This window comes from Carassius carassius, chromosome 1, assembly GCF_963082965.1.
Source record: "Carassius carassius chromosome 1, fCarCar2.1, whole genome shotgun sequence".
Lineage (NCBI taxonomy): Eukaryota > Metazoa > Chordata > Actinopteri > Cypriniformes > Cyprinidae > Carassius > Carassius carassius.
The window spans coordinates 33516372-33776450 of NC_081755.1; the positions used below are offsets into that span (position 1 = coordinate 33516372).

A 260079-nucleotide genomic window follows, 5' to 3' on the forward strand; every position below is an offset into this window, starting at 1 on the left:
TGGACATGGACAGTAGACCGTACACACAGCTTCAATGGAGGGACTGAGAGCTCTCGGACTAAATCTATAATGTTTCGAAGATGAACGGAGGTCTTACTGGTTTGAAATGACATGAGGGTGAGTTATTAATGACATAATTTAAATTTTTGGATGAACTAACTAATATATATATATATATATATATATATATATATTTTTTTTTTTTTTTTTTTACATGCTGAAGGAAGTCACATTTAAAATTATCACACAGTACCTATATTTTTAGGAGTTTGCATACATTTACAAAGCTTAACTCTTAGAAACGAACATCTGATGCTCTTCCAGGAGTTTTCTCACTAAGCAACACTCTGGAGTTACTGCATGTCTTGAACATAGCTGAGCCTTAGTTCAGGCATTCTCTGTTGATAGTCAAAGTCAAAGTCACCTTTATTTATATAGCGCTTTAAACAAAATACATTGCGTCAAAGCAACTGAACAACATTCATTAGGAAAACAGTGTCAATAATGAAAAAATGATAGTTAAAGGCAGTTCATCATTGAATTCAGTTATGTCATCTCCGTTCAATTAAATAGTGTCTGTGCATTTATTTGCAATCAAGTCAACGATATCGCTGTAGATGAAGTGTCCCCAACTAAGCAAGCCAGAGGCGACAGCGGCAAGGAACCGAAACTCCATCGGTGACAAAATGGAGAAAAAAACCTTGGGAGAAACCAGGCTCAGTTGGGGGGCCAGTTCTCCTCTGACCAGACGAAACCAGTAGTTTAATTCCAGGCTGCAGCAAAGTCAGATTGTGCAGAAGAATCATCTGTTTCCTGTGTTCTTGTCCTGGTGCTCCTTTGAGACAAGGTCTTTACAGGGGATCTGTATCTGGGGCTCTAGTTGTCCTGGTCTCCGCTGTCTTTAAGGGATGTAGAGGTCCTTTCTAGGTGCTGATCCAGCATCTGGTCTGGATACGTACTGGATCTGGGTGACTGCAGTGACCCTCTGATCTGGACACAGACTGGATCTGGTGGCCACGGTGACCTCGGAACAAGAGAGAAACAGACAAATATTAGCGTAGATGCCATTCTTCTAATGATGTAGCAAGTACATAGGGTGTTATGGGAAGTGTTTCCGCACCTAATTAATGCAGCTTAAAAATCCTTTAACGGATTTGGATAATAAAAGCATATTAGTATGTTATGTGTATGCCAGGTTAAAGAGATGGGTCTTTAATCTAGATTTAAACTGCAAGAGTGTGTCTGCCTCCCCAAACAATGTTAGGTAGGTTATTCCAGAGTTTAGGCGCCAAATAGGAAAAGGATCTGCCGCCCGCAGTTGATTTTGATATTCTAGGTATTATCAAATTGCCTGAGTTTTGAGAACGTAGCGGACGTAGAGGATTATAATGTAAAAGGAGCTCATTCAAATACTGAGGTGCTAAACCATTCAGGGCTTTATAGGTAATAAGCAATATTTTAAAATCTATACGATGCTTGATAGGGAGCCAGTGCAGTGTTGACAGGACCGGGCTAATATGGTCATACTTCCTGGTTCTAGTAAGAACTCTTGCTGCTGCATTTTGGACTAGCTGTAGTTTGTTTACTAAGTGTGCAGAACAACCACCCAATAAAGCATTACAATAATCTAACCTTGAGGTCATAAAAGCATGGATTAACATTTCTGCATTTGACATTGAGAGCATAGACCGTAATTTAGATATATTTTTGAGATGGAAAAATGCAGTTTTACAAATGCTAGAAACGTGGCTTTCTAAGGAAAGATTGCGATCAAATAGCACACCTAGGTTCCTAACTGATGATGAAGAATTGACAGAGCAACCATCAAGTCTTAGACAGTGTTCTAGGTTATTACAAGCGGAGTTTTTAGGTCCTATAATTAACACCTCTGTTTTTTCAGAATTTAGCAGTAAGAAATTACTCGTCATCCAGTTTTTTATATCGACTATGCAATCCATTAGTTTTTCAAATTGGTGTGTTTCACCGGGCTGGGAAGAAATATAGAGTTGAGTATCATCAGCATAACAGTGAAAGCTAACACCATGTTTCCTGATGATATCTCCCAAGGGTAACATATAAAGCGTGAAGAGTAGCGGCCCTAGTACTGAGCCTTGAGGTACTCCATACTGCACTTGTGATCGATAGGATACATCTTCATTCACTGCTACGAACTGATGGCGGTCATTTAAGTACGATTTAAACCATGCTAATGCACTTCCATTAATGCCAACAAAGTGTTCAAGTCTATGCAAAAGAATGTTGTGGTCAATTGTGTCAAGCGCAGCACTAAGATCCAATAAAACTAATAGAGAGATACACCCACGATCAGATGATAAGAGCAGATCATTTGTAACTCTAAGGAGAGCAGTCTCAGAACTATGATACGGTCTAAATCCTGACTGGAAATCCTCACATATACCATTTTTCTCTAAGAAGGAATATAATTGTGAGGATACCACCTTTTCTAGTATCTTGGACAGAAAAGGGAGATTCGAGATTGGTCTATAATTAACTAGTTCTTTGGGGTCAAGCTGTGGTTTTTTGATGAGAGGCTTAATAACAGCCAGTTTGAAGGTTTTAAGGGGACATATCCTAATGACAATGAGGAATTAATAATAGTCAGAAGAGGATCTATGACTTCTGGAAGCACCTCTTTTAGGAGCTTAGATGGTATAGGGTCTAACATACATGTTGTTGGTTTAGATGATTTAACAAGTTTATACAATTCTTCCTCGCCTATAGTAGAGAATGAGTGGAACTGTTCCTCAGGGGGTCTATAGTGCACTGTCTGATGTGATACTGTAGCTGACGGCTGAATGGTTGCAATTTTATCTCTAATAGTATCGATTTTAGAAGTAAAGTAGTTCATAAAGTCATTACTGCTGTGATGTTGGGAAATGTCAACACTTGTTGAGGCTTTATTTTTCGTTAATTTAGCCACTGTATTGAATAAAAACCTGGGGTTATGTTTGTTTTCTTCTAAAAGAGAAGAAAAGTAATCGGATCTAGCAGTTTTTAATGCTTTTCTGTAGGATATGTTACTTTCCCGCCAAGCAATACGAAATACCTCTAGTTTTGTTTTCCTCCAGCTGCGCTCCATTTTTCGGGCTGCTCTCTTTAGGGTGTGAGTATGCTCATTATACCATGGTGTCAAACTGTTTTCCTTAACCTTCCTTAAGCGTAAAGGAGCAACTGTATTTAAAGTGCTTGAAAAGAGAGAGTCCATAGTTTCTGTTACATCATCAAGTTCTGAAGTTTTGGATATGCTAAGGAACTTGGATACATCAGGAAGATAACTTAAAAAGCAGTCTTTTGTGTTAGAAGTGATGGTTCTTCCATACTTGTAACAAGAAGTAGGATTTACAATTTTGGCTATATGAAGTTTGCACAGAACTAAATAATGATCTGAGATATCATCACTTGGCTGAATAATTTCAACACCATCAACATCAATTCCATGTGACAGTATTAAATCTAGAGTATGATTTCGACAATGAGTAGGTCCTGAAATGTGTTGTCTAACCCCAATAGAGTTCAGAATGTCTATAAATGCTGATCCCAATGCATCTTTTTCATTATCAACATGGATATTAAAATCACCAACTATTAAGACTTTATCTGCAGCCAGAACTAACTCGGATGTAAAATCACCAAACTCTTTAATAAAGTCTGTATGGTGCCCTGGTGGCCTGTATACAGTAGCCAGTACAAACATAACAGGGGATTTATCATTAACGTTTGTTTCTCTGGATAGTGTTATATGAAGTACCATTACTTCAAATGAGTTATACTTGAAGCCTGCTCTCTGAGAGATCCTGAAAACGTTGTTATAAATTGAAGCAACACCTCCACCTTTGCCTTTTAGACGCGGCTCATGTTTATAACAGTGATCTTGGGGGGTGGACTCATTTAAAATAATGTAATCATCAGGTTTTAGCCAGGTTTCTGTCAAACAGAGTACATCTATATTATGATCAGTGATCATATTATTTACAAAAAGTGTTTTCGTAGAAAGGGATCTGATATTCAATAAGCCAAGCTTTATCATTTGTTTATCCATATTGCTTCTGTTATTTATTTGTTGAACCTCAATTAAATTGTTAATCTTAACTTGGTTTGGACGTTTTTTGTTTTTTCTAGTTCGGGGAACAGACACAGTCTCTATAGTGTGATATCTAGGTGAAAAAGTCTCTATGTGCTGAGAATTAACTGACCTCTGTGACGGGAGGCGGCCAGCAGACGGTCGGTTTAGACAGTCTGTCTGCTTCCTGACCTGGGCCCCAGTTAGTCAAGTATAAACACTAAGACTATTTGCCAAATTTCTAGAGAGAAGAGTGGCGCCACCCCAGGAGGGATGAAGACCATCTCTTTTAAGCAGGTCAGCCCCAAAAGCTCGTCCAATTGTCTATGAAACCTATGTTATTCTGTGGGCACCACTTATACATCCAGCCATTGAGTGATGACAATCTGCTATGCATCTCATCACCACGGTAAGCAGGGAGGGGACCAGAGCATATTACAGTGTCTTACATCGTGCTTGCAAGTTCACACACCTCTTTAATGTTATTTTTAGTGATCTCCGACTGGCGAAGTCGAACATCATTAGCGCTGGCATGAATAACAATCTTACTGTATTTACGTTTAGCATTAGCCAGCACTTTTAAATTTGCCAAGATGTCAGGCGCTCTGGCTCCCGGTAAACATTTGACTATGGTGGCTGGTGTCTCTATATTCACGTTCTGTACAATAGAATCACCAATAACTTGAGCACTTTCATCAGGTTTCTCAGTGGGTGCATCACTGAGTGGGGAGAACCTGTTTAATGTTTTGATCGGAACAGAAGAGCGGTGTTTTGACCCACGACTACGCTGCCTCACCGTCACCCAGTTGCCCTGCTGCAAGGGCTCTGTTTCCGGAACCGAACAATGTACAGGAATCCCTGAGCTAGACGCATCCAAAGCCATATCTAGAGCCCTAACATTCTTACTGTCCTCAATTAAAGTTTGGATGCGTGTCTCTAATTCTGAAATCTTCTCTGTCAGCCTAACTATTTCCCTGCATTTATCACATGTGAATCCCTCATCAGCGACAGAGATAGATAAACTATACATGTGGCAAGAGGTGCAAGAAACAATGATAGGAGAAGCCATTACTCACCGTGCTTGATGAAACTTCTTACTGTGGTTGTTTGATGAACTTGTGAAAAACTGGAGCGAGAGGAGAAAATAATACAGCGATAGGTTCGAATGAAAACACTAATGACAAGCTAACGAGTGCTAACGCTTTGCAGGTGTACTGCACTCACGGAAATAAAATAAAAGTGAACGATCAAAGTTAATCTGATAAGATTGATCGATAATATCAGAAATATGGTGTGAATTAAGTTATATTTGACCACTTTAAAAAAACAGAGAGTGATAGTAAGATAAAGATTCTAGAGAAAAAATAAAATAACAGCTACACGGAGCTACGATTTGCTACAGAAGGCCAACAGGAAGTAGAGAAAACACTGTCCAACAGCGACCATCACTGTGTCCATCACTGCTACAAGACTGGCTGATGACATATTCTATTTGAAAATAGTACTATCGACATTATGCCATGTGCAATGTGTAACAGGCCTGCTGAGAGTTGGACTCTTAATCAAAGGGAGAACAACATTGACTGTATGTGTTTTATGTGTTTATGTCAGTGATGGCATTCTTATTCACCACAGTTAAAGCCATCAGAGACTCTATAAAACAAGAGTGAAGTACACGAGAGAAGAAGAAAAATTTGAAAATGCCTCGTAAAAAGGCATAGCCTAAAGGAATACAGTAGTTCGCCCCAAAATGAACATTTTTAATCATCATTAAGTCACCCTCAGGTTGTTCCAAAACCTGTACGAGTTTCTTTATGAACATAAAGAAGATCTAAAGAAGAAATAAAATGTTGTTGGTCCCCATTGACTCCCGTAGTTAGGAAAGAAATATATCAATGGAGACCATCAACTGTATGATTACCAGCATTCTTCAAAATATATTCTTTTATGTTCAACTTAAGAAAAAAACTTGTACAAATTTGAAATAACGTGAGGGTGAGTAAATGACAACATTTTCATTTTTGGGTGAACTATTCCTTTAAGATGACAGTTCACCCACACTTACAAAAAAAAAAAAAAAAAAGATTCCAAAATTATTATTTATTTATTTTTTAGCAGGGATTGGAAAACTAATTTGGATTCTGTCATCATTTACTTACTCATTGTTCCCGACCTGTGTGAGTTACTTTCTTTTGCAAAGCACAAAAGAAGATATTTAGAAGAATGACTGAACAGATTTTGTCCATAAAGTGAGCAAAAAAAAAAAATTAGACATTTTACCAAAATAAAATCATCTTTTTGTTTGTGATCAACAAAAATCACAAAAGTTTGGACCAACATAAAGGTGAGTAGCTAACTGATTTTTAAGTGAACTGTCCCATCAATATGTGTACCTTGAGTCTGAGTAAGAAATTTGAACATGTTTAACCCATTAAATAAACAGAAAAAGTGATAGAGTGAGTTCTTGAGCACTCCTCGAGAGAGCTGACTTGTAAACCCCTCCAAGATGAGAACATTTCAAGCCTCTAACACAAAACAACACATTTGCTCACACTATTGGCAAAGCTATGACTGTAGGTTCTGTAAGCCACCTTTTCCCTTCCAACTTGCTAAATCCAATGAAGAAACGCGAATGTGTTTACTAAATAGCATCCCCCAGCCTCCCCGACTCACGACTCAAGTGCTGCAGCTGTGTTCCCATGGCAACGTGCCGCAGAAGTGAGACAAGCAATGAGCCAAGGTAGAGCCGAAAAGATCGTGTGCGACACTGCTTAAAAAAGGCAGATCTTTCTTCTCCTCTCGCTCCATTACTGTCACTCTCTCACGTCCATCTGAGGGAGCGGCGGAGGCCCAGACACAGTGTTTTCATAAACGCAGACCAAACTGTCTGTAAAACGGCCGACAAAGTACTAAAAATACACAATGCTGACGTACAAAGGTCTTATTCTTATTTTGTGTTGAGTTACGAGAGGACTTTCTTGGAGAAAGAACATCATGTACCTGTCTCTCACTGAGGAACTTAGAAATTCACTTTGAAAATGAATATCAGGGTAGAAGAGGAAAGATGAATAAATGATGACGTGAATAAATGAACGCGCTGGGATGAGTAGTAGACTACAGGCTTCTTCTTCTGTGGTGGAGAACTCACCCGATCACTTGTTCATTCTGTTATCATCCATTCAACAAGCACCTCCTTCTCAGAATCGGCACACTTGTGAATTTTAAACCAAGTCCATCTCACACTACTCGCTCCATCTGTCTGAATGGCTCTGAGTGCTTGTTTTTCTCCTTTAAGAAGTCTTCAGAAGTATTCTGGTGTACAGCAAACCTTAAGAAACTCACATCCGTGACCTGAGCGTCTCTCTCTGCCTGCTAAGGTGAATGAGAATGATATACTTGTTTTATAGTTCAGGATGCTCAGTAGTACGTCCCATCTGGCCAATCTTAGCCAGCTGTTAAATTCACACCAATGTTTCATCATGGTCCTTAATAGCTATGCTAAGTTCGTTCTTGGATAAAGGCTGGTAGTTGTCTGCAGAATGGGAAGACATAATTAGCACTGAGCAGAGGCATACAAGACTGCGAGGAGAGCAGGATAGTTTGGATGACTGATGTGTGGCCATTTCAACTGTCATCTGAGAACGGGAGAACTAGAAGAATTGGTTCATATTTAAAAGATTTGAAAAAGATTGAAAAGTAAACAGAAGCTGAATGTGTGCTAAAGGGGCTCTGTGCAAAAGTTTAGAGAAAAACAGGGCAAATATGTAAAAATAAATAAATGATAAAACAAATAAGTTCCAATTAAATGTCTAAATAGATAAATAAAGAATTAGAATAAAAAAGATGCACATAAATAGATTCCGATAATCAATTTAAATGATTAATAATACATCTTACAGTACAGTATGAGTAGACAAAAGTAATAATGCAACAAAACACAAGCTTAATTTTTCCCAAATATTTTACACGTTTACAATATTAGTTTTTGACAAAACACTCTCAAAAAAGGTACAGTAGCTGTCAATGGGGCGGTATCTTTTCAAAAGGTACACCTTTGTTCCTTATTTACCCCCTAAAGGGTGCATATTAGTACCTTGAACGTACAAAAAGTACCCTAAAGTGTAGGCCTACAAATCAGTACCTTTTGAATACCGCTTCAGTGACACCCTTTTGGTCTATTAGTTTTGTCTTTGTAAATAAAAGTATATAGTTGCCTTTAAAATTGTAGGACTCTGGGCCCTCACACCAGGGTGATCGTATTTCGGGGCCATAGCATCTAAAAAATAAAAAATACCTGTTCTAGAAACCTTGTATAAAACAGTGTAAATCGAAAGGGCATCTCATGAAACAAGTGAATAGATTATAGCTAACAGCTTTCTAACGATTTTCAGGGTCTTTACATAACTCATACGACCCATAAGGTTAATTTATACCACATTTCAGCGCTGCACGTCACTGTTTCTTCCAGCAGCTTAAAGTCACCAAGTTTAAATGTGCAAGTGCTGCCACCAAGTGGTGAGCAGTAACCAATCAATTCCTACTGTACTGTTGTTACCCTCAACTGGAGCTATTTCCCTCTTCACCCCTGCCATCTGTCAGCTGAGGACTCTGTTCTCCAGACAATCTGCGCTCAAGCTGTGAATTAACTGTGGATGTCATTTCCGGCAGCAAACACCGCCACACGGAAGCTGCAATCAGTGGTGACACATTTACTGTTTCCTGCAGATGCTAAAGCGCATAAAAAAGAGGAGGTTGCTTCTCACCTGCAAACAGCACACACATGACATATGACCAAACTACGAAAGTAATTAAAGGGGTGAAATATTAATAGTAACATTAAAAAGCGCCACAAAACTAACATAGAGAATCAATAAAATAAATGTACCTGCATATATTAACACATTTCTTACAAAGTATGTTCAGTACATACTAGCTATATAATATACATAGTACACAGGATGTAATGACTGGGACTCTGATGTGCAGTAGATGTGGCACTGAACCACAAGATATTCAAATGTGACTGACACTTTAATGGACTTTAGTTAAATGAGTAATTTAGTAGATGACAAGAAAAAGGAAGACTCTTAAAAGGCCAAGTACTGGAATCCATAAGATGCAGTAAGAATATGGTCGCTCTGATTTTGCCAAATAAGACATGTTCTCGGATAAACATAACTGTCCAAAAATATGTATTTAACCCAATCCCTACCTCTAAACCGAACCCTACCCATAATTTATTCTTAAAATCAGTGGGAAATGATAGATGATTATCAAAGGTGTAGAAGCACCTAACTCTGGCTGTAAGCCTAAAACCGATATTTCCTGAAAGTTATCCCTCAATTCTGATTGGTTGACAGGAATGTTGTTCCAGGATCAACAAGGATGTTGTACTTGGTGAAATCACGCTCACCGAAAGAATACACATAGACTGAAGGTTTGAAAGGGTTGCAGCTTCTTTTTAGGAGAAAATAAAACTCTCTGCATCCTGAGATGTTGTAACAATGCCACTAGATGGCAGTGCTACTTTGTTTGAATTATCCAACGTATACATTTTACATAATCACTTTCCTCAAATTAGCTACTACATTTTTACAGTCTATGGGTACAACATGGGGCCTGATGTTTATATATTTTTTTATTCAACAAATGGTCAGATAAATTTCGGATATGTCTAGTTTGATTAAAGAGAAGTAAATTAGATTAAATGACAGATTAAATAGACAAACGGTATTTATAAATATTACATTTGAAAAATTACAGTAATGGTTGTAAGATGAACATTTTATCTGAATTAAGATGTCACTTAGCATTTTTTTAAGAGTTCTTACTCTTAATATCATTTCAACACAATGATCCTGTTTATATAAAGTGACAATTATAATACACGAGTTATCAAAACTGGATAATGTGTCTCAGGGTCATAAATTACAGCGCTCGGGCAAAAACCCCACTGAAAGCAACAAAACAAACATCGAAAACAAATTTCTTTAGTTGTCCAATCCACTAATGAAATCCCAAAATAACCTCCCTCGCTTAAAATGGTATATGGACCTGTCTGATTTTAGAGCTTCTGCAGAAGTAAACAAAAAGGCATGACAAAAAGAAATCCCGTGGAATACTACACATACCCCAATCTGGCAACCCACTGTTTTCAATTTCACCAAATCGTGACTACGGAAGCCCGTGCGCACGTTTTCCAGACGCAAAAAAATGCAATTGGAAATGCAGCTCACCGGGGTAATGTAAGGACATCTATAGGGTCAGCATGTGTTCAGAAACATAGATGTACGTGACCTGCAGGTCTGGTGCGCGCAAACTTAGATGGATTACTCGAACATACAGTGAGTGCTTCATGCTTCCCACGTGAAATGCATTGATAAACGATTCTAATCAAGAATCGTCCTCTAGCCTCATTGACGCTGACAGGTGCTGTTTTACATGTAGGGCTGTTGAAATTAATTATGTAGGGATTTTACTGAAATAAGCGAGAGATATTAAAAAGCAAATAAGCCACACATGACTATCGGATCGCAGTGAAATTCTCGAGCACTAAACGCTGATTCGGTATAAGCAAACGTTATTTGATGTTCCCGTTAACATCGTCTCGCGCGCATGGCGTTCTCTATATTGGGGATCTGTCTGGAAAGACGTAGAGGCATGGCCTACTTTTTGCGCACGTATGGAAACGAGGCGGTGGCTCTTTTTGCTGTTGCTGTGCCAGCCTATGCGCAAACACATCTCGACGCTGGATAGGTCTCCTGGCATTGAGGCTGCGCCTGTGATGATCATGCGATTGAGTGACGACGGGGAGTCATGTCTAGTCTATGCATGATCAGTGGCTCTGCGCTCCGCATCCCGCTGGAAAAAGAGTTCGCGCTCGATAGCTCTGCGATCGACTCCGCGCCTATGCCCACAATGAATGGCTGTTTCCAGCGCGAGACAGTCGAGGCGAGAGAGTGAAGGAGAGCGAGCGCGTCGGACTCCATTGAAACACTTTAAAACGGCCTCCAGCTAAGGGGTGAGTATCCCGCAATTGAATCCGCGCAGCGCGTCACGCGAGGACGGCGCGCGAGCGAGCGGTTGTCCTGGAATTTTGGCTGAAATCCGGCGGCTTTGAGATGTTTTGGGGGGCATTGATTTGGGGAAGGTGTGCGGTGGGGGATGGGCACAGACTAATGGTACCAACAAAAAGTTTAACCACTTCACCGACCTCACAGACATGGCTGAACGCGCGTGCTGGCAGATGTTCCGGAGTCAGATCTGGCTCACTTAAAAACCCGATTTCCGGGATCTTTTTAATCTGTCAGCCAGACGTCTTGTATATATGCTTTAGATTTTGAAGACGACACTTTGCGCGTGATCGATGTTGTTGTGGCAAGGAGTAGTTCGCTCATTTTCTTATCGGCGGAGTCTGGCTGACCCCCCACCCCCCCCAGCATCGGCGCTGGTTCAGTCTGGCTCGCCCCCAGTACGAGCATTTGTCCCGGGATGACCTGTTGATGTCTGTGAAATAAGATAAGGTGGGGTATCCAAACTCGTGCTGAAAGGCCATGCAACATTAACTTTGAAATCCCGAGGACTGAAACGTATGCACTTGGTTGTGTTTTTGTGATGCCAATATCGGCTGCTCATTTAATCGTTGGAGATTGAGTGTTACCGTTGTAACGGAACGGGGCGAAGCCTCGTTTTGGCGGACCCGTCTAGGCCCGAGGATGTAGGCACGAGCTCTCTCTCGGTGCGGTGCATTGGCAAAGACGGGACAGGAGCGGCAAACTTGCTCATTTCGAGCGACACACCACTTAACGTTACCTCCGCTGCGTTTGTGCTCGCTCGCATGTAGGTGCTACATTTCACACAGAGTGGCTCATAGTGGGCGCTTTTGCCATCGTTCTTCACCCCCTCCACGTCCCGTGCCAGGGGAGAGCTCCGGACGGACACACGGTTAGCCTGCCGCCGACACAGCCTCATAACACCGCTGTACTGACGGCCAAAGGTTTGCTCTTTGTTTTTTATCTTCTACTTCACTGTTCTGCATCGCTGGATTAGTGTTAGCTCATGTATCGGCGTATGTCTGCACTTCCATCACACAGGCTTGGCATCACAGTATTAGACAGGACTCTAAAGCTCAGATGTTTCTTTTTGCTTTGATGTGCATCAGTGGTTCTCAACTGGGGGCCCGGGGCCCGCTTGGACACTCTCTTTAAACTTCCTAAGGGGCCTAAATCTTTTTACATTTAAGTATTTTTTTTTTCCAGTTAGCTTCTTAGAACCTATATTGTAATATATGTATAAATGTATTATAAATAGTGTAGTGTATCATGTTACTCTAATGGAAAATCATCGACTTCCCATGTACCATTCTTTTATACAAATATTGAATTGAACAATGTTTTCTTTATTTTTACTTTATTTTTCCTCTCTCAACAGTCATACGTAAAACATCTGTAGAGGCATTTTTTTCACACTTCTTAGATGTTTGCTTATCTTTCCTTTCAAAAAAGTTGCAAGCTAGTTAAGCAAAGTTCTGTAGAACCAAACAAACAGATTCATGTATTTATAATTTAAAGAAGTCACAATGTGGTAATGCTCAAATCACCAAATGTGTAAATCTTTAGATTAATTACAATGAATTATTTTTATATATTGACCGCAACAGTTTCTCTTAGTAAAACGGTTACAAGCTCCTTTGACTTTGACTGTGGGTGAGTTCAGGTAAAGCAGGACACGTTTTGATTTTGATTGCCTAAGAGTGGCCCAGTTGACATGAATTAACAAAAAATTAAAAGGAATAGTTCACTTAAAAATAAAAATACTTGTCACCTTTCACTCACTTTCAAGTTGTCCCAAAACTGTACAAGTTTCTCTTTTCTGACAAAAGAGGATATTTTGAAGAATGTTTGCAACCAAACAGTTGATGGTAGACATAGACGTCCGTAGTATGGTCAAAAAAAAAATACAAATACTGTGGAAGTCATTGGGGACTACAGGTTTGGAACAAGTGGAGAGTGAGTAAATAATGACAGAATCATTTAATAATGACAGAATTATTTTTTGGGTCAAATATTCATTTAGAGTAAATAATTTGTCATTGACAATAAGTGCTAGAAATTTCAGTAGTTTACCTTACTTTTAGTAAAATAAGATTGAAGATATATCATTATTTTTTTTATGTGTTTTTACAAGTAAATGTGATAGATGCTCCAGCCTCATCAGTTATTGCATGTTGACTGTTTGAAAGTCTCTAACGTGCAGATTGGCTTGTGAATAAAGACTTTAAAAGTCTGTGTTCCTTGCACACTGTGATAACCATACCTAAGGTGTCCTCTCTTCCCCACCCCGAGGGAAAGCTTCTTAAATAAACCCTGGGCCTCTCAGTGTGTATGTGTGCCACTGCTCTCTGGCCAACTGTAAACAAGCCGTTTTGTCCGATGTCTATGGCTTGTGTATGTGTGTGTGTGTGTGTGTGTGTGTGCATGCAAGGGAGGGGGAGCGAGCCTGAAGTCAGACAAAGAGGGTACTTCTTTAACAACGAACGTCCTGTTAGTTCTGTGTGATCAGATCAGATTCAGTGATTTTTAATGCGATGGTTTGTGTGGGAAACATGTGCCCAGATGTTCTGCCTACCGCCTTCTAATCTTAGTGTGCGAAGTATATCACATCACAGTTTATTCTGTCGTGTTGGTTTAGCTGACATGATTTGAGGGCTGTTTTTACTTCACCAAGTGACTGCTAAACAATAAGCTACGATTTTTGCGCTGACGGCAAAATGTCAATCTGTGCCTTCTCAAAAAGATCTACCACTCATTCTGCTGCTGATCTGCCAAAAATCCTCCCCCAACTAATATGAGCGTATTTTTTGCCTAAAAAGGAGGGCATTGTAAGCATTGCAGTTTTAAACTCTGTAGTAAAGTTTTGGACAGCCCATTTTATAGTAGAACGCGCAGGTTAACCGTTTGTAATGAATTTCCCCAGCAGCACGGCTGTAAACTGTAATGATGGCTTTGCTCATGGTGTCACATTTAGCTGTAATAAGACTGACTGCAATGTTAGTCAAAGCCCATTGTTTTCCTCCCTTTTCCTCAACTATGACCTCAATCACTGGTTTGGTATCTCTCTGGCGCTCTCTCCCTCGCTGCTGTAGTACTGTAAAGAGTGCCATTTTATCTCTGTCTCATCTGAATCACCATCTCATTCAGATTAGCAGTCACATCCCGCTCACAGGATTTAAGAGGCGGCTCGCCAATCCTCCCTATTATTTTTTTTATAGAGTTCGCATGTTCTAGGCCGGTCTGCGAAATTGCACACAGACTCCTCCCTGGGGACCTTTACATCTCACCTTTTAATGTAACAGTCTTTTACCGGTGGCCGTTTGTGTCTTTGCAATAAATTGTGTCGGATTCAGAGGATTTTTACTGCTTTAAAAGGAAATGATGGTTGCAATGAGTCTTCAGGGATGAACTACTGTGCTGCTGAGAGAATGCTGCTGACAAAGATCTCTTTCTTTCTCTTCCATCTCTCTTTCCCTCCTTCTCTTCCTCCGGTGCTGCTCAGATTTCTCTGGTGGTGCTGGCCATAGCGCCATGGCTCAGACCCTTCAGATGGCGATCCCAAACTTCGGCAACAATGTCCTGGAGTGTTTGAACGAGCAGCGGCTGCAGGGGCTGTACTGCGACGTGTCCGTGGTGGTGAAAGGCCACACCTTTAAAGCCCACCGCGCCGTGCTGGCGGCCAGCAGCTCCTACTTCCGTGACCTTTTCAACAGCAGTGCGGGCAGCAAAACCCCTACGGTGGTGGAGTTGCCCCCGGCCGTACAGCCGCAGAGCTTTCAGCAGATCCTGGCCTTCTGCTACACCGGCCGCCTCAGCATGAACGTCGGAGACCAGTTTCTGCTCATGTACACGGCCGGCTTCCTCCAGATCCAGCAGATTATGGAAAAGGGCACGGAGTTCTTCTTGAAGGTCAGCTCACCCAGCTGTGACTCACAGGGCCTCCATACTGAAGAAACCCCTCCGTCAGAGCCTCAGAGCCCTGTTACCCAGACGGCGGCGGGTGCTGCAGCTAACGGCGGAGGCGGGGTGGTGGCTACGGCAGCCAGTCGACCCGCTTCCTGCTTGACCCCGTTGCCCCTCGTCTCTCGGGTGAAGACAGAGCAGCCAGAGGCCTCGCCGTATTCGGTGGTTTGCACGCCGGTGGCAAAGCGGCTTTGGGAAGGAGGCAATCGGGAAGGTGGCGGAGGCTCAGGGGCAGCTGGTGGCGGAGGGATGAGGAAGGCAGCTCGTTTTTCCCAAGAAATGGCACGTGGAAGCGCTATTCAGCAGCAAGGTAGCATGGGACTTGGTATGGGTCTTGGAATGGGCACAGGGGGGCACGGTGGAGGCGGAAGCACCAATGGCAACGGCACGAGCAGTGCCACCCCTGAAGGCACCAGCCCCGGTACTTTGAGTGCCTATGCCAGTGATTCGCCCATCTCTTACCATGATGATGAGGAAGAGGAGGAGGCGGTAGATGACGGCACTGAAGAGCAGTACAGGCAGATCTGCAACATGTACACCATGTACAGCATGCTCAACGTGGGGGCTACAGGTGAGTCCACAGCACTGCTTGAAATCATTTACTCAACCTCTTATTATTCTAAACTTGTATGACGACTTTATCTTCAGTGGAAAAGACCTGGTGAAATTTTAACAATGTGCTTGTTGCCTTTTCCATTGGATTACAATAAATGCAGACTGGAGCTTTTAAATGTCAAAAAAAGATGCAAATGCACCACAAACGTTGTCCATATGACCCGTGCATTATAATTCAAGTTTTCTGAAGCCGTTATAGCTTTTTGCAAGAAATTGACTAAAAATTTTAATTAAATGTCAACATAATTTTACTCTCTATATTTTTAGATGCATGTTACTTATTTTGAACAATTCATCCATCCATTCATACATTTTCGTTATTTATTTGACCTTGCAATTTTTTATAAAAAAAATTTTCCGGAAAATGAAAAAGACTTCTCTCTGGTGACATATGTAGTTGATTGCAGCTCCCACACCTCAAAATTAAATCAACAACTGCTGGAGAGAACAAAGTCCCCAAGCATTTCGACAATTTGTTACACTAGAATGCATGCCACAATAGAGATGAAATGTCTGGTGCTACGTTTTTTGCAACCAAGTTATTATTCATTTACAATCTTTCCTTAACAAAAATGAATGAATAAAAAGAATGATTTTTACAAATTAAACATTACTGCTACACCCATCAACTTTCACCATTTTCGGTGAATAAAGACACAAAAAGCCATCTCCACTCCCAATTCATGATTGCACTGTAAATAAACCACAACAATGTCTTCGTCTGGTTCCACTGAAGAAAACAGAAGTCACAGTTTTGATGATGGCAGAGTAGAATTTATTTTTAAGTTTAAATTAGCACTTCCTTTGATCCTGTGTGTGTTGTAATGTATACAGCCTCTTGCTTTTTTGCTTTTCATTTTAAGTTAACTATTGTCTAGATTCTTTTGTGCTTCTTAAATAGGAATATCATCATAGCTAAATTCACACTTTTTGCTAAATGCTTGAACTGTTTGGAGCTCATGAATATTTTATGAGAAGTACTTCTTATCTTCTCTCAGACGGCATGAAAACCGAATGTGTTCTGATGCCTTTGGATTTCACAGGTCTTTTATTAGTCTTGGTCCCAAGAGCTCTGTATTATCTGTCTGTCTTTGAGAGTCAAAAGACTTCATGGCTGTCGAGACTTCATGCATGGAGATCACATTTTTGTCTTCACGCTTTCTCTACTCTTCGTTAACTTAGTTCATTCCCTTTCTCAGCAGGTGAACGTGTGGAGGCCTTGCCGGACCACTCAGAGACGCGGCCCAGGATGCGTGGCCGACAGGATCTCGCCTCTCTCCCCACCGAGCTCATCGCTCAGATCGGCAACCGCTGTCACCATAAACTGTATGAGGAAGGTGACCCTGCAGAGAAACTGGAGCTAGTTTCAGGTCTGAGTCTTATCACTGTACCAGTTCATTAACAAAAAAACGCAACCGATGAACCAAAGTATCTTGAGTCAAAGGTATACTGTAGTGGAATAAATCCTTCTTTTGTTGTTCTTATGTCTTCGTCATATCATCCTGCATGGGTTTTAGGAAAACATCTGCTGAGAAAACAATGATAAAGTTAATCTATAGAAGAGTCAAATAGGGAGGAGAACCAGCATCATACAACTGAGTCATGTTCAATAGGCCATGAAAAGCAAATGATCTTGTGTGGTGATTGATGGGTCCACCGTGTTTGGAGAAGCCGTGTTGTGGTATTGTGGTGTAGAACAGGTTTTGTTGAGTGACTGTAGTGTAGTGGAGGCTTTTGTAAGCTGTAAATCATGGCCTTCAGTGACTCTGAGCCGTCCGACTGGATCTGTTCAGTACACGTAAGTTACAGATGAATTCCGCTAATCGCTGGAACTTTATTTAAACAGCAGTCACATATACATAAACAAGCAGAGCAAAGTGCTTAACAAATACGATAAAGGCAAGTGATCGAACAAGACCAGACATGAAGCAATATAAAGAGGAAAATGAAACGAGGAATTGAAACAGACAAGACTAACAATAAAAAAATGGAAAAACAGTGGTCTTAAAAAAAAAAAAGTAATCAGAAAGTCATTAAAAGATGAACAAATACAAAGCGCTGGGGGAGTGAAAAGCAAAAATGGAAATGAGACAAAAATGTTTAATTAAGAGCAAGATAAAGATACAATAAGCTTCTGAAATGGTTTGAATTAGTTTTAGTCAAACCCATAACGCTTGGAAGTAGGATTTGTTTTTTCAATTCTAATGACCAACGTCTGGTTTGACTTATTTTCCATCACGGGAGTAAATGACATTTTAAAATGTTAAATAGAAAATGGTTCTTTTCAAATAATACGTTGTCACTATTATTGCATTCTTGTATTGTCTTAGAGACTTCTTTCAGAAGTTGCATTTAATGAGTATCTGCAGTGAGCACAATACTGCATATGTTATCACACAGATAGATGCAGGAGAACATCAACCATATTTAACAAAGCCATAGGTGTAGAAAAGCTACATAAATAGAAAAACGGATGTTAGTACAACAGTCAGCGCTTAAACTTCACAAGTCACTGTTAGTACTAACACACATGAATGATCTTTAGCAGTAATAAGGAAAGCTGAATTTCTCTCTGAGCTTTGCGTGATTAGTATTCATTCATTTAGCATTCATTTTTGGGACTTCTATGCATTCATGCAAATCGATGAGTCACAAGGCATTTGTCAGTCTTTCAATATGTAACTGCTTGTATGTCTTGATGACATGAATATGAATGAAGTGAGATTGATGTATATTGTGGACAGGCACCAGTGTGTACATCTCACGAGCTCAGCTGATGAACTGTCACGTCAGTGCAGGGACCAGACACAAAGTCCTTCTGAGGAGGCTGCTGGCTGCTTTCTTCGACAGGTGAGTCTGGGAAACGGTAAAGACGTCTTCCATAACAGTGAAACTGTATGACGTCTAAATTTCTGTTTCTGTACGATGTACAGGAGTACTCTGGCCAACAGCTGTGGGACCGGCATCCGTTCCTCCACCAATGACCCCAGCCGTAAGCCGCTGGACAGCCGAGTGTTGCACGCAGTCAAGTGTGAGTTCCCACTCTTTTATAGTATTTCCAACAAAAAGGAAAATTCTGTCTTCGCTTACTCACCATCATAATTTCTTTCTTTTGCTGAACACATAAGATTTTTTTTAAAGAATGTTGATAACCAGACAGCTGCAGCAAGCTGTTTAGTTTTTGTTTTCACACTATAGAAGTCATAGGCCAGTGGCAACTTTTTGATTACCAACACTCTTCAAACTATCTTCTGTGTTCATAAAAAAAAAAAAACCTAACCTTGAGGCTGTGTAAATTATGACCAGATTTTTCATTGAATTGAATGATCCCTATAAAACTGTTCACTAGGGGTAGGGGGAAAAAACGGTTCGGTATAGTTTTGCAATATTTGTGTGCTGATGTTGTATTGAGACACAGACACCAAGTATTTTTTTCATGACCTGATTTGATTTGTAAGTATTGCACTTAATTTTACAAGCTCTGTGCATAATGTGGAAAAACAGATCAAATTAATAATGGAAATCTTTTTTTTTTTTTTTTTCAGACTGCAATTTTACAAACAGCACAAGAGTCTCAATGCTGTCACTTCTCTCTATAATGCTCTCTCATTCTAAATATATCTGTATATATGCAAAGACTATAGAAATACAAAGACTGTTCACTCTAATACTTATGAATAGGAAAAACTGCATCCCGTAATATGGTGAAATAGTCCCGCCCTCTAAATGAAAGAGCCAGTCGCTGCTTGAAAATGTCATGGTTCCCATAGAAACCTGAGGCTAGCCCCGCCAATGTGCATGCGCAGTCATAAATGTCATGATTGCGCACAGTGTAATAATGCGCATTAGCTGGTCTTGCCTGAAAAAAAAACAGCTTTTTAAACACTTTTTTTTAACATTAGAAACAACTTTCATGGGGCAGTTCATTTCAGATTTTGTAGCTAGGTTGAGATATGTAATTTAAGTACAGTGAGCAGTTTTTGAGATTTTGAGATTAGTTCTGGTTCTTGGTGTGATCTGGTTTTTAGAAATGTCTTCTTCCCTTGTGTCAACAGTTTACTGCCAGAACTTTGCCACCAGCTTTAAGGAGAGCGAGATGAACGCCATCGCGGCGGACATGTGCACTAACGCTCGACGCGTGGTGAGGAAGAGCTGGATCCCCAAGCTGAAGCTACTGATGGCAGAGGGCGATGCCTACGCCAATTTCCTCCCCGACAGCATCAAGATGGAAGCGGACGGCCTCAGCGGTGACCCCGCCTTCGAGACGGCGAGCCTGGAGGGCGGAGCTTCGGTGGAGACCGGAGGATCCTCGGGCGAGTCTCTGCAGGGTGTGGGCGGAGACAACGGTACTTTGTTTCAGTGAGCGACCTGGCGAGGAAAGCCCTGCCCCATCCCCTCAGCCACCCCGCCTCCTACCCGCCTCCCACCCCGCTGCGTGACTCTGGGCTCTGCTGCTTCAGCCTGGGATGGGAAAGGGAGAGTCCGGTAGGAGATTGGAGGAGATTGCACAGTCTAGCATCGGGAGGAACACAAGGGGTTGATGCCAGGGGCACCATTTTCTTTTCAATCATTTTAGTTTTTTGCTGAATAACCCCTTTTTTGCACAGAAGATCCCCTTTGCCTCCATGCTCGGCAAGTAAATCTAGTCACCGATGCTATAGGAATGCGTAATTAGGACCAGGAAAGGTTCTTGCGACTGGAGGTCCGAGGTCCCTGACCTCTCTCTACTGAATTTGAATGTATTCATGATTTTGTAGCACCTGGCTATGTCAGACTAGCCGATTGTATTTGGCCCAGGAGAGAGACAGGAAAAAGGCCTGTCGTAAGATCTGAAGGGACAGCAGATGGAGAAAGTAGTGAGGGAGGAGAGGAGAGGAGAGGAGAAAGAGAAGTAGGTGGCATATTCCGTCTCTCGTTCTGTCTAAAACGGAAAGAATCTGATATCCTTCTCTGCTTCCATTCCTCCCAAAATATATGTGGGATCTTAGTCTGCCACGTTCTTTGGTTTTTATGTCGCCGTTTTCTCCTTTCTCCTTCTACTTGTTCCACTGTATGTGATTCATATGAATCCAGAGTTGATGAAAGATGATTAAGGACTGTAAAAGATAAAAATATATTTATCTGCTCGCACCTTTAGAGCTCAAGAGAGAGGGATTGTTTTAAAATCTCTTCTTTGTGTTTTTATTTTCGAAACCTTTTCACTTTTTTTCTTAAATGTTTCTCAAAAGACACCTTGTTGTCAGGCTTTAAATGGAAATAGTGAGAAAAATAAGGACTATTTTTGCATAAGGATTATCTTGCATTTCAAAGACTGGTGCTTGGCTTGTATCTCGATCACGATCGTGTCCGAGGCTGAATTTGATTGGCCGTTTTGACCAGTGATGTACAGGGGCAGTTAATCCAGAAATGTAAATTCTGACATCATTTCCTCACCCTCATCTCAAACCAAACACACAGAAAAGTGTTTGTTTTCATTCAGTGAAAGGCCAGTGGGGTTCAGTGTTGTTTTGGACTCGCTGACCTTCACTGCATGCACATAGAAGTGTTCTTTAAGAATACCTTACAGGTTCGAAAAGACTTGAGGGTGAGTAAATGATGGCCGAATTGGATAAACTATCCCTATAAGATAAATGAAAAATTGTGTAGGACATAAAAACAAAGTGTTTTTAATCTCTCAAAACCTTTTTAGCTTCCCCCATTATCGCACACAAACACGCTTTTACAGCCCAGGGGGAAGGGAGGTTGTGCTTCTCATTGTTAGTCATTTTACTGTCTTAAGGTAGTGACTTTGTGTGTGTTTGGGAGCGGAGGAGGGTTTACATCGCCTGTGTCCCAGGAGAGGAGGAGCCAGAGTGATTAAGTCTCTTCATGTTGCCCATGTCCCTGTTTGGGCAGCTGTGTGTGTCTATCTGTGCTCGCTTAGGCAAGCATGTCTGTGTCCGCACAAGTCACCATCTGTATACATTCCTTGCACATAGTTGGCACTGTGTGTTTGCATGTGGGTGATGTGTTGAGTCGGGGATTTAGGGTATGTTTGTTTCAGCGTTTATGTGCCCGAGGCGTCTCAAACGGATGCTTTTAAGGAAATTCAGCCGTCTGAAAGTTTGCCGTAAGCCGTGAACTTTTGCATATCCCAGATTTCCATCGGGATTTGAATGAGATTGCATGTGATGTCTTAATGTGTGCTCAGGCATGGGTTTTAAACATGCATGCCTCACGAAAACAGAAATTCGATATTGTAGGCTATTTTAATATTTCATTCCAGAGTTATTAGGCAGTGCGTGTTGGTATAAATCATGTTTTATTTTCACGCGTCTGATCTCCTGGGACACATACAGTAGCCGCCCCCTTTCTGACAGAGGAAGTGGACCTCTTTGCACCTTTTCGTAGACTGAACTAGAGCTTTTTGCACCTTTTTTTGTAGAGGAGAGTGGTGGATTGTGCACCTTTTTTGTAGAGTGTAATCGATGGTTTTTGGACTAAACTTCATGGATGTGTATGTGTCTGTGTCTGGCCCGGACCAGAATGCACCCCTGCATCTGTGGCCAGCCGTGCAGAATACTGATGTAAATATCAAAGAGACTATTGAACAGATTTTGACCACGTTTTTAACAGGTCACTCGTCTTTTTAATTGATGGCTTACATAAGGTCTTTCACCCCTCTTGTTTTAGCTCATGTTTTCATTTCTTTTATTTGCATAACCAAGTCTGGTGTCTGCTGTGTTTGTATATCTGGAAATTGTAGTTGTTGTGTTTTTTTGTTTTTTTCTGGCTTAAGAGTCGTAGCAAATAAAGTGAACTCCTGGCAAGTTTACTACTTAAATGCAGTCTGCTTCAGGTCTGACCGGTGACCTCGTTTCTTTTTCTTTTCTTTTGGACCAGAAAACAATAATGCCTCTTGTTTAGAAGTGTATAACATTCGAGTAGCCTGCGAAATCAACATCTGGGAACGTGCATGCATCCATTTCCTTCTCCCGTTTTATTCCTCCATTCTTTTAGCAGACCACGTGTACTGTATTTACTTTTCAACAACTACTAATTCAAGGTGAAAGAGTTGACTTGCCAAGTTTTTTTTAAAGATACAATATAGAGTTGTTTGACTGATGATAGAGTACGGAGTGTTTTTTTCCCCAGTTCTTTTTATCGACTAAAGTGCTGGGAAAGTGGTGGGGGGCTATGGTGAGGGATGTACTGGTGCTATGTGTGCTATTCTTTAGATGTTAAAGGCCTGCTGGGTCACTGGTGCCTTTTCAGGAGGACTGCGGGAGACGAACTGCGTGTGTATCTGGGTGGGGCACGGAGCAGCAGTGCTCCTCTCTCTCTCTCTCTCTCTCGCCAGCTATGACTGTGCCAGTGTTTATGCGTCCTCCATTTTGATGGCACAGATCACATATGCTGCATGCGTCGCTGGAGAGGAACCGCTGTGTCCATGCGCCACCCGCTGTCTGTGTGCTGTTACTGCAGCTTAGATGTACTACTTACAGTCAACACCAGGGGGTGTCGCGCCTGAGAAAGATGACTCTTGACGGCCACAAAAATGGCCTTTCTCTTACTAGAAAGTTGAAGGTGACGTGTAATTATTATTTTTTTTTTCATTGTTAAAATACTACAAGTAAGCTATTTGAAGGTTGATCTTTATTTGTATTTTTCCCTCTAAAAGGCGTAACACTGTGGCTCTGTGGCGCTATCAAAAAGTTGCTCTGTTTGTTTGAGCATCACAACCAGCCCAAAAGAGCATCAACCCACGGCGCAAGTTCGAAATCATAATTTTTTCACCTTTTAAAGGATTTTTCCTTTACTTCGCCTCGCCTGTTATCAAAGTTTGAATGAAGGGACCAGTGTTGATCAAAAAAGGCCGGGATGTCCATATCACGCTGCCTATCTGTCTGCTCTCTGTGCCCGAGTAAAGCACCTTTTTCTGGGGTCTGCGTTCATAGACGTGGTCCTCGGCACCTTGTAATTCAGTCTGACTGTGTCACGGAGTGCAGAGAGCAGATAGACGGCGGACTCCTGAGTGGGTGAGTTTAAGTCTTGTCATTCTTCCTTGTAACACAGTTTGTTGGGGTCCTGTGCATTGTAGATCATTGTGAATTTGTAACCTGGTGGACCGCTGACAGCATGCCAGAGAGAGTACGGAGCAATGTATTATAAATTGAACTCTTTTATAAACTGGGACTGTCTTTCCTTTCTGCAAAAAGGCAGAAACCGGGTCCGTCTGTTCTGGAGCAATGGACTGGCTGTATTTGCAGGGTTTCCGTTGGCTTGCAGTTTTTGCTACTTTTTTTTTTTTTTTTTTGTCAATCTAAGCCTCTTTACCCAGAATGCAGCACTGCTATTCCATTCTAAATAACAGATATACCACATAAAGATACCCTCACCTCTTTCTCTGCGTGGTGCGTTCTCTTCCAGCACACCCCAACACTCTGCTTTCAGTCTTTCCCTGAAATGAGACGGATGGTGATTATAACCCAAGTTTACAAATGTTTTGGTAAAGTAACGTGTGATAGCCGGACAAATTGACGTCCGGACATAGTATCACGAATTACAGAGAAATACAGACAGGATGGGGGATGACATCAGCTCGCTTAAACACTCAAAACAACAAACTGGTTGTGAAACTTTTGTTTTTACGATGCAGTGTCTCACTTTCTATGAATACATCCCTATACAAATCTATATACTGTATATTCCATGGAAGCACTAATGAAGTTTGATTGTTAGTCGTGCACTCTCAGCATGAGTTGTAACCCATCCCCAGCTGTGCTCATGCAGTGACCCTGTAGCGCCAGTGCTCATCCACTCCATTCTGTCTGTGTTCAAAGTGCCAATAACTTTGTGAATCCCTAACTGTGACCCAATATTATCAAAAGTAATTGCACATTAACTACTGTAAAAAAAATGAGTAAGAGAAAAGTCAAAGGATACAGCTGAATATCTTAATAAAAGTTTATAACAAAGGATTGTCTTTGGCTGTTTGTTTGTGTGTTAAAGCACTTCTCATATATATATATATATATATATATATATATATATATATATAATGTGTGTGTATATATATATATATATATATATATATATATATATATATATATATATATATATATATATATATAATGTGTATATATATGTATATATGTGTATATGTGTATATATGTATATGTATATATGTGTATATATATGTATAAAGAACCTCAATAACTATACTTTTACATTTACTTGGGAAGCAAACTGACGTGAGATTTGAAGTCTTGTTTTCTGAAAAATACAAAATGTTGCTTAAAACAAGAAGGAAAAAAGATATGGCAGAGGGAGAAAATTTTTTTATTGTTTTTTGATTGAAACATTTTTGATTGAAATTTTTTTGATTTTTTTTTGATTGAAAAATTTTTGATTGAGATTTTGATTGTTAGTCGTGACTGTTATTTTCTGAACAAAAAACAATATATATATATATATATATACGTATTGTTTTTTGTTCAGAAAATAAGAACGATTTGTACTGGAAAACAAGACAAATGTACGGAGTAAGAAAATTATCTTAGCCATGTAACAGCTTTAGCATTTTAATTATTATTATTTTTTATAATAATTAATATAATTTTAACTAATAATAATTTTAATAATTTTTTTAATTTATTCTTTTTAAACAATATTTTTAAGACTTCTTGCAGCCCTTTATGTCTGGTGAGTCCACCTAGTTAAGAACCATTGTGTACATAGTAGTATGTTTAACACAATGCACTAACTACAGTCTTTCTACATGGAGCGAGTACACTTTGACAAAAACCTGAGGTCTTTCCTGAATCCAACATTATGTATTTTTTTAAGGCACAGAACTTGCAATGGTTTACCGCAGCCAACACTGCACAACACTCACTATTAAACGGGAGCCAAGCGGTATATAGATTTTCTCTTACCTCACAATAACTCAATGAACTCTTTCCTCGTTGTATCAGGCTATTGTGTGTTATCATGCAGACCTTGGGTGGTTATTGAGAGCTTTTACTGAGAACTAGCCACAGAGAAATGTGTGCCTATGCAGCCTTTCTTCATACAATCTGCAATCCAGAAACAGTTTGAGCGCCCTTGTTGACATTTCGTTGTTTATTTTATAAAATGGCCTTGAATAGACCTCTGCCTCTAATACAACACTGTTGTATGAAGAAAAGAAGTCCATTAGCATATCTCGTCTCACATTCGACATTCACTGTGTTATTGTATAATTCCTTCCACCAAACACTAAACTGAATGTGGACTGAATTCAGAAAAAAGAAACCCCTTTGGGAAAGCAACATTCAAACAACACCTGGGAATCTGCTCGATAAAATGGTGCTGTACGTTTAACGCGAAAACAGCTGGATACGATCCGTAAATGGGCAGAGGAAGTTTGACGCGCACATATCGTGTGCATAGACTCGTGTGAGGTTAGTAGCTATGACGAAATCTTTTGAAGCAAATATGGTAACAGGAAGTAGTCCGAGCGCGCCCACGCATCATGGGTTTTCCACAGAGCGGACCAACTAGGGGATGTTCCTTATATGGGCACAAGAGAATGCGGAAGCTAACAATATCCATGAAAATCAAAGTGACCATTTAACCCAGGCTAAAAAAAGGCCAAAACCTTTGTTATTGTGTTGAGTAAGAATAGAATAGAACAGAATAGAATAGAATTAGATAATAATAGAGTAGAATAGAATAATTAAAATTACAATATTCAAAGTGTCATTGTGTAAGGTAAGATTATAATGATATATTTTCTTTAAAAAAAACATTACTCGAAAATAAATGCACCAAATAAAACAATCATGTTATTACATTTGCGTTGAGTTATTTCAGGGTTTTTTTTTTACATATTTTTTTAAAGGTCATTGATAGTCGATGATTAATTTAGTAACGAATCACTAATCATCAAAAAACCCTCTGACAGATTACATCAGAAACAGAGTGATACACGTTCTGACTTATTTCCTCAAACAAGAGCCGCAGGTCATGGGAGGAGCCCGGCTGTCAATCAAAACCGCGTACGTCACCAAAACTACATAAAGCGCGCTGTCTTTGCGCGGAGGTTTACTTCGGTGAATGAAACGACAGTGAAAGTGAACTGAGCTCAGGGGAAATTATCTAAACCGTTGTTGTTGTTTTCAGAAGTTAACTGAATAACTAAGAACAATGGATGTCACGGCAGAGGCCAAGCAGATCATGGTCCAGGCGTTGAGTAAAATATACAGCTCGCGCACGCAGCGCGGTGGACTCCGTCTCCACCGGAGCCTGCTGCTGACGCTCGTCATGAAATCTGCACGGGACATCTACCACTCTGCCCGACTGACCAGCGAGAAAGAGGTGCAATCTGACACAAACGGTGCCACGGAGAGCACAGCACAAGCAGAAGAGCCCATGGACACGGCGAGCTCCACGCCTACAGCTCTGCGCTCGACAGAGACACAGGCTACCGAGGACGGGAAGAGCTCCGGAGTCGAGGGTCACTCACAGATACACGACCCCGCAGGACTCGCAGTGGAAAAAGAGAACTGCAACCCCGCCGGGACGGACCGTCACTCTAGAAAGCGGCGGAGCAAAGGAGCCACAGACCCTGACTTCCTACCATGCAAGAAAGCCAAACTGGAGTTCGCGGAGGTCAGAGGAGCTCTCCAGGCGACCCAGAGTAACTCCAACTGCGGCAGAGCTCTCGACTCACGGACACTCGTGCCCATGCCGAGAACTATTGTCACGTTTTGAAAAGACTATAAGCGCAATGGCACAACAGAAGGACAGCAGAGAGAGCTTTGCGCGCTGTTGAGGCGCGTGTCTGCTGCTGGAGTACTCAGGGCTCTGGACTGAGGTGCAGAAGTCAGTGGGTGATTACTCACAGTGGAACAATGTGACAGACGATTACTCATCCCAGAGCAGCTTGTTTTGGAAATGTGTGACTAATGGTGCTTATTCAAACTACCGTGTTTCTCTGATTCAGGACGTGACGCGGTACTATTACTTCTGCGAGAACTGTGACTGAGAGAACTTCCACGGATATTCATGTCCATAACTTTATTTTCTATTTATTTATTTACCACTAATGGTGTCTGGTTGTTCTGTGTGTGTGGTTCACTCTATTCGTCTAAAGTGCTGTCAGGATTGTCGAGTCATTACACTGACTGGGGTCTTTTTTTGTGGTCTTCTTGCTGGAAAATCCATATTAAGCTGTGTTTTGGATCATTGTAGGTGGTTTCTTACTGGTCCAAACCAGTAGACCTTGGTCAGCCAGCTAATGGTCAGGGGTTTTCCAGCAGGTCAATATGACATAAGCTACTACAAACAGACATCATGATGTTATGGTGTACATCTACCTCACTTTTGTACAATAAAAGATTCTCAACCATTTCATTTCTGTGTGTGACGCAGTTTGTTCAGAGGGTTTATCCGGACCTGAGTCAGCTGGGCTTGTTGTGTGTTGTTGAAAGTGTTGGCGGTCATGTGACCGGAGGCGCGGATGGCTCGCGGGCACGAGGTGTTCGCGGAATACAGGATGCGGTGAACACATCAGGCCGGATGATCGCTACCGTCTCTCTCTCGCTCTCTTTTCACACACCCACTCCTTTTCAACCCCCATAACAGGATCAGGAGGATATGGGGAACCAAATAATAGAAGCAGTAAAACGTTTAAGCCATTTACATGTTATTGATGAACCATTAGGAACTGTAATTAAACCCAACAAAACCCAACTTAACGCTTTTTTATTTATTTATAAACCATTTAGATTATTCCGATTTTTTCCTCTAATTAAACTCTACGCTCTACGCTTAAGTTGTCCTAATAGGCTATATGTGAATTTGTGAGTAATTTCCATAGACTGTATAAAAACAGGTAATTTCAACCAACCATAGGCTATATCACAGTGATGCAGTCCAAACCAAACCACAATGAGCGAAATGGTAACAAAATATTTTTGTCTGTTGAATATATATATATATATATATATATATATATAGCATATGTGTTTGTGAACCCTGCACCCCAAAACTATTTTTTGATAGATAAAACCCTGGACCACGAAACCATAAACATAGCTTATGTACAAATAAACAAGCTTTCCATTCCATTGATGGTTTGTTGGGATAAGACAATATTTAGCAGAGATATAACTATTTGAAAATCAGGAATCTGAGGGTGCAAAAAATCCAAATATTGAGAAAATCGCTTTTAAAATTGTCCAAATGAGGTTCTCAACAATGCATATTACTAATCAAAAATTAAGTTTTCTATATATGGCGTTATATTAAAAGACACCGTGAATTAGATGGAACAAATATGTGTAATAGATACATAAATCTGCATTTGAGCCATGTGTATAATTATTGTTGACGCAGCAGATCGTGCCCCATGTTGGAAGGGGTAAGGATGCAGGAAGCAGGAAGTAGTGCGGGCGCACGAGAGGGGGAATGTGGGAGTGAGCGGAAGGAGGTATTAATATACTAGACTAGAGAAAGGACAGCACCCTTCACACATCCGCACATCTGGCCGTCATAGAGCAAACTATAGCCTACCCTAGGGGGAGAGGGGGGCTGCTGAATGCCTATGTGGTCCATCGATTGTCCTGCTAATGGAATGAGTCTCCCCTCCCTCTCCTTGTGGAGTCTGAAACCTGAGCCTCCGGTGTCTGAACTCTCTCAGGAATGCGCTGTTAGCTCCTGCAGTCTCCTTACCACACGGCTTTACCACACCCGGTCAGCAGAACTACAGATAGACTAAAGACACGCAGGAGCAGAAAAAGGACAGAGCAAGGCTAACAACTAAAGGGGCAAGCTAATCATTTATCAAGCTTCCTGATGATACAGCAGATTTAAGATTCTGAGCTATATTTAACTTGTGACAATGACAATATTGATGGGCTAGTTCACCCAAAAATGAACATGCTGTCGTCATTTACTCTCCATGTTGTTCCAAACCGGCATAACTCTTTATATATAAGCCTGTTTCTGCTACAGAAGGAAGATAAAAAAAATAAAGTAAATGCAGCATTTTATCTCACATTCCAGCTTATGTTTCTCGCAATTCTAAGTTTATATATCAAAATTTTGACTGAAAAAAAAACAGAGATAAACAAACTTGTGTGTGTTGGCAAAAAAAATTGTAATTGTAAACTATATATATACATTTTTTCTCCTTCATTTTCATTTCCTTGTTGCCCCTGAAGCTTACAAGATGCTTTTTGGGTCAATCAAATTTTACACATATTTCTGAAGTACATGTAGCTCAAAGACGAAGAACAGAAAAACACGTATGGGAGTTTTGGGGCCGACTGTATGTACTGGTGCTTTTCAAATACGTGCCAACAGTGTGGGTGTGTAACTGATAGCAGCACCATGAATGAAAAGTGTTAAATCCTGCTCAGAGCACTTTCTCCCGACCATACTCGGTACTTGACCTCTGTAGCTCTGGAGGTGTCCTATGACTACTCCTGTGGTCTGATGTGTCAGATAAAGCGTAAACAGAGAACAAGACTAAATGCTGTGTACTCCTAACCATGCCTCACATTCTTTGGAAATGATGAAAGAATCATAAACTCAAAACCATAGTGAAGGCAGGGTTTTCAAAGCAAAAAAACAAACAAACAAACAAAAAAAAAAACAGAGTTTTGCACACACCCCAGGTCTGAATCAAAAACAGCAAGGATTTTGTTCTTGACCCTTTTATTTCTTTCTTTTTTGTGACAATAGTCATATTAACGTGCCCTGAACATAGTGTTGAAGTGTCTCTCCTTCTAGTTGGCAGAAAAACAGCTAAAAACAGAAATAAACAACTCTCAAATTGCATCAAAGTGATTTTTCCTTTCCAGAATATGGTGTTCTTTTTTATGTCTGTTTTTAAAAAATAGAGCAAAAAGGAATATATTACTTTAAAAAAGATTTTTCTGTTCTTGTGTGTTTTTCTACAAAACAATTGTTTTTGTTTTTTTTTGTATTCCTGCAGTTGACTTTTTATCAAACGCTGTGGCATGCACATTGCACATGCAGTTCTCGAGGTAAATGCTTATCTAAAAAAAATTTTTTTCTGACAAAAACTTGCTTATTTTCAGTTTCTTCTTTTTTACAGTGTGACCCCCACATTGGCATTGTATTTTTAATTGTCACTTGTTTTGCCAAACATGAACTGAGGTTGTTAGTAATGATTAATTACAGTATGACAGACAATGAGTAATGTCAATGTCCTATCCAGACCAACGCTCGTCTTTTCTCTCACAGCCACAAGAAGTTGAGAGAACATCATGCATGCAAACGAGGATGACTGAAAATCATTCGCTTGGTGAATATTGTCAAACATATCATCATGGACCTGATCACAAACACACACACACACACACACACACACACACACACACACACACACACACACACACAACGTTCACAGAGACACATCATTTCCTTGACTCTCCTTGTAACTCAAAACAGGTTGGTATTGCATATATAGAGATACTCTCCTTATTAAAAAAACTTAAGTCTCATGAAGCTAAATGTCTAACATAGATCAAAGAAACCAAGAGACATCTTCACTGCAGCTGTATAAATGTGTAAAGAGGGGATGTGCGGTCTAAATAATGGTGAATAAGGCACTGATTAATCTCAGTAATACATTCCTGAGAATGCAGTTCTCAAAGAAACAATGACGACAAAAACTAAACGCTCAACTAGCAAGGGGAGACATGAAACTTGGATCCTGTGTCTAGTGTTTACATCCTTAAGGACAATATACTCACCAGTTGTGGACACACTTAAACATACAGTCTCAAGAGGAGAGCCACAGACTTACCAGTTTCATCAGTAATGCTACATACAGGACTCACTCGAGTGGGATTGTGCATGTTAATATGTTAGTAAATGCTACATACATTGTCTAATTTGCGCATGCGTAAAAGTTGGACTCGTTCGGCAGCGTGTCTGTGTATGCAGAGTCATTCCACAGAGGATAAAGAAGACTGAGATGACGATGGTAATATGGGCCAAAAGACACAAAGATTAGTGGGACACAAGAGACAAGTTTTGGCAGAAAAGGCCCGGTCATTATTTCACCCATGCAATTTGATTGGCTGTGTTACATGTTCCTGTGCAGTTTGATTGGCTGTGTTACATTTCCTGAACACAGAACCGTGCACCATCGGTGACAGACACATAGTACTACTCTCAGTGTACAGGTCATTGACATAAACATGGAACAGAAAAAGGTGAGACTGACAAGAGCCAGAGCCACTGGCTGCAGAAAAACGTGGATCACAGCGCCACCTGCTGATCTTGTAGAGGTAGTGGAGCTCAGTTACCTTCTCACCATTGACTAGCACATTAAAATGTCTCGCGGACTTTTTAGGTTAGTTTAAAACAGGGGTTCTCAATCTATAATGTAGATCTGAGCCTTATATCTATTTTAATATAGCATTTATTTAATAAATAATTCATTTAATAATTGAATAAAAAACACATTCTAAATAGAGAATTATAAAAATAATTTAAATAAATACATTAAAATAAAAAAAAATCCTATTAAATTAAGATTATTACTAAAAGAGTAAAAATAGATGTAAATAATAATAATTGTAAGAATTTTATGCCAACCTAACCAATCCTTGTTAACTTAATATCTAAATGCTCTTTAAAGATGTATACAACACGTTTATATCAATATGGCTGATAGCTAGTCAGCTCTTCCTCTACTATCTTTTATCCTTTTCATTGTTTTCCTTCTTGATAAAAAGTGTTCACAGTTACAGAGACTCGAGGTCAGATGCATGCTTCGCACTGTCATTAACGCTCAATGATGCGGCTGAGAAAGTGTTTCCATGGAAACATCTGAGGACGGATGGGTTTCTGTCACGGCCCATAACAGATCACTATCACAGAGCTCCACACCATCTACACTAAACTCACACCAAAACAAGTATGGCAATACAAAGAGCAGCTGCGTCAAATACAAAAACAGGTAGAAAAAACAAATTATAAGCATCATCATTATCATCTTAATCACCAATTATAATCATTTATGCGATCATCTTTATACACACATTATCATTATCGACATGAAACCAGATGTAAAGTTGGAGAGGTTCTCTCTCTCTCTTTTCTCCCCATCACCTCTCTGTCTGTGTTTACCCTGGAAGACTGGTAGAGCACGCTTACAGCGGTGTAAGGGAAAGGAATCACACGTGTCATTTATATGTTTGTGTATTTTACATGCTATTATATCCGCATTTTTGTGCAAGTGAGCAAATCATCTACACACTGACGGAGGAATGTAAATAAAAAGTTATAAAATGTCAAGCTTAAAAATAATTGTGCTATCCATTTATTTTTGATTCGCAAATTTGGCACCAAATCTGGTAGAAAACATTGCGAACATCTCTCTGGTCACCCATTTACTGGTATGAACATTAGCAATGGCTTCTTCTCCCCTTTCCTCCTTCAGGAGCGAGGGATCTCAGAGAAAGAGAGAGAGAGAGAACGCCAAGGACATGACAAAAGAGCCAAGGAATCAATCCCCCCTCCCCCTTTTTATCCAAAGTTTCTTTATGTATTTTTTAAACTTGTCTTTTTTTTCTCTCTCTTTTTTTCAATCATGCAGGATTTCCAAGGGATTTATGTTCTGGGAGTTCAAACAAAGCTGGGCAGTGCAACAGAAGATTCAAACTCCAATGTTTCCAGTGAGAAGCAGAAGACGAAGCCGTAGAAGAAGAAAGAGTGAGGAGCGTTTCATTTTTTCTCTCTCCTATTATTATTATTATTATTATTATTTTGTTTGTGATTCTTCTTTCTTGCGTTTGGGGGTCTGAAGTGCAGGGTGGGCTTTGCTGTTTTAGCTCAGGTGAGTTCATCTCCAACTCCACCCTTAACTTCCCCGCACAGGCGAATGAACGCCTCCCCCTCACTGGGATGATTATTAACAGTAAACACAGATGATAAAACTCATCGATATTTCCCAGCATCTGGACTGATTTTTGCAATAAACAAATCTCCTCTTAAGTTCTGCAAAATAAAAAGTGCTCCACTTTTTTTTTTTTTTTAAACGAGTGCTAAAGAGTTCCTAGCAGCTCATTTCCGGAGGGACTGCGTGAAATGTCCTGGGGAACGAAGTTCAGACATTCCTCCTCCTTATCAAAACATTATTATATTCTTCAGAAAAAGGCTAAGAACAGGATTTCGTATTCAGAAGTCTTCATATTCACTGGCAGCAGTCCGTGGCTTTCAGGGAAACACTCGGCAGCAGAGGAATCGGAAAAGAAACGAGAAATAGAAAGAAACGAATCATGCCTTGATTTCCCCTGTGGACATTCAGCGCTCTGCCTAGTGTTTCCCCGGACTGAGTGGCCAATCCGGCAGGACTCACCCCTCCCCGTCCCAGAGGCTAGCACCAGTCATCCTCATCAGTCTCACTGTAGGGTTCATGGAGGCCCTTCCTGGGCCCTCTGGGATGAGGAGGCTTATGAGTTCCCGGGTGAGCGGGTGTGTGGTGGTGGGGAGAGGGCGAGGATGAACGGTAGCCGTTTGGCATGCGCCGTGGATGTGGCTGGCCCTGAGGGGGGGTGCTGTGGCGGGAAGTCCTGGGGGAATGTGGGTGAGGGTTGCCCTGCACAGGGCTTTGCTCGTTTGATGGAGGCTCGTGGTGATTGAACTCATAGTCTTGCTCGTCGTAGAAAGCGTCGCCCTCCATGCTCTCCGTGGGGTCAGGGCCCCAGTGCGCATGACGGGTAGAGCGAGGAGAGCCATGGTGGGGCGGGGGAAGCGGGGGCTCGGGGCCGGGTGGACTGAATCGACGGGAGGTCGGGGTGGGGTGTCGGTTCTGCTGGCCCGGAGGGGGAGTGCCGCCAATGGGCTTACGGACCACGGGAGAGTAGGTGACGTGGGGTCGGGGCGTGGCGGGGGTTTGGGGAAGCTGACGCCGGCCACGGCGGGGAGTGCTGGTCCCAGAGGTGGAGGGGACTGGACTGCCGCTTACTGAACTACTGCCCTACATGAAAATGGAACAAGGCAAATAAAACAGAACCACAAAATTAACCACACAACAAGAAGAAGGACAGTAGGAGATGACACACACACCACAGTCAGAGAAAAAAGAGCGCAGTCATGAGAGAGATACACAAATGAGAGACATTGCAAAGCAGCAAGATGCAAACAGCCATAAAATAAATGACCAAACGTGAAGCAACATATCACAGGGAAAAGAGAGGACACAAGAAAGAAAAGAACAACAGAAAGAATTGAATTCTGTTGCACGTGAGAAAGTTACTTGTTTAATTTTGGTGTTGACAAAACTAGGCTAGTGTTGTGAATACAAATGAAACTGAAAAATAACTCATTCAGACTAGTCACATTATTTTTGGTCCTGACTATCACAATATTGTTGGAAATGATATTGTCACAATATAAACGAATAGCATAAACTGACTGGGACAGAAATAAAATGTTGATTCTTGAAGTTAAACATCATGTTTTAATACAAGAAACAGATGGGTTCTATGCACAAATCATTTCACTAAATCAGTATTTTACTCGTGTTTTTCAGCAAAAATTCCAAAACATCCTTAAAACAAGATTTATTAGAGAAGCAACAACAACAACAAATCATACTGACCCCAAATGTTTGAATATATATCTGTATATGTTAAACAGAATTAAGACATTTATTCAAATTCATAAAGTTTTAAATAAAGTTGAATAGTTTTCTCATTGGCTTTCTAACAACGTTTAATCTAACTAATGTTTATTAAAACAAATAAAAAAAGAATTTGCTCATGAGTTAGGCACATTAAACCCAATTAAATTATGATTGTATGATTAATGTTTTAAAAAACTTAAAAAAAAGTAAATTTTACTTTTTAAATGGATGTTTGAGTAATTTTTCCCTAGTAAAAAATGTCATATTTTATTTCAAATGCATTAACACAATCAGATATACTTCAGTATATCTTTAGTTGGACCCAGGGCTTGAAAACGGAAAAAATATTAAATCGGTTCACTCCGAGCAGAATCGATATGTTAACGTTTCTGTTCTACGTTCCTCTGATATTATTACCTTAAAGCAAAATGTTTAAAAACATTGTAAAAACAGTTATTAGTTTCTCTCTAAAACAAATCCTCTAAAGTTTAGGCTATGAAAACGTCAATCCAAAAACAAACTAATTTAAGCTGAAGCTGATGCCTAGCTCTTTCATTCGGCACAAATCCAAATATTTCCATGTTCCCGACGTATCTGGATGCTAAAATGTTATTTAATATAAAAAATATAGAATAATTGTAAATGTGTAATAAGTAACGCTGTATATGCATCCAAAAGTTGGACTCCAAATTTCATTCTAAGAATTATTTTGAGGTTATTATAGCAAATGAAAATTGTTCAGCTTCCGGGAAATTTGAGAAGCTCCGCTTGGCTATTTTAGTTCCCCTCACTCCACAACAAATCATTTCAATTAACAGTATTTAGAAAAGAACAAGAATTACAAATATAAGAAACTATAGCAATATTAACGACAAACCAAAACTAATTAATTTAGGCTAAAACTAAACTGAAACCAAACAAAATCAAATGTTTCCCTATTCGCGATGTATTTGAATGCCAAATAATTATAAAAATAACCTAGCTATGTTTACAGTGTTAATTATAGCCTAGCCTAATGTTTGTTCTGAATGAAATAACCCTTTTTTCTCTAAAAACGTATGTACAAGTTTCTCTCTCTCTCTCTCTCTCTCTCTCTCTCTCTCTCTCTCTCTATAGTTATAGCTATATATATATATATATATATATACAGAAATAAACGGGTAGCATATTTTAACCATGCAGCAAACCTTTTTAAATATTTTAATAATTTACTGAAAATAGATAAATGACTTTTTAAACCGTTTAACTGACTTTTATTAACCGTTTAATTAATCGGTCAAAATTAGCTGATACAGTTTGCTGTATTCATGTGCACTCAGAAATCGGTGACTGTGAACGAATCAGCAGAGCTTGTACGAGCTTTTGTCATTGCTGAATCTTTCTCAGACGTTTCCAAATGTCAAAATTGGTTAGCGCATCTATCTGTGCATGATGATGTCCAATGCCCCCAGCGAGCGGAGCTTCTCAAAGTTGGGAATAATCAAAGGAGAGCTGCGGTCCTCAGTTGGGCAGGAAAGGCTAAGCATGCTGGCGCTTGAGTGTCGAATGCACATGCACCAACGCCGAGAAAAAAAAGGCCCTTTGTGCGCTGCGTCATCAGGCCTATTTTTGGTCTTAATCCGCCCCTGAAGGCGGTGCATTGCCATTGAGACTTGCCCATGATGAGTTCACAGCTGAGCGGACATTTCACTCGTTGGCTTCAGTGTCACATTTGTATATGCTGTACTGCTGGAATTCATGATTCATTGACAGCAAATTTCTAATATTAAAATGGAACGATAAAATAACGTTATTAACTGGTTATCGGCCATTTCAAATTTTCGATTCTGTTCGGAACTATAAAATTTGTTTCTGTTTCTGGTTCTGTTCCTGTCAAAATTTCATTAGTTTCCGGTTTTCGTTTTCGTTCCTTGAACCGGTTCAGAGCCCTGGTTGGACGTCAGCATTACTTCTACACAATTGAAGAGCATTAAGCACAACATTTTTTGTACTTTAAGTATACCAGATTAGTATACCAAAAGTATAAATGTGTAAATTTATTTGTAGTATATACTTAGAACAAAATAAATGTACTTCAAATACATTTTAGTATATATATTTTTTCTTTTCACTAGGGACCGAACAACAGTGAAGGCAAATTACTGATAAAGGAAATGATTTTTTCAGTGCTGCAGAAATGTTCAACTGTCATGTGTCTCTATGTGCATTATGAGCACATGTTCACATGATATGAATGAATCGCCCACCTGTCTGTGAGTTAGGCACTCTCTGCCCTCACTCGGGGAGCGGGACCAGCGGCGGTCTCTCTCTCCAGACCCTCTGTGGCCGTAGTCGCCTCGTTCTCTCTCGTGTCCGTAGTGCTCCTTATCTAGAGAACCGTGATGGTGATGGTGATGGTGATGATGGTGGTGCTTGCGGTCTTTGGCCCGGCCCCGGTCCCGTTCCTTAGATGGCAGGTCTCCTGACTGTGTGGTGGTGCTGAGGTCAGTGCCAAGACCTGCTAGGCCACAGCCAGAGAGAGGAAAAAGGGCATTCCTATTAGCCCTCCTTCTAATAGAAAGACAAAATGCCATCAGTTACATTATGTGTTTGTCTCTGACCTGTGTCAGCATCAGTGTAACGGCTCAGGGAGCGCTCTGACGCACGGTGACTGCGGTCTCGGTGGCGATGTCCATCTCTTTGACCCTCTTCTGGGATAACCCTGTCCATGGCGTAGTCCTCACCCCGCACTGAACGGCCTTGACGCCCGTGACCCAAATATGAAGCCGAACGTTTCATCGGACTGTTATCGGTGATGGTCTGCTGAGAGAGCCGGCAAAGTAGAGACAGAGGGGAGAGAGAGAAAAGACAAGAGAGCGAAGGAAGAGAGAGGATTCTGTTTATTGGAAATTAATGTGTCTGGAAGATTTGAGACGGGAACTTCATTTTCGTAGTATTTCGTAAAGACAGGCAGATGGTCGTATGAATTTATGGCCCTGTTTACATCTGGTATTAACATCCGTCTTGGGTGAGTGGGGAGGTTTCTGATTTTGTGACTACATACACATCACTTGCATTGCTGTTCAAATGTTTGGGGTCAGTAAGAAACAAATTTATATTTCTTGAGCAGTAATGTTGCTGAAAATTCTGATTTGCATCACAGGAATAAATTACAGTTTTAAATGTATTTAAAAAAGAAAGCAATTATTTTACATTGTAATAATATTTCACAATACTACTATTTTAACTGCAGTTTTGATCACATAAATGGAGCCTTGGTGAGCACCTTAAAAAAAAAAATCTTAGCAACTCCAAACTTATATAATCCAAAATGTATATTTATGTCTCTCTAAAACAAATCTTATAAGCTTCTTATATGTTTAGATATTTAACTGGAAAACAAGATAAGCATCATGCACACATCTGTATATAGTGCTGACAATCTGTGCCCAATCATATGTTAACACCAGGTGTAAATGGGGTCTATGATGACTTAATTCTGTAGGTCTGGGAGTTGGTGTTGTTTGATTGTGAATGACCTGATGGACACACTCAGCTGATACCAGCAAACAACTAAAGAAATTCACCATGCAGGATCCGATTAGAGGAGAAAGACAGAAAAAGATATATAAAAAAGAGAGAGACAAACTTTAAGATAGTTACAAAAGGTCGTGCCTTGCATGCAGCAAGGACTGAATCTATAAAAAGTTAAAAATTCTCATGCATGAATACACATTTGAGAGAAGCACGTTTCTTCAGCAGACCTCTCTCTCCATCACTCACAGTCATGCACACCACAGCGAGAGCAGAGAGAGACCTGTCCAGACTTTGAGAGGGGATGTGCAGAGGTTAGAGGGACGTGCAGAGTCTTGTGGTTTTTAGTGACTCAAGCCCTTTCCACTCGTCGGACCTTGTGTGATCTGAATAATCTCATTAGAACCTGTCCTTTCTCAGGAAAGCGTGAATTCGACTGTTTTCACTATTAAATACTATCAACACTGATACTTAGAGGCATGGATGCAGCATTGCATACAATAAAAAAACAAATAAAAAACATGCCCTTTCCCTATGGAGGTAAATCGGTAGCTAAACTCGAGAGGTTGAAGATCTGAATGTGAGAACTTGTCATATTAATATTTGTATTTGTAAGTTAAAATTTACACACACAGCTCTGATGTGAAAAGCTGAATCTTTCAATTTGCACACACAGACAATGATCAAAACACTCGTGTTTTGAATTGGAAGTTGTAGATTAATAGTCACAAATGTGTAGAATGACATTCACACAAAGAAAATGACATACACACATGTTTACGACATATTTACTTTTGCACTTTACTTCAGTTTCGCTGCACAACGTCAAGTCGCTACTTACAACCTCTCAGATCTGGAAGTACAAGTTCAAATCCTAGCGCTCTGACTTTTGCTACTCTTTTTGCGGTATTCTGTTGCAAAACTCACTTGTGCACTTGTATATGCAGATGTGAGAGAGCAGAGCTGGGGGCGGGGCTTTGGTGCGAATGAAGACATTTTATTGGTGGATGCCCGACCAATGAACAACGCCAATTGTTTTCACTGAATATCCTTAGCTTTGACAGGATTTTAAGACACTGCATTCATTTTGCCATTCAGGTATTATCTAGTAGACAAATAATGCTACATATTTTATATGTATATCCCACTGCATATCACTCTACCAGAGTTGCAATATAATGCTGTTTTTATTATTTTTATGTTTTGTAAAAATAATTTTAACTTCTTCATTGGGTTAAATTCCCAATTTGCTTGTCAGTAATGAACCTTTTTAAATGCAACATTATTATTATTATTTTTTTAATAAAAATCGAGTGTTTAATAATGTCTAAATGTACATTAAACAGCAAAACCTAAAAAATAAGCACTTATGACCAGAAATACTGTTTTGAGCAACTAGTAGAGCTAAATACATGTATTTATTAAACATCAACAAGGCCATCTAGTGTTTAAGCAATGGAATTGCATATGAATATTATCTTTCTGGCCACCAAATGCCTCTAATTTAAAGCGTGCCTTTTTGCACAGGAATTTAAACCTAAATACTGCAGTTATTGTAGTATAAATAATAACCATATTAGAAAATGTTATATTTCAAATGGTCATTCATGGATCATAATTATTGCGCATATTATTTAGTACCATGATCTCTTCAAATTAACTAAACAGGACTGAGTTAACATGTAGTACAGTTATTTTATTGGTTAAAAGTTACACTTAATTGTTTAGTCACATTTAACTGCCAAGGAGGAGTATGAGAGCAATGCTGTTCCATTTTCCAGTATAAAATGCTATTGTAACGCATAGTCATTAGTCAACGTAGTTATCCATGCATAATCAATGCACTTTTTGTGTAACAAATTACTAGAAATTGCTGTAATTATAATGAAACTGCTGTCTGTCCCAATTAGTAAATTTCAAGCATATTAACAAAATGTGTAGTTTATAGAGTTGTGACGTTCGCGAACAAACCGATTCTTTTGAACGGCTCATAAACATGAACGATGGGAGCCGAGTCGCGGCTGGAGGGGAGCCGTTCTTTCTGTCATTCTTTTAACCTATGCGTGTTTCACACAGATGCACACAAATGAGCTCCTCCGCGAGACAGAACAGTTGTAGGGGGAGGGGCGCACCCAGCGCAGGCCAACCCTTTATAGCGTGATGATATTAGTTATTAGTTGTGCACGCATCCTTCACGTCCTTCACATCCTGCGTGCCTCTGTCATTGGGTAGGAGCGTTGAAAAAAAGCTGTTTTGCACAGACATTTATTGCAGCCCACTTTGTTATTGTTCATTGACTTGAAGGGGCTGATGTTTGCAAAGTTTACAGTAGTAATTGTATGTAGTATGTAGACATTTCCATGTTATTTATTCTAACTTTAAATATTTTTTGTTTTCTATCAAAATGTTCTTGTGTGATAACAATGTTCTTGTGTGGAAGTGTTTGTAGTAAAAGCTGTTTTGCACATAAATTCATTGCAGCCGGCTTTCTTTTTGATGTTTATTCGTGAGTAGGTATTGTATGAATAACATAAGTCAACGTAGCTTTACACACACACACTTTGTACTAAAGGTAAATCCAAAATAGTGATGTCACTGTCTAAGCAGAGGGATTTGTGCAACCCTATGGAATATAGTCCACACATGACAAATGAGGTAATAATCAATATTTCAGAATAATTCAAACTCAGATATTGGTGTGTGATATCTGAGTTTTAATTATTTGACTACAAATCTCACCTCATCATTCTTCCCAGTGATTATTTCCAGGATAAACTGAGATGGCTCCAAGCTGGCTTCTTAAAACTGATTAAATATTTAAAAGAGTTCTTTTGAACGGCTCTTTGAAAGGAACGGATCGCAAAGATCCGGATCCCCTCAAAGAGCCATAAATCCCATCACGAGTAGTTTAGTACTATTGATAGCTCCATGAACCACGTGACCGCGTGGCGTTGAGATCAAAGCATGCGAGTTTACTCTGCAATATGCAGTGGGATATACATATAAAATATGTAGCATTATTTGTCTACTAGATAATACCTGAATGGCAAAATGAATGCAGTGTCTTAAAATCCTGTCAAAGCTAAGGATATTCAGTGAAAACAATTGGCGTTGTTCATTGGTCGGGCATCCACCAATAAAATGTCTTCATTCGCACCAAAGCCCCGCCCCCAGCTCTGCTCTCTCACATCTGCATATACAAGTGCACAAGTGAGTTTTGCAACAGAATACCGCAAAAAGAGTAGCAAAAGTCAGAGCGCTAGGATTTGAACTTGTACTTCCAGATCTGAGAGGTTGTAAGTAGCGACTTGACGTTGTGCAGCGAAACTGAAGTAAAGTGCAAAAGTAAATATGTCGTAAACATGTGTGTCTGTCATTTTCTTTGTGTGAATGTCATTCTACACATTTGTGACTATTAATCTACAACTTCCAATTCAAAACACGGGTGTTTTGATCATTGTCTGTGTGTGCAAATTGAAAGATTCAGCTTTTCACATCATAGCTGTGAGTGTAAATTTTAACTTACAAATACAAATATTAATATGACAAGTTCTCACATTCAGATCTTCAACCTCTCGAGTTTTGCTACTGATTTACCTTTATATTTCCCCCCCTTCAACCCACTGAACACCAAAAGATCTCTGCACGTCTCTGTGCAAAAAACACAGTCACACATAAACACACACACCAGCACAGAAAACTGCACACTCACACTGAAAGACTATGGACACATATGCACACAAAAACATAACATGCACATGAACACACAGTACACAATGAGTGTGGCAAAGCACACAGATAGCAGATATACATTAGGAGGAGGCAGACAAGGAGTTTTGTGTGATTTGATCTGCGAACAACCCTCTACGGACACCTTGGCAATTGAATCGCCATTGGCTAGTAAACATTTTAGTTTACTCGTCAGTCAGTCAAGCTTTCTAATAATCAAGTATTATTTAAGAATAGAACTTTAGTAATTAGAAGTAAACTTGATAACCATGTTTGAATGCTTATTAGTTGTTTTAACTGAACATTTTAACTGGACTGGTGGTGGTGCTTTTTTGGTCATTCAGTAAAATTGGGAAAAAACTACAAAAATACTGATAAGATAATAATAATACGATTCCTACTAATAAGAACTATAAAACACACTAAGGATTAGTAAGGATTAATGAGCTGCTGGATTCATGAATATTAAACAGGTTTTGTGCGTTCACTCGAACTGATTTGCTGAAATCAAAACAGGGATGATAATAGGTGAGAACCAGAAAATGAGATTGCCGTTTGCGCATTAACTCCACCCACTACCAGAAAACCAGGGAGACTTAGGTCTCTGCAGAGCAAAAGTGGGCATTTATGACCTTCTGGGTGTTTTCAAACTGCTGGGTGTTTCTAAATCATGCAATTAAAATGATCCCCCTTACCTAACCCCACCCCTAAACCTCATGTCATTATGACGTCACCCAATCAGGTATCATGGTCTAACAACACCCTGATCTGGTAACTCCCATTACTTTCTTGCAGAGACCTTTACTTGAAACCCGGTAGTTCTTAAAAGCTGAAGACTTCCATAGGAACGCCATTATTTTGACAGGAAAATACAACAAAGAATATCGTTTAAATGTAGAGCATCAATTCTCTCTCTCTCTCTCTCTCTCTCTCTCTCTCTCTCTCTCTCTCTCTCTCTCTGTGAGCGACGGCGATTTGTGCGCGTTCACACTAGAGTTTATGGTACATTAGCATCCATTGAAATTAACTGAAAAAAAGCACAGCCTGACGGAAAGTCAGCTGAGTGTTTGCGAATGAAAATATATCTGTGCTAAACTTATACTTAGCCTTCAACTAACACACTGGCGAGTAAAATCATAGAATTTATTAGCCATTGGCTAATATTAGACATCATTTAGTAGCCAGAAGGAAGATTTAGTCGCATATGCGAGTGATTTACTCGCAATGTAGAGGGTTGGCAAACTAAGGTGCCCAGGAGATGCCATGGTCGGTCCACTTAGTTTTTTCATGGCCACGACATATTAACTCGTGGCAACGTGATATTATGTTGTGGCCATCAGATCATTTTGTCTAGGAAACAACATCATTATGTCGACTTCTTATGTTGAGGGAATGACATATTTTTCTCGTGGCCACGAGTTTAATGAGTAAACAAACCTGCGTGAACATAGCAACCCGGGATTATCAGAGATTGATTAATTAATATTTCATTTTGAATTAAGAAATTGTTATATTATTTATTATAAAAAGTATTTAATTATTAAATTATTATATTAACCATATGCCTTGGCTACCGGACTTTATTACATGCAATAATCAGAAGTTTATCATGAATAAATGTTACATAAAGAGCATAATATAAAATAGGCCTACAAGAAAACAATTTTATCCATTCTAAAGTCTTATAAGTCCATTAAATAATCGTCTTTCCCTCGTAATATTTGTATATTATTATTATTGTTATAAGACAATTATTATTTATTATTATTTAGTTATATTTATATTTGTTTATATGAATTTTTTGCTTCATTTCGATCTCTTTACTTCACGTTCTGAATACTTTAGTAAATAATAGTCTACTATAAATGCTCGACATGCAAATCAAGCTTTGATTATGCTGATTGTAATTTTTGCTGGAATGCAGTTTAAATTCAACATATTTCATTTTATTTCCGTTTATTAATAGACCATTATTGAAGAGCTCAGATGCAAAAACCTCTAAATGCCATCTGAAATTTTCATCTAAAATTTGGATTTTTATTAAGCTCCTATGCTTAGGTTGAGTCATTTTACTTGAATGGCAATGTGCAAGTCCTTTTCCAGGCTATTAAAGTGAAATAACTGAACATAAATATAGGAGCCTGAAAAAATTCTTAATTTTAGATGAAAGTTTCAGATGGTATTTAGAGGTTTTTGCATCTGAACTCTTCAATTATAAATACTATAGTGTTTCGTTGAGATTCACGTAGTTTAGTTTTTAAATGAAAACACAACATGCTCATTCATCATTTATCTGACAATTATGTCAATAAAGATTTGACTTGATATGACAAATGAGTGAGTTGTGTTTTCATGGCCACAAGAAAAAATATGTTGTTCCCTCAACATAAGAAGTCGACATAAGGATGTTGTTACCTCAACAAAATGATCTTGGGGGCACAACGTAATATGACGTTCCCACAAATTAATATCTCCTGGCCATGAAATATTATCACATTCCCACGAGTTATTATGTCGTGGCCATGACAAAACTAAGTGAACTGACCCATAGGCGCCGATTTATGTTTTTCTCCGTGGGTGCTCAAGGGCGCACGCCATTTAAAAAATAAAAAAAATAGATTAGGCTATTCAAAAAATATTGCATTTCAGAACCTTAGGCTAATGGACAGCGGCCGATAGAAAAAAACACAACAGCGTCACTTCTCAAAAATACAAACAGGATTGGAGATGAAAAGTTTAACTGACACGTAACCGCTAATGCGTTCAGCTTCTTGGGAAATTAATGTTTTGTAAATATTGATTAAAATGAGTTTCTGGGAATGTCTACCTCATTTATGTTTCGAGGTTTCTTTTGATAGTGGCATGGCTTTTCTTTGAGGTTTCGAATCCATTATTCATATAGGCTAAAAAAATATTTTTTTTATTTTATGTATTTAACAAAGAACTCGTATTCTGTCCAAAAGTAGGCTACTTTTGTGTCCATTAGTTTTTCCTCTTTTAAACCGTATATAGGCCTATACTTGAGCAGAAAAATGTTCCCATTTAAACCCTGTTACGAACTTTAAGGAGTCTAGGGAATGTACCGTAGCATTTACATTTTAACGTACTGCTGGGTATGAAATGAGGTGTAAGAACATGACAGACAAAACTTTGAAAGAGAAAAAATACTGGACGTTTATTCACAAAAAGCCAAAGCCACTAGATCCAGTAAAATAACAATAATAATGTGCGCTATGTACAAGGTGAAAATGTAAACAAACAAACAATAAAATGGGAAAAGAACGAAAGTGGCGCCAAAGGAAAGAACAAAATATAAGTAAACAATCCTTAATCTAAACCTAATCTAACCAAAGCAAAATGTAGAAAATCAACCGAAATCTTCAGTGCATCCGGCACCTTAACTAAACTGTCTAACAAAAACAGAAATACAATGTGTGGCGCTCACTTCTTACCTAGTGTGTCTATACAATATGTACAGTGTATATCGCGATATACTGACCTGCGTTTTCTTCCCTCTGTACTACCAGCTGTTACTCAAGGTCTCATAGCGAACGAATAACTCTTAGTCTGATTAATGATTAGTGATTACGGAAAGCAATAAATGATTACATACTCGCACGGCACTGTATAGTGGGGGATGGGACGTTTTCAGAAACGCTGTGATTGGTGGATAGGATATGGAACATGCATGCGACTGGTTATGTCACTGTCACTGACAACAACATAACCAATCACAGTGTGGCAGACGCTTCATAGCGCCAACTGCAATGTTTAATTTTAAATAAATGTAGCCTACTGGCAGTCTGGCACTGGCACACGTGGGTGCTCATTTTCCGTGGGTGCTCGGTATTTTCCGAGCCTATGAACTGACCGTGTCTTCTCCCGGGCACCATAGCAAACAAATCTGTCTGAAAATCTGTCTGTACCGTACAGATAATAATAATGCCCCAGTATGCAAAAAATGACTTGAATAACAAGAAAATTGTGTTAGAGTTGATAATTTTGATTCATTAATGCAAATCACTTATAACTGTCTATTACATTTGAAAAAGTTTCAAGACTCTTAACAACTGAGTCAATGATTTATCTGTCATTACTAAAAATATTATCACAGAAGTCCCTCAGTATATTAAAATGTATTAGTAAAAATATATCTATATAAATATGAAATTTTCTTTTAAATATAGCAATAAAGAGAGATATTAAATGAGCCTTCCTTAATTGCTTTCATTTGGTTAAAAAAAAATTTTCTTTAATGTTTTCTGTATTATGGTTGAAATGTTTCCTACGAATGAAGAAGAAGAAAAAAAATAATATTGTCAAAAGGCCAATAATGAAAAAAGAAATTCCAGTATTTTTTTCCTGAGATATTCAAGCCCGAGTTATGTAATTTTCATGGAGACAGAAATACAGATGCCAGAGTCAAACAGAGAGTGATAATGGAAATAAAGTAATAATGAACGAGAGAGGTTGCACATACAGTGAGATTATCTCCCCGGTGCCGTCCTTTCCTCCGTGGCTGCTGAACAGCCATTTCCATACAAACACAAGACACCACAAATATTTCCAAACAAATACACACATAGAAAGCACATTGGGCCGCATTTACACAAGACAAAAGCACATTAACAGTGGGTGACCCAAGGCATGAGAGAGAAAGAGAGATTGCACTCAAAAGAAGAAAAAGTTGGAGATGGGGTTTCGTGCATGAGTAAACAAGGATGGAGTGGACAAAAACACAGAGTGAAAGAGGAGAGGAAATAGAGAGAGATATAAATAAAGAGAGAGAAGAGAGACACAGAGAACCTGGTTAGACACAGAAGCAGTGGAGAAAAAAAAAGACACTTACCACAGCAGTACACACACTAAGGACCAGAGGCAGTGTTAGAGATACGTCACAGTGCACCACACAAAATGATATGGTGAGGAACAGTACAGTGATCACGAGACACAGTAGCTATAGAGAGGTATACTACTACAACACTGCGCACACATACAGTATGTATAAGCATGATACCACACCAACAAAGCTCTCTTATACTTATTTTCAGAAATGTATGTAAACCACTCTCACACTAGTATATGTTGAGTGTTGTGTAAGTACAACACGTACTCTACCGTTCAAAAGTTTGGAATCGGTAAGATTTTTTTTGTATGTTTTGAAAGAAATCTCAATCTCAGCTGCATTTATTTGACCAAAACAGTGAAAGTAGTACTATTGTGAAATATTATACAATTATTACTGTTTTCTGTTTAAAATGTAATTTATTCCAGTGATGGCAAAGCTGAATTCTCAGCATCATTACTCCAGTCTTCACTGTCACATGATCCTTCAGAAATCATTTTAATATGCTGATTTGCTACTCAGCTATCATCAGTTATTGTTCATGCAAAATTATTTATAATGGTCATAATTTTTTATTATTATCAATGTTCAAAACAATGTTTTCCTACTTAAAATTGGCAAAAACAGGATATTTTGATTAATCAAAGGTTTAAATGAACAGCATTTATTTGAATTAGAAATGTTTTGTGACAGAAATGTCACTTTTGATCAATTTACTGCATTCTTATAAAAAAAATAAAAAACACTACAAAAATGCACTGCCTTCAAACCTTTAAACGGTACTGTAATTACATAAACTTGGGATACATTAACACGCACACAAACACATGCTCACACAAATCTCAGTACCAACTCCCAAGTCACTGCTTGCTTCCCCTCAAATTTCACTGAGCTTTATGACCCTGAATGAAACAATTCAAACTTGGCCAAAATATAATAACATCAAAAATAGAAGGGAAGCATTTAAGCATTTAAACCTGTAATACTGGGCTGTGAATACAGAACTTATATATATATATATATATATATATATATATATATATTAAAGACAATGTAAAAAACACTGAGTAACTTTTTTTACTGAGGGAGTAAGTCAGAGTTAGCCAAACTCAAAATAAAAATAAGAATTTAAGAAAATGAAAGGTAAAGAGAAGGCGAGAAGGAAAGACATTCACAGAAATTCAAGGAGACAACATGAGAAGATAGTTTATTCAGAAAAAAGGAAGCAAACCCAACCCTGCTTTTCTAATCTGTCAGCTCTTCTGCTCCCACAGCATCGTGGGATAGCCAAGTGTGCACTTGTTATAGATTTTAGAATCCCAGTGGATGCAGTATGTCATGTGGGTATTGTGTTTAATGAATACAAAGCCTCCAGATGTCCCCTGTTCATGTGACATCCTGCTTTTTGTATAATGTGTAGAAGAGAAGTGTGTATAGTAGGGTCTATATTAGGGTCTGTATGAATGAGGAGGATGCTACTTGAGGGCCAGTGATGAGACACATGAGAAGAGAAAAAAACACTTAAATTATACCCTGTAGACCATCTAGATCTATATAAAATATGCATCATAAGTAATGAGGGTGCATGTTGTAATATGCTAGATATCATGTATCTAGACAATTATAATAAGTCCGTGTCTGAATGCAAAACATGTATTCTTGAATACATCACATATATTCAAACGCGTATTCTGATAATTACAAATACTTAAAATGCATATTTATGGATATGTTGATAAAAGTATTGAATACTGAACGATCAAGCTTTGTTTCTTGTGGAGTGCCTCAAGGATCTGTTCTGGGCCCAACATTTTTTTTTCTCTCTCTCTCTCTTTCATTTTTATGTGCAACATTAAAAAAAATATTTTCTAGAAACTAACATTTTTTCCTAATTTTGTCTGTTGCAAAGATTAATATACTAGATCCAAAGTATGTAGACACTTGAACATATGTCCCTAATGAAAATGTAATTCATGTTGCTATACCATCTTATACACTACAACTCAACAGACTGTATACTTGACTTAAAGCACCATTTAGCAATCTACGTAGTATTGTTATTATGACTTAGCAACTTAACATAATTGACTTGTTTGTGTAATTCACTCTCACGCTTGCTCATACAGGACATCAATCCATTGCAGATGCTATAATAAGTTTTCTTTGCTGTATCTGGTCAAAGGGCACATCTGTTTAATGCAAAGGCAGCAATGGAAAGTGGGTTGGAGGGTAAAGAAAGGAAGGACAGATGTGAAAAGGGGTTTAGAAGAAAAGGAAGGGGGAAAACACGAAGGAATGACAGGATGAGACGCTCACTTGGTTGTCTGCTGGGAGTCGAGGCATGGAAGCAGCCCTGCCATGGCCTTCCATCGGCAGATAGTGCTCAGTGTCCGAGTACCCGTCCCGCACCATCTCTCTCATCTCTACTGTCTGCAGAAACAGAGGGAGACCATGCATGACTGCCCAGGGACAGCAGGCAAGAGCGAACGCCAGGGGCCTGAGAGACAGGCCTAAGCACAGTGGATGGAAGGAGGACATCTCCACCTTCATCTCTTCCTTCACTCTCTATGGAGAAGCAAGAGTAGCAGGACAGTCCTGCCCCAGCCTCTGTTCTATACGTCACTGCTGTTGGGTTTGCAAAAAGTACATGCATATGCAATACATGTAGGGCTTCAACTGCAGGATCACGGAGAGAAGATCAGGAGCTTATGGTATTATAAACTACTCTCTCAGATCACAAACAGGATGTTCTGTGAACCAGCGTCAAATACATAGACACATCGTTTGACTCAATTATGTTTAAGCACTTCTTTTAAAGGTTTAGACATCATTTGCTCACCCTCATATTCTTCTAAACAGTATGACTTTTGTTCTTCTGTAGAACACAAAAGGAGGACTTTGAAGATTTTGCTGGTTACTCCTGATTGTGCAATTACAACAATTGGGGCTGAAGTTTTCAAGCTCAAAAAAAAAAGAAAATTCATTCAAATTGATCTGATGCTGTATAATAACAACTATAAAAAACAAAAACAAAATATTATTTGTTATTCGTACATTTCTTTACCACGAGCTGTTGAATGCTGTGACTGGATCACTGAGTCAATGAGTGAACTGAACTCTGATTCAAAACGGACTGGTTTTGTAAACTTAATCAACTGATTCAGTCATTCATTCATAAGAACTGACTCAAATAAATAATTCAAACATGAATCAGAAATTGCTTTTCTTATGAACATAGATGTTAAAATGTTCCCGGTAAATAGTGACATGAACCTCAGTCAACTAACTACAATATTCCTTCAAAAAATTAAGTGCACAAGTTTTATGGACCATGCGATTTATTTATTTATTTTTGTCATTTTGGAGATCAACAACCCCAGTCCTCATTCTCCCTCATTATGTTGTAATGACAGGATATTTTTCAAAAATTCACTGCATGTTTTATGCAAATAAAAAAAGTCATATGAGCTTTAATTGACATGAGGGTGAATAAATGATGCCATTTTTCATTTTTCTTTTTGGGTGACCTATATTTATTTTGTTACTTCTTATCCTGCCTTCCTCATCAATAAGCTTTGGATAAAAGGGGCTGCTGTTCCTGTCATGAATTTAAGAACAGTTGAGCTGGGCAGGAGTGTCTCACCTCCAGACACTTATAACACTGCCGAAGGGTTTCAAAACCTTTCCCAGACAGTCGAATATGGATGCATATATTCAATGACATGAGCTTCACCATACAAAGCAGACATGTGAGAGTAATAAAAGAACATAAACAGTAACAGAAGGACACACAGACTGAGGGGAAATATAAGAAAGAGAATAAGAGAGTGTGGAAGATAGTCCATCAAAGTCCATCAGTTTTTACTTAGCAACAGAGAAGGGCATTTGTTGCTGTCTGTAAATGAGATGCACATGGATGAGGGATAGACAGACCAGCCATTTAGGGTTATGAAAACAAACCGCTCCAACGGACATCCTCCACAAAAGACTGTGAATATCTGAGTTGCTGTCTTATAAAGGCAGAGAAAACATTATTGATCCACCGGGACGTCCCATGGTTTGACACTACATGAACGTTCTGAACTCTAATAACAAATATTATCAAGCTGCGAGGGAGTTATATGCTGCTGGAGAATTCATAACTGATGAAATAGTGGTTCTCACATCACAAAAATATAGTATACTCATACAGTGTGGAAACAATCTCACCTGCATTTATTGTTGTACTATCATACCAATCTAGTAATGTTTGAGTTTAAGAGCACAGTGACGCACTACCCAGAAGTAATTGTTTATCAATTCAAGCATTTACATAAATCCCCTTACCAAAAATTGTAAATGAGACAGGGCAGGCTCTGTGTACCTGAGACTGTCTGCGGTTATCTGCGGGGTCGTCTGGGTGTTGGCCTTCAGGACTCCAGCTTCCTGCTTTCTGAGACATCTCCTGGGCTCGCGCTGTCACCCATGATTGGCTCTCTGGGATCCTTTCATCAACAGGGCTGAAAACACACCCACATTTAGTCAGATTACAAGCTCTCTACACTCCATGAAGGGCTTAAGGCTCTGGCTTGATCTTTCTCATTAGATGTCCACTAGAGTCAACGACAAGGAAAAGGTTGTACAGTGGCCTGATCTTTATCAACATTTGTTGTATGTAGAATAAAAAGTTAGCTTTATTTATTTATTTATTAATCAATCACTCAGTTTTTGTATTTTGGAAAGTATTGAAAAGCACAGAATGATTTTTTATCCCAATGCATTCATTTTTATTTAGTTTTTTGTAAATTATAGTATTTATCCAAGGATTTATATATTAATTTACTCTTAACTTAAAAAAAAGTTGTTTTGTTGTTGCTTTAACCACAATTCATGTCTTTGGAAAACTATGAAAAAAGAGGATAAAAATTAATAATGCATTAATTTAACTTTTTTTTTTGTTTTTTTGCTGTTGTTTTAATTCAGTATTTCATTATGTCATATTTATTAATTTGAGTACATTTTACTTTGACAAAAATGAATACTGGTCATTCGTACCCATGATTGTGTTATTTAAAACTCATATTTAATTATTGTCATGATGTATGCATTAATCTCAGCTTTGCTACTATTGACAAAATGCGAATAAAAAATCCCTTTGTTTATATTTACATCTACAAATTTCTTAATAATTTAAATGAAACTATGAACCTTAACACTGGGAAAGAGACTGGGGAGAAAATGAAGAGGTGCTACTCACAGATGATTTGCAGGGTGCAGTTGTGTTTCAGGAAGGCCAGTGAGTCCATGTCCCACATCCTGGCTTGGAGACGGCGGCTCCAGACGCTGAAACATTAATGGCGTTCGATTCTGTGTAAGATACAACATGGCCTACAGCTGGTATCAGGCAAGCTGATGGGAAAATGGGGTTGGGAAAAGATATGGGATGCAGAGCATCCCATGTGCGAATGGGGAGGGAATCCAGCAGCGGTCAGTCAGGAGGCATTCCAGGAGCATTATGGGTAAATGGGTTTCCTGTGAGTTGTATTGCCTGAAATCTGCTGATGGTACCATGATGAGAATTCATTTACTTTCATTGTCCCAGTAAATGAATAGTTTCTGTAACCGCCTGGCTGCTAAAGAGTGGTGATAAACCTGGGTGTCATTCAGTATATGAGCTCATCTGTAAGCTGCTGTACACCTAAACATAGCAGATATGTTTAGAAGATCTTTCAAATGTTTAGGGTCAGTAAGATTGTTTTATATTTTCATTCAGCAGGGACATGTTAAGTTCATCAAAAATGACGGTAAAGACATTTATAAAGTTATTTTTCTATTTCAAATAAATGTTTTATTTTTTTCAAACTCTATTCATCACAAAATCCTGAAAAAAATCAAGGTATAAAATTGTTTTTTTAAATAAATAATAATAATAATAATAAATGTTTCTTGATGACCAAATCAGCATATTAGAATGATTTCTGAAGTATCATGTGACAGAAGACTGGAGTGATGATGATGAATATTCAGCTTTGTCATCGAAAGAATAAATAACTTTTTTTAAGTGTATTAAAATGTAAAACAGTCACTTAACATTGTAAAAAAAAAAGTACTTTATTTTTAGTCAAACACATGTGAGGCCTCTTTCAAACACATTTTAAAATCATACTGACTCCAAACATTTAAAATTTAGGGTCTGTCTCTTCTGGGAAAACAGATATTTTGACTCATCCTGTATTACATAGATTTATTTTTTGTCCAATCAAATGCTTTATAGAATGAGAACGTTATTACCCCAGATACCGAAATGTGTAGAAAATCACAAATCATAGTGATGTAATTAGCCTCTAACCAATAGGTTATTTAATAAAATAGGGACAAGTCCTTTGATTATGTACCACCCAAACCTCTGTACGTGGATCAGTATGATTACTCTTTTTTTAACAACCCCAGAGCTTGAAAAACTGTTACTCTTCAGAGCCATTTTTGTGTGTATTCAACCCATAAAGCAGATTCTTGGTACCACCAGCCAAAATGACACCTTGAGTTTGGGAAAATGAAGGAAGAAATAAATCAAAATCAACCTATCCAGTGAGAAACACAAGATGCATGTAGTATGTAAAGGCAGGTTTCATATTCAAATTTCATGAGAGGAAGTAATAGTTGATAAAAGAATGATAGCTGATAAAAGAAAAGGAATCATCTGTGACCAACATGCACAGATCGAGTTTTTTACTTAACACTATCTAATGAATGAATTAGACTGTATGAGAAAAAGCTTAGCAAATTCAATGGTATCTGCCAAAACTACTACATCCACTTGAAAAATCATGGTTACCACTAAAGCCTGGTTCACACGGGACGATTTTAAAATTGTCGGCCGATTTTCCAAACCTGAGAGACCCACTGCGATAAAAAATCACGGGTCTAAGAGTTTTTGTTGTACAGTGTGTGGTGTGCAGCCACACGGCAAAATCAACACATCACACACGAACCGATTTGACTCCCGAGCATTCCCAGGTCAGACGGGAAATCTCGCAAAATCCCTCGAGATCAAACGTGACTTCAGAGTAAACAATCATGGCGGACGAAGAGGATGCAGTGGCCATAGTTTGTGCTTTGTTTGTAACCGAAAAAAAACTTAAGAAAAATAAGAAAAGGCGATGGTCAAAGAAGTGGAGACAAAGTCCTCCATCTCCGACGTCCACCGGACTTTCTGGTGCGCCATTCCGCCGGCTGTTTTGATTTTGTTTCCCGGTACTTCCTCGCCGCCTCGTCACCTCGCTTTCTGATTGGCTACACGCCACAGTCCACAGGCTGCGTGATCGTTTGTCCTCGGGGGACACCACACACGAGAAGAAATCAGGCCAAATAAATCCAACATGTTGGATATCCCCGATTTGAGATCGGAGCGGTCCCGACGTCCTTCCTAGCAGAGGAGAGCAGTCTTGCCACACACGGCAGGGATATCTGATCAGATTATTTTACGATAATCAGAGCATCCTTAAGATTGTCGGAAGGGGTGAATCGGGGCTAAAATCGGCCTATTTATCCTGCCATGTGAACCAGGCTTAGGAGTGTACAGGCCAGCTCCAAGTCTACAAAACTGTGTTCGACTTTCATGTGGATGTATAGTTGTGGATCACAATAACAAAACAGTAAACAATGTAGATCAGGCCCATGTTGCATTACACTCTACTATTCATACTGATATTCATCATCTATGAAAACACATGTATATACCACCTTCATATGAGCTACTGAGGAAATTAAAGTGTGTTTAACTGCTAAAATTGTTTTTATTTTGTACTCTTTCTGCAACCAAAAACATAGTAACTGCTAATAATCAATAGGATTCAATTACAGCAGGACACACACTGTTCCGTTATTCAGCTGGAAGAATGAATGGACATAATTAAAAACAACCTATTAGAGATACTGAAATATTAAACCACCCACTGCAAGTGACTTCATAAAATGAGGAATTAAGTCAGTCAGTAAATTTGGCAATGAATTATTAATCTAGAGGTTTATGTGGAAGCGAGTAATCATGCAACGCAATACTTTACAGATTATGAAACCCTTTTAAGGGGCAGCCTCTTACAAGACTTCCCAGGTTTATTCTATTTACTTAACTTCTTGGAAGGAATAAATGTAAATGTACATACAAATGAGTGCAGAAGGTGGCCTAGCTGATTTTGCAGAGATGCATTTGTGAATGTAGTACTTTAATTGCAAATGATTGTTCTAAGTAACAGTTACATGTTGAGTTGTCATCACTACTGACATTTGACGCATCTTTGCAATTTAAAGATAAAAGGGCAAACCAACTAGGCAAACCTAATGTACTGCTAAATACAAAGGAGGCTCAGAGTGCATTGCCAAAAATGTATTCTCAGATTCCACATGAACTGTGACAAGCTGCAAGAACACAACATATGTACTGTGCTTCCTCATCTTTTTTGTCTGTTATTAGGTGTATTTATGTTTCAAAGTGGATGGTGAAAATGAGCATTTAGCACAGCTGAGTCACAGCTCATTGTGGACTGAGATTGTGATTGCAGGATGAGAGGATGATGGCATACCTGTTCATCGTGGATAGCCTGTGTCCGTTTGGCTTTACTTTGCCGATAGTACTCCATGATCATCATGGCAGCGTATATCTTTCCCACTGTAAGGTCTGTCGCTGCTGAGAAAAGGACAAGTTACCCTGCACGATTAGACATGGTGAGATGGACCCTGAGCGAGGGGGATGGGATTGAGGACGAGACGTGCACAAGACAAATGCAGACGCACAAATTCACATGCACAAACAAAGAGTGTCAAATCGACACGCACACAGAGCCAATGGTCTTTTCACAAGCAGACTGATTAAAATGGCTAAAAATATTCAAGCACTTCATTTTTACGATCAGTATTTAAAATACTCAATTTATACTGTTTTAAGTACAAAAGTATTGCAAGAACTGACAGCAAATTACAGAATAATTCCTGCATACACTAAACAAAGTTTCCAAAAAAATGGTCTTTGCCGCTTTATGGAACTGAGTTCACATGGAGAAGTTACTAAGAGTAACTTCAGACTAGGTTTACATGCCATGCTTAGTGGTGTTTAAAGCCATGGTCACCACCTCTGTATAGGATCTGCATAGAACAATGAAGATAAAAATTAGCATCAAACAATACAGTCCTAAATTACTACATGCTGGCTGCAAACTCATCTAAAACATAGTACTAGCATTATCATTGTGTCAAAAGCTTAATTGCCTAACGTGCTACAGCAGCGCCATATTATCTCATGCTTTTTTGTAGCATCTAGCTAGCATTAGGCTAGCTAGTTTTAAGCATATTTCATAAGATAGTTAGCTTTAAGCATGTTTTTAACATACCAGCGAGCTAGCACATACATCTCATTGGTAGCATAATAATGGTGCAATATATGTATATATATTTTTAATAATACTTTTTTACGTACATCTTGTCAGGAATCTCATAACCCCTGTAGTGAAAAGACATCTATAGAGGGTTGATCTATAGTAAGGCACCCCCTGGTCTCAGGCATAGTTAGCTGGACATACACCAATATGTGTTATCAATGTCTTTTGTTGCACTTGTCTTAAAATATTTTTGTTAATATGTTTGTGTGTAAAGTTGCAGTCGACTGTAGCGGGAGGGAAGGAGCTAAACATGATAAAGCGAATGGCAACACACTAGGTGCTCGTGAAACATCATTAAACACTTTTTTTTCTGCACTAAGGCCCTAAATAAGTGCAAAGTAATTCAGTTTTTATGCACACTGACATAAATTCCATCATTATACTAGTATACCCAATTTTTTAACCCTGCATACAATAACAACAGACTACTGGAGATGACAATGACAATAGATGAGTAGAGGGCGACCGATATATCGGTTTTGCAGATTAATTGGCACCAATAGTTGATTGCGGGAACAATCGGTTATTGGCAAAAATCATGGAGTGGCTGAGAAGACTCTGTTTTCATTATACAGTGTGAGAGCGGCCTCTAGTGGTTGAAATCACTGACAGCATGTGCTATTTGTTTAGACATGTGATGCTGCACACTGAACAGAGCAAGACACTTCAGACCTGGATTTAAATTCAGCTGACATAAAATCCTGCCGCGCCACTGAGAACCATTCACATAGTTTTCCATTAAATTACATTATATTAGCCCCGAATCATTGTTAATGTACATAATGAATTGTATATTGAGCATTTTCATTGAAACGTTTGTCTTTCTAATAAAGTCTGTATGCTTCATTTATAGAGATATAATATAGATCGCTCTTTCCGTTCTCTCCATTTTTTTAAACACTGATATTCAAACTTATCTATGCCTCATTGTTCATTATTAAAGTAAACTTGTGTCCGTTTGGTGAATAAATAAACAGTTTTAGACCGCTGCTCGAGTTGAATGTGTTGCGTCTGGAGTTTGTTTGATACCGGTGAGTTCTCCTAGACTACAAACATTTTTTTAAGGAATAATCACACAACATTTTTTCCATGTTTTAATTTTAATAGTAAATCTCCTTTGTTTGCCAAAAAAAAGTTTGCTTAATTTTCAGTAATTAAAAGATAAATGCAATTAATGATTCATGCCTTGATTTGATAACCAGAAAAAAATGAAATACACAACACAGAGTTGTTTTTATGCATTCAAATAATTAGACATGCTAAAAGACAGAATTTGGTAACAATAAAAAATATGGTGAAAAAAAAAAAAAAAAAACTTTAATTAAATTGAAAATGTTTCATGGTTTCATGGTTTTAATTAATTAGACTTGACTTTTGATTGTTTAATTTTAATTTAACTATTAAAAAGGAGTGGAGAAAAATGAAAATAGAAAAAAATAAATCCAGAAAAATTTAAATGGAAATAATGGAATTTGGAAAAAAATAAAACTGAATTTAGGACAAAATAAAACGGATTTCATAGGGCCCTATTAAAGTGTGGTAATTTCAACATTTAATTTTACTATTATTATTACTTTTATTATTATTACTACTAATAGTACAAGGGTAAAACGTTCCAGTGTGCAGGTGCCTAGCATCTGTGTCAGCGCATGCTATCAAATGGAGTATACTTTGGAAGGCTATGCGTTTAGCTGTTCATTACAAAAAATAAAATATACTTTCTGCAACTACTGTCTTGGTGCATTTGCATGTATAGGCCTTGCATCTATTTATACATTTGCCCTATACAAATGGCTATCATCATTAATATTGTTGGCATGTTTGAGCCATTACTGGATTTGAATAACACTGTAACAGTTTAGTATAGGGACCAATTCTCACTGTTAACTAGTTGCTTATTAGCATGCCTATTAATAACATATTGGCTGTTTATTAGTACTTCTAAAGCACATATTCTACATGATCATATTCTACATTCCAATAACTAGACTTTAGAACTACCTTACTATTAATAAGCAGAAAACGTAGTGGTTTATTGAGGCAAAAGTCATAGTTAATGGTTTTTTGATAAAGAGAATTGGACCTTCAAATAAAGTGTTGCCAATAAAACCATTTGGGGAAGTCGTGGCCTAATGGTTAGAGAGTCGGACTCCCAATCGAAAGGTTGTGAGTTCGAGTCCCGGGCCGGCAGGAATTGTGGGTGGGGGGAGTGCATGTACAGTTCTCTCTCCACCTTCAATACCACGACTTAGGTGCCCTTGAGCAAGGCATCGAACCCCCAACTGCTCCCCGGGCGCCGCAGCATAAATGGCTGCCCACTGCTCCGGGTGTGTGTGTGTGTGTGTTCACTGCTCTGTGTGTGTGCATTTCGGATGGGTTAAATGCAGAGCACAAATTCTGAGTATGGGTCACCATACTTGGCTGAATGTCACTTCACTTTAATACATTCTTTCTGCGTCACTTTCAGTGTCTGCGATTCATTCTTAGTGAATTTCCTCTTCTGTGATCAGTCTGCAGTCTAAATGTGTGGTATACATCTATAAGGGCCTAAAATTAAACTAAGGGTACAGGCCTGGACCATCAGGGGGTGCAGAGCAGTGAGTGGGCTGGCTGAGAGAAGCTGTCCTTGGGTGGTAAAAGAGACATTGTGAACACACCAACCTCCTGGGTAACTTACACTTGTGGGGTGTCACCAAAAGGTCCAGATTCTTCTGAGAGAGATTAGGCCATATCGCCATCATCTCCTTCCTTAGTTCAGCATCCATCTGGTGCTTATCTACGCCTCCTATTTAGACAGCAACAGGTGCACGTACACACATATATGCAAACGTATTTCCACAAACACACACACACACACACACACACAATTTTTGTTAAGCTTTGAACAATGTAGTGTCCAATCTTATGTAGAAATACTGTGCACAAAATCTTACAAATTCTATATTTTATGAGTCATTATATACAGTGGGGTCTTTTTTGAAGTTTGGCCAGGTTTAGAATATATTTGAATCTCAAGGCTTTTAAACCGTATACCGCTATAGACAAATACATCAACAGTTCAAACAATGGGAATAAAAGAAGAAAGTAATGCCAAACCTTCACCACCCTTGGCGATCTTGATGTCCAGAGCAGTTCGGATTAAGGCCATAAGTGTGGAATTAAAGTGCACTGTGTTGTCATCAGCAACTGGCAGATCCATCCGCAGCAGTCTCTGTGGAGAGCCAACCAGGAGCAGTTAGAGCAGTGCCTCTGAGATATATGTGTGCTTTGAACCTCCAGGTAGGGTGTGCTTTTGGTGTGTGAGAGGAAATGGGAGGGGAAAGGAAGGAGGGATTTTCAGGGTTAGCTCTGTGACCTTTGATACTCATTGCGAGAACTAATTTAGAGCTGTCTTAGTGCCATAATCGAGGAGGAGACCAATTAATGGTTTATAAGATTGCTGGGGAAGTTAATCTATAAAGAACAGTTCTGTGGTCTAGAACAGTGACTTGGTCTGGTTGGTCACAACCCAAAAATGGGTAACAGGTCTTTTCTTAGAGAACAGGAAAAAAAAAAACACCACAATGCTTAGTGCATTTAATACAAATACAACTAACACAATTGTTTACAGTTAGCTGCAGCAATAATAAACAGGCTCATAAACAGGCCCATTTCTTTGGTTGCTGACCTGTTTTGCAGTTTTTTTTCTGCAAATTAATTTGTGATTTGGTGGGACGACAGATTTAAGGACAGATTTTTTTTTTTTAAAGCAAAACCAGTCAAAAACCACTGATTCAGATGTCCATGAAACTGAGGCATCATTTGCTACAAATCAAATTTCTGTATGATGGTGTATTTTGTTTATATCAGCATATCTGAGCTGTCAGTCAAAGAGCTTTTCCAGGAGGAGGTTCACATATTAAACTCAGACCAGCGGATGAAATAATAAATTAAAACATCATCACGTAAACGTCAGTGTTTTAAAGTATAATTCATCCTGTACTGATCTGGGGAAAGATTATACTTAAACACAGAAAGTCATAATTGCATTGCACAGGGTTAAATGTTACCTCAATCCTTCCGTTACCATGACACCCTCTGCGATGCAATCACCCACGTTACCCGGTGGTCTCACAGTCCCGCTCCATCCCAGAAGAAACACTCACCCTCCACCCCCAATACCCTTTTCCCAGCATGCATCATGCATTCACATGCATCACAGGACAAGCAACGGCGCAGCCAACACTGAAAGCATCATCTAGTTGGTTCATTTCAGCTCATTAATTTAGGTTTAGTAGTGTTTGCTGTCACTGAGACTCAATCAAAAATGGGCTACTGGATAAAACAAGATGTCGATCCAGATTCTCTGGTCTCTCAATGCAAAAAAGATGGGTGCAGGCTATTGGTTTAGGTTAGAGCAGCATTCTCCAGAAAAGAAAAAAAAAGGAAATGGCTTTGTGAGTTGTTGTTGTGAAGAGGATGAGCTAAGAGTGAAGATTCGGCTGCCTGCTGCGCAAGGGTAATACTTTAATGCTACGGATGATAAAGAGAAAAGCAGTGTGCTGCCAGAGAGGAGTACCGGAGCAGGAAGTTGGTTTAGGACTGACAGCTTTTACAGGAGGAGTTTGGATGGCTGAGATGGTAGTGATGAAAGAGACAGGACAGAGACAGTGACACCAAATTTAAAGAGAGCTCAAAAGCGACATGATAATCCGAGAGCGAAGGAGAGTGAAGCGGAAAATAAAGCTACAGGAAACGTAAGAAGAGAAAGCTCTACCACAGGCTGGTCACATTGTCTACAGGCGATCCTCTATTATGGTCCCTAATGTTTGACAGGGAGAAAGAGGGTGAATGCAATGGTCGTGGTCACTGTTCTTCATTCCTCTGAGGTTAGGGGGCAGCAGAGACCCGTTAGACAGGAAGTAACCCGTCTGACTGAATACACAGAGATTGTTGGTCTTCCACCACGTGTTTATGTTGGTGGAGATCACTGAACACTCTATGAAGCAAAATATTTTACAAAATGGGAGATCAAATGGGACAGAGAAAAATGGAGGGGGTGGGGCAAAGGTAAGAGAAAGGAGATCCCAGTTGTTTGTTCATTAAGGGCACAGATCTCCTTTCCTTCTAGCTGTTGTTCACTGACTGGAAGGTGAAATGTCAGTGTACTGTTGCAGACAGACAGAGAGAGAAGGAGAAAGAGAGAAGAAGCTAAGGGAGTATCTTGTGGTAGGGGCCAGTGGTCTGAAATGCGGGGCATGCAGATGATTGGCAGAATGTAAAGAGGAGGGGCTGGAAACAGATTAGAACTGCATTGACAGAAGAAAGAGAAGTGGGAAAAGGATTATTTGTGCATCATACAAAATGACTTGATTTGTTCCTTTGTAGGGCCATAACGCTAACCAAGGATTACATGTGTGTTGTTGCATATGTGTGTGCATCTGTTTATTAAGTGAAAAAAGAGAGACAGAGAGCTGGTCCCAAGAGGAAAGGGTCCCTAAGAGAGCGGCATCCACAGAGCTGAGGGACTCGGAGGACTAAAGTCCTTCAGGCCTTCCTACCACTGCTGCACACGCACATTTGGGGGTGTTTTTTAATGTGTGTGTGTGTGTGTGACGATGTGAACAGACAATATGCACGTGTATGCATTAACATGTGTCCCAGTTTGTGTACTCGTGCACTATTCTATGCCATTTTGTAGTAGTGTATTCACACTAAAAATTTGATGCATGATGCACTTAATTAACTGAAATAACGAAGTTTGGAATGTGGAACACTTCATGCACTCAGTTGTCGCCGCTTTCCTTACGTAGCATAAGTGGAGGGACAACCAGACTTTGATGCTGGATGGCAAATTAACCATATATAATTCATAAACTAGACATCAGTGCATATTATACATGCATAGTGTGTAGTGCATCATTTCGGACACCTCCTTTTTTTGTTTATCACACTGCATCTCAGATCTGAAATTCAATTATTGATCACTGCTGTACATTAAAGCATAAGAATCATGCTTTAATGTATTAATAAAGGTGTAGAATGTAAAAACAAATCTGAGACATTTGTGTTTCGTCCTTTGAAGTTTCAAAAGCTATGAAAGTGTTGGTTAGTGTTTATGTGTACGGTGCAAAAGTGCTGAGAAGGTTAGTCCGTTCCCGCTTCCCTGTGGATCGGCCCGCCTCAGTCTAACACCCTCGAACCCGGCCCTGCCACCAGAATCACAATAGCGGCCTCCGTCAGACAACGAAGGAGGAAAAGAAGAAGAGAAAATAAAGAGAAAACACCAACAGTACAGACATAGCGCTGGCCACTCGGAGGCCCTCTACCTTGTAGGCAACCCGTGCAGGGCACTTCTTCCCCAGGCCTAACGGAGGAGACATGTGCCTGAGCATCTCATACATATCCCTGAAACTGATTCTGCCACTGGGCCACCGAAACAAAACAAAAACCAAAGGAAATTTGCATGGGAGAGAGAGAAAGAGAAGAGGAAAAGGGGTAAATCAAAAAAGAAGGGATCGGGAAGGAGTCGGGGATGCGGGAGAGGAGGAGAATAGAACAGAGCAGAACAAAAAGAAGGTTATTGGCCTGGACGAGAGGAGCGGCTTGGTAAACTAGGCTGCCGTGAGACTGATGATCGGTCATTTGTGAATAAGGGGTAGGGGGAGGTGGGAGGGGGTTGTGCTGAACCTCTTGAGTTGCTAAATAGGCGTTCTATGCAATGGGGCAGGTTGCATAGAAGAGCATGCGGGCTTCAGAACAGGCATAAAGTCCCGCTGCTGGCAGGGCGTTGTAATGAAGTTTAATGTCAATGCAGTTTCTGTCCCCCTCCACTCAGAACAATGCACGCTACCATACCAGCTAGGCCTAGCCGTGCCTCAACAGCAAGCAAAACAAAAATCAAAGATGGCTGATTCGTTTGGTTATTTTGTTTGTTTGTCTTTCACTTTAGTGGTTTTCTCGTTTGCTTGTTCCACACACACTAGTGCACTAGTTCATGCTCCTGTAAGTGTCGGCATTGTCCTGCACATTCTCATTGTCATATCAAGTAGAATGCACGTAGAAATGGTGAGAGTACAAAAACATTGTAGAAAAGAAAAAGAAGAGGAGGTAAGCGACATTCATTGCATTCTGGATGCTAGCAGGTAATATTAGTTTTTAAGTGGAAGTCAAACCTTGCAGGCCACCCTATGAGGACATTTCTTGCCTAAGCCCAGAGGGGGGTCGATAACTCGCAATAAACTGTACATATCCTTATAATGAATGCGCCCGCTGTAAGAAGAATACAGGGAAGTTAGAGAACACAACTCAGAACAGAGACATTGGCAGGAAGAAGAGCACAAGAACAGGAAGAGAAGCACAGAATCACACACACATTTTCTTATTTGCTCGTCACCCGTTTGTGCCGTCGAATCTTTTCGCACACCTCCATATTTCTTTTCCTCACCCGTCTCTGCTTCACTTTGTTTTTTTCTCCTTATTCCTTACTTTCACTTTTCATTTTTCTTTCCATATTTCCTCTTTACCTGGCTTCCTTCCTTATTCTTTTACTTCCTCCCTCTTTCTTTTTCTTATTTCCTTTTGTTTTCTTCCTCTTTATTTACTCATTCCCCCACATGAATTCCTCCCTTTCTCTTTTACTTTCTAATTTTTCCCTTCTACATCGATTTCCTCCATTTCCCTTCCTCCCTTTTCTTTCTTTTCCATCTTTCCTTACTCATTTTTCCTTATTCTATATATATTTATATTTATCATTTATTGCTTCCTTCTTTTCTGTTTTCCTTACTTGCTTCCTCTTTTCTTTCTCCCTTTAAGTTTACCTTCTATTTACTTTTCCTTTCTATATTTCTTCCTTCTTTTCCTTTTCCTTTTTACTACATCTTTTCCTTTCTTGCTTCTTTTTCTACTTCATTTCTCTTCTTTTTTTCCCCCATCCTCTTTCCTTCTTCCTTGCTCTTGTCAGATTGATTCTGCCATTCAGAATGAAGACTCTCTGGAAGACTTACTCTCTGAAATCTTTTCAGCATAATTTCCCTCGGTAAAAAGGCTTTAATCTTGCTTGCATGTTAAGATTCAGTCCTTTCTAGTCTTCTCTGAATATCTGATTAACTCTCGGTTGCCCGCCTACATTACTGTCTAACACACAACATTTGGGTGACAGGCACTGGAATGCAGATACCGGGAAACTTAGCGTGTTCAGTGGAAGGGAGGGGGCTGGCACAGTAAGTTTGGCTTGCAGTATGCAGTATTCCAGAGTGGGAGGGCTGGGACTCACAGAAGGGCACGTAGGAGGGTTTGGGGGGATTGATGGATTTTAGCAGAGCTGAGAAGCTCAAATCCATGATCCCTTTCTCTCAGCTGGTGCTGTGGTGTTCTCCTCCCTGTTTGGTCCAAGGTAGGATACAATGAAGCCGGGCTCTGTACGTTAAAGACTTTGCCAGAGGCCTCGGCTTTATAACGATGTCAAAAACGAAACGTTCCAGTCGAACACATTAAAGAGTGCCAATGTGGTCTGTTATATAGGACAGAGGTTATATTTACAAAAAGCACACTGTCCTTGCACGCAAGACCAAAATATGTTAAAATAGCCTCTTTGAAATGGTGTGTCCAGCAAATTTAAGGGCCAAAGAAATTTGAAAAGTAAGGGTCTGTTACATCCAATTCTGCATTTTAAAAGAATCCATGGTCTCACATTTTAGGACATAATCGATTAATTACAGAAAACAAGTTATAGACAGTCTAATGGTATCTATTTAGTACCACCAAATGTGTATTAATAAGTTTAGTGATATGTGCAATTAAATACAATTTTACATTTTGTTTATAAATTTGCTTCATGTTACTAAAAAGTACTTTTCACAATTAGTATGTAACGTACAAGATTAGTATTTAATAAAATATTGCAAGAGCATGTTTATGTGTGCAAGTGCACATAGGCTCACCACGCAGCTGGATCATACTCCGCCCAGATTCTCACATACTCGTCCAGGTGATGGGGTCCCAGGATAGAGGAGTCGCGCGTCAGGTACTCGAAATTATCCATGATCACAGCCACGAACAGATTCAGCATCTACACACAAGTAAATCACAGTGGAGCTGTAAATTAAACACCTCATGTACATGACATTATGTTATTTCTCCGCTTTTAAGCAATATTATTACAGTACAATTATGGATGTCACACTGTATTAAAACAAATGGTCAGTGTAGTTGTAGTTTGTAACATAATCCATCATATTGCACATTTTAGGTAACATATGATCAGAGTACTTTATGATTACTTTTAGATTACATTTGATCTTACTCGTTCATCATATTGATTTAAATAGGATGATCTTGTACCATATTGGTATAAAAAATAGTAATAAAATACATTCTATGCATTGTAATTAACAACATGAAGTGCATTAAACACTGCATTACGCCAGTGTTTCCCATAAAGGAACTGCAAGGGGTTGGTCAGTTTAATGAAAAGGTAATAATTAATTAAATCATAATAATGTAAAATTTATAATGTAAAATTTTGAATCTTATTGTGTAATCCAGATTAAATGTAATCAACTACCCATCTCTCTCTCTTTCTCTTTCTCTCTCTCTCTCTCTCTCTCTCTATATATATATATATATATAAATTGCTGCTCAGCTTTACGTCAGTTGATATAATCAGTATTGGGAACACATTAGTCTGCATTTTGTTCTGCTGTATCACTGGAACAGATGGAAAAGTAATAGAGAAGTATGTCGCATGTCTGAGTCACTTTTCACCACTGACGACAAATGTGGCGACCACTCAGCAAAACATCAAAATGATCAATTCTAGTGCCAGATTCCCTCTTACTATAATATAACGCCCACTAAAGAAAAGGAAACTGCTGCTCAACAATTGGAGATCTTTTCATCTGTATTTGATACAAGCTTTCCAAAAGCTATTTCATAAAATAGCATGGCCAACATTAGCCATGACGAAAAGTCCCCACTATAAATGACGCCTTTGAGAACAACTGTACTCACCAGAAATGAACAGAGGAAGATGAAGGAGACAAAGTAGAGGTAGGCAAACTCGCTCCCACATTCTGCCTCCGCGTTACCAGAGAGAGGATCACACACCTTCTTTCCCAGACATGACAGCATGATGTCGTGCCATGCTTCACCTGTAGCACTCCTATAAACACACAGTGTTGAACTACGGTTATCAAGTGTTCGTAACCCACACACAACATTCAACACAGCCAGTCTGTGATTCACACACAAACCTGAAGAGCAGCATTAGGGCCTGGAAAAAAGTCCTGAAGTTGTTGTGCTGGTTAATGGCACTCTCACCATCCTCCTCAATCGCAATGTTCCCGAACAGCTGTGAAACACAAAAGCCACCCCAGCATAAACCCACAATCTCATTGCCCACTACCTTCAAAATAGCCGTTTAGCCATTCTCAGTATGTCCTGTGCAGCCTCCCACACACTCTCTCACAAACTCACCTGCATGCCGATGATGGCGTAGATGAAGAACAGCATGGCGATGAGTAAGCACACATACGGCAGAGCCTAAGCGCAGCAGAGAAGTCAAAATAAACCACCAATTAAATGTGAGGGAAAACCTGTTACTGGCAGTTGGAGGAGAAATGTGCAACACAATGTCAACATGTTAGTGTAAACTTTAGAAAAATTTTGGAAAATTAGAACACATTTTGAGACGACTAGGAAAAAAAGGACCCAAGTAACCTGAATTAACCCCTACAAAAACCCGGACTAGATTAAAAAAAGTTGTTTATGCTTAAATTCTTCATGCTTTAGTTATTCAGATTCCCCAAATTTCTGCACACAATGTAAATATTCTCTTTCCATAACACATTTCTGACTAGCATACAACACAGCAAGTGCGTTTGTGGCATACTGGATTAATATCATGTGTAATGATTTGTTTAGGTTTTAGATAACATGCAAGCTAAGCACCTCAGTTTCATCTTACACAGCTCCAAGGTTATTACTGTTTTCTGAATCTAAAACTATTAAAAACACATTTTCATTTTGATATTTAAAATATAAAAATATTACATGGAAAATCGAAACTAAATGAAGATTAGTAATGTTACTTTGGCAACTAACTGACTTTTAATTTGAAGAGGTTAAGTTACTAACTGAAAAACAAATCTTAACCAAAACTAAAAATGAAATAAAAATAAAAATAAAACATAAATAATAAAATAAAAAGTAATAAAACTTACAAAAGGACATTCTAAATTGTCTAACAGTTCAGCTATAAAAAAATAATGAAAATATAAAAACAAAAGCCAATTCAAAATATTAATAAAGTTATATAACATTATATAAATTCAATTCAATCTGCAACATTACTGATTATAATCAGTTTTTAAGGGTTATCATTTGTACTAGAATCTTCAAAAGAAAGTAGTAAAAATTATTAACATTATAATGCACATTTTTACTCACAACTTCATTATTGTTTTTGAAATAAACAAAAACAACCTTCATTAACCAACATTTGACCAATAATTTCATTAACAAGATAGGTCTGTGTGCTGTCAGACTCGAAAAAACAACAGCAATGCTTGCGTACTGTTATGTATGTGTGTGTAATTTTACCTTGAAAGATTGGACGAAGGTCCAGAGCAGGATGCGTATGGTCTCACCCTGCCTGAGCAACTTAATGAGACGAGCGGCTCTGAAGAGCCTTAGAAAACTCAGATTTATGAAGTTGTTCTACAGAGACAGAAAGAGAGCAAGAGACAGAAATAGAAAAGGGGCAGACAGACAGAGAAAGGAAATTATGTCAGTCCAAAACAATTGATTACAAACGGCGAAGAAATGAAAAAGGAACTAAGAAAGAAGGAAAGTAGGAATTCAAATCAAACAAGGAGAAACCAAAATAATAATAATAATCAAACTGACAAGACTGAACAGGCTCAGCATATCCAGTGGTGAAAGAGGGGAGGCAGCAACTCATACAAAAAAATAATATAGATATATAATAAAATAAGATACTGTAAGAGTTCTCATTAGGGAAGGGAGTGCACAGAGCCTAACTTCTTGCTTCAGTCAACCAAATGCACTGATCTGTAGATTCACGTGGAATCATGCCAACCACACTAATAGCATACACTGACCAACAGAGGGCACTAGCAAAGACAAGGAACATGTGCTGGGTTAAAGGACATATTTCAGTCAGTTGTGGGAATGTTTTATTTTATTTTATTTTATTTTTTGAAATAAAAAAAAATATGAAAGCATCAGGAAGTGATCGGGAAGAACTGACTGTTTATTGTCCTTTAAGCTGCACAGAGATACTAGGAACAAAAATAGAACACAAGGTGGTTCAAGGTGGATTTAACTCCATATATTCCTTCATAACTGACATATTTAGATGTCATTAGTACACTTAGATCTATGTGTGTGTTGATGTATTTAAATGTCTGTATGGATGCATGAAGATGCAGTGTCAAAAACAACAATTACTAGCGTTCCCTGTCAGCAAAAAAGCACAACATGCATTCAGGAGACCTGCAGAGAAACACTAAACGTTTAAACTGTGTGCTAAGGATCAACTACACCTCAGCTGAGAGGGGTTTTGTCATATTGTTAGACAAGCAGGGGTGAAAGGTCTTCATGACTCGAGCACATGCATCATTGTATCATCATCATCATCATCAGCCACAGGAAAACAGGTGCATTAGATGCATTACTCCAAAAGAAAAATTACAAACCATCTACATGTAGATGTTGCAGAAGCATGGTTTTTAGCAGTATTTTTGGAGGTTGATTAAACAACCATTGTGATCGGTTTATTCAGGTCATGGATATACACATGAGATTCATAGTGCATTTTGATTGGATGGAGTCATCAGAGGGCAAAGCCGCCATAAAGAAGAGTTTAAAGAAAGCATGTAAAACAAAGATAAAACAAGTCAAGAATTATCATTATGCATATCAACAAACCTTTCAATTCAAATAAATGTTGATTACAACAAAAAGCATTTTTAAAATGACGCACTTGTCATACGTGGTTTGACAAGTTTTTATCATTACATGTATATTTGACAGTCTTGTAACTGGAGATCTGACTTCAATCTTTAATTACAAATTTAACAAAAAATCAGCACTAAACCCTTCAGGTGGATCTCCAGGTACAGAACTGAGTCTTAAAATTAAAATAAATAAATAAATAAACGTATTAATATCATATAATACAGTATTTCACATCACATTTCTGTTAAAAACACTGTGAAATTAAAATAAAAGCTAATTTGTGTTTGCTTTGAGGTCATCAGCATGCTTGTGTGGTCCATACAGCTAATAGAGTAAATTTAATTAAAATGTAATATTCATGGTTTTTCTTTGCTGGGGAAATGGAACAGAAGTATTGATGACTGAAATGCAGGCCCAGTAAAATGCCCTTTAGAATGTGAAAGTCCCTTTCCCCTAATGCAACCTGTCATCAAGCCGCAATAGCAAGCAGTAAATCATGGTTTTGCCAGACTGTGACGTAATCTAAAGTACTGCTATTAAAAAAAAAAAACATCTATGAAATACATCAATGAATTAATTAAATAAACAAACATTTCAAAATAACCACATACAAATATTACATGTCCAAATAAATAAATAAATCATATCTAAATAAATGCATAATTGCATAATTGCATAATTAAATTTTCAAATAAATTCTAATTTACAAAGACCACTGATGTAGCTAAACTCTCCAGATAAAAAACAAATAACTATATAAATGAAAATATTGTATTTTCAAATTAATAATAATTTTGATTCTTAAAGACCTTGATCAGTGCAGTTTGCTTTTCTTTGTTGACAGAAACAGAGAGTTTGGGCCGGACATCTTGAAGGGCTTGTCTCTTTTATAATAATAATAATAATAATAATAATAATAATAATAATAATTATTATTATTATTATTATTATTATTATTAGACATCAGCTATTTGGACAAAGTGTAAACAGTGATAGATGCATTTCACATTAAGAGCAATTAGCAATTAGAGGCTATTTACACTAAGTTAAAATAGCATATTTTCTTAGTGATAGATGCTATTTACACCAAGTGCAAATAGCAATGGATTCTATTTACGCTATGTTAAAATAACAGGATTTTCTGCTATTTATACAACTTAACGCAAATAGTGATGATTATCTGCACCTCAGTATTGTAGCCCATTATAACACAGTATGCAATAATAATGTATTGAGTGTAAATTATCATTTTAATTCAAATTATGGTTGCCACCTTATTGGGACAAATCCCTCCATTCACCTGCCCTAACCCTTTTCATCATTTCTATAATTTCCTTAATTTCTATTAAAATTAAATGCCTTTCCGAAGTGATATGAGAACTTAAGAGGGAGAAAAAAAAAGTTATTCAAAAGCCAGATTCGAACTCGGGTCAATTGCGTAAAAAAAGCCACAGAACGCACTTTACCACCAATGCCACTGGAACCGATATTTGATAATCGTCTTTTATAGTGTTAACTCCAATCACACATGGTGGTCAGAGTTTGTATAGACAGCTTCTGCCAACAAGGCGGGCTATTTGCACTTAGTGTAAACACACTCCGTTATTATTAAACAGGCAACTAGAGGTGTGCAATATATATTGTCTATGATAATATCGTAATATCGTAAAACAAAACAGCCTTAATTTACATTACAGCCATTAACCATGATTTGCTTGTCACATTTGGGGTGGGACATTCACATGAGTCGTCAGTACTTTTGGTCTTTTGTCCTAGAAAAGAACAGTACTTTTTGAATGTGTAGATTTGATAGTTGGTCTAATTTTAGGTCAATTTTGATTCCATGGAGTCTTTGAAGTGCCTGTACAACCTGTGTTGATGATCTGCTGTAAAACCAAGAAGAAAAAACACATACACAAACACATGTTTCGCTAATATTTAGAAACGGCCATCATCACTCGCTGGATAATGAATGCATGTTAATTTTTGAGTACAGCATTTTTACTGGTAGGTCAGTTTGATCTGGCTGGGGGATAAATGACGACGCTGGAAGAGTAACAGACCTCCGTCACCATTGAGCACCACTGGCTCACTGTTCTGCCTCACACACCAACTGGGACAATTATATAAGACTTTTAGGAGTTCCTTACACCTCAGTGAGCAAGAGAAGATCCTGCTGAGAGTCTCTCAATCACATTCAGAAATACACACAAGCGTACAGACAGGATACACAAACAAACACGCACATACGCACTCACAGATGGCAGCCCTTCTGCTACACACTTACCCCTAGCTCTGTGACTAAAATATCAGTGATGCTGCCAAGTACAGTCACACAGTCAAAGATGTTCCAGGCGTCTTTGAAGTAGTTCTGTGGTAAAAAAGACACAGATGCATTTGTCAGCTGGGCTAAAGGAGGATTACACTTGGCACATACATACATTCAGTGACCTGTCGACAGAAAAAGGAGCAAACGATTTATTTCCACTCTCTGGTGCTAATGAAACGTCGTCTCCTTTCCCCCTTTTAGCTCTTATTCCTTCATTGAGTTTTCCAGCCTGTGTACAAAAAAGGGTAGATGCCTAGAAGACCAGTGGCCCAGATGCCGAACATGACGGCCTTTTTGTGAGCTGCCAAGTGAGTGCCTGCAGTGAAACAGTGCATTAGGAACATTCAGTCCACCAGCTGCATGGGATCAAGGGCACCGGTGCAAAGAATGTGTGTGTGTTACTCTTTCCATCAACCTCCCGTCAACCCATCGTCTTCATTTCGCTCAAAATCCATCCTCCTTTTTTCCATTTTCCACTTCTAATCACTTCAATGTGCCCTCCAGCTCACTATCTTCATGTGTATCTCTTTTAGCTGACTACGACCATTTCCTTTGTTACTCGCACTTCCATGTCCCAACCCTTTTCTCATCTACTTCAGAACGCTCCTTTTTTTACGTTTATAAATCTGCTCTAGCTGTGCTGATTCTGACCTCTGTGGTTTTTAAAGAATTTTGTCTTTAAATTCCTTTAGCCCTGTTTCACACAAAACAGGTATATGAACACAAGTAGGGTCCAAAATGAACATTTTGCCTCATCTACCAACACTGGGCGAAGTGAGAAAATTAAACAGCCATATTTAAACAACCAGTGAAAAAAAAAAACTATATTTTTGTCCTTAAAGGGATAGTTCCCCCCAAAATGAAAATTCTGTCATTAATTGTTGTTCCAAACCCATGAGACCTTCATTTATCTTCTGAGCACAAATTAAAATACTTTTAATAAAATCCGAGAGCTTTCTGAACCTGCATAGACACCAGTGCAATTGAAACGTTCAAGGCACAGAAAACATAGCAAGGATATCGTTAAAATAGTCGAGAATACTACGAGAATACTTATTGAGCCCAACGAAAACAAAAACAACAATATTCAACGATTTCTTCTCTTCGGTGTCAGAATTTGACGTTCGCTCACAACAGTACCACAATGGATGTTTGTGTCTTCATCCGCTTGTTAATAAGCCACAGCGGTTCTACGTCAGAACGCCATCTCCTACGTCAGCAGCATCACAAGCATGTGTTGTGTACTTGCATGAATGCGAGGCGGAGACTGACATGGAAGACAAGAAATTGTTGAAAAAAGCTAGTAATTTTGCTTCTTTTGCACACAGAAGGTATTGTTATAGCTGCATAACATTACAATTGAACCACTGATGTTACGTGGACTATTTTAATAATGTCCTAACTGCCTTTCTGGGCCTTGAAGGTGTCAGTTGTGTTGCTGTCTATGGGAGGGTCAGAAAGTCCTCGGATTTCATCAAAAAGATCTTAATTTGTGTTTTGAAGATGAACAAAGGTCTTACAGGTGTGGAATGACATGAGGGTGAGTAATTAATGACAGAATTTTCATTTTTTGGGTGAACTATCCCTTTAACACAATGTGATTGTATTTTAATTTGTTTAAATGTCTCTCAAGCTGAGCCAGTTTCTGTCAAAAAATGTGGCACATTTCATTAATTCAGGTTTGATTTCTGATTTGTTGGTCTAATGCAACAATGATTCAGTGTGTGCCGGTACATATACTTTTGTGGCAGGGAGAACATTAGGCATCCTATATAAACTTCTGTTGGTAAAAAGGTTTTAAAAGTCTTTATAAGATGTTGCAGTTTCCATTAATCACTGTATACTTTCACTTGCATTTGCTGCTTAGTGAGTGACAATTCTGCACCTAACATTCACATACATACAGTTAAACATGAGAAACTGTACAGTAGACTTACCAGCACTCCAAAGGCAATGATCTTCAATAAGCACTCCATTGAGAAAAGTGAGGTGAACACTATGTTCAGGTTGGCTAATACAGCTTCATAGACATCTGATGCTCCATCATACTAAACAAACGCAACATATTTAAACTGTATTAAACTGTATTTAGAAATGACTCAAATTTTGGACTACAAAAAAAATTAAAACCTTGTAGGACATCGGTACTGGAAATTCATTTTTAGTTTTACCCTATTTGTAGAAAGCACTGGTAAACTAACAATGCTAAAGTCTAAAGATTCTAAACTCTGCAATTGTTAGTTTGTACCATCACAAACTTTTAAAAGCAAATTTACCATATATCGGAAGCCTTATTCACAAAATATATAAAGCGAGATGTATTAAAGTGAAATACTGCCACACCTTCATCATTAGGACAATGGTGTTGAGGGCAATCAAGGTCATGATGGTGTATTCAAATGGAGGAGACACCACAAATTCCCACATGCGGTACTGGAATGTCTGTTTGTTCTGAGGCATGTGTCGCGTGAGCGGTTTAGCATTGATGGCGAAGTCTATGCAGGCTCTCTGAAAACAGAACAGATACGATGAGGTTAGTCAAGCTGAAAATCTGCGGCAACATATCAATGAGATCAATGCTAGCACTATGCATAAAGAATGACTTAGACTGATCATTTAGCTTAAAAAACATCCATTTGATATGTCCTCACCTCATTCTTTTCCAGGCTATACTCTTCCATCATTTTGTCTCCTTGCTCCTGGAAAGTGATGATGATAAGAGCCACGAAGATGTTGACGAAGAAGAAGGGGAAGACCACGAAGTACACCACGTAAAAGATGGACATTTCCATCCGGTAACCTGGACTCGGGCCCTGATTCTCGTAGGTCGCATCCACTGAATGTTTCAGCACCCTGGTGAATGGCAAACAAAAAAATAAGCCATTGAATGTGCTGTAACGTGATACTGTCAAATATTTTAGGTAATTGAAACAAGATATGCCATTAAAAATAACTTCAACTTGACTCAAATTGTAATTTGGGATGAAAACATTTGCATTACATTAGAAAACAGAAGCAATTTCTCTAGTGGCTTGAGATAATGGGTATGTACACTGAACATTAGGTTTTAGGAATTAGGAATTGAGATGTTTACATACTGTGGCCACCCCTCTCCCGTAGAAACGGTGAAGAGGGTGAGAAGGGCCCAGAGCACATTGTCGTAGTGGAAATCGTATTTCTTCCATTCCCGCTTCTGCGCCCGCACTTCGTTATCTCTTTCATAGACAAGATATTCGCCCCTAACAACAAAATGCTTTTCAGAAAAACATGCCAATATGTCTGTTCGTCAGTCTGTTTGTGTGCGTGTGTTTTTGTCTCACCTGCAGTCACGCTCAAACTCCTTGGATTCATCGGTACAGTAGAAGAAACGGCCTTTGAAGAGCTGCACAGCTACCACAGCAAAGATGAACATGAACAGCATGTAGACAATGAGTATGTTCAACACATTCTTCAGAGAGTTCACCACACAGTCAAAGACAGCCTGAAAATAGACAAAACAGAGAAGAGACAAATTCAAACGCAGCCTGAAAGCAGAACACAAACTCGGATCAGATCACAAACCAATACATCTTCAAAATGTCGAAATTCAACTGAGTAAACCTAATAAATATACATAAAACAGAATTAGTCAACTGAAACGAACCAAACAAATAAAATAAAATATAATGAAATAAAATACAATGAATATAATAAAAAGCAGCAATAAAACAAGCAAAAACAGCCTGAAAAACACAAAGAATGAACAAAAATTAAAATATAACAAACATACTAAAGGCATTTATACAACACAAATCTTAGATAAAACAAAACACAATCAAAATATGCAAAACCAAATCAATTGCATTTACATACAAAAAACAACAACAAAAAAATAAAAAAATAAATAAAAGCAGACATAAATATACAACAAATAAAAAACACTTTAATGTTAGAAACAGCCAAAAACAGAGAAAGCAGTCAAGTGATACAAATAAATGAACAAATACAAACAAGGTCTAAAAACTAAACAAAACTAATTAAAAACTGGTCAAACACAGCCAGAAACAGATTACACTGAAAAATAAAGCCCATGTAGTGAAAAAAAACAACAACCAAAACAAAACGCAAACAAACTCAGTAAACAGACAAATCTCAGTCAAAACAAGGAGGGAAAACACAACCAAACACTGAGGTACCTTTAGCTTGGGCAGACGCTTGATGGTTTTCAGAGGCCGCAGTACTCGGAGCACACGCAGAGACTTGATAGTACTGATGTCTTTCCCCTTGCTGCTTCCTCTGCAGATGAACACACACACACACACACACACACAAACAACAGAGTTAGAAAGTGAAATGGCAGGAGGCGTTAGGCTGCATGGGTAATTGGTCTTGCACACACACACAATTTAGGGGTGAGTTAGTAGCTCAGGCTGTTAAAACAATGAAACATGCCTGCTACATCCACACATTTACTCCCAGCCAATCAGGAATGTCATCTGTGTCCCCTCGCTGAGAATGCAGCCTTTTGTAGTCAGACAATCAAGCTCATTTCACAGCACTTAGGATAGACACATACTAAAACACATGCACACAGTCAATCTCACAACACACACACTCTCAGACACGCTCGTTGGTGTGGCTCATGCTGTACTGGAAACTAGCTCAGCGGATGTGATATCCACTGCACCGCTTTAGCCCATGCTGGAACCACCATTGTACCTCTTTTCCCAAGGAACACTGGCTGGTTTCCTTACATTGCTATGATGACAGCATGAAACATACGGAACAGATTCAGGCATCCCTGCTGCAGAATGCCCAGCCAAACTTCTTTCTTTCTTGTTTTTGGGGTTGTCCATTGGCAAACACAACATATAAAATGACCTGGAAAAACACATTCAGTCACTCCAGAGGGGTTAGAGCCTCTACCAATCAGCCCTGGCTTTGGAGTGTGAAGAACCATGTCACAATGAAGCTAGTCAATCTGAATCTGAATTTCTGGTCTACATTATCACAATTTGCACGTCGCTCTTGTGATACCCAAGCACAACCATCCACCAGATGTGTGTACAGCTGTTGCACGGCAGATGTGTGGCTAGTGACCAGCAAGCTAAATGCAAAAGTCGTACACTGAAGACTAAACTATGCGAATGTGTGGTTGTACACTGATTTATATCACTGTAAAACTAATTTATGTAATTGTCCTTAATCACATACAGTGGGGTTTAAAAGTGATTCTTTAAATTTATAAAACATTTCTTTGATAAAAAAAAAGAATATTGTCAGCTTTTGAGAAAACATTTGAATGGAGTCTCTTATGCTTTCCTAGCATTTATTTTACAACATACAGTAAACACAGTAATACTGTGAAATACTCCAATTTAAATAATTCTATGTATGTTTTTACTGTCACTTTTAATAAATTTAATGGATTCTTGCTGAATAAACATAAATTTCTTACAGAAACGCAATTCTTACTGATAAATGGTAGTATATATATATATATGAAAACATGAACATAAATTGGTAAAAGCAATCAAAGTATTTTGTTAGTTTATGCTTTTAAATGATTGATATTCAATAACTAATATAAAAAATGTTTCACTTTATTGTAAAGTAATACTGATGCGCTCCTGAAATTGGACACCGCTGCTTTTTTCATAAAGGAATATCAACTTAAATTTGTTTCTGTTTCACATACCATGCAAAAAAGTTTTTTTTAAAACCTTTTCTTTGTCTAAAAATCCTCACAACAACAAAAAATATATATTTTTCACACTTTTGGACCTCACTGTATACATGAGTAGGTATATATTTCTCTCTCTCTCTCTCTTCATATATTTAGCATCTTTACTGTCTTCCCTGTTCTCTCTTCTCCTCTTCTGTCTCAGTGTCAAGGACAGAGGGCAGTGCTCTAGATTTCCAGCGCCACGCCGAATCCTGTCCTCTCAGCAGATGTCAAGCATAAACAAGCGTCCATCAGAGAAGGGCCGTTAGAGTGATGGGTGCAGAGATGAGGGACCTCTCAAACCCCCCTATCAGGACTACGTGGACTGAATGATCATCCACGGGTGGTTAACACAGAAACGGTGACAGAGTGATAGAAGGAGATGGGTGACTTGCAGACAGACATAGAGACAAATCCAAAAAAGAAAGACAGGAAAGCTGTGTAATTGCCAGGACAAGCATTAAGAGCAAAAGAGGAAGGAAAGGAGAGAGAGAAAGAGAGAGAGAGACATTACCCGCTGCCTCCGCTGTAGGTGTGAGCAGTTGAAGAGATGAGAGAGGAATCAGACACACACACAAGACACGGGGGAGAAAAGGAGTTTGAAGGAAGAAATACAATAATATGAGACACACACAGTAAAAAGAGAGAAATAAGGATGCAAGCTTGTGAATTATAACACATCCACACAACCATACATCTGTCTTCACTTACCCATTTATACCATTTACAAAACTATAAACAATATATAAGCTACGCCAGCAGAACATTTAATCTTATATAACCAGACTTTCGACTTGCAGCAAAACGTCTGGCTTATTCTGTGAGGCAGGAAGTGACTGACATGTAAGATGATCAACCACAGTCCGTTTGATTTTATGTTATGTTTAAGGGGGAGATTTATTAGATACATTTGATCACAACTGAATGCAACAGTAAGGTTCCAAATATTTTTTTTCTATTTTTATTTTTTACGCTATTTTTTCCATAGTGGTGTTGTTATTTAAAAATAACTCACAGACCTTTAAAAATGGACCTACTGTTAGCTACGAGGTTGTTTTATGCTGGATTATTATGCTGAAGCCCACTTTATTTAAATAATAATAAGGTTTAACATCAGAAATCCTTGTGAAAAACTACATTATCCATGGTTATGCAAATAAATCTTGGGAAATATAAACAAATAGCATCAAAAGAACACTTTAGAGCTTGCCAACTATTATGAATTACTGCAAATGACATCGAATCCATCTTCCTAAACTCTTAAACAACTTAAATATATGTATGCATATTTTGCAATATTGACCATCAAAGTCTTTTCAATGGTTTTCAGTAGTTTTATATTTAGCTGTTGTTTTCCCTCATGAAAGCCGTATAAGCACAGTCCTGTACTGTCATTTTTCCAGATTTTGAAATATATTTTTGGCTTCAAATAAAAGTTTATAACGTTGTGAATCACCTCGTAGGTGGTTGTTCTGGGTCATGACCTGTCTTATAACTTTAATAAAGACAATCTCCTATGGGAAAAAATTACTGGAATGAATACTGTTGAAAAATAGAAGGGGACTCTATATAATAATAATCTGCCATTGAAAGTGAATTCAAATAGCAGCACAACAGTCGCATTGAGCAGTTAGCGGAAAATGCGTCTACTTTTATACTTACAGACAAAACCCAGAAAGCAATGTGGAATGTATGTGGAAGAGGATTTGACTGTCAATTTTAGTCTGAACTTGCCTTTTTTAGTATACAATAAGCACAGATAGTCAGCAAACAGACTGCGGGTGATCTGTGGGCATGTCGTCTGAGGCTGAGACTAGCTAACTTACACATATGCACACTTTCACACACAAATCTAAATCTATTTGAGTAGTAAACATGCATTGCCATATTGCATGTGACTTCATCGCTGTGGTGACAGCTTCTGGAGTTAGTTGCCATGCCTGATCTCATGATACAGTGCTTTAGAGCTCATACCGTCACATGACATATGACATATGTCACATGACCATAAGCACTTCACCTGCAGGGCAAAGGAGACCCGAATCTCTGCTGAAGTCTGTGATTCATACAGATTTATTCCACATGGTACAATTATGTGCAAAAAAAACAAAACTTGATTAACTCCAATTCATTAAGACCAAATCCAGCACTCAGCACAAAAGAAAAATGAAAACAGACTCCCAGCAGGCTCAAGTCTGTCAGCTCAAGCAGTTCACAGGCTCAGATCAGGAAATGTGTACAAGTGTGTGGCTTAAACACAGAGACCTTCTCAACAAACATCTCTCTGAGGCATGAGCGACGTTGTCTCAGTCATCTCTTTTTATTCTCCAGAGATGATCGGGATCAATTCCATAACTAAAGACTTACTTAGTACTGTCTGTGCCACTAAGTTACGCAAACATGCTATTTTAGACCATGCAGTACATCTGACCTATTGCAGTCTTATTTGCCAATCAACCCTATTAGTAAAAGAGGAACCTGTTGAGATGTTTATGCACAGAACTTTGTATACTAAATGGCCCACCAAGAAAAATATCATCACCGATATAAATAGATAGTTCTGTTAATGTTTGGATGAGTTGCATTCAAAGCCATTTTAACGCACACCAGTGATCACACATTCTATATAGTATCGAATCAAGTTGACACATTGCTTAAAAACTGTCTAATGTAAATATGAATGATCTCTACTTCTTGTTTCTAGAATTTTATTGAACAGAAGCAAATAGCCAACTGATTCACAATGTTTTAACGCAGATGTATTTGTTATCCAGCTTTCTGTCTCTATATGCCAGCATGGGGAAGTGCATACTGGCATCTGTTTCTCTGAACTTTGTAGCTATGCAGTTTCTCGCTCTCTCATTTTTTTTTTCTCTCAGCTGAATTTTTGCCGCAATAAATAGACCGCCTAATTGGATCTTGCGTTCATCAAAATGGTGATACACATCTCAGTTGGACAGTGCCCTTCTAAGAGGTGAGCAGTTTGATTGTCTGTAATTCCATTATGGCGTTATCTTTCTGGCCAAAGACCCTGTCCAGCCCTAATAGGTCCTAATGCATTCTGTGTTGTCTTTTTTCACTGGATTTACATGGGCAGCTCTGCAAAAGTGGTATTGATACAAATACTTCAGTTGTTTTCTTTTCTTTTCTTTTTTAAATAATGTCCAAGTTAATCACTTTAGCAAAGTTTGTTCTATTTTCTGCTTATTTTTAAAAATAAAATAATAATTTTTTATGTTCAATAAATGTACTGTCCTTAAAATTTTTTAATAAAAAAATATATTTTATAAAATACAGAAACAAATTTTTTTAATAAGTATTCTGAATGTATTGAAGGAGATCCAATAATAGTAATAATGTTTAAAGTAGTAACAACAGATCATACTTTATTATATGATTAATATATATATATATTTTTTTATATGATGGTTCCATTTAAACATGGTGATTATCTCTAAGATGGACACCCAACATAATATATAATATTTACCATCTGAATCTGAACATGTCATGTCAACAAATGGAAAAGTCAGCCATCTATTAATTATCATGTTAAATACTGTGCGCCTTTAGCCCCAACAGCAGGGGGCGCTTTTTACCCCAAATACCGTACTTTTACAAATTCTTTCATTATTTACAAAACTGTTGCTTTAATTATCTTAAACAAAACAGAAAATCGTAAAGAAGACTTTGTCTCAAAATATACGCAATAATTTGAGCAATTCTACAACCTTTTTAAAAACATAAAATATTAAATCTAGTAAGCACCTAATCAATTTTTTGCTACTGCGCGTGATCGCTAGAGTTGGGTCCGAGTCCACCTTTGTCGAGTACGAGTCAAGACCAAGTCCTTAAACATTAAGTCCAAGTCCGAGTCCAAAAGGGGCCGAGTTGGACTCAAGTCCGAGTTCTTAAAGGCCGAGTCCGAGTCGAGTCCTTAATGATGGCATTATGAATTTCTTGTTGTCTTGGAGAACTTGCATCATAAAGTTGCACTGCTTGTTTGATCAATTCTGGTCTTGCAAATCCTGCAATGCAGAGCTGTGCAGCATCTGTTGGTTGCTGATGCTGTCTTTGGTACTCGGTTGCATCAGTTTTCGGATCACCAGTACACTGAACAGAAAACCATTTCTTTCGGACGCATCCGATTTGAGAACCGATGAACTGATGATACTGTGCATGCGTGTAATTTTTCAAGTATTTTGTCAAACATCGGAAAGTGTGATAAAATAACTATATATATATTTTTTTTTTTTTGCATGTTTCTAATCTGTATATTGTAGATTATGTATAGGCCAAAGGGGTTTTCTGAGAAGTTGGACAATAATTAAGACTCTATAGACTCTATGTTTAATAGGAATAAGGGATGATTTATGAAATATCTGTACTGTATTTATAGTTAATGATGACACATTCACATATTGAGTTTGTAGTCAACAGAACATGAACACGAGTAGAGCCGCTGATTATACTGAACTGCAGCACGTGCCGGTTAGAGTGATTCTCGTTCTCGAGTCAAGAACCGGTTGCATCGGTTTTCGGATCATCAGTACACTGAAGCGAAAACCGTTTCTTTCGGATGCATCCGATTCGAGAACCGAGGAGCTGATGATACTGCGCATGCGTGATTCAGCGTGAAGCCGACTGACACACAGAGCGTCTGAACCGAACTGATTCTTTTGGTGATTCATTCTGAACTGATTCTTTGCTAATGTTATGTAAACCGAGGGCTTGAATGAACGGCAATCTGGCGAAACGTAAGTTCATTTAATAACAAATCCTTCGCAATGGATTATGTATAGTAAGTGGATCATGGTTTCTGTGTGATGACACCTAATTTATTTACTTTATATCTTCAAGACTTAAATCCTTGTATGCACATTATTGCTGTTACTGTATTTGGGTGCGTTGTTGCAAAACTTAATTGTAAACTTTTCATGATTATGAGGTTTTTAACTGACTGAAGTTATGATTACTGACTTTATATATTTGAATGTTTGATAGACTTGACGCCATTACGTCATCACCAATGACGTCAGTATGTCGAGCGTAAAAGAACCGGTGAACCGTTTTTTTTTTTAAACCGGTTTATTGAATCGAATCTAATTTCTCATCTCAATTTTATGCTGGTTTTATTGTTACACATGACGCGGACTCGACTGTACTCTGAATATTTTCTGAGTCCAAAATGTTCAAGTCCGTGTCAAGTCCGAGTACAAATTCACCGAGTGCGTGACAAGTCCGAGTTCCTTCAAAATTGGACTCGAGTACGAGTCCAAGTTCGAGTACCCCAACTCTAGCGATCGTGTCAAAGATCAGACAAATAAACACATGCATCTTGAAAAGCCGATGTTTTGCAAAGTGCTACGCAACGTTTTTGTGCCATCTAGTGGTTCAGATGAAAATATTATCAATGGTGCCTTTAGCCCTGTTGTACCCTAAGCTGCCTTTCCGAAATAATTAACACTTAGACTAAAGTATTCATGACCATTTTACCTGCTGTAAATCAGTGATACCACACTTGTTGGACATTTTAGAGAAATCGTATTAGAAGGCCCAACACAGAAACAAAGAGACAAACACGTACACAGACACAAACACGTATGTTAACACATTTAGGTGTCCACATACTGTAGAATGTACCAAGAGTTGATTAGCTGTAAGATTAAGTTACTGCAGCTGGCTAAAGAATGACATGACCTCGCCCTTTGCTTGTGTCCTATGTGTGAGGGACGTTTGGACGGACAATCAGACAGACAGATCAGTCCACAGAAGGAGAGGACAGGCATGTAATGAGAAGGACAGGCATGTAATGAGAAGGACAGGCAATAAGAGCAAACAGAGGGGAAAGGGAGAAAGAAAGAGACATTACCCCTCTCCTTCCCCACTGCCTCCTGCACTGTAGGTGTTGAGAGATGATCAGAGACAGGAAGACAGAGACAGACAAAGCCAGAGACACATACAAAGACACACAACACACACAGAGACAGAAAAAGGCACAGGGAAAGAATGGGGGTTTTGAAGCAGGAGAAATATCAACATGAGACAGAGAAAACAATCACAAAATAATGGCAGAGCTCCTAGTTTGGTTTATATGTGGACACCTAATCTAGTGTGAACACTTAAAACAATTTAAATACAAATTCAAAAATACATATATGCAAACAGAGTCCAAAAATTCACTTTTTGCTACACAATGGTTGGCAAATTGGGAAGAACTTATCATAAACATAGACTTTTTTTTTCTCCAGTCAAAATATTGTATTTAACATGATTTACCAAAACACATTGTGTATTTGTCCCTATGACAAAATTTAATAAAATAAGGCCTCTATTTTCTGTGGTGGTCACAAAATTACATTTTCCAGTTTCTAGAAAATTGGTCAATTACACGTTCATTTACTCGCCAAAGCCTCTTTTTACTTGCATTTGATGCTCTGCAAGTGCTAATTTTGGACTCTGTTCACAAAATACTAAATAAACATGCACAGATACAAACACACAGATATGAGTCACTCCCTGAAATTGAGTAAAAGGTTAACAGCAGACTCTGTGAGAGACAGCAGAGATATGGGAACTGTTCCCACGCTCACAGCCAGGGAGCACCAGTCACCCCAGAGCGCCTGCCGGTCTGAGCGCACTATTGCTGTGTGCACAGAGAGGGAGAGAAAGGGCAACTGGAGAATCTTGCCTTGATAGCAAAGTGTACAGAGTTTTTTTTTTGGGACAGGCAGGCGCATCCAAATGCCTCTTTATGAATCGCCTAAAAACATATTTCATGCAGGACCTAAAGACGTGGGTGCAAATGGAAGAGAGGTTGGTGGGATGGTGGTAGGGTAAAACAAGACTCAAGGATTCAAGTTTCTTTAAGAAAGTCATGCTGGGAAAGATAATCAGTGCAGTTTGCAAGCTCTATTTGTCCACTCAAACAATGTTATTGTTTCTACTGCTTTATGTCTTATAACTCAAATTTGAGTTCTAGAAATATTGTTATTGTTAGGTCTTAAAATGTGGCATGAAAACATTTAAAAACAAAATATTACAGTACATCTTTATAAACTACTCCACACAAAGTCTGAAATATTGTACTTCAGTTTTTAGAGTTCAGATGCCAAAAAATACATTCGGTGAGAATGGGAATTTCAGCATCAGATTCTACATGAACACTTACAGAACAAAATTATTTGCAGGCATTTTACACCTTAACATTTAATTGTGTCAGACTTGTGTGAACAGGTTTTTATTAATATAATTCTGACAGCCATTCATATTTTGTATGCATGATGCATGTCATGTGTTGTGTTTGTCCTCCTAGTCTAAAAAACTTTTTGTGGGAAAAATGTTTGCACATTTACAGATTTACAGTTGTTCGGTTGACTGAGGAGGATGTACACAAACACATAGACAGAACCATATAATATTACTATTTCAAAGCTTTCAGATTCTGGTATTTCAGGAAGAAAAACAAAATGATCTGGGTTCATATTTCTTCAATTCATGCTTTCATTCTGGTCATCTGACATCTCGATTCCCAGAATCTATTCTCATGCTCTTATGAAGTCTGAAAAAGAGCTTTTACATGCATTTGTTTCTAGTTTCATATTAACAGATGCACCTTTCTGACCTCTCCCTCATATTAGCAACTCTCTCAGTCCAGTGGTTGGGCTGTATGCTTCCGCTGCAATCAGATACACAACCTGGAACAGTCATTTCCCTTTATTCCTCTTGTCAGCTTTCCTGACCACCAATCATAAATCCCTTCTATTTGTTCCTGCCTTTATTTGAAGTAGTTTGAGAATTCCTGATCATTTCAGTTTGATCTTAACAATTATTAACGGTTATTTTCTGCATGGACTGTGACAAAAAAACATACTACACTGGACCCAACTATAAAACCCTCATCACACGAATAAGCATTATAACTAATTTCACATGCAAAGAGATCACCTAATCATAAGAGGGCTCATTTACATAAATCAAAAAATATAGAGGTACATAACTAACTATAAAAAGACAATCAATGGTATAATATTGTAGTATATGGTCTCTTAAATGTTTTACCCTTGCTCTTTTGTTTCTTTCTTCTTACTGTCTGTTTTCTCACAAGTTCCAGGTATGTGGCGTAAAAATGGAGTGTAGAAATACCTGAGGTAAGTGTGGCTGGATGCTCCAAAGAGTCCTGGGCACTAAAGGGTTAAAGGTGCCCAGGTAGGGTTATCACCCTCATGGAAATGGGCCCAAGTTCACCTTCCCAGGCACTGGGCAAAATGTTGTGCATGATGGGACAGGGTGGGGATATTGGTTGACAAATTACCAAAAGGATATCTGTGGCTTAATGTGTGTGTTTTGGGAGGTGGGGGAGGGGGTGTGAAGAGAGGAAAAGATAGGGTCAAAATATGCCAAACGCACAGAACTGGGTTGGGGATGGAGAGAAAGGGAGAGAAATGGTGAGAGAGAAAAGAAAGAGATAGAGAGACAGCTGGGTTGTATGGGTAGCAGGCTGGCGCTCCAGGGTGGGAGAGCTGTGCCGACTGCACAGGCGTTTGACCTGTAGGGAGCAAGATGAGGAAGGACGAGGAGAGGCAGCAAGCAGGAGAGGAGAGAGGGGTGAGGCATGAGCGCTGGGGCCTTGATGACACTTACGTGAAGGCGAACGCCACCAGGGCACCACTAACCACTATAAAGTCCAGGATGTTCCATAGGTCACGGAAATACGAGCCTTGATGCAGGACAAGACCTAAATCTACCATCTGAAACAAGAGAATTATTTTGTAAGTGCACTGTTGTCAAAAGTTTGAGATTTTTGAAAGGAGTCTCTTCTGCTCAACAAAGCTGCATTTATTTGATCAAAAATACAGTAAAATTTTGAAATAATATTACAATTTAAAATAACATTTTTTTTTTTATATAAAAGTAAAATGTAATCTATTTCTGAGAATCTTCAGGAGCCATTGCTCCAATCTTCAGCGTCACATGATCCTCCAGAAATCATTAAAATATGCCAATTTACTGTTCAAGAAATATTTGCTATTATCAATGTTAAAACAGTTGTGTTGCTTAAAATGATACAGGTATATATTTTTGAGGATTATTTAATGAAAAGAAAGAATTGTTTTTTTTAATTAAAAAAAAAAAAAAAAAAAAAAAAATATATATATATATATATATAAAATCATGATTCCCACATTTGTATTGTAATTCTTTTTTATGATATTTCCAGAAATCACTATTTAAAATTCACAGACATTTCTGGGGTTTCCAAAAGTATGTGTAACTATATTTACTTGAAATGAATATGAACCCTATAGTACTTCAGATTATTGCATAACACAACATGGAGACCAATAAACAACTCTTTAAGTACAAAATACACAAGTATAATTTGTTGAAGGGTGAAGCATAGACCATCATACCCCAGACAGCTGTGCAGGATAGATACTTACCTTAATGAGCATCTCAAAGGTGAACACACCAGTGAACACATAGTCAAAATACCGCAGGACCTGCAAGCACATTGTTAGCAATAAAATTAAGTCCTTAATGACAGATCAATATGACAAGATGAATATAAAGAATGATAAACAAACAGATGAAAATGATGGAGAAATAAACTAATAAATCAGGTAATGATTAGAAGCACAGATGGATAGATAGATTAAATGGTTTCTAGTCCAGTAGACAAAAATAAACTGAGCCACAGAGACATAAAGAGAGGACATTGAGTTGTGGGACTGTCTCACATTGTTGCGGGGGGAATCGGGCCAGACAGGGTCTTCAGCGGCCAGGGCAATACTGCTCATTGCAATGACCAGCAGAATACACATCTCAAAATATCTGAGCGTGACAATATAGTGGCACAACCTCCGAAATCTACAATGGAAGTTCATAAAAAGACCTGTTAACAACAAAAACAACCACTTCTTTTGAAAGAAAACCTGTTTAATTTAATATTAAAAAATCAGAGACGAAAGCAGGTGACTCTATTCAGTTTTGTTTAATGTCAACATGATAGAGTGCTTGCACCCTATTTTACTTCAATATTTAGAGAATTGGAGGAATTTCCCAATTAAACAGGATAATAAACAGTAGAAAATAAGTAGGATATGACTTCATTTAATCCGTTGGAATTGATTGGACTTCGAAAAGTGGTCATTATATACCAGATCTTATTAATATTTTTATTATAGGTAATGCAATTTTAATATTGACCAGCTGCAGTCACAGTGCCAGGACTGGCAGTAAATTAGCAATTTTCACAGAGATGTCTGCACTCACGGGTTGGTGGTAGACAGAATGAACATTGAGGTGTAGGGTGGCATGGGTTTAGGCCCCCCATCATCTTTCTCATCATCATCATCGTCACCCTTTGTGTCCTCCTTCTTGGGCAGGGGCTCTGTGTTTGCATTTTTATTGACTGTGGAGATGTGCGGAAAGGGAAACAACATAGTAAGACAGATGATTAAGACGATAAATAAAAAAGTCAGCTCTTTAGCTCTTTCTCTTACCCTGTAGGATGGCATTACTGGAAGGGAACATCGGGGGAATGTCCACGGCAGTGTAATCCGGTTTCATGCCCAGGTGACCAGTGCTGGTAACATTAGCAGTGGTAGAGGAGGGCTTGGTAAGAATGAGGCTGCTCTCTGTGGCAGTATGTGCCAGGCCGGCAGTGTGGGCACTGTTGGCTAGATTGAGCAGACTATCATGAGGAGTGGAGTTACTAGGTGGCTGGGTGGCAAGCTTGCTGTTCATGGCATTGTCCAGGTCCTCACTGTACTGACTGTCTTGCCTAGACAGAGTCTTCTGAATGGGACGAGTGGTGGAGAGAGTGGGGCCACTTCCATGACCATCCCTGGAAAAAGACGACAGCAAGATTATACGTTTAAATCATGCTTGTTAGGAACCCTTTGAAATGCTATTAACTGTGCCACTTATAAATATGTAGAATACTACCAATCAAAAATCTGAGGTCGGCATGATTTTTTTTCATGTTTTGTAAATTTTTTACAAAAATATGTACTTTTTAAAACCCTGGACCACAAAACAAGTCTCAAGTAGCACGGGTATATTTGTAACAAAAGCCAGCAATAAATTGCATTGGTCAAAATGATTGATTTTTTTTTTATGCCAAAGATCACTAGGACATTAAAGTTACAGGTTGTAGGACCTGCCACTAGAGGGCGCACTATCAAAACAATATCAATTGCGTGGTTTGATGACGCTAAGAAGGAGCGTGGAATGATGGGATTTGTTGTCTTCTACCCAACCGCTGACGGCCATCAATCAGAACGAAAGATAAATCATGGATTTAACGCAAGTTCAACGATTTGCGCGAGTAGATTACATACAAAGTCAATGCAAAGACGTGATCAGACTATGGTTCAGACGCGTCCTCGGGCGGGTCTAGAGACGCGATGCCCCGCGTTTGGCGTGTATGCCCCATAATACTAATCTTGTTAATCATTATAATATCATAAGTTTTCTGTAAAGATGCGAATCAAAACAACTCACCTGTCGAGTAAAACACAAGTGAGATTGGCATATCTTTCTAGTTGAAGTTTGTCACGAAGCTACTTCCACATTTGTCCACTACACTGTTGTCATGTGGTTTCTACGTTAGTAAAGGCGGTAACAAAGGGTAACTAACATCATGGACAGCCGACTGAACTGCCCTGTGTCACTGTTTAGAATGGGTTCTAAAACATTAGAGATATTGTTAGTAATCAGCTGGACAAAATATATAACACTAGCCTAGTGGTTTTTGGATATTTTACTGCAAATATCTTACAAATTGTACATTTAAGTAAAAAATCATGTTCCATGAAGATATTTTGTTATTTCCTAACGGAAATATATCAAAACATCTCGGTTACGTCATAACTCTTGTTCCCTGATGGAGGGAATGGAGACGTTATGTCGTGATTCACTTGGGAGCCCCAATCTTCTCTGACTTTAAGAGAAAACACCAATGAAATTTGGCTATTGGAAGAATACACATATGGGATTTTCAATCAAGCCATATGAACACCTAGCACAGTACATAGGCTGACCGGTGATTCGGGCAAGCTAACACCAATACTGGGCCTGTCATCAGACTGCTTCACCCACTCTGACTGCGGAGTTGCTGGAGGATACTCGACCATGGTTTGCCATCTGGGGAACTTACTAGAGGAGGAAAAAGGTGATCGCATCCCTGGGTGAGGGCGAATGGCGCAGCAAGCGTGACACTGGCCAGCTTTCCCACCACTTACCTTTTACCCAACACACTGGCTCAAACAAACAAAAAAAAAAAAACACTGTCTCAACGCGGAGACTGTAAAATCTCGCAAAGTTGTTCAGTGTTGCCCAGCCCATAGCTTTACAGATATCTGACAAGGAGGTGCCGTATGACAACGCATAGGACAAGGCAACACTCCATGTGGTGTGAGTCCTCACCCCCAGGGGGCACGGCTTGCCTTAGGATTGGTACTCCAAGGTGATGGCATCCACTATCCAGTGGGCCAACTTCTGCTTGGAGACAGCCTTCCCTTTCTTCTGACCTCAATAGCAGACAAAGAGCTGTTCAGAGCTTCTTAAGCACTGAGTGTGGTCCACGTAAGAGCACTGCACATATACTGAACACTGCAGTGCCAAGGCTGGATCTGCCTCCTCCGAGGGCAGTGCTTGCAGGTTCACCACCTGATCGCGAAAAGTCGTGGTGGGAATCTTGGGCACGTATCCAGGCCGTGGTCTCAGGACAATGTGAGAGTAGGCACGCCCGAATACAAGGCACTCTTCCCTCACCGAAAATGTTCGGAGGTCCCCAGCCCTCTTGATGGAAGTGAGCGCATACAGGAATGCTGTCTTAGCAGACAGGAACTTAAGCTCGACTGAATCCAGCAGTTCAAAGTCCAGCCAGGATGATAAAGAGCTCCCAGGAGGGCACCAGAGGTGGCCTAGGAGGATTTAACCTTCAGACACCCCTCGTGAACCCTTGTGCTTTCCAAGGGACTGGCCGTCCACTGCATTGTGATGTGCTGCCATATAATAATAATTTGATACATTTATATGGCGCTTTTCTGGGTACTCAAAGCGTTTTGCAATAGCAGCCAAATACACTTTAAAGGTGGAGGGTAACAGCCTATGCTCCAACCTTTCTTGCAGGAAAGAAATCACTGTTCCAATCGTGCATCTCAGAGGGTCTTCTCGTCGAGAAGTGCATTAGTTTGTGAAAAGACTTCCACTTCAGTGCATAGGCTTGCCTTGTCGAGGGAGTTCTAGCCTGAGTGATGGTGCCCACCACTGCTTGTGGCAGACCACTCAAGTCTACCGTGTCCCATCCATGAGCCACACATGGAGGTTCCACAGGCGGGAGCCACATGGTGCCAAGCCCCTGCAAAAGGAGGTCCTTCCTCAAAGGGATGCACCAGGGATGGACTGTCGCAAGGAGCATAAGTTCCAGAAATCAAGTCTGGATGGTCTCCCTTGTAATTTTAGGAAATCTGCTCTTTTAGTTGAAGTGCCCAGGACAATCTCTGCAGACAGGGACACTGCTGTCACGCCAACCAGAACAGCTTCCAGACAGATGATAAATGGCTTTGTGGAGATCACCTGTTGCCTATTTATACCTGTATGGCATTGGCATTTTCTCTTAAAGTTAGAAAGGATTGGGGCTCCCAAGTGAATCCTATAATGTCGTAATGATATAACTCATAGGAATCGATAGATAGGGAACTTCATTTTTTATTAGTACCCCAACTCTTAATGCATCTTGTTTCCTTCATGAGCATCAGTGAATGTTTGAACCTTTTTTAATTTTAAATGAGTCCCTCAATTGTCCTCACTGTGAAAAGATGGATCTCAAAATCATAAAGTCATTGCTGGAAAAGGATCAAATATGCAAAAGATGCTGGAAAACTGAATATTACGCAGGAGATGGAGGATTTTTCTGAAGAACAGTTCTCAGTTTAACTGTTCAGAAAAAAAAGGACTCATGAACAACCATCACAAAACAGAAAAAAACAGTCCTGCATCATTCAGGTAACCAAACACCATATTAAGATCCAACTTTTGAATGGGGTTATTTTAATAATTTCAGCATTTTTTTTGTCTTGTGGAATAAGTGTGAACATCTTTTATGTAAAATATCTTACTCAGGACAATACTAAATAAAAAATAACATGCATTTTTTATGATCTCTCTTATAGTTTTAAATTACTCACATTTTCACAGATTCTGCAAGGAGTTCAACTTTCAAGTTGCACTGTGTATTTATGTATATACACATATATACATATATATATAAATTGTATATACATATATGTATAGAAAATAATTTATATAGATTAATTTAGACTAAACTCACTTCCTGGTACGGTGTCGCACCCCTCTCTCTTTTCTTCCTTCGCCCTCATGGCGATGATGTCTGTGTTTCCGCTCTCCTCCATCTGCATGCTCACACTCAGGACCTCTTTCCCTGCCCTTATTCCTGTGTCTCCTCCCTCTGCCCTCTCCCTCTTCCTTAGCAGCTTTATGGTGTTGGCGAGCCTGGCTGCAGCGCTCACCATGCTGATGTCTGCGGTGAGACTCTCTACCCTCCCCATTGTCCTCTGAGCCTAAAAGACTCCGACGGGATCCTGTGGAGTCCCCCCTTTCCAGTGCTGTCCAGGGCTCAGACCCTCCACCTCCTCCTCCACTCTCCCCCTCATTGAAGTTGAGCTGTTTGTGCAGGAGCTGATGAGTGCGCTGGGGCTGGCCGTCACCCGGTCGAGTTTTGTTGGTATTGTTATTACGGTTCTCCTGAGGGTCCACGACCAACGGCCGGTCCAGATGTGTCTTCATATCGGGACGAATGTGACGAGAGTATGAGACCTAGAGGCATGATAAAAACAAAACAAAGGCCACACATTTGTCAATCAAATAAGAACTTAATTTAAGACAACTATTAACCAAAATATTAAAGCTGTAGGACTTTTGTTCTTGTGTGGAACATAAAATAAACTATTTTGAAGAAGGATGGTAACCAAACATTTGCTGGTCTCCACTGACTTCAATAGTATGAAAAAAAAATTCATACATATATATAAATTCATATATATATATATAGAAAGTCAATGGGGACCAACATTCTTCAAAATATTATCTTCTGTTGTCAGCAGAAGAAAGAAATTCATACACTTGGATCTTAAGGGTGAGAAAATGATAACTGCACTTTTATTTCTGGGAAAACTAACCCTTTCTTATCTATTTATTTATATACATTCTATTTATATTAAAATAAAAAATATTAATATCATGATACAAATTGTTTAAAGAATTTATTCAGTAGACTAATCTTGCTTTAAAGGATAATGGAAAAAAAGACTGAGAACTGAAAATCAATATTTTTGTGTTGAACCTGTAAACTGGGGGTCACTGTATACACTATTATTAGGAAACACATTAAAAAACGCCAATAGCAGTATACTGGTTAATGCAATAAGCTTCTAATTATTTTTATATCATGCCCAATTTATTCCCCTTTATTGTTCATGAATGGTTGATATTTAAATTTGATACTATTTGGTCTAAACAAATCAAAAATTACCAATCTTTTTATATGAAACCAATCATAAAATAAATTAAGGAATCACAACACTATAAATGGATATTCATTTTGAGATTGGAGATAATATTTAAAACAGTATTATTAAATGTAAAGAAGTAAAATCCACTAAAATAAATAGTGGAAAAGTACAATATGCAGTTTTTGACCCATGCAATGAAAACTTTTTTATCAGCTGATAACTGATATTTATATCCATCCTCTTTGACCAAGCATGTCTTTCTCCGTCATTTCTTCTCACCTTCCAGCGATCTTCAGGGTCCAACTCATTGTAAAGCACCTCTCTGCTGTTCACCAGGGTCTGTCGTCTCAGCTCACTAGTGCGCTGCTCCCATACCGACTTACAACCTTTGTGGTTCTTCTGTTGCTCTTTACTGCAGGAAAAAGAGAGAGACACAGAGAGAGATAGATATTTACAGTAGATCTGAGATCAGTAATCACCAAGAGGGAAAAGTGAGGTTGCTGTAGATACCACGGGCTGAAAATGCCCACCTACAAGCTACCAGCTACCATTTGTTAAAGAGGATGATTGCACCGCTTGGGTCAAACTCACTCACAGAGCACACACACAGAAAGAAGATAACTATAATAATTCTGGGAGTGAACACATCACAGGCGCCCAACCCTCAGAGCAAAGCATGTGAAAGAGAGAAAGTAAAGGAGATAAGAGGAGAATAGCAGGTGATGAGTAGCAGGATGAAGAGAGAAGAAGAGATGAGGAGTGACAAACCCATCCCATCCCACCCAGCGGTCTGGAGAACAGAGCGGGGAGCAGCACAGAGAACCGAGGAGGAAATGCACATGTCGAAAAGGCTGATGGGAGAAGAGTGGGAGGTGTGGGGCGAACAGAGAGGCGTTTCGAAAGAACAGAAAGAGTATAAATGAATAAATACCAGTCCAGAAAGTGTTCTGTTGCATCAAGACGCTCAGAGCTTACTGTCACGCTGAGGAGGAAAACAGCATGTGAGAAACACAGAACATCTCTTTGCTCTCCTCCCTTATTCACAAGTTCGTCCGCACTGATACACACATATTCTCTCACGATTCTTCTCCTCACAAATCCTTGGATGCATTGGCACACTGACAAACCGGAATCATCCTCAATCGGTCTGTGCCTCTGCATGCAAGTTGTGTGTACATAACTGTGAGAAGATCACAGATAAGCTTGTTGATGGACAGGAAACACAACATTACAGGTCTATAGGACCAAACATTACAGAAAAAAAAACATGTTTCTTAAAAAAAAAACTGCTATCTGTGTTTTGGATCATAGTTATTTTTTTAGCTGTCTATGTTCAAAAACATGGTTCTTTGTGACTTATAGTTTATGTTTGGGTGAGTAAGAATTTTATTTATTTATTTTTATTTATTTTGTGTTTTTGGAAAGAAAGAAATTCTTTAATTCAGCAAGGACAGATCGATTTGATCAAAAGTGACAGATGTTTATAATGTAACAAAATAATAATTTTTTTTTGGACTCTTGTTTGATTGAAACCAAAACAGCCAGATTTAAAGTGTTGCTGTTTGTGTTTTTGTTTAGGTTTTTTTGTCTATTAATGACCCCTCTGTTTCTTTGACTGCTACAAGAGCAACACATAGTCTGAACACACACAAACAAACATAAAAGGAAGACAAAGAAATTGTGGGAGAGAAAATGTGGCAGCAGGACAAAGAGAGAGATATGAAAGAGAGAGATATACTCACGCAGCAATGGAGAGGCTGGCTGCAGACAGTGGGCTGACCTCTGCTACTTCCTTGGCCGCCTGAAGAGCCATTTTCTGATTGGCTGCTTGCTCTTCCTCCTGTTCATCCTATACATGGAGAGAAACATGAAGCATATTGGTTCAAATGTGATGCACGCTGGTGCGTAGGAGTGTGAAGGATAAACTGTCTGACAGAGAGAAGGAGAAACATGGTCATTGAGAGTTCTCCAATTAGTGCCTTGTGAGTTAATGCAACCACCATAATAAAGAAAGTATTTAACTGACATAACATTTTTAACTTTCTTATTAGAGATTCAACATTGATTTTCCCATCAGAAATGTATGTTATTTATATAGAATGTTATTTATTTGCTTGTTTGTTTGTTTTTAACCCCTTATCCATTACCCCAAAAAATCAGTTTACCTTGGTCAGCTCTTGTGCATTGGCCAGATTGTCCACAGCGATAGCCAAGAACACATTGAGCAAAGTGTCTGTTCACAGAAGGGTTAAGGAACATCATATCAATGCTGCACTGTTGGATGTGCTGATGAATGAAACGAAACACCATGTAAGCATGCAATATTATGTGCTTGGATACAGTTGCCGAAGAGTGTAAGAACGATGAAGAAGACTGAGAAGACCATGCCCTTCTTGACTCCGCCCTGAGACTCGATCCCATCATACATCACCATGTTCCAGTCTTCACCCGTCAGGATCTAAGGTGCAGAGAGAAGGTCCATAATCACAAAGGATGCCATGGAAAACAAACAGAATGATTGCACACTGTTCGATGACCACATATGCTCACCTGAAATACTGTCATTATTGCTGCAGGAAAAGTATCAAAGTTTGTAGGTGGTGTCCCGGCTTCAAAATTAAACCTGAAGAGAAGAAATGGCGGTTATATTTTTGTTACACAGAGTATTTCCATGTCAGGCCTTATTTAGGGTCTGGACTGGTGACCCATGTGTTATTATGTGTATTGTAGTGTTATACTGACTGTCCTCCAAAAAGCTGCATGCCCAGCAGAGCAAAGACCACGATGAAGAGGAAAAGGAGGAAGAGTAAACTGATAATAGATTTCATGGAGTTCAACAAAGACACCACCAGGTTCCTCAGAGACGCCCAATACCTGAAAAATGGGAAAGAAGAACATTTAAAATGATTAGTCCTTCTTAAAACAGCTCGAAGGGACAAAGAGTGGGACGGAAAAACAGACAAGGGACTCGAGACGTGAGAGACTCACTTGGTCACTTTGAAGATCCTCAGTAACCTGAGGGCTCGTAACACACTGATCCCAAACGAGGTTCCTGGCTGGATCATAGACCAGAGCACCTCGAAAATGCTGCCACAAATGACCTGTCCCCCACCACACACACACACACACACACACACACACACACACACACACACACACAAAGACACACACATATATAAAACACACATTTAAAGCTCATCCAATAACAACAAGCCACAAAACAAAGACCCCTTACCCAACGTCAAACACTAACCCTTATCCGTTTCACACAGTTATTAAAACATCCAAAACACTGGAATACTGGTTAAGGAACTGATTTAGTGCAGTGAATTACATACATACAAACAACTTCAGTAACTACATCAACATTAAGACCTGAAAGAGCCATGAACGGCTGGTATAATGTTTTGGTTTCCTTCAATTGTTTTTTGGATTTAGCAAAAGAAGACGGAGGGATGGGGGAAACTCACAATGCAGTCAAAACAGTTGAAGGAGGAGTGAAAATAAGGACTGGTCCCCAGCCCATACATCTTTATACACATCTCTGACATAAAGATCCCCAGGAAGATGAACTCAGCAAAGTCTGGATTGAGGAGAGAGAGAGAGCGAGAGGGAGGGAAACAGATAGAGACAAAGGTCAAAGATACAGAGAAAAGAAAGCAAGCCACATTTGAAAACACACATAAATGTAAATGTATTATATGGGGGGAGGGGGCAAATACTTTAAATAAATACTGCACGAACACAGTTTTTAAAAGCAAGAAAATGTTGATTTCAAATGACAAAGATACTGTTCAAATAACAGATATGCTGTTTAATATTACAATTAGGAAATTTTATGGTTGTCAAACTAATTGAACATCCACTGTTAATATCATGAAAATGCTATTCAGATAATTTTAAGTTTTCAAAATGTAATACCATTGAGGGTATTACTCAAAGGGAATGTCAAATGCGATTTCATGCATTCTGATTTATTTACACTGCTAAAGATTTTGATTCTTGTGTTAAACATGACCAAAGTCTCAAAAAAGGAGTCGGATGTATGAGAAAGAATTTCTGAGTCAAAGACACTCCTTCAGGGTAAGTATCCAACTTTTTCTTCCCCTTAAAAGAGGGCGCAGCCATTTGTAAATTCTATGGGTCTTCCTTCCATTTTGCTGCATGATAATGAAAACTGGTGTGTTTTATCATACTATTTTAATGCATTTCTTAATCATGAACACACTGGTTTGACGTGCTAACACTTCAAAAGCTTTGCATGCTCGTGACCCTTCAGCTCCAGGAGCTTCATTCTTTTAAGACTGTTTTTTTACAAATCTGACAAAACTAAAGAGTCCTCTGAGATATGAAGGATGCAATACTACAGTAAGTACTCAAGATTCATATAAGATTGGCAGAAACTTGGCATAAGTGTGTTATGTCTGCTTTAATGAATAACAATTAATGGATAAACAGAGATACAAGAAAAGAAACAGAGTAAAATCTTCAGAAAGTAAAATAAGAAACTATAAACAGGAAAATAAAAAAGTAAATTAAAACATCATCTCTCCATGCATCTACATTCAATGAAAGAAACTTCACAGGTTCGAGCACATCCGCATAGAAAATAAATCTTCAAATTTCTGCAGATATTTCCACACACTATGCACAAAAAAGACAGAGAAGTCTGCATGTTCTGTGTGGGTCAACTGTAGTAATGAGAGAACAGACAGATGGAAAGACTTACAGAGGAAGTCGGAGAGCTTTTCAGGCTGGTCGTAGTGCACAGCAGCCACACACAGAGTGTTGAGTCCCACCAGACACAGCACAGACCAGTAGAACGCCTGCGTCTTCACTATGTGCCTAACGAAGAATCGCAGCCGACGCTCCTTTTTATGGAAGGAAGAGCCCTCCAGTTTGGAGCTCTTCAGACTGCCCCGTGCAAACGGAGAACCTGACGGTCAGAAAAGAAGCAGTTAAGCAGAGTGACAGGGAAACAAAATACAAGAAAATTTAATTAAACCTGAAGTTCTATCAGATATGACATCTGAAAATTATGGATATGTTATGGGTAATTATGGGTAATTCAGGTAAATTCATCAAAATGCTTTTTTACTCAAAATTTTCTTCTAAAAATATATTTTGTAAATCAATATACATACATATATATATATATATATATATATGCAAATCAATCTTTTGGAGCATGCTGCAGATAAGTATTTACTTATTGAAGTTCACTAATAACAAGAACAATCTCTCTGTAGCCTTTAAAAGATGTTAACATGGGAGCAGTGTTATTCAGGTGAACAATGCTAAAAAATGGCACAAAATAAAAGATGGTACAAGATGGTTATTTAACTAAATTATATATATTAAATATATATGTAACCCTGAACCACAAAACCATTTAAAAGGGTGTTTTTTATTTTTATTGAGATGTATACATAATCTGAAAGCTGAATCCATCGATGTATAGTTTGTTAGGATAGAACAATATTTTGCTGAGGTACAACTATTTGTTATTCTGGAATCTGAGGGTACAAAAAAATCTAAACTTTGAGAAAATTGCCTTTATAGTTGTCCAAATGAAGTCCTTAACAATGCATATTACTAATCAGAAATTAAGTTTTGATATATTTACGATAAAAATTTTACAATATATCTTCATGGAACATTGTGTTTATATCCTGATGCTTTTTGACCCATACAATGTATTGTTGGCTATTGTTAAAAATATACACATACTACTTATGATTGGTTTTGTGGTCCAGGGTCACACACATATTTGATATATATATAAACTCAAATGCACCTATATCTCCATCTCCATCCTCTGCATCCAGCAGGTCTGCTTTACTCTTCTTGATGGTAGGCCTCCTTCGCGTGCCTGTGTTTAACAGACCACAGTCACATACAGATATACGTACAGATTCTGACAACCTTAAATATTAATACATAACTGATAAATAGATGAACAGAAAGAACTAAATGAGACAACTAGGAAGTGCAGTGTGTCTATCACATGTCTGCTGTAAGCTACAGACTGACGGCCCATGTAAATGTGCTCAGGAACACTACATTAACTGTGCATACGGACCAGAAGTATACAATATCACCCCCTCAGCAAAGCCAACACGCTATTGATCTCTCTCCTCTTTAACAATGGGAAATCAACACCTAGTCCCAGTGAGGGAGCAAAGAGAGGAGCAGAGGGGGATGAAAAGGAAGGAAGGATAGAGGAGTTCACGTAAATACCGTCAAAGGGCATCCGGTCATCTGGGTCATTGTCCTCGTCAGCCAAAATCACTTCCTCTGTACAGAATCAAAAAAGATTCAAATCAAACCACTGCAAAAGTCATGAAAATGGGGACAATTTCTAGTGCTTAAAAGAAGCCTAATTTTGAAACATTTTGTACGTTATCAGCACGTTCCAATACTGACTCACAAGTGTAAAGACATCCGTATCAAAAGAGACAAGCTACTATCTGAATTCTTGGCTTTAGCTTCCCTTTGGAGTAATTAAAGGCTCTTTCTATGGCATTTACCTGCTTTGCAGATCCACTCCAGATATCCGTTCAGCTCTCTCTCTATCTGTTGCTGACGCTTCAGCTTAAGAAACTCTCTCCTGTTCTCCACGCGCTCCCTTTCTTTGGCAAACTCACTGTATCACATACACATGCATGCAAACGAATGGAAAAACACACAGTGCACATAAATACTAATTATTTTGGAGATTTTTGGATAGGGAAAAAAATTCATTCCTACTACTTCTAACTATTTCTATTACACCTATTTATTTTTCTGCATGTCAAGTGTGGGACTTCGCTATAACATGTATATAAGATGTTGAGGCATAATTCTAAGCATTTTAAGCTTTGGATCTCTTTATTGATTGGGCCTTTTTAATAAAGAGTGTGCCAATTAAATACTGAAATTCAGGAATTTTATGTACATTTCATGAATGAATGAACATGTATTAATGTCTGAAACGACACAAAAATAATCTGGGATTCAAAATGTAATGTAAATCTAAAAATAAGTTACAACAAGAAATGATTAAGAAATATCTCAGATTCTGCACTAGCTCACTAATAAAATCAAATTAAAATGTGACACTGATGTTAACTTATTTGTACAAGAGATCAGTTTTTGTTTTTCCCACTGAAGCACAAGATGCTATTTTTGACTCTGTTTTTATTTATATTGCTCTGCTGATAATACAATTAAAAAATATAATGAAAAGTTCTATTATTGTACCTTTAAAATGTTTAATATAAAGTAATTTTCATTTGTGGTGGTGGTACACCCAAGATATCTACCTCTGCATTTGCTAAAAAAAAATATATATATATATATATCAAACAAACAATATATTTTTTTAAATCATAAAATCATAACAAACTGTATAGTTCACATAAAACCCCCAAAACTATCAAGAACGCTTTAATTCATGAGCAAATCAAACAATGCACCTTTGAAGACCTGAAAAAAAACAGCAGAATTTGAGCAGAGCTCACACTGAGAGAGGTTTCTTACCCTGACAGCACACCCAGCACAAGATTGAGCATGAAGAAGGAGCCGATGATGATGAGGGGGATGAAGTACATCCAGTTCCATGCACTCCCTGAAGCATCATTGCTCTGTAACAGCATAAAACAGCCCAGTCAGTACCATGAGGCACACATCCAAACACTTTTTCTCTCTCCAGCTTTGAGTACGGTTTGTCTTGCGTTTTGTTCAGCTCACTTCCAATGGTGTCAAGTATAAAGACATAAGAATGTTTGCCATTTTTATTTGGTAATTTTTATAAGGTGACAGGAAATTTGACCCCACTAACCGAGGATGAGAACATCTATGACAGAACGGTGTCAGATCCGAGGACACCACGTAACATGTGACATGCAACCTGAGAATGGCAACCATCTGGCTGGGGCCGCTTCATCTGTGGTACACACAGCTGGGTGCTCAGCACCGCTGCACCCTGTCACTGCAGAGAGGAACTAATGGGCAGCCATCTTGTGTGGCATTGCTCCACTGGCTGCCTCTAGGGAAGAAGCCCAGGCTACAGAAGCCCCGATCGAAACAGCCCACAAGTGCTGCTTAGGAAAAGTGGAGATGGTGTTACAATATCTGCACATTTTTGGTATGTAGGCATTTCAACGAGACACATTTTGTTTTGAAGGAATAGTTCACCCCCCCAAAAAATGAAAACTGTGTCATTATTTACTTATATTATGTCGTTCAAAACCTGTATGACTTTCTCTCTCCCAAGGAACACAAAATATGTTTAGAATAATTTCCAGCCTACTCTCTTAGAAGTGAAAATGGATGGGAACAAGGATTGTCAAACTCATAAATGACACAAAAAACACCATTAAAGTATAATAAAAAATAGGCCATATGGCTTGTGCATTATATTCAACAATTATTTAAGCGTTCTGGAGCTTGTGATAGCTGCGTTATGAGGAACAAACTTAATTAAAATTGCTATTCACTCAAAATCTTACACTTCCATTGAATGTAAAAAGCAGCTTGGACATTGTGCTAAATATTTCCTTTTAAAGTTTTTTTTCCTCATCTTGTCTTTATTAAAATAGGATGGTGTAGGGTTGACAGGAAGCGAAGTGAAGATGGGAGGTAAGATCGGGAATTCAAAGTCTGTACAACCGCAATGCAACAACGTTAAATGATGGCGCACTGCCCACTAGGCTATCAGCATCAACGCTAAATATCCTTTTGCATTTCAAAAAAACAACAACTAAAAGTTCATAAGGATTTGGAACTAGTGCTGGGAAAATAAATCGATGCATCATGAATCGAGAAATGATTCTGCATCGAATCCATCCACGAATCTCAATGCATTGATTTATCATCGCAGCCCTGTCCGGAACTCATATCTAAAGTAAACTAGCTAATCCTTTAAAGATATTTTAAAATAACCCAGCTGAATCTGCTGAGATCTTGAGATTTTATTTCCGTTTACAGTAATTTGTCAATATGTGTAATATATAAATGGCATTTTGTTGTAGCTATGCTCCACAGTCTTCCTCACTGTCCCTTCTTCTGTTTCCCTTGATCTGCCCCACTTCTTTTTCGTCCGTTCCTTCACTCTCTCTGCATGTCTGAGAGCTCTGAAAGCCCCAGTATGTACTGCAGCTTTTTTGCAATTAAATTTTCATAGGTTTCTTTCACAGCAGCTGTAAGAATAACATCAGTTGAGCAGGGTCTGTTATATATAGAGCCCCGTTCACTGGAGAGAAACAGGAGGAAGAAAAAAGCTGGGGAAAGTAAAAATCGAGGGTACAGCGAGCCAAAAAGCAAGAGTAATAAAAAGAAAACATGTATAAAAATACAGTAAGATCAAATAAGAGATGATGACATCTGATTGGGCTGTACAGAACTGCAAGCCTTAGTCATACAGAATAACCATCCTCAGACTAATTCTCATTGGCAAGATCTTTTCTACAATAAACCTTTAATCCTTCAGGTAAACCTGCTGTTGATTTGTGAGATGGATTGACGTGGCATTGGGATTAAACTGGCCCCTGAGGTAACATCATTAGTTAGTGGAAATCGTGAACATAGCATTGACTTCCCTGCCCTATTTTCCGTCGCAGAGGGCGGGTGAACTCACTGGAAACAGCGCTGTCTGTTCAGAGTGGACAGGCTGGCCACGAGCGATTAGACTATAAATGCACTGCACCGTATTTGACTCTATAGGCGAGATTTTGCTTACTGTATGTCTGCGACTGAAAGGTACAGGGATGTGGATTAGGTGGGGCTGTTCAGTCCCTTAGATTGGATACATTCTGATAATCTGCTAGTCAAAGAAATCAGTAATCCTTTTTTTGGATTTGGTGGATTAATCAAAACCATAATAATACAGGATGTCCATGTTAAAAGGTGAGGTCCACCCATTCCAAGCCCATCTGAGACAAAAGTGTTTTTTGCACTTCTTGCACAAGGACTGCTGTGCTGCTATAAAATATATATTAAATATAAATACTGTAAAACTTTTATTCAGCAAGAATGCATTTTATTGACTCCGATATATGAACTTTCTATTTTTAAAATCACATTGCATCACATTTTCCACAGTATTAAGCAGCACGAGTGTTTTCAACTTGATTGTAATGAAAAATGCTTCTTGAGCAACAAATCAACATATTAGAATGATTTCTGTAATGATGCAGAAAATTCAGCTTCACCATCACTGTAATATATTTTAAAATATATTAAAACAGAAAACATTCATATTTAAATTGCTCACAATTTCACAGGTTACCATTTTATAGTATTTTTGATCAAGTAAATGAACAGTAGTGTGTAGGGTGTGTATGTAGTGTGTAAGTATGCATGTATGCATTTTTGGTTTCACACAAGCACTTTAAAACAATAAGAATTGAACTTGTGTCTCAAGAAACATTGTTCGGGGTCAATTTAAGATTAGGTAAAAAAATCAAAAAATGAAATGAGAAAGCTCTATGGCTTTAGTGACACTTTGTAATGTGACTTACATAGTATAACAGGTCAGTCCAGCCCTCCATGGTGATGCACTGGAAGACTGTGAGCACGGCAAACAGGATGTTGTCAAACTGCGTAATACCATAGTTGGGTCCAATCCAGTACTTTTTACATACTGTTCCATTAGGACAGGTCCGAGCGTTAGTGTCATTTCCGCATGGAAACTCCTCTCGTATCTCATCTATCAGAAAGAAAAGGGTGTTTTTTTAATACACAATCAAACTGGTCTACTTGCTATATACAATCTTTGGAGATCATGAAAGAAGAAATCCACAAGTGAGAACTAGCACATAAAGGCCTACCAGTGATGTTGTCAAAGCAAGTGGTGTGAAATTTGCCCATGTAGAACTCAAGACCGATGATGGCGAACATGAGGATGGCAAAGAAGAGCAGCAGACCGATCTGCAGCAGAGGAATCATAGCCTTCATGATGGATTTAAGCACAACCTGCAAGCCTAGAAGAAAGAGACAAAACATTTTTTCATTGTCGTTGGTTTTAGTTTTGTTTGTTTGTTTGTTTTCGCAGCATAAAATTGGATTTCAAAGCTTGGCAGAGGGTATAATGGGCACAAAGGGTAGAATGTAAACTGAGAATTATCATGCATCTAATATACTGCATCAGCATCATAAAAGCAATCCTTACTCTGCACTGTATTCAAGTCTACTCAGGTCATGTGATAGTTTCATTTGGTGAACCTTACACAATTAGTTCACCCAAAAGGTAGTTAAATTAAAAAATGTCCTGGCTGTTCCAAGCATTATAATGGCAGTTAATTGTGGTCAAATTTTTAAAGCAAAATAATGTACTCCACACAGATTATTGTAAGCTCCGGTGAGAAGTGCAGAGGAGAGAGCAAAACAAAACACCAGCCACAAGTACAAGATGAGGATTTGTAAATGAAAATGTTGGAGGATTTTGAAATAAGCAAAGAGAAAAGTTTTCCTTTGCTGTAAACAAAACTTGGTTCTTGCGAGACTAGCATCTTCTCACTAGAGCTCATGCTAAGCTTACATGTTACATCATCCGCTGGATGCCTTTCTCTCATGGACGTCCATACTAGAGATTAACCCCCTGGAGCCATGTGGGATACGATTTATGATGGCTTTATTCACTTCTTTGAGCTTCAAGTAATCAACCACAAAAGTCGTAATAAAGTTTGGAAGAACCAGGAATTTGATTGTATTCATCTGGAAGAAGAAAGTCATATATACCCAGAATGGCTTGAGGGTGAGTAAATCATGGGGTACTTGGCATTTTTGGGTGAATTATCCCTTTAACCCTTCTTTTTAACCAAGCTCTTATATGACATTCGCAGGTGCATTGTTAAACTCATCAAATTGGGCATGTGACATGCCATGTCTCTTCAATAGTTATCACGTTTTCCATGTTCGTAGACTAAATCTTTTTACACGGCTCTTTAAAAAATGCGTGGGTTTGCATTTGTTTGTCCATTCAGCATACACTTACGTCACTAGTAGTTCCTAGTCCCTACTCTGAAGGAGGGGCTAAATTAGTTTCCAGAACTAAATACATTCCTAGTTCTTGTGGTGCAAACATGCCAAAAAATGGGAACTTCTGCCAATAGTTCTAGGAACGATGTAAAGGTTCCTCCAGTACGAAAGCCCCTAATGAGTTTAAACCTAGTGTGATGTACTGTATTGTTTTTGCAGATACAGGGTCAATCATTCTTATGGCTCTATTTTAACGATCAGCGCAGGAGCACTCAAGATGTGTCCGAATCCACTTTTGCTAGTTTAACAACGGGAAAACGGTTTGCGTGCCCAGACACATGGTCTATATGGGTTGTCTCTATTCTCTTAATGAGTAATGGGTGTTTTTTTGTGCATAATGTGCAATAAAACAATCAGAGTCTCATCTCCCATCCCCTTTGAAGGCCAGTTGCGCTCGCGCCATGGTGGGTTCGCTTTATACATGGCGGAATGTAATTTTCAATTTAAAAAATGTTTGTGTGCTGCTGCACATTACTGTGTGTGTAACACACACATTTGTAACATTTTGCACCTCCTAGGCGCATATTACTAATGCACTTAAATAAGAAATAAAAAATATTGTGCCAAACTTTAAACCAGGTTTGAGTTGGTCAATGGCGCAGTCTATTTTCAGTTTCTCAAAATAGCAATGCACCAACAATGCGCCTGAACAGGCCTCTTTTTTTTTTTTTACCAGCAAGCCCATGGGTGCACACATGGGCACAAGTGCATTTGCTTTTTAAACATCGTGGCACAGGATGGGAAAATGAGCACTGCGTTGGCCTGAAACTAGCAAAAACACTTGCACCACACCTTGCGCCGGGTATATGATAAGGCCTTTTGTATTCAATAGTCTCTTTTGTCCAATTTCAATTCTCACCTACTATTCTTCTTTGCTGATAAAGTCCTGCCATGCTTTGTTGATGCAGCCATGATCATTAATTAAGATTTTGTTCTTAAAACACCCAAAATGTGGCTCTCAAGAATACAGAGGCTCCTGCTAAATGGGCTCCCAAGATTTGTCCTTTTTGGAAGCCTGACAAATCACCCATTTCAACCATGGCTTGTACTAAACACTGATGAATACACCTTATACTACACTGATTTACAAACTAAATAATATAGACAATAAAAAGATAAATATAAGCAAATAATTTCTTTTGTTGTTGTTTTTTGCACAAATTATATGAACCCTTTTAATAATGAGCATTCACATTAGTTTATCCAACACCTGTACATTATACTGTACATGAGTAAACAATGACAATATGTTACATACTGGGAATCCCAGACACCAGTTTGAGGGGTCTCAACACTCGAACAGCACGCAGCGTCCTCAGATCAAGGTCTGTGCCCACTGTGGACAGGATTCTGGAGAGACATGAAAAGACAAGGTCAGACAAAGTTTAAACTGGGATATTGTGGTTAACAGCAGCCCTTCTACTCATACAGGATTTGCTTTTAGTGCTTTTTAGATTTTTTGAAATGGGAAAAGCATGTGCAAAAGCAGACTTAAACATGCGCTTAACCCGAGCTCATGTAAACCTATTTGCATCCAGACTAAACTAATGCCCATTCTGAACACTGATGAAGTGAAAATCCTACAATGACCACAAAGTTTTAACACTTCCCCTAGTCAGACATTTACTTAACAGTGTGTGAATCTAAGACTATGGACTCCCAGGAAAATAAGCAGTAGGCACTTATAGTTTTAGAGAGGATGACACACACTGCCCGTCCCCCTGCAGAGTGAATGTCAGAGGTCCATGCGCAGAGAATAGAGATAAATGTTGATACTGCTGCTTTGTATTCATATGACCTTTATTTGTGCAGGAAAGTCACTGGAAACTGATTCTCTTCAGTGATGACATGCAGAGAAGAACAAAGACGTGAATCCAACTGAATCGATACAGCACCGCTGCTAGAGAAACATGTGACACATGAATTTTGATCAAACACTCGAACCCACAGTTGCAGCAGTAAAATATCAGTTTAAACACCAAATGTTTCTGGACACAGCGGACAACCTAAACCGACTTCACCGGGCAGGAAAATGACCCTTGACCAATTAAAACCTGTCTAAAACTGCTTTGATATGAGTGTCAACTAAACAAATCTGCTGCCTTCAGCTTTGTGTTCAATAGAACAAACTAAAAGCAAAAAAAAGCAACCACATAAAAGAAAAGGAAATAGGAGAGGCTGAAGGAAGACTGGTTATGCAGTTAATATTAATGTAAATTACTGGGGATGGACAGAAATGAGAAAGAAATGAGGGAGGGAGAGAGAGAGAGAGAGAGAGAGAGAGAGAGAGAGAGAATGAACAGAGCAAAAGGGGAGGAGGTGAAGAAAGAGAGCTAAAGGCGGTTGGAGGAGGAAGAGGGAACAGAGAAAGGGGAGGAGCTGTTTGAGAGTGAGAGGAAGATGCTGACTGGCTGATTTATTCCCATCTCTCCTTGTCTATTTATAGAGCTGCAGCCTGAGAGCCACCACTGTCAGCTGTACCTGACTTATTATACAACACTTTCTCCCCATTCTCTAACACGCTCACACACTTGTGTTTCTATGAGGGTGGGGACATTTCATTGACTTCCATGGTTTTATAATGAGCTAATGATGCTTTTGGTTCGCAACCCTGTTCCTAACCTTCACGCAAACCCTTATATTGTCATTAAGATTTATGCTTATTATTAATTACATAACATAAGTTTATGTTTATTAAGCCATGTTCCTTATATATACTGTTGGTAAAACCTGTAATTTCATAACAAAAAATTATTGCGCCACTGACTTTAGACTTTAGACCAGGTTTGAGTTGTTCTATGGCGCAGTCTATTTTCAGCTCCTTAAAATAGCAATGCGCCAGCAATGTGCCTGAACACACCTCTTTTTTAGACCAGCACGCCCATGTGCGCACAAATGGGCGCAAATATATTTGCTAATTAAACGACGTGGCGCTGGACGGGAACATGCAAACTGCACCGGACTGAAACTAGCAAACACACTTGCGCTGCGCCTTGCATCGCATTGTGCCGGGTCTATGATAGAGCCCAGTGTGTACAAATTAACAAACATACATGCACAAATAAAATGACCGAATGGCTCGAGTTTTAATGACTGTAAAAAAAACACAACAACAACAACAACAAAAAGAAGATGCAGACACAGAGCCAACCCACACCTAAAATAAAGTAAAATAAACTTTATAATCCAATTTAAATGTCAAATATTTCATCCGAGGGCCTATTCATAAAAACAAAACAAAACAAAAAACAGCCCTAGCAGTAGAGTACATGTTCTAAAACAACTAAACTAAACTAAACGCCTATCTAGAGGCCCCCAGGTAATCTAAATTTAAGACCCCCACTGTAAAGGTACATAAAGTGTCAAAACAAAACAGAACAGCTCTAGCAGTTAGTGTACATGTTCTAAAACAACAAAATTAAATCCTGACTCAGAATTAACAGGATTATACATTAACATCATGTATAAAAATTAACAAACATACAAGCAGTTAAAGGGTTAGTTCACCCAAAAATGAAAATTAACCCATGTTTACTTATCCTCAAAGCATCCTAGGTGTATATGACTCAGAAAACAAGTCTCCTCTTGGCTACCTTTTTATTTACAAATCTTAATTTTGTGCTTCTAATTTGTGATCTGTGTTTTTTTTTTTTTTTTTTTTTTGCTGTCTCTCCGCCGTGCTTCCCTGTACGTTTTATTATGTATGCGTACACTTTATTTGATTACATTTGGACTGTTTGATAAAACACCAGCTTACTCCAATTTAAATGCTAGAGAGCAAGGTTTTTTTTTATACTGTATGTAACCGATTGGATTCATCTGAAAGAAGAAAGTCATATACACCTAGGATGCTTTGAGGGTAAGTACAACATGGTCTAATTTTCATTTTTGGGTGAACTAACCCTTTAACATTTTTAATGACCATAAAAAAAAAAAATTACAATACAAAAAAAAAAAACAAGAAGAGGGAGACACAGCCAAACAAGATGTCAAATAAAGTAAAATAAAAATGTAATCTAATTTTATGACAAAATAAATTCAGCTAAAGGCATATTCCTAAAAATAAAATAATTATTATTATTTTCATTATCATTATTACTACAATTACTAGGTAGAGGCCCCAGGTAATCTAGATTTAAGAACCCCACTGTAAAGCTACATAAAATGCTCTTTTGAACAGACTTGATGTGCTGAGAGAGATGCCTTGCTGTTTTGAGCTTGGGGGGTTTAGGAAGGTGAACGGTAGATGTGTGAGCTCCAGTTGAGCTCCCAAAGAACCTGGCAGATTGGGTTTATGGGATATATAGGAGAACTCACAGGTGTTTACACTGCACTGACAGGGGCAGACAACTGGGAGGCACCTGCCAATCCATCTCACCACAATCCCAAACACACACTGTGAGCATAGGACAATGTGTGTATGGCTGGGAATGAGGAAAAAACAAAACAAAAGGGAAGTTGCAGTGTTTTTTGTAGCAATGGATGTAAATGTAGGTCAGTGCTGCTACTAGTCAAAGCATGACCATTCGGTTAGCGATACTCTACAGATAGTGTACCAGCAGCAAAGTCAAAAATACATTCAGGTTTTTTGTTTGTTTAGAGAGACGATGAGGATGACTCTCACCATAGACTTCCTAACAATACACCATATCCCCATAGCAACCGGCAATTCCTCATTAAGACAGTTTCTACGGTTACTGGGGCCTTCTCATTCATAACTGTTTCCATGGGAACAAGAGCCATTTCTCATTGATAGAATCTCGGCATCACTGCGCTAACAAGGCAAAAGGAGGGGTTTGATAGATTTATAAACATACATGCTCTACAGTCTGTCCAATACACAGTTATTATTTTTTGAATACAGACACAGTATACATTATCTCTATATGTACAAGGGGGAAACAATCACTATGAAATACCAACTAAAACATTCCACTGTATTTTATATGACCATACAGAAATCAGAAATCATGTGCATAAACCAAACCAGACTCAGTCAACTGGCTCCTTAAATAATTCTCATGTTTAAATCTCCTGCCCTGAAGGAGCTTTTCAGTGTCTTTTTTGGCCTATTTCTCTGTGCACAACCCCCCCCCCACCACCACCCCCTTCTTTATTCTGTATGATTTAGAAGCATATTTCAATTCAGTCATGGAAGCTGCCAAACAAAAGGGGTCAGCTCCTTTTGGTGTCAATGCCAAAACTATTTTGTGTGACAAACAAACCAAACATGAAAGTAGATTAATGTCGGTAGACTTAAACATCTTTTCGCGATTTAAATAAAATACAATCTGATGTTCATTCATGTTTATTTCGTTTTTTAAGTAAATACACTCGGTTAATGTGCCGCTCAGCGATCTGTTCTACAGCGATCTGTCACAACACATTAAAGAGCTACAAAACAGTATTTATTGTTTGAATAATAAAAAAGACCAAATTTAAAAGCTCAGACTTTAGAAAGCCATGCCACTCTCATGTCACACTCCAAGTTCTCACGAAGTGAAAAATATATCAACGTGCCAGCAGACAAGACAGAACAGGTTACTTCTGGTATGAAACAAAGTCTCAGCTTTCAAATTTGGTCATTTTTAAATACCATTTTGTTGCTTTTTAATGTGTCGTGACAGATCACTGTAGCACCTCAGTTCAAGCAGCATGTGAACCAATTGTCTAATAAATAATAAACATGAATGAACATCAGAAGGTATTTTTTTTCAATCACTGAAAAACATCTTCGCCACACCATTTTTCGAGTTTAAGTCCACCCGTGTTAATCCATCCTCTCTGGTTTTTTCTCGGACAAAATGGCGGATTCAGTGTTATGAGTGGTCAAATTGCCTGTCAATCAAGCTTATTGCGAAGGGTCAATTGCAACCTCACTCATGAATTACAAATGTGTGGTTTTTTTTTTTTTTTGGAATAGCTGCATTTCAGCTAATGTATGTACAGGAAGATATTTTTGCAATAATTCTGCCAGTTCAATCATTTAACCATACTGTGTGTGCGTGAATGTTGTATTTCCAAAACCGTGGTTGACATTGCAGCTGTTTTATATCACATTATGATGTGTTTTTAGCATATCCTATCAGAAAATAAAGAGAAAGTGGAAAAAGACAAAAGGCTATCAATGTGTGTTATATCAAAGGACTAGGGCTGAGGTGTTGAGAGAGGACGTATCATTTCATCTTCAAAGTGCTCCTCAATTGAAAGACACATCTTCCATATACCTACCACAGCAAAGAGAGAACAGCTGTGAAGAGAGAGAGAATATCAGCATGTGAGGAGAGAGAGAGAGTTCTTGCGTCTCAAGGCTTTGCTGGATGATTGATCATCTGCAGTAGTGAAAAACAGGTTACTGCAGCAGCTCCTGCACAGACTTCTCTCATTGGCTTGCTCTACACCCATACCCCCCCCCCCCCTCTCTCACACATATACACACACAAGCCACTGCTTGTTTCCAACCTATTGCTTCTCCAGTTGCATCTTTCTCTTCTTTTTTCCCTCTTTTTCCTTTCTCTTCGCTAAACCCTTGGAAACACGGAAAGACAAACCCAATATCACACTGCAGTTCACTCCACCAGCCACAACAGCTGCTCTCGCTCTATTCTCAGTTTCTCCTACTTGCTTCCCTTTCCTCCTTTACCCTTGCTCATGATGTATTTATTTTTCTTCTAAATAAATTGTGAGGCAGTTTAAACAGAACAACTACTCAACCTACTTCAAGCGTTCACTGTGCACATAATAAAGACTGGAGTGAGGAAAGAAAATGGCTGCAGTAGGCAAACAGGGCTATAGCTCTCCTCCCTACTGCAGCCAACACACCCTCTGACCCATTTACACACACACACAGTCTCAGAAAGATCAAACAGAAGAATATCATTCTGTATGTACACATATAAACACATTTACTGTATATACAGAGAAGACATGGTATAAACGCACTTATGCTTGTACCCTTACAAAAATACACCATTGTAATCACAGGATTACAATGGTGTTAACACAGACATTTTCTAAACACCTTTTTTCCTTTGCTATATTAGCATATATGCACATAATGATAGATAATTGAGAATTAGTATCATTATTTATAATGATAATGATAATAATAATAATAATAATAATAATAATAATAAATACAGCTGCAAGCAGCAATTATGGGGCCAAGCACTACAGAAGCAAGCCTAAGACCAACTGCAGGAATGAGACATTAAAACTATTTTAAGATTATTTTAGTCAAAATGGCTGAAAAATCATAATCATAAATACAACCACTAGTAATATGATTTCTTGGCTTATCACTTTTGACCAATAGGGTGCCGTACAACAACTGTTTCGTTTATCTACACGAAATCCAAAACTTCTCATCATTACAGTCTGAAGATCATCTGACTTGATTTTGGTGAAAATCCAACCAACAGTTGATGAGAAGTTAAAAAAAGTAGGGATTCAACATAAATGAAATATGGCGGACAGGAAGTTCAGCTGACTATGGCAAATTAGTAGCCATGTTATCGGCATGACGCAAGGAATATTTGCCTACCAGTTTCATTACAATAGACTAATGTAATCAAGAGTTATTAGCATTTTTGGAAATGTAATAATTAATGGTTAATGAATTGCTTATTACTCTTGAACAATAGGTGGCGCTGTTACCAAATGAATGTGGCATGGTCAGGGTGAGGTGATAATGGCACATACAAAGTTTGGTATCAATATGTCAAATATTTGCAGAGATAAAACCTTTCCAGCAAACTTGTTGACATGCTAAACAAGACCCATTTCTTATATCGACAACAATATCCATACATTTTTGCCAGTATGGTCTGAAGATGATCCGAGTCAAATTTATTGAAAATCGGACTGAAAGTCTAGGAGGAGTTTGAAAATGTAGTTTCCAACATAATTCAAAATGGTGGACAGGAAGTTCAGTCAATTAGCCCAAACTTTTTGAGTACCATCAGGGCATGGTGTCAAAGATGCTTACCGAGTTTCAGGTCATGCTTTTTATAACACACACACCAAGTTTGGTCTCAATATGCCTAAACATTGCGGAGATATAGCCTCACATGCATTTTTGCATGCTTTTCATTGAATTCTTTTGAATGGTTGGACGAATCAACTTGAATTCCATTCAACTTTTTGCCAGCATGGTCTGAAGATAATCTGGTAAAATTTTGGTGACAATCATTGCAACGTCATGGATGAGTTAAAAAAAAGTAGGTTTTATGATGAACAATTAAAAATAGCAAAAAAACTAAAAGTTGTGATTTTTGAATTTTGGAGTTCATTCAAGAGCCAAGAATTCAGAGGAATTTTATTTATTTATTTATTTTACTTAAATTTTCTGTCTTACAGTCCAAAAGTTATTTTCATAAACATGAGCGCAACTCTGGACAAGTGGAGGCGCTAGAGAGTTTGAGTTAGAGTCTCTAAATTAGCTATGGTGACTTTTCCCACTGTCCTCTATCAGTGAGCCAAATTTCACAACTTTATAGACTTGCTGTGGAAGAAGAAGAAGAAGAAAATCACACTAACGGATACAATAGGTGCCTAAGCAGCTTCACTGGTCGGCCCCTAATAATTATAATAATAATAGGTGCTGTTGTGTTATTAAAGTTTATATTTGAGGTTGTAGTACACTGGAAAAAACTGGCGTATAAATTATTGTCACTCAGAAAATGCTAGGAAATTTAACCATTACAATGAACAGCAAATATTCTTATAGTGTAGTAATTAATTAAAAGTAAAGTAATAAATATTATTAATTAACAATATACAGTAAACTATCATCTTATATATTTATTCATATATTTTAAGATTATTCCACTTTATATACATAACTGGACAATCAAAATGTCAAAACTGCTACCATGATTTTTTACAGCGTCAAATTCTCTATGAAACACCTTGTATTTTTAACCTTCAGCACATGGCTTATAATGTATAACTTGCCATATAAAACTGTCAGTCACGTTAGAATTAACCACGTTACCCTTCTTTTAATAATTGTATGCCCGTGTTAATGTTTACCATTTACTTTAAATTTGAGTTTTTTTTGAGACACAAAACTATTTGTCTAATGTGACGAGTGGGGCGGGGCCGAGGGACATGGGAGCGAGGCCGGTGGAGTGATTGGAGATGAGCTACACCGGCCTCGCTCCCATGTCCCTCGGCCCCGCCCCACTCGTCACATCTAACAAAATATTTAAAATCTTACAAAGTTTTACTTGAAAAGGCACCAGGTTCATAGAATGACACAACTGTGTGAACTGCATGAAAACTCACTAGACACATCTACACTCTTCAGGCAAAACGCAATACAAATCAGAATACGACAGCACTGAGAATCAGCTCACTGCTGATGTGACAGAGCACATCACATGATAAATGTTTTGGCCACACATACCTCCTGCACATTTTTCACAACACCCATCATGCGTTAAACTACCAATAACAGCACATGAGCCCCACCAGGGTGCTAGCAATAATGCTAACTGAGCTACTATAGATGATCAGTCAAGCTTGTGGATTGTAGGTCAAGTGGCAATATCTGTCTGAGCCAACCTATCCTAGTTCTCGAAATTACAAGCTAAACAGGATGAATGAGTGAATTTGATGTGTGAAGAGAAGGATGGAAAGGCTACAGCTAACGTGCATACTGAAGAAGAGGGGAAAATGTTTTTAGCAATGCTCATCTTAAGTTGAATCTTAAGTCTTGAGAACCAAATACGCACATTAGAATTATTTCTTAAGAATCAAGTGACACTGTAATGTACTGTAAGTAAAATAGAAAACTATTTTAAATGATAACAATAATTCACAGTTTTACTGTTTATACTGTATTTTTTTATTACTAAAAGCAGGCAAAAAGCCCGCACATCAATCTCAACTGGGTGCTCGACCAAGAAAAAAGCGGAAGAATATTTAAATGCAAAGTCGGCAACACCAAAGCTCCAAAAGTATCAAAAAATTTATTATTAAAAAACTATCACATAGCGTATGTAGTTACATTTCGAGATTGCAGGCTCTTCATCAGAGAAATTTACAACACTGATGAACCAGTCATTATAGGCCTACCTCCAAGTGATCAAAGGTCACATGACCGTACAATATTATCATGATAATAATATCACAACAATGACATATTAACCAAGGAGAAAAACAAAGAAAAAATAAATAGATGAAACAAAACATATAAAGCTATGCAAAATACAAGAATATAATTATACAAGAATATAAATAAATTAATTAATAACAATAATTAATACCTGCTTATGTACATAAATACAACTAATAACCATAAAACATTTATTACATAACTAAATATCTTGGGTTTAAAAGAAATTGATGAATATAAAAATTTAATCCTCTAGTGGACAACGTGTCTAGTGTATAAATCCAAAAGACTCTGTAAAAACACTGTAAAAGCAATTTGTTGATATCACCTCTGCGATTGTGGATACTTAACTACCTCAATGCCGCTGTACTGAAGAGTGGAATTTGAGTGTCTCAAATCTGCAAAGTGCTCTGCTACCATACTTTTTGAATCGCAATGTCTGGTAAATGACATTAGGCTTACACTAAATAGTACCTCGAATGTTAAAAATGTTACCCATGTGAGGATGTGTAAAGGTCAACGTCTATAAGTGCAAGTTTTACATAAAAGCCTGTTCACACCAAATCTAGTGGTAATATATAAGGAAACTAATTTCCACAAAAACACTTCACAAATTTTGCTACACAAATGCTAAATTTGCTAAATATATATATATAAACCACACACACACACACACACACACACAAAAGACATGGAAGACAAGGAATGGTTGAATATTTTTTGTTTTCTTTGCACACAATAAGTATTCTCGTAGCTTCATAAGATTACTGTTGAACCACTGATGTCACATGGACTATTTTAACAATGCCTTTACTACTTTTCTGGACATGTCAGTGTAGCTGTCTATCTAAAATACCTTAATTTGTGTTTTGAAGATGAACGAAGGTCTAACGTGTTTGGGATGACATGAGGATGAGTAATAAATGACAGAATTTCCATTTTTTGGTGAACTAACCCTTTAAAATTATTATTTTTATTAAATCTATTTTTATTTGCATTTTCATTTAGTGTGAATAACCTCTAATTGTTATTTACACTTAGTGTAAATAGCTGCTGCCTTAAACAAAACAAACACACTAACTTTCCCTTTCTGTGTTTTGTGTAAGCACTGTGTAAACTTTCACCACACTTTAAGATATTGGAGTAAGAGGGCAGTAATCTAGGTAAAGTGTGTCTAACCATCAGACTTTCTTCTGCTCCTTCCTCTTCCCTTGGATTGTCTACAGCCCTGTGCTGTCTCGTCATCCTTCATCCTTGCCTGTTTCTCTTTTTTCTGTCTTGCTCTCTCTCTCTAGTGACATTTGTAGCGTGTCCTCACCGCTTGTATCTGCAGTGCTGCTCTGATCTAGGCTCACCATGAGCTCATTAGGTCAGGAGAACACAACATCACTTGTTACAGCTGACATACACACACGTCAACACAAACACATGCAGAATTCATGGGGAAAAATGGCAAAACAGAATATAACAGCAGGCAATATGCCATATTATGTGCATGTTTAATACACCAACACAGCGATATTAAAAAGCTTGTGAGGTAAATTCACTAAACAGTTGCACTACTTTTGCACCTGCTTCATCTTCACTAGCCACCTGTAATCCAGTTTAACCAGGCGTTATCTGTGCTGGTTTAGCACTGCATCAGGTGTATTTAAAAATTACTCATTGTCATTATTTTCAGCACAAACACATCTTCTTTCTTTGCTAATTTATCAATTAATTTTTGCGAATCGCCTTTCCCAATAATGTGATGGTTAGCAAGTGTCACGATAAATGCGGCAAATTTTTACCGTCTCTCAGAGAGTGGCTCGGAAGAGAGAGGCGGGGTCAGCAGAGCTCATTAACATTTCAAGCAACATGCAATAAAACAGCTGGCTGTAGACTGAGCTGTTTTGGACAGGGTGAAAAGGGTGTTGTTTTACACTACCATTGAGATATTTTAACCAAACTATGTTAAAAACTTTTCATTAAGATGCTAAAGACTCATATCAACTTGTGGAAAATGGGCATCTGATGACCCTTTGAATAGCGAGAACTGGGCCTTAGAATAGACTTACCCAGTAAGCACCACTACAAAGTCCATGACATTCCAGCCATTGCGTAGGTACGAGCCCTTATGGAAGGCAAAGCCCAAAGCCAAGATCTTAATGCCTGACTCAAAACAGAAAATGCCGATGAAGTAGGGTTCAGTGTCCTCCTGTGAGAGAGAAACACAGAGGGACAAACAAAAAGAAATAAGAGTGTGTAAACATGAACTGACCACTAGATTTCTGCGATAGGAATAATACATCAGAGACTGATTAGTTCCTGTGTTTTCTGTTGAGTTACATGGCTTCTGGTATCACAATATATGAAAACAAACAAACACTGATCAACACAACCAGAACTCACCAAGCGCTCTGACATAGGTGTCTTGTCCCCGTCTGGAAGGTGCTGTTCCAGGGCTAGGACGATGCAGTTAGCAATGATGGTAGCCAGGATCATGTACTCAAATGGAGTGAGAATCACAGGTCAAGGAAAATGTTTAAAACAACATGAAGGTTACAAAAGTTTTGCAAAGGACTGTAATTTACAGATGTCTGCTCAAGCTGACATTCCAGAAAGATATAATAATATTAATATAGTAATAAATATAACTTCATATTTAAAAACATTATATTAAATGATAAATACAATCATGAAAAGGATCACAGTTGTAAATTCAATTACTATTATGTATTGTGGAATTATGTATACATATACATACAAACATGCATATATATATATATATATATATATATATATATATGTGTGTGTGTGTGTGTGTGTGTGTGTTTGTGTGTGTGTGTGTGTGTGTGTGTGTGTGTTTGTATTCTTAAGAGCAGTACTAAATAACTACAAAGTACTAAATATGAAGAACTAAAAATGGTTTATGATCTTATTTTTTAAGATTTAATCCCTTTATTTAAAAAAAAAAAAACTAAACAACTTACAGATTCTTTAAGGGGTATGTCAATTTATGAGCAACTGTACTGGCTCTCTAAACCTCAGTGAAGAATCAATATATCTGATACTGAGAAGGCAGACATTCAAACAATCACCCTAAACTGATTACTTCGCAAAATCACATTAAGCCCCTTGCGCTTAAAAATGCAGCAGTGCTTATACAGAATCAAATCTAACCTCCCTGAGAAAATACTTCATAAAGTGAGCGTAGCATCATGCTCACCCCGCATGGGCCAGAAAACATCTCGCACCATCTCCTCGTACGGCTGGTTGAGCCTGTGGCGAATAAGCTGGTATTCATGCTGAAATAATACATGCTGTGGATGAGTATGAGTCAGGCAAATTCTGTATGCTTTACATGACCTCATCACTTGCCACTCATATTTACTGCAGGCCGATTTGTGTATGCATGCATGTGTGTTGTGAGCCAGCAGGAGCTTAGAAGGTTAGAGCCTGCAGTGTGATTTAAAGTGACATGCCTCTTTGGCTCAGTATACACAAGAACTTAAGCGTGGGTAGGATTTGGTTATCAGGACTGATATAATACACACTCACACACACATACACACAAACAAGCTCTGTTACAAAACCTAGAAAGCTGACAAAGTGATGTGACATAAAGCCAAGTATGGTAACCCATAATTCATGCTCTGCATTTAACCCATCCAAAGTGCACACACACAGCAGTGAACACACACACACACTGTGAACACACACCCGGAGCAGTGGGCAGCCATGTATGGGGGTTCGTTGCCTTGCTCAAGGGCACCTCAGTCGTGGTATTGCCGGCCCGAGACTTGAACCCACAACCTTAGGGTTAGGAGTCAAACTCTCTAACCATTAGGCCACGACTTCCCCTTGGTATGCAGATGGTATGTTCAAATCGAAATGTAACAGAAGCAGCAACAGTTCATTTATTTGGTATTGTGACAGATGTGAATGAAGTGTATTATCAAAAAAAGAGAAAAAAAGGCAATGGTGGGGAGCTGATATGCATTGTTAGCTGATTTCAATGTGGTTTAAGCAGAGTAAATGACTGGAAAACTCCAACATACTGTACTGTACATCACCAGAAAGAACTTATTGGTAGACAGAGTTATAATATACATTACAGACCAAAAGTTTGGATACACCTTCTCATTCAAAGAGTTTTCTTTATTCTCATGACTATGAAAATTGTAGAGTCACACTGAAGACATCAAGGGCTATTTGACCAAGAAGGAGAGTGATGGGGTGCTGCGCCAGATGACCTGGCCTCCACAGTCACCGGACCTGAACCCAATCGAGATGGTTTAGGGGTGAGCTGGACCGCAGACAGAAGGCAAAAGGACCAACAAGTGCTAAGCATCTCTCGGGGAACTCCTTCAACTCCAAGACCATTTCAGGTGACTACCTCTTGAAGCTCATCAAGAGAATGCCAAGAGTGTGCAAAGCAGTAATCAAAGCAAAAGGTGGCTACTTTGAAGAACCTACAATATGACATATTTTCAGTTTTCACACTTTTTTGTTATGTATATAATTCCATATATAATTCCACATGTGTTAATTCATAGTTTTGATGCCTTCAGTGTGAATCTACAATTTTCATAGTCATGAAAATAAAGAAAACTCTTTGAATGAGAAGGTGTGTCCAAACTTTTGGTCTGTACTATATATATATATATATATATATATATATATATATATATATATATATATATATATATTTATATAAACTTTAATTTCATGCAGGCCAGTGTTATTTTATTAGCATTACTACTATAGTTGTTAATAATATTTTGATTTTGATAAGCAATTTTGTTTTTGTTGATTTTATTCATTTTTTGATGCCTATATAGTTTTTTTCTATGTTGGTTTTAATTTTAGTTATTTTAGAAATTCAACTTTAAACAAAAACTAGAAGTTTGAAAGTTTCAAGAAATGAAAATGTTCTTATGGTTTTCATTTAATTTTACATTTACATGCATTCATTTAGCAGATGCTTTTATGCAAAGTGACTTTGGCTTGAACTTGATGCGAGCTGCTACTTGGAGCCAGTGCAGGGAGATAAAGAGAGGTGTGATGTGGGCTCTTTTGGGTTTTAGATTTTCAGTTAATTTTAGTTAGCAATGTTAGCCCTAATGCTGATTTTGTGGTATCAGATACTCTTTCCCAATTCCAAGTTTTTTCAAAGGTAGACAATTTAGGTTTGCCACTTCCTAAGACACTTGACCTAATTCCAATGTGGTCCATAAAAATATGTTATATCTACAAATCTTAAGACTTCCTCAAGTCAAAATTTAAAGTTTATCTCAACAAATCCAAATTCTTTTAGTTAAAAAAATTACTGTTATACAAATTTCTTACGATTTTAATTTGTTTTAATTGACTTTCCTTAGATTCAGTTGAACCTGACATCCCATTTGCTACCTCAACTCAAATTTAGGAATTTAAAAGGCTGAATTTGTTAATTCAGTTTTGAATAACACAGCCCACATCACAGTGGCCTGCTGACCTCCAGAGACAAAAATCAAAGTGAACAGGTTGTAGTGTGTGAAACAGCATGAGACGTTATGGAGGAAGAAAAGAGAATGATTCATTTTAGTGTGGCATAAGCTGAAATATCTGTCGTGTCAGCGAGAGAAGGAGAGATCTGGCAGGCTTTTAAAGGCTCTGTACAGTAAAGACTCCATCTCCTGTAATACCCGGCAGTCCATCCAGCATTACAACACATTAACACCCTCAGTGCCTTTTAATTAGCCTGCCTGGCTTCCGCTCTGAGTGTGAGTGCATGTTCTTCCACATGCATGCGTAATAATATCAGTGTTGTGTTGTGTGTCTGTGTGCGTGAGTGCGCCCGCCAGGATGGTATGATGAAAGCAAAAGTGGCGCACTCTTCCTCTGTCTCTAGTAGGGTGGATGAATGGACATCCTGTTCCCGCTCTAGAGGCCCGTGTGTGTGATATGGCCGCAGAGTGTGATGTGGCTGAAGCGTGTGTTTTGGTGCTTTGAAGACCCGTACGGCTCTCACCTGTTTAAAGACAGGATGAATATGAGACAGTGCTATGATGTGCTCCGCCAGAAAACTTTAATTATGAACCCACCTTTCTCCCTCTGGACAACACTATATATAGCAATGCCACTGAGATAAAAGAAAGCGGGAGACAAAGGAAGGGAGAAACTGTCTTTCTCTGCCTGTGTGCATGTGTTTAAACCAGCATCAGTGGTCCTGGGCTTGTGAACGCTCTCTGGATGCTCTGAGAGGTCGTTTCTGTTAGGAGTGAGGTGACAGCTGGTACATGAGGTCATGACGAAAAATATCATAATGCAGGGGTCTTAACATGACAGGTTATTCAGCTGCCAACTAAGATACCTCGTTTTCACTGAATTCTGGGGCAACAGCAAATGTATCCTTTGTGGAACAAAAGCAATTTGAGAATGCAATGTGCAGAGATTAGTGGAAAATTTAAATCCAAGATGCTGGATGAAGCAAAGAAAATGCTGTTTACAAATATAGTTCTCTTACGAGAGCTCTCTCGTACTGCGTCTTAGCTAAGACGCTACGGGAAAAGTCTCTTTTCACGAAATACTGAAGCAAAAAATTATCCTTAATTTTGTATTTTTGTAAAGCGCATTTGCAGCAGTACACAGCCATAGGCGAGACGGCTCGCTCGCTCACTGGCTTGTTCTGCGGCAACTGCACAGCCTATCGAGCGCAGGCTGATGCAACATCAGACCAATAAGGGCGCTTCGCCCCCTTCTTGCCACTTCCCGCCGAAACGGGTGTGGCCCAACCTATAAAAGGAGCTCGAAAAGGCTGACTCACCTGATTTTTCATCTCTTCAGCGAAGCTCACGCATCGCTGGATCACGGAGGAAGCAAGCGCCGTCTGAGAAAGCACATCAGCAGGACGAGCCATTCTGAAGCTGCTGGCATCGCCGCCTTCCATTGCCGTTCCTGCTGCGCTATCCGGCGCCTATATCCTTTCAATCCTGTTATATACAAGCTGTTCTTTATGTGTGTGTGTGTGTTCGCCCTGCGACACACACTCGTAAAAGAGCTCGCGTCTTTTTTAAGATGCCTTCCTGCGGCTCGTCAGAGCCCCACTCAGCGAGGGAGACCGGTACGTCATCTGTGTCTCCTGCCTGGGTGAAGATCATGCAGCGCTCGCTCGCTGACGGCGGATGCCCCCACTGCGAGCTGTTGCCATGGTGACTCTGAGGACTCGCCTGGCCTTTTTCTCTGAGCCTGCATTCTCCGCTGCGCTGAGGCGCCGTAAAAGCATCGCTTCCAGCGGATTCCGGAACCGTCTTCAGCTCAACCGAGCTCGCCGGTTCGCCCTGCTTCACCGGCCCCCCCTGCATCGCTTCCCGGTGGGCAGCGCCCGCTGTTTGCCGGCGCGTCGTCCGAGGAAGTCGATCTCAGGGCCGCGTCGGGGGAAGAGGACACGCGCTCTCTGCTGGCTTCGGGCAGTGATGGCTGGGCGAGCTCCGAGGATCTCGCGCCTTCTGCTCAGAAGCCCAGCAGACGAGCTGACATCGAGAAGGAGCCGGGGCGAATGCTCGTGTTGGCCGCGATGTGTCTCGGCCGCGAGTGGTTTGCACCAGCGCCCCCCCCCCCCCCCTCTCGTTCCCGGCTGGATGGTATTTCCCTTTCGGATGAGCGTACTTCTCAAAGCCCGCCTCATTTGTTCCTGAGCTTCACGAAGAGGTGGCGAAGGCTTCGAACGCTCCATATTCAGCACGAACTCGTTCGTCTGTCTCACTAGCATTCTCCACACTGATGATGCTAAAAACAGGAACTACCACTCACTTCCGCCGGTGGAACAGGCGATAGCGACGCACCTTTGTCCGCCCTCTGCTGGACGGCCTCCTAAAGCCTCCTGTGTGACGCTGCGTCAACCGCGGGGACCGCGGCAGAGGATTACGGTGAGGCCGGGAGCCCCGAAGCCATCCTGGGAAAGCCATCTACGCATGCTGCATGACGCTGCGTCGGCACTACACACGATGTCAGTGCCCACAATCACTATGTCACACGCGTCATGTGGTTTCTGTCAAAACGAAACCCGTGCACGTTCGTCCGGCCACGGCCGATGGTGCTATAAATGTAGTGACGATGCCCACTCCTCAGTGCCCATCTCCACATGTAAGCACAGCCCTGCACACAGGGCCTGCGCCCATAATGTCGACTCAAGTCGGTCGCGCACACTGCATAGTAAACGTGCCCACCCCTCAGTGCCCACAATTACTATGTCACACGCGTCATGTGGTTTCTGTAAAAACGAAACCCGTGCATGCTCGTCCGGCCACGGCCGATGGTGCTATAAATGCAGTGACGATGCTCACTACCCAGTGCCCATCTCCACATGTAAGCACAGCCCTGCACACAGGGCTAGCGCACATAAGATCGACACAGATCGGTCGAGCGCGCCGCATAGTAAACGTGCCCACTTCCCAGTGCCCACATACACTATGTCACATACGGCGCGGGGCTTCTGTAAAAACGAGGCCCGTGCACGTACATTCTGCACAGGCAGACAGCGAGTTGAAAGTGGTAAAAGTGCACACATGCAGCCCACGGTTACGTGCATAGTAAACGAGTCCCACGGGACCCGCTCAGCCTCCCTCCAGTCGGTTAAGCGCCGGAACGGGGTCGAGGAAGAGCGATCTGCCCGCTGTGATCAGCGCGCTCCCTGCCTCAGATGCGCAGCACACTCGAGCGCCGCCGTTGCCCAGTCAACAGAGCGCGTTTCGCATCCAGCCCTTAGCCATTCATGCAGATGCATGGTCAGTGCTTCCAGGGGTTTCGGATTGGGTGCTAGGCATTATAAAGAGAGGCTACTCGCTACAGTTTTCTCGACGCCCACCGTGCTTTTCAGCGCGCGTCGAAACTACGGTCAAAACAGAAGTAGCACACATACTTCGGGCCGAAATATCGAAACTGTTGAGCAAAGGGGCTGTAGAGCCTGTGTCTCAAAGCGAGGGGGGGCTGTACAGCAGGTACTTTCTGGTGCCCAAGAGAGACGGGGGTCTCCGGCCCATACTGGATCTAAGACAGCTGAACAGGCATTGATGAAATGCAGTTTCAAAATGTTCACGACCAGGAAGCTCCTCGCGCAGATTCGCAGAGGGGACTGGTTCATTTCAATAGATCTGAAGGACGCGTATTTTCAAATACAGATAGCGTCAAACCACAGGCGATATTTGAGATTCGCCTTCGAGGGCCAGGCATACCAGTTTGCAGTCCTGCCATTCGGCTTGTCCGTAGCTCCTCGTACGTTTACGAGGTGCATGGATGCAGCGCTCGCTCCTCTTAGACTCAGAGGCACACGAGTGCTGAATTATTTGGACGACTGGCTGGTTCTGGCCCGATCATGAGCGGAGCTCATGGACCACAGAGCCGTTTTACTCGATCACCTCGAGAAGCTCGGCCTCAGTGTCAATTGGGTGAAGAGTTCGCTGAACCCCAGTCAGACGATCCTGTTTCTGGGTATAGTTCTGAACTCGTGTTCCATGACGGCGCGGCTGTCACCACAGCGCGCGATGGGCATTCAGCATGCAGCGAGTTCTTTCCGCTGTGGCGCGACTGTGTCGCTCAAACACTGTCAAAAGATGCTGGGTTTCATGGCCTCAGCATCTCCGGTTCTGCGGCTGGGCCTGCTCCGCATGCGCCCCCTGCAGTTCTGGCTGAAGGCTCGGGTGCCGCGCAGAGTGTGGGCGTCTGGCCGGCTGCATTTCAAGGTCGATCAGAGCTGTGTTGCGGCTCTAGCACCTTGGACAGCGAACGGCTGGTACCGATCAGGTGTAAGCCTGGGGACTTCCCCGAGTGTGAAAATGGTGTCGACGGACGCCTCCACTTCGGGATGGGGAGCGCTGCTCGAAGGCAGACCGTCCTTTGGCCTATGGTCAGAACGGGAAAAGCTCCATCATATCAACTGCCTGGAAATGCTGGCAGTGGAGAACGCGCTGACGCGCTTTTGTCCCCATATCAAGGATCACCACGTCATAGTCCGTTCGGACAACATGTCCGTGGTGTCCTACATAAATCGCCAGGTCGGTCTCGGGTCCCGAAACCTGTGCAGGCTGACGGAACGCCCCCTGATTTGGGCTCAGCGCAACGTGCTCTCGCTGAGAGCAGTGCATGTGCCTGGACTGCAGAATCTGGGTCCAGGCAGGCTGTCCAGAGGCAATGTTCCTACGGGTGAATGGTCTCTACACCCGCAAACAGTCCGGCTGTTGTGGGAGAGATTTGGCATGGCGGAGGTGGACCTCTTTGCGTCCCACGAAAACGCTCACTGCCCCGCGTTCTTTTCCAAGAACGAAAGCGCGCTGTCACGGAGATGGCCGTGCTGCCCGCTTTATGCGTTCCCTCCCGTCTCCCTCCTTCCGCAGGTGATAGAACGGGTGAGAGAAACGAGATGTTCAAATACTGCTTGTAGCACCTCTTTGGAAGAACCAACCATGGTTCCCAGATTTGATGCAGTTAGCAGATGTCGCCCCGTGGCCGGTACCGTTGAGGAGAGACCTCCTCTCGCAGGCCAGGGGCTCGATTTGGCACCCTCAACCGGAGTTGTGGTCCCTCTATGTATGGGCACTCAATGGTTACCCGCTGATCTCGCAGTGGGAGTGCTAAATACCATCACTCAGGCTAGAGCTCCGTCGACACGACGTCTGTATGCCTCGAAGTGGTCGGTGTTCTCCAGCTGGTGCACAGCTCGAGGTTATTCACCCCTTAGTTGTGAGGTGACAGAGGTCCTCTCCTTCCTTCAGGAGCTGTTGGATAAGGGCAGAGCCCCATCCACGCTCAAAGTTTATGTGGCTGCCATCGCGGCGTTTTCTGAAACGGCGTCCGGTCAGTCAATAGGAAGGAATGATTTAGTCATCCGGTTCCTCAGAGGAGCTAGGAGGCTGAATCCTCCCAGACCTCCGTCAGTCCCTATGTGGGACCTCGCGGCGGTTTTGGAGGCCTTGAAGGGTCCCCCTTTTGAGCCTATCCAATCGGTTAGCCTTCAGCATCTGTCGTTCAAGACAGTATTCTTGTTGGCTCTCGCTTCTGTGAAGCGTGTGGGTGATTTGCACGCGCTCTCGGTGAGCCAGTCGTGCTTGGAGTTTGGGCCCAATGACTCAAGGGTCATACTCAAACCTAGGCACGGTTATGTGCCGAAATCCCTCAACACACCGTTTCGGGCTCAGGTTATTGCCCTGTCTGCCCTGCCGGTGTCAGGGGAGGATGGAGACTCGAGTCTTCTTTGCCCTGTCAGGGTTTTAAGAGCTTATGTGTCTCGCTCTGCTGCCTTTCGGCAGACGGAGCAGCTATTTGTCTCGTTCGGTGGACGTTCCAAAGGAATGGCTGTTTCGAGACAGACTCTATCCAGATGGATAGTTGACGCCATAGCGTTAGCTTACGCTTCCAGGGGCCTTCAGTGCCCGTTGGGCGTCAGAGCACACTCCACAAGAGGCGTCGCCTCGTCGTGGGCGTGGTCTACTGGGATCTCCTTGCAGGATATATGTATGGCGGCGGGTTGGGCCTCGCCGTCTACATTTATCAGGTTCTATAACCTGGAGGTTCCCGCCTTGCAAGCAAGGCTGCTGTCGGTATAGAAGAATCAGGGCCCTGAGGGGAATTCTGAATTCATGAGCGCTAGGCGCTGCCGACTGTTATATGGGCAGTATTGCGTAAGACCCGCATTGCCACATTGGTCAGGCCTTGCCTCGGCTGTGTGATGTCATATTGCCGCATCTACGGATGCTGCTAGATATGGGACGGAGGGTTTTTCCCCCTTTTTTCTGTCCCGGACTCTCTGTGAGTCCCTCAGGTGACTGTGCACTGTAAATCCTGGGCGTTGCTTCAGGTTTATCGGTGTGTGATCCCTGCGCACACGGCGTTTTACATCGGGTTCCCGTAGCGTCTTAGCTAAGACGCAGTACGAGAGAGCTCTCGTAAGAGAACGTACTCTGTTACTAAACGTAACCTCGGTTCTCTCTAGAAGAGCGAACGAGTACTGCGTTCTCTGCCGTGCGTACGATTCAATCTGGTTCGCTTCGGCGATGAAATAAATCAGGTGAGTCAGCCTTTTCGAGCTCCTTTTATAGGTTGGGCCACACCCATTTCGGCGGGAAGTGGCAAGAAGGGCGCGAAGCGCCCTTATTGGTCTGATGTTGCATCAGCCTGCGCTCGATAGGCTGTGCAGTTGCCGCAGAACAAGCCAGTGAGCGAGCGAGCCGTCTCGCCTATGGCTGTGTACTGCTGCAAATGCGCTTTACAAAAATACAAAATTAAGGATAATTTTTTGCTTCAGTATTTCGTGAAAAGAGACTTTTCCCGTAGCGTCTTAGCTAAGACGCAGTACTCGTTCGCTCTTCTAGAGAGAACCGAGGTTACGTTTAGTAACCGAGTACGTTTTCAATATTTAAAATATAAATACAGGTAATTTAAAAAAAGATTTAAAATATATGAAAAAAAAGTATAAAAAAGATTATAAAATATATTTAAAATATGGATTTAAAATATACTGGCTAGGAACAGCTAGTCATTTCACTAATTTTCTCTACAATTGCACTACCGTTCAAAAGTTCAAAAACAGTTATTTTTAACAGTTTTATTAAGCAAAGATGCATTAAACAGTGAAGACGTTTATAACATTACAAAATGTTTATATTTCAAATAAATGGTGGTCTTTTGAACTCTCTATTAATTGTATTCCAGAAACAGCTAAAAACACATCTCATCCATCTACACTTGACCCTCTAACACTAGCACTCTCTACTGTATTTTCTATTCTAACTTGTTTTCTTTTTAATAAGAAAATAATGACCCTCTAACAATAGCGTTCTCTATTCTTTTTCTACTCTATCTACTTTTTTATTTTATTGTAAAAAAAAAAAAAAAAAAAAACAAAGCTCTTTTGTTGGTTTTGATTGTATCTCATGTCCTCATTTGTAAGTCGCTTTGGATAAAAGCGTCTGTTAAAATATTAAATGTAAATATAGGGCTATTCATCTATTAAGAAGCACAACTGTTTTAAATACTGTCAATAATATGTGACCCTGGACCACAAAAACAGTCTTACTGTAAGTCGCTGGGGTATATTTGGAGCAATAGACAAAAAAAAAAAAAAAAATAGACAACTTTGTATGGGTCAAAATGATATATTTTTATTTTATGCCAAAAATCATTAGGATATTAAGTTAAGATCATGTTCCATGAAGATATTTTGTATATTTCCATACATTAAATATATCAAATCTTAATTTTTGATTAGTAATATGCATTGCTAAGAATTCATTTGGACAATTTTAAAGGCGATCTTCTCAATATTTAGATTATTTGCTCCCTCAGATTTCAGATTTCAAATAGTTGTATCTCTGCAAAATATTGTCAGATCCTAATAAACCATACATCAATGGAAAGCTTATTAATTCAGTTAATTAATAATGTTTTTTGAGTACTGAATTCTGAAGGATCATGTGACACTGACTGCTGTAATAATAATAATAATAATAATCATTTACTTTTTTTATATATATATTCAAATAGAAAGCACTTATTTCAATTGTAATATCTCACAAAGTACCTGTTTTTTTATTCCACAAATAAATGCAGCTTTTGTGAGCAGATGACGCTTTCAAAAACAATGCCACATATGTCAAGTGCCCTTCAAAAGTCCTGCACTCATCTTTTCCCTGTGAATCTGTTGTTCTCACACTCTCCCAGCATGCATCACGTCCATCTCTCATTCTCCATCCCTTCATCTCTCTGCCCTGTCCCCTCAACCGACTGCTCCCTCGCTCTACCTCTCCACTGAACCTGTGCCTTCATCATCTCCCTCCATCACCCCATCTTCATTCAGCTGAGCGCAGTCTGCACCGTCAGCACGGCTGACACCCGACACACTGCTCAACAGAGAGATGGATGGAGAGAGATGGAGAGACAGCTTGAGACAAGAAGACTGAGTGAAGGAAAAGAATATGATCTGCAATGGATCCAAAAGACAAAAAGATGCAAATGAAGGTGGAGGACAAGCACAGGGAAGCATTAAAGAAGAGAGACAGATTTTGAGCTTTGAATAGTTTTAAAAGTGTTGATAGAAGTTGCAAAAGTTGAAGTTGGCATGAAACAAAAATCGAGATTAATTGAGAGCAGGTTATTATTACACCAGTTTTCATAAATTAGGCAAGTCGAGTGTAAATCTAAAGTCTTTGGTGTTTATTTTGCCTCTAACTGAAACCTGTTATAAATCTGTACACTAAATGAGCTAAAATAAACCATAATAATAAACTAAATAAAATAAACTAAAATTTATTATTAAATATTAAATATTATTATTAAATTTATTTTACTGATTTGTGCCTACTGGTGAAAGAGAAACTTCTGATGAAATGTAAAAATAAATTTTCAGAATAACAACAATCATTCCAATTCAAATTTAGCAAAATAATATTTTTTTATAATTTTAATCATTGTACAGTAAGATGAAAATATTACGAAAATGTGTATGTTCATACTGACTAATACGATAAAAACAAAAAATTTAAATACCTGACAAAATTGGAAAAGCCAGGACATTTGGCTCATCAAGCAATCCACATCCCTCACAAAAGCAGAATGAGTTGAAGCAATCAGACACACACACTTCCACAGACACTAATCCACTAATACAGCACATGAGTGATTCAGGGGCATGTCAGTCAGTCAGTCAGTGAATGTATGTGTGTGAGAATCACTGGTGTGGTAATTAGCAGTAGTAGACGGCGAAGCGCTCCAGAGCAACCCAAGAAGCCCAGCCAGTGAAATGTAAATATGTATTGATTTCCTCATCTGGCTGCAAGATCCCAGGCTGTTTGCTTTTCTAATTCTATCTCTTGCATTCTGGCACTGCAGCCAGAATAATTTATTAACTAGAAACAGCGGTGTTTTTCCCTCTCTTAATGCAGCTATAAAAGATAGGGCTGTAGTTACAAGTGCTAACAATCTTTCCATCTCTTTCCCTCACTCTAATCACTCATTTACCCTTTATATACCCTTAGTGTTCAGAAATCTGTCTGTTAGGACAGGATTAACATAGATTATGCTTGTGTGTGTGTGTTTAAGCAGTATAAACGAAAAGTGCAGTATGCTAATTAACTTTGTAGGAAGTACTAGGTAGAACATTCCCCCTAATTTCTGCATCGGCTTACTTAGAATCACTCAAACATGTTAATCTATGAGAGAAAGAATTCTGCAATAATTACATATAATACGTACAGTACTGTTAAAAGATTTGGGGTTAGTAAGATCGAAAGATAGTCATACTTTTATTCAGCAAGGATGCATTAGATTGATCAAAAGTGCCAGCAAAGGCTTTTATTCATTTTACAAAATATAGATTTAAAATCTTTCGGTCTTTTGATTTTATGTTCATCAAAGAACCATGAAAAACATAGATCATGGTTTCCATAAAAATATTAAGCAGCACAACTGTTTTATTTAACATTGAAGCCCTATTCGGACGGGACTAGTTTTACAGGGGGTCGTTAGAGAAATCTGTGTTTCACAGACTTACTTGGTGATTTTAATCCCGTCCGAATCTGAAAAATCTGAAAAAATCATGTTTTTCTCACACAACCTCTGTGATAATTCCAGAGCAAATTACCTACTGTTTTTCATCAAACTCCGTGATCCTCTATGAAAACTAATCCAGTCTGAATGCGGCTGTCTGTGATTGCCGGCAATATTTTATTTCACAATGCATTTCCTAGTGTGGTTTGGCTTACGTGAATTACCATAGAAGCTCTTACCGCACGCATGTTTGATATATTTGCTTCCCAGCAAAGAAATAATAATAATAATTAAAAAAAAATTAGTAATAAAATCAAGAGCCAAATCACGTAAACTGTTAATAATGGCTATTGTAATATTAGAATCAGGTAAGATTACTCACGTTCATTTATGCACTCAGTTACATAATGTTTGATGTTCAGATGTACCTTTATCAAAATTAAACATGGGTTTAGCCTACTTTAAAAAAAAAGTTAAAGAAACCACACATTAACATGGTTTTGATATACTAGCCATTTAGTATTTATTTTGTAATAATACTAATTGTAATTGTGGCTAGTGGGGCGGGGCCGAGGGACGTGGGAACACGAGTGAGGCCGGCAGTGATTGGGCAAATCAGTGGCACCTGCGGCCCACCGCCGGTCTCGAGTCCCACGTAGGAGATGGAAGGATATAAAACTGGAGCGACGACAGAGAAGGACGAGAGAGGACCAGGCCTGGGCTTTTAGTTGTGTTTTGGTTTTTATTTTATGCGCACCAGTCGTCCGTGAGGGGTTGGTGCGCTGTTTTGTGTTTATTTTGTAATTAAAGTCTTTGTTTGATTGTCCGCCGGTTCCCGCCTCCTTCCTCCCGATGACGAGGAAGTCTTTTATCGTTACAGTGGTGCCGAAGCCCGGGAGAAGGAGGGACGCGCTGCTGAAGATCCCTCGCCGCTGTGGTGAATCCGCGGTGCCATCGAGCTGGCGAGGAGGATGCCGCCATGGACGCTCGAGGCGGTGGACTGGAGCGAGTTGCCGGGGACGGGCGAGCTCGCTGCCGACCGCCCACGATAGGGAGGGGCGGCTGCCTCCGTGAGGGAGCGGAGGAGTCGGCGGCGTTCGCCAGGGGGCCGGAGCCTGCTGCCTCCGTGAAGGAATCCGGAGGAGCAGGGAACGGGGGACTCCTGCCGGCTGCCCAAAACCGGAGGAGCCGTTGCCGTCCACCGGGCGGCGGAGGGGTGTCGTGCCGTCCGCCGAGGGCCGTCCAGTGCCACCGCCAGGCACCGCAGAGGAGATCGCCCAGCCGGTGGAGGGCCGAGCAGCAGTGCGTCTGGGAACCGGAATTTTTTTTTTTCTCTCTCTCCCCTCTCTCGTCTCTGTCGCTCCTCCTTCCATCTCCTTTTCTCTCGCCTCGTCTGTCCTACCCCCAGGTTCCCGCAGGTTCCCGGAGGGAGGGAGGGAGGGGGGGAGTAGAGCACAGTCTCGTGGGTACCCCCTGGCCTGCGAGGGGCGATGGGGGTATGTGGCGAGTGGGGCGGGGCCGAGGGACGTGGGAACACGAGTGAGGCCGGCAGTGATTGGGCAAATCAGTGGCACCTGCGGCCCATCGCCGGTCTCGAGTCCCACGTAGGAGATGGAAGGATATAAAACTGGAGCGACGACAGTGAAGGACGAGAGAGGACCAGGAGATGTTAGTCCCGTCCGAATTGGTCAGAGGTGGGTAGTAACGAGTTACATTTACTTCGTTACATTTACTTGAGTAATTTTTTGGGGTAACTAATACTTTTCGGAGTATATTTAAAGATGGGTACTTTATACTCTTACCTGAGTAAATTTTGGGGGAAAAATCTGTACTTTTACTTCATTACTGTGGGCGACGCTCCTCTCGTTACTTTATCTTAATGCAATAAATGTTATAAATGCTTCAGTTTATTCCAAACGCGCCGTCTACTTTTCTCTGGACAATGAGCGATGCCCATTCGCGAATGATTCATTCTTTTGAGTCAATTCTGTTCAAAGGCTTGATCAAACCAATTGGCAAATGAGTGAATTGGTTCATGAATCAGTTTGAATGAGTCGTTAAGTTCCCTGCCGCACGCGCTGAGCGTCTGAAGTGGTTCACTCGGAGTTGTAACGTTTAAGAACAGAAAGAGCGTTGAAAACGTGGCTGGAACTGCACTGAATTGAAAGCAAATCTGCAAAGGCTGTTATTTGCTTGCGATGGAGATCCTTATTAGATGAACACCGCGTGTGCTGTCTACTGTTTAACAGGTAATAACTTGGGCTACATTCGATTACAGTACACGATACCTGTGACATTAGTTTGTTGTAACGTTACGTGTGTGGCTTATAACAGAGGGGAGTCAAGTTGAATGCAGCTTCCAAAAGACAAAAAATAGCCGATTAAGATTTTATTAATTTTAATACAATCACACCGGTGCGAGTACGTTCAGCAAGTCATATCATCAGCTGCTAAATTCAGATCTGTGATCGCTTGCTGGCGCTATGCATTTATACAGCGCTGCGCATTATAACAAATCACACATGATTCTGTTGAGCTTATTAAAGCATTGGCCAATCAGAGGTGTTCAGATGAGTCATCGCTAAAATGCCGGTGCTTCTTTCACTCGCTCACTGACTGAACACCTCTTTCTGGCGAATTCTCTCGTCAGAAACAACAAAGTGCAGATGTGTGTACGAATCTTTAATTAAGATATTGATTTCACAGTGTTAACAGTTTCAGTGATTTTAATGGGAGTTTCTGAGAGTGATTGAAATCTAGACTGTCAGTGAAAATGATCTTTAATAATGTAAATGTTATTTGCTCTCTTTCTGAACAATGAAAGATTAGTAGCAATATTTATATCACATTAACTTTCAATGTTAAAATCACATTTAATATAAAGTCAGTCGTATAAAAAATATGTTATGGCATGACACCTATATCTGTTACTTAAGTAAACAGACAATGTTTTATAATAAATTACATAAATTGGAGTAAAGGCTGATGAAATATATACATTTATACACGCACACATACATTACATACATTTTATCTATATATCTAAATAAAAATAGGCTCAGTATATATGACCCAAAGTAACTAGTAACTAACTACTTGAGTAGATTTTTTATCCGATACTCTTTTACTCTTACTCAAGTAACTATTCAAGACTAGTACTTTTACTTTTACTTGAGTAAATATTTCTAGAAGTACTTTTACTTTTACTTGAGTACAGTTTTTGGGTACTCTACCCACCTCTGGAATTGGTACATGAAAATCGCAGACGTCAGGTGGTAAGAATTGAAACTCAAACGTTGTTTCGAAAACTAGTCCCATCCGAATAGGGCTATTGATGATAATAAGAAATGTTCTTGAGAAGCAAAGCCGCATATTAGAATGTTTCTGATTTATCCTGCCACACTGAAGACTGGAGTAATGATGCTGAAAATTCAGAGGAATGAATACAACTTTAAGATATATGAAAATAGAAAGCCATTATTTGATTTATAATATAATATAACATAACATAACATAACATAACATAACATAATATAATATAATATAATATAATATAATATAATATAATATAATATAATATAATATAATATAATATAATATAATTAATATAATATAATATCATTATTTTAATTAATTATTATATTAATCTCTTACACCCATGTTGTTCCAAACCCGTAAAAGTTTTATTTGTCTTCAGAACACAATTTAAGATATTTTGGATGAAAACCGGGAGGCTTGTGACTGTCCCATAGACTGCCAAGTAACTTACGCTGTCAGTGGTTCAAGCGTAATGTTACGGGAATACAATGAAAATACTTTTTGTACAAGAAGAAAACAAAAATAATGACTTTATTCAACAATCCCTTTGTTTTTTTGTTTTTTTTCATCTCGTACAAAAAAGTATTCTCGTCGCTTCATAAAGTTACGGTTGAACCAAAGATGGCACATGGACTATTCTGATGACGTCTTTCATACTTTTCTGGACCTTGATAGTAGGGATGGGTATCGTTTACATTTAATTGATAACTATACTGATACCGATACTGCTTACCGATACCGATGTTTATCGATACTGTTATCGATACTATTTGGTGCAAAAAGATATGAAGTTATTTCAAATTATTTTATTACTACTGAACTTAAGCAACTGTATTAATGTTCTTCAGTCAAGAGTAGTGAGTTATTTTTCTCTTTGTGATTTATTTTATTAACATTCAAGGAACAGTTCACCTAAAAATTAAGTCTCAAGTTGTTTTAAACCTGACTGAGTTTCTTCTTCTGATGAACATAATAAGTTATTTAAAACGGAATTTGGGAAAAAATAAAACGGATTTCATAGGCCCCTACACAATCAGATGATAACTAATATAACTAAATAATCAGGTGCTGTTTGACCAGAATTTAAGTGTATGGATGCACTTTGAATAAAAAAATGTTAGAACAGCACAAAAATAGAACGCTTCACCAGCAAGGCCTTAATGCATACACAAAATGTACTTGGAGTAGTTGTACTTGGAGTAGTTGTAGCTAGAGCCGCGAGACATAATATAGCGCATTGCTTTAGGTAGATATTGTGTTTTGTTAGTTAATGCTTCATTATATTACTTGTGTTGCCTCCTTCGTTCACTATTACACTACTGCATACATTGAATTTAACACTGGTGTCGCTTAGTTTTGTAACGAGAGCCCACACTTTCGAACATTTCACTCTTGCCGTGATGACTGACTGCATGCACGCACACACAGTACATGCGCTGGATATCACACGCACATCGAGCAAACGTCGGTCACATATTTCAGTGAAGAGAAGTGACGTGCAGCAGCTTCAAATTCATCGTTAACGTTGAAGTATATGGAGATAAAACAACGCATGTATTGATAACAGTATCGTTTGTCCTGAAGCTCATTCGTACTCCGGTATAGACCCAATTACGTACCGGTCCAAAACAATACTGGTTCTCGGTACCCATCCCTACTTGACAGTGTAACTTACTTGGCAGTCTATGGGACAGTCACAAGCTTCCCGGTTTTACTCCAAAATATCTTAAATTGTGTTCCGAAGACAAAGCTTTAACGGGTGTGGAACGACATGGGGGTAAAAGATTAATGACACAATGTTCATTTTGGGGTGGAGTATCCCTTTAACTGAGAAGCTACAGCAGCGAACAGAGGCTACAATGCAATGGTATTTTCTCTAATTGTACTATTCATGTCTCTCTATGTGCTAGAAATAATAAAACAGCAGCATTGTAGACAGTGCTGATATCAGTATTATGTGTTTGTGTACCTGTTAGAGAGCAGGTAGTAGGTAAAGGCATGTAGCAGTGGCAACAGCATTAGCAGTAGCAGCACGTTACACGAGCACCAGCATTAAAAAAAAATTCAAGCCACCACATCTTTTTCCCTTACCCTGCACCCAAAATAGATTTCTCCCAAGTCAGCATCATATACGCATACCACCCAGCCACAGAAATGAATAATTCACTACTAGAACACAAGATACAGAACCAGAGAGAAAGAGGAAAAACATGAGCGGGTAGTGAAGTGCAATGCTAGCCTAAGACACAAGCAATGGCAATAAAACAACTGACTATACAACTCTGCTACATTGCACAAGGACATACTGTACATATCAACACAGAGACAAACGTCATTTTGAAAAAAATCATCAAAGGGAAAGAAAAAAATATATATTTGTCATGTCGTTCCAGACCTATATTCGACTCTCTTCTGTTTTTACTGGTTGCTATTTTCCATGCATTGGGACTGAAGATTTCAAGTCCTCATTTTAAGTATATAAAAAAAATGTAAGTACAAATGGTCTGTTCCTCAAACAAAGGTATCATGTGACTTTAGAAATCATATGGACCAGTTTTATACTTTCTGAAGCTCAAACACAGTCCCCACACAAGATTGAGGGTACGTAAAAGCAGACAGGTAAAGAGTTGCAGATTTCTCTAGATTATAAACTTGTGAGTTTGGATGAGTGAGAGTGAGTTAACGATGGGTTTCATAGCCTCATCTGCGGCAGCAGCTGAGCAGCGTGGGGCTGCAACAGTACGGATGACTGCACTCATTTAGACCCAGACATTGGGAGGTATGAAACCACCAGATTAGGCCTGGAAGGCAAACACAAACATGCACATATACACACACTGCTTCGCTGAAACAACAAGACTGGTGCTCTTATAATTTGCAAACATGTCTCACGCTAAAATGTGACTTGAATGCCATATGACACTTTCATTTTCAGAAATGCTGTTGCACACCTCTTCAATACACATTCCCATCTTTATGAATTAACCAACAACTTTTCTATGACTTTTGTCCAAATGGTATCATGGGTGTATGAGATTAGTTGATTAAGTCCACTGTAAATATCTGAATCCTTTGCCAATATTTATGTCTTTTACAATCATGCCTGTAAACAGAGAGAAAGAGGATTGAGTGGCAGAAACACAGACAGTGACAGTTGTGTGAATGAATCTAGGATGACACATTCAACTCCCTGCTGCCCAAATGGAAGAGAGGATCTAAGATGACGAGACAATTCTATCATCCAGGCATATCCCATCATACACAGGAACATGTCGTGATGCTGTGAACCAGGCGGAAAGTGGTCATTGAAGCCTGTGTTAATAAATGATGTGAAGTATGATAGGTTGACTGGGAGTTGGACTTGTAAACCAAAGGTCACAGGTTCGAGTCTCAAGTCTGGCAGGGATTGTAGGTGGGGGAGTGAATATCCAGCGCTCTCTCCACCCTCAATACCACGACTGAGGTGAGACCCTTGAGCAAGCCACTGAACCCCCAACTGCTCCCTGAGATGGTCACCATACTTGGCTACACATCACATCCTTTAGTTTCCGATGTTTGCATTTAGGTGTGTGTATTTAACTATGCCTCCATATATCATTTATACACACAGACATCCCATCTTTTTTTTTCTTCAGTTCTCAGAATCTCTTAAATATTAGATCACACATGTATATCCAGATATATGTAATAACTAAAGTTGTGTGTCTGGGACATTTTATTAGTTATTTATTAGTTATTATTTATTTTATATAGGTAATTAAACTTTTTATGGTTTTGGCTTTAGTTAACATTAATAACCTTGCATGCAGTCTATGTACAACATGTAAAAACCGCTGAACAACAGTCTCAAGTTTGTGTTTCACAACTGTAAATTGGGCACCTTAAAAAAATATCACAAAGTATTAATTTGGAGTTGGATTTGTGTGAACGTACACGTCACATTTACTTTCAATCCAATCTGTGCCAATCCTTGCAAATACAAAACACACCAGATGTAAGTAAGTTATTAGAAATTGTTAGAACAAGTAAGCATGAACTGCCAAGAACTATCAATACTATAATCCAGCCAATACACATAATACATAACCACTTTTCAGTACATTGTAGGCTTATAATTTGTCTATATAGACAAGAGAAGAAAAATATTTGAACACAAAAACGGGCATGCTTACACAAAAGTGGCATAAACAGCCTGTTGTCTCTTCTAACTTAAAGACACTCTGCAGCCCTCTTAGAAAACTACAGTCTTCATTTCTCCTCCAAACTGGCATTGGAGTATGCGGTTAGACACCGATGCCTGTCTGTGGCCCATCTGTATGCATACAACAGAGGACTGACTCCAAGGAGGCAGAGAGGCGGTAGGGAAGGAGAACATGCCATTGAGAACTGCTCTTACAGTCTGCCGCTGTTATTTTTAGCCTGACAGAAACCTCGGAACAGGATAGAGCAAGAAACATGCTTGTGATGAAGAAAAGAGGTACGATATGTCAATAAATGTGTGAGTTTGTGTGTACATACCATAATTCTTTGAAACACTGAAACACAAATGGTAGACCTGGATATGTCAGCACCTGCCAACACAAAACTAGCTTGATTCTAATGCAGGCATTGATCATCACTGAAAAAAAATCAAATGTATGCTTGTATGGTTAGTGTAGCTTTAGAAAATGAGGAGAAATTGTGAGAGAAATGGAAAGAAAAGGAGAATAAATCATTTAAATTCTGCAGACTGAATGTAGATCACTGCCTCTAAACATGGAAGAAAACTGCAAGGGCTCACGACTCATGACAACAACTTTCTATCAGTCTGTCTCCCTCTGGTGTCCACTCAAGCACTCTTTTGGCCTTCTCCTCCAACTTATCTATATATAGCATAGTGTATTTTATATTATTAATTTCTCATTCTTTATATCTGTCATTCGTTGGTGGAAAACACAACCTGATGGTTTAACTGTGAGTTCAGAACATTGAGTCTACTTATTTGTGGATGAAAACAACCATGTGCTTCTCTTACTTTAATGAGACCAAAGGTACCAACATGTTTCATGACTAAATATATACAGTTCATGTCTGAACTGAGCATATATTTAAGGTCCCTTCGGATAGATGTGCATACTTATCTGCACGCCACACAGGCTGCAGTTTCATACTCTTCAATGAAACTAAAATTAGAAAGCACAGCTATAAGGTTACATTCCATTTACAGTGCAGAGAGACAGACGGCTGGTGAAGCTGAGATAATGTAGGCATCACAAATGTCTTTCTAGACTTTCATTATCTCTGCAGATAAGGTAAAAGAAAGGATGTAATGTTTGGCAACCATAAAACTGAGTTTACAATTTCATCTAATCTACATGTGACACACTACTACATATGTCTGCAATTCATAAATTCTTATTCAGATACATCTGTACTATACAAATCACAGTCAACTAAAACTACCGAAAAGGCTGCTATACTGTAGGCATCTAAAAAACACTTCGGTTAAAGCAGATTGCTAAGTCAAAGACCTCAGATCACAAGGCCTCACTTGGTTTACATGAGATAAATCAGAAGAAAGAGGTTTATAGAAAGACTGACTATCAGGCCGAGTGCAAGGTTAAAGGTCACTGAAAGCTCTGGCAGATCAAAATGCAGTCAATAGAGAAATGTGTGTTGGGGCAGTTCTGTGCACATTTAATGATTTTAAATCCTAAGAGGTCTATTAGAAAAGGAAGAGAGTGAACTTTTTCTGGTGTCTGCTTTTTTATCTGTAGCTAAAGATTTGTTTAAATAAAACACTAATGTTTATTGGGTTGTTCTGCCATTACTATACAGACAAAAACAAATATGTTAAATGAGTAGTATGTCCTAATTTGTAGTTTTCATCAAACACTAGACATAACATATATCCATTTGATAGGCAATTTACTTTCCCATAAGCCCATGGGAGAAAAGTTGTTATAATCCTAAACGGCACAGAACATGCGGCTGATGCCACATGTCAATGCCACACAGATGCATACTTATAAAACTTAGTTTATTAACTCTCAATAAGTAAATTCTTCATCAAATGCAGTACATAGGCTTACTCTAAACAGTATGTGATTTTGGAAGTAGCTGCTCCACTCACATACACCATTCCAGATTATCTTAGAGTCTGTGTGCTGCTTGATTTTTTAAACCGTTTTTTAAAGTGTTTACACTTACATATAATAGGATTTAGCAAATATTAAGCATATTTGGTGTGCTGTCTTAAAGGAGGGCTCCAAGCTCAGAATAAAGCCCAAACCCAACATCCCTAGTATGGGATGAGAATAGTTTAAGAACGAGGTGTTGGCTGGAGGAGGGATGCCGGAAAACTGTCCTGGGACAGTGGTGAGTTGGCTTTATATATATATGCTGATTAATTTATCTACTAGACAAGCTCCACCTGTGCTGCATGGGTTGATTATCTGATTGTCCTCCTCCCGAAACGTATTAATTAAACATAATTTTTTGTTGCTATAAACTATAAAGATGACTAGTCAATTGCCTAAAATACAAGTTCCAGGTTATCAAGTTTACTTAGCTGATGTATAAAACAGCATCACACTGTATCGAACTGTGATTACCTGCTGCCGCCTTGTGATACTGCTTTAACAGTTTCCAATTCTCTCCAAACAAAACCCCATTTGTCTTTTAACACGAGGCTTGATAGGTGCACTATGAAAAATGCAAGTACACATATGCACGCAGTATTCTCCAGGAGCTCTCATAATATGGGAAATGGTGGCTTCCCCCTCCCCTCACCTCCCCTCTTTACCATGCCGTTCTCTCGAATGAGACCGAGTTGAGATCCTGCACATGCTGACATCAGCAAGCCTCGGCGCGCCACAGCGCCGCCCGGTACCGTCACACAGCACCGCTCACCTCGCGCCCTTAACGTGCGTAACACACCGAACACACACACACACACACACACACCAGAAATAGACTCGATTCATCTTGCCACCGAAATAACTTGACAAATAACCGCCTGGAAATATTCTAATAATGAAACGTCCGGGACCAAATCATGTGCTCGCTCGCTCGGGTTTTTCTTCACAGCTATCATTAAACCAGCGGCAATGTGATTCGTGTTTTAAGACATTTTCAGGTGACCTTACACATGCCTCACTCAAGCGCACTATACCTGCAGCCGGAGGCCCCAGGGTACTCACTGAGGGGGGTTTAAAAGGATATGGCCATTCGGTGATCTTTTTGGCATATTTTCTCACGAAGTTGTCCTCACTGAAGATGAACAGAGATCGGTTGACAGTGAAGCAGTTTTGCCGCACCGGTATAGGGTTGTACAGGGCCATAGTTCTGGCTCGCTGGGCCATTGACTGCTTGTACACTCTCTGACCCGGCGGGCCCCCCTGTCTGCTGCCGCCGCGGCCGGGGCCCCCTTGAGCGTGTCCCGGGCCTCCGCCATACCTGGACGGCACCTCGTTGTCGAAACGAGCCATTCTATAGACACCAAATGCCAGTCTTCACGAAGCAGGAAAAAAGGGGGCGAATATTCACCGCGACCACACCACATTACATCCCATCTGCTTCAAAACTTAATACGTGTATAACTGGAGTACACATTTGTCTTCATTGCCTTAATATGAGATGTTACGCGCCAGGAGCCTGATGGTTAGATTTGAAGAAAACGAAAAAGAAAAAAAACAAAACAAAACAAAACAAAAAACAAACAAAAATTCGAACAAAAAAGCGTTCCTTGTATTCTGTAGTTCACAGGTTCGTTGCCCACTTCAACACACAAAATGGTCCATCATCACCTCATTTTATGTCCACAATCAACATATATCCACAGCCATCCAATTTTTGGCTAAATCTCTCGTTTTCTGTGGCTCCATCCTCATATTTTCCAGAACTGTCTCTCATCCGCGCTTTTCCTTGAATATTCAGGTTGCAATTATCATAGCTACAATCATTTATACGATTTAGGTGTGATGGCGAACCAAGTGAACAAAAATCGAAACATTTAAAACATTCGTCTGAGTTCAGTTTTAACTGTAAATTCGGATGATTACAGTATCTAAATCTATTTAAAACTGGAGGAAAATAGGATAAAAAAAAAGATTATTTATTTCAGAACATCCGCAATATTTGGCATCTTGCCTTCGGTCACCTCGCGCTCACGTTTACATCTCAGCTACGGAGAGATGTGCTATCCGCTGTTCATTCCGTTTTCCTCTTCTTCACGACACAGGTAATTAATCGGATGCAAAAACAGATCAGCACAAGTATCGATTGTTTTTTGCTCACTGGTTAGGTGTGATCATTTTCGCCAAAGCCATCACTGGCAATTCAGAGCAAAAGAACCAATCCAACCGTCATAAAATCCAATGAAAAGACACAGTGACAGAAAGTAGGAGCATCAATCGCGAGGGGACAGCGGCGACATCTCCGGGTTCCCATCGCCGCTTGTGTTCCCCTGCACTGGGCTCTGGGCCGTGTTGGATCTGTTCATCTTCCCCGAGTGTAAAGGCAGTCCTTTCGTGACAACACTCGGATCCCGCTATTCCTTGTTTCTGCCAATTTTGAGCTGTCTTTTAGCCTCGTTACTCTCCGTCAAGTGCCCCTGAGAAAAAAAGAGGGGGAGGAGGCAGTTGAGGACGAGTGTGGGGTGGGGGCTCGCAGGATATCAGCTTGTGAAACACAAGCCGAATGAAACAGTTAGCTCCGATCAGCTGGCAAGCTAAGCTATAATGAGCCACTGATCAATTTAGCGCTCTGGCCAGTTCTTCTTGCAGCACATGACGCAAGGCGCACGCACCTTACTGACAAATGCATTCTTCTGACTCCGATCTGTACCTGTACCGACTGTTGAGTCTCCACGGAATGTGTTCTCAGCCTCAGCACACCTGCCTTTGACGCATGAAAATAGCGTCGGCTTGTTTATACGACACTGAGGGGTTGTGCAGTTTTAGAGATAACGGAACGTAACAAGCTGACAGCGCGTTGTCAGGTTATGGACTGTTTGTGCCAGTGGTCTGGATGTGCGCGCTGGGAGACAGCTGTGCATTCAAACGCGCGTCTCACGGGAACGGCTCCACTTTGCGAGGGCACGCACGGCGAGGACCGACAGGCTATTCTTAGACGCAGATGTCTCGGAATTAATAGGAAATAATTTAAACGGAAATAATTAAAATTACCTGTCCTCCATCCCACCCACTTAAAAAAAACACACTTAAAATACAGTAACGATGTTACGAGCATCAAGCATATGGGGATGACATTTTGGTGGGTGTATATTTTGTCAACCCGGTCTCATGAAAAATGCGTTCAAATACTATGTGAAATACAAACAGAAAATCTTGCCAATGATATGCAGAAATTGACTTTAACGTGCATATGTTACGCACTTGTTTGACGTGCATACCGGTGCATCCAAAAAAAAATTTGAATATCATGGAAAAGTTCTTTATTTTTTGTAATTTAAAAAAAAAAAAGCAAACTTTCTTATATTCTAGATTCATTGCACACAAACTGAAATATTTCAAGAGTTTTTGGTTGTAAATCTGATGGTTATGACTTGCATCTTAGGAAAATTACAAAGTCAGTAAAAAAAAAAACATTAGAATATTTTCTCAAAGATCAATAAAAAAATATTTACAAAACAGAAATTATCTCCAAAGTAGGTTTAATTATGCACTCAATACTTGGTTGGGGCTCATTTTACATTAATCAATGCTTCAACGCAGCATGGCATGGAGGTGATCCGACTGTGGCACTGCTGAGGCGTTATTGAAGCCCAGGTTGCTTTGATAGTGGTCTTCAGCTCCTCTGTATTGTTTGTCAGATGTTACTTATCTTCCTCTTCACAATACCCCATATTTTCTCTGTGAGGTTCAGGTCGGGTGAGTTGGCTGGCCAAACAAGCACAGTAATATCATAGTCATTAAACCACTTAGAAGTGGCTTTGGCAATGTCGGCAGATGATAAAGTCCTGCTGCAAGATTAAATCAGGATCTCCATAAAGCTTGTCAGCAGATGGAAGCATAGAGTGCTTCAAAATCTCCTGGAAGATGGCTGCATTGACTCTGGACTTGATAAAATACAATAGACCAACACCAGCAAACGTCACAGCTCCCAAAATCATTGCTGACTTCAGAAACGTCACACTAGACTTTGGATTCTGTGCCTCTCCAGTCATACTCCAGACCTTGATTTCCAAATGAAATGCAAAATTTTCTTTCATCTGAAAAGAGGACTTTGGACCACTGAGCAACAGTCCAGTTCTTTTTGTCCTTACCCAGGTGAAATGCTTTTTTTTGGTTCAGGAGTACTTGGTTCTAGGAATGTGACAGCTGTAGACCATTTTCTGAAAACGTCTGAGTGCAGTCCACTCCTTGTGAAGCTCTCCCAAGTTTTTGAATCAGCTTTTCCTGCCAATCTTCCCAAGGCTGTGTTCATCCCTGTTGCTTGTGCACCTTTTCCTACCACACTTTTTTCGTCCAGTCAACTTTCTATGAATATATTTTGATACAGCACTCTGTGAAGAGCAGCCTGTTCAGCGATGACCTTCTGTGGTTTATCCTCCTTGTGGAGGGTGTCAATGATCATCTTCTGGACAACCATCAAGTCAGTAATCTTTCCCATAATAGTTGTTGCATGTTCTAAACTAGCCCAGTATTTATACTCAAAATTAATAAAACTAATCAAGCTCAAAATGGAATATTCAAATTTTTGGAGATACTGAATTTTTGTATTTTGTAAGTCGTAATCATCAGAATTAAAACAAAACTCTTGAAATATTTCAGTTTGTGTGCAATGAATCTAGAATATGAGAAAGTTAGCTTTTTTAAATAAATGACAAAAAATAAAGACCTTTTTCATGATATTCAAATTTTTTGAGATGCACCTGTATAATACTCAGTTTTCGAGTGCATGATACGCAATTTGTTGGCATCCATTTAATACGCAGTTTTTGCGTACTCCTGAACCGCATCTACCCCAATTGTACCCAATGCGTATCATATGCTCATCAGTCAATTTCTGCTTATAAATACTATGACAAATTGAAACATTAAGTCTTGCTATTGAAGTCTAAGCTATCTTAACTTATCAAATTATTTTGTTTCTATATTTTAAAACATATTTTTATGTTAACATTTTAATGACAGTGTATTTATTGAAGACAAATTATTTAATTTTTCAAAATAAGCAGAATATATTACAAACTTGTTTGATTATTATTATTATTAAACAGTATTAACTTTAACCGTTTGCCTTTTTCCACCATGCTAGTGAGACTTTTGTCCCGTGTGTGGGGTAAAAGGCTGACCCTTGCCTCATCGTACATTTATACGATTTTAAAAGAATGATCTATTTTCACACAAAATGTTGAAGGTCGGCCTTTAGCTCCGTTGTACCCTACTGGTCCTCCTAATGCCTCATCCCAATGTCTAAAACAAGTGGACACAGTCTTGGTACGGCAAACAGTGCCTCTCTCCCAAGTGTTGGTTTAATCAGCTATATTCTTACTTTCCCACCTTACTGCTAAAGGTGGAAACAAATCTCCCCCTGAAACAAATCAAGAAATAGGCTACCACAATATCACACATGGCCTGCTACTGCTGCAAAAGGAATTATGTGAACTTGAGGGGAAAACTTTCCTCTGGATCTCTGCTCATCCCTTGATCTTGTGCAGCAAGCTGTTCAGTATCTGAACCAGCACGCGTGTGATCAACCGTATGTGATGCATTCAGCGTCAGTCCTGAAGAGCCTGGAGTCAAGAGCTCAAACAGGCACCAGCCTCTAACCTCTAGGCTTCAGTCAACAGATCAACAGGGGCTGACAGGCGAATTTCTTTATACATTATGGCTTTTATCAGTAATATTGGAGTAATTTTAGAGCTACATCGTGTTTTAGTGTGTGATTATAAATCTATAATAAAGTGATATTGCAGCTATATATTTTTCCTTTAAAAGCAGCTCGTAGCATACTGTAGTTGCGATGTTTACTTCCTAAGACGTATGTGAAATGGTATGTGAAAAGGTAAAAATAAGTGAGCAATTTGTAATATAACTTTTGTTGTTATTGAAACACTATTTGAAAAACACAGATGAAACTTAAATAATAGCCTAAATCTATAACAGCTAAATCTTTTTGCCATTTTTGCTATTTAAACCACCCTCCACCTTTGGTTTGAATATTGAATCCTCAAACCCCCAAACAAAGTCTGATCTGGAAGCTCAGTTAGGAAAGAGCACTGATCTAATGACAGCCAGCGAAGGCAGCTGTCCATGGTTCTGAAACACTGCAAAGAGCCACGGATCTAAATTAAAAAATATAATATACCTAAATGAAATACAAAACAAATAATGGTTAAAAAATAATAATATAAATTATAAACAAGTAACAGATACAGTGTAGACATCCTTCAGAACATGCAGAGCATTTGATTCATTTAAAGGCAGTTTGGTTTCTACATTAACAAAACCTATATTCCAAACAAATACCAATTAAAAAACTGTGGTGTATTTGCAACAATTTCTAACTCTAATTTAATTAAGCAATTACCACTAATACCAGACAAATATTAGACTACAGTTATTTTTTCAGATCAGTGTGTGGACAGACTATATCCTGCTTATGTGCAATGTGCTGGTTTTATGATTTGTAGAATTATCTTTCAATTATTCCAATTGAACAAACTTGAGAACTAAAGTCAGAGGCCTAAATTGTGGCCTAAATTCAAAAATCAAACAAAAAAAAAATCTTACTACGAACAGAGGGGGAAAAAAACAAAACGGCAAATTAAATGCTATATAAAGAATACATCTCCACAGTAAAATAATCGAACACACACAAACACAAAACAAACCGAGACTCATTATCTTTCGAAATCAAAACCAATTTAGTGACTTTCCTACACAGTCCAGCAGCTCCTAGCCCATAAAAACCCTAATCAAGACGAATCCTGCTCATCATCCTGACAGCTGCCTCTGTACAAGGATTTTGCACAGCTGTGATATAACATCTCTAAAAGACATTTAAAACATTCATTATTTTAAAAAAAAACACATGAAGGGCTTTGCTTAGCGTTACTGGGGCCAGTGGAATTTCTTTGTCCATTTAGAAGATAATGAATGTATAAAGAGTGTTCATCTAATTAAGCTATTCTTGTGTTACCACCAATAATCTTCTTAATGAAGAGTTTCGGTATATTGTGCATGTTTACGTATTGATTATGAATGCAGTCTCAGTGGTGGGGCTGTATGCTGTGATGTGTGCTGTAGTCCCGTTGTGTCAGCCTTGTCACACAGTTGGGGTCCACAAGACGATCGCTTTTGAATGCCAGAGCCTCTCTCCTGCTGCCAAACGGAAACACCCCTCCCTTAGTGCATTATTAAAGCATGCCACACTAATCTTACACAGCAGCACACAGAAAGCATGCACAGGCAGCCAAAGAAAGAGAGAAGTCAATAAGATGTCTCACTAAACTGCTCTACAAAGGCAAAATGAGCTGCACTTTTTGCCAAAATTGAGTTGTGACTAAATTCCGGTCTCTTAGACTGTGACTTGTTCCCTGACAGACGAGTTTGGCTCAGCTATGCTCAGATTCAGAGGAAACTTGGTGTGACAATTGTCATCAAATCAATCAAAATTCAATCGAGTACTCAGTGCACCCATAAAACTGTCACATGTAAATCTCGCAAAACAAAAGCGACAGCATAATGCGTCAGTTTGCATGTGTGCATTCAGTGACTGCATATAATGGTGATAAAGAGATGGTAAAAAGTGAACATACACACACACAATGCCAATCAAGAATTCTGAAGTAATGCTGCTGTGTATTTGCAGCAGAAGCTAAACTCAGTGACTCATAAAATTGAATAATTCATAAACAGCATGTATAGCAGGTTCTCTACTCCTTATTTAACCTTATCTTCCAGATATAAATCCTACTGGTCAGTGGAAAGGACTGCATCACAACATATCACCCTTCGGTATGTAAGTGTGTCAGATGCAATAAACACGCACTAAAGAAAATAAGAGAACTGAACACACGATTGCTTTGTGTTGATGAGCTTGTTTAGAGGCACATTTAAGCTTAATATTTCATACAGTTAAAATTAAAACACAAATAATATACACTTTTTGGCACAGGTAAAAGACAAAGATGAATATGTAGCTGTGATACGGAGACTGTTGGAGAGCGTAAAGTAGGCAATCGTCCTCTGAGCGGAGCGTTTTATTTGGGGAAGAGCCTGATGTAGGTACAATACATTTTTAAATAGCGTAGAATTATTTAAAGCCCCAAATGCCTGACAAACCATCCATTCAACTCTTTTCAGTGCTCCTAACCCTTAATTCTACTAACATATAGACAGTCTCATTAACTGCACCAATAGGAGATTAGCATTTCTGGATAAACATGTTAACATAACGTTTTCACAATTTGTCAGGCACTAGTTTGCAATTAATGTGTCACTGTTGCATGAAATAAATAGCAAAAAAAACATAAAACTATCAAAAAGCCAAGTGATAGACAGATATTTGGAATGTCTTTTTTTTATCTGTTTACAGCTCTTGAACATTGACTCAAAGCTAAACTGCTCCAAACATCTTTAAGTAGTAAGTAGGCCAGCATCTTCACAAAGGGACAGAACTGTCATCACAATATGCTTTCACTCATCTCTCATACTTTCTTTTCGCTCCGCTTCACCAACTTGATTCCCAAGCTCAGTGCCTCTTTTTTCAGCTCAAATCCAAGCTTTTCTGCTAACAACTGTAATCCCCATCAACTTAAAGAGACAGTTCATCCAAAAATGAAACTTCTTGTTCCAATCTATATGACTTTAATTCTTGTGTGGATCTTCTGAGAAATTCTGTTGTGTTTTTGTGTCCATATACAAAGTCAATGCAAGTCAGTAACTAAAAGATTCTTTAGAATGCTCTCTGCGCCCTGTCCATGCCTTGAACTTCTCCAGGAAATCAAACTCATTTATGAGCCTGTATTTACATTACAGTCAATTGAGCGATATATATAGTCACATGACAAACAGTATGAGTCTTGGAGGCTTAAACGATTTTCTGTATTCTTTGGATCAATCAAGAAGCCCTTGCTCTTGCAGAAGAAAATGCTCTTGCAGGATGGCAGGCTTCCCTCTCAGGAAGTGGGATAAACATGTAGCTGTGTTTGTCTGTATGTGTATGTATGTAAATGTTCAGCTGTAGTGTTGAGTTCTTGTGAATTGACCCTTCTGTTGCTGACAATCCTACCTTTGAACGTTTCCCTTTTGTTAACAATTGTGTTCCCTAATGCTATCAATTTTAATTAGGGTTACAAAATAGTGGAGCATTTCCTGAACATTTTCCAAACATTCCAGTAATTTTTTTAAGTTTCTGGAGATGTTCCACCCCTTTTCAGCCCTAATTGTGATTGCTTTCAAACAAGGCTTCTTTTTTGTCAATTATAATTTTCAGTCTCTGCTGTTTTAAATTATGTTTTAACTAACTTTCACCATTTCTTTTAAAGACAGCAGATAAAACACTTTTCAACTACATGATTTATTTAAGCCAATGTAACAACAATACCTTTTTACCACTTCATGAGCACATTTGACCGAATTTTACGCTGTTCAAAAAATGTCCATCATTTCTATTGGATGTTTAGTAAAGCTGATTTGGGTTAGCGAAAGCCACCAAAGGGATGAGGCTCAGCAAAGGATAAATTATATTTTCTGAGTGTTCAAATGTAAAACTGATTGTAAATGGGTTGCATCTGAAGTTGCCTCTAAAAGTGATTTAAAGTTTGTAAATAAATAAAAGAGAATTCCCTCTCTAATATGTAGAAGATTCTGAGCTAGAGTGAAACGTAAACCAGTACATATCAAACTATTCTGAGGTTCTGATTTATTTCAGGATTTGCAATCTTCTAATCTTTGCTGTATTGGCTACAGTGTGGATATATTGCACATTCCCCAGAGCCATGTATCAGCACTCAATGTCTTACTGCCTGTAAATCTCAGATACTTACAGACTGTTTACTGCCCTCCCACTGCCACAAACAGCACTGCCTGACCATTACAATTACAAATAATTACCATCATTAGAGTCTTGCAGGCTAATTGATGAGAGAAACCAGTCAATGTGGATTGTGTGTGTGTGTGTGTGCGTGTGTGTGTGTGTGTGTGTGTGCGTGTGTGTGTGTGTGTGTGTTTGTGTGTGTGTGTGGAGAGAGAGAGAGAGAGAGAGAGAGAGAGAGACATCTAAAAGATCAGTGACACAATAGTCTGAAAAAGCACAGTCATTGGATATGGGTTTGGATTGGATTGTCACAAATCTGGATTATAATATATAACATATAAATGCTGAATAGCCAGCAGGGAGGGGGGGGGGGGGCTATTTCACATTTAACAAAAACATGCCAATAGAAATTGAGGTTGGTTACTATATAGATTTAAAACGTGAAATTTCAGCCTAGAGGCAAAATAGGAAAAGATAGCAAAACATTTAGTATTTAGCGTGCTTAAGTTAGGAGGAAATCAGAACAGGGTGCGTTTGCCCCCAGAAATAAAGATTTTTTTCATATTTATCTTCATTTATCACAGCAAGCAATAGTCATGTGCTGCTCTCTAGTGTTGAAAAGCGGAATTGCAGTTACATATAATTTATCATCACTAAAGTAGAATGTCGTCTTTATCATAGACTGTATAAAAACGGTCTGGAGCGCAAATTAAACTCGTTTACATGTATTTGTAGCTGAATGCATCGCCGTAATAACACAGTTCTAAAGTCAATTTTTTAACTAATTTAAATCATTTTCTTGTAAACTGCAGCTAACTTGTATATCTTTATTTCATCACTATTTCTGCTTACGCTCACAATTTCACATAAAATTGTATTTTGTCGTTTTGTATATAATGCTGGACCGCTGCTGGGCAGAAGCGATGTAACTCAAATACTTCAAGTCCCAGAAATCTTAGCGAATTCAAAATGGCGCCCCGTCAATGACAGCAGTGGCACTAGCTCGCTGAATATTGTGGATATTTTAGTGCCATCGTATGTCCTCGACAGAATGACACTTCTAATTAGAGTATCGAAACAATTACAGAGGAAATCTCTCCAAAATCCTTTATTGTATAGGCTTTTATCCGAGAGCTCGGCTTTACGAAAAGGCCCCGAGAGCAAAGAGGAGTGTAAATGGTTGCACGGATCGTCTCAGGAAATTTTATCCGTAGTGCGTGGGCATGTTGAAGTTAGACAAAATTTTATCAGCGAGGAAGAGGAGAATGCCCTTTTCAAAGAAGTAGAGACAGGACTTAGAAAAAAGCGATACGAGTTTGACCACTGGGACGATGTAAGTACAGTGGAGAAGTGTGTAAACACTGCCATCCAGCGTCATGTCATAACCGTTGTTTGTGTTTGCTACTCTCATCGTTTTCATGGTCTCATCTTATGCGTAGTGCACTGTTTCTGCAGTTTAGTTACAACCTACCTGTACTTTCCAGGTGAACCCAAGACTTTCTTGAAAATGTTACTACAGTAAAGTTAAGTGAAATAGGTGTGCTGCTGATTAATAATACTTTTCTCTGATATAGCAGCCAGCGAATAAAGTATTTGAGCATGAACCGCCTGTGTTAGCCAATCAGAAATCTAGCATGTGGTCCTCTTCCAATCCCATGAGTTTTGGGCGGGGCTACTATATCGGAACAACCAAAGAGTGGGAAGTGTTTGGGAAACCTGCTTGGAAACAGTCGTTTTGTCATTGTTGGTGCAGCTCATTAGGTTGAAAAACAAACAAACAAAAATTCATATTTCATAATAAAGCTTAATAAAATAGACACAGTTTATTATGATGTATTACGAAGTATAAGTGGGTTTAATGTGTCCCACTACACACTAAGTAAAACTAAAATAATTTCCATTGAAATTAAAGATCGATCTGCGGTCTACGTCTTGACCTCAGTTGTTCTCCACTTGATAATAAAAAAACAACACTAAATAAGGTTGTAAACATATTTCTAGGGCATTTTATTTGTGAAATTCCTGCTGTTAATTATTGACCGATGGCTATTAATTACCTTCGCACATATTCATTTTCCAGTTGTCTGGTACATTTCTCTTTCACCACTCAGGCTATTCACGGCTACAGAGAAACAGAGCGCCTGCAGTGGGGAGTTACCTGTGAAAGTGTCTTAAGGCGGGTGAGAGCTGTTGCATTTCCTGAAGGCAGTCCACTGCTTGGGCCAATTCATGTTCTGGACCTGGATAAAGAGGGCTATATCAAACCCCATATTGACAGTGTGAAGGTCTGCCTCTCAGTTATTTGTACAGTATTGATGTTCTCCACACTTAACACTGTTATTTGTACATTATTAATGCCTGCTGTTCTCTTGCCAGTTCTGTGGAAGCACTATTGCAGGACTGAGCCTGTTGTCCGATAGTGTTATGAGATTAGTCCCAGAAAATAAATCCACAGATTGGGTGGACTTGCTTCTGAGTCGGCGCTCACTTTATATATTAAGGTATATACCCAGCATATTTTTTTACTTTATCTCACAAAACTGGCAGGAGAAGAATATTTTGGTCTATTTTAGATGACATTGAAAATTTGAAATGTGTTCGTATCAACAGGGATGAGGCTCGATTTAAATTCACCCATGAAATCCTGAAAGATGAAGAATCTTTTTTCTCAGGACAGAAGGTTCCACGTCATCGCCGCATCTCTGTAATCTGTCGAAACCTGCCTGTGTAAAAGAACTGGCACTTGTCTTGGAAACGCTGTGGCTCTTTTATATCACTACCTTTGACTAGAGTTGTTCGTCTTTCAGATACTCACACACACAGGTAGTTTCCTGGAATAACCACAAAGAAACAACTGCTCTTTTAACATCAGGATAACATTCACCTCATTGAAATGTCCAAAAACCTGTATTGGATATATGAAGGAAAAATATTTGATTGATACAATGTATAATGCCAATTAAGTCTGCTTAACTGCTTCTGATTGGAACTGCTTCTTATTCACAATGTCTATTAATAAATATTTTTTGCTATCAACTATTGTGACTGATTTCTTAAACATTACTGCTGCATACATTATACAATTTAAACAAATGAACACAAACACTTTATTTTGGAACAAGTTTTATGTTCTATCAAACGTTGACCGTCTGCTTGCTGCTGAGGCCTGTGCGCTTGGTCTGGAACTTCTTCAGCAGGTCTTTAGTGGTCATGGGCTTCCTGATGAGATGCTTGCGCATGGCGTCCTCTGTCAGCAGCACATCACTAAAGGGGAGAGACCAAAAATGTTATACATGCTTATAAACTGCTATAATGCTGTTTGTGACTCTGAAAATGTTTGATGGGATAAAATGAGCTGTAATGTGCTGAAGAATTGTGATGTTTTGAGACATTTGGCATAAACTACATTATGGGTCTAATACATAGAGTGTCATAGTATAATTGAATACAGTACTGTATGGTTAAATGCAAGTTTAACTGGGTCCTCCTGTCAGGGGACAGAGGAAATCAGATGAAAGAGAAAAGAACCAGGACTCAGAGATAGGGAGAAGAGTTAGAGAGCTGAGGGTTTAGATAATGTTTAAGAAAACAAAAAGTACCTGGAGCTGGGGGTGGATTTGCCTGACACTGGTTGGGGTGTGCTCTTCCCTGAAGGGCTCTGAGGGCTGGGCTCCATCTATAATCTCTTCACTGCTGGAGTCTCTGAGCTGGGCACAGCTGTCTGCCGTTTACCTGAGACAGAGAACCAGATACATGAAGTTAAAACTTTACATATCCCTTCATAGTTAAGAGAAACTGAGACTAGTCTGATAATATAAGTAATGTCACGGCTTATTACATAAATTCTCTCATCATCTACTAACCCTCATGCCATCCTAGATGTATATGACTTTCTTCTGATAAACATTTTTTTTTGACAATAATTCAACTCTTGAGCTTCAAAAAAAGTAAACAACAGTCCCCTTTATGTCTGTGCCACTTCTTAGGAGAGTTTGACAACACACTAACCAACCGAGTCACATTACCCTGTTCACTTAGTTTGGTTTTTAAAGCTTAATTTTTCGAGGTTCCGTACACCTTGCATTATATGGATTATTTTTCAAAAAATCCTTCTTTTCATCTGAAGAGAGAGTCATACATATCTGTGACAGAATGAGGGTGTGTAAAAGAGAGAATTTTCAATTATGGCTGGAATACCTGACAAAAGATTGATCAACATAAAAATGTTTTTTAAAAAAAGCAATTTGTTTGATTAAAATTGGGGGGGGGGGGATACCATTATGAAATAAAGGTTTTTCTCAAATTCTCATTGGACACAATTAAGGACAGGATGTCAGTTTGAGTGGTTAAAGACTCTCCAAGGGTCACAGCTGGAGAATTGCAGAAAATATTTTAGTCTCTGGTTCAGAAAACCTTTCAAAAATTGTCAAGCAGAACCTACATCACCACATATTGTTTGGGAGGGTTACAAGAAAAATTCTCCTAGCTCATTCAAAAACAAACTCCATCATAATCAGTTATCAGACATCTTGTTTAGATACATGGCATCATGGATTCTATCAAATACCAACAGATAAAAAATCAGTAAGTGACTGACTCTGTTAGAAATCTTATAATGGGCCATGTTTGGATCTTCGAACCGTACAATACTCCAAACACAAACCTCAAAAACAACACAAAAATGGGTCACTGGGCACAAAACCAAGCTTCTGCTATGGCCATTCCAGTCCTCTGACCTGAACCCTATAGAAAATGAGTGTGGTGAACTGAAGAGGAGAAGCTGGGAATCTAAAGGGTCTGGAGTGATTCTGGATGAAGGAATGGTCTCTGATCTCTTGTCAGGTGTACTCTAACCTCATCAGGTATTATAAGAGAAAATATAGAGCTGTTAAACTGGCAAATGGATGTTTCAATAAGTATTGAATAAAAGGGGGCCGTTAATTGTGGCCAATGTGTACAAGAGAAAAACATTTATTTCATAATGATATTTCCCCCCATTTTAAATTCTTATTATCCAATGAAAGGACACATTTTTGTGCATTTCTCAAATAAAAGATCAAAAGGATTAACAATGCAGATGAATTTTCACATCCTTTTTTGATCATATTTACCAAGGTGGCCGATATTTTTGGCCACCAGTGTAATAGCCTTAACCATGCAATTCATTTGAGAAACATTTTTCACAGAGCTTCACCTTGCTCCAGTTTGTTGGCAGCGGCACGGAGAGGGCTGGAAGTGGCAGCGCTGTCGATAGAAGGAGTGCCAGGTCGACTTCCTGTTCTTGAACTACCTGCTGAGCCACAAACACCCCCTCGCTTAGGAGGAGTGCGCTTCTTCTGTGAGAGGGGGGACAACAAGAGAGCACTGTACCATATACACATGAAACAACATCCGAATCTCTCCCAAACACACACACAAACATAGGCCATTACTACCATGAACAGTGCTGAAGCTGCCTCTCCCTCAATATCACTGTCTTCAGAGCTGTCGGACTCGCCACTGTTGTCTGAAACAACACACACAATGATTTTTACAACGGGGAAAAAGAAAATATAGAGAATGTCAACATTATGGAGGATTTTGGAAGATTAGCACTAATATTAATTGTAAAAGTTAAAAGTTGTATTTAAAATAATTCAATACATTATTTTACTGTTACATTTAACTAGAATTATGAATGTCTTTTTTATTTTTAAACATGATTTTTTTTTTAAAGATTTTATATTATAAAATATATATTTTCATATGAACTGATTTCTTTTTTTAGTGGTGTGCCTACTGGTATCCAACAAACATGACTAACTCTTTCAAATACAAAGAAAATGTTCAAAATTAGAGTGCCTTTATCTTTCTTCTTCTTCTTTGCCACCTTCTTCCTCTTTCCACCTTCTTCCTTCTTTCCATCTTCTTCCTCTTCTTCCTCCTTGCCATCTTCTTCATTCTTGTTTTCTTCCTCGCTCACTTCCTCACTCTCAGACATTTCATCAATTCCTGAAAAAATCCATTGGAGCTTCAAGGAGCTGTCTCAAATCAAACATCAGAATTAAATGAAGCACACTCCTGTAGAAAAGCAAAAAAACAACAACACACCTTTAGGGACGTCCTCTCCCTTACTGTGCTTGGTCTTCTCTGGCTCTTCTTCTTCAGAACTGGAGCAAAGAGAGAATGATTACGACTAGACTGCAGTAACCATGAAGAGAGACTTTGGATAAAAGGCTGTTAGTATTTGGCAAAAGTAACTGGACGTAAAGATTTGTGAAGTCACCTGCTCTCGTCAGACATGTAGTCCACCTCCAACCCCTCAAAGTCACCGTCATCACTATCCTCGAACCCTTCCAGGTCGCTGCCCTTTTTCTTCTTCTTCTTTTCCTTGCCTTTGGGGCCTTTGTCCTTTTTAGCTTTTGACTTGGCTTCATCATCTGCACTGAAAGAACAAGAAAGCCTTACATTTGACACTCCCCTCGTTCTCAGAGCCGTTGCTCACCGTCTCCATTGCTGCTGTCAATCTCATCGCTGCTCATTTCCAAATCATCCTCAAAGTCATTTATCCGCAGATCTTATCCCTTGCCTCCCTTCTTCTCCCCCCCCCTCTCTCCTTCCTCCTCATCCTCCTCTCCTCGTTCCTGTTCTCTGAGACGTCGCTGAAGCATGATACTGAAGTGATTCACCACTTTGTTTCTCCTATATGGAAAAATAAGATGATGAGATGTCTAAAGCTCACGATACTTTGACACTGGTTGCTCAGAAGAGCCTTCAGAGCTGTTGTCATGAATGCAAACACTCAACCTGCCCCACTCTTCCTCTGCCTCCTCTGCTGTGAGCATGCGGTGCTTGGCCTGCGGTGTGAAGTTGTACCAGCCGTGAACGGGAAACGCCTCGAAGGCCCCATCAGCACTCTGTGTGAAGATGTAGTAGGAAGCGTTCTCCGTGACTCCACCTTTTTTCACCCCTTTGAATCTGAGTGATAAAGAGGAATAGTAGGGCAGTGTTTAATGAGGTGCTGAAAAAGGCAGTAATCAATGAATGCCTAAAACCAAAACTTAATGATGTTTGATGTAAAACGTACAACCCGAATTCCGGAAAAGTTGGGACGTTTTTTAAATTTTAACAAAATGAAAACTAAAGGAATTTCAAATCACATGAGCCAATATTTTATTCACAATAGAACATAGATAACGTAGCAAATGTTTAAACTGAGAAATTTTACACTTTTATCCACTTAATTAGCTCATTTAAAATTTAATGCCTGCTACAGGTCTCAAAAAAGTTGCCACGGGGGCAACAAATGGCTAAAAAAGCAAGCAGTTTTGAAAAGATTCAGCTGGGAGAACATCTAGTGATTAATTAAGTTAATTGATATCAGGTCTGTAACATGATAGCTATAAAAGCTTTGTCTTAGAGAAGCAGAGTCTCTCAGAAGTAAAGATGGGCAGAGGCTCTCCAATCTGTGAAAGACTGCGTAAAAAAATTGTGGAAAACTTTAAAAACAATGTTCCTCAACGTCAAATTGCAAAGGCTTTGCAAATCTCATCATCTACAGTGCATAACATCATCAAAAGATTCAGAGAAACTGGAGAAATCTCTGTGCGTAAGGGACAAGGCCGGAGACCTTTATTGGATGCCCGTGGTCTTCGTGCTCTCAGACGACACTGCATCACTCATCGGCATGATTGTGTCAATGATATTACTAAATGGGCCCAGGAATACTTTCAGAAACTACTGTCGGTAAACACAATCCGCCGTGCCATCAGCAGATGCCAACTTAAGCTCTATCATGCAAAAAGGAAGCCATATGTGAACATGGTCCAGAAGCGCCGCCCTGTCCTGTGGGCCAAGGCTCATTTAAAATGGACTATTTCAAAGTGGAATAGTGTTTTATGGTCAGACGAGTCCAAATTTGACATTCTTGTTGGAAATCACGGACGCCGTGTCCTCCGGGCTAAAGAGGAGGGAGACCTTCCAGCATGTTATCAGCGTTCAGTTCAAAAGCCAGCATCTCTGATGGTATGGGGGTGCATAAGTGCATACGGTATGGGCAGCTTGCATGTTTTGGAAGGCTCTGTGAATGCTGAAAGGTATATAAAGGTTTTAGAGCAACATATGCTTCCCTCCAAACAACGTCTATTTCAGGGAAGGCCTTGTTTATTTCAGCAGGACAATGCAAAACCACATACTGCAGCTATAACAACAGCATGGCTTCGTCGTAGAAGAGTCCGGGTGCTAACCTGGCCTGCCTGCAGTCCAGATCTTTCACCTATAGAGAACAGTTGGCGCATCATTAAACGAAAAATACGTCAAAGACGACCACAAACTCTTCAGCAGCTGGAAATCTATATAAGGCAAGAATGGGACCAAATTCCAACAGCAAAACTCCAGCAACTCATAGCCTCAATGCCCAGACGTCTTCAAACTGTTTTGAAAAGAAAAGGAGATGCTACACCATGGTAAACATGCCCCGTCCCAACTATTTTGAGACCTGTAGCAGAAATCAAAATTGAAATGAGCTCATTTTGTGCATAAAATTGTAAACTTTCTCAGTTTAAACATTTGCTATGTTATCTATGTTCTATTGTGAATAAAATATTGGCTCATGTGATTTGAAAGTCTTTTAGTTTTCATTTTATTAAAATTTAAAAAACGTCCCAACTTTTCCGGAATTCGGGTTGTAATTTGATGTTTGGCAAAAAAAAAAAAGTGCTGCATTACAGAGATTGACTGTTTGAATTAAAACATGAATAGAAAATTGTTTGATATTCCTTAAAAATAATGTTTCAGTTCAATCTTTTACTATTGTATTATTTTCTATTGAACAGTAGGACAGGGTTTCTGTCATATGTTCACGTCAAACCAAACTTTGAGTTTCTGCGTGTATCTGACGACAGTTTTTATCAAATGCAGTTGTGAAATGCTTTTGAAGTGACTCTCAGAGCAGTTCACATCCACATCATTTTTGATACAAGAGTGGACACAGGCACTTTTGACTGTGTGAAGTTTCTTGTTTTATTCACTTCCAATTATTTTAGGTGGATATTACAGTCTGTATTGCTGCTTGATATTGCAAACTGGTAATTGCTATCATATTAATTGCATGTATTATCACAATCATAAACACACTGGTTCGTAGTGCAGATAATTTGACCTTATAGTTATTTTCCTAATAGCAGCTAATAAATCAAGTCTAACACATAATAAAAAACACAGCTTGCTTCCACATTGCAAAATAAGGTGGATTAACACTATTTTAAGGTGTCCTTGTTACACATAACATGTACTTAATATATTAATAATAAAAAACAAAAACATTATGCATGATTAAATACAATTAACCCTAAGCCAAACCCTAACTATATAGTAAGTACATGTAGTTAATTAGTATTACTCAGTATTTAAATGTATAGTTACACTGTAACAAGGACACCTTAAAATAAAGTGAACCTATTCTGGATAGTTAGAGAGCAGATGCTGAAAACACTGTTAATGTCATGCTTGCTTGTGTAATAGAAAAATCTGTGCTATTCATTCACACAGAACAACACTTATTGGCTTATCAAGATTTACTGTAAGTATGTGTAGCTAACAGTGATGCGCGGGTTGATCCAAAATGAGTGGGTGCTCATGGTCACCCGCGGTTATGAGTCATCCAAAAATATTTTTTATGATATTCGGGTCGTTAATTTATAAAGTACTAGACACAATTTTGAAATACATAGGCCTACACTTTATTGGCTGAATAACTGGCGTGAAAATGCCGCAGAGCTCAATCTTAGTGGTGGAAATTTTGATTCTAAGAGATTTGTTCATTTTCAGTTCGTTCACCAAAAAGATTCGTTCACTGATTCGTTCAGTGACCATTTCTTCATATTACACGAAATACGCCACAGCAAGTAGTGAAAAAGAGTGTCTTATGTGTTATGTCTTAAGTCAACGAACGTTCACTGATTTGGCTTTATTAAAATGTGTGCATAATCGCATTCAATAAATAAAGTCTAAATAAGTTGTTCAGATGAACAAAGCACGAGATTTTCTTTTTCAAATCACATGCTCCTTCAAATGTCATACTTGAAGGCTATTGGCTCGAGGTTGAGTAATTCTTTGACATGATGAAACAGTTCACAGATGTGGAGGGAGGAATTTCAGTGAACGAGAAATATGAGTCAGTGGATTACATGAACAAGAACGATTCGTTCACCTAAAAGATTTGTTCAAAAAGAACGATACCATACTTCTTCCTCCGTGCTTCCTCTCTCTGTTTCTTTCCAAACTCACTGCCTGCTGCCCCCTCCTGAGTCTCCTCTTCACCGTATATACGTCTATTACTCATGTCACGCTCCATACGAGCCTAAACATTGCATATAAAGACACACAGAGAGAGAGATACAGAGACTTCAAGAGAACGCAAACTTAAAAATAAAGTGAAGGAAAAATTGCATGGAAGTGTAAGTGGGGGATATATATAATGACTGTTACCTGAGTCCACGTGAAGCAACTGACTTTATCACCAGCATTGAAAGCCATTAGGTTGTATTTCTTACTGGTGTTTCTGTTGGGCAAAATACCAGAATTCAGATATCAACCGCTTTCTCTGACAGCACCGTAGAGTCTGTAATTGAATTTCTAATAGATAAAATACAATTCTTACTTTGGTACTCGCACAACATACTCGGTTGCAGAGGAACTGCAGCTCCCCAGCAAACAAGAACAATCTCTTAGGCCTGAGAGACAGATAATACTGACAAAATCTGTACAGCATGATGAGTGTAATAGATCAAAATTTAGACATCATTTCGAAAATGACGCACAATTTGCATTTGTGTTGAACAATCCAATCAACCACAACTGTAGATGCTGAGGCACTTACCAGGGACGTCATCACTGCAGAGCAAGAAGTGTCGTTAATAACCTGTGAGAACACACAAGTGTATGAACAAAGTAAACACACTGCATAGGTACGGTCAGAGAACTTGCGCTACTCTTATTGTGCATCTAAAAGTTGTGGTTGCAGCATCACATACCACACTGTAAAAAAACAACAACAGAAAGAATTCATTATTGGCAGTCGGCCTTGATTCATTCATTCTGTCAACCAAAGTGTTGGAGAACAGAAGAGTTACAAAAGTGAGTGGTTCAGCTACAGTATACAGTGGATGAATGTGTTACTTAACTAATTTATAGGAAAAGTAAAGTGGATTTCAGATTAACAACCATTTATAAATGATATAGTTATAGTGTAATATTGATGTGCATTCTAAATGTTCGTCTGTAATTTGTTATTGATTTTTTTCTCCTTTTCTAAATAATAATTTAGGTTCCACTCAGTATTTTATGTTCATATACAGTACAGACCAAAAGTTTGGAAACATTACTATTTTTAATGTTTTTGAAAGAAGTTTCTTCTGCTCATCAAGCCTGCATTTATTTGATCAAAAATACAAAAAAAATGTAATATTGTGATATATTATTACAATTTAAAATAATTGTTTTTAAATGTATTATACTTTAAATTATCATTTATTTCTGTGATGCAAAGCTGAATTTTTAGGATCATTATAACATGATCCTTTAGAAATCATTCTAATATGATGATTAACTAACAAAGTTGGAAACAGTTCTGCTGCTTAATATTTTTTCAGAACATGTCACAGAATATTTCACAATATTACTGTTTTTTCTGTATTTTTGATCAAATAAATGCAGGCTTGGTGAGCAGAAGAAACTTTTAAAATACTTTTAAAAACATTAAAAATAGTAATGTTTCCAACTTTTGGTCTGTACTGTATATATATTTTATTCTGGTAAATACTTCCAATGCATAATGAGCAGAGGTGGGTAGTAACGAGTTACATTTACTTCGTTACATTTACTTAAGTAGGTTTTTGGGGTAACTAATACTTTTCGGAGTATATTTGAAGATGGGTACTTTATACTCTTACCTGAGTAAATTTTTGGGGAAAAATCTGTACTTTTACTTCGTTACTGTGGGCGGCGCTCCTCTCGTTACTTTATCTTAATGCAATAAATGTTATAAATGCTTCAGTTTATTCCAAACGCGCCGTCTACTTTTCTCTGGGCAATGAGCGATGCCCATTCGCGAATGATTCATTCTTTTGAGTCAATTCTGTTCAAAGGCCTGATCAAACCAATTGGCAAATGAGTGAATTTGTTCACAAATCAGTTTGAATGAGTCGTTAAGTTCCCTGCCGCACGCGCTGAGCGTCTGAAGTGGTTCACTCGGAGTTGTAACGTTTAACATCAGCAGCGTTGAAAACGTGGCTGGAACTGCACTGAACTGAAAGCAAACCTGCAAAGGCTATTATTTGCTAGCGATGGAGATCCTTATTAGATGAACACCGCGTGTGCTGTCTACTGTTCAACAGGTAATAACTTGGGCTACATTCGATTACAGTACACGATACCACTGTGACATTAGTTTGTTGTAACGTTACGTGTGTGGCTTATAACAGAGGGGAGTCAAGTTGAATGCAGCTTCCAAAAGACAAAAAATAGCCGATTAAGATTTTATTAATTTTAATACAATCACACCGGTGCGAGTACGTTCAGCAAGTCATATCATCAGCTGCTAAATTCAGATCTGTGATCGCTTGCTGGCGCTATGCATTTATACAGCGCTGCGCATTATAACAAATCACACATGATTCTGTTGAGCTTATTAAAGCATTGGCCAATCAGAGGTGTTCAGATGAGTCATCGCTAAAATGCCGGTGCTTCCTTCACTCGCTCACTGACTGAACACCTCTTTCTGGCGAATTCTCTCACAGGAACAACAAAGTGCAGATGTGTGTACGAATCTTTAATTAAGATATTGATTTCACAGTGTTAACAGTTTCAGTGATTTTAATGGGAGTTTCTGAGAGTGATTGAAATCTAGACTGTCAGTGAAAATTATCTTTAATAATGTAAATGTTATTTGCTCTCTTTCTGAACAATGAAAGATTAGTAGCAATATTTATATCACATTAACTTTCAATGTTAAATTCACATTTAATATAAAGTCAGTCGTATTAAAAATATGTTATGGCATGACACCTATATCTGTTACTTAAGTAAACAGACAGGGTTTTATAATAAATTACATAAATTGGAGTAAAGGCTAATTAAATATATACATTTATACACGCACACATACATTACATACATTTTATCTATATATCTAAATAAAAATAGGCTCAGTATCCCTTACGAAAATTAACCATGGTTTTACTACAAATAAAACCAAAAAACCATGGTTACTATAGTTAAACCATGGTAACCACAAATTAACCATGGTTTAACCATGGTATTTGTAGTAAATCTGTGGTTATACAAATGGTAGTCAACACGCCAAAAAACCATGGTTTACTACAGTTTTACTATAATAAAACCATGGTTATTTTTCGTAAGGGATATATGACCCAAAGTAACTAGCAACTAACTACTTGAGTAGATTTTTTATCCGATACTCTTTTACTCTTACTCAAGTAACTATTCAAGACTAGTAATTTTACTTTTACTTGAGTAAATATTTCTAGAAGTACTTTTACTTTTACTTGAGTACAGTTTTTGGGTACTCTACCCACCTCTGATAATGAGAAAATAAACCCATTAATGAAAGCCCGGCTCTCTAAATGATTCACACTTTTAATAAGTCCCGATTAAGAAAATATGCAATAATAATAACTTAAAAGACAAGGGAAATGGACACACTTCTTGTTATGCTGGATTATAATGCTTTAACGCTTTACGCTCGCCGTGAAATATCTATCTGTACTTTAAGGATGTTGACGTAGTTGTGTTTAAAATGAACTGAACGTAAGTTACCTTCAACCGGCTAACGTTATGATCTACTTCACTTCATAACGCTTAAACTTGCATCACATCGTCCGGCTGCCTTTCCGTTTCCTATCTTGAATTCACTTCCAAAAATAGATAAATAAAGGTACAGTAAGATCTTTAACATAACCTTCCACAGCTAAAAGTCTTCTTCTCTACGCTTAGTACGCTAGTCATCCACCTGTTGAAGACTTACTGTCACCTGCTGCACCGAAGCGAACACTGCAGTGAGTGCAGTCTGTGTATGGAAAGTCGTTGTAACATTTAATCAGTGTTGTGCCTGAACGCGTTCATTGAACGATAGTTCATGAACTCGTTCATATTTTGGGCGAACGTGAACTGAACGTGCTGTATTAATGCCTGATGAACGTTCCTGTGAACTCGTTCATTCTGGTGTCTGTGAACGGCACGCTGTCTCACGTTAACTTCGTTCAATAGGGTGCCAGATTACTATAGAGCCTTCCAGGCGAAAACCCGGCCAAAACACACCGTAAAAGGGTATTAATATGTAGCGGAAAAACACCCAATCTGGCAACACCCACCACCAGTGTCGCACCGCCGTCCGCCGCATGCGTGACGCGTCATCAAAAAAAAAAAAACAGCTTAGGACAGCAGCATGTAGTTGCGAGGTAGTAGTGAACCTTTTAGGAAATCATTGTTTAAAAAACAGGTTTTGCTAAATGGTGTTGATATTAAAGATAGGAAATGTACTAATAATACATTTTTCAGATGCCTAATTCATTGCCCTGCAACACCTCGAAATAAATACTTTTGGAATGACCATTTTGAAAATATTAATTGGAGATTGATTTGGACTTATAATAACAAATATTGTATCAATAATAAAGTTTATGAAATATACTTTAAAATTATACATAAAATATATCCAACAAACCAGTTCCTAAAAAGATATAAAAATGACCTTCCTGAATCTTGTGCATTTTGCGAAAAAGGATACTGAAACTATTTTGCATCTTTTCTTTGAATGTATCTATGTTAAATTATTTTGGATTGATGTGGAATTTTTATTTAATAGGTTAAGTGGATTTAAAATTCACATAGAGAAAAGATGTTATTTTTTATTATGACAAAAAGGATATAGAAAAGAGTTACATTTTTATGTTAAATCTTATTATATTACTTGGTAAGTTCTATATACACAAATGTAAATGGTCTGAAAGGATACCCAACATCTTCCATTTTAAGGCTGACATGAAGATTTACTTTGAAACATTGCAAGGACTTTCCAAACGAAAAGCAACCAGAACTATGGACATCTACAAAGATTTAAACTCCTCCTCTGTATTTTGATTATACAAGTAGGCTATACCTCTTTCTGTTTCTATTTTGTTTTATTTTTTTTTCCTTCCTTTTAAGTAATACATAATGAGTATTATATGTGAGTGTGAAATATTTGTTTATATTGTATTATTACATGTACAATGTTGGAAATAATAAAAAAATAAAATAAAATAAAAAAGACAGCAGCATATGATGTTTATGACAAGGTCGGTGAGAATGGGAGACAAATTATTAAAGCAACAATGGGGAAATGATGTCCCCTCAATGCTAATGTAAACCCTGGTTGGATAAGGATTCAAAATTGGATATGAAGATGAAATCTGACGCATAGCTTCATTGTTAAAACTGATAAAATAATTGCTGTCTGTGATTCTATATGGGCTGTGGCAATAATTTTGAAAAATAATAGCTCGCTGCAACTTATGGAAAAAAAAGAACTATGAACTAGTTCATTTTTGGAACTGTGAACTTTAGTTCAAAATTTTGTAGTTTGAACTATGAACTGAACTAGTTCATTTTAAAATTTGTGAATTGAACTTTGAACTAGTTCATGTAGAAAGTGAAGTTTCCCAACACTGCATTTAATCTATAAACCGTGCTAGTATCTATGTTCATGCTACTAGTGATAAAATAAAATAAATAAAACTAATAATGACGATTATTATTTCTAAATAAAAACATTAAACTTAATAAGGAATACTACTTTTGTAATAACACTATAATATACAAAATCTCACTATAGTACAAAAAAAAATTCTTAATATTTAAGAATAAATATAATAATTAATAGAGCTTCAATACATTGTTTAAAAAAAAATGCACACTTCTTTACCCTGGTTTTGTGAGAAATAATAAGTACTGATGAAGTTGCAGGAAATTCAGCTTTCGCTGCAGATGTAGCCTATAGCTGAATAACATGCAGTTATACGTTTTACTGATAAAACATGATGAAAATAAACAATGACTGTCACAATAATATGGTTGTATCTCTGCTCTTCAAAGCATCTTGCGTATCTTTTAAAAGAATAAAGTTTAAAATGCAATCTTAATCTATATAGCCTTTATCTAAAGTGGCCCAGTAGTGCACAACACAACGACATTAAAAAAGCAAACATAAGCTCACACCACAACGACATTAAGCCACAACACAACGAAATTAAGCCACAACACAACGAAATTCTCACAACACAACGAAATTAAGCCACAACACAAATGCATTAAGCTACAACACAAATACATTAAGCCACAACACAACGAAATTCTCACAACACAACGAAATTAAGCCACAACACAACGGAAGTGCTCCCGACCACTAGGGGGCAGTGTTGAAAGTTAAACACCGATATTTCATCAAGACGTATGTGTAACTTAATATGTGTAATTGATTTTTAAATGAAAAACTTGTTTTTATAAAATGTTTTGATATCCTGATAATCTTATGTATCGATTCATGAATCGAGCAAAAAATAAATTGATAATATTTTCAATTTGGACCGTTTAGCTCTGCTTTTAAACACAATGTTTTTCCTCAGGGGGCTTAACGTTATTTAAATCCAGTGCTGTGCGGGAAAACCATTGCTCTTTCCGTAGAGCTTTCAAATTGACAAGAGGAGAAGGTTTTTCATCTTACAAAAACTCTCCGCGCCTCCGCCAAACGGTTTGGATCAGACTCAGAGTAATCAATGCGAGAGAGACAGAGAGAGAGAGAGAGAGAGAGAGCGACAGAGAGAGAGAGAGAGAGAGAGAGAGAGAGAGAGAGAGAGAGAGAGAGTGGACTGTTGAAGCGCACAGCTGGAGCAGAGAAGCAGAACTACTGTTCAGGGTTTCAGGTCAATTTCATCTGTAAAAATGCTTTTTTGTCTTTGTTTTTTTATTTATTTAATCAAGCAGCAGCACGTTGCTCATCAGTCATCACTCAAAATACTATATAAAGGACATCATCATTATTATCAGTTGTAATGTTACAGTAGTAATTTAGCTGAAAAAAAAATCAATTTTTTTTTTATAGATTTAGGGGGAGCTACGACAGACAACAACACAACCCTTACGAAAATTAACATTTTAATATTTAACTATAAATCCAGAGAAAATGGTTACTATTGTTTAACTGTGGTAACCAAAAATGTAAAATTATTTTACAAATGTATTTATTTAAAAATAAATACAAATCCATTTGCAAAAAAAAAAAAAAAAACAAGGTTATTTTACTTTTATATAGGCTAATAAAAGCATGGTAATTTTTTGTAAGGGAAAAACATGACTCGTGTACAGTATTAGGATTTTTCGATAAAGATATTGTAGTATTGTAGAGTATTGTAAAGTATAGTTTTGTTCAATCTTGAGTATTAAAGTCATGAGAGAGATGGATAACAGGGCAAAATAAAGAGACTGAAGAGATAAATGGAAGTGAAGGTGCAGTTCAGGAGACAACTTTTAATTATTTTGCATGTCCCCAAATTAAAGATTTAAACCTTTTTTATGTCAGGTCCATACAAAAAATTGTTTTGTCCATGAATTTGTTTCTATGAGTTTGAATTTTCCAGTCTGAATTAATGGCAAAGACATGGTTTCATTTACTACACATAGGCCTACTGAAGCTCGCAGTGTTTTCAACCTCTGCTGCCTCAATATAGGAGTACACGAGCACATAAACATAATTTTTAGAACTGCTCTTTGTCACTTCATGTGCATTTTACTTATTTTGAGAAAACTATCATCATATACAAAGAGAAAGCTGTTTAAAAAAAACACCAATGTTTCAGGAGTTTATTACAGAATATGTCACATGCTTATTAGATAACTGTATTTAAGTTGATGTATATGCTTTTATTTATTCTTTAATTTTCACAAATTTAAAAAAGTAATCAAAAAGTACTCAAAAGTAATTAGTTACATTTCTTTAATAAAGTAATTGAAAAAGTTACACTACTATTACATTTTAAACAGGGTAACTTGTAATCTGTAACCTATTACATTTCCAAAGTAACCTTCCCAACACTGCATTTATATAGCGCTTTCAACAGACCACATGGCCATCCAAAGCGCTTTACAATTTGCCTCACATTCACCCATTCACACACCACAGCTATAATGATAAAGACATAGAGAAACAATATCATTGGAATCACTTTAAGAACTATTTTTTTTTCAGCTGATGAACGATTAAAAACATTGACAGCCAATCAGAATCCTGCTATAACGAGCTCGAGAATGTAAAGCAGCGGACGAGCGTGTGCACGCTTAGAATAAACAGATTATATCGTTCGCTGCTGTGGACTCTATCGTTATATTAATAGTTATCATTCATTGTGTGAACGGGGCTTTAGTCTGACAGTTATTGTTATATTTTCAAATTGTATTATCTGTAACCTGAAGCTTGAATTAATTGTTCACATTTATATAACAGTTTTCCAGGGATCCCCAAGAGAAGCATGATAAAGCTATTCAGTAAAAAGCAAACAAGATCAGAAATGGTTAAGAGAGATAGGGACATCCTTTGAAATATTACTAATCTCTTTACAGTCTATTGGCATGTTTGTAACATTATATCAAATATGAATTATTTGTCATAATTTATTTTAAATATAGAGTAATTTACAATGTAATAATTTAAAATGCAACTAAAAGAAATTCAAAATGTATCTGAAATCAATTAAATATGTAAACAAATGTTATTATCTTTACAGATTGTTTTAACGGACTCCCATCCGTACTGTTGCAGCACTGTAGCAGACAGCACACTATTCAGAACTGAGAATCAGTGCAGTTCCTCCTGTACAGAGCTGCACTGAAGGGAGCAGAGCTGGCACAAACCTAGAACAATGGTAAGTAAGAGAATTATCAAATTCTTTATTGTATGACATAATTAATAAACTTTGATTGATAATATTAACACGCCCCATTGGTATGCCTAGAGAGTCAAGCCAGGTCCTGTCAGTGGAATGGTGGTCCTGTTTTCAAGAGAGGAAACTCGCTGAGTGGTTAAGGTAGGAGGAAAGTGTCTAATATTGATATTGATCATCTTTCCATATCTTGCTTTTATTTATAATGTATAACATTCCTATTTGATTAGCCCTAACAGAAAAAAGACAAAAACACAATCATAATGATTATGGCTCTATTCATTATGCATGCAACTTGTAATGATGGTGGAATTTTTTTATTTTTCTTAATGGTCAATTTACACTATACCTTTGTTTTCACCTCAGGAGAATGTTTACAGTGATGTCACCAGTGATCTGCCTGACCTATCAGTCCTCCAAGAGGCAGAAGTGTTATAAATATAGTAGTGTTATAAAAATATAGTAACACACCATTACACTGTCATAGTTATTAGTATTTGTATTTTACATAACTATTAAAACTGTATCAAAGTTAAAAAAAAAATTAAGTGTGGGTATTTACATGTTTACACTACACTGGTGAGCAAGTAAACATATTAAAGTTACATATATTTGCACTTACATAATATTTAATTTACATTTTATATTGTAGTCTGTACAAATAAAACCAAATGAATCCATCCCAAGTTTTTTGTGTAAGGCCAGATCTCTCTGTGGAAGATCGTCTGAAAGGTGGGCCATGAAGAGGGGGAACTCATCGAAGGGCTGCAGAGACTAACACTGTCAAAATAAATGTTAAATAATTATGATACATGCATGTAACAGGTAACGTGTGCATTAAAAAGTGAAAATAAATAAAACATCTTCTTTCTCTGTCACAAACAATACAATATCAATATTTGCCATTGCATTGCTTGTTATTCCAACTTCTCTCCTCGCTGTAGCTGTCCTTGCTCTGGTCACACGAACCATGTGGAATGCAGGTTCAATAATGCTCCAAAAGGCCATTAAATTGATCTACTTCTCAAATCTAGATTGGATGAGACATGTTTTCAGAAAATACACACCAAACAATGTAAAAAGTTTGTTTGCCTACACTGAACCTGAAGGATACTTAAAAATGTATAATGTATTGACATACAAGTGGAAAAAAGGTAGGTCTGTAAAAAGATTTTAGCTGGGGTTTTAGCTTATTCTCCCTCGTGTCATTCTAAACTGTTCTGAATTTATTCTGTGGGGTCTATCTAGATAGCTGACTGACGGTAACATTATTTACATTATTTCTGTATGCCAATGAACAAAGCAAGCCATATGGGTTTACAGCGACATAATGTTGAGTATATGATGACAGCTTTATTTTTTTATTTTTGGGTTAATCATCTATTAACAGGTATTGCCTTGATCCACGGAAGAGGTTTTTAAACAAACAGGCAACCACAGCGACAAAAAATAAATAATGACAATTAAAAAATTCACAATAGGCCTACATTGTGCTCGTTAATATAGTAATAAAGGTTTAGATCTTACCTAGTGTAGATTCGCATGCTGTTGTCATTCTTGAAGAGGCGCCTGCAGACTGAAGTATCAGAAGTGATGTTGAAATCCTTAAATCTTACATTACTAATTTGAATCCACTTATTTCGAGTTTCTACATCCAGTGGAGAAGTGTGAAAAACCTTTGAGGAGCCTCACAAAACGGGTCACAGCAATAGCTGTGTAAACCACCCTCACAGATGTTTATGTAACTCTTCATTAAATAATTATATTGCTGTGGTATACTTAATTTGTTGTATTATAGCAAAATGTATAAATATTATTTAATATTCATCGTTTATGGATAAAAGTTTGCAGCTGGTAATGCACTTACACAGAATAAAGACAGGAACCTTTTATTCGCCCCTGAGATTTCACAGGAAATACGTAGTCTATTGCACGTTTCTGCAGACCAACTGCCCCCTAGTGGTCGGGAGCATTTCCGTTGTGTTGTGGCTTAATGTATTTGTGTTGTGAGAATTTCATTGTGTTGTGGCTTAATTTCGTTGTGTTGTGAGAATTTTGTTGTGTTGTGGGTTAATGTCTTTGTGTTGTGGCTTAATGTATTTGTTTTGTGGCTTAATGTCGTTGTGTTGTGAGCTTATGTTTGCTTTTTTAATGTCGTTGTGTTGTGCACTACTGTGCCACCGTATTTATCACTGTAAAGTGGCATGATTCCTGCCTCATTCTGTTTATTGAAACCATGTCATATTACAATAATATGTTATTTCAAAGAATCGACTGATGTTGTGAAGTGAATTTTGACTTAAACATATCATTATACTGGTATATACAGTATATATATATATATATATATATATATGGGCAGCAGGTTTGTAATCTTTTCTTGTGTTTTCATGGTAGCCAATTGGTGTCTTTCTCCTTATCACTTCCTGTTCCCTTATTTGGTCACCTTCCTCCTGTTTAGTAATTGATTGTTCCCCACCTGTCTCCTGTTCCCTCATTATCCTTCTGTGTATTTATACCCGGTCTGTCTGAGTCTCTGTTACGGAGTCCTTGTTTTATGTTTATAGTTATTCACGTCCGTCGCGCCTTGCCTTGCCTTGCCTTGCCTTGCCTTGCCTTGCCTTGCCTTGCCTTGCCTTGCCTTGCCTTGCCTTGCCTTGCCTTGCCTTGCCTTGCCTTGCCTTGCCTTGCCTTGTCTTGTCTTCGTGTCTTGTTTATGTTCTGTTTGGATATTCTGGTTTTGACCCTGCCTGGACTGTTTACCCCTTTGGATTATCCCTTAAATAAAGGACTTACCTGCAATTGGTTCCCTCTCCTGTATTTCCTGTAACACCGATTGTGACAGAAGGACTCCGTCACAGTAGGAACCAGCGGTATGTCATTTTTCCGTTCCCCAGCCAAGATGGCGGAGCGGCGAACCAAGTACCTTCGGTTGACCGCCCTCCGCCAAGAGGGCAATGAAGTGGGTGCCAGGTGTTCTGGTGTTCTGGTGTTCTGGTCCCTGGCTGAGGGCATGGGCTACAATGATGCGGCCCTCAAGGACTATTTCAATGGCGGGCTGGATGATCCAGTGTCATGGGAGGAGATGGCGCAGTTAGAGACACTGGAATTCTGGGAATTCGTGCACTACCTGCAGCATCGGCTTCGGTGGGATGCCCCAGCCACTTCTGTCTCTTCCGGCGGGGTGGTCGTCAGCCCAGCACCACTGCCCAGGATTGCAACCAGCCAAGCGCCATAACCCAAGATGGCCGCCAGTCCAGCACCACTGCCCAAATTGGCTACCAGCCAAGCGCCACAGCACAAGATGGCCGCTAACCCAGCGCCAATGCCCAAATTGGCCAACGTTCCAGCGCAACAGCCCAAGATGGCCGCCAGCCCAGCGCCAATGCCCAAATTGGCCACCGGTTCAGCGCCAAAGCCCAAGATGGCCGTCAGCCTAGCGCCACAGCACAAGATGGCCGTCTGTCCAGCGCCACAGCACAAGATGGCCGCTAACCCAGCGCCAATGCCCAAATTGGCCAACGTTCCAGCGCCACAGCCCAAGATGGCCGCCAGCCCAGCGCCAATGCCCAAATTGGCCACCGGTTCAGCGCCACAGCCCAAAATGTCCGTCAGTCCAGCGCCACAACACAAGATGGCCGCTAACCCAGCGCCAATGCCCAAATTGGCCACTGGTCCAGCGCCACAGTACAAGATGGCCGCCAGCCCAGCGCCAATGCCCAAATTGGCCACCGGTTCAGCACCACAGCCCAAGATGGCCGTCAGCCTAGCGCCACAGCACAAGATGGCCGCTAACCCAGCGCCAATGCCCAAATTGGCCACCGGTCCAGCGCCACAGTACAAGATGGCCACCAGTCCAGTGCCACAACCCCAGATGGCCGCCAGCCCAGCACCACAGTACAAGATGGCCGCCTGTCCAGAGTCATGGCCCAAGATGGCTGCTTGCCCAGCGCCGCTTTAAAGGATGAGAGTCTCAGCTGACCCTCCGGAGTCAAGTCAGGTGCCAGTTGACCCTCCAGAGTCGAGTCAGGTGCCAGTTGACCCTCCAGAGTCGAGTCAGGTGCCAGTTGACCCTCCAGAGTCGAGTCAGGTGCCAGTTGACCCTCCAGAGTCGAGTCAGGTGCCAGTTGACCCTCCAGAGTCGAGTCAGGTGCCAGTTGACCCTCCAGAGTCGAGTCAGGTGCCAGTGAACTCTCCAGAGTCGAGTCAGGTGCCAGTGAACTCTCCAGAGTCGAGTCAGGTGCCAGTGAACTCTCCAGAGTCAGGGCTAGTCACCGCTGATCCTCCAGAGTCAGGGCTAGTCACCGCTGATCCTCCAGAGTCAGGGCTAGTCACCGCTGATCCTCCAGAGTCAGGGCTAGTCACCGCGGATCCTCCAGAGTCAGGGCTAGTCACCGCGGATCCTCCAGAGTCAGGGCTAGTCACCGCGGATCCTCCAGAGTCAGGGCTAGTCACCGCGGATCCTCCAGAGTCAGGGCTAGTCACCGCGGATCCTCCAGAGTCAGGGCTAGTCACCGCGGATCCTCCAGAGTCAGGGCTAGTCACCGCGGATCCTCCAGAGTCAGGGCTAGTCACCGCGGATCCTCCAGAGTCAGGGCTAGTCACCGCGGATCCTCCAGAGTCAGGGCTAGTCACCGCGGATCCTCCAGAGTCAGGGCTAGTCACCGCGGATCCTCCAGAGTCAGGGCTAGTCACCGCGGATCCTCCAGAGTCAGGGCTAGTCACCGCGGATCCTCCAGAGTCAGGGCTAGTCACCGCGGATCCTCCAGAGTCAGGGCTAGTCACCGCGGATCCTCCAGAGTCAGGGCTAGTCACCGCGGATCCTCCAGAGTCAGGGCTAGTCACCGGTGATCCTCCAGAGTCAGGGCTAGTCACCGGTGATCCTCCAGAGTCAGGGCTAGTCACCGGTGATCCTCCAGAGTCAGGGCTAGTCACCGGTGATCCTCCAGAGTCAGGGCTAGTCACCGGTGATCCTCCAGAGTCAGGGCTAGTCACCGGTGATCCTCCAGAGTCAGGGCTAGTCACCGGTGATCTCCAAGGACTGAGTCAAGTCACCGGTAATCTCCAAGGACTGAGTCAAGTCACCGGTGGTCTTCAAGGACTGAGTCAAGTCACCTCTGATCTTCAAGGACTGAGTCAAGTCACCTCTGATCTTCAGGAACAAAGGCAAGTCACTAATGATCTTCATGAGCAGTGTCAGGCCAGCACCAATCTTCTGGAGTCCAGTAAGGACAACAGGGGACTACCAGAGTTTCGTCGTACCGTTGGTCCAGCCGCACGGAGGTCTGCTCCGCCTTGGGGGGCTCTGGTCCTGACCACATGGCTGTGGTGGTCTTCTGCTCCGCCTTGGGGGGCTCTGGTCCAGACCACATGGCTGTGGTGGTCTTCTGCTCCGCCCTGGGGGCCTTCTGCCCTGACCACACGGCTGTGGGGGTCTTCCGCTCCGCCCTGGAGGACTCTGGCTTCGTCCACAAGGACGTGGTGGTCTTCTGCTCCGCCCTGGGGGGCTTCCGTCCTGACCACAGGGTTGTGGTGGTCTTCTGCTCCGCCCTGGGGGGCTTCCGTCCTAACCACACGGTTGTGGTGGTCTTCTGCTCCGCCCTGGGGGGCTTCCACCTTGACCACATGGCTGTAGTGGTCTTCTGCTCCACCCTGGGGGGCGCCACTTGATGTCCTTATGGATTTCTGTTTTGTGTTTCTTGGTTTCTGTTATGTTTCTGTCTGTTCCCCTCAGTGAGTCTGGCCCTCTGTCCCTCCCCCTGAGCCTCCACCTGTCCGCCTCCCTCCTGGTCTGTGTCGTGTCTTGTCGTGGAGCGTCTGGGAGCCGCTCCGTAGAGGGGGGGTCCTGTCACAGTGTCTGGGTTGTGTTCCCTGGGTTTCCACTAGGTGTCCTCCTTTCTCACGGTGTCTTTCTCCTTATCACTTCCTGTTCCCTTATTTGGTCACCTTCCTCCTGTTTAGTAATTGATTGTTCCCCACCTGTCTCCTGTTCCCTCATTATCCTTCTGTGTATTTATACCCGGTCTGTCTGAGTCTGTGTTACGGAGTCCGTTTCATGTTTATAGTTATTCACGTCCGTTGCTTCTTGCCTTGCCTTACCTTGTCTCCGTGTCTTGTTTATGTTCTGTTTGGATATTCTGGTTTTGACCCTGCCTGGATTGTTTACCCCTTTGGTTTACCCCTTTGAATTACCCCTTTGGATTACCCCTTAAATAAAGGACTTACCTGCAATTGGTTCCCTCTCCTGTGTTGTCCTGTGTGACATATCTAGGCTAACATGCAAAGCCAGTAAGCCTTACTTGACAATCAGATTCATTCTGCGTATTGTATTACCATGTGGACTCTGATTGGACGCTGGAGAGGTACTCCTATTTCTCATGGTTTCATGTATGTAATGATCTTTTCAAGCCAAATATATCGCCAAATACATTCTCACTAGTTCTTTATGAGGTCGAATATATCTCCAAACGAACAGGGACTTGTAGTTATACATTTTTTTTATATATTTTTTTTTTATTTCTGACCAGTAATTATCGCAATAGTAACTAGTTTCTATTTAAATATTACTAGTAAGCATTCATTAATACTTATTTTTTAGATACTTTTACTTATTCATTTGATATTAGTACTGATTTAATAGATACTAGGAGTTATTCATTATGTATTACGTAGTTCTTATTTATTAGACACTAGTATCTTTTGTAATTTCCACTAGTAACTATTCTTATCTTACTAGTCAGATCTCCCTTTTTACTTGTCTTATGTTATGAATAGTCTAAATGGCTACAGTAGTGTTCAATTAAAAAAAATTACTAGTAAAATAAAAAATCATACTAGTAACATTTCAAATAAGAACTAGTATCTAATAAATGTGTACTAGTATCTATTTAATAGGTACTAGTATCCAATGAATGAATACTAGTTTTTAATAAATAAGCACTAGTATCTAATTAATAACTATTAGTATCTTTTAAATAAGTACTAGTGTCTATTTACAGTAATTGGTACTAGTATCTAATGAATGAGTACTAGTATTTAGTATCTAATAAATACGTACTAGTATTTAATCAATAAGTACTAGTATCTAATGGACAAGTACTAGTATCTATTAATGAGTACTCATATCTAATAAATAAGTACTATTGCCTATTTAATAGGTACTAGTATCTAATGAAAAAGTACTAGTATCTAGTATCTGTGATGATTCGTGTACCAGAGAGACACAGGAGAGAGTAGATCCAATTGCTAGTATTTATTAAATCAAGGGTAATCCAAATCGTGTTCGAACAAGCCAAGGTCAAAGCCAAACAGACAGTCCAAAATAAACAAACAAATAAACAAAGGAGGGAACAGGAAAGGAAACTCGGAAGACGAGAGGTTAGGGTGAATCTCGGAAGACGAGAATACGAAGTGGAATCTCAGATGACGAGAAGGCTGATAACACGAAGGGTAAGGACTCCATATAAACAACAGGGAAAGACTGGCATTTATAGGGAGGCTAATGACAATAAAGTGACTGCATCTGGTGCAATTAACAGGAGTGCAATTACTGTGACGACAGGACCAGACTAGAGGAATTCTAGTGCCTAAGGGGAAGTGAGCCCAATAGTGGACACCCAGGGAAACAAAGACTAGACAGCTTGACAGTATCTAATAAATAAGTACTAATATTTAATCAATAAGTGCTAGTATCTAATTAATAAATACTAGTACTTAATAAATTAGTACTAGTATCTAAAGAATAAGCACTAGTACCTAAAAAATAAGCACTAGTAGTTAATGAATAAGTACTAGTACTTCATAAAAAAGATACTAATATCTAAAAAATAAGTACTAGTAATGTTAAATTAGATACTAGTGCAGTTTATAGATTACGGCTTGCCATATTGTCTGTGTGCAGCACCAACAGTGCTTGAACTAATAACTAATTATGTAAATCTAAATAATCTCAAAGAGAAAAAAACCACACACTTACTTTGGCTTTTATATATAAAACACATTGCTATGTATAGGCTATTGTTTTAGGCTAACCGAGGCTTGTCATAGAACTTGCATAATATTGCTCTTTTGTTGGTTTTGATTGCTTCTATTGTCCTAATTTTAAGTCATTTTGGATAAAAGTGTCTGCTAAATTACTAAATGTAATATTCCCATGTTCCATGGAATTTTATTTTTATTTTTTTTCTTCCATGAAGCAATAATATTGGCCTGGAAACTTAGCCCTCATCCAAAAATTTCAATCTTAAACTATGAAAATAATCATATGAACGTGAACTTATGTTTCAAACAGTAATCATCTAAACAATTAGTGAAATTAAAATGAACAATTTTTATGTGTTTTTTGTCAAATTATTTAAATACTTTAAAAAATATTATTTCAACAATAAAGCTTGACTAAAATTCTGGCTGTGAAAATAGCCATAACAAGACAGAGGAGTTGATTATTTTATTCAAAAACACAAACAACACATCATTTGATAACTTTCAGGAATAACTGAAAAAAAGACAAAATAACAAATTGTAGATGTTTACATGCACTGCTAATATAACAACAACAACAACAACAAAAAGTTTATTTTTTTTAAATTCATATTTAAATGGTCACAAGGCGAAAGCTGACATTAACAATATAAATTTGCAAAGTTATGTCAATTGAAAGACAAACAAAACAACAAAAACCAAGAAGCAAATGAATCTAGAAAACAAACACAAAATATTGCTCATGTAAGCTTGACTTTGACCAAAGTCACTGTGCACCCATAGAGAAGAGCAAGGAGGAAAAGGACGAGGAAGACACAGGCCATGTTCCAGGCCTCTTCAACTGTATCCTGTGCAATAGCTTCAGGTTTGTTCTCATTCAAAAATATAGCCTCTTCAAATAATTCTGTAAAAAGCATAAGAATAAGTTAACATTTAAACTATTAACCTTTTAAACTTTCCTTGATAAAATTGTTTTACTTGAAATCTAGGGTACCTGTTTTCGTTGAGATGTTAGGAGACAGGATACCGGTAACATGAGTGACCTCACATGTGTACACCTCACCAGGTACCCAGTCTGAAGATTGGAGATCCAGGTGACTTTGGATGCTAAATTTTCCATCAGGGCCTTTTGCAGGGTGAGAGATGCTGCGGGCAGGCTTCTCAGTCTTACCTAGCCACCAGGTGATGTTGATGTCAGGTGGGCTGAAACCAAATACCAGGCACACTAGCTCAGGTACACTAGTACCCTGCAGCAGCTCTACAGATGGAGGAGAGCGAATCAACGAGGCTAAAAAAATAAAAATTAAAAGTTAAAAATGTATAATTATATTATTATTATTTTTTTATTATACTTTTATAATAATTGTATTTATATAGCTTAAATTGAAACCTTTCTTCACAATGGTATCAAAGATTTCGAAACCAACATGAAAATAATCTCAGCAATTAAATCGAATCAATCCTATTTGAAATATCAGGTCAATTTCTTCCAGTACACCCACCATACAAGTTCTCTACAGTGGCGCTGATTGGATTTTGGGATGACTCATGAGAAACAATACACGAGAACGTGCCGTCGTTCCTCTCTGATGCAGGCAGCATCAGGGCACTATGCATTGTAAAACCTCCTGAAGTGTGAGCAGCCACAGGACTGTTAGTGAACTGAGATGCATCTAGTTGCGTCCCATTTAGTTTCCACTGCACAGAGATATCAGACGGGAAGAAATCAGTGATCAAGCAAAGAAGGCTGGGATTTTGGAGTCCAGAGAGATCACCATCTGAGGGTCTGAGGATTCTGACAGTGGGTTGTTTGGGGTCTGGGGGCATAAGGCAACAATTAGTTATCAGAAAATACTCCCTGCAATGGCAGTGTTGAGAACTGTGAGTGCACACCTCGAGTTTTTGAGATATTCTTCTGCTGTGTATATTTTGAGCACAGATGCTTAACCTCACAGGTGAAGAGAGCATATGCATTCCAGTCTCTAACTGAAGCATTCAAAATACTTTCTTTGCTTTGAGTCCCATTGTTATGATCTCTAGGCTCTTGTTCATGGCCTTTTGGATTGGTAACCTTACCACTGACTTTCCATTGAATGGAGAACAACTTGACACTCTGACCAAGAACCAAACATGTCAAAGTCACAGATGTGTCAGATCTCACACTACTATGGGATGGACCCACCAGGTAGACCTCTGCCCGCTGACTGGATGGTACAATTACTGTTGGACAGTTAACATGTGTTGAAAGATTACATTTGCTGACTCAAAATTAAGGAAAGAAACCAACCATTTTGTAATAAACTATATTACTGTCAGATATCTGCAATGCAATGCAATGTTAATATAATGAGGGGGTTCCTGTCACATCTGGCGTGTTTACCTGTGCAAATACTGGCGCTTTTCTTAGCAGTTGTAGCATTATTTTTAGTTTGACAAGTGATCCCTTGATTCCACTCTTGCTGTGGCACCGATATCTCACTGTATGCTTTCACACGTCCATCTTCCATCATTGTGAGGTCTAAACCTGCGCCAGGTTTAACCCCAGACTCTGATAGCCACTTGATATTTGGGTTGAATCCAGTCACAGAACACAGCAGCTTCTGTGGGTCTGAACTAGACTCACCAACACTGGGAACAACAGCAAGCTGTATGGTAGGATCTCCTGAGGAGAAAAGTGTCAATGTTCAGTGAAGAAAACATAAAACATCATTAATAAAATCTGATCCATTATATCAATTTCTATCCCCATAGTTAATGTTGTATTTAAGAAATTCCTCACCAAAAATGTTTCCAGTAGGATTGGATGTCCAGGATTTGGAGAGTATATGAACTTCACAGGTAAAGGTGCTTCCATTCTTCTGCCGCACTTCAGGTATTGGGAACTGTTTGGTCAAGGACCAAATGTTTTCGGACGGGACCCAATCCACACAACTTAATACTGAGATATCTATTTGATTGGCCTGGAAGTTGATACAGACCTCACCAGACGGGAGACCATTTACAACACACTCCAGCACAGGACTGTCTGTCTGCGTTGATTTCACGAAACGCCTCCTGATCACAACTACAGGATCTGTCTTTATATCAGCTGAGGAGCAAAAATACTCTTTATCACATGATATCTGTGTTTTAGAAGCTAAATTGCCATCAAGTTTATTGAGAAATTCATATCAGTTGAAAAGAAATCACTTACCAGTTTGAATTTCATCCTTCACTTCTGGGAAACATGGATGTTTAGCTTTACAAACAACGGTCTTAAGGGTCAACCAATCATTTCTGGAAAAAGTCAAGTTGCTCACAATATTATTGAACTGGTCTCTGGATTCGGTGGTGTCACTTTGCATTGCTCTGTCTGTCAACCATGACACTTTAGTGTTGTCTGGTGCTTCCACAACACAGGAAACTGTGACCTTATTCTCCTCTATAATGTCTCTGAGATGAGATTTCTTTATTTGGATTGAAGGTTTGGAAAAAGATTCTGCTGTAAAGAGTAAAATAAATAAAGTTAATTTTGTGTTCGACTGAAAATCACATGATGATGCTTATACTGTCAAGCAAAAACATGTTATTAGAAATTTTGAAAAGGATATTGAGAGCAAATTAAACATCTTTGCTGCAGAACTACACCGAAATACTGTCATGTTACAAACCATATCTCATGTCTGAAAATAATCTGTAAATCATTTTTAATTATTACTTCATCTCTGACAGCAGAAGAACTGGGTTCCTGTCATATCTGGCATGTTTACCTTCACAAATACTGGTTCTTTTCTCAGCATTTATTCCAACGAGTCCGTTATTAATCTGACAGGTGTAAGTGATCCCTTGATTCCACTCTTGCTGTGGCACCGATATCTCACTGTATGCTTTCACACGTCCATCTTCCATCATTGTGAGGTCTAAACCTCCGCCAGGTTTAACCACAGACCCTGATAGCCAGGTGATATTTGGGTTGAATCCTGTCCCAGAACACAGCAGCTTCTGTGGGTCTGAACTAGATCGACCCACACTGGGAACAACAGCAAGCTGTATGGTAGGATCGCCTAATGAAAAAAAGTGTCAAATGTTCAATGAGGAAAATAAAACATCAGTAATAAAATTATATACATTACATCAAATACTGTCCCCAGTAAAGTTAATGAGGTATTGAGGAGGCTTGCTTAGTTGGGGTCACTTCATCTACAGCGATATTGTTGACTTGATTGCAAATGAATGCACAGACACTATTTAAACTGAACAGAGATGACATCACTGAATTCAATGATGAACTGCCTTTAACTATCATTTTGCATTATTGACACACTGTTTTGCTAAAGAATGTTGTTCAGTTGCTTTGACGCAATGTATTTTGTTTAAAGTGCTATATAAATAAAGGTGACTTGACTTGACTTGACTTGACTTGACTTGATGAAATGTTCATTCCTCACCAAAAATGTTTCCAGTAGGATTGGATGTCCAGGATTTGGAGAGTATATGAACTTCACAGGTAAAGGTGCTTCCATTCTTCTGCCACACTTCAGGTATTGGGAACTGTTTGGTCAAGGACCAAATGTTTTCGGACGGGACCCAATCCACACAACTTAATACTGAGATATTTATTTGATTGGCCTGGAAGTTGATACAGACCTCACCAGACGGGAGATCATTTACAACACACTCCAGCACAGGACTGTCTGTCTGCGTTGATTTCACGAAACGCCTCTTGATCACCACTACAGGATCTGTCTTTATATCAGCTGAGGAGCAAAAATACTCTTTAACACATGATAACCTTGTTTAAGAAGCTAAATTGTCGTCACGTTTATTGAGAAATTCATATCAGTTGAAAAGAAATCACTTACCAGTTTGAATTTCATCCTTCACTTCTGGGAAACATGGATGTTTAGCTTTACAAACAACGGTCTTAAGGGTCAACCAATCATTTCTGGACAAAGTCAAGTTGCTCACAATATTATTGAACTGGTCTCTGCCTTCATTGGTGGCTCTTTGCATTACTCTGTCTGTCAACCATGACACTTTAGTGTTGTCTGGTGCTTCAACAACACAGGAAACTGTGACCTTATTCTCCTCTATAATGTCTCTGAGATGAGATTTCTTTATTTGGATTGAAGGTTTGGAAAAAGATTCTGCTGTAAAGGGTAAAATAAATAAAGTTAATTTTGTGTTCGACTGAAAATCACATGATGATGCTTATACTGTCAAGCAAAAACATGTTATTAGAAATTTTGAAAAGGATATTGAGAGCAAATTAAACATCTTTGCTGAAGAACTACACCGAAATACTGTCATGTTACAAACCATATCTCATGTCTGAAAATAATCTGTAAATCATTTTTAATTATTACTTCATCTCTGACAGCAGAAGAACTGGGTTCCTGTCATATCTGGCATGTTTACCTTCACAAATACTGGTTCTTTTCTCAGCATTTATTCCAACGAGTCCGTTATTAATCTGACAGGTGTAAGTGATCCCTTGATTCCACTCTTGCTGTGGCACCGATATCTCACTGTATGCTTTCACACGTCCATCTTCCATCATTGTGAGGTCTAAACCTCCGCCAGGTTTAACCACAGACCCTGATAGCCAGGTGATATTTGGGTTGAATCCTGTCCCAGAACACAGCAGCTTCTGTGGGTCTGAACTAGATCGACCCACACTGGGAACAACAGCAAGCTGTATGGTAGGATCGCCTAATGAAAAAAAGTGTCAAATGTTCAATGAGGAAAATAAAACATCAGTAATAAAATTATATACATTACATCAAATACTGTCCCCAGTAAAGTTAATGAGGTATTGATGAGGCTTGCTTAGTTGGGGTCACTTCATCTACAGCGATATTGTTGACTTGATTGCAAATGAATGCACAGACACTATTTAAACTGAACAGAGATGACATCACTGAATTCAATGATGAACTGCCTTTAACTATCATTTTGCATTATTGACACACTGTTTTGCTAAAGAATGTTGTTCAGTTGCTTTGACGCAATGTATTTTGTTTAAAGTGCTATATAAATAAAGGTGACTTGACTTGACTTGACTTGACTTGATGAAATGTTCATTCCTCACCAAAAATGTTTCCAGTAGGATTGGATGTCCAGGATTTGGAGAGTATATGAACTTCACAGGTAAAGGTGCTTCCATTCTTCTGCCACACTTCAGGTATTGGGAACTGTTTGGTCAAGGACCAAATGTTTTCGGACGGGACCCAATCCACACAACTTAATACTGAGATATTTATTTGATTGGCCTGGAAGTTGATACAGACCTCACCAGACGGGAGATCATTTACAACACACTCCAGCACAGGACTGTCTGTCTGCGTTGATTTCACGAAACGCCTCTTGATCACCACTACAGGATCTGTCTTTATATCAGCTGAGGAGCAAAAATACTCTTTATCACATGATAACCTTGTTTAAGAAGCTAAATTGTCGTCACGTTTATTGAGAAATTCATATCAGTTGAAAAGAAATCACTTACCAGTTTCAATTTCATCCTTCACTTCTGGGAAACATGGATGTTTAGCTTTACAAACAACGGTCTTAAGGGTCAACCAATCATTTCTGGACAAAGTCAAGTTGCTCACAATATTATTGAACTGGTCTCTGCCTTCATTGGTGGCTCTTTGCATTACTCTGTCTGTCAACCATGACACTTTAGTGTTGTCTGGTGCTTCAACAACACAGGAAACTGTGACCTTATTTTCCTCTATAATGTCTCTGAGATGAGATTTCTTTATTTGGATTGAAGGTTTGGAAAAAGATTCTGCTGTAAAGGGTAAAATAAATAAAGTTAATTTTGTGTTCGACTGAAAATCACATGATGATGCTTATACTGTCAAGCAAAAACATGTTATTAGAAATTTTGAAAAGGATATTGAGAGCAAATTAAACATCTTTGCTGCAGAACTACACCGAAATACTGTCATGTTACAAACCATATCTCATGTCTGAAAATAATCTGTAAATCATTTTTAATTATTACTTCATCTCTGACAGCAGAAGAACTGGGTTCCTGTCATATCTGGCATGTTTACCTTCACAAATACTGGTTCTTTTCTCAGCATTTATTCCAACGAGTCCGTTATTAATCTGACAGGTGTAAGTGATCCCTTGATTCCACTCTTGCTGTGGCACCGATATCTCACTGTATGCTTTCACACGTCCATCTTCCATCATTGTGAGGTCTAAACCTCCGCCAGGTTTAACCACAGACCCTGATAGCCAGGTGATATTTGGGTTGAATCCTGTCCCAGAACACAGCAGCTTCTGTGGGTCTGAACTAGATCGACCCACACTGGGAACAACAGCAAGCTGTATGGTAGGATCGCCTAATGAAAAAAAGTGTCAAATGTTCAATGAGGAAAATAAAACATCAGTAATAAAATTATATACATTACATCAAATACTGTCCCCAGTAAAGTTAATGAGGTATTGATGAGGCTTGCTTAGTTGGGGTCACTTCATCTACAGCGATATTGTTGACTTGATTGCAAATGAATGCACAGACACTATTTAAACTGAACAGAGATGACATCACTGAATTCAATGATGAACTGCCTTTAACTATCATTTTGCATTATTGACACACTGTTTTGCTAAAGAATGTTGTTCAGTTGCTTTGACGCAATGTATTTTGTTTAAAGTGCTATATAAATAAAGGTGACTTGACTTGACTTGACTTGATGAAATGTTCATTCCTCACCAAAAATGTTTCCAGTAGGATTGGATGTCCAGGATTTGGAGAGTATATGAACTTCACAGGTAAAGGTGCTTCCATTCTTCTGCCACACTTCAGGTATTGGGAACTGTTTGGTCAAGGACCAAATGTTTTCGGACGGGACCCAATCCACACAACTTAATACTGAGATATTTATTTGATTGGCCTGGAAGTTGATACAGACCTCACCAGACGGGAGACCATTTACAACACACTCCAGCACAGGACTGTCTGTCTGCGTTGATTTCACGAAACGCCTCTTGATCACCACTACAGGATCTGTCTTTATATCAGCTGAGGAGCAAAAATACTCTTTATCACATGATAACCTTGTTTAAGAAGCTAAATTGTCGTCACGTTTATTGAGAAATTCATATCAGTTGAAAAGAAATCACTTACCAGTTTCAATTTCATCCTTCACTTCTGGGAAACATGGATGTTTAGCTTTACAAACAACGGTCTTAAGGGTCAACCAATCATTTCTGGACAAAGTCAAGTTGCTCACAATATTATTGAACTGGTCTCTGCCTTCATTGGTGGCTCTTTGCATTACTCTGTCTGTCAACCATGACACTTTAGTGTTGTCTGGTGCTTCAACAACACAGGAAACTGTGACCTTATTCTCCTCTATAATGTCTCTGAGATGAGATTTCTTTATTTGGATTGAAGGTTTGGAAAAAGATTCTGCTGTAAAGGGTAAAATAAATAAAGTTAATTTTGTGTTCGACTGAAAATCACATGATGATGCTTATACTGTCAAGCAAAAACATGTTATTAGAAATTTTGAAAAGGATATTGAGAGCAAATTAAACATCTTTGCTGAAGAACTACACTGAAATACTGTCATGTTACAAACCATATCTCATGTCTGAAAATCATCTGTAAATCATTTTTAATTATTACTTCATCTCTGACAGCAGAAGAACTGGGTTCCTGTCATATCTGGCATGTTTACCTTCACAAATACTGGTTCTTTTCTCAGCATTTATTCCAACGAGTCCGTTATTAATCTGACAGGTGTAAGTGATCCCTTGATTCCACTCTTGCTGTGGCACCGATATCTCACTGTATGCTTTCACACGTCCATCTTCCATCATTGTGAGGTCTAAACCTCCGCCAGGTTTAACCACAGACCCTGATAGCCAGGTGATATTTGGGTTGAATCCTGTCCCAGAACACAGCAGCTTCTGTGGGTCTGAACTAGATCGACCCACACTGGGAACAACAGCAAGCTGTATGGTAGGATCGCCTAATGAAAAAAAGTGTCAAATGTTCAATGAGGAAAATAAAACATCAGTAATAAAATTATATACATTACATCAAATACTGTCCCCAGTAAAGTTAATGAGGTATTGATGAGGCTTGCTTAGTTGGGGTCACTTCATCTACAGCGATATTGTTGACTTGATTGCAAATGAATGCACAGACACTATTTAAACTGAACAGAGATGACATCACTGAATTCAATGATGAACTGCCTTTAACTATCATTTTGCATTATTGACACACTGTTTTGCTAAAGAATGTTGTTCAGTTGCTTTGACGCAATGTATTTTGTTTAAAGTGCTATATAAATAAAGGTGACTTGACTTGACTTGATGAAATGTTCATTCCTCACCAAAAATGTTTCCAGTAGGATTGGATGTCCAGGATTTGTAGAATATATGAACTTCACAGGTAAAGGTGCTTCCATTCTTCTGCCGCACTTCAGGTATTGGGAACTGTTTGGTCAAGGACCAAATGTTTTCGGACGGGACCCAATCCACACAACTTAATACTGAGATATCTATTTGATTGGCCTGGAAGTTGATACAGACCTCACCAGACGGGAGACCATTTACAACACACTCCAGCACAGGACTGTCTGTCTGCGCTGATTTCACGAAACGCCTCTTGATCACCACTACAGGATCTGTCTTTATATCAGCTGAGGAGCAAAAATACTCTTTAACACATGATAACCTTGTTTAAGAAGCTAAATTGTCGTCACGTTTATTGAGAAATTCATATCAGTTGAAAAGAAATCACTTACCAGTTTGAATTTCATCCTTCACTTCTGGGAAACATGGATGTTTAGCTTTACAAACAACGGTCTTAAGGGTCAACCAATCATTTCTGGACAAAGTCAAGTTGCTCACAATATTATTGAACTGGTCTCTGCCTTCATTGGTGGCTCTTTGCATTACTCTGTCTGTCAACCATGACACTTTAGTGTTGTCTGGTGCTTCAACAACACAGGAAACTGTGACCTTATTCTCCTCTGTAATGTCTCTGAGATGATATTTCTTCATTTTGATTGAAGGTTTGGATAAAGATTGTGCTGTATAGGTGAAATAAATAAAGTTAGTTTTACATTTAGCCAAAAATCGCATGTAATTATACTAATAAAATAATGATACTTTCAAACATTTCAGTGAGCCAGATATTATGCTTTGAAAGTTATTCATTATTTTCTTCATTATGCTCAACTTACCCTTGCACATGTCATATTCTTTCTTGAAGTCTTCAGAGTTGTGGGTGGCTTTACAAGTGTACCGTTCGTTTGAATATGGGGCACTTATGGATAACTGACTTATGTAAGTGTACTTTTTCTCGCCTTTATCAGTGTTCTGAAACTTTTTAGCAATTTGCCTGTTGACAGGAATATCACCCTCAAACCATTGTACAGTAATTTTCTCTGGGAAATAATCATGCAGCTGGCACTCCAACACAATCCTGTCACCCTCCTTTCTACTCATCAGAGCAATAGTAGGCTTATTGACACGTATTGCTATTAAAATAGAGACAAAAATCAATTAACTTAGGCAGTGTGGTATAAACAAAGGCACAAAGTTTATGAAAATGCTTATTCGATAAATGCAAATAGATTTGCAAATTAATGCTGTTGATGTTTCAGTGTGGTGATTATTTATATCATGGGAGTTTTTAAATGTTGCAGATACTGAAAACAAAGATGGACAGAAGAGGAAATCAGAATCATACTTCAGTGAACATAGCAAATAGCAGATGGAAACGTTAAGTAACAGTCAAGCTAAAATAGCCACCGAAAGCAGAACTGAAAACCACCTGCATCTCTGAGACATGGTTGAGCACATCTGCACAGGAAAGACATCTGGCCATTTACATAAAACAACTTGCTTGTTATGCAATTTATGTTTTAATATACTTTGGAGCATGAAATATTACACTCTCAAATACTGACAAAAAGAAGAAGCTGTGCTTCAGTCTCACAAAGAACAAAGCCTTGATCTAGAGAAAATCAAGCTTTGGATTTAAGAAAATGATTTGTAAGTTATTACATTCAGAAAATAGGGAAACATTTTAAAAACTTCTTTGTATGAATAAATGTAACTCCTTATGTGGTTTAAATAAACATGTTCAGAGCACCATTAGAGTTAATAATGCAAATCAGTTTCTCCTTGTGATGACATTTTATAAACTTGAGGGAAAAAAATACAAGAACAATCAAATGGTTTCTTTCTTTTATTAAAGTAAAATTTAAAAACAAACAAACATCACAATCACGTATTTACAATAATGAAAAAAGAAAAGCAATGTTTTTCTGAAAGATCTTGCACGTCCTTAAAGGAATCATTTCACCTGAAAGCATAAGTTGACACCAATTAGAGACAGAAAAAATAATTCTGTTTAACATGCATACAATATGTTAAATGTATGTCAAAGTTAAATATATGTTAAAAACCAAGGGTAACTTTTTTGTATCATCGCTCCCCAAATGACTAAATCACTGGCACAAAATTAAAATGCTCCTATAAAATCTAGTCTCATGTTTATCCTAAATTAAAAATCAACTATAAATAAAAAAATTATTGTATACCTTAACAAAAGTAGCCCCTATGCTGTAGAACAAGGTGATGAGGAACAGGAAAACAAAGGTTACAGCGGTGTTTGCAAAGCCACTATCATCTGTATCAATGTCTTCGTACTGGAGATGCTCTATCCACACAATCAATGCTGCAGGAACAGACAAGAACACATCTGAATGACTAACAGGACAACAATGCCACTGTCCAGCAAAAAAAAAAAAAAAAGTTATCTTAAAATGATAATGTTTTAATCACTTCACCTGCCCATCCTCATATAAAGTCAGACAAGTGCGCTGAGGGCAGGGATATTCAGCTAAATTAAACCAATTAGAATATTGTGGCAGAGAAAGAACCTTGATTGAATTATACTGTTTTTGAATTTTGAAGGTTTTCATCTGTTTCATCTGGTTAAGTATGTAGCACATTTACTACATAACTAAAACACAACAGAAATATTAGCAAAGAAAGGTGACCTTGATAACCTCAAATGGGTCAGTTGAATGTGTCTTGGCATGCTGTAGACGAACTCATGTGGCTATGAATTATCAGTCTCTAATAACTGAAATCATAAGCATAAAGTTTTTTCTATGTGATTATAATATCAAACAGTACAAATGACATACAATATGCACACACACACACACACACACACACACTGACATTATTAAGCCGTTTATGTGCCAGTTGATGGTGTAACTTTAATGACATGTAGTCTTTTTTTAGTTGCAAAGTTATATATTTCGATTTTATTTTTAAATATTCCATAAAAATACGTTTCTTTATTGGTATTTCTTAATTACTTTCTAAATTGTTTTAATTATTATATTTAATTTTTTTATATTTTATCTTAATTTTCATCTTTTAATTTGAACACATTTTGTGTCATTCAATAAATATACATGCATTTTTTATTGCAATTTATGTTTTGTTATTTTATGATGTCTGTGATCTATAATGCTAACATAAGCTGTAACAGAGAAATACGAAAAACAAGTATAATAACAGAAATTAAATGCACAGGAATTATGCTTTGTTTCTTTTTTTATTAGTATTTTCCTAAATGTAATATGCAAGAAAGTATCTCAACGAAGCAAGAAGCAACAAACATTAAAGACCAACACAATTACAAATATGGACATGCAACTCAAAAACAAAAAGAAAACACTTAACAGGCATAACAGGAAGACATCACATACACAATGCTTTAGGGCATGCAAGATGCAGGGGTATTCATACTTAAATTAATTACACCTGCCTTATCAATGCTATCAATAATAGATCTCGTCAGTACGCGCATTTTTTCATCAATGCCTTCGTGATACACGACACAACTGAACACTGTACCATTCTTCCACTTGGAATCATTAACTGTTAGCTGACTGTAGACTGAGAAGGTTTGATCTTTCTGAATTGGCAGGCTAGTGCTGTATTTAGAAGTCACAGGTTCATCATCAGCAAGCCAAGACACAAACACCTCTTTGGGGTAGAAGTCCTTCACATAACATGTCAGGGTCATCTGTTCACCCAGCTTGTGCTCTGGGGGTGCTAATACGAAAACAGTGGGTTTCTTGGGGTTTTTACCTAGTAATACAAGATCACAGTTAAGACCAGAATGAGTCATGAGTCGTTTCCTTATATTTTTTTTTTTTGTCAAACTCTATATTAACGTCAGTTGTAATGAGTTATGGTATAAATCAAAAGAACTCTTGAAAACATGATCTGCATGATGTTTTACAAAAAGAAAAACCCATACCATTTTCTCTGACGAACTTGGTCGACTTGGGCTCTGCTAGCTCGTTGTGCTCAACGGTGCAGGTAAATTCAGTGCCGTTGCTCCATTCTTCATAGCCTATCGGTGCAGTAAGTTCCACATATTTGTCTTTGCCATTTATTTCTTTCTCAGCGATGTTGTTCTTATCAGCTGTTATTGTTATTTTGACGAATCCTGTATTTTCTGCTAAAGCTTTGCACTTCAGCACTCCTGTTCTATTTTTCAGCATGGCTTCAAGTGAGGGAGGCACTATATTAACATTAATATCGCTGCAATCTTGCATAACACCTGTGTACAAAAAAACAAACAAAAAACAGACAGATTTGGGTGGACATAGACATTATATGAATAAAGAAACAGAAAAAAAGAAACATTTCTATTTTCAAAACATTCACAGTTCTCAAGAGAAAACATACCTGCATATTCGGCCTCTATTTCTTCATTTCCCGCCTTGTGCTCGAACTTACACTTAACTTTGCTCTCTGGTTTCTTCCACTCATCGGCACTGATTTGCAAAATGCTCATGGCACTATATTCGGTTACTGAGCCATTCTTCTCACTTTTTGCATATTCGTCTATCCCTTTTACCTTCTGACCATTCAGAGACCAATCAAACGTGTATTTGCTAGGCGAAAACCGTCGGGCTAAACACATGAAGGTTGCTGTTTCATTTTCTAACTCCGTTTTTGTAGGTACTGTTAAGTACACGGTTGCACGGAGATCTGGAGGTGGGGCTGGCAACATACAGGAGAAAGCAGAGGGGACATGAAAAGCAAAAGAAAATAGTGCAACATAACTTTTAAGCAAGCCGATAAGATGTTAAATGTTGTATAATTATATTTTATGAATAATATATTAATAATTATATATGTATATATATATATCGCTTTCTCTTCTCCTCTTTAGGTTTATACAGCAGGGAAACTTCTCATATGTAATTGTATTACCTTAGGTATTTCTGAAAGCCTAGGGGTATTTAATTGATTAAAGAAATTGTGTAACCCAAATCGTGTTTTTTTGTTCTAGCACTTTTAGACTAGCTATATTTGTGGCCTTGCTGTTCTCAGCTGGTGTAAACATTGACTAACATCAGGCTTTGATAAAGGACAACTGCTTGACATAACGGCAGGTTCACTGGTTACACCAAAGAGTGTGCTAAAATTTCCAATCAAACTTCAGCCTCCACAAAGACACAACAACATAATCTTAATCCAACAGCAAGATTGCCTAGACAGAAACATTAAGTAGCTAATGTAAAATGTTAGACATAAAAAAAAAAAAAAAAAAAATAATAATAATAATAATAAACATTTACTTACATGGTCCAGTAATATCAGTTCTTATTTTTCCGTTAGGATTTGAAGCTTCGCATGTGTATGGTTTTTTGGGATCCAAATCGCTTCTTTTTACGCGCATATGGCTGATTTTGGTGTATTGTCCACCACTCCCGAATGCTGGATACTGCACAACGTCACTCAGCTCCTTCTGAGTATAATCCGTCCATTTAAAAGTAAGCGAGTCCTCAGGTGCGAAACCTCTTGTCATGCAGCCAACAGTGACGAACCCAGCAGAATCAGGAGTACACTGGGACATGGCGAAGATTGACTTTGGTGGAGATGATTGAGCTGTAGAGACAATACATCGTTCTCAGACAATATACATATGAACACTATTAGACCTATTAGACAGCTAGACTATTTCAAATGAATGGCTGGAAGGATGGATTAAATGAATAAAATACAACAAATATACAACTGAATAAAAATAAAAATAAAAATAAAACAAAACAAAACGATGGCGATTAACTGGATTTAAGCAAGAAGAAAGACATCGCTATCGAAGACTTTGCTTCGATGTCCCGATCATCCTGTGGCTTTGCAGATCATCTGATAATATGTCGTGGCGCACTAGTGCCGCACGGTTCGGTTGGGCTCGGGCGCGGTGCGCATGCAGTGTGAGCGCTAATCGCCCCGGAGCGCGGAACAGAGGCTATTATGTGTGCATTTCTGTCATCATTACGACCCAATATAATCGCGCTCGGACTCGGTTCAAGGCAACCGTGCCTAGTGTGATTACACGCTTAGTATGTAAGGCTACTACATGGATATTAAATATTGATTGGAATTTTGGAGGTCAGAGAGCACAGATTGAGAGCACAAACAATTGTTAATGTTGCTGAGTGCATGATTGACCAAATAGAATCCTATTATAATCGTATTATAAAATATCTCATCGAGTCGCACAATAAAACACAAAATCTAGCGGATTAGGTGATTGATTTTTTCTTGGATCCTGTAATAAATAAAGTGTTATATATATAAACTTATTTATTACTGGAAATTTTGACTGCATGATTACTTTTCAGTTCGTTTCTAATGAATCAGTTCACATAACGTATGCAATGTTTATGTTAAAGCAAACAAATATAACACTTTAGTATAGGAAACAATTCTCACTGTTAACTAGTTGTTTATTATCATGCCCATTATTAACATATTGGCCGTTTATTAGTAGTCGATTTATAAAGCATATATTCTGCATGATGATATTACATCTCTTAACCCGACCCAATACCCAGCCTTGACAACTATCATACTAACTATTAATAAGCAGAAAATTATGAGTATAATTAAGGCACAAGTCGTAGTAAATAGTGGTAACACTTTAGAATATGGAACACTTATTTAGCTACTATTAACTACGACTTTTTCCTCAATAAATTAGCTTTCCCTCAATAAATTTAGTATGGTAGTTGTTACATTTAGATACTGGGTAGGAATAGGAATGTAGAATAAGGTCATGTAGAATAAGGCATTAACACATGCTTAATTAGTACTAACAAAAGGCTAATATTCTAGTTCTATGCATAATAATAAGCAATTTAAGGGACCCTAAAATAAAGTGTTACCTTGAGGTTTTGGTTAATAGCGAGAATTGAACCTTAAAATAAAACGTGACTCAAACGAACAAATGAAAACAACCCCAAATTTCGAGAATTAATTATATATATATATATATATATATATATATATATATATATATATATATATATATATATATATATATATATATATATATATATATATATATATATATATATATACACACATTGAACTTAGGAATAATTCGAAAAAGGATAATAAGCCTAAATCAATTAGTAATTATTTATTAAATAACTGTTGGGTATCGACCTAAGACCTATAGGCTACGCCGATATTTTGCTTAGGCTATATATTTATTTAGTACAGAATTTTTATTTTAGAAATTGTATTGTCTTAGTAATAGCGGAATTCGATTTATTATTTTAAAATATAACAAGTATTAGCCATAGCAGTGGTAAAAGCTTAACGCACGAGACACGCTGCAGTCTAGTTACACAGTTTTATATAGCGGTTTTCAGCTTATAATAGTTGCACAAATTGACAACGCTTGCAATAAGAATGAACAGTTAAAGCAGTCGTTTAACAATGCTGTTATTGACTTTTGTTCGTTTTTTAGTAGCTATACAAAGAAACATTATAAATGTATGTAGCCATAGTCTTTAACATTTTCTAATGGAATGACATTCATTTGACAACAATCAATTGAAAACTCTTAAGATATAATAAGAAAACTGTAAATAATAACACATAGACCTACACGTTACATTCTGTCTTATTTTACGATAGGCTACAACTTGGAAATTAATAATAAAATCTTACTGTTTGTTACGGTGACTTTGGCACCGCTTCCCCAGTAGTCGAAAGCCCAGTTACACGATATTCGTTTAATGTTACAGCGCAGTATAAAAATGCAACTCAAAAATCTGTTAAATGACCTGCAGCCGATTAGTTGTTTTATCTGAATACGTGTAGGCTACACATCAAAACATTTCAAATGTAATTAGTCATAATTAATGTGAATCTTTGCGTTTCTAGTGAAACTCATGACATGTCCTGACTTTGATTGTCCGCATCGTATAGGCTTAATAGACATTTAGATGCTGCTTATATATAAAAACCTTTTTTCTTTCTTTTTTTTCTTTTTTTTCTGACAAATTAGCCTACCTATTACAATTTTCGCACTTAAATAAGATTTTGTTTTATTAGGGTTTTCTTACCTGAAGAGACAGTGACCTTGGTTCCTTTCCCCCAGTAGTCAAAAGCATTGTCACACTGACAGTTTTAGACATGGATATTGTACAAAAATAGTTATTTTGTACGCTCGAATGACAAGTCACTTTTATTTATTTTCCTAAGCCACAAATTGAACTATTTATCCTTTAATCAGTCTAACTTTCATTCTTGTAAAACGGACATTTAGTTTTGCTATATTTAAAACAACTGTCAGCGCTTATTAAAGATTTAATTTGACTTCTTACCAGATGTCACTGTGACCGAAGTGCCTTTCCCCCAGTAGTCAAAGGCTTCGTAGTCACAGTGATACTTTTCATTTCTTCAGCGCACAAAAACACTAACGATTTATACATATATAAATAGTTAAAACCCAGCAAACCCAGCTTCAATCATTTTTATTTTATAATTAAATGCAACATTGTCCATGACTTTTCTTTCTGTCTCTTTTTTAAACGAGTGGACTAAATAGTCTGCTACTAAACATGCATTATTTTTATTTTATTTTTTTATTTTTGTAATTTGGCTCTAACTAAACAAAAATCGAATGTCTTACCTGATGTTACGGTCACCTTTGTTCCCTTTCCCCAGTAGTCAAAAGCACCGTCACAACGAGAAGATTTATGATAAGAGCCATACCATAACCCTAATAGTATATTTACACTGTCTTGCCATTGGCCTCCGTTATCAAAGCGACTTGAGATATTTTAGTGCGCACTTCCTTTAATCTGAGAGTTTTACTCGATATTGTTTAGGCTGCGTTTACCGACGTCCCTTTTCCACTATTTGCAAAGACAAACATTTTAAATATGGCTGCATGTTATTTTGTTGGAAGAAAAATACATGATCTTCAAAACTGTATACAAATGGAATAACACAAAGTATCGACAATATCTTACCTGATGAAACGGTGACTTTGGTCCCTTTCCCCCAGTAGTCAAAGTAGTAGACACAGTGACTGGTGCCTTTGAGCTACTTACCAAAAACCCACAAGAAGAAGCAATGTTCATGTGATCAAACCTCAAAGCCAACATTTGTTATTTTACCTTTCTTTTAAATGGATTCAGTGAAAATTGTATACACAAGTGTACAAGAAATATTATGTCTGAGATATGATTTGAACTACAAATATAGCACTAATGTCCTATACTATCCAAAACATGAAGACACTGATATTGAAAAGTTAAAACCAAATCCTTCCTGCATCTGCCCTACTAAATAATAATAATAATAATAATAATAAAAATCATTCATTCATTCATACATAGGCCTACATACATACAACCAGCTGTTACTTCTGACATTTAAAAGAAACAAGGACCTTTTTTTTTTTACTTTCAGCATAGGATGCAAATCATCTTAGAAGCAGAAAGGATCTTACAACAAAGATAACTCTTTCTTCAGTGGACATTTACACTAATGTTTTATTGTGAATATGAGCTTGAGCTGAAGAATGAACTTTGTATAAGATTCAGGTGTCAATCGCTCAGTTAATCTCTCTCATAATATAACACAATAAGCTGTTCACTTGAGTGAAGCAGACCAACAATCCTTTGGTGGTTCTGAAGTGATTTTTCTGTTTAGTAATATCTGTTATCTGTTAAACTGTCGACATAAGATTAAAATTTTAATTTGAAGATTTTAAGATAACAAAAACTTCTAAGGAATAAAATACTTTAAACATTTTGAGTGTCATGCAGGGAACTCTTGGAATATCAGTTTGCAGTTTTTGACAGTTATTAAATTATATATTGATTTTACTTCTAAAAACTGTATAACTCATAATTTTATGAAAAAAATTATACAATTAATTTGAGTGTTTATGGTGGCAACACCACACATGCAGAGGGAGCCCTCACCTGAATACTGACTGTTTACGATCCCTCTGCTTCTACTGTCATTTCCTGTTTGCCATTATTTAATATGAGTCAGCGTTCACACATTGCGATTTATTGGCAGTTTGCCTGCCTTACCAAGTGTTTCCCAATTGATTATTCTGACTGCCTGTTTGTGCCATGATTGTGCCTGTTATCACATTCTTGATTCTTGGATTGTCCCGTTGGATTTACTGCCTGATTGGACTGATGTTTGTGTTTGATCCATTCGCCTGCCTACTCGTCTCTGCCTTTTGGGTACCTGATAAGTTCGATGGTTCTGCTGATCGATGTAGAGGCTTTGTTCTACATGTAAAAATGTACTTTGAATACCAAGAAGACAAGTTTAATTCTGATGATATGAAATGTGCCGTCATGATGTCACTGTTATCAGAATACTTTGCCTCAGAATACTTTACCTCAACTGAATCCAGTGGAAGTTACAAGCCTGCAAGCAGTGTTCGCTTATCAAAGTGAAGTATTAAAGGGGTACCAAGATCAATTGGGCAAACTTCTGGCAATCAGTGAACACTTGACAAACTACATCCAGTATCTGCCATCAACCATGCCTAGGACTGTGAGTTATGCTCTACCTGATAAGTTTGATGGTTCTGCTGATTGATCTAGAGGCTTTATTCGACAAGTAAAAATGTACTTTGAATACCAAGAAGACAAGTTTAATTCTGATGATGTGAAATGTGCCGTCATGATGTCACTGTTATCTGGAAAGTTCCCATACCAGACTGTGATGCAACTGGTCAGGATGCTCTCGATCGGACACCGGTAAAAGTTCACCACTATGGCTGAAGACAGTTGGTTCTTCTTCAGTGACCTGAGGAAGAAGAGGCACTGGTGAGCCACCTTCTTGACCGGGCTGGAGGTGTTTGTGGTCCGGGACAGGTCCTTAGAGATGGTGGTTCCCAGGAACTTGAAGCTGGAGACACATTCAACAGCCATCCCGTAAATGTGGATGGGGTCATGTATGCCTCCTTTCTTCTTCCTGAAGTCCACAATGAGCTCCTTTGTCTTACTGGTGTTAAGGAGCAGGGTGTTGTTAGCACACCATGTGGCCAGGTGCTGTACCTCTTCCCTGTAGGCAGTCTCATCGTTGTCACTGATGAGGCCAATCACAGTGGTGTCGTCTGCAAACGTAATGATGGAGTTGGTTCCATGCACAGGCTTGCAGTCGTGGGTGTAAAGGGAGTAAAGGAATGTGCACAGCACACAGCCCTGTGGTACGCCGGTATTAAGTGTGATGGTGGTGGAGTGGGTGTGGCTTGATCTTACATGCTGAGGCCTGTTGGTCAGAAAGTACATTATCCAGTGCAGAGGGAGGTGTTAATGTCCAAGTTTTCACGTTTTGTGGTCCGCTTGGAGGGAATGATGGTGTTAAATGCTGAACTGAAGTAAACAAACAACATCCTAACATACTTGTTGTTATTGTCCAGGTGTGTGAGTGCAGAGTGCAGCACTGTGCATACTGCATCCTCTGTGCTCCTATTTCTGCGGTAGTCAAATTGGTGTGGGTCCAGTGTGGGTGGGAGACAGTCATTGAGGTGTGCTAGGAGCAGTCACTCAAAGCACTTCAATATTCATAGGCCAATAGTCATTCAGGCACATTGGGGAGGAATGTTTCGGTACTGGCACAATGAATGTGGACTTAAAACATGTTGGAACAGTTGCTTAGATGAGAGAGAGGTTGAAAATGTCTGTGAAGACCCCAGCTTCTGCAATTGTCCCAAAGCAACAGAACAGCCGTGGAGTATGCCATTTTGTTTTGAATGCTCGCTGCTCAGAGTGGATGTAATGATGTTTCTCTTAAAGCTGTGTTCTAGAGGAGCCTCAACATTGATCTACATGCAGAACTGGTGTGTAAAGGAGAGAGCTCATTCTCGGATTTCGTAACTCTCACCATTAAGATGGATAATCTAATGAGACAAGCCCCACTAAGAAGCAGTACTAGAGAGATTCCGCCTAATTCCCTAACTGTTAATCAAGTCATAATCCCATCTACCACCAAGCTAAGGGATGAACCCATGCAACTAAAATTTTCCAAACTATCTGTAAATAAAAAAGCCAGGCGACATCAGCTGTGTTTACAGTGTTGGGAAGGTTACTTTGGAAATGTAATAGGTTACAGATTACAAGTTACCCTATTTAAAATGTAATAGTAGTGTAACTTTTTTAATTACTTTAATAAAGTAATGTAACTAATTACTTTTGAGTACATTTTGATTACTTTTATAAATTTCTAATGAATGTTAATTTGCAACTGTTAATCATCTTCAACCATTTTACACCATGCAGGTTTAACCTTACAGTAGTGCTCAATACTGTCAGACTTTCACCATCCTTCATCACTTAAATTAAGATGATCACATTTGAACACATCCACCACACAATCAGACTTTAGTACTGCCTTTTACTTAGAGATTGATCTGAAGTTCAAAGCAGATTTAAAATCAAAAGAAATAGTTTATAGATACTGTTTTTGAAACCAAATCTTTGCATAACTACAGGCAACTAACTGCATCTAACAATGGTTTGGGGAAAAATAGTTAATAAAAAAATAAAAGCATATACATCAACTCAAATACGGTTATCTAATAAGCATGTGTCCTATTTTGTGTACTAAACTCCTGAAACATTGGTGTCTTTTTGAAACACTGCTGTCTCTTTGTATATGATATGATGATAGTTTCTCAAAATAAGTAAAAAATGCTCATGAAGTGACTGTTCTAGACATTAATTTCCATGAGGGGCGGACTGGGAAAAAAAATAGGCTGGGAAATCTCACACTCATACACCCACAACCCATTCTGAAACATGGACAACCCTATTATTATTTTTTTGGACCTGACATGAAAAAGATTTGAATCCTTAGGTTGGGGACTTGCAACGTAATTAAGAGTTCTCTCCTGAACTGCACCTTCACTTCCATTATCCATCCATCTCTCTCATGACTTTAATACTGAAGATTTTTATTTGACTTTTACCATGTTTTGTAAGTGCAATTTTGTTTTTTGTTTTTGGCAAATTAATTACCACTTGTATTTATTTTTACTACAAATTCCATAATTAAACCACGGTTAGTGCCATACCATAGGCTACATTAATTTTCCTAAGCGTTGTGTTTTTGTATCCACTAGCTCCCCTAGACCTATGATAAAATATGATGATTTGTCTGCTAACTTACTACTGTAACATTACAATAGATAATAATGACGTCGTTTATACAGTATTTTGAGTGATTGCGAGCAATGTGCTGCTGCTGTTTGACTAAGTAAACAAAGACAAAACTACATATTTACAGATGAAACTGACCTGCCCTTAAAACCCTGAACAGAAGTGTCGCTTCTCTGCTCCAGCTGTGCGCTTACACAGTTCACTACGGTCTCTCTCTCTCGCATTGATTACTCGGAGTCTGATCCAAACCGTTCGGCGGAGGCGCGGAGAGCGCGCGAGCCCAACCATTGCCAGTCACGACTAACCGATTCATGATTTATTAGAGATTTAATTATCGAATGGCGGATTCGGAAATAATCGCTTTAGTATATTCGGCCTGCAATTATACAATAATTATATTAAAGTAGAAGGCCAAATCGTCTGCCAGGCCACCGGGAATAGTCTCGGTTCTCAAGATGTCCAGTCAGCGCCTGATTTCCACAGACACGCAGAACGTGTATGATTCATATTCAGTCTTTTTGCGGCTTAATATTCACAGACATCAGTCCATATCGGGTTTTGATTCAAGTGTACTGACCTACTTTTGATTTATTCGTCCAAAATGTGGCATATTGCGTCCGCGTTATAGGCTGAATTCCACTTTTATGACTGGATTCTACGAATGTGTTTTCCGCGTCTCGGAGATTATGGGCCATATGTCTTAGTGCAATTTGGGAAAGAAATAAGCTGTATGTGGATGTGTGTAAATATTCAAATGTAATCCTCTTTGTAATCGTTACAATTTTCATAAGTAACTGTAATTTAATTACTGATTTTTTCTTAGTAACTGTAACTGATTACTGTTACATTTATTTTGTAATTAAATTACGTAACGCCGTTACATGTAACTAGTTACTCCCCAACACTGTGTGTTTATGTTTTTACTGCGGTGAACCAGGCCATCGCTGTCAGCGCTCAAGACTCCAAACTGGTAAATCTGGAACATTTCTCTCTACCTAGCAACCAGTCTTAACCTTTACTTTTACCCTTACCTTGAAAACTGAAGACATGTCAGTTTCATTGATATCAATGATTGACTCTGGAGCCACCTTAAACCTCATTCAGAATCAGAATCAGAATCAGAAAGAGCTTTATTGCCAAGTATGCTTGCGCATACAAGGAATTTGTTTTAGTGACATAAGCTTCCAGTAAACAGAGACAACAACACACAAAAAAAAAAAAAAAAAAAAAAAATTTACAGGAGATTTACACATTGGCAAATAAATAAGTGTATAAACAATTGTGCTATAAATGATAATGGAATAGGATTGAGTGAGATGCAGGAATGTTCTAGGATGGAGGGGTAACAAATAAATAAGGATATTGCACATTTTTGCATAAGTTTAAGTGGGAAACATTTAACTGTTCATGAGGTAGATTGCCTGGGGGAAGAAACTATTCTTGTGCCGTGCTGTTCTTGTATTTGCGGCTCTGAGGCGCCGGCCAGATGGCAAAAGTTCAAAGATGGGGTGACTTGGATGTGAGGGATCCAGGGTGATTTTCTGAGTCCTTTTCCTCACTCTGGATGTGTACAGTTCTTGGAGGGTGGGCAGGGGAGCACCAATAATCCTTTCAGCAGTCCGAACAGTTCTCTGTAGTCTTCTGATATCTGATTTTGTTGCTGAACCAAACCAGACAGTAATTGAAGTACACAGGACTGACTCAATGACGGCTGAGTAGAACTGTTTCAGCAGCTCCTGTGGCAGGTTAAACTTCCTCAGCTGGCGAAGGAAGTACAACCTTTGTTGGGCTTTTTTCACAATGGAGCCAATGTGATTGTCCCACTTCAGGTCCTGAGAGATGGTGGTTCCCAGGAATCTGAATGACTCCACTGCAGTCACAGTGCTGTTCATGATGGTGAGTGGGGAAAGTGCAGGGGGGTTTCTCCTAAAGTCCACAGTCATCTCCACTGTTTTGAGCGTGTTCAGCTCCAGGTTGTTAAGACTGCACCAGACAGCCAGCTGCTCAACCTCCTGTCTGTAAGCAGACTCGTCACCGTCCTGGATGAGGCCGATGACTGTAGTGTCGTCTGCAAACTTCAGGAGCTTGACAGAGGGGTCTTTAGAGGTGCAGTCGTTGGTGTACAGGGAGAAGAGCAGAGGGGAGAGAACACATCCCTGAGGGGCACCAGTGTTGGTGGAGCAGCTGTTTGACATGAATTTCCCCAGTCTCACTAACTGTTGCCTATCTGTCAGAAAGCTGGTGATCCACTGACAGATAGAGCTAGGAACAGAGAGCTGGGTCAGTTTGGTCTGGAGGGTTGTTGGGATGATGGTGTTGAAAGCCGAACTAAAGTCCACAAACAGGATCCTCACATAAGTCCCTGTTTTGTCCAGATGTTGCAGGATGAAGTGCAATGCCATGTTGATTGCATCATCCAAGGACCTGTTTGCTCGGTACGCAAACTGCAGGGGGTCCAGTAAGGGTCCAGTGATGTCCTTCAGATAAGCCAGAACCAGTTTTTCAAACGACTTCATGACGACAGACGTTAGAGCCACAGGTCTGTAGTCGTTAAGTCCTGTTACCTTGGGTTTCTTTGGAATGGGGATTATGGTTGAGCGTTTGAAGCAGGAAGGCACTTCACAAAACTCCAGAGATCTGTTGAAGATCTGTGAAAAGATGGGGGCCAGCTGGTCAGCACAGGTTTTCAGACAGGCTGGTGTAACGCCATCTGGGCCTGGTGCTTTTCTTCTTTTGTTTTTCTTGAAGACCTGGCGCACATCATCTTCACAGATTTGAAGAGCAGGAGGTATGGAGAGGGGGATTGCAGGAGGTGTTAATGGTTGTGTAGGGAGATGGTCAGAGTGGGTGTTGGGGTTTCAAATCTACAATAAAACTCATTCAGGTCGTTAGCAAGTCGTTGATTAGCCTCAGTGCCAGGGGATGGTGTCTTGTAGTTTGTGATGGCTCTCAGTCCTCTCCAAACTGAAGTAGAGTCGTTGGAAGTAAACTGGTCTTCCAACTTTTTAGCGTAGGTCTTTTTAGCCGCTCTAATCTCTTTGTTCAGTGTGTTCCTGGCCTGATTGTACAAGACCCTGTCCCCATTTCTGTAGGCATCCTCTTTGGCCTGACGAAGGTGTCTGAGTTTTACTGTAAACCATGGCTTATCATTGTTGAATGTTAAATAAGTCCTGGTAGGAATGCATATATCCTCACAGAAACTAATATAGGATGTTACGGTCTCTGTGAGTTCGTCCAGATCGGTGGTAGCAGCTTCAAAAACGCTCCAGTCTGTGATGTCAAAACAAGATTGTAAATCCTGCTCTGTTTCGCTGGTCCATCTCTTCACAGTCTTTACTACAGGTTTAGCAGATTTAAGTTTCTGCTTGTAGGTCGGTATAAGATGAACCAGACAGTGATCAGAACGTCCCAAAGCTGCTCGTGGAACAGAGTGATATGCATCCTTTATTGTGGTGTAACAGTGATCCAGTATATTACTGTCTCTGGTGGGACAGGTAACATGCTGTCTGTATTTTGGCAGTTCACGGGAGAGATTGGCTTTATTAAAGTCCCCAAGAATGATTAAAACAGAGTCCGGGTGTTGTTGTTCTGTGTCTGTGATCTGATCAGCGAGTTTCTGTAAAGCCAGACTTACTTGCGCTTGAGGAGGGATGTAAACACTAACCAGAATGAACGAGTGAAACTCCCGCGGCGAATAGAACGGCTTGCAGTTGATAAACTGCGTTTCTAGATCAGGACAGCACATCTTCTTTAATACAGTTACATCTGTACACCACCGTTCATTGATGTAAAAGCATGTCCCGCCGCCGCGCGATTTCCCCGTTGATTCTGCTTCGCGGTCCGCTCTGAACAACTGAAAGCCCGGCAGATGGAGTGCGCTGTCCGGTATGGCGTCATTCAGCCAGGTTTCCGTGAAACACAGAGCAGCAGAGTGAGAGAAATCCTTATTTGTCCGAGAGAGCAGAAGGAGTTCGTCCATTTTGTTGGGTAGAGAGCGGAGATTTGCGAGATGGATGCTAGGCAACGGCGTTCGAAATCCGCGCTTCCTGAGTCTGACGAGCGCTCCCGCTCGCTTTCCCCGTCTGCGCGTCCTGAAGCGCTTGATCAGCGCCGCTGCTCCTCCGATAACAATGTTCAGTAAAACGTCTGTATAATAGAAATCCGGAAAAATATCATGTGGTGTGTTCTGCCGAATGTTCAGCAGTTCATCCCTGGTGAAACTGATCGTGTTTGTTAAACAAAAAACAGGAAAAACGAACAAAAACAGTACAAACACTGGAGAGCCAAGCACTGAAGCAGCCATGTGCGGCGCCATCTTGGATCTTCATAGCTTCATTCATAAGGATATCGTCAGGAAATATAACATACCTACTCATCCTTGCAAACCACCTATCAAGATTAAAGCCATCAACGATAGATCAATTGGAAATGGTATATTTCAACAAACCAAGACATTCTCCCTTCAAGTTGGTCTATTTAGCCAGGAATCCATATCTCTTTATGTCATCGACTCCCCCAAGAACGACGTCATCCTAGGATTTCCATGGCTGTCTGTTCACGACCCCGTCATTTCCTGGAATCAGGGTGAGTTGACCAAGTGGTCTGCTTTCTGTGAGAGTCATTGTTTTACCCCAGTTCCCCAATCATGGTACACAACTAGCATTGAAAGTCCCACAAGTACCAAGGCAGTCAATATTCCCACATGTCATGACAACTTAGCAGAAGTCTTTAGTAAAACCAAGGCTACGTTATTGCCACCTCACCGGCCCTGGGACTGCACTATTGATTTACTCTCCAATGCCATGCTTCCCAAGCGTAGAGTTTACCCTTTATCCCGAACTGAGATTCAAGCTATGGAGGAATATATTGAGGAGGCCTTGAGTTCAGGATTTATTTGATCTTCTACATCACCTGCTGCAGGAGGATTCTTCTTTGTGGAGAAAAAGGATGGAGGACTGAGACCCTGTATTGATTATAGAGGACTGAATAATGTCATTGTCAAATTTTGATGCCCCCTGCCACTGGTTCCTTCGGCCCTAGAAGGAAGAAGAAGGAAGGATGGTGATGAATGGAAAACTGCCTTCCTCACCACTAGGGGGCACGATGAGTATCAGGTCATGCCATATGGACTTGCTAATACTCCAGCTGTCTTCCAGTCCTTCATCAATGAGATTTTCCAAGACTTACTGAATCAGTATGTAATTGCCCTCCATGATGACATTCTTATATACTCCAATTCAGAAGCGGAGCACATTACTCATGTCAAGACCATCCTAACTCGACTACTGAATAATCAATTTTATGTAAAAGCAGAGAAGTGTGAGTTTCATGTCAGACAGGCAGCGTTTCTTGGTTATCACATTAGTCACCAGGGTGTCAGGATGGATGAAGCCAAGGTCAAGGTAGTCACAGAATGGCCACAACCATCCACCGTTAAAGAACTTCAAAGGTTTCTGGGGTGTATCTGCAGGCGATTCATTAGAAAATACAGCATGGTTGCTTCCCCTTTGACATCTCTGCTAAAGGGAAAACCATCGAAACTCAGGTGAAATGAGGAGGCGACTCAAGCATTCAACACTCTGAAAGCCAAATTTACAACAGGTCCTCAAACATATTCATTCCTCAAACATCCTGACCCCAATCTCCCGTTCACCGTGGAGGTGTATGCTTCTGACTCTGCATTCTTTTCAAGGAAGTTAACAGTGGCAGAACATAACTATGATGTTGGGAACAAAGAACTGTTGTCTATGAAAGCAGCCATCGAAGAATGGAGACACTGGCTCGAGGGAGCAGTCCATCCTTTTCAGATGATCACTGCCCACAAGAACCTAGAATATATCAAATGTGCCAAAAGACTCAACCCACGCCAAGCTCGCTGGTCTCTCTTCTTCACCCGATTCCAATTCACTGTGACCTTCCAGATGGCACTGGTCGATTGGATCTTGCTTGATGAAAGTCTCGAGTCCGCGCAGAGTGCCAGGAGGCACTCAAAGGAAAGTGCATTCGGTAATGTCATGCCAGCAGAGGGAGCCCTCACCTGATTACTGACTGTTCACCACTCCCTCTGCTTCTACTGTCATTTCCTGTTTGGCACTATTTAACACGAGTCAGTGTGTTCCACATTGCGAAGTATTGCCAGTTTACCTGCCTTACCAAGCGTTTTCCCATTTCACTGACTGCCAGTTTGTGTATGATTATGCCTGTTGTCAAATTCTTGATTCTTGGATTGCCCCGCTGGATTTACTGCCTGATTGGACTGATGTTTGTGTTTGACCCATTCGCCTGCTTACTTGTCTCTGCCTTTTGGATTCCCCTTGTGTATGTTGAAAGATCAGACTGCCATTACAGTACTGACTCTCTGCCTGGTTTAACGACTCTGTCTCTAAGATCGTTCCCTAATAAACTTTTGCAACTGGATTCTAATACTACTACAGCCTCCTTGTAACAATGGTGCATGATTAAATTTCAAGTTCAAGTCCAAATTTGCTTGCAGAGTGTTTTATACTAAGTAATTCTTAAATGTTTGATGCAAAATATATAAAATGTCAAGGTTATTGTTAAACACCAAATGTCAGAGAGGATCTAGAGAAGAAAAGCATAGGGTTATTTTAACAGTTCAACCAAGAGCTCAGAGGTTTGATTCTGACTGTATCACCAGGAAACACCTGTGCTTTTGGTTGGAAGCATCTATCCGATCTGTTAATTTTTTTTATGTAAACAGCCATTTCAGTTTGACTTGAGCTCATATGACACAGAATAAAGATAAAGCAACATTATATCAGATTATATATATAAAAAGCTAATTTATTGCAATTAAACTTTGTGTGTCTGTGTGTGATGTTTCAAATAGTGTCAATATGAATGAATTTCAGTATAGCTAAGGTTTAAGTGAAACTGTTGTTTGAAAGGGAATAAAATAATGATGGCATTGAAAGATGCATTAAAATACACATTCTAAATGTGATAATATTCACATCATGCAGCAAATTACACAGAATTGTCATAGTGTACAAAAAAGTTAATCTTCATATCATAGTCAGGTTTCCCCCTTATCTTTGTTCTGCATTATTGTCATTTAATAAATATTATTAAGCCCTAATTTTACTTCTTTGTGTAAGATATAAAAACTGCAAAATATGTACATATGATGGCAGTGTTTGTCACGCTTTAGTGTAGTCTAAATGGGCATGTAATAAAAACAGTCTCTTTTTGATTATTTTACTGTATGAAGTCTTAAGGTGAAAATGATGATAAAGAAAAATCTATTTGATTGCACATGATGGATTCACTGATCATTAATTTACAGATGTTTCTGAGCTTTTTGTAATGGGTTGAAATACTGTGCCCCAGTTAGACACAGAGAGACAGTCCATGACAAAAACAAAGACCCTGTTATCAGAACACACACATTTATCTGACTTCTCAATGAAAAAGCACGTTTTAAAATGCAGGTATAATTTCAAATGTAAAACTAAATAAATTAACAAATGAATGAATGAATAAATAAATAAATAATATATGTTTGAGGACTGCTTTAAGTAAGTGTTTTTAGCCCACTACATTTAATTGATTGGAGAGAAAAAAATATGTATCTTGTTAAAATAAAACAAAATAGACAAAAAAAATCCGCCGGTTGAATTTAAAAAAGCAAATACATAAGATTTTAGAATTTATTTATTTTTGCAGTGAATATGTTCCTGCCACGTTGTATGTTTGGCAAAAATCCTCAACCCTAACTGTAGTTTGTTTTTATTTCTCAGACAACCATGATGGAGTTGTGGAAGATGTATACGTATTCCAGGATGACAAAGATAAGATTCATCAGGCTCAAACTGACTCAAACTGAAAAGAGTGACTCAGGGAGCATGAAAAATAATTTTTATTCATGAATTGGTCACCACAGAGTCCTGATCTGAAGCTTTAGGATGTGCTTGAGTAGAAAAATAACACATCTACATCTATCTACATGTATCAAACATAAATGTTAAGTCAAGTCAATTCACCTTTATGTATATAGTGCTTTAAACAAAAAAAAAAAAGATTGCGTCAAAGCAACTGAACAACATTAATTAGAAAAACAGTGTGTCAATAATGCAAAATGACAGTTAACATGACTGAATTATTTTGGGATAACTTAAAAATACTCTTTATTTATTAAAATTTGCATAAGATTTTGCACAAAATACTTATATTTAAACTATATGAATAAGAAAGGAAGCTGTGCACCCAAGCACATAATGTGGAACCAGTGGTCGGAATTAAGTTAAGATTAAATGAACAACAACAAAAGTATCCATGTTTTATTGGGGTTTATGAAGTGAAATGTTTCACTGTGGCCACCCCATGCACAGTGATACATGCTTCCTCAAAAACTCCTTGTGCTTTTCACACAGCGGCACAATTTCCTTCTGCTATAGGTTCTTCTAAAGAATATTTTCAGCAATTTATTGAAACTACTAAAGTTTGTCTGTCTGTGTGTGATGTTTCTAATAGTGTAATTGAGAATAAAGTTCAATGGTTAGGTTTTGAGTGAATCTGTTGTTTGACAGGAAAGATGATATGTAAAAAAAAATGCATTAAAATACACACAATAAATGCAATAGTATTAACTCCCCTTAACATTGCTGTACTGTATATTATTCCCATTTAACATTTATAATAAAGCCTATTATAATGTGTGCATGTGTGTGTGTGTGTGTGTGTGTGTGTGTGTGTGTGTGTGTGTGTAAGATATAAAAACGGCATATAAAATAATGGCTTAATATGAGGGCAATTTATGTCATAGTTTAGTGTAGTGTATATGATCATGTAATACAGTTTTTATTATGCTCTTTTTGATTATTTTACTGTATAAAGTCTTAAGGTGAAAAATTATGACAGAGAAAATCTATGTTGCACATAAATCTATTTCTGTTGCACATTATAGATGTACTATTGTGATCATTAATTTACAGATACTTCTGAGCTTTTTGTAATGGGTTGAAATACTGTGCCCCAGCCACTATATACACAGACAGACAGTCCATAACAAAAACAAAGACCCTGCTTCAGAGCACACACACATTTATCTGACTTTTAGATCAGTAACTTTAGGATCACTATATTTTCATACTGATTACTCAGTACCAAAGAAAAACAAATAAATAATATTCTGCACTGTAATGTTTGTTGAGGACCGCTTTAAGAATTTGGTTTTAGTACTTTTATCTGACTGAAAAAAGTTGCCTTGTTGAAAAAACTAAAACAATACACTTAACGCTCAACTTGCATACATTCCTGTTTGAGATGAGAACATAATTACATTGTGCAAAGTCTAAAGCAAAATTCAGCATGTTCAACAAAATTTAAAATGATATGATCACATTGCAAGCAATTGTTCAAATACATTATGTGGCCAAAAAAGTGGCCATTTGTATTTAAAGCAAATACTTAAGATATTAGGATTTAATTGTTTTTGCAGCAATATGTTTCTGGTATGTTGTATGTTTGACAACAGTTGTCTTGATGCAGTGTTTAGCTTTTTATTCCTCAGACGATCATGTTGGAAGATGTACCCATGCACATTTTCCAGGATGACAAGATTCATCAAACTCAAACAATGAAAGAGTGATTTAGGGAGCACAAGAAATCATTTTCATACATGAACTGGTCACCACAGAGTCCTGATCTTAACCCCATTGAAAGCTTTAGGATGTGCTGGAGTAGAAAAACAACACAATCTAAACATGTCTTAAACATAAACATTAACATGGCTGAATTATTTTGCAATAACTTATACTATGTGCTTAACTGAAATGACATATTATTAAAACAAAATAGTTATATTGAAATTATATGAATAAGAAAGGAAATAAAGTATGCAGAACAAATGGCCAGACTTCAGTTGATTAAATCAACAACAACAAAAATGTCAGTGTTTTACAGAGGTTTGTAACTTTTCATTGTTTCACTGAACATTGTTGCACATTAATGTAATTTAATATTTTTTTATAAAACCCTTATTTTTCTCTTTGTGTGTGTGTGTGTGTGTGTGTTGGGGGGGGGGTATAAGATCTTGAAACTGGGTAACACTTTATAATAAATTTCATTAATAAATCATTAACAAACATTATGTTAACTAATCATTACTTTATATATATATATATATATATATATATATATATATATATATATATATATATATATATATATATATATATATATATATATATATATATTCACATATCTAGAATTATGAGATAATGTGCTTGTTAACTAATGAACTTATTAAACATTTCCAAATGATTAACAGATAGATATTTTAATTAAAATGTAAAAGCTTGCTATTGTCTTAAAACTTTCAATTCATATGATCATGCTTTTTTTAAAAATCTTAAAGTGATTTTGACAGATGATTTACAATTGTTAAAAGCTTGAATAATAAATCATTAACAAACATTACATAATGCTTAACGGATCATTCGTTAATTTTTACAAAGGTCATTAAACCTTCAATGTGTTTTAAAAATCTACAAATAATTTGAACAGAAATTATACAATGATTAAATGTTTATTTGTTTATGTACTTTTGAATGCTTACAAATGTCATCAAAATTCAGTTCACATATTAGATAATGCTCTTTTTTACATTTAAACATTTTGTGAAAATATAGCTCAATAAGTCATTTTAAGCACTTCACAAATTTTTTAATGCTAGTATATTCATTAACTCATAATCACAGTATGTAAAGGTCCTTTACTTGGTCTTGGTTTGTTGTGTAGACTTCCTTACGCATCTTAAATCATTTATTAATCCTTTGCTAATGTTTTCGCAGTACCGAATCTAAAGTTGAGACTCTTCATTAAACATTACTCTTTATAAACATTTTTTTTTTCAATCTTTTTTGCCACTGGACTTGTTGCCTTCTTGTGATCACATTGTCTTCTTTACATTGCTGACCCTTTACTCAACCCTTAAACCTACACACACACACACCACACCTGAGTCTAACCTTAACCATAACACACCTCAATAACAGCAAAAGTGTGTGCATTAACAAAAGCTTTTAATCAATGTATACCATCTATTAAAATCATTTGCAGATTTTAAAATGTGCAGGATCATTTTAATTTAATTTAATATTCAATTAGTCTTTACATAATGTTTAGTAATGATTTATTAATGAAAGTTATTATAAAGTGTTACCCAGAATTTAATCAGCATATTTTAAATATTTTACTGTATGAAGTCTTCAGGTGAAAAATTATGAAGAAAATCTATTTATGTTGCACATTGTAGATGTACTATTGTGATCATTAATTTACAGATGCGTCTGAGCTTTTTGTAATGGGTTGAAATACTGTGCCCCAGCTAGACCCGTAATACACAGACAGACAGTCCATAACAAAAACGAAGATCCTGCTTCAGAGCACACACATTTATCTGACTTTAGGATCAGTGATCGCAACATTTTCATAATGACTTCTCTATGCCGCTATTTAGTAATATGCCTGAAAAAGCAAGTAACAAAATGTGGGTATACTTTTAAATTAATAATAACAACAACAACAACAAATAAATAAATAAACCAAAGAAAAGTCGCCATTCGGATGTAAAGCATATACTTAAGATTTTCGGATTTAATTATTTTTGCAGTGATATGTTTCTGGTATGTTGTATGTTTGACAACAATTCTCTTAACACTAACTGATACAGTGTTTAGCTTTTTATTCCTCAGACGATCATGATGGAAGACGTACCCATGCACATATTCCAGTATGACAAGATTCATCAAACTCAAACAATGAAAGAGTCACTCAGGGAGAGTGGTTCGACACTCCCAATGTCAAAGATAGCTTAAACAGCACGCAATATTTAAAATACATCTGATTAAACTATGTGAATGCATACTGTGAACCCAAACTAATTATGTGCAACCAGGGTCCATCATTCGACTAAGCAAAAATCCAACGGGGTTTGTGAAGTGAAATGTTTCACTGTGGCCACTCCATGCACAGTGATACATGTTTCCTCAAAAACTCTGCGTGCAACAGGCTTTACACACAGCAGCATATTTTCCGTTCTGCTGCAGGTTATTTCAAAGGATTTAAATGCACAGTTTAGTTGTGTAATGTCATACATTTATGTAGCCAATGTTTTGTAGTCGATCATTACTAATTAAAACGTTAACCAGTTTTAGACCGCGACTGAAGTTTTTGTTAAAGACTTTATCACCGTGGGCGTTATATTGCACAGTGATCTGAACAATAGCAAATACATGACACCTCTGTTTCATTCATAGACTGATAGAGAGTTTTCAATGTTCTTTCAAACTGAAGTGTTAATATAATCAAAGTCAACTATAACAGATTCTGTATTTCCCATACAAGGAATAAACATTACAGAATTACTGAATTATATTGAACATTCAATCCATACTCTGAAATATACTTTAGGCCTACATTTAATAATAGAGTAAAAATAATGGATCCTAAATGTCATACTGCTAATAAAGCTAGGCTGAGTTTAACGAAACCTTCTTAAGCCTGTACAGGTTTTTAAGATGCACCTTATCGTTTTTCCACTTGTTTCCTGAAATGTTCTCAGTTAACTATACCGTCTGTAAGTCATACTTTCGTAAGGTTCGTCTGGACCGCTCTAGCTAAACCTTATAGCTGTTTAAAGTTCACAGTTCATTTCATCTCAGTCTTAAAATTTAATTCTGAAGTTTTAATGCACCCATGAGTGTTATCATGCAAATCATTTCAAATTGTCGTTAGACTTATGGTTGTTAGCTTTTTTATTATAGCCTATTAGCCAAAGGTAGCATATATCAGCTTGCAAACCATTAGGCAGTAAAGGCTTAGGATTTTATTTGAAGGAATGATTGTTGTAGTGGGGAGTTTGGTTAAACTATGCAATAGAGCCAATTGTTTTGCCAAATCAAAGACCGCGGCGACCGAGGTGCTCCGGGAATATATTTTTCTTTCTCGGTTTTCTTCCCTGACGTGATGTATGTTGCAAAGCGAAAGTAAAACTTAAAAACAAATTTGTTGCTCTAACAGGAAAGAGTTCCGTGTCTTTATTTAAATTCAACACTTCTTAAATCTTCGAGGAAATATATTGTTCTATTAAACAAATATAAAAATAAAATACAATTTCGTTCGCATTGCTCGGTGAATATTTCAACGTGCTCCTGATTTCGTGAACTAGATATTTCATAGTCTCGGGTCTCATAGAGTTTATGTACAGGTGTAAATCAGCGTGGTCGTAGTTATAGCACAGTGATATAAAGCCAGACAATAACTAATTCTTTACTTCTGGTGTTTATAAAACAGAGTAAGAGGGAAATGTCAGACTTTTCAAGAAATTATTGTAAAGGTGATTCAAATAACAAATAATCCAACACGCAGAAAAGCATATATGGAGTTTTATGAAGCATCAAAATCATTAATGAAAATAAAGATTGTACTTATAGGCCAATTTCAAGCCAGCATTTCCACGATTTTTTCATACTTTATTAAATGACATTAATATTCCAGAAACTCTTGAAAATTAAAATCAAGAAGAATCATTGCTGAGAGATGCATTACAGACGGTTTCATAATCCGAAACTTACATATTGAAATTGCATCAAAAGTGCATTAGTGGGCGTCTGGGGAAGACAGAGCAAGACGCGTCTGGGTGACCCACTGCCTTTTAGCTCCGCCTACTGGCGCGTCACGGTACTGGACTTGTAGCATTGAAATCACTTCAATCTACATCATATTGAAATGTGTGTCTCCTGTCGATGGCAGCTGTCATTTTGTCTGTACATGCATTTATAAGTGATTGGTTCATTAATCGAATAGTTTGCTTATGATTTTAACTAGCCATTTTATTTAATGACGTTTAGCTTTGAATGTCGACCCATCCATTCACTATAAAGGGCATCATTTTAATAAATCAATCAATAAATAAACAAATAGGCTAAATAAATAAATTGGAGCAAAGATTAAACATGTTCATGAGAATTTGAATTACAGCAAATGCTTCAATGAAATAAAGTGAATTTACATGTCAAGTGTTCTGTGACTTCTGTCAACGCTGGAGTAAAGGCACAAATTGATAAACATAATGAAGGATGTCCCATTATGCACCATAGTTAATAAGAGTGTGATAGAGTGTAACCCTGGTGTGATAATAGCTAATCCCCGTATTTTAAATGTTTACTTCACTGTGTTTTTCCTCAAAATGGAGGGCGTTCAAGTGCACTGATGCTCTCAGGTCATAGCCTAATAGTCAGAGGACTTTCCCCATCATTCGTAGTGATGAGTCATTCATTTTGAAGAAATCTTTTGTTTCAGGAGACCCATGTTTTCTTTTAATCAGTAACAACACAATACACAGAAGGCCAAATCACACAATAACTGGATTAGAATAGCCTACAATTTATCCTTAATTAATTAATTAGTTGAGTCAGTAGATTTCAAAACTTTTATATTCATTTCTGAAAGAAAAAAAGGTAAAAGTTGTATGCACTGTTAACAGTTTAGTACTGGCTTTGAATATTAACTTAATACTACCTCACGTGCATATGTTAGTATTATTAATGGTAGTCTACATATTTGTACCGTTCATTTATTTATTTTTCCCTAAGAGTGTGGGGCTGTCACGTGACGTGTGTAACGCAGTCAGGAGGACAACCACATGACAACCGATCGACAGGCCAAGTCGAGTGGTAAACTAATGCTTTCTGTTTCTCATAAATCTATCAAGACTGTATTATTACGATTTTGTAGTTCGTACCATGGGATCCAGGTTTGGACAAATGGGCATGTATGACCGTTATGGGAATTTTGTTTCTTCCTTTTCAGGGACTTATCTGACGTATAATTGTGTTTATATAGTAGACAGGGTCCGAGACAAGGCTAAAACAATCAAATCTACAGACAAAGTGCATTTCAAAACTCAGATGGGTCATATAGGCTATAACCGCGTCTTCACTTGAGGACTCGTGTATGGGGTTAGAATTGTTGCTTTATTCCAAATAAATAGATTATGATCCACAAATAAATGTAACAAGATTCACAAAAATATATCAAATTCACAAATAAATGTACAGAGTTTCACAAAAAAATATAAAACTCACAAATAAATAAAATGAGATTTGCAAATAAAAATATATATATTTACAAATGTGTTTAATGTCACAAACACAACTCTACCTGGTATTTATTTGTGAACCGCTGTCTGTGCATTTATAAATCACTGCACGCATTTGTGGATCGGTTCCTGTGCATTTGTGGATTTGAAACACTTCTAGCGTCGACGTACAGATAAATCCACAAATAAGTGGACTCCACCCACCGTTTACTCAAGCCAATCAAATAACGGCCACATTGAGCTGACCAATCGTAGCACGTTATCGCTTCAACCAATCACGTTTTGGCTTAAATCCAGGGGGGGGGGGCGTCTTGCCTGATCGGCCATGTTGTGCGTACTTGTCTGTAACGTTACTTGTGGACTTGTGAAATGTCATCAGTCGCTGCCCAAGTACTGTTTCCCTTTTCAAAGTTCACATCTAGCCAAGTCCAGTTCAAATCCCCGGATGTGTTCTTGCTCCGCTCCTTTTACCGAGGATGCATGGAGAGGTGACTTGTGCGGACTTGATACGGGCCATAACCCAGAATTCAGCTCGAACCAGGTTAGCATCAATGGCGGAGGAGAAAACTCACAACTGTAAGTTATACATTTCGAAATACTATTGTTGTTTTATCACAAAATGTAACGTAGTTCTAAGAGTTTTGATGCCAGAATGTTGTTTAAACTTCAAAGCTACCGTCGAATTTTGAAAATTTGCTCAGACTATTTCGTTACGAGTTGAAAAGTAGCCTAACCCTCGGCAAGTCCTCCTAAAAAGTAGCTAGGCCCTGTAACATTTTGTAAAATATGGGGCTGCCTGTGTTGATTCTGTAGTGGATAAACATTTGATATATTTTGCTTTGGGTATATCTAATGGGCAATTGTTTTGCCTGAGGGAAAAGTTTCCTAACTAACGTTTGCCTAACGATACTTATATCAAATGCAAACCTTATTTTAGAGTGCTCTTGTCATTTTAACCAAATAGTTTGCTTGTCTTTATTTAAATTTTTTTTACAAATTCTTTTATAATTGTATTATTTTTCATCAACTTAAATTAAGCATTATTTTTTATCAAGGGACTGCTGAGGAAACTCGGGCCTTGATAGAGTGGCGGGCGGCCAACGAAAGGCTTTTCACCGGGAGGTGCAATTCCTCCAAAAGTTGATGGGAGTGAGTATTCATTTTGAGTGCTTGTATAATTCCCTGCATGTCTGAAGGTTTGGAGCTAGATTTGGACAGTCTTCATCCATAAAAATGAATACGTTATTGAAGTGGAATCATGTAAATCTTTATGGTTTTGTTTTGCCTATAGGCATTTTGTTCCACTTCTGGTTTGGCCATAACTGCCAAACAGGCAAAGAAAAAATTGAATAACCTAAAAGATAAATACAAGGTAATCTGCCTGTTTCTCTACTTTCTGTTACTGAAAGAGGCTTACCAAGATGTGTGTAAAGACTTTCCGGTCATATTTGAAACCTAACATAGATGCATTGGCCCTTACATTTTATTTTGTAAAATGTAGTTTACTCCGTTTACATTGTTTACTCTGAGACTGTAAAAAGAATAGTTCACCCCAAAATGAACATTCTGCCATTCACCTACAATTTTAAGTTGTTTCACACCTGTATACACTATTTATTTATTCTTTTTTTTTTTTTTTTGCTTTACACAAAGGAAGAATATTTGTAACCTAAGAGTTCTGGGGCACCACTGACATGTGTAATTTTTTGGTGCCTCAAACTGTTAGGTTACAAAAATTCTTAAGAATATCTTCCTCTGTGTAGAGCAAAAATAAAAAATGTCTAAAAGTGTGGAACAACGTGAGGTGAGAACATGACAGCATTTTGCTTTATTTCAGGAGCTTAGGGACCCACCCACAGGAAAAGGGGTAGAGGCCGGTAGTGTGACTGCTGCCACCTGGCAGTGGTACACTGCAATGGATGCTGCACTCCAGGGGCAGCACTCAGTTACTATGCCCGTAGTTGTTGCATCAAACCCACTGCCACTACAGGTGGCTCAGTCAGCACACCAGGTTCAGCCCCTTCTGTGGAAGCCAGGAGTAGCCAGCAGTCAAGAAAGAGGCGACGGGACAGCCAGGCTCTTCTTTAGTTTCTAAAAGAACAGGCAGAGAGGGAAGAGGAGAGGGAGAGAGAAGCATTGGCGAGAGAAGAGGAGAGAGAGAGGGCAGCAACAGCCAGAGCAGAGACATATGTCTCTTTTTGAAAAACTTAATAAATTCTAAATTAATGTTGTTTTTAATGATAAATGATTTTATATAGATTATTTGAATAAAAAAATAATAAAAATGAATGTTTCAATTTCAACCCTGGCAAATCATTGTTATAGCAACAGTGTATTCTTTATATTTACAACAAAAACACAAATAATATAAAATAATGTAATATCCAATGTCTATAGTGGTATACAATTATTTACAATCATGCAGTTAAATCTCAAGAAGAACATACCAACATTAAGAAAACGTATAAATGTATCTATACCCATCTACTTGCACATTTATTCATACCTATCTTTCTAATTAATGTCATAGCTATTTCAACTGTTTATGTTGCTCTTTTAATGAACATGACAACATCTGGAAAGGTTTACTGTCTAGATGTAGTACTGTTCAGTTAGACACCCAGGCAGTTCCACGGGAGAAGAAAGCTGAGCAGCCAGACGTCCTCGGAGATGGTTCCCTGATAGGTCCCTCTCACCCACTGCTGCATTCTCACCATCCTCGCTGTCTTCTTGTCCTTGGCTTTCCTCCTCCTCCTCCAAGAGATCACCTCCCATCACACAGATGTTGTGGAGGATACAACAGGCACCAATCACCTTTGGGGCGAACAGTGGCCTGATCTCTAGGGCCCGCAAGAAAATTGCACGCCAGTGAGTTTTTAACATCCCAAAAGTGCGCTCGATGATGTTCCGTGCTTGTGCATAATGCCTGTTGTATCGGGCTTCAACTTGGCCTGTTAATCAAAAATCGTGTAGAAAATGTGTAGTGTATTGCAAATTCATAACAGTAAAAATTTGGTTTATCGTGTGTGTGTGTCTGTCTGTCTGACATAAAAAAAGTGTTCTTACTTGCGACAGGCTGGCGGTATGGGGTCATAATTGCAATAGGATGCTGCAAGCAAGGGTATCCCCCATCTCCCAAAAGATAGTATCCAGCTGGTGAATACAGAGCCTCCTGGTACATTGGTGATCTGCGCAGCACAAGGGCATCCTGTACAGAGCCTGGATTGCCAATATACACATCTATAAATATGCCTTTAGCATCACAGGTGCCCTGTAGAATGATGGAAGGGAAGATCTTTCTATTTATGTAGCATCTTTTTTGTGGCATTGCAGGAGGAACAATCCTGATGTGGCACCAGCAGCACAGCGGAATGCCTCATGGCCAGCAAGGTGAGCAAAGCCACCCCCCACCTCATCCATTTCCTCTGCTTTTGGAAAATGAATAATTTTGTGGAGGATGGTCATCATCTCCTCCACAACATTGTGAACAGTCCTACAAACTGTTGAAAGTGGCATGCTGAAGTCATCTGATGTGACCCTGTAGGATGCTCAACAGGCAAGCCAATAAACCGTAACAAGTACTTCAATTTCACGGCTCCATCCATGGGCTTTTTGACGGGGCAGCATCTGTACCAGCATGTTGATGCTGTTCCTGGAGAGCCTGAAAGCTGGCTTTAAATCCTCTCCAGAAAAAAACTTGACCAGGATTGGTACCTGGTCATTGATCTGTGAATACCTGCGAGTGGGACTTTGTTCCTGTTAAAATATATAGATAATATATTAAGAATGTTTTTACTTTTGTTGTATTATGTATTTGTTATATGTATTGCTTTTAAAAAGTTGTTACTATATGTACTGTCGTTGCATTGTATTTATTATATTTTTGGATTTAATATAAGCTATATACTCAGTTGTTTTAAGGATTTTGTCTAAAATTTACTAAAATCTGCCATAATTAAATCTCCCTCTAACATTTGCTCTTTTCGTGAAGTATTTCTTTATACTCTATTTCGGTTTCATTCATTTATTGATAAGCTCTAGCACAACATTCATCCCAGAGTCTAAAAGTTGTAGCCTATATGATTATTATAGATATTAAATTGTCCTGTTTGTGTTAATGCAGTAATATGATGTGCACCTAGCTATATAAAGATGATAAACTATCAACTTATTTGAGCACCACAAAGACAAATAAAAGGTGTGTGAAGTGTAAGCTAGTTAATTTAAATGTTATCAACTGTCAAACCTATTGTACTTGTCAGTTTATTTGGTATACTGAAAAATCTAATGTTGTCTCATTACATCCCTGCAATAGTTTACATAACTTTTTGTGAGATAGTACTTTGTAGTCTGTTGATAGGGTGCCTATATGATACATTATAATAAATTTTTATTATGACTTTTCATTTGGATATACCTAACTAAGTCCACATAAGTATATGGGCAGTTTATGAAGAAAGAATAATTAGAAAAACGTACAATGCTAGAGAGACATGCTAATATGGCACGTCTCTTCGCCATCCTCCGCTGCATCCTGGCTTTTCTTTGAAGGATTCGTCTCCTCCGTTCGGCAGCCTCCTCTTCAGCATCTTGATAAATGATAAATAGCAATTGCAATGGCAATCCTAAGCTGTTCCATTTTGATTTACACTTATTTACAATTGATTTACACTTTTCAACCGTATTATTTAAATTGTAGCTGAGTGGGTTTATTGCTAGATTGTTCTTAATGAAAAGAGGCAGTTGTTTCCACATATTTTATTTATTTTGAACGACGTAAATATAATCACAGTATTAATGTTACCTGAACCACATATTAATGTTTAATAGTTTTTAAAATAAAAAAGAGACAGTCGTTTAATATTATATTCAATTTCATTATAAATATAAAGTGAAAATAATCAGAGTAGGTAAATATTAGTTTTTTAATACTAATATATTTAATATATTGAAAATAAAAAAGAAGTTAATTCAAGTAAAACATGCATGCTGAGTGAAGCTATCAAGTACGCTGCCGTTCCATTTGTAGAATGACTGGACTCGCGTCCTCCCGTCCTCGAGAGTTCGTTCTTCTGAGTCCAACTTGGCATGTCCAAACTCGGAAGGACGGAAGTCCAGACTCTGCGAACTTGGTATTGAGAAATGCCCTGACTGTCTGTTGTTGGTCTCAAGTTCGGTGTCTATTCCCGCAGTTCCCCTGGCTGTAAGCCAAAACGTGATTGGTTGAAGCGATAACGTGCTACGATTGGTCAGCTCAATGTGGCCGTTATTTGATTGGCTTGAGTAAACGGTGGGTGGAGTCCACTTATTTGTGGATTTATCTGCACGTCGACGCTAGAAGTGTTTCAAATCCACAAATGCACAGGAACCGATCCACAAATGCGTGCAGTGATTTACAAATGCACAGACAGCGGTTCACAAATAAATACCAGGTAGAGTTGTGTTTGTGACATTAAACACATTTGTAAATATATTTTTTTTATTTGCAAATCTCATTTTATTTATTTGTGAGTTTTAAATTTTTTTGTGAAACTCTTTATATTCATTTGTGAATTTGATATATTTTTGTGAATCTCGTTACATTTATTTGTGGATCATAATCTATTTATTTGGAATAATGCAACAATTCTAACCCCATACTCGTGACTGTTAAATACATCAATGTAAATAGTTTTCACCACTGGAGGGAGCAAGAGTCAGCAAGATGCAAAACAAGTAAGCTACGTTTATGACCTTGCATGAAGTGCAATTGGAGGACTCTTTTTAGGCTTTTTGGCACAATTTGCATTCAGGAACTGAGAATCTATATCTATATATATATATATATATATATATATATATATATATATATATATATATATATATATATATATATATAATTTATTATCTATCTATCTATCTATCTATCTATCTATATCTCTCTCTCTCTCTCTCTCTCTCTCTCTATATATATATATATATATATATATATATATATATATATATATATATATATATATATATATAATACTTATTATTTTTTAAGACTTACATTACCCATAACATTTATCAGCTTGTGCTTTTTAAAAAAAGTAGCCTATATTTCACCGATTTTCCAAATTAAATACGCTTTTTATTTAATTTTTTCATTGCTAAATTATGCATTATAAGTGTAAAGTAAACCATATATAGCATTAACAAATGTAAATATAATCTAAACATTAATAAAGTGTAAAAAAATAAGTTGTTATTGGCTTCGGGTTTAAATTTGAACAGTTTAACCTTCCTAAGAATTGTTTGTCATCATTATGAACGCAGTTTCACTTCAGCAGGTGTGAGAAAAAAAAAGAGGAAGAAAGAGAGACCTGAATACACAGATGCTCTCGAATAGATCTAATTTTGACCTTCTGAAATTCCTCTGAGAGTACTTAGACAAATGAAACACTCACCCAGCATATTTGCATAAAGCAAAGTTTCTTAGACATTAAAAATACTGTGAAGATTTAATGCAACACTCCGAATTCTCAGTTTAGTTTGGATAGACCACAAAATGTAATTAAAGGAAACTCAAGTATATTAATGAGCATGCAACATATTAAGAGGGTGTTGTTACATTTGTATCACATCACAGAATAAACAAAGTTTATAAAATGTGCATTTTACAACATGCAAATTAGTTTTTAATTCGTTGCAGCTCATTATGCTTGCTAGAAACTGCACATGTGTTGTTCAGTTTATTACTGTTTGGTTATTATTAAGTAGAAAAAAAATCCTTGAGTGCTTGACCGTTTGCAGCTGCTGAATGTGAGAAGTTTGTCTGCTCTTGTGGATCCCCAGAATCCCCAGAGACGAAGTATTTAAATACAACACCCGAAAACCAAGAGAGAAACACACAGTTAAATGTGATGTGAAACACACTGCAATGAAAATTTGCATTACCATAAATTTCATCTTTTCTAGGAATTTGAGTACAGTCTTAAAATAACAAAACAACATCTTCAAAATATTCCAAGGGTGTTCAAAAGCTTTACTTTATTGATCTGATTGATTTATCAATTCATCAGAAATCTACAGGTGTGTTTGCCCTCAGACTTTCAGATAAGCAGCAAACACATCAAGATTGAGGTCATATTCTTATAATATTCTCACAATTTAGTATCTCCTGAGGGATCTCTACTAATATCACAGTAATATTAGTAAGAGGCTGATTTAATATTAAAAAAAGAGTAAAATCTCATTTTGACAGAGATATAATAAGACTTTATTGATATGTGTACATATTTGTCAGTGTCTTCAAAAATGTGAGCACAGAGCCAAATTATGCAGTTTCAACATCCCAGAAAGCCAATAGGTTTTTCAGACAAGTGTACAGAAAGACAGGGCAAAATCTAGATACAGATGAAGTGGTTATTTTCCTTTTTTGATTTCAAAATACATTAGATTAACATTTAATTACAGTCACAAAAACAAAATAAGAAACCTTGGTAGCTTCACACATTCTTTTAACAAATCATCACTGCTTCACCTGTGAAAAAAAATAATATAATAATAATAATAATAATAAAATAAATAAATAATAATAAAAAAAATAATAATAATATATATATATAAAGCACTGGAAAACTGAACGACAGATAAACAATGATAGTTTGGAAATGCTTGCACATTAATCACATGAAAATTCTGGCTGTTTACTTTTGCTTGTTGACACTTGTAATGGAGCACTTATATATTTCATGTTGGCATGAATGACTGCACAGGTGATGACATTATACTCTTCTTTTGTCATTGTTAGGATGCTGAGAACAGATGTGGAGTCCTTTTGATGGGTGGGAGCACTGGTTGTGCCCTCTCTGTAAGACTCATCACCCACTTTCCACATTACATAGACATCGCTGAGTTTAGGGCTGTTCACCTCACTCACATGAGAGAGCGAATCTGTGATGTTATCAGGTTTGTAAATGGTAACAGTGGGCACATTTCCATCTGAATTGGAGGAAATAATAAAGGTTCATTGAACAAATAGAAAAATCACACAATAATGAATAACAAGTAATATTTTTGAAATACATAATTTCAAATGTGCTTGCAATATTTTATTATATTATTTTGCCAGGCAATCAAATTATAACCATCTACTGTATCATAAATGCACATAGAGACGCAAAGTTGATTATTCGAAAGTTTTAAACTGACTCACCTCCTTTTTGAAAACTGATCTTCTGCTCGCTGTCTCTGTTATTATTTGTGTCATGGATGGTGCAGGTGACCACGTCACCATCAAACCATTTCTTTGTGTCAACAGTGACATTGTGTATTTTTATAGACTGTGAAATGTCATTAGAAAACACGACTGTTCCTCACATCAATTCTAGCTTCTTTCATTGAGCATGACACTGAAGCTTTTTCCACTGTTTCTTTTATATCTCCAGAAACAACAGCTTCCAAGACAACTTTATTATTTACAAATATTTCTTTCTGAATTGGAGGCTTCAGTGTCAGTGCAAATTTAGCTACAGGGGAGTAAGAAAGTAAACATTACTTAATCTATAAATTTGGATTAATGTGTATACATGTGAATTGAAATAGAAATAAATGTGTGAACTAGAGAGAGCAAATCAACATTAGATGACTTACCGTTTAAGTTTGCCTTCATAGTGAACAGTTTTCCCCGGTGTGTGACCTCACATGTGTACTGAGTATTCACATCCCAATTCTCACTGCTGACTTCATAAAAACTGTATGCTGTGTAATGACCTGTATCATTCAGTTTGTGTTCCAGTTTTACCTGGCTCATGCTGTTAATATTATTCACCTTCCATTGTACATCGATCTTCTTGGGATAGAAATCCTCAATGACACACATGACAGATGTACTTTTTTGGGTTGTTACAAGAACCAAGCTTAGGGTTGGGTCTTGTGGTTTCACTGTAATTAAAACAATGATTATGTACAATAAAAATATGTGAAGGAGAACTGACATTTTGCAAACTTAAAATTACACTGTAGACCTCAACAGATGAATTTAATGTTCATCTTGTTAATGTCTGTTGTTACCTGTTGTGAATGTTTCGTTAACATTTCTTGATGGATGTCTTGCTTCACAGATAATTTTACTTTGATTCCATTCTGTTTCATCAATAGTTATATGGCTGGCTTTCATCATCTTGTTTCCAGTTCCTACTGTAGGGTACTGGATGAAATTAGTCAAAGAGTTTCCACGCTGATCCATCCAATTGAAATTGACAGATTTAGCAGGTGAAAATCCAGTGGCCAAACAGCCAACAAGTAAAGAACCAGGTGAGGATTCACACAGAGACATCATAAACACATTCGGTGCTTTGGGAACTTCATCTGAAAGAGTGAAACACAGTAGCCTAGTACACACAACGATGAAACAAAATACAGTGGACTTAATTGACTTTACAGTTGCTTCAGCAACCCCGAGAAATTCTCCTAAAACATTTGTATGGCAATCACAGACAGCCTGCATAAATAAATTAGTTATTCATATAAAACAACACATAAATAAAATAAAACAAAATAAGCTACAGTATAAATCAATAAAAGTTTAACAGCAAATCCAAAAAACATCAAAATAATAAACCATTACCAATTAAAAACCAAACTGCCTGAATTACACACAGTCACCAAAGCTCCACCAACACCCCATTTCCATTCAAAATAAAGAACAATATTATTATGTTGATAGAAAGTATATTCAATCACCACTTTTGACTCAGCCTGATCTCACAATCAAAACGTACATATTTAGACGTAAATTAAAACTGTCCAATACCCCTTATGAAAATTAACCCTGGTTTTACTACAAATAAAACCAAAAAACCATGGTTACTATAGTTAAACCATGGTAACCACAAATTAACCATGGTTTTGCTAAATTAACCATAGTTTAACCATTGTATTTGTAGTAAATCTGTGGTTATACAAATGGTAGTCAACACGCCAAAAAACCATGGGTTACTACAGTTTTACTATAATAAAACCATGGTTATTTTTCGTAAGGGACGTATTTGCCTTTACGTATTTACAGTGTCATTTACGTATTATCTGGACGTAATTACAGGTTCGATACATATTGAAATTTACGTAAAAACAACCTCAAATACGTACAGATAGAACGTGTTCTCTGACCAGTCAGTTATCCATAGAAATTTGCTCATGAAGCTGCTTTTCAATGCGTATCGGATTACTTTTTTAAATATTTATGTATATTTTCCCTTTTTATAATTTATTTTTGATAAATGTAAGATCCCTATACCTCACCCGAACCTAAACCTACCCATTTTATACAGAATGTTAAAAGAATAAAACATAATAAAACTCAGTTTTAGTAAAAATATATTAAAACGTTATTTTGAGCCACTAACGTTAATCTTACACCTACCCCTAAACCTACCCATAACCATTTCTTAAAACTACATAACATTACGGTTATAAATAAACAAATAACAGACAAACAAACATAATGTTAATCATTTATTTTTTGCGAAAAAATATCAAAAGTAGTTCAAATGATAATGAGTTCCAGTCGCAGTCCTCTCTGGAGGTAATAGTTTTTATAGGGTACAGAGCAGAATTTAATTTATTAATCCGTGAAATTATGAATCTGTCTTCTCTCCGTGAAGGCGCACTGGCGCAGTAGCAGCAGTACTGATTTCAAATGTCTATCAACTGAAACACGACATGTCGCAATCTGTGACGAATTATGTAAGAACCAATGAGAGTTCGATATTAGTGCCGTAAACCATGTCGTAACGTAAACCATGTCGCTTTTTGAACTCCAGAAAGTAAATCCTTAGGGGGATCTAACACAGTAAATTTATGCCATAACATTGAAGCTGCTAAATTGTTAATAACCAGGCATCTCCCCCTAAAAGAGAGATGTGGAAGAATCCATCGCCACTTCTGAATTCTGAAAATTACCTTGTCCACTAATCCTTCCCAGTTCTTTTCTGTATAGCTATTAGTACCGAAATATAAACCAAGGATTCTAAAACCATCTCTGGCCCATCTGCATTGCTGCGGCAGCCTAGGGGGTCCTGTAGCCTGCCAGTCGCCCAATAGCAAGGATGCAGATTTCTCCCAATTAATGCGTGCAGATGAAGCTTGTTGATATTTAAGGAAGATATCAAACTTGGAACATCTTCTGAGCCTTTTATAACTACTGTTATATCATCAGCATATGCTGTAAGTTTAACTGAACCTACACTGGGGTCACTAAGAATATTAAAACCACTTAGCTGCCTCCGAAGTGAGACTAATAAAGGCTCAATAGAAATAACATACAGAAGTCCAGAGAGAGGACACCCTTGCCTTATTCCCCTGGACACAGAGAAAGGCCTGGTTAAAGACCCATTGATCTTCAACATACTAAAAACTTCATTATATAGCATTTTGATAAGAGATACAAAATAAGGACCAAAACCAAAAGCTTCCAGAGATTTAAATAAATACTGGTGATCGACCCTGTCAAACGCTTTTTCTTGGTCCAATGAAAGCAACCCGATTTCTAAATTGTGCATTTTTGCCAGTGTAATCAATTCATGTCCAACTCATTACTTGCTTTTTCAGTCAATTTGGATAGGTCACGTAAAAGCTCATCAGCCACTGCATCGTCACATAATTCCGAATGGTATAAATCCTCATAAAAAGAGAGAGCATAAGACTGAATTTCCCGTTGATCCGTTATAACTCCACCACCTGGTATTTTTAACTGATGAAAACTCTTCTGTTCCCTTGGGTTTTTTTTTTCAAGCCCAAAGAAGAATGATGTAGGAGCATCCATGTCATTCAGCTGTGCAAATCTGGTTCTCAGAAGGGCTGATCTTCCTCGCTCTTCCAATAAATTTTTCAAAAGGAGTTTATCATTCGCAACAGAGTCAATGAAAGTTGAATTATTATGGGTACAGTCACTGCTTTGCCCAAGGATAGCTTGTTCAAGGGACTTCATTCTCTCTTTGAGCATCCCAGCATTGTGTGCAGTATACTGCTGGCAAAAAGACTTGATTTGTGTCTTACCAACATCCCACCATTGACTTAGTGACTGAAAATTACATCTCTCCTCTCTCCAAGCTTTCCAGAAAAGATTAAAAGAGTGAAGAAAAGTGCCGTCCTGCAATAATCTATTATTAAATCGCCAATGCGATTTGTAAGATTTAGAAAGAGAAACAGATACTAAAATAGATACATAGTGATGATCTGACAGAAAAGATGGTGAAATCGGTACTAAAAAACCTACCCCTATTGGCCTTTTCGACATAAAAACGGTCAAGCCTAGCTCCTGACATAATATTAGAATTAGCTTTTAACCATGTGTACTGTCTGACCCCAGGAAAGGCCTCCCTCAACACATCAACTAAATTATGTTCATTAATTACTTTCTTTAAAATCTCAGCCGAAGCTTGGTAAGGTTCATCATGATTCCTGTCCAAATGTGAATTAACAGTACAATTAAAATCTCCACCAAGTATAACAATATTTCCCTGAGGACACTTAACTAAAGCATCAGAAAGTGTTTTGAAAAATGAGATGCGTTCTTGACCAACATTCGGCGCAACATTAATTAAAGGAAAAGGAGTACCACCAAAAACAACATCAACTCTCAAAATCCTACCAGGTATTATTTCAAGGACATCTGGCTGTATACTAACAGATGGAGAAAAAAGGATGGCAATACCCGCACTAAGGTTTGTACCATGGCTCAATACAACACTGCCTTTCCAATCACCATACCACTGTGCTTGATTTTGACGATCTGTATGCGTTTCCTGCAACAAAATAACATCTGCCTGTTTTAACCGTAGATAATCAAACAAAGCAACTCTCTTCCTTGTACACCGACAACCATTAACATTAAAGGTCCCAGTGTTGAAGGTTGTCATAACGAAAGGTAAAAGAATGCAAAAATAATATATCACCTTACTATACATAACCGTATCAAAGTGTTGTTTCTGTGTTCTGTGTGTTGTTCAAAGTGACATGTTTCTTTAATCTGTATCTTTTAGGCTGACCAAGCTCCTCCAATGAAGCTTTTCTCATAGCCACAGCGCATGAATCAACAAACAGTCGTAAATCAGAGAAATGCTTCTCTAGTTGTGGCCTTCGCTGATTAAAAGTGTCATTGAGAAAATTATTAATTTGTTGTGCTGTGTAATAAGGTGGTTTTATTTGCGAACTGCGTTTTTTCTCCGCAGCGCACTTCCTTGTGAGCTGACATCAGTGAAATAATCCACAATATCAGATTCCTCACTGTCAGAGTTTGTGATTATGGACTGAGCCTCACCTCTCTCAGATAGCTGATCCACATCGACCTGTGACAGGCCAACAGATGATTGTGAATCCCGAGACTCTTCGACTGTCACGAGCTCATCTGGCTCCTGGAGCGCTCTGAGTCGCTGTTACTCGTTGCGCCGGTCTCAGCACCGATCGCCGCACAGCGAACATTAGCTGATTCATTAGCATTCAGCGAACACTCTCCCGCATTCTCAGCATGACTGATCACTGCCTCTTTCGGATTTTCATCATATTTTGACAGTGAATCCGATTCAGCCCACTGATCAGTTTTATCTTTGCCATCCTGATTACCATTTTCCATGGCAGGAGCCACTTGCTCCAGAGGTGTTTTAGGCTCAGTCTCATTTTGTTCAGTCACCTTATTATTAGTACATTTCAATTTTGTATGTCCAAAGGCCCCACAGGAAAGGATTTAAGTGATTCCGTGCTGATAAAAATCGTATAATCTTTACCTACCAAAGTCAATTTCGCCGACACGTCCAAGCACTGAAAATCTGCATTCAAAATCATAGCAGTTTGACGTCTAAAAGACATAACGTGTTTTAAATCTGGGTTTTTAACACCAAGAGGGATAATTTTTATCGGCATCATCATTTTACCATAACGGCTAAGTAATCGCTCAAGTGAATCGTTAGAAATGAACGGAGGCACATTGGAAAGAGTTACCCTCTTTGAAGGACTCGACAGCGGTAAAACAGGCAAGAAAACATCTCCAACAGATATACCAACTTCCACTAAATGGTGGACCATAGATTCTTCCTTCACAAACACAACAACAGCTTTGTTCATTCTAGATGGCGACAGAATATTCCGAGCACCTATTTCGCTACTAATAGCAGACAAACAGTCTTCAACAGTGATTGTTTCATCCGGCAAACATTTACAACCGTGCCGGGCTGTTAAGGTAGCAAACCCATCAGAATCTCCCGGCATTTTCACAACCCTCAACTACAGCAAACTAAACAAAAACTAACTTTTCAAAATAATAAAGAAAAAAAGCAATGAAAACTCACTCAAACAAGCCGCCACTCGCTCAAACACCCACACGCCTCACCCAGGAGTTCCGCACTTGCGCACGCACACACACAGAGAGAGAGAGAGAGAGAGACAGACAGACAGACAGAGAGAGAGAGAGACACAGAGAGAGGTTTGAGGTTTAAAACACTTTATTTTTCCATTACACCTTACATCACATTACTGAAAAAAAAGAAAAAAAAAGAAAAAAATTAAAATAAAATTAAAAGTTTTTTCTAAAAATTCACAACAAGCTGATCATCCTGAACTGTACATAGCACCTCATTGAAACACCAAACATCGCAAAAAAACACCAAATTATTAGTAAGTTTGTAATATGCAAATTCAAGTTTCAGCCTTCCTTGCACCAGATGCCTAAACATCATCTCAGGATTTATTGTAGAGAGTTGCAAACCTTTGTTTTTTCTGGTTTTCTAGATTGCCAGTTTGGCAGTTCCTATCAAATAATTTAGTAAAACCATTTTCCTTCTCATTAAAAAACTGTATTTCAGACCCCCAATAAAAACTACTTCAGAAAAATCCTCATTGAATCTTCTAAAACAAGTCTCAAGCAAATTAAAAAGAACTTGTAATCTGTTACACCTTTCCTCAATCCCACAGAACCGACATCCCCCCCCCCCCCCCCACTGCTGGATTGAGGTGCGCCACATGCCGGTCCGTAGCGATGGCCCCGTGGATGATCCTCCACTGGAGGTCTGCCGTTCTCTTCTCCATCGGGGGTTTGTACAGCGTCCTCCACCTGTCCCACACCAGGAAGTCTGGCTGTAGCACTTCAGGCCATTTAGATGCTTTTATTTCTTTTAGTGATTCTTGGTGTGTCATTTTCACTGAAGTGCAATATAAAGCTTTCTTAGACGCATCTTTAAAAAGATCAAGCTGGGGGGTCGTGAAGGATAAAATCGAGTCCGCAATTTCCCCATCTTCCTCATTTATGATAGGTGGGATCTTGATGCCTGGGAAGTCTTGGTTATTTCTCATGTCCAATGTTTGTCTGCGTGCAATCCAAGACCTGCAGCCACTTGGTAGCGCATTGGAGATCTCTTATTTCAGTTTAAAAACAAGACGCAAGGACCTTAAACCCGTCAACTTTCGGAGTTCTTCAGTAGGTTTCCAGCCCCTCTCATCAAGAAGATGTCCAAGTTTGTAGACGCCATTCCTTATTAAGCATCTCCGCACAGTCACGGAGGAGAGCAATCGGGTATGGATCAACGGATTAAAAAACAACAGTTCCTCTGGAGTCCAATTTTCTTGCTCATCTATGTCTCGTTTCACTTTGAAAACAGTTCTCCATGTCTTCAGCATAAACTTATAAAACGGTGGAAGCTCTAACAGGCTTATTTCCTCTAATTTCATTAAAAACAAGTGTTTGTCTAGACCAAGTCCTCCTGTCTGCTTCAGCAAAGCACTTGCTGTTTTGGCCCATGTCACATCTTTATAAAGAAGTCTCTGCACAGACTGTAATCTGAAGGCTTGGATCCGACTCCTCAAATCAACCAAGCCTTGCCCGCCCTCCTGGACTGGAATATACAGGGCAGCTGCACTGATCCAGTGCTGTCCACTCCAGAAGAAGTTGACCAGTGTCCTTTGAATGTTTAAAATGAGTTCTTCAGGTGGCTCTATGACTGCAGTCCTGTGCCACATTATCGATGCAGTGAGGTTGTTGATGACCAGGACTCTCCCCCTGTAAGTGTCATGGTTCTGCCTTCATGTCCTGATTTTTCTCTAGTCTTGTGGCAGGATCATGACAGGCCCGTGTTTTGTGTACAAGCACATGGCCTTGTCTTTGGCCCATGTGCTTGTGTTGTCTCATTTCCTTGCCCCGCCCCCCTTGTTACCCTAGGTTTGTCATCATTGATTTACCTGTTCCACCTGTTGTGTTCATTATTAGCCTCCCTTTATAACCTCGTGTGTTTCTCTGTCCTTTGTCGGTTCATTGTCAAATACTGTCAAATGTTGCTAACTGTTAATCAATGTGAGAGCTGTCCGTAAGTAAGTCTGTAGAGAGTCTTGTCTAAGTAGTTGTTTGATCCTGTTTTAGTCATAGTCTAGTTTGTAAAGTGATAGTCTAGTTTCGTCATCTTTCGTCTGTCTAGCCCTTGTTTTGCCCCCTCGTGGGTTTTGTTTTCCTGTTTTTGTATAATATACTGTGTTGATGTGACTACTGTCTGCTTTTGGGTTCATCCTCCACCATCCACATAACAGAATAAACCGACCAACAAGGAACCCAGCAGACAGTATGTCCTCCTTTGTTGAGCACAACTCAGACGACCTTGCACAATGGTGGCAGAAGGCTGTCGACGATGCAAGGATTGGCAAGCTGCCAATTCCTCCCCAGGGAGAGCGGTCCCTGAGAAAGTACGCTCGGGTCGCGAATGAGAGGAGATTGTTTCTACCTGAGAGTCTCCTCAACCGCTACCTCATAGCGGGCCTCAACGCTCCTCCACCCCTGGCAGAACGGGAGAGGCTGATCTGCTGCTTGTTTGGTGACATGGTGGATAGTTTGTCGCAGGGGGAGTCACGGGGTTCCACCTTATTGTCACCATCACCCAAGCTATCAGTGATCCCGGAGGGTCATGTCCTGGCTGTGGTTACCCAGGGGAATCAGGCTGGCTCCACTTCCACCCCTGAGGCTTCAGTCGTCCCCGAAGGTCTTCGTGGCAAACGAGGGAGACGGACTTTGTGGGATTCTTCGTCGGAGTCATCCTCGGCTGAGTCAGCGCTGTCTGAGACTGCCCGTCCAACGCAAGTCACAGATCCCACTGAGCTTCACCAACCGGCCACATGTCCGGCTCTATCTTCCACACCGCGACCTAAGAGGAAGAGGAGGAGAAAGGGAGCCTCTCGCCCTTCATCTCTGCCGGTCCCAGAGCCCGCTACTGCAAGTGCTCTCCCAGGTGCTGTCCCAGAGCCCGCTACTGCAAGTGCTCTCCCAGGTGCTGTCCCAGAGCCCGCTATCGTGAGTACCGCCGAGAGAGTCGCGGCCGATTCAGCTGCTGAAGCTGTCTTGCGGGCTGTTTCAGCACATCAAGAGATGCCTGTCCTCGTCGCTGCTGACACTTTGGCTGAGTACCTAAAGCGTCTTGTCCAGATTCTCGAAGCCCCTGGCAAGTCTGTCATGTCTTGTACCGAGTCCACTGATTCTACGAGCGCTGTGAGCGCCGTACCCCAGTCAGCTGCCGTGAGCGCCGAACCCCAGTCAGCTGCCGTGAGCGCCGTACCCCAGTCAGCTGCCGTGAGCGCCGTACCCCAGTCAGCTGCCATGAGCGCCGTACCCCAGTCAGCTGCCGAGAGCGCCATACCCCAGTCAGCTGCCGGGAGCGTAGTACCCCAGTCTGCTGCAGACGATGATCTCCCCGATTCAGAGATGGGGAGCTCTATTCTTGCTTCTGCTCCAAAGTCACCCGCAGTATCCCCTGTTTTGTCTCCTGTTGTGTCGCCTCCTGTCTCCCCTGTCAAGCTGCCTACTGTTTCCCCCAAGTCATCCCCTCATGTGTCTCCAGCCAAGTTCCCCCGGAGTCCCAGTCCTCGTCCCGGAGACCCAAGACCCCCAGTCCTCCCATCCACCCTGGACTGCCCTCTAAGAACTTTGTACTTCCCCCACCTCCTCTGCCTTGTTTATTGTTTTTGATTTTGCACCCTAACCCTGTGATTGTTTTTTCATGTTTGCCATTAGTGTTATTTGTCATGTCCTGTTGGTTTGTGTCTTTGTCCCAGTCAGTTGTGTCCCGTGTTTGATGTTCCCTTGAGGAGCGTCTGGAAGCCGCTCCTTAAGGGAGGGGTTCTGTCATGGTTCTGCCTTCATGTCCTGATTTTTCTCGTGTCTTGTGGCAGGATCATGACAGGCCCGTGTTTTGTGTACAAGCACATGGCCTTGTCTTTGGGCCATGTGCTTGTGTTGTCTCGTTTCCTTGCCCCGCCCCCCTTGTTACCCTAGGTTTGTCATCATTGATTTACCTGTTCCACCTGTTGTGTTCATTATTAGCCTCCCTTTATAACCTCGTGTGTTTCTCTGTCCTTTGTCGGTTCATTGTCAAATACTGTCAAATGTTGCTAACTGTTAATCAATGTGAGAGCTGTCCGTAAGTAAGTCTGTAGAGAGTCTTGTCTAAGTAGTTGTTTGATCCTGTTTTAGTCATAGTCTAGTTTGTAAAGTGATAGTCTAGTTTCATCATCTTTTGTCTGTCTAGCCCTTGTTTTGCCCCCTCGTGGGTTTTGTTTTCCTGTTTTTGTATAATATACTGTGTTGCTGTGACTACTGTCTGCTTTTGGGTTCATCCTCCACCATCCACATAACAGTAAGACAGTTGTGGCAACAGCCACTTCCACTTTGTCAGTTTGGCAGACACCTTTTCCAGCAGACCCTCTCAATTTTTCTTTTGAAAATGTTCATTACCTAAAGAAACACCTAAAGCTTTAAAACCATCTTGTCTCCAGCGTAACCCACCCGGGAGTTGAGGGAAACCTGTGCCTTCCCACCCACCAACAATAAAACCTTCACTTTTGGACCAGTTGACTCTTGCAGAGGAAGCTCTTTCATACAAACCAAGAGTTTGATTTAAAATTGTGATGTCATCCTGATTTGAAATAAAAACAGTAATGTCATCTGCATATGCTGATAAAAATAACTTAAAATTGTCTTGTGAATTAGGAATTGCTATTCCATTAAGATTCTTCCTCAACCTGCACAACAAAGGTTCTATGACCAGGCTGTATAGTTGTCCCGACAGTGGACATCCCTGCCGGATGCCTCTGGACACCAGGATCGGCTCACTCAAACCACCTCCTGCTTTCACCAGCACAGACACATTAAAATACAGCAAATTAATATAAGATATAAAACTGTCACCAAATCGTAAACACTTTAAAACGTTAAAAAGATATTCATGATCAACTCGATCAAAAGCTTTTTCTTGATCTAACGATAAAAACCCAAGATTTTCCTGATAAAACTGATTAATGTCGATCATGTCTCTTAATAAAAACAGGTTGTCCATAATTGATCTTTCAGGAATGCAGTATGACTGGTCCTTGTGAATCAACTGGTCTAAAACATTTTTCAGTCTGTTTGATAAGCATTTGGAGAATATTTTGTAGTCCGAACACAGTAAGGATACAGGTCTCCAGTTCTTTAAAAATCCCAAGTCCCCCTTCTTTGGAAGGAGAGACAGGACGGCTCGTCGACAGCTTGTGGAAAGTGTTTTGTTCTTGATGCAGTCCAACAACACTTCATAAAAATCTGGTCCTATTATATCCCAGAATTGCTGATAAAAATCCACAGATGAGCCATCAATCCATGGAGAACGGCCAGTGTGTAGCTGATGCACTGCTTCCGTGAGTTCTTTAAAAGAGATTAAAGTGTCCAGTGCCTCTTTCTGCTGGTGCTCGAGCTGAGGCAGTTCCTCCAGCAGATCCTCAACGCTCGCAGCATCACAGCTCTCAGCGCTGAACAGCTGCTTATAGAAGTCTCTCGCTAGCTTCCTCATTTCAGATGGATTTGAAGTCACCGATCCATCTTGCAGACGGAGATGACACATTTGCTTCTGATGGACACTTTTTCTCTCTAGATTAAAAAAGAAAGCACTTGGAGCGTCCATGTCCTTGACAGAGCAGAATCTGGCTCTTATCAACACTCCCTTTGCCTGCTCCTGCAAATAAGAGTTCAGTTCTTGTTTTTTCTTTTTTAAAACAACGCAATGCACAGCTTCACTACTGGATACAAGATTTCTTTCCATTGACTCAATGTCCTTCTGTAAATTCCTTACTGTGTTTTTCACTATGGTTGATGTTTGGGAAGCATAATTCTGACAGAAAAGTCTTATGTTCACCTTTCCCAAATCCCACCACTGACACAGACTTTCAAATGAAGACTTTTTCAACTTCCAGTTGCTCCAAAACACTTTAAAACTTTCACAAAATAAAACATCATTTAAAAACTTAACATTTAAAAGCCAGTAATAATTAGACTATTGTGTCTTCTTTGTGTTTAAAACCAAAGTAATCATGTGGTGATCTGAAAAACCATTGGGAGAAATAGAAGCATCAATAACTCTATTACTCCACAATTCGTTCAAATAAAACCGGTCTAATCTTGCTCCAGAGACTCTATCATCACACACTTTCAGCCATGTGTATTGTCTCACACCCGTGTTTCATGTTCACTACACATCTATTAGCTGAAATTCATGAATAAAACTTAACAGGGTAGCCATTTTGGTCTACAATAAAATTAGTTGTGCAATTCCAGTCACCACCAATTACCAGACACACACTCTCATCATACTTCTGGACAGCATCTCTTAATTTCATAAAAAGATCCTTAATTCGTTAGCCCGGCGTTCTCTGATGCGTTCTCCCAGACGCCCGGGGCGCTCGGCCCGGCGTTCTCTGACGCGTTCTCCCCGCTAACACCAACCTTATGTGGGCACATTAATCGCTTATGGCCAACATCCCCACATTCATAACACTTCATACTCCCAGTGTTGGCATAAATCATGTAAGCCTTCCCCTCATGCATCACCCTAAACAACACGTCAATACTCGGCTCGTTCAGGAACATGAACACTTGTCTTCTGAAAGACATTACATGTTTTAACAACTCATTCTTACAGCCGAGTGGAAGCGCTTTTATTGCACTAGCGAATTTCCCGTAGCGCGAAAGTCCACGCTCAGTCTCCTCATTGGGAATGAATGGAGGCACATTTGACACGGTTACTTTTGTGGTTGGAGCAACAAGCGGTGAAACAATAATAAATTCTCCATTTACCACAATCCCATTTGTAATCAAACGGCCTACGTGCACCTCCTCCTTCACAAACACCACCACCGCTTTATTCATACGAGACGCAGATGTAATATTCTCGTATCCGATCTCCTCTCCTACCGCCACCAACACATCCTCCACCGCCACACCTGACGCAGGAACACACCTGACGCCATGACGGAGGGAAACAGGTGGCGTCACCCTCATGGAGAGGGACGCCATCCTGATCCCAAACAAAACACAAATACACTCAAAAACAAAATCAAAAATAAACTATAATCTCCTTTACAAAATAATATTTTAGTTTTAGTACAAAAACGAAAGAATAGTAATAGAAATAAACAAAAAGTCGCCCTCTCCACGTGGGAACCCTCGTACACCCAACCCTCTCGGACAGAGGGAGAGGGAGAGGGAGAGAGAGAGAGACAGAGAGAGATAGAGAGAGAGAGACAGAGAGAGATAGAGAGAGAGAGACAGAGAGAGATAGAGAGAAAGAGACAGAGAGAGAGAGAGCGTTTGCAGCTATTTAATCATAGCTGCAAACATCATTACAACATTATAATCACCTTTTTGTTAAATTTTTTCCTTTCGGCTAACATATATTGCCATTTTTGCCTTGCCTACAATAAAATTTATCAATTGGCATTCATATTTTCTTTTTTGGCTATATTTGAAACCAAAAAATAAATACTGGTACAGTAAATTTTTCATCAAAACAAATGAAAATATCCTTTAACAAGTCAAATAAAGGCTTAAGTCTTGAGCAGTACATAAACACATGAAAAACTGTTTCCTTTTGAGAACAAAAAGGGCACTCTTGACTAACATTTGGATTTAAGATAGAAATAAAAGAATTAACAGCAATTATACCATGTATAATTCTCCACAGTAAGTCTACAATTCTTTTTGTTAATGGTGGCTTATAAAGTGCCCTCCACTCTGGTTTTACATCCTTATCAGCTTCAAAAATGGTGCGCCAAGGTGAATCACCTCTTTCATGTAAACCTTTTTTGTTAAAAACCTTTACACAAGCATTATAAAAAACTTTTCCCCCAACTTCATATAAATCCATATCTGAGACATTTTCGAGAAAAACTCCAGAATATTCCCTTATATTTGGGGACAAAAAACACTTTGGAAAAACATCTTTATCACAAGGCACAAGTTTCTTAGCAAAACAATTTTCAAGCATGTTCAACTCTTTTACTGTGAATACAGATTGCAAATTCTGAAGTAATTTTTCCACAATTCGAACAGATTTAATACCTAATGAGGCAGACACATTTTCCACATTTTTAAAACAAGAACCAGTCACATTAATTAAACGCCCCAGTGTTACGATCTTTGATTTAATAAAAACCCCATTTAATAGTCCACATGTATCTGAAAGATCCAGACGAGCACCGTAAATCATGGGTTCTTCCAGTAACCAAAAAAGAGAATCTGTATTCTCAGTTCTTTTCACTTTAAAAAGGTCCCATATTTTAAACACATTTCTATAAAAAACAGGGAGCTTCGATGTGTTGATTCTTTTTGGATCCATCAAAAATAAATGTTTACTTAAACAGAGTTCATCAACGGATTTAAGTATAGCACAGGCCACTGACTTCCAAGTCAAGTTCTCTGAACTGGTAAGCAAACGTTGTACGAATTGTAGCCGAAAGGCCGCAGTCCTGCTTTGTACATGTATAAGTCCTTGACCCCCTTCTTCTTTTTTAAATACAAGATGTTGTGCGGTATCCAGTGTAACTTGTCCCAAAAGAAATCCAATAAAACAGACTGGATTTTTCCAAGTAAATAAGACGGTGGGTCAATACAAGCCATCCGGTGCCACAAAGAGGAAGCCACCAAATTATTAATAACCAAAGTACGTCCTCAGTATGATAAATTTGGTACAATCCATTTCCATTTTTCAAGTCGGCACTTAAGTTTTTCAACAGTTCCAATCCAGTTTTTTTAACTATTGTTTCATTGCCTAGATATACTCCCAAATATCTCAAACAGTTTATAATCACAACACAATAAGGACACGGGTCTCCAATTTTTTATATCACTCAAATTACCTTTCTTAGGCAAAAGGGTCAACACTGCTCTTCTACAACTTATTGGCAATAATCCTTTGGTTAAACTGTCATTAAGAACTACTAACAAATCTTTTCCGATAACAGACCAAAAAGTTTTGTAAAACTCAACCGGGATTCCATCCATCCCAGGAACTTTACCATTATCCATGCCTTGAAGAGCTTTAAACAATTCTTCCAAGCCAATAGGCTTAGAAAGTGTTATCCATGTAAGTGGTATATTAGAAAGTGCTTTTTCCGACATTTTTGGTAATTTTCCAAAAAAAGCATCCTCTAGATCTTTATCTTCTTTATATTCAGACTTGTAAAGTTTTTCATAAAAACTAACTGCTCTTTCTCTTATTTCCTTGGAGTCTGACAACAAGGATCCAGACTCAGAAAGTAACGAATGGCTAAAACGTTTCTGGCCATTCTTTTTTTCCAAACCGAAAAAATATTTAGATGGTACATCCATCTGTTCTACAGTTTTAAAATGCGATCTGACCAGTGCCTTCATCTCTTGTAGGTCAGATAAAGCAGTTTTCTTAAAAAAAAGAGAATCGATATATGCTTGATTTCAACTTAATTGTGCCATATCTTGAAAATTCAATATTTCTGTTTCTAAAACTTTTATAGACTTAATTGTCTCCTTTGTGATATTTTGAGTATACTGTTGACAAAAAGCTTTGATTTGAGTCTTGCCAAAATCCCACCATTTCTGCAGAGAAGAAAAAGAAAACTTTTCATTCTTAACATTTTCCCAAAAAAATGCAAAAGTCTCTTTAAAAAAAGCATCATTTATCAGAGCCGTATTAAAGTGCCAATATGCACTCCTTGGTGAGACAGAATTGAAAAAAAAACACTGCAAATAACTAAACTGTGGTCTGAAAAACCAACTGGGTTTATTATACAACTCTTAAAAACACTGTGTTGGTGATTGAAACTGTAAAATCTGTCTAGTCTTGCTAAAGACAATAGATTGTCATGGGCATGAGCCCATGTATATTGCCTTAAATTTCCATTTAGACTTCTCCAGACATCCCATAGGTCATTTCTTACAATTATTTCACAAAACCGCTTACGAGAAGGCATATGTGGTTCTATATGGTTGCGATCAATATTTTGCTCAACACAATTAAAATCTCCACCAAGAAATAGATATTCTTCGCTATTACATTTGTCTAGAGTTGAGCATAAAATATCTAAAAAAGCCACTCTCTCTATAGGTAAAGTGGGGGTATATACACAAATACAAATCATAACATATTTTTCAAAAAAGGCTTGAATTTTTAGAAGTCTACCCTTCACTATTTCCTCCATCTTAAAAGAACATGGGGTGAAATTCTTTGCAAACAAGATGGCAACTCCTCCACTACGTGAAGTTTTATGACTTAAAAATATATGACCATTCCATTCTTTTTTCCAATCTGTAATATTTTTATCATCACTGTGTGTGTCTTGTAAAAAAAAGAACATCAAGTTGTTTCTGTCTCATTGTTTCATACACTTGCATTCTCTTTACATCATCTCTGGCTCCGTTCACATTTAAAGATGCTATACGGATGTCTGTCATGTGTAAAGAAGGAAAGGAAACCAAAAAAAATTAAGCTATATAGAAACACACAGCCACTCAAGATAAAAGAGTTTGCCACTTTGTCATTATCATTATTCAACTGATTTTGGATTTTTGAAACAAATTTTTTCAGTCGATATACTTCTTTATCCAGAAAGTAACCTTCACTGATTAGATTCTTAGTACTTTCTGCAAACCGTTTAAGGTCTGGAAAGAAATCAGCAATCTGTACTCCTCTCTGATTTTTTGGTTACTTTTAAAAACTTCTTAATTTCTTCAGCACTGTAATCCTTACATAACCATTCACTTTGTGAGCAACTTGAAGCACTAGAATCAGACAATTCACTTTCACTTTCAACATTATCTGTATCATTCTTCTGTTCTTTTGTTGCTTGTTTTGATTCTTCTTCTCTGTCTTTCTTTTTCCTTTTTAGAGGAGTTTTGAAGACAGCTTGATCCATGTCTACTTCACACAAATTAACTTTCTCTGATAAGGACTCTATATCAGCTAAACAGGTCATTGAACTATTCAGTGTGTCCATCAATTCTTCTATCACAGTAGCTTCTTTAAGCAAGCTCACATTCGACTCATTATCATTATCTTCCATGATTTCAATCAAAAGTTTTAACTGTTTGTTCACTGGGCACTTTCTTAGTTGTGCCCTTGACACTCTGTGTTGAAATCACAGGTACTTGCACAGATGTTCCAGCAACGCTCTCCACATTTTGCACCACCCCCTCATCTATCGTGTTTTGCTTTGTGCGTGTACCCCCATTTTCGGGACAAGTACGAGCCAAATGCCCGGTTTTCCCGCATCCGAAACACTTCATTATATCAGTGGATACATAGACAGTATAGTCGAAATCATCAAATCTGAATTTCAGATTTAAATTCAGTTCTGTTCTGTTTTCAATCAAAATCATATACGTGAATCTCCTAAAAGACACCACATGTTTGATCAATTCAGATTTACTCCCGATCGCGATCTTTTTCACAGGAGCAACTAACTTTCCGAAATGGGACAATTCTTTAACCAAAACTTCATCTTTGATAAAAGGTGGGATGTTTGACAGGATAACTTTTCTCGCAGAAGTTGAAAGAGAGAGCACAGGTGTAAAAAGGCCACAAATTACAACTCCCCTTTCACAACCTTATTGGCATTTTCTACAGTGTTCAAAAAACAAACAACCGCATTACTCATCCTTGACACTGCTAGAATGCTCTTATGTCCAACAACCTCTCCGATAGCCAAGATGCAATGCAAACACTTGCAGCGGCCACCACTTTAACCCTGTGGCGCCGCGTTAATGAACCGAGCGAGTCAACACCTTGGGCCGCCATGCCCTCGGCGATACACTGGGAACCAAACGGCCAAAAAAAGCGCTATTTTGTTTTATCTAATCAATACAGATTAAACGTCAAAAATAGCGATATTCAAACAAGAAAAAAAATGCCACAGCGGGCAAAGAAACTCAGTCAAAACTCACCACACGCTCTCCCTGCTCACTCAACAAATGCTCACGCATGCGCACGAGAGAGAGAACCGAGCGAATCAACACCTTGGGCCGTCATGCCCTCAGCGATACACTGGGAACCAAACGGCCAAAGAAAACACTCAAACTCACCACATGCTCTCCATGCTCACTCAACAAACGCTCACCCAAACCGCTCTGCTCCATGCACCCACACCCTCGCGCAACAGTCACACCGGAAGTGAGACAGAAAGAGAGAGAGAGAGAGAGAGAGACTTTTTTTCTTTTTCTTCTTTTTTTTACACTGTCACACCTGAATTTGAGGAAAAGTTCAAGAGAAGCTGATCACAGGATAACCTCTGCAGAAGAGGATACTCATGTTGGAAAAGGATAACATCAAGCAAAACAACAACAACAACAACAACAACAACAGCCACTATAAGAAAACTTGGAGGATAAGAGAGGTAAAAACATTTTGAATAGACAGTGCTATTTATCTCTCTTTGGTTGATTCCTGTTTGAAAGAACAGCACAGAAAAAACATTCTTGGACATTTTGGACACAACTGGAATTGTAAAGAAATCAGTGAAAGTCATATTTTCCCCATTTTTGGCTTATTTACTCATTTTTACCAGTTGTATATCTCCACTGGGAGACGATAAACAAAAACAATTCAAAACAGTGGCAGTTATTTCAGTCGATTGTTTACATTCCAAATCAATGATGGCCAAGGCATCATCCTGGCCACGCCCCTTCATCTACCCTCAGAAGAGCTCTGAGGCCTCCAGGCTGATGCTCAGACACAAGCAGATGAAGGAGATGCCCGACACACTGTTTGCGGATCTACAAGAACACAGTGCCATGAACAACCTGCTCTTTTACACCGAACACAGCCCTTTATGGTACACTGCCTTCTGTCAACATCTCACCTTTACCAAGAAAAGAGGCATCTGTAAAGGCAGACAGATCTTAGCATTAGTGATGGGAAGTTCGGATCATTTTAACCGACTCTGACTTTTGAGTCTCGTTCAGCAAAATGAACGAATCTTTTTTCGAGTCATTTCATTCATTTCGTTCATTTTAGCAAAATGTAATGAAAATGTTACGTGTTACTTCCCCAACACATCTAGTACTTACGCAAACGTTGATCACACTAAAAACAATACAAACTAAAATGCTATAAGATACAGAAAAAAAAACATTCTTTACCTGGGTCTTTAGTCTGTGATTAGCTCACCTCACCTCTTATATGACAAGAAGTCCTCGGGTTTAAGTCATTCCTTAATCACGTGACAGCCCCATATGCAAAACTAACGCAGTCTTGAGCCGGAAAGAGAATTGATTAGTTCATCTCATGAGTCTTTCGGGTCTCGGGTCGAGTTTGACTCGTTCCTTAATCACGTGACAGCACCATGCACAAAACTAACGCAGTCTTGAGCCGGAAAGAGAATTGATTAGTTCATCTCATGAGTCTTTCGGGTCTCGGGTCGAGTTTGACTCGTTCCTTAATCACGTGACAGACCCATACGCTATTTCTGACATTTTCTGTCACTGTGTTTTTGATACTGTTTGTTGAGGATCTGTGGTTTGTTATTATTTTATAAATAAATAAAACCCTGTTATAAATAAAATATTCATTAATTTGTCTTTTTGACTGTCTATCGGTAAATAAACACTAGGCTATATAATAATATAATAATCCAAGCTTACAATAAAAAGTATTTATAGACTAGTTTGTTAATTTTTACTCCAATTTTGAGTTTGCTGGTATAATAATTGCTTTTCCTAGGCAGACTTGACATATTGGTGTAATTCACTAAGTAGACATCCAAAAGGCCCTTTTTTACCGCCAGACGTACCGGCGGTATAAAGTGCATTTGCAGCCTTTGACCGCTGAGTGGCGCTTTAACCACAAGTTATCAAACAACGCATCAAAGCACATTTTCCCTAATAGACGTCAGTTTTGCCTCACTGATGTGTTAGATTTGATGGCTTCAGTCAGGGAAAATGAAAGAAAAACACTGTAGTTAAAATATTTAATATTTAATATTTAATATCCACAGACGAAAGTTTGGTACTTATGAAGTTATGTGCATTTCTTAGAACGAATTCAAGCAGGATAAATGTCAAGCCTGTGCCTGAACCTGTGATAATAGTTTCTCTAATCTACATGGTATTAAACCATATTTTAGATTTGACAAATTTAAAAGGTGTGCAGTATTATTTATATTATATTATGCGTTATATTATTCAAAAGAAATTGTGGTTTACTTTGCATCAGAGCATTAAAAGTCGTAGCCTATTTTAGGGGGGTTGGCTACATGGATTAATATGCAAAATGTCAATATTTTCATATATTATGCCTATAGCCTATTTTAATTTATATTTAATATATATATTCACAGAATATCTGTTTTCGGTGGCACTTGTTTAGTTTAAAAGTAGACATGTCAAGCTTTCTATAGATATCTCTCTCATGTATTTTCGTTGAGTATTCACGGAGTTACAGTTCATTTTAATGACGCATGTCTAAATGAAGATCAGCGCAGACAAAGGCTGCAGACAGCACACCTTGTTTGTTATCTTTATTTTATAAGTGCACAAAGTTTGTTGTTATTATGTCTGTATCCAAAAAAAGTAGACCCTTTACAGATTCGATTGATGTATTGCTCTTATCTGTACGATTAAAACTGAAAGTGTAATTTAAGTTCTTTTCGGGGTTATCCGGAGAAAATGACTCTTAACGCGTATCCGCGTTAATCGACTCCAGAGGGTTAATAAAACAACATGCATTTTTGTTATTCGTTACCTGTCCTTTAACTTATTGGGGAAAAACATTTGTCTGTAAGCTGATTAAGAAATTGTTGCATGTTTAAATGTGAAGCACTGTATAATTTCGTTCCCATTATTTAGGCCTAATTTGCCTAAAACAAGAAACGAATAAAATTAAACCTGCACGAGTAAATCTTTGAAACTCTAAAGAATTAATAAAACGTCCTCACAATTAAACTCAAGTTCTCTCATTATAATCAACAACATTCACACGATGTAAAAAAAAAAGCTTTAGTAATTGACAACTAAACTAATTTTAAAGGGAACCTTCTTCCTACTTGTTTTTAAAGTAGGGTAATATCATATAGCCTAAAAAAAAATCCCTGTTTATTTTAGAAAAAAAAAAAAAATCTGATTTATGATTTAAACCGATTTTTAAATCAATATTCAAATGACGAAGAAATTTTACAAAACAAGTTTTAATATAGTTCTTTATCATTCATTTAGCAGTCAAATGTATAACTGCAACAAGATGATTAAAAAAAAACAGTGCTGTTATTACCTTAATGCTGGAAAGATGCTATTTTTTTTAATACTAGCCCACCATGCATCTTACCATCCACTCAGCTTTAAGAGCTGTTCAGATTAAAACTGCCAGCTCCGCAGTGAGTCAGTGTCATGGACGGAGGACCTGTTAATATTTATTCTAGTTTATATTTCCATCTCGTTATGCCACTGGTTTAGATTTTTTTTTTCTTATAGAACTTATTTGTAAATAGAGCAGTCACTGTCTGTGTCTACACCGGACGCGAGAGTTGTCATCTGTGCCCCACAGCGAAAAGTGTGTCTAAACATGATGACATCACACTATAGTGTCAAATCATCTGACCACAGTGTCAGAACATTTCTTCATAAACAGAACGAGCATCAGTTCACTGATGGCGATCGAGTCCAGTGCATCCATCACTGTGTTCTGCTGTCTTTTGTTGGATCGTTCCACTCGTGTGCAGTGTAGACCTGGCGTGCGTTTTTTATTGTTTTATTTTACAGCCCTGCTTGTTTTAATGTTTTTTTTAAATATCTGTATTGACTGCATGGTCATATTATCGATTTATTTACTGCCATGATGCGACCTACAAAAGTAAAGCTCGGCGAGTCGATGAACGAGCATTGCTGCAGGTTGATTTCCGGCGGATATGCAGTGCTTGTGCAGCCGCGGTCGTCTTAATTTCGTCGGGTGAAACATCTCTCTCACTGCGCAGCAGAGTCTGTGAGAAGCAACAACTTCCCCTCCACGCGCTCTGATACCAGGGGTGCGTTCTCCGAAACTACCTTAACGCTACGTCGTTCTTAAGTTGTACCTTAAGAAGTACCTTATCGTTAATACGTGGTTTCCGAAACCTTCTTAGTTAAGTATACCTTCTGTAAGTCATACGTTCGTAAGGCTGGAGCGCTCTTAGCTATACCTTATCGCTGCTGACGGTTCATACCGCTAGTGGCCACCACTACACAAAAAGCTTTTTTACATCGCAGTTTAATTACACATAGAAAATTTTATATGAACATTTATTATAAAATCTGATTTAGTATTAAAATTACATTTTTACTTTACTTTAAAATTTTACACATAAAATACTTAAGTTGTTATAGCCTACTACACGCAGTGTATGGAAGTGTTTTCATTAATAAAGTTTCCATACACTAATTGTTAGCTTTTTTAATTACTATCCTAAGGTACATCAGCTGGCGAACCATTTGACAGAAAAGGCTTAGGAGCATATATAAAGAAAGATGAGTTTACACAAACTTTATAGCTATGGTAGTGAGACAGCGAGTACTTGTTTTAAATCAAAGACGGCACCGTCCGCGGAGCCAGTTAGTGTACGTCACACTTATGGCCGTGAGGGTTTGGTATTGCACACTTGCTAAATTATAAACACATACTCATATTTATTTCTGCATGTACTTATTTCAATGAGCCCCGATAAATGCAGTTTGTACTATTTCTAAAACGCTTCTTTATAAAGAACATTGGTTTTCTCAATACTTTACCTATACCACTGTGAAGGAAAGAGCGCACAATCGATCATCGAGGCATCGATATCAACCTATTCAGTGCCTCCACCATGAACAGCGCCTGCTAAGGTCGAACTTAAGGAGGTTTACCTTAAGCAACATCCTAAGCACAGGCGTCGTGCCCATTCGAAGTGAGGGGGCACGTGCCCCCTCAGATTTCTGAGCCAAGTGGATTTTAAATGCAGCTTCCAAACGAAAAAAAAAACAATTGCAGAATATTTTTTATATATTTGATACAATCACAGCGGTGTGATTAGATCGTTCAGTGCACAGCATCAGCTGCTAAATTCAAATCTGCGTTCGCTGGCTGGCGCTGAGCCAGAGAAAGACGCGTTCGTACAACGCTTCATGATAACCAATCAGAAACTATTCTGTTGCGCTTATGGATGCAATGGCCAATCAGAGACGTCCAGAAGAGTCATCACTGAAACGCAGTGTTTTGTTCACTTGCTCGCTGACTGAATTATTTAGCGAATTCTCTCATCAGAAACTACAAAAAGTGCAGATGTGCGTACGAATGTAAGTAAGATATTCGTTTCATAATGTAAAGTGCTTCAGTGATTTTAATGGGAGTTTTTGAGAGTGCCTGAACTCTGGCTAGACTGAATGAAAATGTTTTTTGATAATGTAAATGTTCTTTACTCTCTGTAAAATGAAAGTGTTAAAATAAGTATCTTACAATATTGTTAATAAAATCTACATTAAATGCAAATTCAGTCGTATTAAAAATATTTTATGGCATGATATGGCACTTAAGTAAAAAGTCAGGTTTTTATGTGTAGTTAATAGATTGATCAAATAGCAATCTATAAAGGTGCAAAACGCGTTTACCTACACGTATTTGAGAAACGAGATATTTCCTGATATATTAAGCATGTTTGGAATTGTTTTGAATAAAAAGGAAAAAAAATAATAAAAAAAATAAGCCTATATCAGTTATACAGTGCCTTCGTAGAATGACTTATAAGTCATTCAAAGTGGCTTAAGCTATTTTGTGTAAACTTTTTTTCCCTATAGCCTATCACATGCCAAACTAATAACATTGTAAGTATTACACCTTTAATTGCTGCTTTCTGCTGTGAAAATTTTGTTTGTGATGAAAATAACAGTATATTTTTGTCAGTTTTTTTTTATCTAAACAGATCGATTAACTTCAAGATTTCAAAATCAGATAGCATGCTGATAATGTAGCACTGTAAGATTACATTTGTTTGAACGCATTATTGCGAAAGTGATTGAGTGTGAATCTGTTTAAATCATGCTTTAACCCGAAAATAATCAGTAAAAGAAACAAACTCTTAACATCCCGCTGTACTCTTGCAGTCAACCTTCTGATCAAGCTAAATATGTTGGCATGAATTTTACTCGTGATAAGAAGCTCATATTCAAGTGTTTGTGCAAAAATTATTAATGTGCATTAATGACAGGGAGGCGCCGTCTCATCACTTTAATTTTTCATGATAATGAATGTATAATTTTAAAATTTAGACGAAAAGGAATAGTGTAATGTGTGAATGTTGCATTTCTCTCATAGAAGAGAGCCAGCACTGTTAATATAATCAAAACAACAGTCGTATATAAACCGGTTCAGCAAGTGAAAGCCTCTGTCCATATGAAAGAGCAATTCACACTCTTATCTCGACCCCCACAATCCATGAATAACTACCCAAAACCCAACCCCCTCCAGCCATGGTTGGACTGGCCATTGGGCATACCGGGCATTTGCCCGGTGGGCCGACGTGCTTTTTGGGCCGATATCTCATACTCATACTTTTTTTTTTTAAACGGCCCATAAAATTTGTACATCGGCGGCCCATTCGTTTTGTTTTGTTTCGCTTAATTGGCGGCGCTGGGTTTGTGCCGGTGTAATGCATTGGTCAAAGTCAGTGTTAGTTTTTTTTTCTGACAGACCAGCCCATGAAACACGTAGATCAGCGGCCCATTGGCTCTTTTCTTGATTGACACTGGGCTGGCCCAATCACAACTTTAAACGAGTGAGCGAGCGGCAGCAGTGTCAGTGTGTATCTGTAAAAAAAAGATGGAGAAGAAACGCAAGGAATGTGCAGATAAATAGCGTGAAAAAATAGAACCAGGCCCTTAAAGCAGACACTGTAAACTGTGTCAAAATATATGTTTTCTGACCTTCATCAGCTCCTGTGGCAGATGATGATAGTGAGGACGGAGAGAGATGAGAAAGTGTAGAGCCAGCGGTAAGCATAACTACTTTCAAAACACTTAGGCCATGTCATGAGTGTAGATTATTTCCACATCTGCATAGTTGACGATTACCGCAATTCACTAGAAATTTAATAAGAGGCGTTTGTAAACCATGTTTTCCGCCAAAATAAAAGCTTGATGCAGTTTGCGTCAAAATAAAAGATCATGTGCTTATCTCTTTCAAGTATAGAAATTGGTACAACTAATTAAGAAAGTTTCCTTTATTTTTTTGTGCATTTGTTTTACAAAATATGGCTATTACTGTCATTGCATTAATATTATAACTATTATTATGTATAGGTGTAATGTAAATAGACACTGTAACTAAAAGAGGTTTGAATTTTTCTCTGTTTAATTTGCACACTGAATATGGGTTGGAGCTTTTAATTTTGAACTCTCAAAGTGCATCAGATTAATGAATTTAACATTAAAATGCACAAAATTTTAAAATGCACAAAATATAAAATTTTGACTTATTTCATCTGTTAACTCTCACTCATTCCTATACTTACTCATTACATGGCATTAGTGGTTTTAATGAATAGGAGTTGGTATGCATATAATTAAGCGCGTGCAAAGATGGGTGGTGTTTATGATCATATAGTGGGCCGGTCTGGGCAAAAATGCCCGGGCCGATTTTTTGTCCCAGTCCAGCCCTGCCTCCAGCTGAACAGAATTCGGTCTGTGTTTTGGCTCTGAGGAACGGTGTGTTACTGGGCTGAAACATGCCTGCACTCAGCAGAACTCTTTGTATTCATAATTTTCTCGCAGCCCATATTATTATTTTCACAAGACCATAATGATAATAAAAAAAATCATCAATTAATAATTAATCATTATTTTAAGAAAATCATTATTATTTGTGATCGTGGATGTTTGCGGGAGGCTTTAAGACCAAGCGGAATCCTCTGTTCCCACCTCACAGCGCACGGGTCTTGAGGCTTCACTGTCTGCGGTTTGACGAATACAATTTATTGATCATGAGCCCAGGGCCAGCACAAGCTCAAATGCCGCTATAGGCAGAGCACGATCGTGCCGCCCCCCTCACATTCACAATTAGGGATCCTTAAGATGCATGTAAACATTTTTTTAATCTATGAAATTACACTAAAATAAAAACGTGCAAGCAAGTTTTTAATTTTTTCATTCTGCAAAAAGGTGAAAAGGGTAGCCTACACAATGCAACAGCTAAGTATAAATTCTGTTTTATAGGCTAATAGATAGTGTACAGAATAAAACTAAACATATGCACACATTTTTTTCAGCTCACAAAACTGGGCCCGGTTCCCCGATAACGTTCACTCTTAGCGCGCTAAGAAGACATCGAAAGATATATCTTACCAAAGTTGTTGATGTTTCTAAGTGTGTTCCCCGAAGTGTCCCTTAGGAAGCTTCTTAGCACGCTGCCTCTTACGTCCGACGTTACAAGAGCGCTGTCCAAAGTGAGGGTGCTGAATTAGTTGCCATCAATTGCTCATGAATCGATTTTCCACTTCACATGAAGGTGCATTACAGCGTTAAAGGAACACTCCACCGTTTTTTGAAATAGGGCTTATTCACATTATTTCCTACATTTAGATAGGTGGGCAAATGCATTTTTGTGTCAGTGCATGCATTGTTTTAGTTTGACTGGGTCGGCGTTAGCTTAGCTTAGCACAATGAATGGAATCCTTTGTTGCCAGCTAGCATGGCCTGAGTAAAAGTGATCAAAAAAATAAAAAAAACCCACCTAATTACTTCTTGTGGCCTGCGTATTCACAACGAGTACAAATAGCGATCCAGATTAACACTAGGCGATTTCCTAGGCAGATATTGACTTGGGACTATATTATGGGGAAGCACAGGCAAGGCACTGCTACTTCGGCGCAGAGATATCACGCAACACATGAAATCCCACGACTTCCGTCAACATACCGGCGTGAATAGTAGCTGCCTGGCTATTTTCCTTACAGTACACGAATGGCGATGAACATGGCTGATTTTGAGAGAGACGAAGAGGGTGACTTCTCAGACAGTCAAAAACCAGAACCATACCTATTTGAACCAGAGTTTACAGAAGACGAGCTGCATGCTTTGGAAATAGAACGTCAGGAGGAGGAGGTTGCGATCGCTCAACAGCCTGAGGACGTGAGGAGGAGAGCCAACATGAGCTCAACACGTCAGATCAAGATGAGCGTGCCCGAAGTTGTGTCACATCTACAGAGGATTTCACGGCGCTGATCCATTCTGCAGTACTCGATTTTTTTTTCCGGTGTGACAAAGTGAACTGGAACAAACGCCCCACGCCGAATGGACCAAATGGACAGCTGTCCACAGAGTAAGTGATTATTTTAATCATGACGCATGTGTAGATCGACCCATATTATACCTGTATTCACATAGAGTTGATGTTTTCACAGGCAATATAGGTTATATAGGAAGAGAAATAAAAGACAACTTACATGTGCACTTTGTTCTTCCTGTGCTTTGAAAATAGATGGGACGGCCGTATCTTTCAGACGTAGTACCGTCTTTCTGGACCCATATTCCATTTTTTCAAAGTAGTCCTCTGGTGCAAAATGTTCTTCGCAAACACGATACTGCTTTATTTTGTTGAGAGGCGTTGAACTACAGATCTCCAGAGCTGCTAGCCATTTATTTCTCAGTTCCACATTAGATGAAATTCTGTGAAACATTACATTCGTGTATGTCCTTTGCTTGTTCTCACAACCTTTTGCTATGCAGGTAATTTTTGCTATGCAGGTTTGCTGTAACTTCTCAAAATAAATCATCCAAAAGCGAAGACACTCGGTGCAGGTCACGCCGGTATGTTCTTCTTCTTCTGTTTTTTTGACGCGTTGCACGCCGCTATGTTGACGGAAGTCGTGGGATTTCATGTGTTGCGTGATATCTCTGCTCCGAAGTAGCAGTGCTTCGCCTAAGCAGCAGTGCTTCGCCTGTGCTTCCCCATAATATAGTCCCAAGTCAATATCTGCCTAGGAAACCGCCTAGTGTTAATCTGGATCGATATTTGTACTCGTTGTGAATACGCAGGCCACATGAAGTAATTAGGTGGGGTTTTTTTTTTTTTTTTGATCACTTTTACTCAGGCCATGCTAGCTGGCAACAAAGGATTCCATTCATTGTGCTAAGCTAAGCTAACGCCGACCCAGTCAAACTAAAACAATGCATGCACTGACACAAAAATGCATTTGCCCACCTATCTAAATGTAGGAAATAATGTAAATAAGCCCTATTTCAAAAAACGGTGGAGTGTTCCTTTAAGAAAGACAACACGTTCTATGCAAATGAAACATTCCTCAAATTATTACAGTAACATTTATTTTAACGTAGTTTAAGTTATCAGTAAAATATAGACTATAAATTAAATTATCAAATGGTCAGTAATAGGTTCACACGATATGTTGTGACGGTTAGACGAACCGGGTATCCCTCGCTAATCATCCACCCTCCTTATCCCCTTGTGCCACTTGTGCCGCTTCTTGACATGGGTTTAACGACTTATAAAAATAACATAATACACTTTTATATTAATGCTAAGGTACTTTACACTCAGAATTGATTGGCAAGCAGCTGCAGTTACTTCTGTTTAATGCGGTATTGATTGCAATTGGTTTATGTTTTTAATAAAAAGCAACCTATCTACAATGAACAGAGAGAGAGAGAGTTAGATAGGCTACAGAATATGCTGGGGAAGCAACGTAAAAAAAGGGAACAAACACTCAAAAAAATGGATTTGTGGCACTGTTCGTTTTACACAGATATGTTTTGTTAAAACAACACAAGTATATTTATTTTTCCGCCAAAACACAATTGTATTGTGCTTAATCAACTTAAAATGTTTCATTTTCAATTTTACTTAATTATCAATCGTTAAACTAAGTAAAGAGTTTAATTTTGTAATTATTGTAAGAAAATCTAAAGTTTTTCTTGTGTTAAGTCAAAGTATTTAATTTCTCTTAGAGTTTCTGTTTTGGGGTGCTTTTGTTTTGCAGTCTAGTATTGTGTAATCGGTTTACTGCACCATTAATAGATGATTTTGAGCGGTTGGGAGATGTGAAAGCGCACAAATCTCTGTAAGGTATTGACTTGAGTATATATATATATATATATATATATATATATATATATATATATATATATATATATGGCTGAAACAATTAGTCGACTTTATCGACAACGTCGACGATAAAAAAAAATTGACGGCAAATGTTTTTGAGTAACTTTAGTTGTTTGATCTCGTATGCCTAATGTGAAAGCCTCCAATAATGCAGTTTGACCAGTGTGGCGCTGTAGCGCAAGATTGTAATACACTCTCCTGATTCAATTCAAAAGAAGAAGATAGCACTTCAGTTTGAGCAAACCGAGCCGATCCGAACCTTGGATGAATATGTAAATATATACTGCACGCTAGGGCTGCAACTAACGATTATTTTGATAATCGATTAATCTGTCGATTATTTTTACGATTAATCGATTAATCGGTTTATGTACTTATATTTTAGTTTTTTCCATTTTTCCCCCGAAGTAAATTATTAATAAATGGTCTTTATCCTTCAGCATAGATTTTAAAGAGATTTTAACCATTTTGCACTGTCATATCCTAATCAAAAATATACCTGGAGTTGTTTTATTGTGTTAGTAATCCTTTGTCGAACTCTTCTGCAATCAGAACACTGACCCATACTCTAGCAAATTTCACAAGGAGATTTAAAATAATGTTTTCACCATGGCAGTCCTTAGAGCTCCTAAAGAAGTTTAACATCCCTAACGAAGCTTATTAAGGAATCTTTCAGAACATATTTTCACGAAGAATAAGGATAAAACAGAATAAAATTGCAGTGCATTGTATTTTATTATTTACTGGGAAACAGCTTTATAGCTTTTGCTGTGAAATTGTAAACAATCCTTCGAATAAAGTGCTAATGGCATGAAACCTGAATGGAACTCACAATTTAAAGTAAAATCCATCAGAAGGTTGTCCAGAAAAAAAAATTGGACACACACAAAAAACCTGCTGTGTGAAAAAGAGCAGTGAATACTTAGAAAAAAAGTGCATTTCAAATATCTTTAAACATTTACCCCTCTCATTCAGTCATAATTAGGCTGCACGACTGAATTTTGAACTGGTAAACGACAAACTGATCACAGAACATGTTTGTAAAGCTTTAAATGTTAACTGTTAAAAAGCAATGTTATCAGCTTTTACGACTAAACATTTGCAAACAACATTGTACTGGAGAATCTGCACAAATAAAAGTCTTAGGGGCCGTTCACATATCGTGCCTAAAAACGCGTGGAAAACGCTAGGCGCGCCGCTTTCTCCTCCTTTCCAAAGCGCTCGTGCAGAAGCGCCCCTGGGGCGTCTGCCTTTGCTAAGCAACCATGACGTGCTCTCTCCTTGAAGACGCGGAAATTTCAGCAAAGGATAAATGGATTTGCAGCTCAAAAAATCGCTTGCAGTAGCTCTGCTACTAAATTTATTTCAAAATGGAAATCCATGATATACAACTATGATCAGCTGTTCCTTTCATCTTGACTGAGCTTTTAACGTTGTTACGGGAAAGGATGAAGCTGATTGGTTAGTTCTTGTCACATGACCCGCGATGCGCTTGCAGCATTCTGAAAAGTTGAGATGTTTTTAACTCGATGCGGTGCGGTGTTGGAAATAATGAACTTGAGCGCGCAAAAGACGCGATATGTGAACGTCCCCTCAAACAGTTCAGTAGTGCAGAGTTTACAGGTTACTCTTATTTTTTGAAGGCTCAAAGTAAAGTACTCCCAGTCTCCCACATCCCGCTAAATGCTGCAGAGACGCTGTTCGGGAAGCACGTGACATAAAACGAGGCCAGCTATTGGCTATTCGCTACTTCTCCTGCTGTACTGGCTGAGTAAAACCTCCGGTGGCTCATTACTGCCACACTTTGGTCACCGCAGATTTGAAATATGCACGAAATGAGCCGCTTACGGCAAATAAAAGTTATTTAGCAACGAATCGATGACTAAATTAGTTGACAACTATTTTAATAATCGATTTTTATCGATTAAATCGATTCGTTGTTTCAGCTCTACTGCACGCCTTGCTCTCAATAACTGCATAAACACAACAAAAACTGACCGCGATGTAAAAGCAGCTCTTAAGAACATATTTGATTACAGCGATGTGGATGTTTGCACGAACTCTGAGGTTCTCCAGCCACTCCAGTAAAGAAATGTCCAGTCACGTTTATTTATATAACAGTCCTTATGCAATAGATAGCTTTTCAATATTAAACATGAAAATACAGAGTCAGTGTCGCTAGAATTATAACTTGATTTCCTGTTATAAAGCAGCTCTCCAGTGTGGACCTAGCTAATCATACATTTATTTTATAATTGTGGGAAATATTTCATTAAAGTTTTAGTTCTGCGCTAGATCAAACCAAACTGTTTTAAATATCATAACCCAATAAGGTATTTTAAGAGAGATTGTATTTATTAGTAAAATGTTTATCCAAAAATAAAACGTCCTATCACTTACCTTTACTTTTATTATACATATGGCTTACAATAAGAGTTGTTAAGAGGCAGAATGATTTGTCATTCAGCTACTTCCTCCTATAGCTAATCAAATGGTGAATAGGAGTTTCTCGCTTTTCTCATTTTGTGTGCAAAATATATTTATTTGTATAAATTAATTGTATACTAGTAATACATAATGACTTTCAAAAGCGGAAGTAATTCCTTTTATTTGTTAGAATATGTATATTTTAACTAATTGCCAAAAGCTAAATAATAAATAAATGTCTAACCATGTAATGTGACCGAGTTTGGAGAGCCCTGGCTCAGCACAGTGAAAATATTTGAAGCTTTGTTTATGAACATGGCGGTGTGGTCATACAATGACTTTAAACCGGACACTACTCTGAGCTATTCACATTATACAAATGCTCCAGATATGTAATCAGGTTCACCCTTTTGGAATGGTAAACATGACACTATTCATCACTCACACAAATAAATCACTTAATATTTTGATAATTGAATTGTTTTTTGCTGTTAAACCGTTTTTTTTTTTTTTTTTTTGTAACACATTGCACTTCATGTGTTTACAGATTTGTGCAGAATTTGAGACATACAGAATTACCATAGGCCCATTACAGTCAACAGTCTTTGCCAAACTGGATCCGCACTACAGAACTTATGAAGATGTTTGCATACTGAAGAAGAGTGCTTGGACAAATACTGAAACCCTCTTGGTGCCCACTACACAGGTAAGAACAACTGCACTCAACACGACCTTGTATTAAAACATTATTCTCTCACTGGCCACTGTAAATTGACAAAAAAAGTCAGATAGATTAAGATTAGGTTTATTAATACAATAAATACTAAATATGTGGTATTACTATAAACTGACAGATTATGAATGAATTTGCCTCCCAAAAACAATTCATTTTGATGCAAGGCAGGGGTGTCCAGACCTGCTCTAGGAAAGCCAGTGTTCTGTGGAGTTTAGCTCTAAAGCCTGGTTCACACGGGACGATTTTAAAATTGTCGGCCGATTTTCCAAACCTGAGAGACCCCACACACGGCGATAAAAAATCACGGGTCTAACGGTTTTGGTCATACAGTGTGTGGTGTGCAGCCACACGGCAAAATCAACACATCACACACAAACCGATTTGACTCCCGAGCATTCCCAGGTCAGACGGGAAATCTCGCAAAATCCCTCGAGATCAAACGTGACTTCAGAGTAAACAATCATGGCGGACGAAGAGGATGCAGTGGCCATAGTTTGTGCTTTGTTTGTAACCGAAAAAAAACATAAGAAAAAAAAGAAAAGGCGATGGTCAAAGAAGTGGAGACAAAGTCCTCCATCTCCGACGTCCACCGGACTTTCTGGTGCGCCATGCCGCCGGCTGTTTTGATTTTGTTTCCCGGTACTTCCTCGCCGCCTCGTCACCTCGCTTTCTGATTGGCTACACGCCACAGTCCACAAGCTGCGTGATCGTTTGTCCTCGGGGGACACCACACACGAGAAGAAATCGGGCCAAATAAATCCAACATGTTGGATATCCCCGATTTGAGATCGGAGCGGTCCCGACGTCCTTCCGAGCAGAGGAGAGCAGTCTTAACACACCACACACGGCAGGAATATCTGATCCGATTATTTTACGATAATCGGAGCATCCTTAAGATTGTCAGAAGGGGTGAATCGGGGTTAAAATTGGCCTAATTATCTTGCCGTGTGAACCAGGCTTAACTCACCTGCCTGGAACTTCTAGTAATATTTTTTTTCACTTTATTGTTTTAAAATTCCCAAGAACCTTGATTAGCTGGTTCAGGTGTGTTTAACTGGCTAGGTCACCCAAGAATAAACATGTCATTAATTACTAGGGCTGTCACTTTTAGTTCGAAAATCGATTGCACAATCGATCGGACCAACCAAAAAAAGTTTCGAAAATGAAAATAAGGAATCGATTTTAACCAAATATGTACACTATTCATTTTAAAATAATTAAACAATTAAAAATATAGATGTAACAAAACTCACAAACAAGCAGAAAAAGAAAATAAAGAATTCCGAAAGTGCAGTATGCGTTGCGAAAGCTAGACAAAAAATACCAGCAATTTTACGCGCCTATGAGACCCAGTGACGTCGAAAGCGACCTCTTATGGTGCGTTCACACCAAACGCGAATAGAGCGTCTGGAGGTCTCGCGGCGCGGTAGACGCGAATTCGCCTCATTCGCGCTTCTAGTTACAGGAGATTCTGAGTTCTGTTATGATATAGCAAGCTGACAGTGACCGGCTTCTGTGGTGGAGAATTGCGCAGCTGTACCTGAGTGTCCCTGGGACATCAGTGCGGTCGGAGCGCGTCTTCTCAACAGCTGGACATATAGTGAATAAAAAACGCTCTGCTCTGGACACATGGCCTGTTCTCAAGTCCATTTAAAGTTAAGTTTTTTTGAACAGTTGTTTGAAATGGATTGAATCATTATTTAAAATAATCTTGGAGATTTTTAAATTGCCTAAATCATAAATGCAGCCGGATTGAAGCCTGCACTGATGTTTTTCTTTTGTCATGGCAGCCGTCCCCTCTGCACATATATTTTTTGCTGTTTGTTATTCTGCACGAAACTTCATGCCAATAAATAAGAAATATTGCTGCCTTGTGCGTTTCCAGCACTCTCTTTACGTTCGTCTGTTATTTGACGTTGAAAAAGGAAACGTCTTATTTTTTTGACATGGAAAATCGATTTTACAATCGATTCAATGAACACTCATGTCTTAAAAATCGAAAATGATTTTTTTCACAAAAGTGACAGCCCTATTAATTACTCACCCTCATGTAGATGTAGTCTGAGCACGTGGACGCACTTCCGGAAAAATCGGCCGAAAAAAAGGCCAAAGACCGGCCGATTACCAATCGCGTATTTTAAGCAAAAACCGTCCGGTTTCCGATTGATGGCGGGTCAATCGGTGCATCCCTAATATTTTTATGAAAATGCGAGAGATTTCTGAACCTCCATAAAGGCTGCAATGCAACTGAAATGTTCCCAGAGTCATAGTAAGGACATCAGTAAAACAGTTCATGTGACATCAATGCTTCAACCACACTTTTACAAAGCTACAAGAATACGTTTTTGTGCAAAGACAACAAAAATAGCGATTTTATTCAACAATTCTTCTTCAAATCACATATGCCGCCATTATGGAGAGTAACAAGAGGCATGAACATTGCTTTCCTCTGCATGTAATCAAGGCTCAGCGCATGTGTGTTCTAGGTCAGCAGCACCATGCGCATGAATTATTTACGTGCTGTTAATAATGGTGGAAGATGTGATTTGGAGAAGAATTGTTGAATAAAGTCGCTGTTTTGGTTTTGTTTGCACAAAAAAGTATTCTTGTAGCTTTGTAAAATTATGGTTGAACCACTGATGTCACGTGGACTGTTTTACTAATGTCTTTACTATGTTTCTGGGTCTGGGAACATTCCAGTTCTGTTGCTTACCGTGCAGGGTCCAGATGTGTGTACCATTTTCTGCTTGCCTGTATTTCCCATAAGAAGATGAATGACTGACTTTTTTTTCATGTAATTTTAGGGAAAAAAACCAAAGGCTAAATTTAGTTGTTTTCATCTTCAGACTAATGAAATTGAAGTATCCAAATGAAGACCCTAGCAGTATGGAGTATATGGTGAGTTTTTTTTTTTCAAGGTTAATAAATGATTTGTTAAAGTTAATACACAAGAATTTGAGTTCTCCATCCTTTTAAATACTTCTAGGATACAGATGTTGTCAGCAATCAGGAGGTGATCCAGAAGACTCGTGGGAATCTATTTGAAGCTGCAGTCACTGAAGACAGTTCAGCAGAAGTTGGAGTTTTAAAGGATAAAGTTCTTCAGGACCTAGCAGTTTACAGTCTGCAAAACCATGTTGCTGGGACTGATATATGGACTGAACTTGAGCAACCCTCCTGAACTCAGGTACACATTTGGAATACTGAAGTTATTTCTGGAGCCAGTTCCTGTTCCTGGAATAAGGTTTGATTGGTTACCCATGAATGCCAATTAGAAAATGAGTAGTTTGATATTTCTGCTATTTTGTGTAATTTTTTTGTAATTCTGTAATGTAGTTTAAACTGTATTTACTGTAACTGTGTGTAATTATTTTTTGCTTGTTTAACAAATACACTTTGATCATTTGTGAAATCTTGTCTTTTGACTCATTACAAGACAAATCACACAAAAAATGCTTTGTTGAAGTGAGTAACTTTAAATAGAAAATATTTAGTTAAAGTAACTAGAACTAATTGTGTGGAACCACTGTCCATAATTGAAATGAGTAATTTGAAACAAACCTCCTTATGTTGATAGAGTGAAACAAAATTGGCTACATTGTAATAAACCAAAACATGTTCAGTTAACTTAACCGGTTTAAGTTGAAGCAAAGTGAATAAATTGATTTGGTTGGACATTACTATTTCACATAGATTCTACCTCATTCAGTTGTGTTGTCACAACACAAGGAGTTTGCATATATTCAACAAATTCCATTAATGTTATCAAAACACAATTTGGTTGTGTGGAACCACTGTCCATAATTGACTTAAGTAAGTTTAAAGAGTAATTTTTTTGAGTGAAGCCTCTCGTCAGAGGAACTTGAAGTTTTGCTGACCACCAGGTCAGATATCACACCCTTATGGTCCACTATAACCTGCACGTTTATGGCTGCGTATCCCTTTCGCGATGAGTAGCCTACGCATGATCAATCACTGATGGATTGGCGATAGGGATGAGTGTGCCATCCACCAGGATGCAATCCCCGGCACGGCGCAGAAGGGTGTTGGAGACAGTGTGGACGCACCTCCACACCGAGGTCTTGATTAGGGCCAGGGGCGGACTTTACCATTAGGCAAAGGTCGGCAATTGCCTTTTTTTTTACTTCGTGCAAAATATATATTTTTAAAACTCAATTTGCGAAAAATGGCATCAAATCATTAGTGTCGAAGACAGGAGGGCCCCCCCCCACCACCTCACTAAATTGGACTATTCCATTATTTCACTTACTGCGCATCTGCGAAAGTGACAAGGCTGCAATGCGCCAAAAAACTGACGAAGAAAAAGTGATTGACAGTGATAGACAGAGTGTACAGAGAGAGAGTGTTGACAGTAAAAATGAAGCGAAGCCCAAGCGGTGCTGGAAAAAGGAAGAAAAGGGAGGAAAGCAAAAAGTTTTTAGCAAAATTGCCGAAGGTAACAAACTTTTTTGTGATAACCGGCCCCGCTGACAATGACAACAACGCTAACACCATCACGACTGTTAGCACTGCTGCTAGCATGGAGGAGCTACCCGTTGCCGCCGGCGCCGACAGTGCTAGCCCAGGCTGCTCAAGCGATATTGCTGCTAACGTTACATGCACGGCAATTTTACAG

The 260079-nt window shown here is 38.7% G+C and overlaps 6 protein-coding genes, 1 pseudogene and 2 gene segments (V, D, J or C); 3 read left to right on the forward strand and 6 right to left on the reverse strand.

Annotated features, from left to right (window-relative positions):
* The first annotated feature begins 10353 nt into the window (after nt 1-10353).
* nacc1a (nucleus accumbens associated 1, BEN and BTB (POZ) domain containing a) lies at nt 10354-24668 on the forward strand. 5 transcript variants are annotated; one of them, XM_059557028.1, is made up of 6 exons: nt 10354-10425; nt 14636-15667; nt 16911-17081; nt 18456-18561; nt 18645-18742; nt 19767-24668. In XM_059557028.1, the coding sequence occupies exons 1-6, from the start codon at nt 10368-10370 to the stop codon at nt 20072-20074; spliced, it is 1773 nt and encodes a 590-aa protein (XP_059413011.1). In that variant the 5' UTR covers nt 10354-10367; the 3' UTR covers nt 20075-24668. The 5 variants fall into 5 exon arrangements, with proteins under 5 accessions (XP_059413011.1, XP_059413013.1, XP_059413014.1 ...); XM_059557030.1 differs by having other exon boundaries at nt 16914-17081; XM_059557031.1 differs by lacking the exon at nt 10354-10425 and adding an exon at nt 10650-11102.
* Nucleotides 24669-26768: 2100 nt separating this feature from the next.
* On the forward strand, nt 26769-28089 carry ier2a (immediate early response 2a). The gene has a single exon (XM_059557034.1). The coding sequence runs from the start codon at nt 26881-26883 to the stop codon at nt 27445-27447; it is 567 nt and encodes a 188-aa protein (XP_059413017.1). The 5' UTR covers nt 26769-26880; the 3' UTR covers nt 27448-28089.
* Nucleotides 28090-30641: 2552 nt separating this feature from the next.
* cacna1aa (calcium channel, voltage-dependent, P/Q type, alpha 1A subunit, a) lies at nt 30642-142458 on the reverse strand. 21 transcript variants are annotated; one of them, XM_059557043.1, is made up of 49 exons: nt 141544-142458; nt 117913-118018; nt 117579-117718; nt 106660-106751; nt 104192-104344; nt 103883-104070; nt 100902-101005; nt 99911-100026; nt 99621-99677; nt 99178-99252; nt 98110-98316; nt 96851-96963; nt 96369-96481; nt 96123-96254; nt 95931-96003; nt 95721-95838; nt 95546-95613; nt 95123-95229; nt 94312-94362; nt 93660-93792; nt 92180-92685; nt 88344-88687; nt 88114-88252; nt 87579-87708; nt 87282-87341; nt 86482-86588; nt 76310-76409; nt 75455-75615; nt 75233-75373; nt 74786-74987; nt 74478-74642; nt 74072-74182; nt 72093-72176; nt 68426-68542; nt 67301-67366; nt 67078-67175; nt 66836-66986; nt 65767-65894; nt 63154-63250; nt 59951-60056; nt 59523-59630; nt 55994-56094; nt 52669-52778; nt 51796-51931; nt 49749-49862; nt 37945-38146; nt 37591-37841; nt 31092-34696; nt 30642-31039 (listed from the first exon to the last, which is right to left on the reverse strand). In XM_059557043.1, the coding sequence occupies exons 1-48, from the start codon at nt 141807-141809 to the stop codon at nt 34094-34096; spliced, it is 7050 nt and encodes a 2349-aa protein (XP_059413026.1). In that variant the 5' UTR covers nt 141810-142458; the 3' UTR covers nt 30642-31039; nt 31092-34093. The 21 variants fall into 21 exon arrangements, with proteins under 21 accessions (XP_059413026.1, XP_059413023.1, XP_059413021.1 ...); XM_059557040.1 differs by having other exon boundaries at nt 55994-56097; XM_059557038.1 differs by having other exon boundaries at nt 59942-60056.
* An 8823-nt stretch (nt 142459-151281) lies between these two features.
* alkbh7 (alkB homolog 7) lies at nt 151282-153154 on the forward strand. Its single transcript, XM_059528997.1, has 4 exons — nt 151282-151663; nt 152442-152615; nt 152707-152831; nt 152941-153154. Exons 1-4 carry the CDS (start codon nt 151382-151384, stop codon nt 153059-153061), a joined length of 702 nt encoding a protein of 233 aa, XP_059384980.1. The 5' UTR covers nt 151282-151381; the 3' UTR covers nt 153062-153154.
* A 310-nt stretch (nt 153155-153464) lies between these two features.
* LOC132139719 (general transcription factor IIF subunit 1-like) lies at nt 153465-164234 on the reverse strand (annotated as a pseudogene).
* Nucleotides 164235-177968: 13734 nt separating this feature from the next.
* Nucleotides 177969-187927, reverse strand: ighd (immunoglobulin heavy constant delta). Its single transcript, XM_059548444.1, has 20 exons — nt 187478-187927; nt 187037-187324; nt 186623-186931; nt 185960-186253; nt 185404-185691; nt 184990-185298; nt 184322-184615; nt 183766-184053; nt 183352-183660; nt 182679-182972; nt 182123-182410; nt 181709-182017; nt 181031-181324; nt 180475-180762; nt 180061-180369; nt 179662-179943; nt 179175-179501; nt 178784-179098; nt 178276-178569; nt 177969-178185 (listed from the first exon to the last, which is right to left on the reverse strand). Exons 1-20 carry the CDS (start codon nt 187740-187742, stop codon nt 178022-178024), a joined length of 5808 nt encoding a protein of 1935 aa, XP_059404427.1. The 5' UTR covers nt 187743-187927; the 3' UTR covers nt 177969-178021.
* Nucleotides 187928-189854: 1927 nt separating this feature from the next.
* On the reverse strand, nt 189855-211171 carry LOC132147048 (Ig mu chain C region membrane-bound form-like). The segment is given in 6 exon segments: nt 189855-190412; nt 190585-190890; nt 191019-191336; nt 191922-192227; nt 195614-195659; nt 211118-211171. Coding segments are annotated over 6 exon segments (1392 nt in total).
* An 11098-nt stretch (nt 211172-222269) lies between these two features.
* The window catches only part of LOC132146955 (immunoglobulin gamma-1 heavy chain-like), a 364816-nt gene continuing 327006 nt past the window's right edge, over nt 222270-260079 (reverse strand). Inside the window, exon 9 of the mRNA XM_059557060.1 lies at nt 222270-222402. Within this exon, the coding sequence (XP_059413043.1) occupies nt 222391-222402 (12 nt within the window). The 3' untranslated portion in view covers nt 222270-222390. The remainder of the gene's footprint in view (nt 222403-260079) is intronic.
* Nucleotides 222493-224233, reverse strand: LOC132147302 (Ig heavy chain C region, secreted form-like). The segment is given in 4 exon segments: nt 222493-222863; nt 223078-223390; nt 223515-223805; nt 223935-224233. Coding segments are annotated over 4 exon segments (1192 nt in total).

Bases quoted from the DNA above. Each gene is read 5' to 3' on its own strand.
- nacc1a (XM_059557028.1), top strand. From the start codon at position 10,368: ATGTACGTGACCTGCAGGTCTGGTGCGCGCAAACTTAGATGGATTACT. The intron at 17,082-18,455 runs GTCTGAGTCTTA...TATTGTGGACAG, and splicing joins GAAACTGGAGCTAGTTTCAG to GCACCAGTGTGTACATCTCA. The intron at 18,562-18,644 runs GTGAGTCTGGGA...TACGATGTACAG, and splicing joins CTGGCTGCTTTCTTCGACAG to GAGTACTCTGGCCAACAGCT.
- ier2a (XM_059557034.1), top strand. From the start codon at position 26,881: ATGGATGTCACGGCAGAGGCCAAGCAGATCATGGTCCAGGCGTTGAGT.
- cacna1aa (XM_059557036.1), bottom strand. From the start codon at position 141,809: ATGGCTCGTTTCGACAACGAGGTGCCGTCCAGGTATGGCGGAGGCCCG. The intron at 104,345-106,659 runs GTATGTAACATA...TCTTTCTTCTAG, and splicing joins ACTGGTGTCTGGGATTCCCA to GCTTGCAGGTTGTGCTTAAA. The intron at 87,709-88,113 runs GTGAGTGCAGAC...CTTCCATTGTAG, and splicing joins ATTCTGTCTACCACCAACCC to ATTTCGGAGGTTGTGCCACT.
- alkbh7 (XM_059528997.1), top strand. From the start codon at position 151,382: ATGACACTTCTAATTAGAGTATCGAAACAATTACAGAGGAAATCTCTC. The intron at 151,664-152,441 runs GTAAGTACAGTG...TTCACCACTCAG, and splicing joins AGTTTGACCACTGGGACGAT to GCTATTCACGGCTACAGAGA. The intron at 152,832-152,940 runs GTATATACCCAG...TCGTATCAACAG, and splicing joins CGCTCACTTTATATATTAAG to GGATGAGGCTCGATTTAAAT.
- ighd (XM_059548444.1), bottom strand. From the start codon at position 187,742: ATGAGTAGAAAGGAGGGTGACAGGATTGTGTTGGAGTGCCAGCTGCAT. The intron at 187,325-187,477 runs GTAAGTTGAGCA...TCACCTATACAG, and splicing joins AGAATATGACATGTGCAAGG to CACAATCTTTATCCAAACCT. The intron at 185,692-185,959 runs GTAAACATGCCA...TACCCTTTACAG, and splicing joins AAGAACCAGTATTTGTGAAG to CAGAATCTTTTTCCAAACCT.